Source organism: Podarcis cretensis (genome assembly GCF_951804945.1).
Source record: "Podarcis cretensis genome assembly, chromosome: 2".
Taxonomy (NCBI): Eukaryota; Metazoa; Chordata; class Lepidosauria; order Squamata; family Lacertidae; genus Podarcis; species Podarcis cretensis.
The window spans coordinates 94,990,957-95,279,314 of record NC_137171.1 but is presented as its reverse complement, the minus strand read 5'-3'; the positions used below and the strand labels follow the sequence as shown (position 1 = coordinate 95,279,314).

The following is a 288,358-nucleotide window of genomic DNA, read 5'->3' as shown; positions in this document are numbered from 1 at the left end:
AGATGAATGATAAGAATGCATGCAGCCCCTCATTGCTATTCATTAGATGCTACTGTTCACTGTGTGCTTTATTATGATGTCTGTGTATATTTTTCATTCATAATTGCTTCTGTTATGCTAGAAAGATGGCACTGTATGAAAACAGGATAAATGGGACTTCATTGCATCCTGTGATCCTATATTTTATTTCCTGGTAAATTTTGCAATACGTAACTGCAGTTTCCAATGGATAGTGTCATGGTTTATATTAAAAGTAGACACTGTGTTTCTATTGATAATTTCTATGGGGGGGGGGGACCCTGCATGATCTTCTGTTATATTTGTAGTCTTCACCTGTTGGACAAGGCACCCAAGAGATGACATTGATTTTTCCCCCTTTACAGAAGACAAAAATAAGATATTTCTACTTCCTTGTAAATTTAGTATGCTACTATGTTGCACCATACTAACACATCATACAACAGCTTATACAAGCAAAACTAAGTGACTCATAATTCTTTTACCAGTGGCTTCTGAACTGGATTTTGGTTGCAATCCTATGTAATCTTAGCACAAGAAGTTTGAGCGTTCATGTTGTTGCACAAGCAACAGTGCAAGTAGTAGCACACAAGTTTCACTGTCGCCTAGTATAGAAACATCAGGTCACACAGCATTTTTCTGCAAGCGCAAAACACCCATCAGACTTGAATGTTGTGCTACACTCCACACAAAGCCTGTTGCACTAGCAGAATGGCACCAACTTAAATGGCTTTAACAGAGGGTTGGACAAACTCATGGAAGATGAGACTACTAATGGCTACTGCCTTCAATGACCATGTTCTATCCCCAGTGTGGGAGGTAATATGCTTATGAATACCAGTTGTTGGGCCTCATGAGTAGGGCAAGTGCTCCTGCATTCATGTCCTGTTTGCAGGCTTCCCAAAGGCACCTGGTTGCCCACAGGATACTGGACTAGAAGGGTCTTTCATCTGATCCAACTGGGCAGGGTTAGAAGGCAAGCTAGTAAGTGAATGGGTGATTCCACCCTGGCTCCAGTCCCTGGCTCCAGTCATGTAACTTTTCTGTTCTTCCAGACACTGTGAGAATAGAATGATGGGCCTTTTGTCTGATCCCTATAGATGTTCTTCTAGTGCAAATGTTTACACTGAAAATGTTCAAACATCTCCACCATGCCTTTGGAGAAACCTCATTAGATGAATTTAGAAATAGGGCCCGTGCATCGTAACACACACTTTAAGAAAGAAGACCACATCCCTTCATCTCAGTATGAGTTTTTGTGGGTTAAAGGGGACCGACAACCTACTCCAACAATCTTCCTGTACTTCAGCTGCTGATGCTGGTACAATGAATGATTTTAGGAACCAAAATCATTCATTGTCACTTCACATCCATTTCTATTACTGCTACTACTCTTTCTATTGAAAACTGAACGTATACAATCATAAGATGCAAGGTGAAAACTGAGAGTGGTGAGAAATAATAAGCTAAAATCAAATACTGTTTTAAAATAATGTTTTATATTTTGAAATAGTTTTCTTCCATTTTTGACCCATCTTAAAAGCCTTTTAATGCCGCCAAACAAAATCACAGAATGTGCAAGAAAATATCTAAGGAGCAATTCACCTCACAGTAGATTTCCTAGTCATTTACTGGCAAATGATGGAAATGAGGATGGAATTGGGTCGTGTATTGAAAATTGCTAATGCTCCTTGAAATGTGGCAGTGAATGTTGCTTGTGGTACAGAAAGGACTTTCAATTTTAACTTTAAACTCACAGCATAGCTAAAAACAAAAGAAGAACCCTCCTGGATCACACCACAGGTCCATCCATTCTACCTTCCTCATTTCCACAGTGGTCACTGGCCTTGAGATCCTACATGGGACAACAGCTCTCCATGACTACCACTAAGGTGGACTGACAACAGCTGCCCCATATCTCAGAAAGGTTCACCAAAGTCTCATAAGGCTCCCGACACCTTATGAACCTTGAGTACTTGAAATTTTGGGCAGGCCTATATGAGCCTTCTGCAGCCTGGCATCAGTCTGTGGGCAACTGCTGCCCATTATGGTGACCCAGCTGCTGGCCCAGCTAGTTTGATATGAGCGATAGGCTGCTTGACCAGGTAGCATCTGCCTTTGTTTTGTCTCTTTTGTTCGAAGTCCAGTGGCTGCTGCACATCGCTTAATAAAGAAAGTGACCTACCTGCAGTCATTGCTTGATAAGGTGCTCTCAGCCCACGCAGGGTGCTTGGCTTACTATGGAGCATCCGAGCAGGCAGACATCCACCATAGGATCTTGAGCAGCAGTGGCAGAGAATATATGATCATTCTGGCATAGTGGATTATTACAATTTGCCAACCAGAGCATGTGATGGACAGGAGATGGTAGCACTGCTGTTCCAGGTGGGAAGAAGAAGAAGAAGAAGAAGAAGAAGAAGAAGAAGAAGAAGAAGAAGAAGAGCAGCTTGAGGAGGAGGAGTTTGGACTTGATATCCCACCTCTCACTCTCCTTAAGGAGTCTCAAAGCGGCTAACAATCTCCTTTCCCTTCCTCCCCCGCAACAAACACTCTGTGAGGTGAGTGAGGCTGAGAGACTTCAGAGAAGTGTGACTAGCCCAAGGTCACCCAGCAGCTGCATGTGGAGGAGCAGGGAAGTGAACCCGGTTCACCAGATTACGAGTCCACCGCTCTTAACCACTACACACACACCGACTGAGTGAGTGCTCATTCTGCCACCATGCCTAAGATGAGCAAAGAGGCTCAGCATGCCTTATGGAAGGGCTGTCCTGTGAGATATTTAATTTATTTAATTAGACTATTAGAAGCTCATTCCACCTCCACTGATCTCTGGGCAGGTAACAATAAAATTCAATGAAACCGAAAAAATACAATTTTGAAAATTGCAACAAGAACAGCATTTAATACAATCTCAAATAACAGTGACACTATTGTCCCAAAGCATGAATGACTAGCCAAGTTTTAACCTGGCATCTAAAAACCACCAGCATAGGCCCCAACCAGGTTTCACAGGTGAGGGAATTCCTAAGTAGGGGTTCCACAACAGAAAAGTCCAGCCTCGCCTGCCAATCAGATGTATAAGTTCCTGGTAGTGGGGCACTATGGAGCATTGTCTCTTTTACCAATCTTAATTCCTGGAGTGGAACATACAGGGAGAGGGAGAGGTACTGTATGTATTGAAACAAACACAGTAATTATACATATGCTAGTCTAAAGGTTTTCCTATATGGATGTACTTTATCTGTAGAAACATGCAGCATTTCAAACAGTCCCGAGTTCTCATTGAATCTGAAACAATAGCACTAAAAATGAAGGAACAGTGCTGGTGATTTTCTTTTGACTCGTTGAGAATCCATTTTACTTTCCAAAGGAATTCACCATGTGGCTTCCTATGGTGTGCTAGCAATCATGGAAATAACTAACTGATGTGATGGAGCATAAAACATCACACCTGCAAAGTTTGTTAGCCATGGAAATTTACAGCTGTTTCCCTCACAGAACTGTATATTTCACATTATCATGTGCCATATTACATTATTAAACTATAAATTTTCATGGCTAACAAACGTTGCAGGTGTGGTGTTAAATGCTCAATTGCACCAGTTAATTATTTGCATGATATTTTTAACACCTTAGTAAGAGACTGTGAAAGCGATGTGGAGCCAATAAAAGTAGTTCAGGGGAAGAAAAGGTAGAGTAAAGGTATGTTGACCTGGACAAACTACAGATTTATGATTGATAGGAGCAGAGTTATAAGGGTTCAGGTGGTCTTTGAGGTATCCTAGACTCAAATCATTAAAGGGCATTGTAAATTTATACAAGAAACTTGAACCACTCCAGTATGAGCACTGGAGTTATGTGCTGACAAGAGTCTGTCCCCAGCAACAGTGTTTTTGCATTAGCTGGAGCCTCCTGATCAGGCACAAATGTAGCCCCACATACAGCGCAGCAATGCAATAATCTAGTTTTGAGGTTACCAGTGCATGATTACCATGTTCAGACTATCCTTGTCTAAGAACAGATGTAGTTGACATACCAACCATAGTTGGCAAAAGGCACTCCTAGCCATTGAGGCCACTTGAGCTTCCAGTGAAAAACATGGATCCGAAATCCAAAGCAGTTCTTTCAAGGGAAGCGCAACCCCATCCAGAACAGCAACTGGCCAGTCTCCCAGACACCCGAACTACCAATCCACAGTGGCTCCATCTTCCCAGGGTTCAAGGTCAGTTCAACAGTCCTCATTCAGTCTTCCACTCTGTGGGTTTCTGGCCCTTGTTTGTGTGCATCATATACACATGGATTTTCACACAAAGTTAAAGTAAATGATACTAACACCTTACCTTGGGAATGAAGTGATAGTTGGAAAGCCCTTGGCCAATTTATATAAGAGCTATGCTACCAAACAAATGAAGTCCTCACAGAAGAAAACTATTGGTTTTCAACAACAATACTCTCTGAGTTGCTCCAAAGGTCAGTCCACATAGCAGGCACGTCACTTGACAACTCGCAGCATTACAGTGGCATTGCATTTGAGATGATGACTACAATTAATTACATTTGTGTGTTGCCTCCACCCAAAGCGTCTATGGGACTTACAACATTAGAAAAGACCAAAAGTTAAAATACATAGTTACAATCTTATAAAACAACACGCAACAAATAAGTCCCTCCATTAAATTATTATTTTATTACTATTTTAAATGTAAAACAATAATAGTAATAATAATAAAAGTAACAATAATAATGTCATCATTGGCTAGGGTGGCACTTGGGGGGGAATTGTCATCGCGCCACTCCTTGGTGTGTGGAGTGCCTCAGGGTGCGATTCTCTCCCCGATGCTTTTTAACATCTTTATGCGCCCCCTTGCCCAGCTTGTCCGGAGTTTTGTTGTTGTTTTTTTAAATAATTTTTATTAACCGGCAAATTAAATCACATCACATAAATTCCGAATTACAAAGCCGAATTTTAAATTTTGTTGGGGGGACCCATATTTTAAGATCCGAAGGGGGATTCTGATCATCTTCTTGCTACTGCGTTAATGTCCAAATCAATCCAAATCAGTCCAAACAGAGTTCATAATTCTATCCAGTCTTATCTTGCTGTTTCCACATCACATCTTGTTCATATATTTTCTCTTTTTTCTTTATGATCTCTTCTGATAGTCTCCTTAAGCCGATAAACACCAATAATAATCCTGTGTGAATTTTCCGTTCTTCCAATCCTCATATCGAGATGGTTTCCATATATCATCACCTTCATAGATAACATCGCTCTTTCCATCATTGATCTTGTAAAACTGTCTCTCTTAAGTCCCTCTGAGGAGTTTCACCCACAATATATAAACAGCTCTATTTCTCTCTTTCTGCTCCCAGACTCAAGACCTCCGACAGAACTTCCCAATATGGCGACGGCATTTTTAACTGCGTCATTCCAAAGCTCTTATACATTCCATACTCTTCTTAAAACATGCTTTGGTTCAAAAGTTTATCTCCACACAGCCTTAAATCCACAGCTTAAGTCCTTAAAACGACAATTCTGACTTGTGAGGGGAGGGGATTCTTGTTTAATCACATAAGGAAAGAAAGGAAAGTTTTTTCCCCTCCCCCATCAGTCATTTGCCATACTGTATCTTGGCGTATCTTCTCATGTTTTATTCTTGTCTTGTTTTATCAGAGATCTCTTCTGTTAGCAGTCTTTACTCCCCCTCCTTCCTTGAAATATGTGCATTCCTTCATCCAAATTGTTTCTTTTGAAGTTCTTGCAGCTAGTGGCGCGGATCAGGGACGGCGTCCAGGAGTGCCAGAATCCCACAGGAGGGCTTTGTGCCTAGTGCCCCCATCCCCACAAATTTGGGGGTGGTATAGGGCACAGCAGGCAAGGGCAGTCCCCCCCCACCATCCTGGGGGGGGGGGTAGGGAGGCTAATTACTCCCATCATAGCCTCCAAATTACATTGTGTGGGTTGGAGAGATGTTATTGTCAGCCATCTTCCGATGCGCCCCCTAGTGGCCCCTGCTTGTCCGGAGTTTTGGGCTGGGTTGCCATCAGTATGCCGATGACACCCTACTCTATCTGTTGATGGATGGCCATCCTGACTCGGCCCCAGACACACTGACCAGATGTCTGGAAGCTGTGGCTGGATGGTTACGTGGGAGCCGGTTGAAGTTAAATCCTTCGAAGACAGAGGTCCTCTGGCTGGGATGGGGCAATATGGGATTGAGGGGGCAACTCCCATCTCTTGCGGGGGTGCAATTAGTGTCAGCATCGTCCATTAAGAGTTTGGGTGTAATCTTTGATACCTCCCTCTCTATGGAGGCGCAGATTACAGCTATAACAAAGGTGGCATTTTTTCATCTCCGCCAAGCTAAGCAGTTGGCTCCTTATCTCTCTCGTCCTGACCTAGCCACTGTGATCCACGCGACAGTCACCTCCAGACTGGATTATTGTAACTCGCTCTACGTGGGGCTGCCCTTGAGACTGACCCAGAAACTCCAGCGGGTGCAGAATGCCGCGGCGAGACTCCTTATGGGGTCTTCGCTGCGAGATCACATTCATCCGGTACTATACCAGCTGCACTGGTTCCCGGTGGAGTACAGGATCAGGTTTAAGGTGCTGGTTTTAATCTTTAAAGCCCTATACGGCCTAGGACCCTCGTACCTACGGGACCGCCTCTCCTGGTATGTCCCACAGAGAAATTTACGGTCTGCAAATAAAAACATTCTGAAGATCTCAGGCCACAGAGAGGTTAGGCTGGCCTCACCTAGAGCCAGGGCTTTCTTGGCCGCGGCTCCAATCTGGTGGAACGCTCTGTCACAAGAGACTAGGGCCCTGCGGGACCTGATATCTTTCCGCAGGGCTTGCAAGACAGAGCTGTTCCACCAGGCCTTTGGACGGGGTGCAGCCTGACCCCCTCCTCTGGCAATCTGCACAGAATCTTGCTTAATGGTTGCCATCAATTTGATATTAATTAATTTTATAATGAATGTTTTTAGAATGTTGGATTATTTTGATTGTTATTAGCCGCCCTGAGCCCAGCTACGGCTGGGGAGGGCGGGATATAAATAAAATTATTATTATTATTATTATAAATATCTTAACTCAAAGTGCAGAATTGTGCCGCTGTGAGAATTAATAAATCGTTAAAAAAACCAACTACAGTGGACCCTCCGGATATGAACTTAATTCGTTCTGGGTGTCCGAACGTACCCCAAAAAGTCCGCATCTAAAGGTGACACTTCTGCGTATACACTTCCAAGTTTGCCATGTTCGCAACCAGAAAGTTACATTACCCAAAGACAATGTAATCCGAGGGTCCACTGTACTTAAAGCCTGACCTGACCAAAAAGAGACAAATTTATTCACATGGCATTGAAGATACTGTACAGAGGGCCTACAGAGGAGCTTCCCTGAGGAAAATGCACCATTAAGTAAAATTGAGCTCAAAAATTTGAATACTGCAGCCAGTGTGACATGTTCACCTGAGGTCCATAGGGTAACTGAGAGATAGATGCTCGTAATTCCACTGGCTTGTCTCCAACTAAGTTCTACTTAGAATAGACCCATTGAAATTAATAAACCTAACTTAGTTATGTCCAAAACTTCAGTAGGTCTACTCTGAGTATCACTACCATTGGACATAACCCGTGATTCTACATGATGCATCTCAAATACAATTATTTAAATAATTGCTACCGGTCTGACATGGGACAGGTTTCATTTTTACTTTCTTTGCACAGATCGGTATAATAATAAAAATACATTCATTGCCTTATAAACTCTAATTTTCAAATCACATTTTGAGCATGTACAGAGACTAAATTAACACAGGGAGTCCTGTGATCTATTCACCAGTTTGCTTTACAACTGACATTTTACAGAAGCTCACTGTCTGGAGAAAGGGGTGGGGGGAGTTATTTGAATCTCGCTAGAAAGGAAGTGCAGAAGGTCATTTGAAATCTACCTAACATAAAATGCTTGATGTTTGCATGCTCATTTTGGATTCATGACACATTACTTAGTTCTACATTAGGCTAATGTAGAACAATATTAATGAGGAACCCAAGGTGTAATGTTCTTGCAAGATTGCTGACAGAAGTAAGGCTAAGTTTTAAACGGGGATTGCTTGCTTTAGCATTATCTCTATTGCAGTTAAACATGCTCTACATTTTCTGGGCAAACATCACTTGGAATTAATTGAATGGAAAGAGGGATGTTCAGAAATGCATCTTCAGAGTTGGTGAAGTATGACTTTTTAATCAAACTGAGTCACTGTAAACATAAATTAGCTCTTGTTCTTCCTGCTGACTTGAAAACAAAGAAAGCAGTGAATCCATTTAGGTCCTGAGGTTTTCTTTTTTTCATGAGCCTGCAATTTTTTTTTAATTTTTTTTTTGGGGGGGGAATATAGGATAGTATATCAACTAGAATTGCCCTGCACTAATATTGTAATAAAATCTATTTGTTTTTGTTGTCCATGTAATGATTTCTAATTTATGTCACTGCCTTTTAATTGAAAACCAACTATCATGACACAAGTCCAATTTAGGAAAAATGTGACCTAAGTTTCTATGGAAATCCATGGAATATCTGGACATATTTTTGTTTTTTAAACTTTTCAAAATTCAGAATTTAACTTCCCATGCTGATAGTCACTTGCTGGTGGACATAACAGACTCTTAGAAAGATAATTATGGATCTTATAGGAAATTAACATATTGCATGTATGAGCTTAACACATTAAAAATGCATCCATCTGCATAACCCAAGAGCAATAGTTGTTGGAGTCTCCTATATAATAACATGACAGATTCCATATATTATTAAAAAAACTGGTAAGCCTGCGCACATGGGCATGTGTGGATATGCTTTTAAATTCATTCAGAAATATCTCCAATGCACAAAAAAATGATGTCCCAGATTGAATGTATTCGAAACAGGTTGTGTGTGACCGGTTGTCGCAAAGTTTCAGTGTGTGTGTGCCCCAGCTCAGTGGGAGGCTAACTTCAGTCTTGCATGGTGCATTTGTGTGTGTGATTACAACCCCTTAAATTCACTGATACGTTTTAGATTTGCAAAGCAAGAGTACAGAATGGTTTCCTAACACTTATGCCACAGTTAATCTGTTTTAAGTGATTCTGAAAATGCACTCTTGCTTAAGAGCAGATGAAGTGCTTTGCTGGGTAAAACAAGGCCCACCTAGTTGAGTATTCTTTGCATGAATTCCAACACAATGTGCTCTACCAGAAAGTCACCAGTCTTCCCGCATCTGCTGCCTACCCCTGCCACAGTGTACTCCTTGTTTCTTTATTTCATTTATGTTGTTGTTGTTGTTTAGTCGTTTAGTTGTGTCCGACTCTTCGTGACCCCATGGACGCCAGGCACGTCTGTCTTCCACTGCCTCCCACAGTTTAGTCAAACTCATGCTGGTAGCTTCGAAAACACTATCCAACCATCTCATCCTCTGTCATCCCCTTCTCCTTGTGCCCTCCATCTTTCCCAGCATCAGGGTCTTTTCTAGGGAGTCTTCTTTTCTCATGAGGTGGCCAAAGTATTGGAGTCTCAGCTTCACGATCTGTCCTTCCAGTGAACACTCAGGGCTGATTTCCTTAAGAATGGATACGTTTGATCTTCTTGCAGTCCATGGAACTCTCAAGAGTCTCCTCCAGCAGCATAATTCAAAACCATCAATTCTTCTGCAATCAGCCTTCTTTATGGTCCAGCTCTCACTTCCATACATCACTACTGGGAAAACCATATACCCCACCTTTTTCTCCATGAAGCTCAAAGTGCCGTGAATTGTTCACCACTTCATTTAATCCCCAGAACAGTCTTGTGAGGTAGGTTAGGCTGAGGGCTAGTGACTGGCCCAAGGTCACCCAGTGAGCTTCATGGCCAAGTAGGGATTTGAGCCCTGGTCTTCAAGGCTCTTGTCCAACGCTCTAACTACTACACCACACTGGCTTCGTTTACCTCAGCTCTTGTGAAATCTAGCATTACAGTAATATTTGCTTATGACTTTCCATTTTTTTCTGAAAGCTATGCCACAAGGTCTGTGATCAGAAAATAGAATCTGTTGTTGCTTGAGTTCTGGAAAGAAGACTGCCAAGATTCAAAGTAATATCTCAATCATTGTCAAACATTATTCACAAGATCTGTTCTACACATGAATTAGATGATAAAGGATTTTCAGTGTGCCCACACAGTACCCTTCCCATTGCTGAAATTTAAAGAAGCATTCCATATGATGCTGTGTGCATAGTGTCCATGATGATTTCTCCAGTTAAGATACCCATGGGCCGAAAAGGTTGCCAATCCGTGGTATTTTAGCTCCTCAAGATACTACCTTTATTCTGCTGCATATATAAACCAAACACAGGCTTTCTGAATGGATAATAATGGGCTTCAGGCACATCAGGCATCGGGCAGCTGTCAATGCTTCTACCACTGACACCTTTTGAGGACTCGTCTTTTCTGAGGCTCTGATGAAAATAATGGTGGCTTGGACCACCATTTTAATTTCCTGCAGTGGCTTGAGTGCTCCCAGTATAGGCTAGCTCTAGGGTAGAAATTGGGAACCTTGGGTTTGGGGAATGAAAGTGGCCCTCCAGGAGTCTCTAGCTGGCCCTTACGACTGTCCCCAGATCACATCGCCTTCTCAGCCACACTACTTCACTCAAGACCACATTCCTCTCTGTCTTCCCTTTGTACCCACTTTAAGTGATTTTTCTTGGCTACAATGTGCCCTTGAGCTCTGATGATGCTTCTTGTTTGCCTTGATGGAGGAGAGGTGTGTGTGCAAAATAACCTAGGGGGTTGTGGGAAGTTTAAATGGTGAGCTCCAAGTCATCCAATGCTCTTGAGAATGTGGTTGCCTCTACCATTTATCATCACCAAGTAAGCTGGTCAAGGCTCACTGGAGATGTGGGGATGCAGGAATCTACACACATATAAAAAAAGCTTTCTGAACATGCTTTTTCAAAAACGTGTTTTTAAAAATACATTGAATTTTCCATGAGGCTCACCATCATCACATTGCATATTGCACTTAAAATATTTTATTTGTGGTTGTATAGCTGAGTTCACAGTACTGGACATGCCCTCAAACTTGAAACCTGCCCTCTTTGATGTATGAAAGAAAAAGCAATAAAATAATTTGGTAGGAGTGACAGAAGAGCCCAGTATAGGGTTGTTTAGAAAGATGGAAATAACCTGTGGGAGGAGTGGTGTACCCAGTATGTATAACTCAATCAACCTCTGAGGTAAATAACATTCCTGAAAAATAATCCCACTGCCACACTGAGGCAGAGCTAAGAGAAGAAATATTCTGATTGCGAACAAAGTGATAATACCCTCAACTGAGATAAGCAAATGCTACTCCGTTATGATTAGGTTCCATAGAAAAGTTAAACTTTTGCTGTCCAGGAGCTAAAAAGATCAGCAAAAAGAAAAGAAGAAGAAAAGGAAAAGGAAAGGGAAAGGTAATGGCAAGAGTAAATGTGTCTCTCACCTCACTTCTTACTCTAAGCTTAATTTCCCGGCTGTCACCTTGTACCCTCTTCACCTATTTGTTGAAATGTCCTGTGGAATGAAAAGGCCATGTTTTTTTCCCCAGCCCAAATGCTGAGGTTTATATTGAGTTATATTGAGTTTTCTTCCAGCCCACGTTGAATGTATTATTGCAATATTGAGCACTTGCTGTAGAAATAGGACCTTGGAGAATATAATTATAAATGAACCCAGATTTCCACCAGAGGTCTTCATCGCCCCACATAGCTGGAGTCTGCATCCAAGAGATGACAGTTTCTGCTAATGAAACTGAATAGGTTGGCCTCAAGCCTCCCCACTGCTGCATGAAAAAACAAAGCAAACCAGGAACAGTAGAAGGCAGAAAAAAAGTTTGAAATAATTTGCAACATGCCAGCGCTGGCATTTGTGAAGGAGAATACATATGCATCATAAATTGTTCTTGGTGTTTTGTTTTGTTTTTTTTAAAATAAAAACCCTCCACTGAGAATATCTATTCTACTCTTTGTGTTAGGGCAACAGTAACAACAAAATTCCAAAGTCTCTAAAACCTTCAGAGAGAATTGAAGACCCAGTGGATCACCTGCCCCGTTCACTTGTTCAAGTTCTGATTTGTTTTATATTTGCCAGTTTCTTTGTTGGTTTAATATGCTGATCTGCTTTATTCTATGTATTTTTAATTCCTTTTTATACTTCTTGTAAGTTACCCTGAGAATGTCATTATGGGTGGCATATAAATATGGAAAATAAACTTTAAAATTTAAAGGATCATTTATTTATGTATTCATTATGTGAAATATTTATATTACTGAGTATAAATAAAAGTACTTATACCTTTTCAGAGAAAATGTCAGAGAATTTTCTGTCTCACATCCTACTCCAAATAGGCCACAATGCAGAATTTTCTTTGAATGTTCTCTGTTTCGTGTGTGTGTGTTTGTGTGTCATAGCTGTCAACTTTTCCCTTTTCTTGCGAGGAATCCTATTCGGAATAAGGGAATTTCCCTTTAAAAAAGGGAAACGTTGACAGCTATGGTGTGTGTGTGCCAGTCTCAATTTTTTTCCATGCTGTCCAGTGGCAGGGGAATAATAGCAAACCTTAGGATAAATGAAAAGAGCTGTGGCCTGCCTACTGCTAATCGGAAACCCTAGCACCATGAAACTGTTGGAGAATATCCTCTGGAGAAATTCAGTGAAATGGCCCCCACAGTGTTTATGCCCACATTAGGATAGAGAATTTTGAGAGTCCATTTGTGCATGGCTTCAACTGGTTATTAAAAATGTTTCAAAATAAAATATGATTTTTTAAAAATTCCTCCAGCATAATATTGTCTGTTCTAATTGGCTGCAGCTCCCCTAGACTTCAAGCAGGGTCCCCCTCCCCCCAGCCACACTAGCTGAGATTTTTTAAAATGATAGATGCCAGGGATCTATCTAGTTTGTATGCAAGATAGTTATTCTATACAGCATATTTTGCCTTTTTCCAAAATGGCCTCGCTGAATGCTCCATGTTATTTGTTAAGGTGTGGAGGGTATTTCTCAAAATAGTCTCCAGCTTTCCCTTCCGAAGTTTTCCAACAGAGCCTGAATAGGAAAACCCTCAGATTATATCCCAGCTAAGAACTTTCTGAACCATTTCAACTAGAGCTGTCATATTTTAAAGGGCAAAAAAAAAGAGAGCACATTTGCCGATTTCTGCTTTTAACTATGGATGGCTATGACGACTCTACCCGTGAAAAAGAGGGTATGTCCTGGAAAAAGAGGACTTATGGTCACCCAGAGCACATTTTCAACCCAGGTTTTGTGTCAGGAGTTCACAAAGGCTGTAATGGAGATGCAGAACACTTTTGCATTGTGAGGAGTGAGTGCTGTGCAGCAATGGCTCCTATAACAAACACCTGCTATTCACTGAGGACTGGAATAAATTTACAGAGTATATTAAAAATATTTGTGATAAACATATAACGTTTGTAAGTTTCCAGGAAGCTCTGGAAGAAGGTTTGGTAGAAATATTGCTTAAATAATATGGTAATATAATATTTATATAGTGCAATATTAAATTAAGAAATGTGAAGAAAAGTGATAATTACGGAAAATTATAAGACATGTTGATGGAAGTCTAAAAGAAAAAAGATGTTCGATGAGAATTTGATGTTTAATTGTGTATAAATTTATACTGGAAAATGAATAGAAAATGATATTTTTTTAAAAAAACACCTGCTATTTTCCACTCATTGGTTTGGTCATTGCATTAGAATATAGTAAAACTACAATTGCTGTTGGCAACAGAGAGGCTAAAAATGTTAAAACTTGTTTCTGCCTGCAACTGCCCCATGTGAGTTGGGCAGGGAATGGTTCTCAGATTCCAGATTGGCCCTTCCCACTCTAGGGTTACATAGGATTTCTTGATTGGGCTAAAATATTTCCTGGCCTTCCTGATTCTGATTTGTTTCGGGAGGTTCTTCAGTTCTTATTCCTGGATAGGGCATTCAATTTTGACTCCATGACATAAGCTTCTAGCTCCTTTGGACAGCTACCTACAACTCACTCGACAGGCTGCAGTCTAGTGGTGGCAGAGGATATTACAAAAAAAAAAAAAAATACATTTACTAAATGGAAGTAAAGATGCATAAGATTGTGTTGTAAGTTCTACCAGTATTTAAAACCTAAACTCCCTACTCACATGGTTAAAAACTTTTAGGAAGAATCCACCATGAAGTTCTCCTGTGTGAACTTGAATGGCAGCGATACACATCTGTTACAGAAGCACTCTTGGGGTGCAATCTTGACTATTCCCTCACCCTAGTGGGGCTTTATGGAGAAGCAGGACCACCACTGCATCCCCAGCCCTGTTGTGCATGGCAGCTAGGCTAGAAGGTGAGGCACTAGGAAGACTACGGCATCAGTCTTGATTGGTTCTGATGCTGTCATGTGACGGCAGTAAAGCCAACTCAGGATCCAAACCATCTTTAAAACTATGGTGCATAGAGACAGCTTGAATTTTATTTTCAATTTGTCTTCTAACGCGGAAGAGCATATATTAATATGGTGAGTCACTCACTGTCCTTTTTAGTGATTCAATTTTGCCTCATTTTGTAGGCTGGAGGTCAATTATTGAATCAAATTGTCAACAAACACAGCCAAACAAAAGTTCCTCCGCTCTAAGTCCTCTGTAATTAATCTGACAAAGAAGGATAACAGGTTTATAAAATGATGACATTTTAATTTATTAAAATACTGTAAGCAGGATTTATTCACAAATATATAGTCACTGCATCATAAAATTAAGCATGCAAAGCTGTAATAATAATAATGCAGATGATTGCATGCTCTGTATAAGAGACTCTTTGTAATTATGTGGGAGGATCTGCTCTCCAGTCAAAAAGTAGTTTGCAGTTGAATGCATCCCCTATCACAAACATAATTTCTAGAGAAGCATCTCAGTTTTCAGAAATGCATCTGTATTGTAGTTGTACTGACAGATGTCCAACTTTGAGCAAAGGGCAACCATAAGAAATACTCTCTTTCTTTTTCTTAATATTGCTTCAGCAAAAGGGTCCATCACATGCAAAATGTAAAATCTCTCAAGTTGATCAAAACCAACAAACTGGTCTCTTTTTCCAGGACTCTCCCAGTTCTGCTCAGGTGTGATTCAATCACATACCGGCAAATTCAGATTGCACATTAACCTTGATTAGTGCTCCTGTGCGAAAAAAAAAAGCTGTTCCACCCAAAAATTGACTTTTTGCAATAAAGAAAATTGTGGCTGATACATGTATTTAAGATCCTTTCACTGCAGTCCTATACACACTTACCTGGGAATAGTTTGCAGGCCCAATTCAAAGTGAAAGCCTTAAACAGCTCAGGACTGCAATACCTCAAGGACCACCTCTCTCCATATGAACCACGTGGACGCTGAGATCATCATCTGAGGCCCTTCTTCATGTGCCTCCTCTGCAAGATGTCCAGAGGGCAGCAACACGAGAACAGGCCATTTCTGTGGTGGCTTCCCATTCTGGAATGCTCTCCCCAGGGAGGCTCACCTGGCATTTTCATTATACACCCTTTAGGCATCAGGTGAAAACATTCCTCTTCAACCAGGCCTTTGGCTGATTAATCTGATTAATCTATGGCCTTTTAGACTGTGTTTTTGTTAGTTACTATGTTACTATTTTTCCTTTTTGGTGCTTTTATATTGGAAACTGCCCTATAATCCTAGGATGAAAGTTGGTATAGAAATTGTTGTTGTTGTTGTTGTTAAAACTCCTGAAAGTGGGAAGAGCTAGAATATCTGCAGCCATGTTACTCACGCTGATCTAGACAGAAAGTGGGGCTCCCATGCTAGTTTCAGGCTGGCACAGCCAAGAGATCCGAATCATGCCCAATAGCTGGACTTTGGATCCAGCACATCCTTAGACAGCCTTTGTTCATCCCTTCTCCCTTCCCATATCTGGCAGTTGGGGATACATCACTGGCAGCAACACCCACCCATTGGATTGGATTATTCTGTTAGTTGTCTATAGATCTACATCATTATAGGGATCTGGGTGGCACTGTGGTCAAAACCACTGAGCCTCTTGGGCTTGCTGATCAAAAGGTTGGCGGTTCAAATCCACGTGACGGAGTGAGCTTCCATTGCTCCGTCCCAGCTTCTGCCAACCTAGCAGTTCAAAAGCACACCAGTGCAAGTGGATAAATAGGTACCACTGCAGCGGGAAGGTACCGTATTTTTCGCCCTATAGGACGCACTTTCCCCCCTCCAAAAATGAAGGGGAAATCTGTGTGCGTCCTATGGGGCGAATGCAGGCTTTCGCTGAAGCTTGGAGAGCGAGAGGGGTTGGTGCGAACCGACCCCTCTCGCTCTCCAGGCTTCAGGAAGCTATCAGCAAGCCTCGGAAGCCCGCAGGAGTTCCCGCAGGGCTCCCTAGGCTGCGGATAGCAGCCTGCTGCATGGAGCGTGGGGAGCGCTGAAGCAGAGCGCCCCGCGCTTTCGGGCAGACATCGGGCAGCCCCACAAGCTCGGGGGACAGCGGGGAGGCGCAGCGCCGCCATCCCGCTGTTCCTCGACCTGGTTTGGATTCCCCGACCTGGTTTTTTTGGGGGGAGGGGGGGAAATTCCTTCATTTCCCCCCCAAAAAACTAGGTGCGTCCCATGGGCCGGTGCATCCTATGGGACGAAAAATATGGTATATGGCGTTTCCGTGCACTCTGGTTTCCATCATGGTGTTCTGTTGTGCCAGAAGCAGTTTAGCTATGCTGGCCACATAACCCGGAAAGCTGTCTGTGGACAAATGCCGGCTCCCTTGGCCTGAAAGTGAGATGAGTGCCGCAACCCCATAGTCGCCTTTGACTGGACTTAACTGTCCAGGGGTCCTTTACCTTTACCTACATCATTATAATATATTATCTGCACAGTAATTGCCTGTTGCACAGTATCTCACACTTATTGTGTGAGATATCTCCTTATTGGTCTGTAGAGAGGCAAATGGCAATGTTGAATGACTGAAAAAATGACCTTTCTGAAAATTTAAGGAAAATCCCTATTTCCCAGCCAATTTGGAGAAAATGTAGTGTCTGGGAGGACAGAATTAAGAAAAGTGAAAATGCAGCTCTCCTTGAAAGTACTTTTGCTCCACATGAGTGAACCCTTTAAAGGTTTCTATTATCATTTAAACAGTTGTATCTAAGTTTCTGGACTTGATACCTTGCCAAGTTGAAAAGTAGAATACAGTTCACACCTTGGCTGCTCAACTGAAAGCAGTTATATGCTATGCTGGACTAACAAGGTCAATAGACATTTTCTTCTCAAACGCTTCTAATGGGAATGTAGGGTTGGTTTTCTTGTCTTTCATTTCTTTAATTCCAGTAGTTATTGCTAAGGAAGCTGCCTTACACTGCGCAGAACCATTGGTCTGCTTAGCTCAGTATTTTCTACACTGACAGAAAGCTGCTCTCTTCAGGATTTCTGCTGCTTGTTCTCTTTATTTGGGGGATGCTTTGGGGGCAAAGACCAGTGAAGGGGTTTTAGTGTTGAGAACCAGAAGTCCTTCTGAAGAAGAAGAGAGGAGAACCACACTCACACACAGTGCTTGGGAACCAGCTTCACTGCTACAGATCAGGCCTGTATTCACTTTGGGTAGCTTTCAGAGTCCCTCACTTTAGCCTCAGAATCTGAAGCATTATTTGGAAATCCAAAGCTTCAGCCCTCCTGTTGACTTGGGTACTAAAAGGACCATAACTTATTTTCCACACAGGTACACACAACTTGCAGATATAGCAACCCCTCCCACAAAGAGTAGACAAACCCTGCCAAATTTCAGACAGGTCTACCTCAAAACATCATAATATCCCAAACTTTTAAAAAAATAAAAAAATAGAATGGCAATGTAATGTGTGGCATGCAAATATGTTTTACTCAGAGTATAATGTATTGAAATTCATGAACATGACTACGTTAGGTTCATTAATTCTGATAGGCATACTCTGAGCAAAATATAGTTTAATATCACCTAACGAGTTAACAAAAGAGCCTAAGCATGCAGGCAGCAATGAAGGAATTATACTGTCCTAGGCACTGAAGGATAGATGGATAGGATTTATTGAGAGCTAAAATGCAAAAGTCACACTAGGGGTGCAGGAGAGAGGGTAGTGGCACTATCTAAGCAAACAAAGAAGCAGCTTTGGGTTGCTGAACTGAGTTGGGGTGACTTATTTTGTTTTCATGTGCTGACTCATCATTTTGAGTTTTCATCATGGGTAGGGGCCTCAAAAGCTGGAAGTGGTTTGCACCTGTCTGGGCCTCTGTGAGATCCTCTCTGATCAAAGGCGAAAACTACAGGGACACAAGATTGCCAATTTGCTTCCAGGACAGGTTTCAAAATTATTGTGTTAATTCACAAATCCCTAAATGACTTGGACCCAAAGTACTTTAAGGACCACCTGATTCCTTATACTCCACCTCGATCACTGTGATCTACTGCTAGAGGTTCCCCGTGTCCCTGCATTTTGGCAGGAACCATTCCAGCCTTCTTTCAGATATCTCCTGAAATCAGCGCTGTTTAGACAGGACCTGATCACACTCTGAACCCAGTATTTCCTGTTATTTTATGTTTTTAAAGAATGTTTTATAGATATTTATGAATGGCTTTCATTATATTCTGTATGCTGTAAGATGCCTTGTGATATTTTATAAAAGAGTGGGCTATGCATTTCCACACAAATAAGACATGGCAGTAAAGGAGCCATTGACCTTGTGTCACTGGTCATCTCGTATTTCCAATAATTATAAATAAAGCAAGTGGAATCTACAACAAAATGTGGTGTGCTCTTGTCCAGGTTTCCATACCCTTTGCCAGGAAACTTCGTTACAGACACACGTGCACCAGTTTTCCGGACACACTCTTTAGCAGATACTTGGAATTGTACTCTGTGGCAATAGAACATGTTCAGTCATCACTGGGCTATTTTTTTTTTTTGGGGGGGGGGGACTTTTCTTCTTTTTATTTCTGCAAAATTTGGGGTTCCTCCAAACTTCCTGTTCTTTCACTATTGTGTGTAGATGGTGCCATTCTGGCTATATAAGCACTGACAGTTGGAAAATGAGTTCCCTATTGATATATACGGTCTTCCAGGCTAGGATTGTACACTGATGTCTGAGCACGAAGAGCACTGTGTTGTAGTTTTACATCCTCAGAGGACTATTGCTGTCTCACCACTACCACCATCAAAAAAGTGGGTCTAACATAATCCTGTGGGCTGAAGAAGAGGGGGAAATGCAGATAGAAAGAGAAGGAAGCAGAGAACAAGGAGCATTGCACGATCCCAGCTGGTCATTTCCAATTAATCAGAGCTTTGTTTTTAAAATGCAATCAAGCCATTAAGCAGTTACTCACATAATGCTTAATCAATTAATGTTTGCAGTTAGAAAGAAAATGCTGGCTTGGGGAGCTGACATTTGAGAAGAGGAATATCATATCATCTAGAATTGACAGAGCATGTCTGTTTTGGGGAGGCGGATTAGTCACACAGAGAATGTTAAACTGTCAGCGAAAATAGTATTTGCTTTCAGCAAATACTAGACCACTACCGGCATCAAACAAAATGAGAGATCCGAGCCCTTTTCTCATTATAATGCAGAACATCAGAAAATGTTCTCTCAATTTATATTTCACAGAGATCAAGGTTCACTAATGTATCTGCTTGACAGAAGCTGGCAAATTGCTAAACTGTGCTGACCTTGCTGCCACCAACCATTGTATGTGAAAGAGAACTTTTAAAAAAGCAAAGGGATAAATTTCCCTTTCAAGAGATTACCTTCATTTCAATGTTCACTAAATTATGTAATTAGGTTCAGGCAATATCCTCAAATGTTTAATTTAGCAGTTGTCCTACAGCCTATTAATTATGTCATCTGGTCAGTCCTGTCCTTTCAAGTGTCTTTCCGAAAGCAATGTTGAAATCATGTCTGATTCATTTTGCAAAAATGAAAAGCTCTGATTCTGTGACAAGATTGGAATAGCTAGGCCCTTGTCCTGATATGCTACACTGGTTTCCTAACTACCCTTGTACCTGGATGGAGAACAGCAAAACACTATGACTGTTTACTCAGACGTAAGACCTATTGAGCTCAATGAAACTTACCCTCGTGTCTAAAAACACAGCTCCACAATCTAGTTTCAGCAATTATGTATAAATCTGGGGATGTGTTGATCCTTTGTCATGAATTCCTAGCTTTATAATTGTTTCCCCTCATTAGCATGCTTGAATTAAGGGGAAATGAATGTTTTGAAGACTTTTAGAAGAAGAAAAAAGGACCATGGGATTCAAACCGCAAGTAGCCCTGCAAATCAGGCACCAGGCCTAGATAACAACAACAACTTTTTATTTATACCCCGCCCTCCCTGGTCAAAACCGGGCTCAGAGTGGCTAACCTCAAATGTATAACGCATTAACATAAAATCAGACAATCAATTAAAATACATCCTAAAATCAGATCAGGATCAGAATAAAATTCATTCAGATGGCAACCTGCAGAATAGGGTTGGGGACATTAAATGCTCACCATGCCCGGCTGTTTGTGCTGAACTTATATGGGCCTGTGAGAAAAATTGGGAGGCCACTTTCATGCAACTTCTTATGAAAGTGAAGGGGGAGTCAGACTGAACCCCGACCAAAGGCCTGGCGGAACAGCTCCGTCTTGCAGGCCCTGCGGAAAGATCCACCAGAGGTAGTGCTTAGAGGAAGGTTTGTGGACCGTAAATATTACAGTGGTACCTCGGGTTACATACGCTTCAGGTTACAGATGCTTCAGGTTACAGACTCCACTAACCCAGAAATAGTACCTCGGGTTAAGAACTTTGCTTCAGGATGAGAACAGAAATCGTGCTCTGGCAGCGTGGCAGCAGAAGGATGCCCCATTAACTAAAGTGGTGCTTCAGGTTAAGAACAGTTTCAGGTTAAGAATTGACCTCTGGAATGAATCGAGTATTTAGCCTGAGGTACCACTGTAATAATTAAGACTCTGCTATAGTTGGGATGCACCAAAGAACTCAACCGATTCCTCCTTTCACTTCTAACAGCACTTGCAATTTTACTACAGCATTGGTTCATGTTCAATCTTCACAATTTTTAGCTATTATCCTAATGACTTTAAATATATTTAAAAGGTAGTGCACATAAAATTCAACTTATAATCTCATTGTGTCCATCCGCTTTTGCCAGCAGGTGCTTCTATGCTGAATATCAGCTACTTGGGGGGGGGGGGGTCTCAGTATTAGCAACTTAAGCTGACAGGGATCCAAATTGTATTGTTACATTCAGTTGAGTGGAGGAAAGGCTAACAAATCAGCTAGTCTATATCTCTCCAGCAAATATGCTGCAGATGATATAGTACCTTTCATACTAAACTGCTTTACAAACTTAAATTGATACTTACTGATCGCCTCATCTCAAATGCGTTATCTGTGGCTTCTATAAGATGGACGTATTAACTGATCAAGTCAAACCAGTAATATTCGACCCAATGTGATTTGTTTTCACTAGCCTGATCCTGTGGCTTGCAGTTAGCTGTCGTGACACAAGCAAATGCTTGCAAAAGTTGCAATTTCATATTATATTGGTAAATAGCATGCACTGCAACAGGGGATAATCTTTTTTGTGTGGTATTTGTTCCTGGTAAATCACAGTTCCCGTTCTCTGCCTTTGGGAGATTTGACAGTGTGATTCTTTAGCATTTAGCTGCTTCCCCTGGCTCTCTAAGAGTGAAATCACTGAGTTGGATGGAGATAGTTGTACACAGGCACATAAATGCAGGTAAGTGAACAATGCAGCAGTGAGCCTGTTGTTTTGTGTATGGGAGCTGCTCAGGTATATTTTGAGCCATGGCAGGATATTATGAGATAATTATGTTCTCCTAAAACATGGTTAACACCAACTTGTTTTTATATCAATGAATGTGACTCATGAAATGGCTTTCTGTAATGCACACTAGTGCAGATGGACCTCAGACAGCATGAGAGCAGGAGTGTCACAAGCAACCCTTCATTTGCAAAATGTTGGATGATATGAAATAAGACAGAGACTTCTTGCTCTCCTTTGCTTAGGCTATGATCCTTTTACTGTCACACGGTATTAACAACAACAAGGCGTCCCCTGCTCTGGTGATGATGAGCAGTCTACTTAGAATGGTGGCTTCTGCTTTCCTGAGAATCTGAAATGATTAAACACGAAGTAAAAATATTTGGCCACCTTTTTACAGTTTAAATGTACACCTTTCTCTTTCATCCAAGTAATGGCGCTACTAGTACCCTATCCTAAGCCATGCCCAGTCTACTCAGGGCTGGATGAACTTTTAAGCAAAATAAGTATACCTGAAGGAGCGCCGCCACCCCCATCATTCAACCTAGACACTGAGGTCCAGCTCCAAGGGCCTTCTGGTGGTTCCCTCACTGCAAAAAGTGAGGTTACAGGGAACCAGGCAGAGGGTCTTCTTGGTAGTGGAATGGTAGTAGAACGCCCACCCATTAGATGTCAAAGAAATATCTGACTTTTAGAAAACAACTGAAGGCAGTCCTGTTTAGGGAAGTTTTTAATGTTTGATGTTTTATCGTGTTTTTAATATTCTGTTGGGAGCTACCCAGAGTGGCTGGGGAAACCCAGCCAGATGGGTGGGGTATAAATATATTATTATTATTATTATTATTATTAGGCATCAAAGGAAGGTGGGCACCTCAGAAATTTTCCATTGCTGGATTTACCATGGACTATATAGTGCAGCTGAACCAGGTTCTACAGAAAAGACTCCCACAATAAGTTCATTGTAACAAAAAATGTAAAAGCAAGATTTATTAATGCTCAACTTTATAAAATTATACAATTGTATAATTGTAGAGGGCAATATTTTACAGTTTATTATTGTTCTGAATTGGATATATATGGAGGCACCAAAATCTTTTAAGTGCTTTGCAGGCGTCAGTAACCTTTTTCAGCCATGGGTTGGTCCACCGTTCTTCAGACCATGTGGTGTGCCAGACTCTATTTTCAAAAAGAAGAAAGAATTCATATGCCCCACAAATAACCCAGAGATGCATTTTAAATAAAAGCACACATTCTACTCATGTAAAAACACCAGGCAGGCCCAACAAATAACCCAGAGATGCATTCTAAATAAAAGGACACATTCTACTTATGTTATAAACACGCTGATTCTCAGACTGTCCGCAGGCCGGATTGAGAAGGCGATTGGGCCGCATCCGGCCCCCAGGCCTTAGGTTGCCTACCCCTGCCTTAGGGCCTCTAAAGGTCTCCCATTTCCTCACACTTTGCCCAGGATATTTGCCTCCCTCTTTGCTATTAACAATTAAGATATATCTACAACAATCTGTTTGAGCCAGTAACCATAGCTACAAATTTCACAACTTGAAAACGTGGAATAATTTTCATACCCCCACCTCCACTCAAATTATAGATAAAATGTGTGATGGGGGGATGCAGCAAAATCTGTTTTTGCCATTCTCTCACCCTTATAATGTAACCTTTGTTCTTGGGAAAACAGACTTGATCTGCAAAACTGTGCTTCTGTTTGTTCAAAGTGAAACATCTATATCATAAAAAGTAGTAAATTTATCATATGCTCACAACAATTTATTGCTGTGGGACACCCTTTGCAGAAAAGTTACTCATGCCAACTCAATCATCTATTTTTTTTAAAACAGCAACAACAATGCATATAACTAAGAAAAGGTACACAACATAGATACATAGAATTGTAGAGTTGGAAGGCACCCTGGAGTAAAGCATCCATGACAGATGACCATAGAACTTCTGCTTAAAAACCTCCAAGGAAGGAGAATCCCCCACCTTCTAAAAGAGCCATTTCATTGTTGAACAGCTCTTACCGACAGAAAGCTCTTCTTGATGTTTGGTCAGAATCTCCTTTCTCGTAACTTGAAGCCATTGGTTCGGGTCCTACCCTCTGGAGCAGGAGAGAACAAGTTTGCTCCATCTTCCATGTGGCAGCTTTAGATATTTGAAGATGGCTGGCATATCTCTTCTTAGTCTCCTCTTATCCAGGCTAAGCATATCCAACTCCCTCAACTGTTCCTCACAACAAGCCTTGGTTTCCAGACCCTTGATCATCTTGGTTATTCTCCTCTGCACACATTCCAGTCAATATCCTTCTTAAATCGTGGTGCCCAGAACAGGACATAGTACTCCAGGTTTTGTCTGACCAAGGCAGAATAGAGCAGCACTATGGCTTCCCTATCAGGAACACAGGTGGTGCTGTGGTCTAAACCACTGAGCCTCTTGGGCTTGCTGATCAGAAGGTCGGTGGTTCGAATCCCCATGACAGGGTGAGCTCCCTTTGCTCAGTTCCTGCTCCTGCCAACATAGCAGTTCGAAAGCACGTCAAAGTGCAGGTAAATAAATACTCCAGCGGGAAGGTAAATGTTGTTTCCTTGCGCTGCTCTGGTTTCGGTGTTCCATTGTACCAGAAGCGGCTTAGTCATGCTGGCTGCATGACTCGGAAAATCTGTCTGCGGACAAATGCCGGCTCCCTCAGCCAGTAATGAGAGATGAGTGCCGCAACCCCAGAGTCGTCTGCGACTGGACTTAACTTTCAGGGGATCTTTACCTTTACCTTATGGCTTCCCTTGATCTGGACACTATACTTTTTCTACCTTCTGGGAAATAAAATTTTGAGCAAGGCAGTTGAGGAATTTGTTGGACCTTACTTATAAAATTTATAAAATCATGCTGCAGAAAAAGGGGTTTGGGTATTGGAGTACAATATACATTTTTTTGCATGTAATAGTGGGAGCATCTTTGCCTTTCCCCACCCCAGAAGGAAAGGAGGCATGAGGTTTTCTCCTCTTCTTGGAGGGGGGAGGGATTTCAGCCCACCTTGGCTGGGAAGCACATAACCTGTATGCTTACATGCCATGGGGTGAGGGATGCTTCCCTCCCATGGAAGCACTGATTTCCCTTACCCAGAATTTGGCTAATTTTGGCTAATTTGGCTAATTTTGGCTAATTTGGCAGATGATCTAACTTGTTGTATTTTAATAAATATGACCTTTTTACTCCTTAACCAGGTTTCTTGAGACTGCTTTTTGGGTGTTGGGGTAAAGGTAAGTACACAAAAAGAGGTGGTCTGATGCAAGGTGGCTGAAACCAGCAAACTCCATGTTTAAATCCATTTGAAACAGATTCCTCCCCCATTCCTATCTTAGAAGCCACAAACACTTTATCTTTCTGGTTTTATAACACAATATAGGATGTCAGAGGTGAGGAAATGTCCTGAAAACATATTTTTTTGCCAGATAGGGAACAGAACCAGCCATCAATTGTTGGTACTATTCCGAACATTTAGAACAGCTTACTTGCATAAGTTGGTTGGTTTGGGTTGTTGTTGTTTTTTTTAGTGAACAGGTGCAATGGAAAACAATTCTTGATTCAGCACTTTCTTTGATCCCTTACTATACAGTGATTGATCATAGCAATTTCTTCCACATAAACAGAATCCTCCAGATAAGCTGGTTTCAGGCACCCAAGGCTATAAATGCACTACAGACCAAAAACAACAAGAACTCCTAATATTTTGCTTGCAGTATTAAACTTGTTGTCACCAGGGCTCAAAACAGTTGTCATAATGAAAAAAAGAACTCTTTTAAGAGCCCTGATTTGATCAGTTTCAAAGAGGGAGGAAAAGAGCACCGCTGAAGTTTGTTATAGCTGGGAGAGGACATCAGTCTTTTCATTCTGTACATTTGGGGAAAGCTAACTAACAGCAACAAAGGACACCAATTGAGTACAGGCCCTCATATGCCAGAACTCACACAAGGATGCACAGCTATGAGGAAATTATATGGCTACAACAATTCAGATAAGGGCTTCTTAAAGAGTTATTTAAAGGAGATAAGTGGCTTGACGGACACTGCTGTATGTAAGCAATGGTGTTTTTTTTCTCTAGATACTTAAATGCAGCCTAATTCAACAGTAGATAGGGATGCTTGAAGCTTTTAATCCTTGTAAATTCCTATGTGCAATTACCTGACCCATGCTTCTCAAACTAACGTGCAGATTGAAATTTAGTTGTCTGCTGGATTATGCATTTGAAACTAGATTCTGAGAGGTGTGTTACCATCCTTTCAGTAATATACATTCAAAAAGATTGTGAAAGGGTAGGGAAAATGTTGGTGAAATTATTGGGAGGATAGGGGATGGAGGCTTTTTGTTGTGCTTTCCTTACTTTTCCTCAAATCATATTTCCAGTGGTCTGCACCGTGCAGCCATTTCTGGTACCCGTATTCCCTGAGGAAAAACATGACATCCTCAGATGGGCTTTCCTATAAGCATGGGAAGGCATGTGTGCTGCCTACTGTATGCTTCCTCAGTGTTTTATTAAAATGAACTCTTTTTAAACAAATCATTGAAATCATGGTGGATTTTTTAATGGTATGGTGGTGGTGGTTACTAAAAATCAATGCCTGCACCAATCTTAGTCGCTTAGTAACTCAGTGGTTCAATCAAAAGTCACAGGAAGACCTCATCATGAAGTAACTGATCCCATGGGGCTTTTACAGATCGATGTGTGTTCAACAGGGAGGTAACAGAGTGCTAGAAATACATTGACCGGAGAGGAAACAATAACTAGAAACAATATGGTAAGCTTAACCTCACACCCACTGAAATTCTAAATAAATTCTATAGCATGTTGAGAAAGAGGCAGCAAGATGGAAGCCTCTTTCGCAGCGGAAGAAAGCACTCAGAAAACAACAGGACAGGTTTCAGCACAACACTGGAGATTACTCAGGCTGCACTGAGCTGCTCTCACCAATCAAAGACATGTGGCTTCAGTCTCTTTTGCTAGAGGTCCTCAGGGAGTCCGTCTTAACTCAAAAGTAGCATATAGTAAGGTAGCGCATAGTGATGTTTTCATAAAAATGCATAGAAGATCTAAGCTTAGTTATACATATTGCAATTTCTTACAGCGTCGCTGATTTAGGAAGGAATAATAGTGATGCTCCACCAGAACGCCAGTGAGTTATGCGAGACTAGTTTGCACATCGAGTAATGATTTCTTCCCTGCAATTCCACCTGCCCGCTGCACCCGTTATTTCTCATGAAGTATATCGAGCTTTAAAACTTTAAAATCAATGTGGAAAAGACATAGCTGCAAAGCAAATAAATTCCCTTACAGTACTTTACCTTCCTCCAACTCTCACTTCTGGCTCAGAAACTCTGATACTTAGTAACCTTGAAGATTAAAAACAAAACAAAAAAAAATGTGCTAATGATATTCCTGTCTCTCCCAGCTGGTGTTGGCAACTATTTTACTACTCGGCAGGAAACATTAAAGTCTAAATGCAAGTATGAGCTCCTCAGTGAAAGTACAATGTCCCACATTCCAATTTAACCATTGCAACTGAAAGATATATAATAAAACAGTTTCTGCTCTGAATGAATAATTGAACTGCTTCTGTGGCGAGGCCTCTAAAGATCCACGTGGTTCAATATTTTTGAAAGCAATCCCAACTGGAGGCCTTTTTCCAAAAAGAGCTTGCAGGGTTCTTCCTCACAGCTTCTTTAATTGCTTGTTCACCATCTTCGCTTAATGCTAATTTGTACAGTGCAGATGGTGGAGAAATCATGGCAAGGAACAAGTAGCCTTCTTAATGTGATGGTGGCTTTGTGGAAGGCTTTTCTGGGCTGGGTCTAGCAGGGAACATTGGCCGCCAAGCTTGTCAGCACACTGGTAGCAACTGGTTAGCCTCTCTTCCTTACAATTCTATTGACTGCTAAGCTATTACTTTCAAGCCTCTTATTGCTGGATAAATCCCATGAACTATGACTGAATAAATTAGCTGACAATTGCACTTTAAACTCCCCTTAGATTACAACTTTGGATATTTTACAAGATAGGAAGTTTGGGCCAAAGGATTGCATTAGCTACTGATCCTGCATGTAAGTATGGGATAGATTGTCCATTAACACATTAGATAATGTTTTGGGAAGTCTGCTCACCATCATTGGTGGGAGGTGCTGCTGCTAGACCATGGGCCATGGCACTGGTCCGGTGAATGGCCAGAGTTGGACAGCCTGCCTGCTGGCAATTGGCCAATGCCACTGGGTTTTAGGGTGGGCAGCCTTAGTCTTGGCTGGAGGGGAGGTTGTAGTCTCTGCCTGCCCCTCCTTGGTTAAGGGTATCCTGTTAAAGGGATCCAGGAGAAGTGGCTTTTGCCTGATGGCCATAGCACTCCAATGGGGACCCCTGGGGGGATACCCCTAGTTGAAGTACAGTAGGTCATAGGGCCTCCCCTAATGGTGGTTTGCCCTTAGATGCACTCCCAGCAGATGGACTGGAGTGGAATTATCTAGCCTTATCCAATGTCTATGCCAAACCGTTCACACCTGTAACCAATGAAAGTTGTGGCCTTTTTGAATCCATAAACCTATATGCTGTTTCTTGTTTTGTTATTTACTCCACAGGGTCCTGGCACACAAATATGCCCCCCTTTGCTGAGCCTGAAGATATGAGTTACAGGAAATTCAATGACCATCTGAAAAACTATTATTAAGGCACAAGACCCTTGTCATAAACCCAAGCAACCACCAATCAACACTAAAGTAGGACCAAGCGATGTTGCCTGTATATCTACTATGGTGAAGGTATCTCCATCAGAATCATTACTAATGTAATAAAACATACACGTGAACAGCAGTTTTGCTCCTGCACAAGCATAACATGCACATTTCTGAAGTGTTACATCTTTGTAACCTAACTAAATCAGGATCGATGGATGGTCCTTACTGAGCTGATGTTGCTCTTCTTCTTTACTTTTCTTTCTGTTATATGTGCAGTTAAAATACAACAAATAAGCAGCACAAGAACATAAGAAGAGTCTTTTGGATCATGCCAATGGCCCATCTAGTCCAGCCTCTTGTTCCCACAGTGGCCAAGCAGATGGCAAACAGCAGCATAATGTGGGATGTAGTTTTAATTCTAAGGAAAATATGAGATTCAGCAGCTTCCCAAAGGACCTCATTTATAAAGGAAATGTTTTAAAGAAGATAAGAGCTCTCGGCCAACAAGCCTGCGTGTGCTCAAGAGATAACATCAGTTGCAAATTTCACCTCACAAATGTGGAGGGTGGCCTTGAAGTGGCATCTTTTCCATGTGTTTTTAATTAAGCGCAGTCTCCAAATATAACATTTATGAGATCCTCCAAACGATGTATGGTTACTCTAATTTGCTTTTGTAAGCTATGAAATTATTTACCAAACAAATAGGGAAGCACTCTTAGATCAAAGAGGGCTCTTTAATGAGGCATATGAAGCCTCAACTGTTTTTTTATGGTCCCATATGTGTGAAGTGGAAAATAAAAGTCCTAATCCATGAAGACAAGTCACACACGAGAGAGGAGAGAGAGAGAGAGAGAGAGAGAGAGACTTATTGTGACAAAAACACTAGATGCGGTTCCAAAATCCCTTTCAAGGAGCTTCCCTCTGGTATGCATTTGGGAAGAAATATTGTTACCCACTGCCTTTGTTTACTCTCGTTCCACCACTGCTTTGTTGACATAATTTGTGGAGTGGCCACCTCAGCAAGCCCAAGCTCAGAAAGGGATATTACTCTCCGGTAGTAAAAATGCTGATTAGCTGGAACTATGGCACAGAATCATACATCAGAAATATACCTACTGCGAATGATGTCAAGTCACAGCATGTTGGCAGGATGCTTGAGTTACTGAGATGCCTGTGGTTATCTGATAATGCAATAACAATCCATCACTAAAATAATGCAGAACTTCCCTCTCCTAAGCTACAAAGCTAACAAGACCTTTATATTTATATATAAAAAAACTATGAATGAAATCACTACCTGTTCTGAATTTTTTACTTAAGTAAAGAATTGGACCACAACGTGGGGGGGGGGAGAGGGAGGGGGGAGGGAGGGAGGGAGGGAGAGATAGAGAGATAGAGAGATAGAGAGAGAGAGAGAGAGAGAGAGATTTACAAATTCTATCGTGTCTGAAAAGCAAATTTCTCCAATACATTATCTCTTTGGAGTCCAACTTTTTTTTATGTAAAACCAACTGAAGTCAAGGTAATCTTTCAATGTTTGACAGTCTATTGTATTTTAATATTTTGTTGGAAGCCACCCAGAGTGGCTGGGAAAACCCAGCAAGGTGGGCGGGGTATAAATAATAAATTATAATAATAATTAAAAAAAACAAATAAGGGTTCTTCAAAATTGGTATTTTCTTCACTTTTAAAACTTAGTTACAGTGGTACACTGAATTACAAATGCCTCAGGTTACAAACGCTTCAGGTTACAAACTCCACTAACCTGGAAGAGTTACCTCGAGTTGAGAACTTTGCCTCAGGATGAGAACGGAAATCGTGTGCCAGCAGCGCAGCGGCAGCAAGAGACCCCATTAGTGAAAGCACACCTCTAGTTAAGAACAGTTTCAGGTTAAGAACAGACCTCCGGAATGAATTAAGTTCATAACTAGAGGTACCACTGCACTTAGAAAGCCCTTTAAGTTAGCTTAGTGTTTTGTAACCTTTCACTCACTATCAAAACAAATATTTCTATTTATTTATTTTTTGCTGGCAGTATATAACAAAATTTTATTAATTTTCCAGTATTACTGTTTCCATATTTCAATGAGGACTGGATAACTAGAGACCATGACTTCTACTCAGTCACCTTTAATACCTATAATTGAGCTGTTGCTCCATTGTAATTTCACATCTTCTGAGGTCATGCCACATGCAAGTTGGGGAAAAGGAAAGAAATTATACTGACATACATTAGGTTTGCCATATGTTTGGGGTTTCCCAGACATGTCATCTTTTCAATGGCCAGAATCTCTGTCCAGATAGATTTTTTACAATTTGCAATAAATGTCTGGGTTTTTTGTTCTTGAGGGTTTTTTTTTGCTTGGGTTCCTGATCCACAACTGAACCAGCCCTGGTGCTCCCCCTGCTCATGTGCAAACAGAGGGGGGAGTATCGGGGAACTTTTGTGTGGCTCGACTGGGGAGTGGGAAGAGAAAGCAAATAGAGTAAAAATATTCCAGGATGAAAATGTATGTGGTTTTGCATAGCTAAGGAAACAATTTAATAGATGTCACTGTGGAAAAGAAATTACATTGTGTACAACATCAAGATCCATTTTCCTGTTATCTCCATCTCCTAAAACAGACCTAAAAATTCCTTAAACTACCTTAAAGGTAAAGGGTAAAGGGACCCCTGACCATTAGGTCCAGTCGTGACCGACTCTGGGGTTGCGCCGCTCATCTCGCTTTATTGGCCAAGGGAGAGGGCGTATAGCTTCCGGGTCATGTGGCCAGCATGACTAAACTGCTTCTGGTGAACCAGAGCAGTGCACGGAAACGCCATTTACCTTCCCGCCGGAGAAGTACCTATTTATCTACTTGCACTTTGACGTGCTTTCAAACTGCTAGGTTGGCAGGAGCTGGAACCGAACAACAGGAGCTCATCCCGTCGCGGGGATCTGAACCGCCGACCTTCTGATCGGCAAGTCCTAAGCTCTGTGGTTTAACCCACAGCGCCACCTGCATCCCTTTTAAACTACCTTATTCAGGTACTATTTTTCTTAAGATTGTTTAGATTGAGGTGAACATTAGAACAGGAAATATTTCAGTTCATTTTTCTAAATGTTTCTCTGAATCTTTTGATGAAGAGAATAATTTACTACCATGGAAGACAGACGAAGAAACAAAACCTATTATTCACCGCATTCCCATCAAAAAAGAGTCTTTTGAAGCAATCACCATTCCTATGTATGTATAGATACAGGTATTAAAACTGCTCTCCCTACAACAGAGGAGAGAGCTCAGACCATCCCTGAAGGAGACCCCCCCCCTATAATTTACACCAACCAGTTTTCTGAGAGGTGGGGGGATAAACTCCCATGGCAGGCATGTGTTCTGGACCCCCAGCTGAGATAGGAGAGAAGCAGCAGCCAGAACAACAATAGAGCAAATAAAATGTCTGCCATCTCTTCCTGCTCTGCATTTGTTACCACTATCTCTGCAAGAGAAGAGAGCCGCTGGACCATCCCTGGAGGAGGGGCCCACACCCCAGTAATTTACAGCACCTGACCTTGACAATGGAGACCTGGGTGAAATGGTGAGTTAAAAATAAAAAGACGAAACAAATAAACAAAGCTGGGCTGATATGGCTGATCTCCGGGCTAGGGAGGGGGGCACCAGTATTTGAGGTTTTTTTTAGTTTTATCTACTGGTTAGTGGGTGGGAATATATATTTTTGTTACTCTGCTGCCAGTGTTGTTATTAAGGTCATGGAGAGCCGTGTATTTAACCTTTAAAAAATGTTGCATGAAATGTTAAGGTTTATATATATATATTATTTTCTATTTTATAATGTATTTCTGTATACGTTCTTCAGTGTAAGTTGCCTAGAGACCTGTTTGGTGACAGGCGACTAATAGGTTTAATGATGATAATAATAAAGACGAAGCCACACAGCTTTCTATGACCACAAAGGCCACTTTCCTGAATACTCATTAATTCTCTGTGAAGCAGATATAAGTCAAGGGTTCTTCACAAATAATGATGAACTAATGGAAATCATTATCTGATTGTGGATATTCTTTCAAGAGAATGGGATAGAAGCATTCAGTTCTGAACGTTTCTTTCACTGTTTGCCTGTGAGGTACCCATAGACACCTGGTTGGCTATTGTGAGAACAGGGTGCTGGACTAGAGAGTTCTTTTGTCTGATCCAGCAAGGCTCTTCTTATGTTATCATTTCTTTATTTTATTTTAATTAGCTGCCTGCTGTATTAGCTGCTTTTCTCACAGAGTGAGCCAAAGCAACTTGCATTGAAACCAGTTAAGAGCATCCAGTAAAAGCTCAGCTAAAAAGACAAAACAGATCAGGACCTAGTAATCCCACTGTGCTAAAAAAGGAAAAAATGCCACAATGCCACCCTTCAGAGTAGAGGCTAAAAAATTTAGGGTAAGAGTAAAATATTTGGTGCCTAAAAATAGATGGTGCTAATAGTAGGCATGCTTCACTAGGGACAGCCTTCAACAAGTGTTGTGCTAATTGTTTTTCTGATCTTGGAGTAAATGTGGGGTTGGATCCAGATGAACTTAGTTCCCATTGAAATCAATGGGCGTCCACAAAATTTTCACATTGATGCACATGGGACCTTGAGTTCACTAGTCCTGTTATACTGCCTGATGAGTGCAACCCATTCCTGAAGAATTTCTTTGACCTTCCAGTGGATCATAAGACTGAGTTGATTGTCATGAACAAAATGTATTTTAGAGATCTGCTAAAGGACAAGGGTGAATATAATGAATAAGCATCTTAATTTGCTCTGTTCAATATGTTTTGATGAAACATTCAGTCATGCTGTGGAAAGTCTAGCAGTATCGTTGTGGGTGACAAGAAAATTAATTAGACAAAATGGAAGCACATCACAAATGCCTTGGCATCAATAGGGGGGGGAAAAAGATCTGAAATATGTACTGTACACAGAAACTAATTGATTGTCACCAATGAAAACAGTCTGTGACTCATTGACTTCAATTAAAAACAAAAGGGCAGCCAGAAATACTAGTACATTATTAAATAATTAGCCAATAGCGTGCCTTGAATTTGATCCAAACCCATCACTCAAGCTGATCTGCTCTAATGGTCATTAGTAGTAGATATAGATAGTAGACAACAGTAATCTTTATTTCAAATAGTAGCCACCTGGCTAGTATTCAATAGTAAACAAAACTAGATTTTAGAACTAGATTCTAATAAGAGATTATATCCAATCCCTAGTCACTTCATCCACTGTACATCCATATATGGAACCTATAACTGCATTTATGCATATAACCTTTAAGCCCTCCTTCTGAGCCCCTACAAACAGCTGGTTACTTGCTACAGGGAAAACAATGTTGGACTAGAAACATGTTCAGATAATCAAGCAATGCAGTCTTTATGCACATAGCAGCCTGCAATTTAATATAGTGGGTAGTACTGATGAGCAGTGCCATAAGAGCAGGCTAAACAGAAACCCACTACAAGGTTCTACAATCGTCAAACCCAAGTGATGACATACACATCTTCTGTGGAAATGGTACGCACAACAAACTCATCACACACACCAAACAGGGAGAGCAGAGCACAGGTTGTCAGAAACCAGAAGGATGACTTTGCAAGATCAAGCTGACTGTGGGCCAAATAGCAGCCAGAACCTAGGACGGTGTCCTCAGGCAACATCCAAGAACCTTGTGTGTCACTGGGTGTGAGAAGAGCTATAGGGGCAAAATACCAGGGACAGGATGTTACAAAGCTTCATCAGGACACATCTCTCTCTCTCTCTCTCTCTCTAATTTTAAAACATCTATTCAGAAGTTACAATACAGTTCTGATACAATACATTTTCAATCAATATATCCCCTCCACAGGCACCTCTGTGGTGATGGTGGCAGCATTAAAATAGCCTGTTCTTCAATAAAAGAGAAAAAGGGAGACCAGATCATGTTTTGGAGATGCCTTTGATTAGTCGCTGATGGTATGTGAGGTGTTCTGACTGAGCAATGCCCCAGATGTTATTAACCCAAGCCTCTATTGGTATTTTAGAAGTTTCCTTCTATCATTGAGCAAAAACTAGTCTAGCTGCTGTGAACAGGAAAGAAATTAATTCTTTAGATTTAAAGGTAGAATTTGGAGTCAAATATAATGACAAGTCTTTATATATGCCTGAAATCTATTTTTCTTTGTGCAGGAAATAAACATGGGAATTCACATCTCATGCTAGGGGAATCATTTTGCCTCGACAATCCTGGCTTTATTCTGCAAGAGCACAGAGAGTGCAGCTTAATTTAGGCAGAGGAGTGCCCTCCCAATGTATCTGGGGAAAAGTTATAAACTCTAGTGCTGTCTTATCTCTAGCTTCTACAGCATTAATCCGTTCCGCGAGTCTCTTCGTCTTGCGGTTTTTTCGTCTTGCGAAGCACGGCTATTAGCGGATTAGCGGTTTAGCGCTATTAGCGGTTTAGCGGCTATTAGCGGCTTAGCGGCTTAGAAAAGGGGGGGAAGGAAAAAAACTCGCAAGAACTCGCAAAACGAAACGTCTTGCGATGCAAGCCCATAGGGAAATTCGTCTTGCGAAGCACCTCAAAAGACGGAAAACTCTTTTGTCTAGCGAGTTTTTCGTCTTGCGAGGCATTCGTCTTGCGGGGCACCACTGTATATGATGCAAAAAGAATGTCCTGATTTCAAGAACATTTCTTGTCCATAGGGCAATCATAGATGCCCTTGAATGAGATGAAAGGAGGAAGAAGGTAATTCTGCAAAATGTTCATAACTGTAAAATCTGCACTGCTGTAAAAAAAGAAACAAACCCCCCCCCAAAACCTGCACCAGCTTAAGTGAGTACATCTTACTAAGCATTGCATGTCAAATTCTTTCCTTCCAGCCATAACACAAAAACAATAAAGATCTTGTTAATAGCTCTGCCTTGAAGGGGGTGAAGAAACAATTACCTTGACAAAATAAGGCTCAAGGCAACTTCTTTCTTTCACACTATGAACTAGAGAAATAATAGCAATGTGGGCTCCCCTCCCCTAAATGTTCTATTTACATAAGGAGTTGTCAGTTCAGCATCATACACCATTATTTACAGGTAAATAGAATCTGTTGACGGCGCCACCTACAATGAAGCACTACACTGCTGATGTATTAATATCCCAAACCCTTCGGCTTTCATTCACCGTATCCATCATTTTATTTTGTCTGCTACTTACTGCATTCAGGCAGATTGTTTATAGAACTCAGCTGTTCATCATCACAGGTAATCTCCATGTCTGGAGCTATTTGCAAAAGTAAGTCCGGTAATAATTACAGATGCATGTGGTCTCACGGGCTCCGGGGTGGAAAATCTTTTAAAAATGATATTTCATTGCACTTTTTTTGAAGACGAAATGAACACATAAATCCAAGGAAGAATAGGAAGTTCAGTCTAGGGACCCACATATTATAAGCAAAACTGGACACTGTCATTTATTAAGACAAATCTTTGTAGTGTTATATCCCTTAGAATTATGTCCTAATGCCGTTTTGACAAGGAAGTGGCACATTAATTAATTAATTAATTAATTAATTAATTAATAAACAAACAAAACTTTGGAAGAGAGAAGAGTGAGAGACACAGTAAAGGAAAATAAAATGGCATCAATCAATCACCAGTCAAAACAAGATTGAAACATGAGGTCCACATGGGAACCTGCCCAAGGTGAAGACGGCTCTTGCCAGCCCTATATCTCTCACACTTGAAACCTTAAGAGGTGATTTCTAGCAACACATCTAACAATACAGCTGTCACTTGGCACCAGCCAAGACTATAATAGATGAGAAGAAGACAAGGGTTGCAGAACTCCTTAGGAAGGCAGTGGGCTCCCCTTCCTTGTAGGTTTCTAAGCAGAGGTTGGATGGCCATCTGTCATGGATGCTTTAGCTGAGTTTTTTGCATTGCATTGACCCCTTGGGGGTCACTTCTACTCTATGATTCTTTGATTCTATGATCACCACAAGGGACTCAGGATTGCATAGTAGTCTTTTCCCCAGTCTCCTTTTGGATATTCATCCCGTTCAGGTTCAGGTTCATCCTCATTTGCCAGTTCCAGTTGACCTATTTCCTAGAATGGAGAAAGCTCAATAATACCCTTTAACCTAATTACAAATATTTTAATCTGGAGTTGCCCTGGGGATTAATATGAGAGGTTTTCTTAACAGTGCAGCCTGGTTTTGCTCAGCCATGCTGCATGCAAGTGCTGCAGGGAAAGGCTTTGCCCCACCCAATGCCCCACTTTGTGGATTATTCGCGGCACTGCCAGATCCATTTTGTAAATAGAGTTTAGAACGCTCTCAGGTGCTAGACCTGTCTTGTCCTGCTGTTTAGCTACATCTCAGCAGCTGTGGAAAAAATGGCAAAGTTGTGGGTGCATTTGCTGTTCAAATTATTTCAAGCGCAACATCATAATGACAACAAGAACAGTTACCTTTGACGAAGCTAGATGTGTGTACTTTTGTGTTTATCAACATAAAAGCCTTTACAACATGGAACATATGTGCATAAATGGCACAGATCATGGCCAAAGTCTTTACATTATGGAGCATCAGGCTCATCAGATAAATGAGAGCTATTTTATGCTGCGTTATTGAGTTGAGCATTTATCATTTCTACAAAGAATTAGAATTGCTCTGCACTTTCACAAAATTCCAAAGGTGGCTGCTAGCTCCAAAGTTTTGTGACCTGTGTTCTAATCTCAAGAGCAAAACTAAACATCAGCACTGCACTGAAATCAGAGATTTCTCTCACACAAGCAGTGGATGTTGAAAACTGTTTCAGAGGTTCCATATATCTGAAATCAAAAATTCACCTTTTAAAAGTTTGCATTTCCATAATTACATTCACAATTAGCAATAAATTCATAACTGCATTTCACAAATGCTGATTCAAGGAGATGTTTTGTGTGTGTTTTGAGAGAAATGAATGCTGGGAGCCAGTGTGGTGTAGTGGTTAAGAGCGGTGGACTCGTAATCTGGTGAACGGGGTTCGCTTCCCTGCTCCTCCACATGCAGCTGCTGGGTGACCTTGGGCTAGTCACACTTCTCTGAAGTCTCTCAGCCTCACTCACCTCACAGAGTGTTTGTTGTGGGGGAGGAAGGGAAAGGAGAATGTTAGCCGCTTTGAGACTCCTTAGGCTAGTGATAAAGCGGGATATCAGATCCAAACCCTTCTTGCAGATTGAGAAGACTGGGGTTTTTAAAACAGAGGTTGGATGGTCATCTGCCAGAGATTCTTTAGCTGTGAATTATGCATTACAGGGGGCTGCACTAGGTAACTCTTGGGGTTCCTTTCCAACCCTGTAATTCTATGATACTAGCAGGGAGTGAGCCATTAAGAATGAACCAATGCTCTGGTGAGACAGAGGTGTGAAAATGTTGAATAAGGTGGTTCTGAAATGTTAGGGATGCCTCTAACCACACAAAAAGGCTCCCAGGAAAGGCATGGAAATGTTGCCCTAGGACATGGTGGATTGTTATGCTATACACCTCTGTAATAAAGCTAAATTAGGTGGGAATTCAACAGTTTACAGGTGGATAGATTGGAGGCCATATTATTAATGGTACAACACTGATAGCCAGGGCTAAACAAGGTTATTGCACGTAATGAGCCTGACTGCAAAGTAGAGTGGATATTTGCAGAGGTAATGAAAACTGTGCTTCCCAAATTAAGGTGTTAGTAAGCAGCAAAAGAACTCAGCTGCATCTAATTAAAAGTGCACACTGAGGCCGAGAGAGAGAACACAAGGGTAAACAAATCACAGGGAACACATTTTGGTATATATATAGAGAGAGGGAGATGGGGGGGGCAAGCGCAGCAGATAACTACGACACAGCTAACTGAGAGTCTTGATGCCATCAAACATTTGTATGCTTATCATGCTAACATTTGCTGTATCCCTCCGGTGAATACACCTACCCACAATCATTTGTTGTACTGTAGTTTGCAAGGTGATGAGGACAGCTTCTTTGACTCATGTTCATAAACAACAAGCACACCATGCAGTAGTTTCAATGAGTGTCAATCACAGGTCAGCATATTAAAAGGAAAGCAGGCACAGGGTAGGGTGTCACGCTAGGAGTGGGGGAGACCGAGCTTCAGATCCCCCACTGGGCCATGAAGCTCACCTGGTGACCTTGGGCAATCCGCACTCCCTCATCCTAATCTACCCCAAAGAGTTGTTGGGAGGATAGAAGCAGGGAGGGGAGAAGAATGTAGTCTTTCCTGAGATCCCAGGAGGAAACATAGGATGGAAATGAAATGAATACATAAAACAGTGCTCATTGGAGTCTAGAGCCATGGTTGGTATGGAGAGAGAACACCTTCTTCTAAAAAAATAATATGGAGTAGGACAATTAGGAACTGTTAGTTGGGACACTCAAATGGGTCTTCCTGTTCAGAGGCAACATGCCTGTCACTAGCAGATGCTGATGGCAAGCAACATGTGCTCTGCTTGTGAGCTTCTAGGATGGGAAACCTCGGGTTCGAGAGGCATATGTGGGCTTTCAGACCTCTCCAGTTGACCCCCAGGACCCTCCCCAGGCCACCCACCCGGCCACCCCAGGAGTACTTGTCATCTCCAGGTCAGATCCTTCACCAATTGTGCTTTGCAGCCTCCTTGAAGGTGCATTATAATGTATTATATTGGGGGAAATTGCTTACAAAATATATGAGCATTAGGGTATATGAACAGTAAAATGCTGATGCCATTTTTATGAGGACTTTAAAAAATGATGTGGAAATGTGAAGAACAAAATATAAGTGCTGAACACAAAACAAAAAATATATATATAATTTTTTTGGATGCATTCGCTCATCCCCACTTGACACTCAGAAGAGAATACATTCCACAGATGACTCAGCAGTTTGAGACATGCAGGGTTTTTGCAAAAAGCTTTTCCTTTTTTTCCCTTTCTTCCCCATTTGCTTCTTTGGGGACGAGGGCTTCTGTACAATCTGGTTCCAATTCTCTATTAATATTACTTTGTAACGTAGTAGAATAGGGTTGTTGAAAAATAACCAAATCCCATTTGCAATAATCCTCTTAAGGAACTCAAGCTTCACTTTGCAAAGCATTATGCCAACACAAACCCATTTTCTGCAATGGATACTGTAGCTGTAAATGCATAGCACTCCAGCTGTCCTCTTCACAGTTTGCTGAGCAGGGAACTGCTTAGTGTAGGCAGCTTCTTATGCTGCTCGAAATGATAACTGTTTGTCATAGATGACAAGCAATAAGGATGCTGCCCATGTTGCCCACCTCCTATATTGGACAAATTCATTCACATGATCCATTGGTTGGCTTAATTTCAAATTAAGTTGACACGAAAAGTCACAACCAAGGAACTGCGCTTGCCATCAGGACCTGGCTGCTTCCACCTCCTGTGTCCTGGGAGCCATTACTAGGGAGCTGCCGACTGAAGAATTATGAGGGAATTTCTGGACTTTTGAGTCTAGGTATAATATGGGGCAGGGGTGCTGCTCAACATTAATGCCATCACGTTTCTGGCTACCTTGGAATGTTGTTAACTGACTGATTAGTGAGTTTTATGCTGACATAATCTTGATATATTTTAAATTAAAATATGATGATGATGCCACCTTACTTCCCAGAGAAGCCTGGGATGGCAAAACATTCAATACTCCTCAGTGCTCTGTAAGCCAGCATACCAGACAGCCTTAGTTGTCAGAAAGTTCTTCCTGATGATAAAACACAGAAGTGAGAAAACGATTAAGGCATCTGTAAACATCTAAAATCATTTATTGGTAGTGCTGTGTTGCAATGATGTGTATTTAGGCTATTGTGCTATTACTTTTTTGTTCCTTTTCCCTGTAAATTGCTTTGAGCACAAATCTACTTGTGGTAAATACAGTGTATTAATAAATTATGAAAGCCGTTATCTACATCTAACCAAAGAACTGTAAAGCTCTGTCACAGGAGAACAGGATGTGTGGTGGAGAGATGCACTATTTTGTGACATGCTGCCCATGCTCCCTTAAGAAAGCACCAGCAGACCCAAGATGCCTTTCAGACATACTCCTATTCCATTGGAAGAAGCACAGCAATGTGAATAAGAAGTGGCATAGAGGTGCCTTGCATGCTTCCTTTGACCCATGCAGTACTACTCTCAGAATCCATCTTTTCCAAAGCATTGTGTTCTTCTACAGCCATGTGAAATAAACAAAAAATGTATAAGAATTGCTCTTGCTAGATCACACCAAAGGCCCATTGCATGTAGCATTCCATTTCTAGTGCTAGACAGATACCAACATGGAGGCCTCTAGATGCTGTTGAACTAAAACTCCCACCAGCCCCAGCCAGCATGACCAATGATCAGGGATTATGGGAAGTGGGGTCCAACAACTTTTGGAGAGCAGCACATTGGCTATGACAGAGCGTGCTACTGGAGTGATCCACACGGCGGGTGGCTCTTCAGTTATGGGAAGCAAGCACCACACATAATTGTTTCCAGTAGTTTCCCATATTGGTGTTATAAAGTGAGAATTAGTTTTGGGCAACTTTCCTAACCCTGCCTCCTGATATCCTTTAAGGAGAGATAGTGGAGGTTGAAACTGGGTCCTCAGAGTTATCCATAAAACATTGGATTGTTACCGAGTTTTAGTGCCTCAAGAAGGTCTTGGCAGGCTTGTCTAGAGATCTCATTGCGATTTACCTCAGGGCAACATACTGAGTTTCTCCTTCACAATAAAATCTGAATCTGGCATTATGTCTTCTGAAATTGCAATATATACTCCACCCATCCGGAGTCTCAGAAACTTAGTCCAGATTTGCTTGCTGCTAATTAGCTAACCTGTTGGTTAGAAGATTGGCAGATAATCTTGATGTGACACTAACCCATCTGCCGTAAAAGCATTCAGCGCACCTTGTTTTACTTAGCCTTCCCTCATTAATCTTGCAAGACTTAGTGATTGTTGATGAGAGTGGAATTCCCTGATGCAATAGAGAAAGGCTTCAATATGAAATGAAGTGTTATCATATTAAGAAGGTGATAAAATGATCAGACACACTGGGGTAGTTTGACAGTAATTTAACCAATATTGTATATGTGCAAAATAATGTAAATAAATTAATATATTGGCAGGCTCAGACTACACACTTGCAATCTGCAAAATCTGGATAAAATTAGAAGAAGAAGAAGAAGAAGAAGAAGAAGAAGAAGAAGAAGAAGAAGAAGAAGAAGAAGAAGAGATGAAGTATGTGTAAGGAAATGCAGAATTTTGTTAATATACAGAACCAGAAGAGGGAACGAAGGGAACCTCAAAAGAACCTCAAAGATAAGGTTTTGGAATTTTTTTTTTTTTTTGTGAATGGGAAGGGTGTGTGTGTGTTTTGTAGTTAATTGTGGAAATTTAATTGTGAAAAGAACAACAAAAATTTATTTACAAAGAGAGAGAGTAATTTAACCGATATTATGTTATGGTAGTGTAACTGATCTTTAAGCTACACTGCATCAAATCGGCAGCAACTGTTTTCCTACATAATGAGAACATTGAGAAGAATTCAGGTTCATACCTTCATTGAGTGGAATTTAAGAGATTTTGGTAGTGGAGCACAGTATTTGCGTCATGATTCAAGCACCTCCTCTTAGATGCATGCAAGACTACAAAGCATCTGATGGCATTTTCCAGCAGTGGCAGGAGTTGCAGTAATATACAGGGGCTTTGGAGAATGTAGAAAGCCTCATGTGGCCCAAGGGATTATCTACTTGAGTAACATGCATATTCCTGAATGGCTTCCATCATCGATGGCCTTTTAAAGAGAGAGAGAGAGAGAGAGAGAGAGAGAGAGAGAGAGAGAGAGGAAGAAGAAGAAGAAGAAGAAGAAGAAGAAGAAGAAGAAGAAGAAGAAGTAGTCCCATCTTTTTCAGAAGGTTACATCAGTCAGTAAGATGCCACTTAAGGGTTCCTCCTAAAGGTCAAACTACAGGGAAGGGCCATAGCTCAGTGGTAGAGCATCTGCTTTGCATGCAGAAGGCCACAGGTTCAATCTTTAGCATCTCCTGGTTGGACTGGTTGGACAGAGGAATGGTGAGCGGAACCAGCTGGGGAACCATCAAGGGAAGAAGGCTCAGATCCCAGGAAGTGGTGGTGGAACAAGGTTGAATGGTCACAAGGAGAAGAAGGAGAAAACTAGGAAGAGGAGGTGTAAGGAGCTGAAGGTGTTACAGGACTCAGTGGATTGGGAAAGTCTATACCAGAGAGGAGTCATGAAGTAGAGGCAGAAGCTGAAGCAGTTGAGTGGGAGGAGGGAGGTCTAGAGGCAGAGATGAGTCCGGTTGGTCATGGGTGTCTCCCCCTTCTGCTGCACCAAGCTCCCCTCCCCCCACTAACTTACAGAACCAGAAGAGGCATGAAAAGGGCAGAGGAGGTCTTAGCTGCACACAGGCACAGTCTTCATTGGCTTGGGATAAGCCCTGGAGAGGAGGAGACTTCGACAGCTATGGGAAGGCAGGGACCTTGTGGAAATGTTAAGGATAGTAGGAAAGGACATACAGTATTGAATAAGTATTATCTTTCCTTCACTCACGCTAGTGAGTGATGTTAGCAGAGCATATTCCCCTGAATATACCTGGAAGCTAGTTAGCAGATTTGTTTGAATCTCTTTGTTAAGATTATTCCTGGTGTCCCCTTTTATTCCTCCTAAAAGAATAAAGATACAAGCATCTTTCTGAGTAAAGTAACAAAACGTTTGCTCACATATCCGTTCACGATTTGATCCTCGAAAGGCAGGCTTTTCTTAGCAGTTACACAAACCAAGTGTGAGTTAATCTCATATGGAGACTGAACTCATGTGCTGCTGGCTAAGAGCCAGCAGACAGCAAAATTACATTAATAGAACAAAATGGCTGCATGAGAGCAGCAACAAGACAGCAAGAATCAAGACTGAGAAAATGGCTGCATGACTCGGCTCTTTTATGGAGTCAGTCAGAGCCACACCTATCTCCCAGGTCACATGCAGGTGGAAGATGCTCCAGACCAGTGGAACAGGAAGTTACACTGACTGGATGTACCCCTGCCTGTGCCCACACTAGGAAAATAAGGCATGTTGCATTTGACTGCACCAATGGATTACATCCCACAAGTCTCAGCCACTGATTTCATGGAGGAAGACCCAGTGGGAGTGAGTTGCCATGCTCATTAGGCCTGGAACTCAGCTAGGTCTGTGAAGATCACATTTTTTGCCAATAAAGAGTGAAATCCAACTTTGAAATTTACTGACTGGCTCTCTGGGACAAGAGGGCTGGGAGGAATTCTGCTTGAAACCCCAGAAAGCTGATTCCAGTACAGGAATCTGTAGACAGTACAGAGTTAGATGGACGCAGTGATTATGACTCAGCTTAAGGCAGCTTCCTATGTCTCTTCTGAATCCTATTACAGCAACATCTATTAACTTTTAAGGTGCAAGAGGACAAATACGAACAGACAAGTTGAAAAGAAGGCCGTTATACAAGCCCCATTCAAGCAGCGACTCCCAGGAACAGGCCATAATAGTCCATCAGTGGATCAGACTCCATTACAAGGCATTCCTTTTATTACAGCCATCATTATTTCTAATGTTATAGGATTAATATTGCAAAATTATCACCATGTAATTGCCGTATGCATGGCAATATTTGTTGGTGAAAATTTATGTGCATATGAAATGATGACAGATGTATCCATAAGTATTAAATGCAGACATCAGATCCACACTGTAGATTTAGTATAATTTACTTTCACCTACTTATGATAATATTTGGAATAATTAGTTACAACTGAGCCTAAAGGATTCAAATTGCATTTAACTAGAAAAAATTTTACAAGCACTGCACACTAACTGTTATAAATGTCATAGCAATGTTTAATCACACCACCCAATGCATAAAATTCTTCAAAAAGTACTCTTAATTGGCAATGCACAAAATGCTACGTGAAGAAATAATATGAGCAGCAGACACTATGATTAAGGTTGTAGCCTTGAAATTTATGAAACTGAGAACAGGATTGTAACTGAAATGGAAATATTGCTTGCAACCCTAGCACCGCTTGACCAGATAAATCTTGACCTTGAAATTATGAGCATGATTGGGAGTGAGGATTTACAGCATTTCTTAGAAAATTCAAGTAACTTCATTTTTTGTTTGTTTAGACTCTTGATTTCTTTTATTAATTACTCTAATAATATGACAAGAAAGGTCACACAAATGTAAAACCAAAGCTTAAGTACATGAATCAGGCTTACTATTCTTAGTACATAATATGGATTGCCTGGATTCTGGTTTCTATTTTTAGCACAACTTTTCTGATTCTTGTAATAAGTGCATCTAGATTAATATACATTTTATGTATTAATTCAAGACCAAGAAACACGGGTGGTGCTGTGGTCTAAACCACTGAGCCTCTTGGGCTTGCCGATCAGAAGGTTGGTGGTTCAAATCCCCATGAAGGGGTGAGCTCCTGTGGCTCAGTCCCAGCTCCTGCCAACCTAGCAGTTTGAAAGCATGCCCAAAAGTACAAGTAGATAAATAGGTACCACTCCCGCGGGAAGGTAAACAGCGTTTCCGTGTGCTGCTCTGGTTTCAGTGTTCCTTTGCACCAGAAGCGGCTTAGTTATGCTGGCCACATGACCCGGAAAAACTGTCTGTGGACAAACACTGGTTCCCTCGGCTTGTAAAGTGAGATGAGCGCCACAACCCCAGAGTCGTCTGCGACTGGACTTTACCTTTACCTTTTTAAGAAAGGCAGGATTCATTTAATGTCCTCTCAGTGAAAACCCTCAGCAAGGACCTCTGCTTGCTCAGTGGGGCTTTCTCTCCCTTTCCTCCCCCTTTCCTCTCCCCAAGTCCCCCCAAATTTGCACTGAATGGGTCGAGAGAAACCCTAGAACAGCATATAGGGAGAAAAGTGGGGTGGGTATCATTCCATCTGGCAAGTCAAAATGCTTGAGGGACGATTGCCATAATAACAATAATACTGATAATAATAATAATAATAATAATAATAATAATAATAATAATATTTATACCCCACCCATCTGGCTGGGTTTCCCCAGCCCCTCTGGGCGGCTTCCAACAAAATATTAAAATACAATAGTCCCTCAAATATTAAAAGCTTCCCTAAAGATGGCTGCCTTCAGATGTCTTCTAAAAATCTGGTAATTGTTTTTTCCTTTCACATCTGGTGGGAGGGCGTTCCACAGGGCAGGCACCACTACGGAAAAGGCCCTCTGCCTGGTTCCCTGCAACTTCACTTCTTCCAGTGAGGGAACCACCAGAAGGCCCTCAGCGCTGGACCTTAGTGTCCGGGCAGAACGATGGGGGTGGAGACGCTCCTTCAGGTATGCATGACATTTAAGTGAAATCACGTATATTTGAAACACCATTGAAGAAGCCTTCAAACACCCCATTCCACCTCTGCTCTCCCCTTTTTGTGACATTTCTGCAATGCTTTCGGCTCACTTCTGGGTACAGCGCAATGCACATGTGCACAGTCGCACACATATCGGACATGCCAGAAATGGTCATTGCTCCCATGGCTTTCCAGAAAGTGCATCTGGAGAAAACTGCATGCAGTATGTTTAAAAATAAAATAAAATAAAATAAAATAAAATAGGTGAGCCATGGTGCAATTTCATGAACATAGAAAATGCAATGTCAGAATTAAAGCATTAAGCCTTATCTGTGACTCATGAGATTGCGTAAACAGGATAAGACGCATGTATGTGGGAAGAGACCAGTTTCACGGGGTTGTGGGCCCTCAAAAATTATGCTTGGGTCATGTGTGATGTCCGTTAAGTCATTGCATTTTGACAGGTAAGAAGGACAACACTGTGAACAATGCGAAACTGTTTAGCCCCAAGCAGTGGAGATAGTCCCATCTCCAGCTCTGTCAACTAGTAGCTATGAAGAGGTAATTGCCATCTCCATCCAGCCAATTCAACGGAGCCTGGATAAGGTTCACAATGCCAATGAGAACACACTATGCATGGATCTCCCTTCCACAATTGAAGTGTTAGTATTTTTCATACAAAATTGAACACTGTAACATTGCTAGGTAAACAACAATATACTTTTGGGGACAATTTAATTGGTGGCCACAAGCATCTACTATGGTGAACAGCCTACAGAGATATAAGAATAGAGGGGAAGAGAGAGAGAGAACAAATACCAGCTATATTGTTGAGTATTTCAGTTTGATCTGTTACCTCTTTTGTTGCAAATAAGTCCTAGGCTTTTTCATACCATTGGGCTTTAGTAGGCAATAAAGAACATTTCCATTTTAAAGCTAAAGGCATTTTTGCAGCCACGAGGAGTATCAAGATCAATTCTTTATGCAATAAAAACAATGGATAATTATCAATCTTATTTAAAGAGATCCATACTGGGTCTCCAGGGAGGAATTTGCCAATAGCATTCTTGATTTCTTTTATTAATGCTGTTTCAGTGGTTTTTTTAATAAAAAAATATTATATGGAACTTTCAAATATTGCTATTATAAATCATATATATGGAGCTTTTATTGTGAAAAAGTGTTTTACCCTCTGTGTTATGTTCCAAGTCGTATGAGGTGACTCACTGTTGTCCCAAATCTACAGAGTACAAGTGGACTTGGTAGTGGTGAAGAAATTTAGGGTTATTTTTCCAGGATAAGATCTGGAAACCCGGTATTCAACGCAGCAGTATTAGTATAGCACTTTTAAAATAATAATGTGAAGGCCATATTTTGCAGAGGTCTACAAATTTTTTTTTTGGGGGGGGGGAGTGGCAGAGGAAGAAAGGCCAGCATAGTCCCCCTCTCCCTATTGTTTTATTTTGTGAACCAGCGATGTACAATTTTGCTAACACTTACTGAATTTGGAAGTCCAGAAAACAGTACAATTCTGGGAGTATGCTTTCTTTTGAATAAAAATAACAACCCACATCCATGACACCTAAGCGAGAAAAAGGATTTCTTAGGATCAACATGTTAAGACTATATTTTAAAAATGACCCTAAAGAAAAAGAAGTTAAAGCAAATAATAATAATAAAGCCCAAAAGCTTCTCATGCATCTCATGAAGCTGAGAAAAGTAAGCCAGAGTCATTTTGGATATTTTTTGTTGTTGTTGTAATTTAAAATGTTTTAAATAGTGTAATAACTGTGGTGTAATATTAATGTTCTGTTTTAATTGTGGTAACCCACCCTGGGACCTTAGGGGTGAAGGGCAGGTTGTAATGATAATACAATTTATTTCAGCTGGTGAATTTCCGCTGGGGGGGAAGAATCCCTGAGTGTAAGGAAGAGAATGATGAGATTTGATTGCTGTTCAGCGCTCCTCACCTGTGACAGACAGCCATGCGTTCCTTTCCGCACAAGGTGCTGCCTGGCTAGAATGTTCTCCCTCCCCCAACTCTGTGGGATATGAAGGCTGCCCACAACAGAAGCCAGACTCTGATGGAGGAAGCTGTCAGCGCATAATGCTCCCATTACAAAGTGTTAGCAGCTATGTTCGAGGATAACTGTGGCATCAGGTGGGTTTCAGTCTTTAAGAATTATATGCCTCCAGCAACCTGGATGGTTAATAAAGGTGTAGTAATGGAAGCTACAGCTGCCATGCCTATAGCTTTTCAAACCACCTTTCGCTTATGAATTACTGAGCCTTTTTCTTCATTCATTTAAAAGTCTAGGGGGAATTGCTGCTTTTTTGTCCTACTTCTTGTGGCTTTGTTATGCTCCCCCCTCTTCCACACCCCATGCCCTGTAACTTTTATTTTAACCTTCTCTTCCTTTTCATTGCTTTTCAAGAAAGATTTCCCCCTAGGGAGGGCTGCTGCTCAGGTGAAGTTCAAAAACATCACAACTGGCTTGTCTCACTCACAGCTTTTCATAATAATTGACTGCAGCTAGTTTGAGGCAAAAAGAGAGGGAGACACCACTTTTAACAAAACAAAAAATATAAATAAATTATTCGGCAGTTTACACTCCACTTTTATTACTAGCACTGTCCTTGTGGTGCTTTCTGAAGTGTGCAACACAAAATTGTATGCTCCGTCGTCTCCCTTCTTCCTTTTGTGCTCCAGGACAGAGTCAGCGGCCATCTTCTCCTTGGGACATGTACTAAGTGCATATACCGTCTTGCTATGATATGCATTCTCCCATCCCCCTGTAGTTAACACAACTGGTGAAATTACGGCTGTCCTTGAAAGAAAAGGGTAGGCATAAAGCCTTTAAATATGAAAGTGGGCAGCCAGAGGATTTGAAGCTGCAGATCAAGGTAAAGAGAATAAAGGGACGAGCTAACCATGGAGAGGGTTTTGTTTTGTTTTTCTATAGTTCTACCTTCAAGCAGTAATTCCTAACCATAGGCATTCCAATCTAAGCTTCGCAGGATTCAACTGAGACTTAAATGACTACATCTCCGGACTGAATTCCAGTGGAATAGCTGTGTTTTAGTCAACTGCAGCAGAAATGATGTCCTTGTGGTACCTTAAAGAGCCTTCCCACAGATACAGGCAAGCTGGTGAAGGACACTCTTATCTGTAAAAAGAGATGGAGTGGAGGCTGCTTCTCCACCCTGTGATAAGGGTAGTTACCTAAAGGAATGTGTAAACGGTCTGTCCTCTGTGTGTGGATGTAAACACAAGTCCTATCTTTGTAAACATCTTTCTTTGCTCCTTGTCCACATCTTCTTAAGAACATAAGAAGAGCCTACCAAATCCAACCAAGGGCCTATCTAGTCCAAGTTGGTGTCATTCTCTTAATGCAACAGTCTTTGTTTTTTAATGGGAGCCTTGTTCTGTGTGTAGTGGAGCATTCAGGTTGGTAGCCGCTATTACTTCTTGTGGGGACGAAAGAATACCAGGGAAGATTCTGGAGCAGATCATTAAGCAAACAGTCTGTGAGCACCTAGAAAGGAATGCTGTGATCACCAATAGTCAGCATGGATTTCTGAAAAATAAGTCATGTCAGACTAACCTGATCTCGTTTTTTGACAGAATTACAACCCTGGTAGATGAAGGGAACGCAGTGGATGTAGCCTACCTTGATTTCAGCAAGGCATTTGACAAGGTGCCCCATGATATTCTTGTAAAGAAGCTGGTAAAATGCATCTCATCCTGGAGAAGAGTGACTAGTGGGGTGCCACAGGGTTCTGTCTTGGGCCCGGTCTTATTCAACATCTTTATCAACGACTTGGATGATGGACTCAAGGGCATCCTGATCAAATTTGCAGATGACACCAAACTGGGAGGGGTGTCTAACACCCCAGAGGACAGGATCACACTTCAAAACGACCTTGACAGATTAGAAAAGGATCTAGGAGTCTTGGTTGACCACAAACTTGACATGAGCCAACAGTGTGACACGGCAGCTAAAAAAGCCAATGCAATTCTGGGCTGCATCAATAGGAGTATAGCATCTAGATCAAGGGAAGTAATAGTGCCACTGTATTCTGCTCTGGCCAGACCTCACCTGGAGTACTGTGTCCAGTTCTGGGCACCACAGTTCAAGAAGGACACTGACAAACTGGAACGTGTCCAGAGGAGGGCAACCAAAATGGTCAAAGGCCTGGAAACGATGCCTTATGAGGAGCGGCTGGGGGAGCTGGGCATGTTTAGCATGGAGAAGAGGAGGTTAAGGGGTGATATGATAGCCATGTTCAAATATATAAAAGGATGTCACATAGAGGAGGGAGAAAGGTTGTTTTCTGCTGCTCCAGAGAAGCGGACACGGAGCAATGGTTCCAAACTACAAGAAAGAAGATTCCACCTAAACATTAGGAAGAACTTCCTGACAGTAAGAGCTGTTTGACAGTGGAATTTGCTGCCAAGGAGTGTGGTGGAGTCTCCTTCTTTGGAGGTCTTTAAGCAGAGGCTTGACAACCATATGTCAGGAGTGCTCTGATGGTGTTTCCTGCTTGGCAGGGGGTTGGACTCGATGGCCCTTGTGGTCTCTTCCAACTCTATGATTCTATGATTCTATGAATTGCTGTTGTTATTATATTATGTGCTTTCTTTTCCCTGTCCTGAATCTTCCAACATTCAGCTTCTTGGGCTGACAGCAAATTCTAGCATTTGGAGAGAGGAGGGAAACAAAAACCACCCCTATCCATTTTCTCCAGACGATTTTATAAACCTCTACCATGCCTCCTCTTCCAAGACAGGACTGGAGGCTGAATGTCTCCATGTGAGCACAGACTTAGATGGAGAGGAGTCAGTGGTTGCCCCGTTACACAGCAGCAGGACAGTTCCAATTCTGCTGGCTCTCTTCTCACCCCAATAACCCACTTGAGGAGAGTCCTGCACGTTACTGAGCAACAGGCCAGGTGGGCCCAGAGGAGGAGCCCACCCCCTCTCTGCAGCCTCCATCTGCTTGGGAAGGATCCAGAGTGAGAGGCTCAAAGGGAAAGGTGGGGCCAGTGGTCATTTTCAGCAACATTGCCAACTAGATGAGACAAGCCGGTAGAACTCTACTGTGTTCTGTATTCACTTTCTGTGAGTAAAAGCTAATTGCATTTTGTGTCTCAAGTTCTTTCCTGCCCTGTTGATGACCTGTGTTCACCTTGATGTAATGCTATTCTAGGCTGCAACAACAGAAGTATAGTGTCCAGATCAAGAGAAGTAATTGTCCCACTCTATTCTGCCTTGGTCAGACCCCACCTGGAGTACCTTATCCAGTTCTGGACACCACAATTTAAGAAGCATATTGAGAAGTTGGAATATGGGCAGAGGACGGTGATCAAGATGATCAAGGGTATGGAAACCAAGCCTTGTGAGGAATGGTTGAGGGAGTTGGGTATGCTTAGCCTGGATAATAGGAGACTGAGACTCCTATTATCATCAAATATCTAAAGGGCTGTCACATGGGAAATGAATCAAGCTTTCTGACAGTAAGAGCTGCTTGACAATAGAACAGAGTCCTTTGGAAGGTGGTGGTCTTTCCTGCCTTGGAGGTTTTTAAGCAGAGGTTGAATGGTCATTTGTCATGGGTGCTGTAGTTGAAATTCCTGAAAGGGTCTGAAAACCAAGGAATGGTTGAGGCAGTTGGGTATGTTTAACCTCAAAAAGATGAAAATAAAAGGAGATACCTTCAAAAATCTAATATCTAATTCAAATATCTAAAAGGAGATATCTTCAAATATCTAAAGGGCTGTCACATGGAAGATGGATCAACCTTGTTTTCTCCTGCTCTGTAGGGTAGAGTTTGAACCAGGGGATTCCCACTACATATCAGGAAGAACTGTCTGATTGTAAGAGCTATTCAACAGTAGAACAGAATTCTTTGGAAGCTGCTGGACTCTCCTTCCATAGAGGTTTTTAAGCAGAGGTTGGGTGGTCATCTGTTATGAATTCCTTATTTGTAGGACTGGATGACCCTTTGGATCACTTACAACTCTACAATTCTCTGATTCTAAGTGATGGACTATGTAATATTTCAATTCCTTTGTAAGAGAGGCTCATTAATATTTCCAGTGTGTCTGATAGCATTTAACTATTCTGTATTTATACATTGGTAACCACTTAAAAGCTGTGTACAGTGGCTTTACTGGATACTTCTAACATCCTTGACTGGCACAAATATGTTGCTTCAGCTGCAATACAAAGACACTCGGGGTACTTATAACAATAAGTGGTTTGGCTAATGATAGACAGCACAGCCTTATGAATTTTTTATTTACCCTGAGCTCTGATTTATGTTTCCTTTCTTTGAAGAATGGTGCTCAAGGCTACTTCCAGAAAACAGAAAAATCTGGAAAGGAAAGCTGTTGAACTTTTTGGTGGTCCGTTACTAAAGTGGTGCTTTTTAAATCCTTCAGCTGCAAACCACAGATACTCCCGCCACATCCAGCCAACCAAATGTGAGTGACATAATCTCTCTGCTCTCATCTTACCTTTGCTTGGGTCTAATGTAGGTACCATGTTTTACATTTACGGGATGTTGTACGCTGGGTGAAACGTGGAGGCTGCGGCTCGTTCCTGACATGAAGCTCTTATCTCTGACAATTATTTCTGCCGAGAGCTACCATTGTTGTTGTTTTATTATCATGGCTGGAAGACAGCTTGCTGGCTGTAGCATCACATCTAATCTTTGTTTTCTGCTTTGGGTACATAATGTGGTCCCCCTTTCGAGCCACAGCAGCTACACACCACAGTGTTCTTTAATATTGCTACACAATCATCCCCAGCATAATCAGCATAATCTCTGATCCAGCAAATGCCTCCATCAGTGGAATGGGGAGAGAAAGCTTCTTTGCCAATACCCCTGTTCCAAAACCACAGCAAATGAATAGAATGCTTCCTTTTTAACCAGGTAAATCTTGAATTTATCCAAGCACAAGGATCTGAGCAGAATTGCTGTTGATCTTAAATCACGTTTAACCCCCTACATTTGAAATTCCGCACCTGGACTTGCACTGATTGTAATATATCGCCAACCAAAGATCAGCAGATGAAATACCTGCCATAACATAACTCATTTTTACACCTCCTGGTACTTGAGCTCTTTGCATGGATTAAGGTTGGTATTGGAGGAGAGCAGGGCTGCCATGCCTCTAACAACAAGTTAGTATTCTACGAACAAAAAACAGTATTCTACCTTTTGTACGCTTTCAAGTATGGTTGTGAATATTTCCTGATTTTATTGTTTTATCGTTTTGTCAACTGCTTTGAGTTTTGTTTTGTTTTTACAATCAAGCAGTGTATACATTTTATGATGCAAACAAACAACTAGGTGGGAGGCAGATAATAAACTGAGTAAGGCTTTTCTAGTATGGAATGACAATCATGGGGAAAGCTTCCTGTGTTGGTATTCTGTCAGGCATCTTATTACTTGTGCTTCACCCTGATTTATTTAGGCTGCTCCTCCCTACCACCATCACCTACGAAAGAGGGTACAGATTTGCATCTGGAAATAAGTGCATGCACATTTTATGTAAGTTTATATCGTCCTTTGTGGATGCAGCAGGAGACCCAATCCACATACAGCATCCCAGGCCCAAAAAACCCTGTTGACAATATTTCCAAACAAGGAGAGTAGCTGGAAGGATGTTCTGCCTGCCAAAAATATGGTACTTAGCACTGCCAGTGAGGGCACAGGTAATAAGTCCTGTGCTGTCTTTTGGTTAATTTTGTGAAACACAGATTCCCAGAAGGAGGCTACCGTAGGACATTCCCACCAAAGGTGGGAATACTTTCCTTTATGCTGCCTGCATCACCAGCCCCAATCCCACAACCACTTCTTTCTTCTATTCTGTAGCCTCAATTTACGCCTCTGCTTTCACTTTCATACCAATATCCTTACCTCCCAATCTTCCTGCTTTTGTGCAAGCACCCCATGTACACATTCCTGCATCTTCCTTCTCCCACACAATGCAATGACTAAGCACCCTTTCCGCCTTCTGCCCATTTACAAAGCCAATGTTGCCTCCTATGGTGCTGCTCATTTGTGCCCCCACTGCCATGTCTCCTCCTCTCTCCTATTCTGCAGCTCCTGTAGATCATCAACAGATTCATACCTCCCACCTCCATGGGATTGCTCTACGCAAGATTAAGCCAAAATTTGTGGTAAGAGGTGTGCTTTAAATTGGGGGTGGGGTGGAATACAAGACGGGAAAATATGCAAATAAAATTCCAGACAAAATAATGAGAGGGAGGGGACTAGTCTTTTAAGAGAACACAGTACATTTCATGGTGGGAAAGGTTATGGGCAGGGAGGAAATATCAAGGCACAGGAGCAGAAAGGAAAAATGGGTTAGGCCTCTGGGATTGTTTTGTGACAGCTCAGAATATGAGAAGATGGGATCTCTGACAACAAGAACTTTTTAGCCACTGGTCTTGGCCTGTGCTTTTGAGCAGAAGACTCTCATTTTTTGAAAATGATTTTTGGGACTCCCTTTTTCAAACTGGCATGCATTCAGCACACACGCAAGTGCTGATATAGTGATGCATTTGGTTTTAATTTCTATCAACAACTATGTGCAAAAATAGACTGCCATCACTTTCCCAGCAGTGTGCATCGAAAAAGGTTTACCTAAAAGGAAGGAGTGGGAGGAGATCTCTGAGATGATGTGCATTGTTTGGCAGAGGCTTGTGCTAGCAGGAAATATTTTATTTATAAACTACTTTCAGAATGTGCTGTGTCTTGTCAATAAGAAATAGTGGGAGAAAAATTATTTGTTTCTTTGCCGTGGGCTAAGTAAATGGATAGATTTATTTATTTTCATCTGTACTGTTTTAGTACAGTATTGGCTTCTCTTTGTGGAAAGCCAGAGCAGTGCTTTGATGTGAGCACTTTTAAAATAACTTAATTGCACGGCAGATGGTTAGAAGCTGAAAACCTGTGTGAAGGTGAAAAATTGCTTAAGGAATGCTCCTGCCCCATAGGGAGAAAACCTTCTATTTGTAGGTGTTAGCTGCAGTTTCCATATCTGCGATTAGTTCTTAATATAGAAGGGGTAGTGTGGTGGAGCTGACAAAAACATGTCATCACAGCATGAGGAGCAGAACAAAGTGCCAGCGTTTCCATCAAATCAATCCCTCTTCTTCAAAAAATGCTCAGTAATAACCACTAGCAAATAACTTCAATCAGCAGGCTACAAGCATGAGATATTCATGTTTTTAGGAGCTCTTTGGGAAAATGTGTTTGAGAGAGAGAGAGAGAGAATTTTTTATACCTCCTAAATTAGGGCATGATTTTAAAACATTTAATCCAGATGGAATGCTGTTTCTTGAGGCAGACTGCTCCTGTATATTGAAAGCATTCTTGTGCTTAAAAAGCAGCAACCTGCTTATAAATCCTGGGTTTTTTGTTGGCTTGGTGGGACTTGAACCAGCAGCCTGCCTATCAAACCTTGGCTCCCTTAGCTGGTCGGGAAGGCAGTTCGAGCTGTGCCATTCTCACAACAGCCAACGCTTGGAGGGTCACATGAGCCTCACAGGCCAATCCAATGCCATGGGCTAAAATAACTATCCCCACATCTTCTAACTTCCCTCAGTCTGAGGGCCAAATCAGGTGACAAAATGGGAGCATCACACCTAAGGGTAATGGGCTGTAGCTCATTGGACCTATGCATAAGGTCCAAGGTTCAGTCCCTGGCATCTCCAGGAAGAACTGGGATTGTTCCCTTGCAGAAACCCTGGAGAATAATAATAATAATAATAATAATAATAATAATAATAATAATAATAATAATAATAATAATAATAATTTATTTATATCCCGCCCTCCCCAGCCGAAGCCGGGCTCAGAACGGCTAACAACAATAAAAGTAACACAGCATTCTAAAATCAATTCATTTTAAAATCAATTCAGAATCAAATTAATGGCAACCATTGGGCTAGAGTTCTGTGAGGATTACCAAAGGAGGGGGTCAGACTGTGCCTTGGCCAAAGGCCAAGGAACTACTTCCAATCACTGCAGACAATGCTGAACGAAATGGACCAGCTTGAAGGAGTGTTGGGGGAAAGGGTAAAACTTCCTCTGATGACAGTCCCAGTTCCAATTCCTGTTTAGAATTTTGTCAATTCATGCATTTAGCATCTCATCTGATTTGTCACTAACCTACTTTGGCTCATGAGAGGCACCCAACCTTCCTGTTCCATGATCAGCTTCTGAGACTTCCACCTGCTTCTCTCAAAAGTCCTTTCCTTATTTTTACTTACTGAACAGCATTTCTAAACCACTTCATATGTGAAAATCTCTAAGCAGAAGACAAAAATGCAACATAAAAAGCAATAAACGAGTATCATAAAAAAGAGGTGTGACATTAAAAAAGCAGTAAAGCAGCATTATAAAAACAGGAATTCAGAAATAACAAGGTCCCATCTCATGAGTGAGGGAAAGCTTGGCCAAAAATATGTCTTTGCAAGACATCTGAAGCAAGTGATAGATGGTGTTTCATGTATATAAGAGGGGAGGGCATCCCCAAGTGAAGGAGCAATGACATTAAAATGCCCTTTAGAAGGTCACCTTACACCTATAGAAGGTCACCTTACACCTTCTATACAAACCACACAAAGCTTAAAACCACTACAGTGGTCAGGTTACAGACGCTTCAGGTTACATATGCTTCAGGTTACAGACTCCGCTAACCCAGAAATAGTACCTCGGGTTAAGAACTTTGCTTCAGGATGAGAACAGAAATTGTGCTCTGGCGGCGCGGCAGCAGCAGCGGGAGGCCCCATTAGCTAAAGTGGTGCTTCAGGTTAAGAACAGTTTCAGCTTAAGAACGGACCACTGGGACAAATTAAGTACGTAACCAGAGGTACCACTGTATTATGGCTTCCCCCAAAGAATCCTGGGAACTGTAGTTTGTTAAGGGTGCTGAGAGTTGCTAGGAGACACCTCCCCCCACAAAGCTACAATTTCCAGAGTAGTTCAACAATCATTACTTCTTCCAATTCTGAGAATTGTAGCTTCCAGGGTGGTGGGGGGGGGGTAGAGGTTTCCTAACAATTCTCAGCACCCTTAAAATGCTACAGTTCCCAGGATTCCTTGCAGAAAGCCATGACCACTGAAGTGGTATAATCATGCTTTAAATATATGGTGTGGCTGTGTCCTTAGGGAAAGCAGTCCTCTCCCTGAAAATATTAAGAGTGGCTATGTTTTAAATATATGGCACAGACATGGTCTTAGTATTCAAAGCACTTTATTATCTCACCATCCCTTTAAGGATGGCTAGCATTAATAGCCCCATATTGTAGTGAGAAGAAAAAGAAGAGAGAATAGCTTGCCTAAGGCTATCCAGTAATTTCATGACTGAGATTATTTTTCTTTCTTACATACTTACCTGGGAGGAAGTCCCACTGAACTCAATGAAGCTTACTTTGGGGTAGATATGCATAGGATTGGACTGTAAAATGAAGATGAAGTCTAGGAAATTCCTCCTTCCGTATAAAACATGAATAAAGTCACTGTTATGGCAGAGTGTTGTTCACTTGATTTAGAACCTGCATCGTAAAGTTCGGCAGTAGTTGTTTAAAGTAAAAAAAAAGTCCTTTTTATAGATCAAACTTCTTGAACCTTCATTCATAAATCTCTTCTGTCCCACATGAGATATAAAAAGGATGTTGTGCTCTTGTAGAATGTTTCTGTAGCTCTATTTGGACCCTTAAATTATGTATGGAGAAAGGGAGAAAAACCTGTAATGGCAACAAAAAAGATCTTTGGGATCATTTATAATCTAAGGCATTGCAACAGCACATACTTTCCCATCTCCTGCAGTGGTTAAGTTTGCAAACCTATTCACACAACCGGGAGTAAGTCCTACCAAACTCAGTAGGGCTTGATTCTGAGTAGACATGCATAAGTGATACAGCTTTGGGATACTGCTGCATTAAAAATGTAGATTTAGATCTGTAATAAAAGAGCTAAAATGGATTCTTGTTCAACAGCATTTTCACGAATTTGAATGGGGCCCACTGGCATTTGCAGTAACGAGATTTTCTTTTTCCTTTTCTTACTACCTCTGTTCTTTTTTCCCACTGCAATAGACATTTTGATGCACACATACATTATTCAACATTATTGAAAGGGGAGCAATGCTGAGCTGCTGCAGAAAGATGACTGTATCTAAATCAGTGCCCCCAATGTCCATACGAATCTCTTTCCTAGTAATCAGTCATAGGTTTGGCTCCACATTTGGTTAAATATTCATCAAGTATTTAAGCATTACTGTATCCTGCTGTAGGACAAAGGCATGCCAGGGTCTGCATCAGACATATAAATTATCTACCATCACGACCTGAAATATATTTTACAAAAGAGTAAGGGAAAGACAGGAAGTTGGGTACTGGTGCCTTGTCATCACCATTCTTTATAATGTCTCCCTGAATGTGACTTTGAGGATGCTGCATAGGTTAGAAGCCTATGGAGTTCACAAGTGTTCACCTGATAGCTCACCTCAGGTACTTTGGCCATAATCAAATTTACATCCACCTGTGTAGGAGCTGCTTCTGCGTAGTGCAGTGACCTAGAGCCTAAGCCCATGTCCTACTCACATGGTTAAATTAATCTTGTGTCCTCTTGCAATGAAATAGAAACAGGAGGAGAAGGAGAAGGAGAAGAAGAAGAAGAAAAGTTCTTATGCATTTAATGTCAGGTCACATAATTAGAGAGGTGTATATATTTTTGGGTGATGTGGAAGATGGCTGACTTTGCCACAGATTCAAGGCCACCGTGCAAATCCTTCTGCAGATGCTTGCCAGTGTCATCACTTCCTCCCACTCATTTTCAGCCCTTTGATGTAATCCAGAAGCCATTTCCAAAGTCTGCATTGAAAGCAGCTTGCTGAATGGCATATGCCAGGATTGACCATTACAGTGGTACCTCGGGTTACAAACATTTCGGGTTACAAACACTTCAGGTTACAGACTCTGGTAACCCAGAAATAGTATCTCGGGTTAAAAACTTTGCTTCAGGATGAGAACAGAAATTGGGCACCAGCGGCACGCCGGCAGTGGGAGGCCCCATTAGCTAAAGTGGTACCTCAGGTTAAGAATGGTTTCAGGTTAAGAACGGACCTCCAGAATGAATTAAGTTCATAACCCGAGGTACCACTGTACTTTATCGAGTCCAGTACTATAAACTCTGACTAGCACAGTTCTCTGGGGTCTCAGGAACAGAAGTGGAAATTCCAAGAATTAATCCTGGGACCTTCTGCACACAAAGCGTCAATTCAAGTTTCTCTCAGCTTTTTGAACTATGGCATAATCCCGCATCAATTTGCCCATTTATGTTTTAAATAGAAGCCTCATAAAAATTCAACAGCATTTCGAGTGCATTTCTTATAATATTTCTGTGTACGCATCTGGGCCTAAAAATGCATATTTGGGCAAGCAAACAAACATAATGCATGTTATTTCCATTAATATATGCATTTTAATGCACATTTTCACTAATATATGCATATGCATGTCATGTACCTGTGCATAGCTGTCAACTTTTCCCTTTTCCGAATACGATTCCTCGCAAGAAAAGGGAAAGGTTGACAGCTATGTACCTGTGTTTTTGTACCCGTGTTTTGATTGGAAATTACACTGAATTTTTAGGGTTTCAGCTCGTTTATTGTTTTGTTAAGTCCTAAGATAGGTGTGCATTAAAATGCAAACCAAACCCAAATTTCTCCCTTATACCTATCCAAAACTGAACTGTTTAACGGGGTTTCGAGATGCTTGAGGAATTCGGTGTGCAAATTCCAAAACAAACGGAACTGATTCACAAGTTTTAGACTAGTAGGCAGATTGGAATGCTGCTGTGGATTTCATGGTTTTCTGAATGTTGTGACTTGGTTCTCAGCTCTAAGGTAAAGGTAAAGGTACCCCTGCCCGTACGGGCCAGTCTTGACAGACTCTGGGGTTGTGCGCCCATCTCACTTAAGAGGCCAGGGGCCAGCGCTGTCCGGAGACACTTCCGGGTCACGTGGCCAGCGTGACATCGCTGCTCTGGCCAGAGCCAGAGCCAGAGCCAGAGCCAGAGCCGCACACGGAAACGCCGTTTACCTTCCCGCTGGTAAGCGGTCCCTATTTATCTACTTGCACCCAGAGGTGCTTTCGAACTGCTAGGTTGGCAGGCGCTGGGACCGAGCAGCGGGAGCGCACCCCGCCGCAGGGATTCGAACCGCCGACCTTTCGATCGGCAAGCCCTAGGCGCTGAGGCTTTAACCCACAGCGCCACCTGCGTCCCTTCAAGGTTCTCAGCTCTAAGCAGTATCAAAATGCATTTTAAAGTATCCAGATACATTTAAAAATAAGCATTTAAATAAACGTAACCTTTTTTATTGCTTCACAGAACCAGGACGGAACAGACTTAACACATGCAAAGTGACATGAAACAGAAATAGATCTGGGTACCACAATTTAAACGTGCACAGAGAGACACAATTTAAACGTGCACAGAAGGACACTGAGAAACTGGAACGTGTCCAGAGGAGGGCAACCAAAATGGTCAAAGGCCTGGAAACGATGCCTTATGAGGAACGGCTAAGGGAGCTGGGCATGTTTAGCCTGGAGAAGAGGAGGTTAAGGGGTGATATGATAGCCATGTTCAAATATATAAAAGGATGTCACGTAGAGGAGGGAGAAAGGTTGTTTTCTGCTGCTCCAGAGAAGCGGACACGGAGCAATGGATCCAAACTACAAGAAAGAAGATTCCACCTAAACATTAGGAAGAACTTCCTGACAGTAAGAGCTGTTTGACAGTGGAATTTGCTGCCAAGGAGTGTGGTGGAGTCTCCTTCTTTGGAGGTCTTTAAGCAGAGGCTCGACAACCATATGTCAGGAGTGCTCTGATGGTGTTTCCTGCTTGGCAGGGGTTGGACTCGATGGCCCTTGTGGTCTCTTCCAACTCTATGATTCTATGAGAGCAACCAAGATGATCAAGGGTCTGGAAACCAAGCCTTATATGGAACAGCTGAGGAGGTTGGGTGTGGTTAAGGGATAAGAGGAGATTGACAGTAGATACGATGGCCATCTTCAAGTACCTAAACTCTAAGGGGCTGTCACATGGAAAACGGAGCAAGCTTTCTGACAGTAAGAGTTGCTTGATAGGGGAACAGACTCCCTCAGAAGGGAGGTTCTTAAGCAGAGGTTAGATGGCCATCTGTCATGGATGCTGTAGTTGAAATTCCTTCATTGCAGGGGGTTGGGCAAGATGACCATCAGGCTCCCTTCCAATGTTACAATTCTGTCATTTGTCCATCTCAAGCTGGAGGTATCTGCTCCAAGCTCAGTGTGTGCAGATTCTAACCTTTGGTCCATGAAAAGGCAATAATCATTATACAATATTTTAATCGCTAAATAGCACTTTAAGAATAGCACCTACCATTCCATTTAATGAAGTAATCAATCAATCAATCAATCAATCAATCAATCAGTTCTCCTTATGTCTGATTTTCATTAAGGCCATCCCATTCACCCTTGACACATTCTCATAGACCAGTTTTGATTCAACTTTTACAGACAGCATGGCGGGGGGAGACTATTCAATGTGTTTGTGGAATATAGTTAGGCATTTGTTCAATGCTCTGACCTTGAAAACCTCTTAATTCAGCAAGCATGTCAGTGGCATAAATGAGGTCAAGTCTTGAGTATTGGACAATTTTTGACAATCCTGTTTCTTTAGAGTGCTTAAAGAAAGGCTTTCAGAATTCAGACACAATTATCATTGCTTGAGGGACATGTAAGACCAAAGGTCATTTTAAAGGCTGATAGAGTGATGTTAAGCCCTTGATAATACAGCCATTCACAGGTGGCATGCATACACATACAGATACTTTTGGAAATGTGGTGCTATTTATGTCCCTCATGTTTCAGTTAGAAACATGAGATTTTAAGACAAGCAGGATTCAGCAGGGGCTCCAGCAAAATTCCTTTGCATGAGCTTCCATTTACCTGTAGCTTACCTCTCTGAATTTTGGAAGCTTCATTCCCTTGGAAGGTATTGCCTGAATTGATCTGGGGTGAATTGGCCTCCTGTCTGAAATGCTGCAGTGAGATTTATTTCGCTGTGCACAACTCTAATATACTTAGCACATAGAGACCTATTTTATAACCAATGCATCTCAAATGCATAAAAATCAATGAGCTGGCCATAGATTTCTGTGGTATAACCATGTGGCCCTGTAGCATAGGTCAAGCACTTCAGTATAACTTATTTACTGTAAAATATACAGCCATCTTTCACATGGAGCCTCAATGGCCAGTTCTAATCCAGATTTTTATTTGATTCACAGTTTCAGAGTGTTGTTCACAAATGGTGTTAAAAGCAAAAGCCAGGAGTCGGGAGTCATATCAATGCCTACAGTAGTTCCAAAAGACTTCCAGGTCTAGCTTGTTTTCACTACCAAAAACAACCATATAAGGATACATAATCCTTTCTATGGGTTCTTTGAGGTATATCTCATGATGCCTTGGTGAGAAAAATGTGCAAAGAAGAAACACTAAAATGGCAGCCGGCACCATATGCCCAAGAGAACTCAGCAATAAAGGTGGGCAGATCAAAACTTTGAGAAGCCATCATAGAGCGGAAAGAACTATAGACAGAAAATTCCAAGCAACTATTCACAGAAACATAACCGTCTTCAGGGATTACAGCAAATTCTGTTTTGTTTGAGGCTGGCACTGTCCCATCTAGAACTCTTGAATCTAGAGAGAATTCCAGCTGGGGCAAAATGCAATAGTTATTCCTATTCTTTAAATGGCATGTAAACCCTCCACAAGTTTAATGTGACTTGTGCTGGAACACGCCTTCTAGTAGAAATGGATTTGTTCCAGAAGTGGTCTACTGGATTGTCTGGTTCATTTCTGGAAAAGAGCCTTCTCACCAGAGCCAAGTTGTAAGGCTTGACATTATCAACACGCGTCAACATCCCAGGCCTTAGCTTCTTTTTGGAATTATCTTAGACATTTGAAAATAGCGGGCCCTTGCAGTTTGAAAGACTATTCATCCCAACTCCAAGTCTAAAATCAACCACCAGGTATTACTAATCTGCAAACCCTAATCTCCAATAATCTTTATTGTATTTTTTTATCTTTTTGTAAACTGCTTTGAGGTTTGTTTTTAGAATAAAGCGGTGTATAAACTTAATGAAATAAAAATAAACCCCCCATGAATTCTGAGGTAGAATAGTTGTGTAAGATAACCATAATCAGTGAGTGAAAATTTGAATTTATCCTTAGAGGACCCCCCGATTTAGATGATTTAGATTATATGAAATATAAATTTGACATGGAAATAAAAGGTTAAATACCAGTCTGCAGATTCTATGCTAGAATGTAACACTTATTTACACTTGCTTAATCTTTCTTCTCCCAGAGCCCAAATCATGCTTCCCTAGAAAAGAACACATCAAAATATTTATAGTTACAGCATAGCAAGTGGGATGCATAATTCTGATAATAGCTTTTGGAGTACTCAATACAGGACATGCTAGTTTGGTAGATGTATATGACCATTTATTTATTTATTTATTTACATCTCTCTCTATTTACAGAGCCACTTTATCAGCAACTGGAACCAGCAAAAACACAAATATGTGAGAATTAAAATGACTTCTTGTAGAATCTGATGTACCACCTTCATCCTAGAACAAACAAATCATCTGTATCATCCATTAAACTGACTATATTATGTTGGGACAAGAGCTGTGTGATGCATGGACACTAACACCCAGAGAACAGTTTTTCACAGTTTCTATTTCTTTCCGTTTCTATTTTTCATCCTGTGTGTGCCAACAAACAGAGGCAATTTGGTTTCAAAATTATAGAGAAAGCATACTCTGGGTTCTGAGACTCAAAAAGCGAAATCTACAACTGGAACAAATTGGGCATACATTTTCTTCACTTTATTGCATCCTACATTGAAGGCACTTCTGCAGTTTCATGGTTTGTTTTTGGAAAGGTTTTAGCTTCTAGAGTTTTAAATTTCAAGTAGAATCACTTTATGGGAAGAATGAAGACAAAGAGAGGAAAACAGGTCTTTAAGCAATAGGTCATCGGCTTGGCAGAACAGAGAGGTATGTTAAATGAAGTCACAATGTGCGGTGAGTCTAGAGCTCCTCAGTAGCCTCTGAGCACTGTACTCACACCAAGCAGAGCATGATTCTTCAGCTCTCCATAACTGTTGCCCTAAGGAGGACTTCAGGCACAACAGCAAAGAGAAGACAGCCACAGATGGGGCCAACAGATTCCACTTCAGGCACTTTGCCCAATGCACCAGTGTAAAAACACTATCAACCCTTTTTTTTTAGCATTTGCCACATTCCATACTATCTATGCAAGAAGATATAGCAACGAGAGATTGACAGAATTTATTCCATACTGACTTAAAAAATGGAAAGGCAGCTATTCTTCTTCTGCCTTTTCAGACTTTCTAATGAAATTTCAATCTGTCTTCTCCGAGAATCTGCCGGTGCACAGGGAATATATTTCTTAAGTTTGTAACAAAAATACACTACCAAGAGGACACAGTCATACCTAGAAAAATATTGCAAAAATGATAGATCAAATGCAACAAACAGTTAGGAATTTTACCAGCACCTGGATTCTGGGCAACATTCCCTGAGACATTCCCTGAAGGAGGCAGAAAACAAAAACACCCCTGTAATGGGATAAGGGGTTGCTTGTGTGTAAGCGCCACACCGCTCCAAGCTGAGTAGTTGGCTAAAACTTTCCCTGGCCGGACAGCCCTTACTTAGTGGCCGTCTTAATTGCTGGCAGAATCCGTCAGTGGACGTTTCCTGAATTTCTTCCAACATAAAAGCTCCTTAACTGAGAGTCTCCGCCTAGCTTCCCTGCGCGACAGCTTTCTGCGCAGAGTGGGCGTCCCAATGGGAGGTCCTGAGCTCTCTCCGCTGCCCTCGCTGGAAGCGTCTCTGAGCCTTCCCTCCGACGCTTCCCCCTCCTCTACTTCCTCAGCAGAAGTTCTCCCCCTGCTGGTTCCCTCCCCAGTGTCTGGGAGCCTCACCACCTCCCTGGGCTCCGATGGCAGTTCCCTGACATCCACCTCCCCTCCAGGGCCCCCCTCACCCCCGGTCCATCTCCTTTCCTTGGCTGGTGATGCCGGGAACCCCCGGAAGGAACCTTCCCCATCTTCTGATGACTCGAACACCGCTCTCCACCTACTGCTATCTCTTCCCACTGGAGAATCTTCCCAATCCAATTCCATATCCTCCGATACTTCTCCTCCCTCCCCCTCAGAGGCCGGAAATCCTTCAAAATCCTCTTCATCATCTGTGGTGCCAAATTGCTCCTCCCAGAACCTCGCTAAAGGTCTGGGCTTCCTTGGGAACCTGCGGTGAAACTCTTCCAGGAGAAACTCATCCTTGATGGTTTCCGCTGGCACCCATGCATTTTCCGACTCAGGCTCCCCCTCCCAAGTCACCAGATACTCCACCTGTCTTCCCCTCCACCTTGAATCTAGTATCTCCGCTGCGTGACTACTGCTTTCCCGCTCTTCTACCTGTGCGTGTTCGGGAATCTCTCCCTCTTGTCCCTGAAATTCCCGCCCTTCCCTGTATGGTGAGAGGAATGAACTATGGAACACCGGGTGTAGTTTCATGTTGTCAGGCAATTTGAGCCTAAAGGCCACTGGGTTCACCTGCTGTGTTACTTCGAAGGGTCCCAGTCACCTTGGCCTTAATTTCTTGCAACCTCCCTTGAACGGTAACCCTTGGGTTGACAACCACACCCGGTCCCCAACCCTTATGGTCTCCCCTTCCCGACGGTGCTTGTCTGCCTGCCTTTTGTACACTTCCTTGGCCCTCTCAAAGTTCATCTTAAGCTGTTGGTGCAGGGCTTCCATTTCCTCCACAAACTGTTCTGCCGCTCGTACACTCCATCTCTCCTCCCCTCCCCCTGGGAATGCCCTGGGGTGACACCCATAATTGGCCATGAATGGGCTCATTCCCGTGGACACATGCTCCGCGTTATTGTAGGCAAATTCGGCCAAAGCTAATTTCTCTACCCAGTCATTCTCCCTCTCGCTGACATAGCATCGTAAGTATTGTTGGAGTATACTGTTCGCTCTTTCCGCCTGCCCGTTGGTCTCCGGGTGCCTGGCCGTCGAGAAATTGACTTCGATGTGTAGTAGGCTCATGAGCTTCCTCCAGAACCTGGAAGTAAATTGTTTTCCTTGGTCTGATAAAACCCTCAAGGGGGCGTCATGCAGCCTGAAAATGTGTTCCACAAACAGCTTGGCGGTTTCCTCCGCTGTCACCACATGTGAGCAGGCGATGAAATGGCACATCTTAGTTAACAAGTCGACTACTACCATGACGGCCGTTTTCCCCCTTGACTTGGGCAAATCGGTCATAAAATCTATGGACACTGCCTCCCATGGTCTTCCTGGTGTGGGTAATGGTTCCAGTAACCCCGCGGATGCCGCCCTCTCCCTTTTGGCTCTCTGGCAGCGGTCGCACCCCCTTATGTATTCTCGTACATCTTCCCTCACCTTTGGCCACCAGAACTGCCTGGTGACTAGCAACATGGTTTTGTCTTGACCAAAATGTCCCGCCGTGGGGCTGTCGTGTAATTGTTTGAGTACTCTACTCCTCAAGTTCCCCTCTGGTATATACAATGCCCCCCGGTAATACAGTGCCCCATCCCTTTCCTCAAAACCCCCCGGGTTTCCTCCTGTCCCCCTGAGCTCCCTGATCTTGTTTTGGGCGTACTCATCATCTGCCGTCCCCTCTGCAAGCTCCCGTCACCCTACCAACACTCCCCCACACACCCATCGGTCCTCAGGTATCACATGTCGTTCTTCCGACGCTCCCTCTCCTTCCAGATACTCCGGCTTCCGGGATAGGGCGTCTGCTCTGACGTTTTCCTCCCCCAGTACGTAACGAATCTCAAAATGGAACTTGGAAAACTCCTGCGCCCACCGCACCTGTCTCTGGTTGAGTACCCTTGCCGTCCTCCAGTATTCCAGGTTCTTATGATCCGTACACACCTGGATCTTGTGCTGCGCCCCTATCAGCAAATGTCTCCAGCGTCAAAACGCTTCATAAATAGCCAGCAGCTCCCGGTCATACACCGTGTAGTTCTGCTCCGACTTGTTCAACTTCCTGGCGAAAAAGGCACACGGTCTCCAGTCGGACTGGTTCCCTCCCGGTTCAAGCAGTACGGCCCCCACCGCTCTGTCCGATGCGTCGGTCTCCAGCCTCACTGGCTTCTGCCGATCCACATGCAAGAGCTGCTCTTCCGAAGTGAACACCTTCTTTAGCCTTTCAAAAGATTGCTGTGCCTCTTCCGTCCAGACAAACTTCTTTTTGCTACTGAGGCAATCTGTGATGGGCGCGGTTAAGTGGGCAAAGTTTTTGATGAACTTCCGATAGAAGTTTCCAAACCCCAGGAACCTCTGCACGTCCTTCCAGGTTTTGGGTGTTTTCCATTCCAGTACCGCTTGTACCTTGCCCGGATCCATAGCTAGTCCCTTGTCTGACAACCGGTACCCCAGGAACTCGACCTCTCGGGTGTGGAACTGGCACTTCTCCAGTTTGACCCACAGCTGGTGCGCCTGTAACCTCTTTAGCACTTCCCGGACATCTCTGATGTGTTGTTCCTCGTCCTCCGAATAAATCAACACGTCATCTAAAAAGGCTATGCAGTTCTTGTACAGCATGGTCCCAAAACGTGATGCATGAAAGATTGAAAACACACCGAACCCGCTTGTAATCAAAAGGGCATAACGAGGTACTCGAAGGCCCCCAGAGGGGTGAACATGGTGGTTTTCCATTCATCTCCGTCCCTCATCCTGATCAGATTGTACGCTCCCCTTAGGTCCAGCTTGGTGAAAATCTTTCCCTTCCTCACCCTGGTCAAAATGTTGTCTATCCTGGACATGGGGAAGGTCACGGGTTCCGACACAGAATTCATGGCCCGAAAGTCCACTACAAGCCTGGGCTTAGTGTCCTTCTTGTCCACAAAGAACACTGGACTGCCCCCCACCGCCCTTGATTCCCTTATGAAACCTCTCTTTAGGTTCTTGTCTATAAATTCCCTCAACTCCTGCATCTCCCTGTCCGACATGGTGTACAGTTTGCCCACTGGCAGCTGGGCTCCAGGGAGTAGGTTGATTTGACAGTCAAAGGGCCTATGAGGGGGCAGTCTATCCGCTTCTTTCTCACTGAAGACATCTTGCAAGTCAGCGTACTGCGGTGGTACCTGCCCCTCCTTCCCCACTGCCATCCCTGCCACTCTGGCTATTGCCATCCTTGGGGTTTTCCCCCCGTGGCAGTGTTCTAAGCAGTGAGCGGACCCGAATGAGACCGTCCGCTGGTGCCATCCTACTAACGGATCATGTAGCGCCAGCCAGCTCATTCCCAGTATGATTGGCGGTCCCGCTAGGGTGGCTACGTGAAAGGCAATAATCTCAGTGTGCCTGGCGATCCTCATTCTCATGGGGGGCGTCTGGTGTGTTACCTCTCCTCCCAGGAGTTCCCTCCCATCTATGGTCGTGACTTGCAAAGAGCTCCCTAGAGGCAGAGTCTGCAGCTGATGCTCTGACGCAAAGTCCTTGCTAAGAAAATTACAAGAACTCCCTGAGTCCAACAGCGCCTTTATCTTGAGTGGGTGGCCGTTGGGGAGCTCTAGTACCACTTCTATGGCAATGGCTGCTTGGGGGGGGGCTCTGGTTTGGGCACATTCACTGGTTGTTTGCCTGGCTGCTGTGCCCAGTCGTTGGCAGCCAAGTGCTGGCTTTTCCCTGCTCCTTAAGCCCCTCCTCCTCACTCCCAGCCGCCCCCACCATTCCTTGTTATGCCTTTCTTTGAGGGCAGACCCTGGCAAAGTGCCCTGGCTGCTGGCAGAGGAAACACTTCTTGGTTGTTTTCCGCTCCTTCTTTCAAACTTCGCCAGAGTTTGAAACCCCGCACGCGTGCGCGCCTCCAATCTCCATTGGCTCCACTGGCGGGGAAGGTTGCTCTGGTATTTCAGGAATGCGGAAGTCATTCCAACGCTCCCCTCTGCCTTCCCACTTCTCTAGAGCCCTTGCTTCCTGCCGCGCTCCAATAGCAAGCACAGCCTTGGTCAGCTGATCCATCGACTGTGGGCAGGGTGCGCGGGAAAGTTCGTCCTTCACTGCGGGGGCCAGACCTTCCTCAAATAACATCTGAATCGGTTCCGAAGTCAAATCCCAACCCAGTCGGTGTATGAGCATGGCAAATCGCGACCAGTACTCTGACCGATTGGTTCCCTTGTTTGCACGCCATCAACTGCCTGCGCACAATGCTCTGCTCAATTTGGCTGCAATTTGGCTGTTTTTTGCAGATCCATGGCTGCAAAAAACTTCCTCAAGTCTTTTAAGGCATCATTATCGGAGGCCATCAGTGGTCTAACCCACTCTCTGGCTCCAGCCTCCAGGTGTCCGATCACGAAGGCTACCCTCGCCCCCTCGTCTGCAAAGTCATCGTACTGCAGGTCCAGTGCATACTGCACCTCTGTCTTAAATGCCTGGTAGTCCCTCGGATCGCCCCCGAACTTATGCACCAATCCCGGTACCTTTCTTGCAATGGGGGTGGGTTTCCCCTGTGCATCCAGAGCCCTCCTCTCATCGAGCCGCGCTGCTAGTAGAGCCAGCTGTTGTTCCAAATCTCTGTTTCTCTCCTCCAGAGTTGGTCCTCCCCTGGCTCCCTCTCCACTGCCGGCTCCTTCTGTTTTGCTCATGATGCCTCCTCCGCACAAACAACGTCAAGGACTGACGGATTGCTGTAATGGGATAAGGGGTTGCTTGTGCATAAGCGCCACACCGCTCCAAGCTGAGTAGTTGGCTAAAACTTTCCCTGGCCGGACAGCCCTTACTTAGTGGCCGTCTTAATCGCTGGCAGAATCCGTCATTGGGCGTTTCCTGAATTTCTTCCAACATAAAAGCTCCTTAACTGAGAGTCTCCGCCTAGCTTCCCTGCGCGACAGCTTTCTGCGCAGAATGGGCGTCCCAATGGGAGGTCCTGAGCTCTCTCCGCTGCCCTCGCTGGAAGCGTCTCTGAGCCTTCCCTCCGACGCTTCCCCCTCCTCTACTTCCTCAGCGGAAATTCTCCCCCTGCTGGTTCCCTCCCCAGTGTCTGGGAGCCTCGCCACCTCCCTGGGCTCCGATGGCAGTTCCCTGACAACCCCAAAGCAGGTAGAATATGGGGGGCTGCAAAAAGAGTGAGTTATTTTAATAATGGGACTAAGATCACATTGGGAGAGATGGGTGTGTAGAGCACATGTTTTTCATGCAGAAGGTTCCAGTTTTCAGTCGCTGGCATCTCCAAGTAGGATTGGGAAAGTCTTCAGTCTTGGGAAGCCACAGCTGGTCAGACATTACTGAGCTAAATGGGCTAATGCTCTGATGAAGTCAAAAGCAGCTTTCCTTAGCCTCAAAAGCATTTATAGTGGGTTTCAGTCTAGGCTATGTTGTGTCCTATATCCCAGCCTGTGCTACACACATGCCGGCAGCACCAGGATCCCACAGTAGGAATGGACCCCTGGCAGTGTGGACCAAAAAGTGAAGAATGCAAAACCAGCATGAGCCATGAAGGGAAATTCTGGGATTTGTCCTGATCTGTACCTCATCTATCTTTCTGCTTCTCCAGCTTTTGCCTTCCAAACAGCCCCCCCCCTCTTTTAAACAAGAGGCATTGGAAGGGCAAAGAGTGGGGATAACATAAATTTCAAGAATGATTCTTTGAGCTGGTTGAGCACATTTGAAATGTCGCGAGCTCAGGGGCTCTGTTCAACCTATGGTGACTTTCCTTGTCAGCCTCTGATCACTGCATTGTGTCTCTCTAATGTCGTTTGTTGTGAACAATTCACATTTCAATCCTAGCAGGAAATTCTAAAAAAACCACACGTATGAAGTTACATGGTGGAGTAACCAGACATTTTGCAATAGACAATATCTTCAGAATTGCTCCTTGTTGTGTTGCTTAAACCAGCAAGAAAGAACGCGACAGAACACCACTTGTTACCTACAGATCTCAGGTAAAACCACAGCAGTGATCATCAATCTACCCTGTTGTTGTTTAAGCAGCCAACTAATCTAAAACAACGTCTCACCAGAAACAAGAAACAACATAAATGAGGAACCAACACGGGGATCAAACCCTGGGGAAAGAAACCAATATGGCAACTTGATTAGAGGAGCTAATCATGTCAGTCCTCATATCAAGTTGTCATTCACCTCTTCAGCTTCCAGTGGGGTATATGTCACCACCCTCCAGCAATGGTCTTCTGAATTCCACAAAGGACAAACAACAGTCCCTGAGTGGAAGAATAAATGCAGGTAAAGCTCATCTTAGAAATTGCCACATTCGAAGTCAGTGGGTGATATAGCATTTGAGTCTTCCACGATGCTTTACTGAAGACCAGAAAGCTGCTATTCTCCCGCAAAATAATTTTAGAGCTACACTACAAATTGCTAGATTGTGCAGAGTCTTGGATCTCCAAGGCCAGGGTTCAAATCTCCACTCAGACAAAAAGCTCTCAGGGTGACCTGGGGCCAGTGACTGTCCCTCAGCCTAACCTACCTCACAAGGTTGTTAGGGGGATACAATGGGGACAACGACTGTTGAGTACCTTGGAGGAAAGGTAGAACAGAAATATAATAAACACATTAATAAAATTTCAATGGGTTTTTGTTGTTGTTTTGCCATTTGTGTTTGTTTTAACAAAGACAATGAGTCCACAGTTGTTCATTAACATAGCAAAACTGGCATGACAATGTAATCACAAATTTCTGCAGTTGTGAATTTACCTTCAACTTCAAACAGAACTGTCACATGCTGCACTTTTTGCACTTCATTGCCATTTGGCTCCTTTCCCCCCATCTGTAGCTGCCAACTGATAATAGTTCATGCACCTGATGAAGTGGAATCCAGTCCACAAAAATTTATGCTACAATAAATCTGCTAGTTTTTAAGGTGCCATGCATCTATTAGTAGTTATATGGAGTCTAAGGACTAAACGCATTAATAGCATGTGTTACCACCCGAGAGAAAGAAAGATCAAAACTTTAAGCAGAATATAAGAACAGTCATGTCCTGCCCAGAGAAGATTTTATGGAACAACAATTGTCAAACCATTAAGTTCTGCCCAATATGCAAAGGGCAGAGGACACTATAGGCCAGGGATGGGGAATTCCACAGTCTAAGGGCCAACTTTGGCCTACCAGGCCTTCCTATTTGCTTCCAGGCCCATGGTCACATACTCTACACTTGATGTCAGATATAGGGTGGAAGAGGAAGTGGCCGAAAGTGGCTTTGCAGATACGGCTGATTGGCAGTGCCTGCAAAGCCCCATGTACAGTGTTCCCCAAGCATCTAACAACCAGCTGATAGGCATTTGGGAAGTGTTCTGAAAAATGCTTTGCTTTGACAGGTATCCATCACCTGGTGTCATTAGGATGGCAGATGGCTGACAAGTGAGAGGTCAAAGCTGACCCATGGAAGGAGATAAAGATCTGACCTGTGTGGCCAAAAGGGTTCCCTGACCTTGCTATTGGCCAACAGCAAAGTACTCTATATGGGGCAGCCCTAGAGATTGGTCCAGAACCTGCGGCTGGTGCAGCAAGCAGTGCATAAGTTTGCTTAGCTGGACAACAACCTGCATGTGTGTAACACCCCTGTCGAAGGGACAGCACTGGTTGCCAATTTGCTACCAAGAAAAGTTGATAAGGCCCTAAATAAAGTGGGGCCAAGTTGCCTTAGGGGGCATCTTCTCCCAAACCTGTTCCGTGGGGTCATCAGCTGAAGCCATTTCTAGTGGCTGCTATAACTGCTGGAAGTTGAATAGTACATTTTTCTTACAATATGGACCAAAGTTTGTTACACATATCCCACGTGTTTTGTTAAGGTCAATATTTTAAAATCTAGTCTCCCCTTGTTCCTGCTCTTTTGTTCTTTGAATTGTTGCTTATGTCGCTGCTTCTGCCACTGCAGGCTTTAGGAACCTCAAGCTATCAGAATAGGGCTCAGTCAGCATGCATTAAAAAAAAAAAAAATCCCAAGCCAAATCCTAAAAAAGAAAAGCATTATGTTACAATCATTTCCATAGGCTGATTATGTATTGTGTGAACTTATAAGTACTTCATTTTGCTCATCAAACTTTTTAAAAGAAAAACTTTGAAGTGCACCCAGTCCAATGCCTGAGGTTTTAGTGAATGCTTCCAAGACAGAATGACTCATTTGACTCTATTCATTGTCTCCAGGCTATGCACGGTTTTTAAAACTTCTGCCTGGCCACTGGATTTTTTTTTTATCTCTGCTGCATGTCTTTTCACACATCTGTGAGATATGCACTTTATAGTTCTTGCCTATGCCCTCCACTCATTTCCAATTTCCTAGGCAGCTGAGCTCTAGTGATCATAGGTAAAAAAATGACAACACATTATTAATTTGCCTCTTCATCATTTAGATTTTGGCAGGTTTTTGCAGACCTGCAGATTCATTTATTACACTCACCCATCACATCCTTTGACATTGTAAACCAAACAAAGCCCAGAAGCCGTATACAGTGTCCAAGGGGAGACTGAACAAGTCTGTTTCTCTCCCTTTTAGAGGCAAGGTCAGACCTGCCATGCAGCAGGAAAAAAGGAACACCGAGTATCATAATATAGGGATAGATGGGCAGGAAGTGATGCAGCAAGAGGCAGCAAGACCTTGTAGAGCAGGGATAGCCACATAGTGCCCTCCAGATGTCATGGATTCCAACTCTTCTTCCTCATCTTTCTTTTCATTATTATTATATTCAATTACTACAAACCCAGTGAGGAGGCACTGGGTGGACCCACCTGAAAGTGGTGTGCAGCTCTCTGGTGGTCTCTGGCCCACTGTTTAAGGGTCACTAGCATGGAGGATGTCAAATAATTCAGGGAGGAGGGAGAGAAATCAGAGGCTCCATACTTCTTTCCTTTTATTTTATAGGGTTCCATCTACACATTAGCCAAGTAAATAGGGTAGATAGCATAGCTAACTGAATTTATAGACACTTTATGTATGGATGCATATATGTAGAATGTGGACACTCCTTGGTGAAAGGCTATTTACGAGGATTATTCAAGAACAATATGATTCCATATGTAAACTTTTTTCTTGTCTCAGCTGCAGATCTGTCAAGTCTCCCATGACTACATTATGCATCCTTAATGGCATTCTGCACAGCTTTTTAGTACAGTGTGGTATTGACCTGGAAACTTCATAATTGACCTGGATCTTCAAGGCTCATCTCTTACTAGATGGGTTGGTATAATAGACACAACTTATTGTCCACAAGAATGAGAATGAGATATTTCCATCGGCCTTCTGATCAAAGCAAACTCACACTAATTGCCAGGTTCCCCCCAATAATTTATCCTCATATTCATCTTCTTGTTTATTTGGTTGGGTAAGGATTCAGATGAGGGAACCCCACCAGCACACACACACACACACACACACACACACACTGCTGAGTTGGCTGTGTGAAAAGGGGCAGCGGTGGAGGGTTGGCGGCAGCTGGAACCCATTTAGTTCCATATTCCTTGTTCTTGAAGAACAGGCTGCAGAAGACAATCTCACTGTTCCAAAAACCAAGAGTTCTCTTGGTCATGAGCCAAAGAACCACACAAGAAGTTCCACACAAACTGTGGAACATCTCACTTTGTCACAGCCGCTTTGGAAAAATGCTTCTTCATGAGGCAAATGCATTTCAGAACCATGTGGGATGCTTGCTTGTGTGCAGGCTTCAGCTTCTTCTAATATTCCAGGAGGGTGCTGCTCCCCACATTTTGGGGATATTCGTCAGAAGCAGAGGTGGGTATGTAGATCGATGCCTAGCAACTGCTCAAATGGCTTCTGTATCTGCCTTTGTGCAAGTGTCAAACCAGCCCATTCTGAGAGCATGAGCAAGTACTATCCTATACATTTCCCCCCCAGAAGTGAGTCCCATTGGATCTAACAGAGCTGATTCCTCAGCAGGTTTGTTTAGGGTTGCTGATGAAATTGGCTGTTAGAGGTTCACCTGGGACTTTTGCCAGCAGCTATGCTTGCTTAAAGAGAAATACAGCCATAGCATCAGCAATAATCGGCAGCATTGAGAAAGGAAGCATAGAGCATGCTTTTCCATAAAATAAAGTTTATAGTATAAGAATAATAATTTCTTATTTTTTTGTATCTGGTCTAGGAAGGAACCACAGGGTGTATAATTTCTTGCATTTTCTATTTGCATTAACTTTACAGAAGATGATGAGAGTTTCAAATCACTTCCCTTATTGGAATTGAAAGCTGGCAATTAGATTTAAAGTGGGGGAGGTGAAGGGCATGGCCTAACGTCACCATCTCCATGGAGCATGTTTTCTCAGATGCAACTCACATTTTCAGTATATCTGGCAAGTCAGATTAGTTAACAATATTATGCATGAGGCAGAAAAAAAGTGCAGGGAGAGTTCAGAATATTCTGAGAAGACAATTTCACACACACAAATCAGGCAATGATTTTCCCCTGAGTTCAATTATCAGAGCTTGATGTGCTCTTAATGAAGGATCTTTGGTACACACAATGAATTGTACTGTCTCTGTTTTCCTCTCTTTCTGAAGCCTTTAGATTTCTGCCACTGCTCCTGCAGGAATCGTATTAATAAATTAATTATTAGGAGAATACACATAGCCTCAAGGAGTATGTACAAGCTATTAACAGCAATATGCACTGGGCAATGAATGTTGTTTACTAGCTGAAATAGCAGTCAAGTTGTTTTTAGGTTATCAGGAGTTAGGCAGCATGTAGAGAAATTAAAATGTTCAGTGAGAAAATCTTCATTTGAGACGTTTCTCATTTTTCAGGGATGACTATTCAAGAGAAAAGAAAGAGATATTGCACAAAGCCCTCGGACATAGTTTAAACAATTCACTCCTGGACCGGGAGAAAATCATAGATGGCATCTGCAAGCCTTCCATGAGATCCAGTGTGATGTAAATACTACTGTTTGCCCTCAACTGGCCTGTGGACTCAGATATCGGATGGGATAATTCTTCAAGAGGCAACCAACTGGGGCACTGGGTTTTATATCTAAGCATGGCAAGACAAATAGAACGACATGCAACACTACATGCTGATTCTTGTTGTAATATACACTGACATACTGTGACAGCCAACGTGGAGTAATGGTAGAGTGTCAAATTCATATTCACCCAAGAAGTTCACTATGTCATCTTGGGCCAGTCACTCTTGCTCAGCCCAATTTAACTCACAATGTTGTCAAGATAAAATGGAAGAACAACCTTGTTGGCTGCACTGAGAGGCTCAGAGGAAAGGCAAGAAATGAAGACACGCTTTTGGCTTTTATCCTGGCTTTTGATACTTAAGGTGTATGGGTTCTTTTGGACCTGCCTTATTTTATGGCTGTAAATTGTTTTAATGTTCTTTTTAATGCTGGAACCCACCCTGGAACCTTAAGGCGAAGTGTGAATAATAAATATAGCAGCAGCAACAACAGCAACAACATAATTTAATATATCAATAATAAATGAATGAATATATAGGATCTCAACTTCATGAGATTCCCAGAAATTCATAAAAGGTATTTGTTTATTTTGAATGCATATAATAATGAGCAAAATAAATAATACAGTGGTACCTCGGGTTAAGTACTTAATTCATTCCGGAGGTCCGTTCTTAACCTGAAACTGTTCTTAACCTGAAGCACCACTTTAGCTAATGGGGCCTCCTGCTGCCGCCGCGCCACCAGAGCACAATTTCTGTTCTCATCCTGAAGCAAAGTTCTTAACCTGAAGCACTATTTCTGGGTTAGTGGTGTATGTAACCTGAAGCGTATGTAACCTGAGGTATCACTGTACTTGTAGATATTATGATCAGTAAAGAACATGGAGCATTACTGAATTCCTTTCTTTCCCACACCCAAGCTCGAACCTCTGCATAGTAAACCACATGGAACATCAGGTGAATTATCTGTGCTTTTGTGAAAGTGGAAAGCAATGCCTCATTCTCTTTGCTTCAACTATAGCAGAGAACAGGGTCTGGCTGAAAGGGTGTGCCTGACAGCTCTTTAATGGAAGGCTCACGTTGGCAAAGAGTGATAGAACATCAGGTCTTTTGTATCCACAGAAAGGCTATGTGGTAGTCAAACAGAGAATGAATTTATAATATACTGAAATTCTGGACAAGAGGGGATTTGTTTTCAAGGACTGTTATCTCCTCTACTGCAAGAACAGGGGGTTAAGCCAAGAACACAACTAACTCTTAATTAAAACGTCCCTCTCTGATACTCAGTTTGACAACAAAAGGGAATCCATTGCGCCATATAATAGAAAAGGTTAGACACGTATCTTCATTAAAACTCCCAAATGAAGATCTCATTCAAGAGTTATTAGGTTTAATTAAAAATTCCCCCATAACAGAGGTCAATGGAATTGTATATGAGTAAGTTATTTTCATAATGATATAGTTTAGAAAACGTAACTCCTTTCCAAGAAGATGGCTACATGAAATATTTGAGTACTGATTAAAGCAATTTGTACACCTGTTGGAAAATAAGAAATCAGGATCTCAAATTAGAATATCGCCGTACAAAATATCTGCCAAGTGATTCCTTTTCACATACGAGATTAATTTCATTAATTCTGGCTATCTCTGGAAGGGAAAATGGTGCTGCGTACTTGCTAGTTGAAAATACAGCTATCTAAATGAACAGCCTTTCCAAGAAGCATGCAGAAAAGAGTTTATGTTTTAATTTTACCCCCGCTTGCTCAGCACAGGGAGGGAAATCTATATACGTGTTTATTGCTGTTGAGATCCCAAAATAACTACATTTTCAACAGTAAAACCAAAGCTATAAAATTTCAGTCACTGGTATCTCATATCTATCCATAATAAGTGGGTTTTATGTGCTGTTTCCTTGGGGGTGGGGAAACAAATGTAAGAGTGAGCAAGATTCAGTGGCCTCTTTGCAGCTCCTGGAAAAAAAAGACCAGAGATTGTTTTAAAAGGCTCAGTGGATACGCATCTTATGGATGCCTATCCTGAAGCAGCCTGAAAACATTTGCAAGGAGCTAACTTTGGACCAAATGAGCCTCCAAACCTCATACGTATCAGAAAACACAATTTAGTCTCAATATAGCCCCTATGTGCCTTTGTGTCCCAAAGGCATTCATTCTCCTAATCACTACCACAAGCTTGCTCACTTATTTCACATTTTTATCTATGAAAAGAATGCAGCTACAAAAGTCACTCAAATTTCAGCACCTGGAAAAGAGGGGTAGAGATTGAAGCTACCTATACGGTGTGTAGAATTGCATAAAGTGATTAACAGTTGCACATTTGCAGATGTCTAGGATATGAACTGTTCCAGTAATAACATAATTTTATAGGACCCATGAGAAATAGTTGGCCACAGACTGAGTGTAAAAATTTGATCGATCTTTTATTATTATTTATAAAACATGTAGACCACCCTTCCATCTGTAGATCTCAGGGCAGTTCACAACACAATCCATGATGAAGGGTGGAATATATACATAGCATGTAAAGAAACACACACACACATATTGGGAAAGTGTGGAAACATTCTCCTTCAAATCACAGAATCATAGAGCTGTAGAGTTGGAAGGCACCCCAAGGTCCAACCCCATACAATGCAGGGATCTCAACTAAAGCATCCATGACAGAAGGCCACCCAACCTCTACCTAAAAACCTCCAAGGAAGGAGACACTCCACCACCTCCTGAGGGAGACCATTCCCCTGCTGAACAGCTCTTCCTGACTGAAAGTTTTTCCTGGTGATTACTCGTAATCTCCTTTCTTGTAACTTGAATCCATTGATTCAACTCCTACCCTCCAGAGCAGGAGAGAACAAGCTTGCTCCATCTTCCTTATCAGAGCCCTTAAGATATTTGAAGATGGCTATCATATCTCCTCTTATTCAGGCTAAACATACCCAGCTCCTTAAACTGTCCCTCAGAAGGCTTGGTTTGCAGGCCCTTGATCATCTTGGTTGCCCTCTCTACATATCATCATTCATCACCATTTTTTATTTGTATACCGTCTTTCTATCTTACAATACTCAAGGGGGTTTACAAGCTGAAGAAACAAAAAATGTACAACTTGTAACAATCTAATGCAATACAAAAATGTGATAATAAAACAAAACTTTAAAATAAGCAACCTACATCAAAAAGTAACATTCAACAGTTATTAGAATAGTACAAAATAATAATATCAACATATAAAAGTTAAACAGAAATCCACTTAACATTTACAGTAAATAATTTCTAATCAATAAAACAACGGCAAGCCACAGTACATAAAATAATACAATACAAATTGAGAAGCAGAGACTAGAGGGTGGGGCAAGGCAGGTGGAAAGAGGCCTTGCCTGACAAAGTCTCTCCCCTCACAGTTCTTCCTCCAGGCACAGCTCCCTCATGAGGAGTCCCAGGGTCAGGGAGTGGGGCAAGGCAGGTGGAAAGATCAATAAGTGCATCGATAACCAACTGTGTTTTATCTTTTTTCAGTGTAGCTTGTGGGCAGTGTTGCTTGGGGTGGGCTCAGTCCCACCCCATCCTTTCAGCAATCCGCCCCCTCTTACCTATTCCACTGTCTATGGTCCCACAGCAACTCTACACAACCTCTCCATGCTTGGATTGCCATGTGTTGATATATTTTTCCTCTGTTTGCTGGCTGATGCAAACTTGAGTTATTAGTGCTTCTTGAGGATTATTGTTCCCCACCCCCATTTAAGCAAATCTATTTTGTTGGCCACTGTGCCTCCTTGTTTCATTTCTTAATTCCTCAACCTGTGTCTCCCTAATCAACAATTATCTGCTTCTCTGCACTTGTGATCCAGATGGGAAAGAAAGCAAACAGCTGCCCCAGCGACTATATTATTAGTGATGGAGCTTGCTTTGCTGTAGTTTGTGCTGAGCATTAAAGATGTATTAACTTTTCCAGCAGGCTTTCCCCCTCTAAACAGTGGAAATCAAAGCCATAATCTCTCAACAGCTCTTTCTTAGGGAGCTGAAGAGCATATATAGTTCTTGGGTGCATAAACCCTAACTATGGCTCTCTTCCAATAATATCAGATATTATTTCACCTCCAAAACTTTGCATTATGTACAAGGAAACATAAATAAAATCAAAATCCCTGCAAATGTGCATGTTTTGCAGAAGTATGCTCAAGCTGCCTCCTTTATTCTGAAGACAACAACGAAGTATAAATGCCACATTTTAAACAACATGATTAACAAAGAAAAACAAACTCACTCTTCCCAACCACCATATGCCAAATTAATCATACAATAAAACAAACCGATCCAGTTCTATTCCCAGCCCCCTATACAACAATAAATGCAATTTAATCTAACCACAGCTAAAAATACATCCCATTCAAGCACACGCTTACATGTTCAACACATTCAGATCAAACACTTAAGCACTGTAACCCAATATATTCAAACTTCATTCTTCTAGCACACCCTCAAACCATACTCTGCAACCACTCCCATAATTTTCATCCTCAATCAATAACCCACTCATTTGTCTACTCCATGAGACCCAGACAACCCTGGACAGATATTGACATGCAAGCAAGCTACAGTACACCGATACACCCTGGTGTAAAATATTTATTCCAAACACTCCTCCTAATTTCACTTGCAGGAGTGGCAGAATCCATCTTCAATGGCAGGCTCTCACCACAAAGAAAGCAGTTTCTGCAACTTTCTAACACATCTAACACTTCACCTATCCCCACCTAAAGGGAAAAGGGAAAGAGGGAAAATACTGTGAATATGAGCACCTAAGGACATAAAAGGGACGCGGGTGGCGCTGTGGGTTAAACCACAGAGCCTAGGACTTGCTGATCAGAAGGTCGGCAGTTCAAATCCCCACGATGGGGTGAGCTCCCGTTGTTCGGTTCCTGCTCCTACCAACCTAGCAGTTCAAAAGCACGTCAAAGTGCAAGTAGATAAATAGGTACCGTTCCTATAAACAGTGTTTCCGTGCGCTGCTCTGGTTCGCCAGAAGCAGCTTAGTCATGCTAGCCACATAACCTAGAAGCTGTATGCCTGCTCCCTCGGCCAATAAAGTGAGATGAGCGCCGCAACCCCAGTCGGCCACGACTGGACCTAATGGTCAGGGGTCCCTTTACCTTTACCTAAGGACATAAGAAGAGCCTACTGGATCTGATCAATGGCCAATCTAGTTCAGCGTCACAGGGGCCAAGCTGTGCACAAGAGCACTCTCCCCCCCCCCCGTGCTTTCCAGCAACTGGTATTCAGAGAGATTATTTTCCCAACAGTGGACATAGAACGTATGCATGAGTACCATATGCATGAGCAGCAGGGCACTTATTTCAGCCAGAACTCAGCTCCAGCACCTCTCAGGTGGGCACCATTGCAATTACAAGGGAGGCGTTCATAGTGAGTTCCGGCATCTCTTTTTCTAGAAAAATAGCACTGACAAATACCTTATATGAATGTGTTGAGCATGATAAAATGTTTTGGAACTCTGAGAAGTCTCCTTCTTGCAGTGGGCATTTCATCTTCACCAAGTGCCTTCTCCCCACCCCCTTTTTTGTTTTCATATTTTATGAGATGCATCTCTGTAAAAACTCAGCCTTCCACAAATATGCATTTAAAACTGAAGTACCCATACACAAGTGGGAAATGCCAAGGGTTCTTTATGTTTTGAGTCTCTTGTACTATCCTTTTCCTTCAAGCTGAGATGTGCATCAGAGGAGTTTATGGTACTTCTTTGTCCTTCAGTCTTTCATTTTTTTCCCCTGACGCAGCATTACTGACACTTAGAACTCTGTGTGCATGTGTGTGTTGCTGGTGAAGCCAGTAAATGCTGCCCTGCAGAAGCAAATTGCTGAGTGCATCCTTTCTTCCTGCATGCGTATTTGTACTAAATGGGACAATCAGACCCCTACAGTTTTGATAAAGCAAGACTGTCCGGGCTGCCAGGTGAAACTAATATTGAGTCCTCAAGGCAAAGGGAAGAAGGAGCTGAGCTTTTCAAACAAAGCTGTGGGTGTTCAAGCCACATGTGAGACTGAGCAAGTTCTTTTTCAGGATCTCCGATATGTTTCCAGTGCCATCCTGTTCTGAATATGTGTAGAAAGCAGTGGAGTGGGGAGGGAAGGGAAGGGAAGGGAAGGGGTGGAAGTGAAATGCAAAAATGCAGCTAGCATCTATTTGCTTATTTTATGCTGGGAGGAATCAATTCCTAAAATGATGATGGCCATCATTTTCTAGATGGTGGCATTTTATCTAGATGTTCTTGAGTCACCAGGGAGATAAAGGCAAAAGACGAAACCAGTGACGAACACTCTATGATAGGGACTGGCCCCAGAGGGTATCATCTACTGTCTCTGCTGCAAATGGAGATGCAAGACAGGCACACAAAGGAAGCAGAAATAGGTAAGGTTCAATTTGGTTTGGAACTCCCAGTTGAAGGCAAAACTGGAGAATGCTTAGAATTTCTCAGAACTGACATCATAGCCATAGACTCCCAAGCCACATTACCTGATAGCAGCTGCTGCTACAATAGCTGCTATTGCTTTGACAGTATCCCCACTCCCCCTACTCTTCCCCTTATTGCAAAAGTGGTAGGGGGAAGGAAGTTCTCTCTGCTCCTCTCTCCAGCTGAGAAATATAGCTGTTTTCCATCTCTGAAATCTTAGAAAATATAGTTGTCCCTCTCTGAAATGTTAGAAAATATAGTTTTCCCATTAAACCCAATCCCCCAGTGTCCATGTAGAAAAAAGAGAATGTAGGAGAAGAAGGTGGAGGATACAGGAATAGTGAGTGTCAGTAAGGTCTCCATCCCTCCTGCTACTAGCATTGCAACCACTTCTGGAACAGTAGCACAGTAAGTAAGTAGGTTGGAGGCATAAGTCATTCCCTGGCACTGATTTGTGGCTGGTCACCTTAAAAGCAAGGTATGCATTGTGGATTGCCAAGGTTATTATTTGGAGTTCCTAGCCTAAGATAGTTGAGCTACCATCCCTTAGATTTCTCAGATTCCAAGGAAACCATTCTTAGCAATGAACCTTCTAATTTGGCAAGGCCCTGTAGATTTCTCCAGCAGAGCTGGAACTAGTCATGCAGACAGAGCTGCAACCTGACATAATCCTCAGTGAATTCTAGACTGCTGCTAAAACAAACAGCTAAAACCCATTTTGTGTGTTATTGCATATCTAGCCTGATCTCTTTTGAGCTCCACTGAAAAGCTGTCCAAGGCCCTACTTTCACCTGAGCTCCTGATTGTACTTGACCTCCTTCTAGCACTCAAATTCCTGACTGATCTCCGAACTGCCTTTCATTGCTTAGGACCAAACCTCAATCTGGTTGAACTTACTGCCATGAACAGAGTAAGAGTGGGAAGGTGTCAACCTGGCCCTCATATTCCAGAAAAGTGAATAGTCGTATCTCTTAATTTCAGTCTTTCAACAACAACAACAAAAGTTTTGATTCCTCCTTCCCCAGTTTTCTTTTACATAGGGAGACTTCTCATATCCATTTTTGATACATAGGCTTTTGAACTAGGATATTTCTAGAGCTCAGTCAAAATGTATCAGATGACATGATTTCTGAAAAAATCCTGATATTTCCCCTCTCCTTAGCCTTCATAAATACAATTCTCCACAATTTTAAATGTCAGCCACCATTTAGGACTACTGCTACTCCGCCTAATAATAATAGTGGCCCAGAATGACAGTAGATTCAGAGCAGTGTAGAAGTTTGAAAGTACGATTGAAAAAGAAAGAAGCTGTGCTGCTGCCGTTACATGTGGTGAGTCATTTCCTGCTGGAAAGTTTCTCCTCCCCTTAAAGAAATTTGATGGCAAGATTCCCCTCCCCCCAATTTATCTGTCCACAAATAAGGCAAGGAATTTTGAACAGCCATTTGCCTCCAACTCTACATTTTCCTGCAAATAAGGATGCAATTACTTTCAGTTTGCTTTAGTCTGCTGGTAGGGAGAAATGGTCCAAGACCACAACAGGTTCTTATATATTTGGTAAATGAACCGGTTTTAGCCTTTCCCTCACTTTTTCTCCCTGCTGATTAACTACTTCCAGCTGATGCACATTAAGCGCCATCCAGCACCCCACATTTATAGCCAATCTGATGTCTTTGTAGGCTTCTCTTCCACACAGCACAGATGGAGGACATTGATCCGAGGAGCATTTAGCAAGCTCACAAAGTGCATCATTCCAGGTTCATTGTAATTGCCATGCTCTATTCTTCTAGTTTTCTCTCCCATAAGGAAAATCAATCTGAGTAGTGACCCATTTATCTGATATCTTCAGTTCTAGGAAACCTCAGCCATAAATGAAGAAAGTGTGTGTGTGTGTGTGTGTGTGTGTGTGTGTGTGTGTGTGTACCTCTGAGAAAACAGAAAGGCCAACTACCCCTTTGTCACCTTGTTGATTGCTAATAAAAAACCCAACTTGTTAAGGTTCATGATATGAATGAGAAATTGAGTTAGCGATAGCCACAGAGCTATCCTGAGGGCACTAAAATGGGATTGCTAAGAATGTTATAATTGTCTTCATGCCTAAAGCCTGCTCGATAATAAATTGCAGCCACACAGGCACTCGGAGCAGAAGCCACATTCAATACAACACCCACAGCTGTTTTAAAAATAACTTTAATAAAAAGCTCCTCTGATTATTTCTGTGAAGACTCTTAGAACTTCCTTGCCCAATTATCTCCAATCAGGCCTGAGAGTTCAGTTCCAGGGTTAAAGAGCTTGCAGTTTCATTATAGATAAGCTCAGGGATATTGATTTGAGGGAGCCTCTCTCACTCTTTTTTTCTTTTCCGCCTTTCGGTTGGAACTAGCTATCTGTGGAGGGCAGAAAGTTTTCAAATACTGGGGCTCAGTGACATGATTGTAATGGCAAAAGAAGCCAATGCAGATCAAATGAGTCCATTGGAGCCCATTTTATTAGGTCCTTTGGACATAATTAACTCTATGTACAAAGGATATCCCCTTTCCTTCCCTTTTCTCCTCTCCTCTCCTTTCCCTCTCTTTGTAAATTAGTTAAACCTGGCAAAACTCATGTGACCCACCAAGATGAGTGCAGTTTGTCATCTATAGAGGAACACCATGAACCCAAAAAGTGACCTGTTTTCACTGCCCACCTGGTTCCACAAAAGTGGAAGGGTTGCCAAGCATCTGCCAGACCTTGATAAGTGGCCAGTGGACTGCATTTAGCTTGTTGCATCTTGTCATTGTCACTGAGTTGCCCTAAGATTTCAGAGTGGAAAGCACACACACTTTGGACTCTGTCATCAGCTACGAACCATTGACCACTGGGAGGCTGCACCCCATCTGCAAGAAAGAACATCACACAGCAAGTTATGATTGGTCTAGAATTAGGGCAACTGCAGGGAGCCTGCTTTCCTACTTCCTGCTTGAAAGAACACTTGGCTTCAGCTACCAGCTGCCTGAAGAACAGAAGACACAAGCTGGCTTCTGTCATTGGCCAGAGGAATAAAGGCTGTTGAATCTAAGGAAGAGCACCAGCAAGGGAAGATCTGCCAGGCTCCAAAATGCCTGTTTACAACTCTGTCCAGGGAATGTCAAAGTGATCTCTTTCCTTTTCGTTTGTCATCTCCTCTCCCTTTTCCCTTGTGTGCCTTATCTCTTTAATTGTTAATTCTGAAGGCAATGCCTGTCTTTCATTTTTGTAAATTGATAAGGGTGGCTTTAGGAGGCAATATTTGTCAGAAAAGCAACAGGAGAAAACCCTGATAAATAAGTTATGCAGACCTGGTTTAGGTTTTGTTTTTTTCTGAAAGGGAAATGCCTTTGAAACCAATGGGCCTTAGTTCTAAAAAAGCTGCATAATACAATCAATCGTGATCCCACTTATTTGGGAGCAATCCCCACAGAATTCAAATTGTGTACTCCTGAGTAGACATAGTTAGGATTGCATGGCAAGTGATGTATTCATTTTTTTTTTAATTATACATTTTAAACAAACAAAAAATTGCTTCGTATTTGTTATATATATTTTCCCGTTGGTTCATGGCAGATTACTATAAATAAACAGAAGGGTGGTGCTATGTTTAACTGGGAGTGCGGCTGCACTTTTACCCCACCCCTGACATCATGTCTCCTTTCTTCAAAAACTGCATGTTGCACATGGTTTCAAAGAAGCTCCAGTTCACAAGCAGCTCCTTTTGTATAGGGATTCCGTACAGCAAGGATACCTGCTTGTTCCTGTGTCCTGAAGACACTGAGCCCCTACACAGCAGCAGCTGCTCTCATGGCTGTTGACAAAGGACCTTTTCCACAATGGCTCCCCTTTTATAGACTGCATTCCACAAGGAGGCTCACCAGGTGCATTTGTTACATATCTTCTTTAGGGGCCAGGCAAAAACATTCCTCTTTTCCCAGGACTTTGGAGGGGGTATTCTATTTGTTTGTTATTCTGGTATATACTTTTGTGTTTTTATATTGTAAACCGTTCTGTGATATTCAAATGAAGGATGGAATAATTTGTTGTTGTTGTTACTATTATTACTATTGCAATGTTTGAGGATGCATTAAAAATCCAGCTCTGACCCCTGATTAAGGCAGCACTGCCCTACAAAAGAATTATATGATTACGGCTCTAATACACCACTTAGAAATGTCTGCTATGTACACTTATTATATCATTCAGCCACTTGAATATCTTACACAACAGAGAAAGTCCTTGAAAATTAGCTTTCTTTCTGACATGCATTTTTCATGGGGATGTGTGTTATGGAGGTGGTACAATCAGAGTGTATCACCCTACTATTGCCTATATGACAGATCTCTCACTTACTGGGGAATGCCTTTCCATAGTCTCAGTCATTTGGGAAAGGATTAGACAAAAGTAATGAGGGAGGCAGGATTTATGGGGCTGTTTGGTTGTCGTGACTGTTTGTGTCTCTGAGCTTCATATCTTTGAGATTTCCCTAAAAGGGCTGTACAGTCTCCATTCCCATTACTCTACAGTAGTCTCATTGACTTTAATAGGACTACCCTGGAGTTAATGAGATGTAGACTGCAGCAATAAAGTGCAGATGAAGTGGAACAAAGAGCTGTGTGAAATGCATGAGCCAATAAAGGCATTTGGGGCAGGTTATTTTGATTGGAAGAGCATCGTCTTATGTTGATTTAATCTGAAATAATTTGGTTGATAACCTAACACACTGTTTGTTTGCAAAATATTGGGCACACAGCTTTTACGTGAACATTGGTGCAATTTCTTGAAAGTTCACAAAACCTGGCAAGAGAAAAGGGGTGGGGGGAGATTGCATTTCCTTACCCCCCCCCCCAATTTTTGCAGCTTGTCAGTGTACATGTTAAAAAAGAGAGAACAGTGTACTGCAACAGTCTTCATTAAGCCATCTCGGATTTTGTACAAAGTGGTGTATGCCACTTCAGTATCTTAGCATGACAATTTGAGAGGTGGAGAAATAGGGAAGTCTGAGAATGGGGATCAAAGGCCCCAGCTGTGTGAGGCTACCCCCCCTCCACTAGTGATTGGACTGACTGAGGGAGAGTCAGGAATAGATCTGCAAGCAAAGGGTAGACAGATTTCCCCTATGCTTCAAACCACCTCCACATTACGCACCAAAGCCTTCAGATAACTTTATGACAAGCGCCACAAGCAATTAGACAGAGTTTCTGTGTCTCATGCCAGAGGGGCTTGTACCTCTGAATGTCGGCATCCCAGCTCTTAGAATTCCTATTATTAGTTTCCTTCACAACAAAATAAAATGGAGAAAATTATTGTTTGGGTACTTTGACTCAAACATTATGCTTATAGATTCAGGTAGGTAGCCGTGTTGGTCTGAGGCAGTCAAAATATAAAAATAAAATTAAAAAATTGTCCAGTAGCACCTTAGAGACCAAGTAAGTTAATTTTTTAACTTAGAGACCAACTACTGGACAATTTTTTTAAAAAAATATATTATGCTTATAGCTATGCTTCAATACAGCGTCGTTTACCACCAACACCCAAAATCTATTGCTCGTTAGCCAACCTTATACAGGACAGGGTTGATTTTATCCTTCGGCCATGAAGAGAGGAGGCCAAGCAGCAAATCTGCCTCATGCAGCTTGATCAAACTGCTCCTTTGTATGCCAGCTGTAGCTAAGATTGCCAAATTCTAAAATCATATTGGAGTGTCTACCTAACCCTTTGACCGCACAATTTTCCATTTTGTCTGAAATAGCAGTTCTAGTGCAGAACTGACCTCACAGGGCAAGTCAAGATGTAAACATAAACCAGCTTTTCTCTGCTGACAAGGACAAGGGCAAATACTCTGTCCCTACCTAGATCCAATCTAATTAAACTTCACAGGATATATCTATTGAATTTGCTTTTTAGAGTCCTAAATGGCATTTCACCCAAATGTGAAGTCTGGGGCTCACTACCCATAACAGGAAAACCAAAACCTACTAGTTCCTTCCTTCTTTCCTTTTGTATTAGAAAGTTCCCACCCCCTCAAAGACTGGAATCTTTAAGAGGCAAAATCTGATTAGATTTGATGGCTCTATCTTATTCTGTTTTCATACCTGCTTGTGAGGGCTCTGGGAGAACCCATGGCTTGGCAGTGTGTCCATGTTCCCCCACCATAGCCTTCATTTTAGAGAGTTCTGTGTCATCTGGAACTCAAAGAGAATCCAGTGACTTAACCATGCCCATGTGTGTTCCTTCAACACAGTCTTCTCTATGGATGTTCATAGATCACTTGATGCTGGATGTTAACAAACTTTTACTAAGGTGCCTAGCCATAAAGTAGGTCATTGAGAAACCCTACACATCACCCCAACATCATGCTCAGTGAAGGATCTGCAATCTACAAATGCAACTATAGCTTCCCTGGCCACCCAACTGCTGTTTGAATACTTCCAGTAAAGAAAAGCCCACTATCTCCAAAGGCAATCTATGCCACTGTCAAGAAGCTGTTAGGTTGGGAAGTTTCTGCTAATGTTTAGCCAAAATCTCCTTCCCTGAAGTTTCCACCCATTGGTTCTAATGCTGACTTCTGAAGCAACAGGGAACAAGTCTTCTCCACCTTTTGCATGGCAGCCCACTAAGATCACTGTCACAATTCCCTTTAACCACACTGACTTCAACAGATCATTATATACTGGAGGTTCATATTGCCTACAGATACATTATGTGATTGGTACCTTTAAAAAACTCAGACAGCTCATCAAACCCCCACCACTACCAAGCCCAATACATTTGTAAGCAGGGAATCAGAATATAACTTTACACTAGAATTTGAGGTTTTGGTATTTCCACAGCCTCTTCTATTCCATACACTGGTCTGCATCAGAAACTTGAATAACCCCTATTCCATAGGTTAACTTATATCCTTTCTCTTTATATGACTGGAATAAATCTGCTCTACTTTCATACCATAAAAGCCTTCCTGGGTTCTATTTACCAGCCTGTCATTTTGGGTCTGAAAGGCACACGTGTATCTCTTGTTGCCAGTGCTCCATTTCTTCTCCATATCTTATTGTTCAGGCAGGCATGCAATTAATCCTATTACAAACTAATGGATTTACATTGGGATTACATAAAAATGTTTAGTGAGCCGAAGGGTTCAAAACAGGCCCTTTCTTTTTGGCACAAGTGTTCTCTAAACTCTCATTTTCTGCCTCCCTCCACTGTGAATACAAATTATTTCATTCCTAAAAGGAGGGCATCCTCTTGTAGTGGCAGGTTGACACATTCCATTTTTGAGTGGAAGGCCTGCGAGGACCTGAAAGTTTATTAGTAGTCTGTAGCAGAAGTGACACTTCCTTCAGCAAGCCTGCAATGTGCCGACCTTCCCATCCCAGTGAACAGCAGCAACCTCACAGCTAGGAAGCTAGCCATGTGGCTCTACCCCATTGGATGAGCCATTTCTGGCCTATAATTATTTCACTCATCCATCCATTACTTTATAAGTTTTATAGCCTCACAGCTATATCCACCTTTCTTCTATGATGGAACTCAATGCAACGTACATGGAGGTGCCAGATAGCATTCTATCCAGGCAGTGACCACATCTACTTAGCTTCAGGAAGCTGGTGGTCTCAGTGCACCTATACCCAAAGGATCTGGGCAAGATATTTAAAGTAGTTTTTTTTTTTAATCTGGGCAAGATATTTAAAGTAAATAATACCAACCATGGTCTCAAAGTGTTGTCTGAAGGCATATGTGGCTGCCACATACTAAAGCAAAGCAAGTCTGAGTAGACCACCTGAGAACCAGACAAACATTCCCTTGAAACCCATGACGGAAGACAGGTAAGACACAAATGCAAGAAAGTACATGCATACATACATATTACATCAATAGTATGGGGTTGGCTAACCTTGGGGCAGATGTTGCTATATCCATGCTGACAGGGGCTGGTGGGAATTGCTGTCCCCGTACAACCTGGCACACCAAAGAGGGGCCACCCCTGACACAATGCAATAATACTGAAAATGATCACCCATAGCAAATGCTTGTTGTTGCTGTTGTTGTTTAGTCGTTTAGTCGTGTCCGACTCTTTGTGGCCCCATGGACCAGAGCACGCCAGGCACTCCTGTCTTCCACTGCCTCCCGCAGTTTGGTAAAACTCATGCTGGTAGCTCTGAGAACACTGTCCAACCATCTCATCCTCTGTCGTCCCCTTCTCCTTGTGCCCTCCATCTTTCCCAACATCAGGGTCTTTTCCAGGGAGTCTTCTCTTCTCATGAGGTGGCCAAAGTATTGGAGCCTCAGCTTCACGATCAGCAAATGCTTACCAGCATCGAAATTCCTCTCTTGCACAGCATCCAAGAAGACTCACCGATTTTAGCTTTGACTACCATCAAAGAAACCCAAAAGACACTGACAGTGCCCCTATATAAGCCCTTGGCAACAATGGGATGTTATAGGGTTGCATTTTAACTTCTCATTATATTGGATTGGAGCTGAAGCCTTCGTCTTTGGACTGTTCATGTGTTTCACTTTCTTTTTCCTATTCGCTTTCCTATTTGCTTAGGATTAGGACGGAACAGAAAGTGAGTAGATTCTCCCTCCTTGAAAAGTGAGGAATGGCCCCCTGATTGTTTATACATAGCGCATAAAGGATACTGGACACCCATTATCAGCTAAGCACAAAGATTGTGAGCTTTGGCGTCCAAGCTGCTTCTAAGTTGTATGGCACCTTCCCAGCACAAATTCCTCCACAGAATGAAGACTGCCATCGATGCAATGAATTTGGAGGATCCTGTCTCAGGAGAAGTAGGGATTTTGAAGGAATTTGACAGGATTTTGATAAGATTGTCAACATTTCTGAGGGTGGGGTTGTTGGTTTGTTTTGTAGAAGTGACACCTTTACACTTGACAGAATTTCACTGCTTCTATATTTTTTCAGAGCCATAGAACCATGAGCAAGGGAGAATGATGTGATGCTTAAACACACCCACCCACACCCACCCACCACCTACTACCAATTGTACAGACTTGTTTCTGTACAATTCTATATAATTGCATTGTTAAAGATCTATATGCAACTTTCAGTATAAGGTTATATAATAAATACTATACTATACTATACTATACTATACTATACTATACTATACTATACTATACTATACTCAGGGCTTCCCCCCCCCCCCCAGTCAGAGCTCACCAGAACTCAGTTCCAGCACCTCTCAGGTGGGTGCCATTGCCATTATAAGATAACAAGGGAGGCGTTTACAGTGAGTTCTGCCAGCTCTTTTTCTAGAAAAATAGCACTGACTGTACTATATATTATATATGTAATATAAGGAGAGCCAGAGTGGTGTAGTAGTTAGAGCACTGGACTAGGACCTGGGAGACCAGGGTTCAATTCCCCGCTCAGCCTGGAAGCTCACTGAGTGACCTTGGGCCAGTCACTGCCTCTCAGCCTAACCTACCTCATAGGGTTGTTGTGAGGATAAAATGGGGAGGAGGAAAACCATGAATGCCATCTTGAGCTTGGGGTAGAAAGGTGACAAATAAATAAATATAATTAATATGGGAAGCATGTCAGTATGCTACTGTATTATTTAGACAAGAACATTATCACATACACACATCATACTGTATATAAAACAGGTAGAGATATAATACAAGATAGATACACGCACCATAGTAGGATTAAATATTTAATGAGGACTGGAGTATTGCTTTATTTTAGATACATGCTTGGCAAACCTAATCCTTTATAGTGAACAGTGCAGGTTTATGAACAGGGACCAGGCAAAACCCTCCCTGTTCCTGTTAGAAATTTAATACATTAGTTAGTGACCCAGATTTCAAGACGAGAAGGAGCTTTTAATACCTGGCAGGAGCTCACATCTGTGTGGAAAAAATGGTAAGAACATTTGATCTATCATGCTGAGGGTGTGACATACAGCTTTGTGTTCTCTCTCTCTCTCTCTCTCTCTCTCTCTGTGTGTGTGTGTGTGTGTGTGTGTGTCCTTGTATTGCAAGGGAGCCAAGTAGAGAACTAATTTGAAAATGTGTAGGATTTTTGGATCCCTGCATTCCAAGCGCTAGCCACATTTTTGTCCCTCTGCCCTAATGGTGCGGGTCCTTGTCGCGGATGCTGTGGGAAAGCCATGCCTTTCACAGTTAATCCCAGCCAAGAGATAGAGGATGCTCAGAGGATAAAAGGCTTGCAGTCCCAGCTGGGGAAAGAGTTCCATTATTTCCCAGCTGCATAGGACATTCTGCACGGCTCGGTTTTGCCTGGATGAGCAGTGTGGCTTTCCGAAAGCTTGTAGCAGTTTGGCAGAAAACTGCGAAAGATCCTGAGACGTTTGGCTGCTAAGATCTGTAAGTACAAAATTGGGCTGTCTGTTGCAATGTGAATAATGCTGGAAGGGAAGCTTCATTTTCTTTTGTCTCTCCAACACTCCCCCCCCCCCTGCCGCCTTGTAATGATTTGCATTAGCATAAGAGAGATAGAGAATAAAGGAGACTGACTGATTGCCCTTCTCTTTATCTTTAACCACTGCATTTTATAGAGAAAGAGAAGGGTCTGCTGCGTTTCTCTTAAATCTGTGTTCATGCGAGGGGGGAACATTTATAAAAGAGGGTGCTGATACCCAGACACCAGAATAGGCATATTTCTGAGTATCTTCCGACAGCTCTTGTGTTTGTATATGTGTGTGTGTGTGTGTGTGTGTGTGTGTTGGTGTGCCCGCGTGCAGCATTTAATGGGTAGCACACAGGATGACAGTGCTGATTTTAGCACTTGCACATGGCTTTAGACCCTCGCGTTTAAAAGGTAAGGAAGATCACAGTGGCTTGTTTCATTTTCCAACTGTTCCAACATATGCAGAGCACTAAATGTCTCTTTTCAGCTCATTTCACTGAGTTTCAAGGAGGAAGTATCCTCACTAGGAGAGTGCCCAGTGTATCTTTTCTTTTCTTTTTTGTTGAAAGATTTGGACCAGAAAACAAAATGTCAAATTAAAATGAACTGAAGTTCATAAGGTGGGGGATTGGTGTGGTTGTTTTTTCCCCACTTAGAGATCAATAAGTTGTGTTTCTGTCGCTTCATTTGTATGCTAGATGAGCTGTTGTATGTTATGAAAAGTTTGGAATGCTTACAGTACAGTGCAGTGCTTGATGGAGCAGTTTGTGGTTTCTGCAAGTGGGTGTGATAAAGGCTTCTGTGTGGATTCAGACATTTGTTACTTCTTTAAATAGTCTCGCCTTTCAAACACATCATTTAGTGCACGGTGAACAGTATAAGGCAGGGATAAGCCAATGTAGTGCCCTCCCAAATGTTGTTGGAGCCCCTGCTATCAACCCCAGCCATTCTGGCCAGGGGTGGCCCGAGTTCTAATCCAGAAACCTCTAAGGGGCACCATGTTGGCTGTCCCTGATATAAGGGCCTTAAGACACGTGAGCTATCGAAGGCCAGGTCAGTGGTCCTGTTCATTGGCATAACCTCACTGAGTTCAGAATTGCAGAAAAGGTGTGGTCGTTTATATGCTGATTAAGAAGCTCCCTTCATTTAGTGCTGAACTGCATCGAACTTGCCGATGAGGCAAATGCAAAGGTGTGTCCTGTGAGTTGGGAAGAGCAGGAAGCAGCAGGGAGCTTCAGACAGAGCCCTAGAATATTGTTTTTTAATGCATCCATCATTTATTTATTAACTAAAGAAACCTACATTTTTGCATGCATTTCAAAAAGGGTTTCCATTGCAAAAAATAAATAAATAAAAATTATTTATTTTTGTTGGTTACCAGGAGATAGAGGGTCCGTTCTCAAAGAACCTTTAGTTTTAGCCATTTGTATCATGTGGGAAGAGGAAAGGGGGGAGAAATTAAAGTAACCCGTGAGAGAGAGAGAGAAAGGGAGAGAGACTCTACCACTGAAATGTCCACTTGGAATGCTGAGCATGAAGGCAACATAGCCACAATATATCTTCATCAGTGAGAAGCAGCTGCCTCTGCTTTGGTGGCTTCATGTAAATGATTCAAGGCTCTCATTCTACACAGAATCTAGGTGTGTTTTTTTTATATACACACTGAGCCACATTTCATGATGATGATGATGATGCTTTTGGTGTGTGCAGAAACTATAGGTTGCATCAATATTTGGTGTGTGAATTAGAATTTGAGCTGGGGTGGTGTGAGTGTAACCCATTGGCTGGTGGAGGAAGAGGAGTGCGGAGGGAGTGCACCCCCCCCAAGTGGAGTGCCATTGTGGCTGCCCCCTGGCTGCGCTGGGCGGCACGCCCCCAGGACATGCAGCAGCTCCGCCCCCACCTGCTCTCCCCCCTCCGTCACTGGGTATACCTAAGAATGTGAGGTAACTAAAGTTACTCTGCTTTCCCTCCCCAAACCAACAAGAACCGCAAAAGCCTTGCTGCTATGTCAAACTATGTCATGGGGTAGGATAATTCCCAGAGGTATTCTGGGTTGTGGCAGCGGGCAGATGACTGCCCTCATTCGGCTTCTACGAAAGGGAGGTTTAAAGAATATATAGCCCATCATTATTGCCCTAGAAGTTATGGAGAGCAAAAGAGAAGCCCAATATGAGTGTTGCCGCCAGCAGTTTATATAGAAACTCACCACAAGCTGAATTAATGGTTAAAAAACAACTTTTTGAGGAGGCCCGGGAGCCTGCATGGAGTAGTAACCAACTTCTCCATCCAGTACACACCTCTGAATCAGAACTTCAGAAGCTGGCCTAGTGAATTACAACTGCTTGTCTTAAATGGGCTGCCTGCCATATATTTAGTTGACAATATATGATTATTTTTTTAATGAACTGCTCTGAGGTTGGTTGGTTTTTACAAATTACAAACGGGGCTAATAATTGCTTCTGTTGTGTGACATACTCTTTCCGCTGCTTAGGTAGAATTTTCTTTCCTACCTTGAGTGAGTGTTGGTTATATTTTCTGCTGTCTCTGGAGAGTCATGTGATGACAGTTATTCTCCCTGTGGTTCTTGTGCCATTACCTCTTGGACAGTCTTGCTGGGGTACCCAAACTAGTTATGGTTTCATCCCTCTCAGCTTCTCCCTATGGCTCATCTGCTCTTACAGCTGCAAAAGTGACTCTGGGAGTAAATCTTCGGTGTCTGCAATTTCATCTTAGTGACTGTTCGCTTTCTACTTGTACTCTGTATGACCTGAGATATCCTGAAGTCTCTGAGACTGTTCCAGGATGTCATTGGCTGCCTTGGCTTTGAATTACTACATTTGAATTTCTGAGGAGTGGTCTCAGTATTTTGGCTTTTTATCATAGAATTTCTGTTTTTCTTTTTTGACAATCCAGCTTTGTTTCATCCTGTGATGATCTGCCGCTCTAAGCTTCAGAAATGAGTCTTTGGCAGGTATCCTGGATTTGAGCCTTCTTCTTCTTAGTATTTGAGCGGGCAAGTATCCCAATTCCATGGGTAGTTTAGTCACCCATAGTATGGATCTTGTCAATGTTGCTTGACATTGGTCAGTATCTACTTTGCAGTTTGAACACATTTCTCTGCCAGAGCATTGGATTGTGGGTAATATGGACTGCTGGTAAAGGTAAAGGTAAAGGTACCCCTGCCCGTACGGGCCAGTCTTGACAGACTCTGGGGTTGTGCGCCCATCTCACTTAAGAGGCCAGGGGCCAGCGCTGTCCGGAGACACTTCCGGGTCACGTGGCCAGCGTGACATCGCTGCTCTGGCCAGAGCCAGAGCCGCACACGGAAACGCCGTTTACCTTCCCGCTGGTAAGCGGTCCCTATTTATCTACTTGCACCCGGAGGTGCTTTCGAACTGCTAGGTTGGCAGGCGCTGGGACCGAGCAGCGGGAGCGCACCCCGCCGCAGGGATTCGAACCGCCGACCTTTCGATCAGCAAGTCCTAGGCGCTGAGGCTTTAACCCACAGCGCCACCTGCGTCCCTATGGACTGCTGGTAGTGTGCATCAAACCCCACTCTTTTGCAAATCCATGGGATTCTTCAAATTGGGATCCATTGTCAGGAAATAATTCATCACAAATGTCATGCCTTGAGGGTCCTGCCTTTGTCTGGTTTGTTACAGCACTGGATGAGGTGTTTTTCAATTACTTCAATGTAACAGCTACAGTATAATAATCAACCACTAGCAAGTAATGCTTTCCTTCCAGTTCAAATAGTTCTGTAGCCAGTTGCTGTCAGATTCTGCGGGACATCTCCTTAGTTATCATGGTTTCTTTGTTCTGTTTTTGTTGTTTTGAACAAGTACAACTGTCTCCAACCATCTTCTGTTCATGCCAGGCCAGTAGAGCATATCCCTTGCTCTTCTCTTGCACAATACCATCCCAAGGTGTCCTTTGTGGACTCTTTCCAGCTTCTCTGGAATTGCTTTTGGCATCGTTTTCTATTGTTGGTTCTGTCTTATCATTCCAGAATTTTCTTATAGCCAAAGGAACTTGATGCCTCTTGCTAAACCACCCTCTACTTATCTCCACTAGCTTTCAAGATATTCATTACATTCTCTCTCTCTCTTCTTTCTGCATTATTTCTTCTAGTTTTTTTGTGGATGCAGGCAGGTGTTGTGATGTCATGTGCACATGTTCTTCTAAGTTTTCTTTTCTTCTCGTTGACATTTTCCACACAGTTGTGTGAGAGCAGATCAGCTATGGTTACTCTTATGTTGCACTGTTGCAGTTTTAAGATCATGTGCTGAAGACTTGGTGGAGCAGAAGTTAGAGGTTTCTTTAGTATGCTTTCGAGGGATTTGTGATTGGTTTCTGCAGTTTCAAATTACCCATAAATGGTGCTGATGAAATTTCTGACACCCAGCAAGGGTAGCAAATAGTTCTTTTTCGATTTGGGCATAATTCTAATGAATAGGTATTCATGCACTTGAAGTATGCACCACAGGAAGCCCTTCCTGCAGTGTTGGTATCAGTCTTTCTCAAGAGATTATGGAGCAGTGTGCCACCGAACAGTGCCTAGTGCAGTGTTTTGGTCTGTTTGTTGAGTAATACAGTGGTACCTCAGGTTAAGTACTTAATTCGTTCTGGAGGTCCGTACTTAACCTGAAACTGTTTTTAACCTGAAGCACCACTTTAGCTAATGGGGCCTCCTGCTGCCGCCGCACCGCCAGAGCATGATTTCTGTTCTCATCCTGAAGCAAAGTTCTTAACCTGAAGCACTATTTCTGGGTTAGCGGAGTCTGTAACCTGAAGCGTATATAACCTGAAGTGTATGTAACCCGAGGTACCACTGTACTCTGAGCTTCAAGCACCCGCTGAAGCAGGCAGATAGTGGAAGGTTGACTGGGGGCTGCCCTGCATAAAGTGGGCAGCACCTGACCAGTGAGACATGAATACCTCTCCCACCAATAAAGGCAGCTTGTGGTGCTCATACCTTATGTCAATCAGGTTGAGCTTATAACCGCTGCCTCCCATGTTATTTTTGCTGCATTAGCAGCCCCGAAGTGACCTTTCTGGGGCACAAGCCTGGGCAGTATATACTCAGGTCTTGGGCAGCCCGGATGGCAAGACCCTCTTCTCAGTCTCGCTGATGTGGTCCAAAGGAAATCAGAACAATACATTTAGCACCAGTTTGGCTGCAAGAGTTTTCAGAAGGAGGCATCTTCCATTCCTGCTAACTGCCCCCTCTATATGTAGTGCCACGCATCATACCCCATCCCAATCCTAAAGGTATCCCAGTGCCCCAAAGCATTTGGAGGGCTGTAGGGTGCTGCAGATGGAAATGGGGGCAGCAGAAACCTCATTCTGGGAACAATCACTCTGTTCTCTTCATGGAAGGAAAGTTGAGATCCAAGGCATAATAAGGAGTTGGGAGTAGTTTCCAACATAACTTGCATACGTTCAAATGTCTATGCCTGTGCCTTCAAAGGTACATGTGCAGGTATTGTGACTTAAGCCTCTGCTTGCACCATTGCAGCACCTAATGTGGATAAGAGGGAGCTGTAAGTTTCAAAGCAGAATAAGAGGTTCTTAAACATGAGACTAGAAAGATCAGTCTTGGAGAAGCAAGGCCACATAAAGGCTTGGCCAAGAAGAATGCAGTCCACTATTTCATATTGTCCAATATTTGGCTCAAGCAAATGTTGGATCCCAAGCGTCTCTAAAGCAGGTTTCTAATAGCTGCATGCAATGAAGATGTTTACATATGCTGTACTTGATTTACCCCCTCCCATAATCTATGTTACTTTCCTTTGAATTCATTAAAGAGACTGCTTTGCATAGCTTTAACAGATCTCATAAAGTTTCTTACCATCATCCTGAACTGGCTGCTTGAATTGGACTAATTATAGATGAATTGGAGTTTTCAGCATAAGCTCAGCTTCTCAGGATTATACATTGTAGCTCTTTCCAATCACATTTGGATAAACTAAATGGGTATTAGCACTGTTAATAAAAGACCTGTTCCTTCTCCCTGGCCCATGGCTTCTAATCCCCTGACTAATAAAACAGTCAAATCCCATTCTCTCATGCTCTCTGTTAAATTATCTCTTCTTTACCCATATGCTACTGTTTCCAGCGAATTCTCCCACCACAAATAATTTTAGCCTGTTTAATAGCTTGCCCCATGAGTATCACCATCTTCACAGACACATATTCTTTCAGCATGGTGTTGTTTTAGCGAGGGTGATTTATTGTGTGTGATTTTTACTTCCTAAAAACAACAAAGCAACAAAGGGATAAAGAATAAAAGGAAACCATAGTCATCTAATATCTGTAGTTGTCAGAATAGGGAGTCATCCCCCCCAAGATATCTTTGTAGCATAGATTTGTCTCCTTGTTTAATTAGGGGAGATCTGTCACAAAATTGGACTGTGTATCTGTTCTGCTTCCTTTACATCTAATAATTTGAATTTTGTTTTCATTTCCATCACAACTATTTGTGTATAGCTTCCTACAACATGCAGACTCTGTGCCTGTGAGTTTAAATGTGTCCTTATTTTCATGTTAATACGGAACTAAGCTCTACATTAGGGGACGCAGGTGGCGCTGTGGGTTAAAGCCTCAGCGCCTAGGACTTGCCGATCGAAAGGTCGGCGGTTCGAATCCCTGCGGCGGGGTGCGCTCCCGCTGCTCGGTCCCAGCGCCTGCCAACCTAGCAGTTCGAAAGCACCTCCGGGTGCAAGTAGATAAATAGGGACCGCTTACCAGCGGGAAGGTAAACGGCGTTTCCGTGTGTGGCTCTGGCTTGCCAGAGCAGCGATGTCACGCTGGCCACGTGACCCGGAAGTGTCTCCGGACAGCGCTGGCCCCTGGCCTCTTAAGTGAGATGGGCGCACAACCCCAGAGTCTGTCAAGACTGGCCCGTACGGGCAGGGGTACCTTTACCTTTACCTTTAAGCTCTACATTTGCATATGTACACATAGGATAGACCAGTGCTATTTTTCTAGAAAAAGTGGTGCCAGAACCCATCACAAACATTTCCCTTGTTCTCTTATAATGGCAATGACCTGAGAGGTGCTAGAACTTCGTTCTGGTGAGTTCCCACTGGGGAAAAAAAGCCCTGGGATAGACTCACATGACCATTTCCCCCAATATGGTGCCATCCCCTCTTAAAGTGATACCTTTCTGCATCCCAAGCTTATAAATAGTTCCACACCAGTTTGAATCATTGTCCCAACCCATGTTTGAACATCTGTAGACATCAATATCCTGAACATGAGTTGACCTAGTTCATATTCCATCTGCCATATGGTTGCCTCAAGAGCTTGGGGCAAGTGCAGGTAATATCACAGATATCTGTCCTGCTGCACCTTACTATGTAATGGTAGACTGAACAGCTTCCTTAATTGAGAAGACTCACTTTGGGTCTAAATAATGTGCTATTCTGTGTGTATGGTTTTATATTATGTGAAGTAGCATTCAGGAATGAGATTCTGTCCCCCCACCCCAGAAAGTCTGATCTGGTATAGTCCGTTAAGGAATCTTAATAGAATCTTCACAAGACTTTGCAGAACAGTAAGGTTTGCTCCAAAATGAAATGTAATATGGATCTGATCAGGTCACCTGTAGGCAGTTAGGCCAGCGTTTCTCAGTATTGCGGGCACCCTGTGCAATGATAGCTGTTTAGCACTTCTTGTGCTGAAATCCAAATCAGTTCAATCTCTGCTGTGCTTGCTCTACTTGCGTGTCTCTCTGTGAGAGAGAGTATGTGTGTGTAAAGCAAGATATCATTAATATCCCTTAGCTTTTTTTCTAGGAGAAGATTCTGGGGTTATCAGATTCACACTGCGGGATCTGTATGGATTTCTTATAAGTGGAAGGAAATCGGGTTACTGCAGCGTTCTGGAAGATGGGAGTACGTTCTTTACTTTTCATACCAGATAATGTGCCTACAGCCTGTTTCTTTTATAAAAAAGATCAAATTGAGAAAGATAGTCAGAAACACTGCCAGATTTATTCATTCTTCTTGGCAGCATTCTTATTAAGAAAGATGGAAAACAGCAGAGTTAAGAGAAACAAAAACTCATTCTGCCAACCAAGAAAAGTTGCCACTATTCACAGAGGGAGCAGCAAAACCCCGAAGTTTAATAAAGGCAGCCAAGTTATTTTTGGTGGAATGCCAGTCTGCTCTTTTATTGAGTTTCATCCACATTGTTCTATGTTCAAATATAGATGAATGACAAACTAGTTATTTCAGTTATTAGTGTGTGCTTGCTTCACAGATTGCTTATCTCTTTTCTATTCCATACATCTACTGTGAAAAATGCTTACAGCTTTTATTTCAAAAGATTTGAACACAGGTCTGACTGGTTCAATATTCTAGCTGCTAAGTTCTTCTCAGAGTAGAATTAATTAGTCATGCTTATTAATTCCAGTGAGTCTACTCTGAGCAGGACTAGCACCGGCTACAATATTTTCAGGTGCAAATTTCAGGAAACAACAACAACAACAACAAAAATTATCTGAACAGCGTGTCATTTCTGAGCTCTTAAAACACTAAATATTCCCAGGAAGTACACACGGACGTATCTGTTTGACCAGCATGGAATCAGGATTATTGAGCTTATTTATTGCAGCTGTATCCTATCTTTCCTCCAAGGAGCTCAAGGTGGCATACATGTTTCTCCTCCCCCCCCCCCTTTATCATTGCAGCAAGGGTGCAGGTGGCGCTGTGATCTAAACACTGAGCCTCTTGGGCTTGCCTATCGAAAGGTTGGTGGTTCAAATCTGCGTGACGGGGTGAGCTCCCATTGCTCTGCTCCAGCTTATGCCAACCTAGCAGTTTGAAAGCATGCCAGTGGAAGTAGATTAATAGGTACCGTTGTTGCAGGGAGGTAAACGGTGTTTCTGTGCTCTCTGGCTTCCATCACAGTATCCCTTTGCTCCAGAAGCAGTTTAGTCATGCTGGTCACATGACCCAGAAAGCTGTCTGTGGACATACACTGGCTCCCTCGTCCTAAAGTGAGATGAGCGCTGCACCCCATAGTTTCCTTTGACTGGACTTAACCATCCAGGAGTCATTTATCTTTACCTTTATCATTGCAACAGCCCTGTGAATTAGGTTAGGCTGAGAGACTGTGACTGGCCTAATGTCATCCAATGAGTTTCACGGTTGGGCGGGGATTTGAACCCTAGTCTCCAAGATCCTAAACCAACACTTTTACCATACTGGTATAGTTGGAGTACTTGGACTAGTTCAAGAGTGGATAAACTTTTTTTTCTGTTGAGGGGCAATCATTTTGGGTTTGCATGCCAGTGGTGGGTGGTGCTAGAGCAGATGATTGACACAACCAGAAAAATAAATATTGTGAATTAGATTTCAGAATGAAGATCTGCTCCAGTTTTCATCCTGGCTACTTCAGCTTAGAACTCTGAATCCTAAGCAGGTCTAATCAGAAGGAAGTTCCTCTTGATTTTGTGAGGTTACTCTCATATATATATGATTGCTGATTGGATATTCTTTAAAAAATAAAAATAAAACTGATCACTATAGACGTGGGGCATCATACAGGTAGGTTAGGACTGTTGTGCACACTGGCCAGATTGCAGGATGCCTGTCTTTAGACAATATCAACTTTGGTGTGAACCAGCACAACTCTTCTTATATTCTTATGTTCAGTTGTGTGGTCACATTCACAGCCATGTGAATCTACTGCTTATATTACATCTTTTTTGTTATTCACTTTTAAAAGAATGTAATTCTTGCTTCAGGATCAAATTCAGATCAATATGTATCCGATCTCCAGTTTTAATAATAGGCTATGGATTGTTGTCCACTATATAATTTGTCCTGAAATTTCTCTGTGGTTTTTGTTACTGAAACACTAAAGGTCCCTGTGTTCTAAAGTTGGAGTTTATGTGACTAGGGCATAACAAGGAATAATCTTTTGTACATACTATGTTAGAAATTAAATTACCCTTTAAGCAAGCCATTAATCATGTTGAAGCAGTCTAATGAGACTGAAATAAAGAGAAAGAAATAGCCGGGCCAACTTGATGCCACAATGAATCAATATCATTTTATCAAGATTATTTTTGCCTATTCCCCCTCCCCTTTACCTCTCAAGTAACATATTGCCAAAGAGGGAGTTTCTTACATACCCTGTTCCACTAAATAGGCTTAATAGCAGCTACAGGTCTCATTCCTTATTTCTTCTGCCCCTTACCCCTTCAGCTCCTTTTTCGTCATTGCTCATCTGAATGGGGTGGTCCTTCTTGGAGGATAAAAGTCTGATGGTGACCATAAGCTTCAGGTAGGCTTATGAGTCACAGCTGGTAGATCCCAAGCTACTTACTGCCTTTTTTAATATAACAACCAGCACATTGGACTGGGACCAAGAAACAAATCAGCAACTAGCATAGCTGTTTAAGCACTGCTGAGCTATGTTTCCTAAAGGCTAAAGCTGGACCTACCAGATGCAGACCCAATAGGTAGCACCACATACATCAACTGGAAATAACCTAATCAAGTTCAAGGGCATGGAAAACTATAACCAGGTTATATCTGTCCAGGAAGCGCTAGGATGTTCCAGCCTTAGTTGGATAGGGTGAGTGGAGCCAGCAACAAAAGTTACCTTCCAGAAGCTGGTAAGCAAGGTGGAGGACTTAAAAATTATTTCCATGGCAAGAGTTCCTCCACTGGGAAGATTATGTGAGATCTTGTGCAGCCTTCATGAAATCTCAGATGACCCCTTCATACAGCCCCCCTCCTTTTCCATTTGTTTGTTTTCCTGCCATCTGTGCAAAGCTGCAATCATGTACCAGTAAGTAAAGCACATGTAAGTTTCAGGTCTACTGTATACCCCTGTCACCACATCTCTCCAGCCTCCATGCAGGCAAGCAGGAGGGATTATCACAGTTCAAAGGTGCATCCAAGGCAGGCAAAAACACTCAAGAAAGGTGCAGGTCAGGGGTGGTGAGGGCAGTAGCTTAGGAGAATTGGGCATGGCCTGGGTCAGGTGCCATGGACTGGATAGAGAAGCCCAGAGGGTTTTTTTCAAACCCTGAGCTAGAGGTATTCCATGTGCTATAGATGCTGCTTCAGTGTTACTTTTAAGGATGTGGAAAACTGCAATTAAGGTTACCAGATTTTTTTCCAATAAATCCGGGGATACTTTTCAACTTCCTACTAAATAGATACATTTTGTCAGGGGACTGATTTGTAGATCCGGGGACTGTCCCCAGGAAATGGGGATGTCTGGTAACGTGCCATCCTAATATCCAAGTAGTGAGAGACTCCAGGGGGTCCTGTGCTTACCCAGGGCTCAGTTTCCTTCAAATGAAGGTCCATGGACACTGTAGTGTCTTTAGGATATAGGATTATATTTACACACATATACAAGCTGAGCATAGGATGGAGGGGCTCACTGCATTAACACTCCCATAGATCATGTTTCCCCTTTAGGTTTCCAGGGGACCCCCAAATTCCAGTACAGAGCAAGACATGCCTCTCTCCCAAGCTTCCATCTCTCATACACAACAGCTCTGACTATTGTTCTATATACCAGCCAGGTGCTTAGGGGTGGGAAAAAAGCAATTTGTTCTTTGGCACAGAGCAACTTCTTTGCAGATGCTCTGGAGGAGGTTGGTACAGCCAACCAAAACCATTACCTTGACAAAGGAGTATATATATGAGCCAGTAATTTGGCTTACTTCTATTCAATATGATGTTTTGAACAGTGCACGAGTACCTATTATATCACACCTTTTGAGGTTCATATCCTTCCTTTTTGTTTCCTGCTGTCACTCCAGCATGAAGGATGATCATTTGGACATCCTTAAGAGGATCAGATATGTCAGAATTATTTCTGTATGCTACCAGGCCATTTGCTATGCTAATAGCGCTTATAATGCATTACAGAACAATATATAATGTGCATTGTCTCCATAAGGACATATATTTCAAAAGAAGGAAGTGCTTGTTTTATTTAGGCTAGAGGATCAGTCTTGGTAAATTTTCTATCTGCAGTACATCACTCTTTAGTAAACTATTAGATGGAAACATACTGCATTTTAAGCAAGGGAAATGGCAAGAATTTCTAGGGGATATGTCCCATTTAAGTCTGCTTGGTGTCACTAGAACATTACAAACAAGCTGTGATGAACAAAAAAATCTAGTTCTATGCTTCTCCTCAGCTGATCACAGACTGCATATCTTCATTATTAAAGCTGGCTGAATCAATAAAACAGATTTTGTGTTCATTCTCATAACATTATTTTTGTTCCTTTCTCGTGTGTTTTCATAAAGATTTATTTCTTGTACATATGGTTCACATCCTCCAATGGTCTCAATCTATTTTCAAGTTTGAGAAGATCCTCAACTGTTCTTTTTTATGGTCAAATTGATCATGCACTGACTAGAAGAGTTATGTACTATAAAATCAGGATTTCTGTACAAGCTGCTGAAAGGAAATTTGGGCAGCTTTTGAATTATGAAATCTATCCCCTCCCCTCCACACACTCACATGCACACAAATATATGGTGGATCATTGATTCTGTAATGGAGTGGGGTGGAACACTGATCTCTCTCTCTCTCTCTCTCTCTCTCTCTCTCTCTCTCTCTCTCTCTCTGTTTCCAATACCTGGAGCTTAAAGTGAGAACTTCTCTTCCTCTCTGTGGTTTCTCATCTGGTATGCTCCCTGTGTCCTTGGGTAGGCATTGTGGAGCTGTAGGTGTTTGGCTTTTCAGGTGAATCTGGCTCAGTGAAACATGTCTGTGAATTCCCTGGCAAGGGTTCACAGCCATCAGCCATCAGCAGAAACCTGGTTCTGCTCTTCACTTGTTAGGAAAAACCTTTCTGAAAACCAGATCACACTCTTCCTTCCATGAGCCTTAAGGATGGGGCCATGGCAACTACACTGTCTAATAAATCTCCACAGGGAACTGACTATATATACTAGAGCTGTTGCATTCAGCTCTGACAACTGGTTGAGTACTGTATAATTTTGAGAGGGCCTGGGTCTCTTATCAAATACATTGTGGGGTCTCAGAAAATCACATTACAAGAAATGGAGGGAGCAAATGCTTCAGACCTCACTCCCCTTAAACCTTTTTTGGGTTATTTAAGTCTACCATCTTAAACTAAATTTGGTGGCTATTCCCTGCAATGAAGATGTTTTAGTGTTCAAAGTTAAAAAACACACAAAACGCCTCACACACTGGCTCATTGCTCTTCTTGGTCATCCACAGCTGCTGCTGGAGCCATAGATATATTTGCTTATCTCTTGAAATTACCATGGCATGCAAATTGTAACACTACCAACTTGAAATAAATTGGTGACGAAATAGGAATGAACATGAACTTGGAAACTTTCAAGAGAGATTATCAGGGCTAAAGCTTTCATCCGAGAAGAGCTTTATTGATTCAGAAATAAACAGAATATCTAATCAAACCATTTAGCAATGGTTTATGTTTGACAGAAAAATTCTGATGCCCTTTTGGTGATCAGGTTGATAGTTTCTATGTTTGCATCTTATGTTTTTTTTCTAAATGTGTAGTCCAATCCTGTGCAAATTTACATGGAAGTAAGCCCACTGTATGCAATGGGACTTACTCCAGGTTCTAGTGAGCATGCGATTTTAACCCATAATAATTATAATAGCCTGTCTTTTATATAGCAGAATTTCAGTATTTAAAGCACCTTAGCCATATGATCATAGTAGTGTAAAGTAAGCCAGTATTATGGACCCCAACTGCAGAATAAAGAATAAAGTAGAGCAACTATTGCCTTGCCTAAAGCCACCCTACTGGGCCTGTGGCCTGGGTGACATGTGAACTAGGGCCTTTCTGACCACAATGTACTCCCTTAGCTGCTTAAACACACATATAAAAAGGCACAAACACACATCGGAGAAGTGGAAGATAGCTGCACCAGTAGTGCCTAAACAAACCATTTTCAGGATATATGGAGAAACATTTCAACAGTAATGCTGAAAGACAAAGATTGCATTTGATTTAGGATACATAAATCTTTCCTGTCTTGTTAAAAGATTAGCTATAACCACATCAAACTCTTCAAACAAAGCTCGGACTATTTTAGATTGAGCAAACAGTTTAGAGCAGGAAAGTGATCAGGTGGGGAACAGGTACTTTTCAGCATTGTTGTTGTCAAAAGCTGAAAATTGCTTCTTGATTTAGGGTCCCTATAAAATTGTGCAGAATTGTTTGTAGAGTGAATGAATCCATAAAACCATTGTTCTGTGCATGGTGGATAATTTTACATTTTGAAACATATCCCTATTGTTGATTGTGGTGGTGATGGCGCCACTTTATGAACACTGTAGCCATTTGGAAAGACTAGTGTTATAGAAAAAGTACTGAAGAAACCCATATAATATCAAGCAGTCATTATTCAGAACATAGTTACATGGCTTTACTTGCTGGAATGCATCTTGCACTTAGCATGTAATGTAACCTTGCCCAGTGAGTACCAAAGTACCCACAAATCTCTGATGTATTGAAGCATTCAGATATTCATCATGGAACGACAGCCTTGGAAGAGCTTTGTGAAAACACAATGGCATTTGAAATGCCTTTGATGCCAATAACAAAACAACAGAATGTGGGCATTTTTTAGATGTTAACAAAGTAATATGTGGACATTCCAGTCTTTCACATGATGTGAGGAGTGCCATTATTTTCAAAGAACTTACTTCCAAATATGCAGCCGTAGATTGCATGCAGCCTAAATTAACCAAACATGCCAGATGGAAAAACACCCAAAGGATTCCAGTAAATTAATTGTTTTGCTTTCAATCTATTAACTTAAACCAACCAGGCAGACAGAAAAGAAAAGATAGAAAAGAAAGAAACTTTTTGGATCCAACTGAATTACATTTAAGTGGTTAACCCTTGTGTTTTAATATCTATATCTCCATAGAAACAAAGAACGTAGCTCAAAATATAAACAAAATTCTGAACATAAATGTAACTCGGTTCCAGAGACTAATAGACCCAAGACTTACTCTCCATAAATACACCAAGAACAAAGGTTCCCAAACCTGATACTGGTGGTCTTCCGTGTGTGACTTTGAAGAAGAGCTGTGGCTGCTCAGTCATAATTGAAGCCTTCCTTTGCATTCTGTGTTGTTTTCCCAGCAACTAGCGAAGCAATGCACAAAGCACTCCCTAGCTGCAGTAGCTGCTGAAGGCTAATAGAATTGACACCAGTTCTGGTGGCCCTTCCTGTCCTTTTTCTCTCTTGCTGTTTGTGCATGTCCAGAGTCAGTTCAGGCACAGAGTAAGTCTTTTAAAGCCATGTTTATTTCTTCTTCCTCTTCTTCTTCTTCTTCTTCCTCCTCCTCCTCTTCTTCTTCATTTACCTTCCTTTTACTCTAACGTCCCAATGGCAAGCCACACAACATCACAACACAATATGAAAAACAATTTAAAACAACTTCCAATCACAAAAATAAGATGGGTCCTAAAAATACGTGCAGCGCTTCATTTCTTTGTTGTTGTTGTTTAGTTGTTTAGTCGTGTCTGACTCTTTGTGACCCCATGGACCAGAGCACGCCAGGCACTCCTGTCTTCCACTGCCTCCCGCAGTTTAGTCAAACTCATGTTGGTAGCTTCTGTCGTCCCCTTCTCCTTGTGCCCTCAATCTTTCCCAACATCAGGGTCTTTTCCAGGGAGTCTTCTCTTCTCATGAGGTGGCCAAAGTATTGGAGCCTCAGCTTCAGGATCTGTCCTTCCAGTGAGCACTCAGGGCTGATTTCCTTAAGAATGGATAGGTTCATTTCTTACCCTGTCACAACTTTTGTTCCTCTCTTCCACCCTCCATGGAATGTTAGAGTGGAAGGGGTCACAAGGATCATCTAGTCCAGCCTTCTTCAAAGTAGGAATCTTTTGCCCAACATGGGGCTCAAGCCCACAACCCTAAGATCTTATAAGAGTCTCACACTTTACTGACTCAGAGATGTTCTTAATGTTACTACAGCCTACAGCAAAAACAAACAACAATGGATTCCACAAATGGCATACTGAGATGGTAGCATTACATTATTCAGTTTCTTATTCAAAGCACTCCAACGTGGCTCCAAACTATTCCTTTGTCTACCTAGCCAATTTTCTTTTATTTGATAACTTTTCAAACAAAGCTATTACCCAAACCATTTTATAACAATACTATTTCATAGCTCCATCCAAATCCAATAACTGGTAGACTTGGTGTGTGTGTGTGTGTGTGTGTGTGGTTTTTTTGGGGGGACGGGGAAATGTAGATGCTGTCAACAAAGAAATTTGATGCCTGAGGCAAAGGGTGAGACAGCTTCTTCCCCTCCCTGCCTCCCAGCTGTATGTACAGAAGCCATCAAGCCTGTAGATTAATGTTATTTCTACAGAGGTGATGGGGGAGAATCCTCACAATAATGGCATACACTAGGCTAGCTCTGGGGTGCAGGGCAGACTGTGGAAAACACACAGAGAACTCTGTCTGCTTCAATCCATCAGCATTTGCAGTTGCATCTCAACTTCGAAAACAGCATGTAGAGCTCTCCCTTCTTATCTCCCAAACACCTAGTAGAATATATTTCAAGTCTTTGCATAAACAGGGATCCAGATTAACCATAGTGATGGGAATCTTTTAAAAACCTGTTGCTCACATATGAGTAACACAGCTAGTGCATGCTTCTCCAGCATTAGCACACCAAGTGTTTGGCTTATAGACTCCTAAATAGGTAACTTTTTTTTAGCACACCTGGAACTGCAATTGCACCAAATCCAAGTGTGTTCCTCTTCCAGTCCTTTAGCACAGGAGCATGGGACTTTCAGGATCTTGACATGGACAGAGAGGCAGTGGTAAGCACTACACACAGCTGGTTCTGTTTGGGGACAGCATATTTTTTAAACATGTTTTTCTGCTCGCCTCTGAAACAACACAATCTGCTGCAACTTTAACAATATCACTTTGAACTGGGGGGGGGGGGGGGAATGCTTCACAACATGTCTCCAAAAATATTCAGTAAGACACAAGAGTGTTATCTGTAAGTTTTTCCATATGTTTGGTGACACTTGCTTTAAAATTAGCTACAAAGAACTGCCATTTTGACAAGACAGTCTGTGACAAGTTGTTAAAGAAAGTTATTTATTCTAATATTAATTAGGGGACCCTTAGCCATCCTGCAGCAAGAATGTGAAAGTGAACAGTAAAGTGAACTGTGAAAGGGGCAATTCATCTGGTGGCAATATAATATTGTATTGTATTATAAACATTTATGTAAGACTTTTATATACAATATAATTATTATATGGTATGGTATTATACACTTATGTAAGACTTTTGAATATCCGCATAGAGTGTTATACCCCTTACAAAAACCCTTTAAAGGAGATTTTCTTTTTCTCATTTTGCAGATTGAGAAGGGGAATGAGTTGAAAAATGAGTTCATGGCAGAGATTAACCTCAACACTGGGACTCTTTAATTTACAGGCTTCTGATTCAGAGGGCTCCCAAATTATTCTAAACATACTCATTTTAACGTTGGAACATATGAAGATGCCTTTATATCAAAATAAAAAAAAATCCTTCCAGTAGCACCTTAGAGACCAGCTAAGTTTGTGATTGGTATGAGCTTTCGTGTGCATGCACACTTCTTCAGATACACTGAAAGAGAAGTCACCAAACCCTTATATATAGTAAGAGGGTGGGGAGGGGTATTACTCAGAAGAGTTTGGATTTGATATCCCGCCTTTCACTCCCTTTAAGGAGTCTCAAAGCGGCTAACATTCTCCTTTCCCTTCCTCCCCCACAACAAACACTCTGTGAGGTGAGTGGGGCTGAGAGACTTCACAGAAGTGTGACTGGCCCAAGGTCACCCAGCAGCTGCATGTGGAGGAGTGGAGACGCGAATCCAGTTCCCCAGATTACGAGACTACCACTCTTAACCACTACACCATACTGGCTCTCAAAGGTGGTGGGAATGGGTGATTGGCTGATAGGTGTGGTAAGCCTGTTGACGACTGTTAACAACTGCAATTGGTCTTACAGGAAAAAGCAAGGGGTGAGATAACTAAAATAGCTTTATCATGTATAATGAGATAAGAATCCAATGTCTCTATTCAGACCAGGTCTCTCCATGGTTTTAAGTTTGGTAATAAGTTGCAATTCAACAACTTCTCTTTCCAGTCTATTTCTGTTTTTGTTTTTTTAAAATAATATTTATTGCTTTTAAACCTTACAAACAAGAAGAAAAAGAAAAGGAGAAAAAAGAAGAAAAAACAAAAGAAAGAAAAAACAATACAATACAATATATAAACAATACACCACACAACATTAACGCATTAAACTAAACAAAACAGAACAAAAACAATTTAAAAACATACATCATACCATTTTAATGCCTTATCTTTCATTCCCTTGTTTCATCGACTTCCTCTCACCTCCCTTTTTGTATTTCACTTCTATTAATTGTTTCAGCAATTCCTTTCCATCTTTCACTATTTTCTGTCATATAAATACCTTAACTTATTTTAACCTTATTTTCCATTAATACTATAATACTTATTTATGCTTAACTCCTTATAACACTTCTACTAAGGCCATATAATTTCATTCCAACATTTTTCTAGCACTCATTGATTTTACCATATTTCTATAAATAAACTTTAAACTTTTTCCAATCTTCTTCCACCGTCTCTTCTCCTTGGTCTCGGATTCTGCCAGTCATTTCCGTCAATTCCATATAGTCCATCAACCTGGTGATCTTCTGTCCGAGGCTCTTAACTCTTTTCCAGGTCCCTTCTGCAAGTCTTCTTTGTATTTATACATACACTTTACTTTGTCTTCTGCTGATCTTGTTCTTAATTTCCTTTCTTTGATGCTGAAGAGTAGGTCTCGGGGGAGCTCCAACCTAGCAATGTTTTTATTCCTTCTCAACATGTCATCCACATCTCCGTGGTTAAAACTAGAATTCAAAAGATATTTTAGGACGTGTTTCAAAATCCCTCCAAATCTAAAGATCCCCACAACTCCAATTTCCTTCTGACCCAGGTCCAGATCCCAAAGGTCAGTAAATCCCTGCATGAGATGATCTATCCAACTTTCCTTCTCCAGTCCAAGCAGGGTTCCAATCTGACTTTCTCTGAATTCAGTCATAGAGGGCAACAACTTGTAGTCATCAAATTGCCTCTGTAAGGCTGGGGCTGTCTCCCTCTCCACTTGTATTACTTTAGGTTCAACAACCACAACTTTCTCCCTCGCTTTCTCCACCATTTGGCATGTCAGAGTAGATTCCTGTATCGGTTCCTGAATAGTTTCTGTGTAGATGTTCACTTTTTGTCCCAAATTAGTCGCTTTTTGTCCCAAAATATCAATTTTAATATTCATCACATCCGTCTTCTTGTGGAGCTGTTGCAATGACTCACTTATCTTGCATAGTGCAATCACTAAGGCTTCTTCTGTCGACATTCTCAAGCAATCCAAGGTCAATCTCATGGTTTTCTCTTGCAGCTGGAGATTCCACCAGCCCAACTCTTGTAACAATTTCAAAGGCTCCCTCTAGAGGGAAACAATTTCTGCTTGTAATAATCCTTTTAAGCACAGTTCAAGCAGTAAAATTAGTTTCAATTTTCAGCTACTTTTACTCCTTTTTAAACGCAGAAGGAGACAATGGAAACAATGTATTTCTCTTATTTAACTCCCTGTCACAGTCAATGAACTTTCCCAAAAATGTCAATCTTACTAGCAGTCCGTTTCCAGGTTCAGAGCGGTGGTGATCCAACTTTCTTCACTCTCTCCTGCAGGCTTACACGATCCAAAATTTTCCCCCTCTTCTCCTGCCTCCAAGGGGGCGTTTAATGATTTTAGCCGATGGAAGTTTAATCATTTACATAGGACTTTCCAAGACTTTAGCTTGCAAATTCTTTGCTTCAATCTATTTACAAAAGGGGAAGGCGGACTTCCTGTTTGAAACCTCCCTGTTTTGGTGCCAAATTAAGACGTTTAAAAATCCAATTTTCCGTTCTACTCACAGGTAGTTGTTTAGAATCAAATTGTCCACAGGAAAAAGTCAGCGCTCTCCGGCAACAGCAATGCGGCTTCACTCCGTGAAAAAAGCAGTCAATTCGAAGCACCGCGCCGCTCACCCCACATCGCTCTGGATCCCCAAAACTGGGTCTCCCCGTGAGTAGGGGAGGCGCAAAAGGTGCCAGCCGAATCCCACGTTCACAGGCTTCTCCCGCCTGCAATTTTTAGTGGGTCTCTGCCTTCGCCGTGGCGGTCAGACCCTGAATTCCACGGAGCAAGTTCCTCCCGATCAGAGGAATTGCGCCATTGCCGGAGGCGCTAACCCGGAAGTCCTCTTTCCAGTCTATTTCTGAAATTCTTTTGTAATGAGCTACTTTGAGATCTTGTATCGAATGTCCTGGGAGATTGAAGTGTTCTCTGTCTTGTGATTCCTGATGTCAGATTTATGTCCATTTATCCTTTGGCGTAGGGTTTGGCCTGTTTGTCCAATATAGAGAGCTGAAGGGCACTGTTGTGTGGGGTCTGAGTCCAATTTTATGTAAAGGCGGTATTGGAAAGTTGTCTGTGAGCCTCCTAGATGTAATCAGTTTTGTTCATGGTGACGGGGTCTCTTCTCTAAAGGAATTAAATGAATTCTTTAGTTTTGGGCATTAAGGGCAGGATTTTTTCCTTTTGCATAATGGAGGATACTTCCAGGAAAGGGGAGGAAACAGTTTCCCCCCAGGTTTTTTTAATATAACAAAGGTAAAATCACTTAGCATGATAGCAGAACCTTTCCATCTAACTTACTGATATAGCCCAGGCTTCATCCCCTTAAAAGAGATTTAAAAAGCCTACAATTTGCATCCAACTCTAGCAGAAACTTTAAAAGCTAGAGACGTTTCATATTCTTTTCTTTTCTTTTTATTAAAAAGTTTGCTGCATGAAAACCCTCAAGTAGCTCTGCTTAAAACTTGGCAGGCTGAATTCACTCTGGAAAGGCTTGCTTGCCTGCACATTTCATCCACTTCTGTAAACAGGGTAGGGAAGTTATGGCTATAGTAGTCAATGGGATGAAACAGTGTTGGATTTAACTAATCAAGTTTGTACCCAAATAATGAATGAAGACAAAGTGTAATTCAGTAAATCAGTTTGGCTGCTCCCAAAGGTTACAGATACAAGGCAAATCTTATGCTTGTCGCGTACCTCTAGAGAGAATTTTGCTTTAGTCCTTCTTACTCATCACAGGAAGGTCTGAAGTGCAGGCAGCCCATGAATGGACGTGGGGAAAGTGATGCTTGCATACACACCTTATCCCACCTTTAAACCCCTACACATTCACTCAAATGCATGAATAGGGCTTAGATACTCTACCAGATCATTTCCACACAAGGTTTGCCCTATAGGAGTTAACCTTCCAGGTGACACAGGCAAGCTTCCTGAGTAACTCATTTCTGCCCACTGTCCATTACTCAGCACTAAATATTTGGGATATTATGTGGTAATTAAAGCTGAAATCAGTAGGTCAGACGATAGGCAGAGGAAAGAAAACAAATTATTAATGCAGGATGTAAATCTTTCAATAAAATGAAAGCAATTTGTCACCAGATGCAGCCATCTCACTGGACCCGATGTCAGGATCAACCCTGTATAGTCTGAAATGCTCAGACTGAAAGCAAGCAATATTTTAAAGGCCATTTCCTCTGAAGTTCTGGAGATTAATGTTTTTCTGGTTGGATCCACTGGCTGAGTTTGTTTGAAAGTGTCTACAGTGTAATAGAGTCTACCATCACCATGCTTTCAGCAAGCTGGATTTTTCAAACTTGATTAACATGTGGGACTTATTTAGAAGCTGGCACATGCTTTTTTCTTTCTTTTTGATCTTATCTTGCACCAACTTCAGATGTAATCAAAAAAAGGTAAACCCCCCTGCCAAACTATCTTCTTTGTATAACTATTAACAAAGACTTCTTTAGAGATTCTATATTATTATTATTATTATTATTATTATTATTCTTTACATAGTTCTTTTCATTGCACATAATGCTGACTGACTGTAGTCTAACCCCGCAGTGAAAGCATCCTAGCTAGCAAGAAAATATGTACAGCTACCTAATATTTGGTTTACAGTTCTGCACATCCCAGCTGACAGGTGATTAAAGCTCTACGAGAGTCATCCTCTCCAATGCATAAATGGACTCATTTTTTTAAGCTCTATTTTTGCTCAAAGTATTTCCTGGCAATTCTCTGGGGAAATCTGAGACTTAGAATTTGTATTCATGTTGGAATTAAGGCTGCCAGGCTGAAGTTCTGGTGGTTAATAAGCTGGCAGGTTTCCAATTTCTTGTCTGAGAAGCAAAAATTGACCTTCCCACCCCTTCATTTCATTGTTAAAAAAATGATTTGCAAATAAAGACTATGAGCCATGACTGCAGGTGGTAGAAGTAACACGTGGCCTTTCTGATCCCACTTCTAAGGAAAGGACTCCGTTTACAGAAGGCAACTCATTGAAGAAATAACAAAAAAGTAGAGAAAAAATAACTAAGCCCTTAATAATTTGTTATAACACATTTAAATGTTTTATTGGCAGAAAGGAAGTCCCCAGGGCATTGCTAGCTACTGAAAAGATATGGGGCATAACCCCATAGACTAAAATTTGCAAATGATTATTTATCTGCTAGATGCAAATCTTGGCTTTGAAAGTCAACAATTTTACATCTGAGTAATACCAGCTAAATTCTTCAGTTAATATACATCACCCCAAATCAGTTCCTTTGTACAGTGGTACCTCGGGTTACAGATGCTTCAGGCTACAGACGCTTCAGGTTACAGACTCCGCTAACCCAGAAATAGTACTTCGGTTTAAGAACTTTGCTTCAGGATGAGAACAGAAATCGTGCTCCAGCGGCGCAGCGGCAGTGGGAGACCCCATTAGCTAAAGTGGTACCTCAGGTTAAGAGCAGTTTCAGGTTAAGAACGGACCTCCAGAACGAGTTAAGCTCTTACCCTGAGGTACCACTGTACTTCAATTACTCCCAGTTCCCCAACTGATCCTGGTACAATTCCTAATCATCAACATTATCATCACTGATAATAATTAACTTTCTATACCACTCTTCATCCGATGATCAAAGGGTGGCTTACAGCAAGCAAGCAAGCAAGCAAACACACACACACACACACACCATCTTCCATTCATTACCTCCCCAAATCATCTCTGGATAAAATTGTCTGAAATTAATTTAGTTCCCCAAATTAATGTCTTACCCATAGCCAGTGCTTTTTTTTCCTAAAAAAAATGTTTAGGGGTACTCTCATTTTGACTCAAGAAAATCACCATTTTATAAATAAATACAGTAAATGGATGAAAGTACAAAGATTCACAAAATGTTTAGGGGTATGCGTACCCCTGCTCCCCCCCCTGAAAAAAGCACTACCCATAGCCAAGATCATTCCCAGATCCATTTTCTCTAATTTAATTTCCCACTCAGAAACACTTGGAGAAACCCTAGCAATGCCCCTTAGAATCTCAGAGGCCATTTGCTAAAATGAACATCACGTTTGTGCATGCACATAAACACACACACACACAGAGAGAGAGGGGGGGGTGACTGATGCAGCAACACAGGTGAGGCACCTCTGCTCTCTCAGTTTCCAAACACAGTGTGTTGCTGGTGCTTACTGGAGGGAGAGCAAGAGGTGGGAGGTAGGGGAAGCTCACTGTTGTTATTTGTCCCATAGCCCATATAATACATATGTAAAGTGGAGTATCTAAGTGACATTTTGTATTTTGAAGGAACCATAATTAATAGTTAAAAAAAAAAAATCTGCAAAAGCCAGAAAGAACATTTCAGAAGTAAGAATAATAAACAGCACGAGGTCCTGCAAAAGAAACATCCCGCCGCCTGTGCCCAGAATAAAAATGAAGAGCCACAATAATTGAGAGATGTCTTCTGCACATTGTTCAGAACTGGAGATTTGTGACTTATTGCAAGCTAATCCCCTTCAGCCATTAGCTCAGTGCATGGCTGGAGGGTGGCAGGCGAATGCTGGTGTGGTTTGCTGAATAAATTGCAAATCAAAGGGAGTGGGATCACTGGCATGTAAAACACAATCTGCTTAGTCCTGTTTAGTCTACCTAAAGGACTGCATCTAAAAATAGCCACAAAAGACTTACAGCTCTTTACCTCTTCCTTGCTCCTAAACGCAGCAAAAATAGAAATAAAGATGGGATAATTACTTATCTCGGTAAAATGATCACCATTTTTCAATTGCAACTCTGAGAAGTTAATGTCATACATAAATAGCTGCTTCTTGTGTATTGAAATAGCAGATAATCATCATCTGAAGGAGGATCTGGGACCACAAAACTGATGGATGCAGTTATTATTCACAAGCAAAATGTGCATTATTGGTGTGTGTGTGTTGTGGAAACCTCAGGGTTATTCTGAGTCACCCCTCCCCTCCCATGAGTAGTGTGACTTTGGTTACATGCACATAAACATGACTTGAATCAGCATTTGTATGACGATAATGCATTGCTTTATGGATTTAAAATTGTAGCTGTTAAATGGAAATACCAGTGTCTAATATTTTATTTCTCAAGAATGTAATTCTCTTTCATTCTCTGGCCCTCACTCTCATTCACACATATCCATGTTTGTAGCCAGTCTCTCTAATACAAGACTAGCCAACAGGGAGCCCCCTAGATGCTGCCAGCTACAACTTCCATCCCTGGCCTCACCCAGAGGAAAGTTCAATTTGCCATTAACCCAGCTTGCAGCGAATTCCTACACAAACAGCAGAATAGATACACTCTGACTGCTGAGCCTGATGGAAATTGTAGCCCCAAACACCTGGATTGTATCATATTGGTTGCCCCTGCTCTAATATCATTCTGTAAAGTGGGGGAAAACATGTAGTTTAAGGAAAAACATGTGAGAGAAAACCTTGACCTAGGATAAGCAAAAACTTGGCCTCTTCACTTTCTGAACTTTGCCTCTGGATAGTAAGATATTCTCCACGGTTCTTTTTATAGAACTATGTTTTTAGATATCTTCTCAAGGTGTTGGCCACGCTGGTGACTTAAGATTTACATCAGTCTCAGAGTGCCTGAAGCTAACAAGAATTCACAGAGTGACTTAAACCACCGTAATGCTGCCATCATGGGCCTGCATTTGTTTTGTCTTCCTTCAGTTGCGAAAAGTGCAGCCGACACGGCTAAACACCTGCAATCGCCACTGTGAAATGGTCATTAAGGTTATTCACATTACCCCCGGGAAGCTTTTGTGTGACACTGCGTGCCTATTCTTTTTCTTCGTAACAAGCAAACTCAGGTATATAATTACTGTGTTTTGCCTCACTTCAGTTCCATCTGACTTCACTGAGAGAGCTGCAACCCATAAACCCACCGCCTAGGCCAATGACACTTTAATCCTGCTTTGTATTTAACTGATCCAAAGACAAAGAAGGGGTAGGGAGCCACTGATGGTGTCACTTAAGCAACACTTAAGGCTTGTTTAAGGAGCTGGCATGTGTATGTGGGCTCAAGTATAATTGCTGCTCAGGCAAGGAAGAGAGTCCAAGCTGCAATGCAGTGGATGGGACTGTGTTCTGTTGGTTCTCTGCCTCTTATAACCAGCCAGAGGGCCTTCTCGGCAGTGGCACCCCTCCCTGTGGAACGCCCTCCCATCAGATGTCAAGGAGGTAAAGAACTACACAAATAATTTTTGCTGCTGGTATAGAAGTATAGGAAATTGGAACAGTGGTGCAAGTGCATATTTATTTATTTTTATGAAATTGTCACCCGCCCTTCACTGTGAAGCGATATAAGAGTAGGACACATTACTGTTGCTACTACCAATAATAATCTCTTTCTGAGTAGGTGGTGGTGGAGCAACTGCATTGGAATCAGAAGGCCCTGGGTTCAAACCAAAGGCATATTGTGGGGGAGCCTGGGGGGCCATGGGACCGCCGGGTGCAAACTTCTGAGGACCCACATAACAGGTTCCTCACTGAAGCAGGAGCCATGGGGAGGCAAGCCATGTCTGACTGGGCCTTTGTTGCTGAGGCGGCGGCAGTGCCTCCTTCTCCTCATGGCTGGCAAAGGGACACTTGCATGTCAAGAAGGGGGGGGGGTGAGGCTGCTGCCACTGCCCACCGAGGATGAACAGGGAGGAAGAGGAAGGCGAGAAAGCACTGCCTGAGCCATGTGTGTTGCCCAGAGTGCCTCACTGTAAGGACTGGAGGGCAAGGCAACACAGAGGTGCTCCTGGCTTCATGTTTCTCTGCCTTATCTCTGCTCCCAGGTTGGGCCTAGTTTGCAAGGAAAGATTCCCTTGATTAGACACTGGCCAGGGACCCACGTTATGCTGCTGGTTCAAACCCTGGCATCTCCGGGTAGGGTTGGGACAACCCCATCTGAAACTCTGGCGAGCCATTGCCAGTCAGTATAGATGGTCCAATGGGGTGACTTAGATGGACCAAGGGTCTGATTTAATATAAAGCAGCTTTCTGTGTTCCTATACACAGGGAGAGTAAAATGCATAGATTCAACTTGTGAAAAGTAGTGTGTGTTAAGTTGTGTGTGGTTTCTTGGATTGAAGAATGTATATGTTTTTTTTTTGTGTGTGTGTGTGTGTGAACTTCCAACAAATGTATGTATCCGCTTCATTCCCTCTAAGGTCTAGATTTCCCAGGAGTCCCAGATATTGCTCTCCATGTGCAATTTGCATTATTTGTAGATTATTCCAATCCATGTTCAAATGCTCTGCTTTGAAGGCTGGATTAAAATTAGGCATGTACCCATGACTAATTAGCTGGCCTGTTCTGCTCTAGACACCTCAGAAATTCTTTAGCCTTTTAAAAAAAATCACAGTGAGACGTCAATGCTGATACATCTTCAAGTTCTCCTGATTACACCTGTAGAAAGAAGGCACTGTGAAAAGCTACGTGCTGGCACGTTGATCATGCCTGTTGCCTAAAATGCAGGTGGGAGGGGCAATCTAATGCTGATTGTATTAATGAATTCCAAGTACATGAAGCAAATTGTTATTGTGCCCAAGAGACGTCATGTTCAGAATGATTACGATCATGCATATTGTATATAAACTGCAAGGGGGAGAGAGGGGGGGAGAGGGAGAGGGAGAGGGAGAGAGAGAGAGAGAGAGAGAGAGAGAGAGAGAGAATGAGAGAGAGAGAGAGATGGCAACGCCAACCATGAATCAGCTCCAGAGAACTTGTACTTTAGGAGATAACTCTGTATTTTTATAGTGCCTTTTCTAGAAATTACTTATGCCCAGAGGATATGGGTTTTTCTGTGCTTATGACAACTATATTCATTATGACTTATTACTAAAACAGGTTTTATGGTTTGTCTGTAAATGATTTCCCAGCAGAGAAATTGCCTCTTTATATATTATTCTGAATAAAACAACTTACTTCATATTAACAATTTAGCATGTATTTTGTACCAACCGTACTAGGTGCTTAACAGGAAACACCCCTGAGACAACAGCAGGGGGAAAATGCAAGGCCTCCCTCCCAAGACATCCAGTTGCTTGTTTTGGAAAGGATCCAATTTCCTCGTCCTTCTGAACAGTTTGGGGATTGGTGTTCCTGTCTTTCACTGTGGCTCCTCACTGTTAGGTTGGAGGTTAAAAAAATATAACATCCAGTTAGCATGGAACAATTCACTGCTTAAATTTGATCACAGCAGGCAAGTCAGAGAGCAGGGTGAGGACAGAGTGCTGGTGAGCTCTCAAGGTGTTATATGGTGAAAAGAGTCTTTTGCAGATCAAAAGACTTCTCACTGCTTACTGTCTTGGATGCCCTGGGATCTGGTTCAGGTTTGGACCCTGATGACCTCACTAAGGCATACTGGCTTGGTACTGAAAATGCAGTCGTGACCTATTTGACATGACACTGAGGTACAGTGGTACCTCAAGTTACAAACGCCTCAGGTTACAAACTCCACTGGAAGAGTTACCTTGAGTTGAGAACTTTGCCCCAGGATGAGAATATAAATCGTGTGCTGGTGGCGCAGCAGCAGCAAGAGGCCCCATTAGCGAAAGCATGCCTCTAGTTAAGGACAGTTGCAGGTTAAGAACGGACCTCCGGAACAAATTAAGTTCGTAACCCGAGGTACCACTGTATATGTACAGTAAACAGCAGTGCTTTTTTCGGGGGGGGGGCAGGGGTACACATATGCCTAAACATTTTGTGAATCTAAGTTTGACCTCATTGAGGGGCAATATGAGTAGGAAAATGACAGTACCCCTAAACATTTTTTAAGAAAAAAAGTACTGGTAAACAGTGCAAATAATTGTAACTACTGATCAAATAAGACAGGAAGAAGAGGCATTGTTGGTAACCAGTCATCTACACTTTAAAAAAATCATCAACTAGTTATGTCACAGTTGAGCTTAATTAACTGAAGGAAGTTGAAGACTTTCTGAGATTTGTGTCTTTATATCAGGGTGTTTGCATGGTTGTGAGAATGCCCTTGCATGTTTCTAGCCTTGGAGGACCTTAATAGAATCATAGAATCATAGAGTTGGAAGAGACCACAAGGGCCATCGAGTCCAACTCCCTGCCAAGCAGGAAACCTTGATTAAACTGACTGTAGATGTGCAAAATACCTCAATGAAGTAACTAACAAAATATTGTTAACATATCCTGATTTTTTGGTTTAGCATGTATTGCAAGACCACAGTTGCCACAAGCATGGGACTCCTTGACTGGCTTCCATAAATACCATAGACATTCCTCAAATAAAAACGGACAAATCTAAGAAATATATAAGGTGGTAATAGAGGGTTTCATTGTCTTCTGAATGTGGAAGGCTCACTTGACACAAAAGTGCAAAGCTTTGGTGCTGAACTGTTTTCATAGGGTTGGTCCAAACTTAGTCATGCTTAGAGCAGATCATTAAAATCAATGGAACTTAATGACTAAACTAAATTTCTATAGATCTCAACGTGTCTGTTCTAAGCGTGACTAACAGGATTCAGTTCAGTGTTGAGGGTATTACATAAAAGATTGTATGAGAAGTGAAGCAATAGTATTTACAACAAGGAGAAAGCAGAAATTATCTGCATCAAGAAAGCTGAGATAAATAGCAAGTGTGTTTTTCCCCAAGACTGCCTAGGAAATAGCAGCAAAAATGCTAGTAAATATCCGAGACAGTCAAGCTGCCCTCTGCCTTACTCTACACCACTAAAAGCATTTGCAATTCACCCTGTTATGGGCATACAGAAAGTTCAAGTAGTCAAACTGCATAGAGACTGCCTGGGGGATAAAAAAAAAAGTTTGAAAAGAAAAATACTCGCTGAATACAATTGGCATTCATGAGGCAGCTCACATTAGCTGCCTGCAAATCAGGTGTTCAGCAGAGAATAGAGAGATCATATATAGAGGTTTGCTGTATCCCTGGCTGGGACTTTGCTAGATACTGTAGTGTCAGACAGCAAAGAATGAGCATGAGAGAAGGAGAGAAAGGCAGGGATCAGAGGCTAAACGCGGTTTTTGGTGACAATGGGTGTGGGGGAAAACAGGTTTGTAATATCTGCCAGGCTTTAAGAAGGACAAAATAAACCCTGAACCGACTGCATCCCCCATTGACCCCTTCCTTAAATCATTTATTTTTCCCATATTCATGCACTGAAGCAGTGCTTTTCCTTCCCTCCAGTATCACATCATTTTCTTTGCAGTGAAGTTTGGAACCAACCTATGCATTAGCCAGGGGTGTCCTGTCCTGTTTCGCCACCTGAGGCAAAACAGGAAGATGCCCCCTCTGCCCTGCCCCCTGCTTACCAGGGTCGTGTGTCTTGATCAGCTTCTAACAAAATCTTGCAGAGCTCTCATGAAGCTCTCGCGAGGTGGTGGCAGGGGCAGGTGAAACTCGTATGGGGGCACCACCCTGTGGGAATCTGCTACCCAAGGCAGCTGCCTGCCTCATGAGTGGGCCGGTCCTGGCATTAACCCCATGCACAAGTTGGGTCAATGTTATGGTGAGTTGGGATTGGGTCCCTGTTGCCAGTGTTACTAGATTTGCTTCTTTCAGTCACCACGACTACAGCTGTGTGTAAGAAGAGCCTAAGGTGCAGGCTAAGGGGCTCCATGTGATTGGGACATCCAGTTCCACCAGTGCCCCACTGATGTGAAGCCCATACATGTGCGCAAGAGGTCTGCACTGGGGTCTTCCCTACCCTACACAACATGGTTTTTGAAAGAAGCAGGTGCAGGGGGTGGGGCTAAAAGGACAGCCCCACTCAAAACAACACAGTGGAAAAATGCACCGGGGTGCCTGCAAGCCCCCAAAACTCTGAGCATCCTCCGGTACATGCAGCTCTGGAAAAGGCATCCCCCTTCTCTTCCAGTGCACTTCCTAGTGACATATACCAGCTGGTATATGCACACTAATCTTCTGGCATAACACAGCAAGAAGAGTGAGACATCATAGAGCTAATCTACTACAGTCATACCTCAGGTTACAGATGCTTCAAATTGCATTTTTTTGGGTTACGGACTGCTGAAACCTGGAAGTACTAGAACGGGTTACTTCCGGGTTTCGGCGGTCGCGCACGCGCAGAAGCGCTAAATTGCGCTTTGCGCATGCACAGAAGTGCCGAATCACAACCTGCGCATGTGCAGACGCGCCACTGCGGGTTGCGGACGCTGTGGGTTGTGAACATGCATCCCGCACGGATCACGTTCGCAACCCAAGTGTCCACTGTATTTATTTACACACTATGTACAGACGAAAGCATAATGTCGTCCGTTCTCCCCAGCTCTGAGAGAATAAACAGAAAGAAAGAAAAGCGAAAGTACAGTGTAATAATACCCGCTGCTGAAGAGATAAGACTGTCTTCTTTTCCCAGACTCGTCCCAGACAGGCTCCCAGACAGGCATGCGATTTACAACAATCTCATCTGCAGCATCGGAGGAGTGAAATTGCTAACACTGTTGCACTATGCATGCAACTTCAGCCTGACAAGAGTCCTTCCGCACCCCCCCCCCAAGAAGAATGGCTCCTTAATCTCTCTCTCTCTCTCTCTCACACACACACACACACGCACACATGCACACACACGCACACACACACACACAATGGGGAAAATACATGCAGACTTTTTAAAGCTGGGGAAAGCTAGGGATTTACTGAATGCTCAAAGTAGAGGAGGAATCTGCCCATCCATCCAAACCATAGCATATCTGCTACACCAAATTTCCCTTGGATGAATGCCAGTTTCACCCCAGCAATATTAGGCAGATTGTCCCCTCTCATGGGAGTGCCATCCAATCAGAGGAAGAAAAGGAAATTTCACAGTGGGAATGCCACGTTAACAGGAAAATTTGATATGGGAATGAGTTTAATTTGAAAAGATCACGGGGGGAGCATCTTCAACAACAAAAAAATCAACAACACCTTTAATAGCTGCTTTTAAAGAGATATGTTTGTATACATTTTATTCCATTAAGAAGTAAATATCTAAACTGTTCTACACAAGATAGGCACTTCTACTCCCATTAACTCATTTTGTTGTCTCCCTGTCCATTTGCTTAAGATGGCTAGAGAATAATAATTAATTTAAGCAATAGTTATATCCAGAAAACAAAGGATCTGACAGCACCATTTATCTTTATACTTCACCAGAATTAAAAAACAGGCAAGACACTCCAGTTTAAACCAGGCACTCTCATACAATAAATATTACAGTCTTTTGTTTAAAAAAATATTCTTGGTGTAGTTTGACAGTAAATTATCATATGAAAGACAGTATTAGCAGCTGTAATACTAACAAGTATTTATGTTTGTCAGAAAGGTTTCTGGGTCTGCTGGCATTTAATAAATAAAGTTGCAATGATACCTAAGAAAACATCTATCTTTATTCTTTCTTGTCACAAGCTGCAATTTTATACCTGGGCATAAGCTCCACTGGACTCAACACCTGAGACAGGATAGACAAATTGTGGTTCCTCTCTGTTCCTCTTTCTTCACTCCCCATATTTCAACATCTGCCTCACAAATTCACCAACATTTTGGTACACATTTCTCATAATATGTACATTTTTGCCTGGAATTCTTTCTAAAGTATTTTTTACAAGCAAGACATTGCAGCATAATGCATCTTGGATGTTATTTTCCCTAGCACTTGTCCTTTATGCAAACTTTCCTTTATACAATACTGTACTTTTTTGTTGTTATTGTTGGAGAACTGCTTTGCAAAATTCAGACATGTTTGAATGGCAGAGGATAAGCTGCTTTTCAGCTCACACATTGTTTTGGGAAGTGCAGATTACATAGGTTTGCATAAAAAATGTGAACTGAGCCACATTTCTCTCCCATCCCTATTTCCTTGTAGACATAAAATAGGACAGTGCTGCCCTTTTCTTTGTCAGAATGGATGAATTAAAAGCAACACCAAGTACACTAAAAACATGTGGCTTAAACATTCAGCTGTACAGTGGCAGAACCGTGCATTGTCTTTATCACAAAAGGAGCATGCTTAGTTGTAATTTAAATAGACAGTTCGATAGTATCAGCACATTTTTGCATTATGGATTTTGATGTTCCCAGCACAATGGCTTAGTTTTACATACACAGAGTATTAGATCAATGATACAGAATGAAAGATAAAAGCCTCCCAAGTCAGTGTGTTCACCTTAAAAAATGATTGCGCTGGTACAAACTACAGGGGGGAATTTTAAAAATTCAAAAAAAAAATCTGCTCAAAACCACCCTCTGTCTTTGGGCTAGCAGCATCCTAGCTCCTGTTGTTGCATACATAAAATGTTTTTTCTTCCCTTTTGGCAACTCTTGACCCAAAATGCCTAGTAAAAAAGCTGCTAGCCCAAAGATGGAAAAGCAAAGAAATACCAGCAAAAGAAGAAAGGCAAGAAAAATTGATGAAATACGCTGAAATGGCAAAACTAGCTGGAAGACTACGAGATAAGGACAACAGAGACTTTCAAGAAAGATTGGGAATCATTTATGTTATACCTGCAGAAACAATGTAGTGAAACTTTAGCAGGTTTTGATTAAACACTTACAACTATCAAAATAAATATAGAAAATACAACAATGATCTCAAAACAACAAGAAAACAAGAATCATTATACTAGACTCCAAATTAAGAATAACAAAACAAGCAGAAGACATTTTTCTGTAAAAAAAAACCAGAAGAGGAAGTCGAGGGAAGTCGGGGGGGGGGGAGTATTATGAGGATAGTATTATTTTTGTTTTTTGTTATGTGAACGATGTGAAGATGACAAAGATATGTAAAATCAAATAAAATTAATTTAAAAAACAACAACCACCCTCTGTGAATATGTGGTGGATGCTCACTGGATATTGGTTGAATATAAGGATGTAGAATGGATACTTGGTGGTTGTTCAGTTTTAATTCCTGATTGGTGTTATATGCCAATGTGAGAACATTTCTGGAACCTTATTTCTCTGTGAACCATGACCCATGACTGGGGTGAAGGTGCTATGAGGAATATGGGATGGGTGAGAATGATGCTGGAGATCCCCAAGAGTCTAGGTTTTTTTAATCTCCTACCTAGGTGATACAGCACTTCAGCGTGAGATATACACTCATATTTTGACGGTTGCCCAGCATTAAAAGTTACTCCTATGAAACTGATATGTTGTTGTTGTTTAGTCGTTTAGTCGTGTCCAACTCTTCGTGACCCCATGGATCAGAGCACGCCAGGCACTTCTGTCTTCCACTGCCTCCCACAGTTTGGTCAAACTCATGCTGGTAGCTTCGAGAACACTATCCAACCATCTCGTCCTCTGTCGTCCCCTTCTCCTTGTGCCCTCCATCTTTCCCAACATCAGGGTCTTTTCCAGGGAGTCTTCTCTTCTCATGAGGTGGCCAAAGTATTAGAGCCTCAGCTTCAGGATCTGTCCTTCCAGTGAGTACTCAGGGCTGATTTCCTTCAGAATGGAGAGGTTTGACCTTCTTGCAGTCCCTGGAAACTCTCAAGAGTTTCCTCCAGCACCATAATTCAAAAGCATCAATTCTTAGGCGATCAGCCTTCTTTATGGTCCAGCTCTCACTTCCATACATCACTACTGGGAAAACCATAGCTTTTACTATATGGACCTTTGTTGGCAAGTGAAACTGATATAGCAAGGAACAAATTGGGACAGATCTTTTTCCATTATCCTAGCTTTTATTAACAGGGATCTTTATTTTTGTATGCAAGAATATTAACCATGGCATTCCTCACCTGCAGGCCAAAGTGATTAGTACTCACTTTAATACCTCAGGATTCTACCACCTTCTTCTTCTGCACGTGTTGTGCATGTTTAAGTCCTTCTTTCTCTTCACCCAGTCATCCCACTTCCTGCAGTAACTTTGAATTACCTCAGTAAGATACAATCAGGTCATTTCCTTAAATGCTCACTATGGGTTGTATCCAATGCAGCGCTATATGAACATTCCATCAGTGCAAGCATTTCCTTTCCTTTCCTTTCCTTTATTATTATTTTTATTCAGTTTTACACTACACATTTGAATTTCAAACTTTTTCAACTTCATCATATAATGTCTCCATTTTTCTTTAAATAATCCATTTTTACCTTAGTTTTTAGTACATTACAAGCGTTACTCAAATCCTGCCAAAGTTTTTAGTTGTTTACAGTGTTCCCTTAAGTAAATTGTAAATTTACAAGCATTTCTGTTTATGTGATGGAACAACCTTCCCTTCTCCTCCCCTGCAAGCTCCCTAAATCTCTTCTAGGGGATTCCTCAACAGTTTTGGGGGTGGCACAGGACATGCATGGGGGCAGGAGAGGGGCAAATCCTGCTGTGCAAGCAGAAATCATTGCACTGATGGAATGCATTCAACTGAATACCACTTTACACTTACTTTCTTGCACAGTTCTGCATTTATTTTCTTCTTGTATTGCGTTGAACTAAACAATCACTTTTGGTTTTGGGTTCTTCATCGTAGCCACTCCCCAAAACCTGACCACCCAATAGCTCTTTTGCCAGTCTTAGAACACAAGCATATGTAAAGTTGCACAGAAGTAATCCCATTGTCTTCAATGGGATCTACTTCCAGGTATGTTATAGGATTGCAGCCTTTATCTTGCTTTGTGGCCAAATGAATTTGAATCAAGAGAAGATTAATGGATCCATCCTCCTTAATGAGGATTTTCCATATGCACCAAGAGTCAATCCAAAATAGTTTTATCGTTTGATAGGTTTGTGCGATCAAAGCTTCCTCGTTGCAGCCTTGTACAAATTTACTCCCAACAGTAAATTATTAGTTTGCCCTTTGGGAGTAAAGGCCAAGTTGACACCTTTCTTGATTTACTTAATCATACAGTGGCTGAAATGTCAAAGGAAATTAGAGCAACTTGTTATATAAACCCTTGGGAAACATGTTGCTTACTTAAGGATAGCACTTTTATCTGATAGGGGCATTCAACCATCGCTTTGCGATCATGAAAAGTACTTCAACACACACAAGACAGGGACATTTGATTCTACCAGTTCCTCTGCCCCCATCTGGTTCAGCAGTTCACTCCTTATTCCATATTGTCCCAACCCTCAGGAAAAGCTTTCAGAAGAAATAGCAAGCTGGAGGAGGTGGGATTCAGCAAAAACGGGGCTCCCTGAATGTGAGTGGAAGTGCTTTCCACTACCACAAAACCTCAATTGCCTACACATATGCATAGTTAAAGATGTTCACATAGTCTGCAATCCTAAACTTGATTACCTCTTGAAATGAAATAGGAATTACTTCAGAGTAAAGATGCTTACAGAATTTTGTTGTTCATCATTGTGCTGTTAAAAGTCAATGTATTGCAATATACCTGGCCCAAGTGGAAATTAATTATTAGAAGAGTTTGAAACTTACAAATTTTTGCAGTTTTTAAAACTTGGGCATATATAATAGAGGCCAGCATTTCCACACAAGGCAAGCCAAAGTGTCCATGAAGCAGAAATTTGGACCATGGAAGTTCCATGGCTTTTTCAGGCTTTTGTGGAGAGGAGTCACCTCTAGTTATGACATTTCATATTTGGGCAAAGCCCCTGACATGGGACCTCCCAGATGGAACACCTAAATGGTCCCCTTTTCAAATAGACTATATCAACTTTGATTTCATCAAGCAAGCTCATTCTAACATTCCTTCATCTGTAAATATTCGAAACATATTGGATTTAATTTGGATTTTGACACATTGCATTGAAACCATTTCCCCCATCCACATGAGGAATTAAGTACCATCGTTCAGTTTCGGCATTTCCCCAATTTTTGTAGCTCTGAAGAACTGCATTGTTGGCATTGGTGGGAAGTTTCTCATGGAATTGTGACCTCCAATGGTTCAGCTGATTCTTATTTTTGCGTTTTCCATTTCAGAGTTCCTAACTGAAGTTAAAATACCAGTCGTTCTCAGAACCTCTTTTCCCTTCTCAATTTTTTTCCTAGTTTAATAAATGATTCATTTTGATACTAGTTCTTATTTTCAGGCAATGTATTTGGTTTTTCTCCTATCTCCGGAGGCCTTTTTCATGCTGGTTTCTAGCTTAGGAAGTTATCCTAGCTATGTTCTTGGAACTGATATTACAAATGCTGTTTGCAAAAATCTCTGGGGTATAGATTTCTGGGGCAGGGAAGGGGTGGAGCTTCACTTGTCCAGGACGCATTGGATCCACTGCCATCACATGATAGCATAGGCTCCCACCTGGACCTGATCTACCTGTTTTCCAATTTCCACCCATCCACTGTGCACAGGAAGGCTGCAGATGCAGAAGTGGCCCTGCAATTCCATAAAGCCCCACTAGGCTGAGGTGCTGGTGGTGTAGGAGTGTAGCTTAAGAAATTCCAATGAACTGATGGGCGTTTAGCTTTTCCTCTTGAAAGCAATCAGAGCTTTTATAAGCCGTGTGAAAAGCAATGTAACTATAAACAGATGTAAGTTGGGACAAACAATCATGACATCTTTTCCTCCAAGGAAAGAACTCATCGTCCCACAGCACACACAAAAAGGAGGACAAATACAATATTAGGGCCTAAAGGTTGATTTAAATAAAACAAGCCTACATATTTGTTTGGCATGTATACCACCAACCTATCTCACTATTTTACAGGCTATAAAGTAGTGACAGGAAGATCTACATAGTTTCTCTGATGATTGGATGGGAAGAATTTCTGACCTTGGAACGTGGAGATGATGTTGCTATGGAAACTCGTATTTCTGCTACTACTTCTGAGCTGCTTTGCAGGTGAAGTATTCAATTATTACTCTGTAGAAGTCGATTGATAAATATATCACTGTGTTTTATTTCTTAACAGAAATGCATGCATCTTAAGAGGACTAATCTGCACAAGCCACTGGTCTAAGCACCTTGTCATTAAGATGTCAGCTACAGTTACTTATTCCAAAGGCCATTTAACTCTGGCAAAGCTACAGCTTTTTGTGAGCTTCTGTTGACTTTCACTGATGCTGTTGTGGGCTGAGCTGGGAATGTGAAAGCCACCAATTGCTAAGGACTGAGCTGAGTGAGGATGATCTTTGTGTATGCCATCAACAGCTGCAGGTGTTCTGATCTTTAAGTGTTAAAAAGGATATTTTAAAAGAAATTCAGTAGACAGTGGGAAATTGAACATTTTCAGTCCAAACTAACAGTGTGCATCTAATGCGTTTGTGAGGTGATGATTCCCTGTGTGGAATTAGGACAAAATTCCTCTCTGGTTTGTCTTCTTAGGAGCTCATCTTGTTCTGCAGTTCTTGACATGATTAGTTTTACAGAGCCTTAATAAATACTCCCTTGGAGATCTGACAATGTGCTTTCTTTGCCCCTCCCTACTACCTCTTCTTGGCATGTCATTAACATATTAGAGAACTGGTCTTAGTAGACCAAAAGCATGAGTCAACAGTGTGATGCACCAGCAAAAAAGGCTATTGCTATTCTAGGCTGAATCAACATAAGTACAGTGTCCTAATCAAGGGAAAGCATAGTACCACTCTATTCTGCCTTGGTCAGATGACACCTGGTGTACTGTGTCCAGGTGGAGCAAGCTCTGTTTTTTCCTACCCCAGAGGGTAGGACCTGAACCAATATCTTCAAGTTTCATGATAGGAGAGTCTGACTAAACATCAAGAATAACTTTCTGATGGTAAGAGCTGTTCAAAAGTGGAACGGACTCCCGTGGAAGGTGGTGGACTTTCCTTCCTTGGAGATTTTGAAGCAGAGGTTGAATGGCCATTTGTAATGGCTGCTTTAGCTGAGATTTCTGCATTGCAGGGGGCTGGACTATATGGCCTTCAGGGTCCCTTTGAACTCTACAATTCAATGAAATAATTATGAAAGCAAATTCAGAAAATAATAATAATAATAATAATAATAATAATAATAATAACATTTATTTATATCCCGCCCTCCCCAGCTGAAGCTGGGCTCAGGGCGGCTAACAACAATCAAAATAATCCAACGATTCTAAAAACATTTCATTATAAAAAATAATTAAAATCAAATTGATGGCAACCAATAAGCAAAATTCTGTGCAGATTGCCAGAGGAGGGGGGTCAGGCTGCGCCCTGACCAAAGGCCTGGTGGAACAGCTCTGTCTTGCAGGCCCTGCGGAAAGATGTCAAGTCCTGCAGGGCCCTAGTCTCTTGTGACACAGCGTTCCACCAGATTGGAGCCGCGGCAAAAAAAGGCCCTGGCTCTAGTTGAGGCCAGCCTAACCTCTCTGTGGCCTGGGATCTTCAAGATGTTTTTATTTGCAGACCGTTAGTTCCTCTGTGGGACATACCAGGAGAGGCGGTCCCGTAGGTACGAGGGTCCTAGGCCGTATAGGGCTTTAAAGGTTAAAACCAGCACCTTAAACCTGATCCTGTACTCCACCGGGAGCCACTGCAGCTGGTATAGTACCGGATGAATGTGATCTCGCAGCGAAGACCCCATAAGGAGTCTCGCCGGGGCATTCTGCACCCGCTGGAGTTTCTGAGTCAGTCTCAAGGGTAGCCCCACGTAGAGCGAGTTACAATAATCCAGTCTGGAGGTGACCGTCGCGTGGATCACAGTGGCTAGGTCAGGGCGAGAGAGATAAGGAGCCAACTGCTTAGCCTGGCGGAGATGAAAAAATGCTGCCTTTGTTATAGCTGTAATCTGCGCCTCCATAGAGAGGGAGGTATCGAAGATTACACCCAAACTCTTAATGGACGATGCTGACACTAATTGCACCCCCGCAAGAGATGGGAGTTGCCCCCTCAATCCCATATCACCCCGTCCCAGCCAGAGGACCTCTGTCTTCGAAGGATTTAACTTCAACCGGCTCCCACGTAACCATCCAGCCACAGCTTCCAGACATCTGGTCAGTGTATCTGGGGCCGAGTCAGGATGGCCATCCATCAACAGATAGAGTTGGGTGTCATCGGCATACTGATGGCAACCCAGCCCAAAACTCTGGACAAGCTGGGCGAGGGGGCGCAGAAAGATGTTAAAAAGCATCGGGGAGAGAATCGCACCCTGAGGCACTCCACACACCAAGGAGTGGCGCGATGACAATTCCCCCCAAGTACCACCCTCTGTCCCCGACCAGAGAGAAACGAGCGCAGCCATTGAAGGACTGTGCCCTGAATCCCCACGTCGGCAAGGCGGTGGTCCAGGAGTTCATGATCGACCATGTCGAAGGCTGCTGACAGGTCTAGAAGAATCAGCAGCCCCGACCCGCCTCGATCCAGCTGCCTGCGGAGATCATCTGTTAGGGCGACCAGAGCCGTCTCGGTCCCATGACCAGCGCGGAAGCCGGACTGGAATGGATCCAGAGCCGATGTTTCATCCAGAAACCTACCAAGCTGTTCAGCAACCGCTCTCTCAATCACCGTAACCAGGAATGGAAGATTCGAAACTGGGCGGTAATTGGATAGATCTAAGGGATCTAATGATGTTTTCTTTAAGAGCGGGCGCACCACTGCCTCCTTCAGTTCCCCTGGGAATATCCCGGTGCCAAGGGACAAATTGATGATATCACCCAGGGGGGCCCGCACCTCGTCTGGACACGCTCTAATCAGCCAAGACGGGCACGGGTCAAGAGGACAGGTGGTGGTCTTTCCAGCTCAGAGGAGTCTGTCCACATCGGCTGGGGATATCCAGTCAAAGTGGTCCAATACTGGACCCGAGGACAGTCGAGGGGCCTCCAGTTCCTTTATTGTATCCAAATTGGCAGGGTGGTCATGGCAGAGCAACAGGACCTTCTCCGCAAAAAAGCTCGCAAATGCCTCATAGCTGTGTGTCAAATTGTTATTTAAATTTGGCTGTCCTTCAAGGGACGTTAAAGACCTAATTATACTAAATAATTGCGCTGGGCGAGAGCTAGCGGAGGCAATGGAGGCCGAGAAGTAGGACTTCTTAGCGGCCTTCACTGCCATCTCGTAGGTTTTCATAAAAACCCTATAAGATGTTCTTGAGGCTCCGTCACGGGCACCCCGCCATACTCGCTCTAGCCATCTGAGGTCCTGCTTCATTTTCCGAAGCTCCTCGGTAAACCAGGGAGCCCGGTTTCTGCGGGGTCGCAGAGGGCGCTTAGGTGCGATCTCATCGATGGCTGCCAGGAGCTGGATATTCCAGCCCTCAACAAGCTCAGTCAATGAGTTGCCAGGGGGAGCAAAGTCCTGCACGGCCTGACGGAATCTATCAGGGTCCATCAGCCTCTGCGGGCGAGCCCAAATTGGCTCGCCACCTAAGCAGGGTGGGGGTGGAAAATCAATCCTGGCTTTCAGAGCGTAGTGATCAGACCATGGCACCTTCATCAAAGGAGACATGATCACATCTATACCGACGCCAAAGATCAGATCCAGCATGTGGCCTGCTTGATGTGTGGGGCCCGAAACAAACTGGGAGACCCCTAGTGTCACCATAGAAGACACCAGGTCCAGAGCCTGTGAGGAGGGGGTGGCATCAGCATGGACGTTGAAGTCCCCCAATACCAATAGGTTAGGGAACTCCAAGGCCCAGCCGGCCACTGCCTCTAGCAGGCCTGACAGGGTGGCTGCTGGTGCGCTAGGTGGCCGGTACACCAGCCAGACAGCCAAGCTCACCTCGGAGCCCCACACTAGGCCAACACATTCAATGCCGGAGATCGATGGCAATGGTAGAGCCCTGAAAGAACAATCTTCCCGGATTATTAATGCCACCCCTCCCCCCCGGCCCACAGTCCGCGACTGGTGGAGGACGGAGAAACCCGGGGGCGCCATCTCTCGTAAGGTAACAGTTTCCCCTTCGCGCACCCAGGTCTCTGTCACACAAGCCAGGTCAACCCCCTGCAAGATGAAGAAATCTCGCAGGGTGGCGGTTTTGTTGCCTATGGACCTGGCATTGCACAACACCAGTGACGGAGGTGAGTAATCCTTGCTCACCCTACCCTCGTCCCTCGGGATGGGGCGCAGATTGGAAGGGGTACGAGCATATCCATATCTCGATCCCCTTCGCCTATGACATTTGCCCCCACCGCCATACCTCCCTCGCCCCACCACGGTAGCAATCCCAAGCCTCATACCAACCTCCATTTACAAAATAGAGAAACAAACCAAAAAGCATGAAATACTCTTTAAAATAACAGGGTACACTGCGCAGTAAAATTACAAGTAGTATTTTTGCCTGGCATCTAAAAGATGACGCAACAGGCATCAAGGGTGTTCCTTTCAGAAAATTTAAACACGCACCTTTGAAAGAGTTCAGTAACTGGCACTCTAGCACTGAAAAACCACCTGCCAGTTCCATCTTCCCTCTAATGGAAGGTTTATCTAAGGAGAAAAGCCCTAAATGGAAGATCTTAACATCTTAAGGGTGGTGCAGAGAATGAGCTTATTTCTGAAGTTGGATATGTTCAACAAACAGTGAAAACAGGGAAACACTGTTTTGTGGCTTGTATGCAAAGTACTGGTAATGAGATCATTCCATCATCGCAAGCATTTCTCCTTCCTGGTAGAACTATTATCACCTGCCCTCTCCATGGAATATTCTCCTGAGCCTCTGGAGCAGATTTGAGGAAGTTGCAGGGTTGCCTGGGGAAACGAGAGAAGGCAAATCATGTTGTCCTACCAGGATTCATTGCACTAGCTTCTGCCAGGACTATGATTTAGTTGTATGCAGCTCATTCATCCAAAAGTCACAGTTAATGGATCTAAAAAAGTTATCACCCCAAGTAGATAAAATTCAAAGTTTAGGGCACTGTAACTATGAATGCTGGGACGCAGGTGGCGCTGTGGGTTAAAGTCTCAGCGCCTAGGACTTGCCGATCGAAAGGTCGGCGGTTCGAATCCCTGCGGCGGGGTGCGCTCCCGCTGCTCGGTCCCAGCGCCTGCCAACCTAGCAGTTTGAAAGCACCTCCGGGTGCAAGTAGATAAATAGGGACCGCTTACCAGCGGGAAGGTAAACGGCGTTTCCGTGTGCGGCTCTGGCTCGCCAGAGCAGCGATGTCACGCTGGCCACGTGACCCGGAAGTGTCTCCGGACAGCGCTGGCCCCTGGCCTCTTAAGTGAGATGGGCGCACAACCCCAGAGTCTGTCAAGACTGGCCCGTATGGGCAGGGGTACCTTTACCTTTACCTTTAACTATGAATGCAGATGCTGGGGCACATTGCCTTTGTCATAGAATTATTGAATTTTAAAGTTAGGAGTTAATGGGCATCCCCTAATTTTCTCCATGCAAGTCTTACAAAAATGTTGAACAACAATGGGCCCAGGACATAACTCTGGGGCACCCCACATGTCTCTTTTTCCCAGGATAATGAAGAACCATTAGTGAGTTGCTCTTTGGGTTCGGTCAGTCAACCAGCTACAAATCCACCTAACAGTAACCTTGTCCAGCCCACATTTTACCATCTTCTCCACAAGAATATCATGGGGGACTTTCTCAAAAGCATAACTGGCTAGAAAACTTCCCATATGCACCTGGTAGGTCCCTGTTAAGAAAGAAAGAATGAGATCAAATCAGAAGTCTTCTTGTGCCAAGGATTAATGGCATCCTTTAAACAACACAATATTTAAGCTTGAGTGACCATTAGTCTGACTTGGTACAGCAATTTTTATATTATTTGATTCTGTCTTGGTATAAGGAAATTGATCAGATAACCGTCTGGTTCCTGGGCTTTAGCTCTTTAATCCTGTGATGTTTCTCAACTAGTAATGAAGGATAGTGTCTATGTTCCGTGGAAAATATCAGTGAGAAATATATAACTGAAAGTTAAGTTCATTGGTAATGCTGCAGTTTTATTTATGTTTTGCCGTTATGGTTCTGGAAATGGTTTTTACACTGATTTAATTGTGATGAGGTAGTAGCCTTAACCCTGCCCAAGAACAGTAGGCTGACTTAAGGGTGTGTAAGGCAGGACATGAGAATCACACAGCTCTATCATCCAGCATCTTCAAATATCTGAAGGGCTGCCACATGGAGGAGGGAGCATGCTTGTTTTCTCCTGCTCTGAAGGGTAGAACTCAGACCAATGGCTTCAAGTTGCCAGAAGGGAGATTCCGACTAAACATTCAGAGAACTTTCTGACAGTAAGAGCTGTTCAGCAGTGGAACAGACTCCCACGAGAGGTGGTGGTCTCTCTTTCCTTGGAGGTTTCTAAGCAGAGTTGAGATTCCTGCTGTCAGGTGTGCGTGCAGGAGCCAGGCCTGTGACCAATAGGACTTTGCAGGACTGGGGCCTTCCTAAGTTTGTTCTGAAGAGGCAAGGTGTGGCCTCACAGGTGAGGCCGATTGGTAACTCACAGCACCTGGTGGCAAGAGCTGGGAAAGGATATAAGGTCAGCATTTCCCTTTGGCTCTTTGCCACGGCAACATGCTTCCTACCTTGCTGTGTTTGGCTTCTTGCTTCCTGATCCTTGAACCTCGGCTTCTTGACTCCCTGCTTCTTGATCCTCGGACCCTTGACTTCTTGACTCCTTGGTTCTTGATCCTCGGACCCTTGACTCCTTGCTTTTTGATCCTCGGACCCTTGGCTTCTTGACTCCTGGCTTCTGGACCCCCCCCCCCCCCCCGTTCCTGCTCCCACCTCGCCATCTTGCCCCGGTCCTGACATCACCTGCCTGGACTTTGATCACCCATGAACCGGACCGTGACACCTGCATTGCAGGTCCCTTCCAGCTCTAAGATTCTACTATTCTATGTCACTGCTCCCCATAAGCATCTTCCCTGTGAGGCAGCTGACTGAATCTGCTCCACAGTAGGGCTCACCCTGTCTATAATTTCAGGTTCCTTGGTGACAAGGAAGGGGCATTCAATTTTTGGGCTGTACATTTTCAAATCCTCTTCCAAGAAGAGTCTGGTGTATCAGGCCAATGGCCCATCTATCCCAGCATCCTGTTCTCACAATGGCCAATCAGATGACTTTAGGGAGCCTGCACGCTGCACAACAGCACCCTCCTCACCTGTGATTCTCAGAGATTGCTGTTAACAAGATGTCAGATATTGCTGGATCATAACTCCTGTCATCCCTGATAATTGGCCACGTTGAGTGGGGCTGCTGGATTTGAGGACCATGAGTTCCTGACACCACTTAGGGGGAAGTGGGGCAGATTAATACAGAAAAATTCAATCTCTTATTTTATGTAACAAAAATGAGTCAAATAATAAAATGTTTGGCTTGAAGCATGGCATAGCTAATCAATATTATAATAGCAATCAAAAGAACCATTAAAGCTAGAAGATAATGAGAATATAATGACTTCAGTAAAAAAATAGGTTTTGTATCATTCTACCCCACCTACAGGGCAGTTTGATACAAAGCGTAAATTGTATGAGAACGGTAATTTTTTACAAAAAAAAATGGAAAAACATTTTTTATTGTGAGAGATCATAACCAGCCTTACAATTTGTTACTTAAAAACTAAATTACATATCAAAACTAACAGCGTTTCACACATATCATAGATTTTATGGCAGGTTTTCTTAACAAAACATCAAAACTTGTATTAATCTTTCCTCAAACATTAAAAAAAAAACTTTGGAAAAACTTAAAAAATATAAGAACTCACATTAGGTAGTCAAAAAATAGTAATTTAAACAAAATGCTTATAAAAAAAATAAGGCAATTACTTAATGGTTTGCTTCTTTTGCACATTATATCCACTTAAGTCAATAGAAAAAGTATAAAGAGATGATGTTCGAGATGTGCCCTTTGGGAAATTTGGTTTTGGCAAGAGCAAATAACATCCTTGAAATCAACGCTTGCCTTATCTTCTACAATGGGGAAGACAAGATCCTGGTTTTTTCCTGAGATATGACACTTGATAATCAGTCATGTTACATTTAGAAATGACTTTGGCCACGTAGTAAACAACAGCTTTTTTCTTTTCAAATTTAATTAGTTTAGAGATTACATGCAAACTTGTATATTGGGGCACTATTGTACACTACTGGCGCACTTTTATATGTATCAATGTGCCTGTGTCTTAGTGTATCAAAGTTCCCCAACGGACATTTTCAAAAAAACTAACAATTATTAATAAAACCACTGAACTTATTTAAAAATCACTTGTGATCCTGATTATTGAGTGGAATAACTTACCTTTGATATCTTTAAATCTTAACTAAACAATGTAAAACAGTGTTGGAACACTTTTACATTTCACATAATTTTTTAGTTGGCCGTGCTAAAAACACACCTACGCTTGTCAAACGCCAACGGCTAACTTGTGGATGGCATGGTCACAACTATTGCACTCACACATGTATAGACACATTTTAGTGATGTTGTGGCACGAATAACATTTCTTGATATTGAAATATTGCTGGTGTATCAATGTGCCCCATGCATCAATGTGCCCGGCTTCCCCTTACATGATGGTAAGAACATGATCCCAAAAGGAGGGTTATAAATATTCAAATATAAATAAAATATGTACTGCTTTCTGTGTGGACAGTTCAGAAGAAATGGTCTTTTCTCCAATTAATGCTGCTTTGACTTTTATAGGGTCATTATCCAGTTCCCAAGTGTAGACATTTGCCTGACATCGGCCCCTAACTAATGTACTGAACTTGTTATACTTCAAAAACAAAAAAAACTTGGTCTCATCTTAGTCATATTCTCATGATGTGGTTATGCTAATTATAGCAACTACAAGTGAGCCTTAAATTAATCATATGATTCATGACTCAGCAGCTGCCTTTTCTTTGAATAATGAATCAGAAAATAATGCAAAATACAGGGTGGACAAAACTTAAAACAAAGCTAAGCTATATTGTTCATAGTAGAGTTTAGGAAAAACTGAAAATCTCTTCTAACTAAGCACCAACAAACCAAGTAAATAACCTAAGTAAGCAAACAATATAATTCTAATTACAGCATCAATTTGGTTTAAATTTGGCAGTGAGAGATTTTACCTTCTTGGGCTCTATGATCACCCCAGATGGTGACAGCAGTCAAAAATTAAAAGACGCCTGCTTCTTGGGAGAAAGCAATGACAAACCTAGACAGCATTTTAAAAAGCAGAGACATCACTTTGCCAACAAAGGTCCATATAGCTATGGTTTTCCCAGTAGTGATGTATGGAAGTGAGAGCTGGGCCATAAAGAAGGCTGATCGCCGAAGAATTGATGCTTTTGAATTATGGTGCTGGAGGAGACTCTTGAGAGTCCCATGGACTGCAAGAAGATCAAACATATCCATTCTTAAGGAAATCAGCCCTGATTGCTCACTGGAAGGACAGATCCTGAAGCTGAGGCTCCGATACTTTGGCCACCTCATGAGAAGAGAAGACTCCCTGGAAAAGACCCTGATGTTGGGAAAGATTGAGGGCACAAGGAGAAGAGACGACAGAGATGGTTGGACAGTGTTCTCGAAGCTACGAACATGAGTTTGACCAAACTGCGGGAGGCAGTGGAAGACAGGAGTGCTTGGAATGCTCTGGTCCATGGGGTCACGAAGAGTCAGACATGACTAAATGACTAAACAACATCCTAAAACACCCATTCCACTGGATCCCTCAGAGGAGACACAGCGACTGTCCTTGTTTGGCCTCCTCCATCAGCAACCATTCTACACGGCAGTGGCAGACCTTGGCACCTTAAATTTCAGCAGCCCCTTATGCGACACCAGAATCTGCCATCCCTCACCTCTCATCTTGCATTGGACATCATAGCTGCAGTGCCTGCTGTGGTGTCCCTGAGGCTAGGCAGGCTTGGTTGTGCTCCCCTAGCAACTGCCTTTATATATGGCTACCTCAATGGGAGAGAAGCACCTTCTTCAGCCTGACTAGGACCAACTGCCCTTTAGATTTTCTTAGGACTAGTCCGACTATCAGGCAGAATGAGGCAGCAGAGTCCGGCACCCAAATGTCTTGGCCCACACTTTCTTCCCCAGAATTGCCATAATCAACAGCCATTCTACCTTGCTGCAACAAAGGAGGAGCTGCAGTTATTTTCTTGTGAAAGAGAAATCCTTTAGAATGTTGTGGACAATTGGACTCACAGTTGTGGGTTCCTTCCTGGAAATGAAAGTTGCCAAACTGCAGACAAATGGGACCATAGCAGTGCCGGATTTACATATAAGCTAGACAAGTTATACCTTAGGGCCCCACTCTCTTGGGGGCCCCCCAAAAATTAAAGAAAAAAAACCTGAATGTACATTTCCAAAATATAAGATAAAAAAACAAATAAAATAAAACCTACACACAGCAACAGTGTTTTGTGTTGTGTATTAGATCCCTAAATTACCATGTAGCATATATTCGTCACAAAAAACCAGTGACAATTTGCTGTTGACAAAGGACAGCTGGACATATAAAGGGCCCCATTACCTTCAGTAGCTTAGGGCCTCATCAAACCTAAATCCGGCCCTGGACCATAGGCTTTTGTTCTAGGCACATGTATAGTTGATTTGGAATAGGAATAACCAAAGGGATTCACTCTGTGGGCACACTAATTCCCTCTTATTGGAAGCTTGACTGGTCTAACGCAAAGAAGCTTTCCCTCTCCATCATGGTGTCCTCCTTAAGCTTTGATTTTGCAAAGTTACTCCTTCCTGCAAAGCACTGTGACTGAAAAACACTGATAAAACCATTGCCTCATTTCAAAGCCCCACCACCCCACATTTGTGATAGTCATTATTGCAATCTTATTTTTTATTTCAGCAGATCCTTTTTCACAGCATTTAAAAAAAAAAAAAAATGTCTGGGTTGCTAATGTGCCATGAAGCAGCTTAGGGATATCCACTTCAACTTGTTCCATCACATAAGGACCCTGGAAGCGCCAAATAAATTTGATGCAACTTACTCTCATGTAAGTATTATAGGGTTGAACCATTAAGGATATTAGATGCTGAGATTGCTGTCATAATACAGAAGTTTGCCACCCCAGTCTGATCTAAAATCTGTATTGTGTGGCCATAAAATATGCCATTAGAAAAGAAAAAGAAAAGAAAAAGAAAAGGCTTTTGATTCCTTGAAAAGAACTGCATTACCACAGAACTGGCACAATGAAGCAAAAATAAGGTGAAATAAATCTTTCAAGGATATTTTAATTCAATTAATATGACTAGATCTCCCCCAACCCCGAGAAATGTACATCTCATCCCATTAAAACTGATGTTCTCTATTCTTCTCATTTTCTCAAAGAGCACTTATTATTTATGTCTCAACAAGTCTTTTTTCCTTATGCCAAAAGGAATAAATAATGCATCCATGGATAATGACATTGTAAGGAAACAGAATGGACCCCATTTTTCTTCTGCCTTCCCCCTCTAATAACCTAGTGCTACTTAAGTGAGATAATCTGATGTAAACATATAACCAGAGGCAAGGCGTATGATGAAGATAAACTCTGAGATCATTATTTGAAAATCTGAATATTTGTTATTTGGATTCATCGTTCCCTTTTGCACTATTGGTAAAATGGCAGTGTTATATATTAATACTGCATAAGAAAGAAAGAAACATTTCGAGAATAAGGAGCGGACAACAGAATCATATGGTGCCAATTGTAACAGGAAGACAGGCACTGAATGTGAGAAGCAAACATTCCCTTTTCATCTTCCTGAACAGCTCCAGAAATTGAATGAAACAAACTCTGTATGGCAGGTTTGGCTAAACCTTGTTTTGGCCTGAGGACTAAATTCACAGTGGTAGGTGTGGCTAACTACATAAACTTGCATTCTCTGTCTCACACACAGGACACCCAAAGCCACCCCTCCTTAGCTTATCCATGTAGATGAGCTGAGGGGAAGGGAGTATTGCCAATGCTTGGAAAATTCATTCTAAAAACAAATTAGTTCCAATTCTAGTTCACCCACTCCAAAAAGGAATTAGTTGCAGTTCCAACACAACCCTTTCCTCATAGTTCATTTAAAAGAAAACTATCTCATTTCAACATGAAATCCCTTTTATTCACAGAGTGTATAGGTAGGTCATAGAACAGCTGTTTTGTTGAGGCTCATTTCTCTCATATTTTGGGGTTGAATTGAGTCACCTGTCAGAACAATTGTATGTATATTTTTAAAAGTTAAGTGAGCCATCCCTGAAATGTCTTGACCCCGTCCTTGAACTCTATTCTAACATCTTCTGCGTACGCAAAGATTTCCTCCATTGGTGCCTGGTGTATTTCCATTTATCTGATTTTGAGATCCTTTCAAAACCTATACACCATTATTATTTCATGACCTCGCCAATGAATTTCTTTATGTAAGAGGAAGTACATTTTTGTCTTCCAACTACTGGGTTTTTATAGGTTTCTCCTATTTTTAAATATCAAATAATTTCACCTCTGCTTATGAAAGGCTTATTAACTTGAGGAGATACTCTTCTGGCAGTTCAGAAATAATTTAATGTTTTCATTTAGGTACATAACAGATTCAAAGAAAAATTCTATTTTGCTTTTATTATCTCTTTTTATGAAGCTGAGACGCACAGGTGATCAAGTATTTGAAATACCTGGTACAACTTTTATTGCTTTTAAGAGGGAAAAATAAATTTAAATAATTAAATCTGTAATAATCTTAACATCTTTAGGTAATGTGCAGTTAACTGAGGAAAAACTAGCACCAGCCAAAGTGTTCATAGGGAACTCTAAGGTGCCTGAAATAGTGGCCATGAATGTAGCTCACCACCCAATGACTGAAGTTTTCCCATATCTTGATGTCATGACATGAAGCAGTTCCTTCGCCCCCTTTCCCCATCATTGGCTGTCATCACTGGTTGAGAGTACACTATGATACAAGTATATCATACCAGATAGTACAAGTTGGACTGGGCAGTTCAGCTGCTTTCTTGTTTTAAAACTGGGTAAGCTCCAGAGATTCCCACCAATGGTCCTACCAAGTATAGCTTCTATAGAGAAGGGAAAGACTTGACAAAAAAGATTCTATCCTGTTTCAATCTCACTGGTATTCAATCACAGATCCTTCCTGTTCTATTTTGTGTAGAATTTTCTGAAAGATCTCACGAAAGCTCCATATTTAAATTGTATACATATTGTACACACTTTTTAAGTAAAATAATGTAAAGCACACACTTTTTAATGCTTTCAATGCATTTATCTGTGAAATGTGCATTTTGTACCTATCCTTGTGTCTATGCACTTCCCACTTGCCACACCAAACCTTGATGGCAAAAACTGGAGGGGCTTGTCACCTGACTGGGAGTTGTCTTCTGCTGTGTAAGCAAGTTCAGAAGTATCAACTCAGGTGGGTCTACTGTGAAACGTAGGCCAAACAAATCCCTTCCCCATCCCTACTGTAGAGAGGAATTTCCTCACAGTGACCAATATTGTGACCACATTTGCTTAATGATGCCCCCAGAACTCAATGCCATACCTAATGCAATTAAAGCCTCTAATTTGGGTGTTGTTGATTATCCCTTGTGGGCAATGGAGCCATTCAGAAGCATATCCTGCCTTAACTAAACTGCTTTCCATTTCCTAGGAAAACCAAGCTACTCACTTTCATCCAAGTGCTAAACTCACTTATTAAACATAATCTGATTGGCTAAGATGCCCATGTGTCTATTCCAGAACCCTGTGGTGGGAAATACAGACCAAAGAACTGACCTCTGAAGAGGATCTTAGGGTTCAGGCATTTATCTATTTGAGAATGCCACCACCACCCCTCCCAACATGCAACCAGCTAAAATCTCTTCCTTTTCCTAATTAAAAGAATATTGGTACTATTTAGCTTGTAACCTTTTGAATATCCTCTTCATTCACTGCCATCACCATATGGGCTATTCACTGTGCTTTATCAACTTCATTTGATTTCACCTGAACAAGGCTATTGTGAGTGTTGCTATGGCGTGTACTGCCTAATCCTTGAAAAGTTGAAAGATAATTCATCAACAAACTCACCCTCTAGTCAGGTCAAAGAGCTCCCTCTGTGTTGTACCTTTTAGTGAAGACAGCATGCTTGTTGTGATGGGAGAGGTGATGAAACGTCCTTTTGTTTGTGGGGGGAAAGAGACGCAGTCAGTTTGAATAAAGGCCCTGTAGATACTGACAGCTGTTTGCAGCAGGAATTCTCAGCTTCTGCCAGACTGAGCTGCTTCAGTTCAAGGGAGAGAATACATTCTTTGAGAATCCATGAATGTAACACCAACAAAGAAACCCGGTCTATTAGCAATTCCCACTTACAAGTGCTTAGGGCCTCATCTATGTATGGAAAAGAAAACACAGGAAAGGGGTTTAGAAACAAACGAACCCAGAAAAAAATTTAAAATAAATCCCAAACCACCAAAGGAACCCCATATACCGAGAAAGCAAAAGCCCCTAAAATATAGGGATGGATCTTCCTGGGGTACAACCACAGCAATGATAAGAAGAACCCTTCAGATTTCAAACTGCAGTTAAGGGGGAAGAATTGTTTTTGAATTCTGCCCCCCTCTAAATGTTACACATTTGTCAGAGGAAATAGTGAGAAGACTGGTGTTGTGTAGTACCTCAGAAATGTGAGTCATAAGCTGGGAAATCCTCAATTCAGATCTCACCTCAGATTTGCAAGAGCAAGTGGCAAATCTCACTAGATGGCTTTGAGTCACAAGGTGGGGCCTTAAGCAACCTCTTCATTCTTTCTTTCTTCTACCTTGAAAGAAAACATATAATGGAAGGATAAAGAAAGTCTTCCTTCATACAGAATTAGCTTATGGAGTTTGCAGTGATTGCCACTAGCCTAAAGGGATGAGACAAATCCAGAAGAACATGCCTATCCATGGTTGTTGGCCACAATAGCTATATAGGACTGCCAAGTTTAGAGGCAGTATGCCGCTGAATGCCAGCAGTTGGAGAACAGTGGCAGGCAAAGGCCTGTTGCCTTCAAGCTTTACTTGTATGATTCCCAGAGGCATCTGGTGGTCATTGAAGAGAACAAGTCTAGTTGGCAAGACCTTTTGGTCTGATGTACTAGGGCTCTTCTTCTACTCTTGATAATGCTGTTCTGCCTTACATGGTACTTGTGTTAGGATTATGCAGATAATGTTTGGGAAGGATGCTCAGCTGTTTATAAATGCTAATTGCTTACCTCATTTATTTTGCTCTAGTAAGGCATCACAGTCATAGTACACACTTTGCCTTCATAATGAGGTTAGTTATACCCTCAGGCTTCAACTAGTACTGGGATTGTTCTCTGAAAGTTCCAGGATAAATATGTGTTTGAAAATTCATCTACAGACACTTATACATTGTGACACCATCTGGCAACATGGTTCAAAGAACTGCTGGACAACTAAACAAAAACAAAAAAGAACAATTTTTATTTATTTTTTGAAAACTCTCAAATGACACCATGTGGGATGCTGATGTGGATCTGACATTTGGAATTCTGTATGACCTATTCATGGTTCTGAAATGGTGCATTAGGAATATTTGGTTTGTTCTATTCCCTGTGTGTGCTTATCCATATTTTGTACAGAGTTACATAGATAAAGATAAACCAAGGGGATTTTTTTGTTTAGTATGCCACGTATTTATTTCACAAACAAAACAGAAAGAAAGGCATTATCTCCCGTCTTCGACAGCCTTGCAAAAGTGGAAAGCATAAGGAAAAGAAAAACAATAATAACAAAATAAGGTTCTGAAAATAGGAGCTTTCTCTAAGCTGTTCCTATACCTTAATTGTTGATATTTGTTGTGAGCATGGCCTCCTAACACCTTGTAAAAGATGAAGAAGAAGAGGGAGAGGTAACAGGAAGAGAAGTATGGTTTAGGTGCAAACTTTGTAAATAAGATTATTCAGTTTTTGTACAGAGTTACATGGTCTAAACCACAGGGCCTAGGGTTTGCCGATCGGAAGGCCAGCAGTTTAAATCCCTGGGGTGAGCTCCCATTGACTGGTCCCTGCTCCTGCCCACCTAGTAGTTCGAAAGCACATCAAGTGCAAGTAGATAAATAGGTACCGCTCCGGCGGGAAGGTAAACGGCACTTCCGTGGGCTGCTCTGGTTCGCCAGAAGTGGCTTAGTCATGCTAGCCACATGATCCGGAAGCTGTCTGCAGACAAATGCCGGTTCCCTCCTGGACCTAACGGTCAGGGGAACCTTTACCTTTACATTTACATGTGTCCCCATTATGCTACAGGTTTCCATTTCCTTTCTACCTCCTCCAACACTGATATGCATGTCTTAGGGCTGAGCCATTTGCAGGTGGAGAATCTGGGGGCCTATTTCTATGTGTATCTGGGACAGGACTCAAAATGGCTCAAATGGATTTGAGCAAAGGGGGGAAATTTACTGTGGTAGCTTAAAAAAAACACAGGGGTGGACAAACAGAGACCCGCCAAATGTTGTTGGACTACAACTCCCATCAGTCCCACTCAGCAATGCCAACAAGTGGGGATGATGGGAGTTGTAGTCCAGCAACACCCAAAGGGCCATAGGCGCTCTACCCCTGCTTTCCAAAACGGTGCTTCTCATAGTTGTGGTACCTTTCTTTTTTTTCACTCCTGAGGCAGCTGGACCAGAGCTTCAGCAACCATTTTTCTTTACAGAATGTCACTACAATGACACAGCCGCCGTGATTCTGGCAGCAGCTTTTCTTTCTTTCAATTTTGACCAAGATTATGTGGGTTGAGCTCAATAACAGCCAAAGAGAAGCCAGTAAATTTGACCCACGTGATCTCTGCTGCTTCTCTGGCAGAGCCAATCCAGAAAACAGAGGTCTTTCCTGTTTTCAAGGAAACCCTCCACTTCCTGCTACATTGGTGAGCTCTTCCTTTATCTGGGCAGAAGGGGTTGAAGTTTCAGATACCCGAGGTAAGTGGGTTGGAAATTTGTTTAAGGATTTGTAGAGGGGGTCCATATACCACTGATAGTGTTTTAATGATTGCTCCAAGGATGCTGCTCTTGGCCCTCTTGAACTTCAAAAGCAGTTTATAGTGATACATTTAAAAAAAAAAAAAAAGGATTACAGGATTTACAGTTAAAGTACAAAGGAACCACAGGCAGTCTAGAGCTGATTCAAAATACCCAGTTGATAAGATGTAGTGTTCCTTATGATAATTGCTGTAGGGTGGCTAAAATCCCCAACAGACTCAATCATTTCCCACAAAAATGGGCAACACATACTTCCACAGCTAACAGATACTTCATCTTCACACCTTCTGGTAATTCCATATACTACAGTGGTGCCTCGCAAGACGAAATTAATCCGTTCCGTGAGGCTCTTCATATAGCGGTTTTTTCGTCTTGCGAAGCAAGCCCATTGACAGCTTAGCGGATTAGCGCTATTAGCAGTTTAGCGGCTTTTAGCGGATCAGCTGATAAGCGGCTTAGGGCTTAGGAAAAGGGGGGGGAGGGAAAAAACCCCACAGGAACTCGCAAGACATTTTCGTCTTGCGAAGCAAGCCCATAGGGAAATTCATTTTGCGAAGCGCCTCCAAAACGGAAAACCCTTTCGTCTAGCGGGTTTTCCGTCTTGTGGGGCACCACTGTAGTTTGTATCACAGATTTGATGAAATTCTTGGAAATTCTGTCATAATTTTGTATTTCGCCACAGAACCTTACAGATCCTACTATTCTGTCAGAGATTTATTCCTAATGTTTCCAGCATGATCATTCACCCCAACAGAATTCTGTTGCTGTTTGAAGCGGATTGCCCACAGAGAGCCTTTCTTTTTCACTGTCTTGGAAAATGTTTCTTTGTTTTTCTTTACACTAATGGCACTGACTAATAAAAAAAAAAGCTGTGGGGTTTTTTTGGATTTCTGAGCATATCTCAGCCTCAACATTTCTAAAACTCTAAATGATCAGTGTAACATTGCCTTGCTGCATTATTAGCACCTATCCCGTTCATTAGCATCATGCTGCAGACACACAGACCCCACCGGGAATGCCATGAGATATTGTACCACTCATAAAGGCAAGCAGCCCTGCCCAGTTTCTATAAGCACAACCGGGACAAAAAGCATAGACTACCTTGAGCAAGCTGCTACACTATTCCAGCAATGATAGAGGCAGGGACATAGCCAGCTGCTCCAGCACCCGGAGCAGCGGAGGCAGGGCGAACCGCCCTTGAGGGCACCATGGTGATCGGCGCACGGGGCAACATGGCGATCCGCCCAGGGAGGCAGTGTGGCAAGCTGTCCATGGAGTCCACCTGGCAGACGCAAACCCCACACTGCCATTTCAGGCAGCACGGGGCCCTGAGCCATCGCTTCACTCCCAGGAGAGACGTGTGACTCAGGTGCACTACAGGTCAGGCCCCGTGGTAAGTGCTGCCCCCCGCAGTCAGTGGCGGAGCTTCATGCTCCAACACCGGGGGGGGAGAGCAGGCAGGGGCGGGGCTGGTGTGCATCCCAAGGGTGGGGGCACCATCCGCAGGGGTGTGGCACACATCCTGGGTGTGGGGCACGCCACCTGCAGGGTTGAGGCGCCCAGCATGGGTGGAGGGGCAGCTGTGCTGGCACCCTACTGGGATCGTGCTGCCAGGAGCGGGGCACTCCCCCCGCATTCCTCTTTCTCCACCAGTTCCCGCAGTGTGCCATTTTGTCACACCCTCAGAGATGACACCCAGGGCAGACCACACACCCATTCCTACGCTCCTGGATAGAGGAGGTGTTGCCTCTTGGCTGCCATTACAGAGATCATGATTTCACCACTGAAAGAGTTTGAGGGGTTAGAAAAGGAGTTTCTTACCATCTTAACTTTCATTGTTTTAAAGTGGTTTTGGCAACATGACAGTAGGATTGGAGCTCTAGTCTCCAGGTTTAACTGTCTGCTATAATCAAACACAGTTTGCCTAATCAGCCAAATCTGATTTCCCTCCCCCAAAACTCATACATCATGAAGTAAAAATGGTGTGGGGGAAACCTCCCTAAAATCCTACTCAGCCTTGTCAGGCAACCAGATATTCCCTTTCTCCAGGTAAAAGGGGGGGGGGTGAGAGGTGAATGGGTGGGGCTGCTGCTCCAAAACAGACTGGGGTGGGTGGGTTAAGGCAGCCTGAATATTCGCCTCACTCCTTCTGTATCATCCTTCCTGCTGCATGCAAGGGGACCAGAATGCCCTTCTCTCTTCCTCTATAGATTGAGAGTCAAAACGTGAAATAGACAATGAGGGAACACTATTTAATTTGAGAGAATTTGTGCAGTAGCATGGAATTAATTACACTTAACAAATGCAAGCCTACCCAGATCGTACTTTGACACACTTCAGAAAATGAAGATTTAAAGAAAGCCCCTAACTCCTATATCATTTTCTTTTAACTGCTGAGCAATTTCTTCTTTTAAAAAAAAGTTACTTCAGAGGAACTGGATCACATTCAATCACATTAATTAACCCATTTTGCTAAAGGCATTTTTAAAATCATCTAAAGCAGAAAATGAAGTTGCCTAAAATCTTTCTTGTGCATCTAACACAGCTTTGGTAATCTATTACTTAAGAAGATTTAGTCAGTAATTTATTGCCCTTATTTGTTATAAAACTTAGATACTGGAATCATTACTGACCTAAATTGAAGCCATTTAGTGATATGTATAGCATCAAATGTACACTCTTCAAAATGGTTTCCTTAAAATGGACATTTGAAATATATAGAGCTTCTCCTTCATATGCAGATAATCAGCATTGTCAACTGGGATAAACTTAACATCATAGGTCCTGCCAATGGCTATCACTTTGCTTGCTATGTTTAATGAAAGTGCCTTGCCAAACCAAGTTACTTATCAGGCCAACTGAGGGCTGTTCCTTTAGTTTTATCCTGTGGTTGAGGAAAGCCTAACCCTTCCCATATGCTGAAGAAGGCAGATTCTCACTCACTTTCTGGTCCTAGTACTGGTACAACTACACGAGGACGAGGTAGAAGAAGAATCCTACACCTTATTTTTCCATCTGTGAATTTTATCCTGGATCAACTCTGAAGCTTTAGCACATTTTTCTGTCTCCCCAGCCACCTTTCAGCATGCATACCTTGCTTGGTAATCCATGGGTTTTAGCGAACAAAGACATCCTGTTAACACTAAAACTTCTGCTTCTGCAATGAGACTCCCTCTCCCTTTCCTCATTCTGGATGCCACAATCTGTTATTTGGGATCCTACAAGCCTCCAGAGCTGATTGGAGGTGGCACAACAGGCAATCGGGGAGATGATAGTGAAAAGGAATCCCCTTGTGCAGGCAGAAGTCATTGCCCTAATGGGGTGACATCATTGGATGTGTTGCTCAGATATGTATAAATCCTCTGATGTGAAGGACTTATGTAGCAACCCTATACACACCAGAGAGGCTTACTTTTGACAAAGAGTTGAGCAGGCACGTATTGCCAGAGGTGTTCATGTCTGTCTGTCTGTCTGTCTGTCTGTCTGTCTGTGTGTGTGTGTCCATGTATATATGCTTGTGTTCCCTGTCACACAGAGGATTACCTTTTTCAGTGTGTGTACAGAAAACAGAAGCACCATGTGAACCACAGGTTGTTGGAATGAGGCAGGGAAAAGGTTGTGGTTTTCCCCCTTGCAGCATCCTGAGGACAATACACAAAGGGAAGCCTATTTTTTGCTGGATTACAGTGCATATTTCTCCCTTCCCATTTTTTGTTTATTGCTAATTGCCACACACACACACACACACACACCATAGACCTTGTTGAAGGAATTCAGCTCTATAAACCAGTCAAAATTTGTAAAGAGTCCAGCCTACATACTTACTGGAGCAAATGCAATAGACCTAGCTGAATAAAAGCTTCAGTTGAAATTTAAGGTTTTAATACAGTGCCTGATAAAAGGATATTCATCCTGTTTCACTTAGACTAAAATGAAATACCATACAAATCTATGGTTTTCTCAAGCTGCTTTTTATCTACTAATAGTTTGTGAGAAACAATTATATTTGTGATCATTAATATTATATTTTTTAATTATCTTAGAAATAAAGCTTTGTTGTCTATGATGAAACATATAAAAGCAATATATGTTAAGCAAAGCAGTGTTTTAGATTTTTAATTTTTCTTTGTGTAATGATTTATCAACTTTGTGTTTTGGCCTTTGCTATATAATTAGCAGTAATGCATATATATAAAAAACAATATTCAGTTGCCAAATGTAGTAGATTTCTTAATGTCTAATAAGCTCTATTATTAGCTCTATTATTTATGAAGTATTGGTCTGCATTTTAAGGTGCTTCTAAACCCAGGGCCAGATAGATATAGAGATATATGAACACACACACATTCTAGTTTTTAGGATGGCCATTGTTCAAGTCATCATGTCATGTAACAAGTCAAATGAAATGAACCAAAATGCTGTTTCAACACAACCATCTTAATAAGGAGCATCAGAGCAACACATGGCTAGTTGACTTTTGAAAGCAGTTTGAATACAACATTTGAATTTTTCTCTACACAATTTTACAGCTCATTGATGGACTCCAGCTATGATGATGTGCCATGTAGCTCTCAGAAAATAAATGGGAATTGTGCCACTCACTGCAGATGAAACTAGTGTTCCTTGAGCTTAGAGGGTGTCTTCTATGAGAGCTGTCCTAGAGGGTATATTTTCTAAATGCAAGTCATTATCTCCCTGACTAACAATGGTCCATCTAATCCAACATCCCGTTTTTACAGTGGCCAACCAGATGCCTGTGGGAAACCTGAGAGCATTACATGAGCACTAGAGCAGTCTCCCTTCCTACAGTTTCCAGTATCTAATACTCAGGAGCATTACTGCCTCCAAGCATAGAGGCAGAACATAGCTATTATGGCTCACAGCTGTTGATGGCCTTATCCTCCACAAATTTGTCTAACCCTCTTTTAAAAGCTATTCATGTTGGTGGCCATCACCGCCTCCTGTAGGAGCAAGTTCCATAGTTTAACTATGTGCTGGGTAATACTAGAGTCAGGAACACTCCTTGATGTCACCTTCTTTGAAGAGAAGAAATGGGACCACAGGAAGTTACAGTATATTTCACTCTATAAAACGCACCAGACCACAAGACGCGCCTAGTATTTGGAGGAAAACATGAAAAAAAAAATTCTGAATCTCAGAAGCCAGAACAGCAAGAGGGATCGCTGCGCAGTGAAAGCAGCAATTCCTCTTGCTGTTCTGGCTTCTGGGATAGCTGCGCAGCCTGCATTCCCTCCATAAGACGCACACACATTTCTCCTTACTTTTTAGGAGGGAAAAAGTGAGTCTTATAGAGCAAAAAATACGGTAATTCTTCTTGAACTAGGTTTTCTGCTGTCCTTATGGTGCCGATCGTGTGCGTCTTGGTCTTGTGACTCATTCCCCCTTATCTGTCCCTAGAATTTGATACTCAGACAAAGATTGGCTTTCAACATGAATAGATGATTGATGGAGACTTTGCTTCACCTTATCCCACTATGGGAGTAGCAGATTTGCCTTGGGGAGGTCACAGGTCTTCCCATATGTGAGGGTGGTGGGCAAGCTCAGTTGGTAGAGCACGAGACTCTTAATCTCAGTTCAAGTCCCATGTTGGGCAAAAGATTCCTGAACTGCAGGGGGTTGGACTGGATGACCCTTGTCGTCCCTTGCAACTCTTCAATTCTATGATTCTATTAAGATAACATCCAACAAAAGACTCAGCTTATTGCTTCAGATCTATAACCCATAGATAAGCCTTAGGCCTTTCTCCAAAGTAAACTAATGGCTATTAGTATACTGTGTGGCAATAAATCCCATATATTAATTATGTATTATATGAAAAAGTACACAATTATGCTTTGGCATATTTGGCAAAGCATTCAAATTGCTAGAGTAGTTTGCAATGTGGGCGCCTTTCTGCTCTGTTCCTTTCCTCCTTTTGACACATAAGATTTGAATTGCTTTGGTTCAATTATTTTTCAATGAGTAATCAATCTTTATCTTGTATCAATGGGATCATATGAAGCATCCCATTGCTCAAATAAATATTCATAGAACACTCTAACTATTAATCTTAAGGGTCTTGTACTATTTCTAAAATTAATATCGCCTGCATTTCCCCCCCAATTATAGATGTAAAAAAATGCAGCCTTTCCTTTAATATTGCTTGGTTTTACATTGCCCTAATTGCTTGAAATGATTTACTTTTCAAGTTTTCCACATCCAGTTGTCAATTATCTACAAGCAATCAACGACTTACTGTCTGAAAAATCTTTAATATATCTTTGTGCATTCTGATGATTTCTTTCTTGAACGGTACTCTGGGCTGCAAAATTAATTGCCTCCAAATGGAGGGCTTATTCAAGATTTCAAAAGCTGGTTGTTATATTGAACTCATACAAACACTAGAATCACTGAAAACTCCATGCCAGTGCTGACTTTGGTTAATGAACTGGCCCAGTGACAAGCCTTATGTCATCACTATGCTACTGATGGGACCATTTTAGTAACACTGGCAATTAACAAAAAAAGACACAAAAACAATTCCATATTTCATTTGAAATCATTCCCTTAGCACAAGGATAGGACTTCCTGTTTGCTCTCTGCACACTCTCAAAATCTGGTCTGGGGATTTCCCCAACTCTCCAGAACAGGGTCATGCAGGGCAAGGAGAAGTCTCATTGTGCAGGTGGACGTCATTGCACCAACAAGATGACTTTGTTGGATAAATACTCTAAATGTGCAGGTGGATCCTGCTCCACCCTGTTTGTGTGAGAAGAAGAAAAACACCATGATCCCTGAACCAGGGACTGTGGTTTATGCCACTCCAAACAACAATAATGTAAAGCTGTTCTTGGTTTAGTAGCTTTGTTTGGAATGAAACAATCCTCAATCCCTGTTTTGGATTAACACTAAACCAGGGATTGGGGTTTGCTTTCCCCATGGGCTGGAGAGAAGAGGGTGCTGTCTGAGCATTCAAGGTAAACTACTAACTGTGGTTTACCATGGTGTGCAAACTGGGGCTGTAATTGGGAATGCTGCCATATTTATGAACTAGGCCGGAATATTATTTGCTACTTGTTATGGATGAGAAGGAGACAGTATGACAGAAGCATCCACTTGTTGGCAGCAACCCAATGTTTCTTCTTGCATGTAGCTCTAACTCTTCACATTTCCAGTTCCCTCAATGAGCTTTGCTTTCACTTCTCACCTGCCAGCCAAGTAGTCATTAATGGCAAATACATCTGTGATCATAGGCTACACACAAGGTTTTTCAAGATGGACAGCATCCCATGTTTTTGCTTTCCATTGTTGTGGCTTCTTTCTTATTCACTGAATGGAAGACGTTGAAATAATGGGTTACATTCCAGGATCATGGAGGGTTTTTTTGTTTTTGTTTAGCCTTAGCTAGAGGATATTCTGACAACCTTAATCAAAAATAGATGCACTCTATTGGGTGGGGAGGGGATGCTAAATTATCTTCCCTCACATATTACTAAACCCAATTGTCTTTTACTCTGTAAAAGTAACTGAAGTATAAAGTGTGGGATTTATTTAACTGACAGGGTATTAAATGTTATAGCTATTATCTTCTTCTGCAGTGTAAATTATTGAATTAAACCTTCAGTTAGTTTGGCAATAGTGGCAGATGAATATTACGACAGTACAATGCAGCACACAGTATCTGCCACAAAATCTAGGTCTCCCTTATAAGTCGGATTGCAGGGAACAAAATGCTTGTGCAGTAGATTGGAAAAAGGGTTCATTATTATTTATTTGTCTTGACTGGGAACACAAAACTAATGACATTCCATTGAGAAGAATTCATGTCAGGATTATTATACATCATAAAGACACATCCCCCTAACTTGCTGGTGAAGATTTGTCTCTGTAATTAGATGTCTGCTTCAGCAATACTTTGGTGTCTGAAGGACATGGCCAAGTTCATGACATAAAACAAATCACCTGCACAAAAGAAAAGACTTTATCTTTCATGCATCTTGCACAATAGTAGTAAAGGACTGTGCAGTCAATGTAGTGATATCATGGAATTTCATTGTAGCTAGAAATATCATTTTGGGCTTTCTTATATGTGGTCTTACAAGATTTTTTAAAAATAATAATAACAAATCCTATATTATTTCATCTTGCCTTTGCTCCATATGTACAGTTTGCATGCATGCTTGTCTGCTGAACGGATAGTCAAAACTTACTTGCAGCCACATATTAAATAATTTCCAGAGTAGTACTAGTGTTAGGAACTGTAGTTTGTTAAGAGTGTTGAGGATTGCAACTCTGTGAAATGGAAACGGCAGTTGCCAGGATTCTTTGGGGGGTGTTATGTGCATCCAATGTGTGCTGGATGTGTTTTAACTATGTGGTGCGAATCTGCACTTAGCTGCAGCAGAAAGCACAAAGACCCTTGTGACTCCTTAAAGGCTAACACATTTATTATGGCATGAGCTTTCATGAACTCCACTCCACTTCATCAGATGCATGAAGTGTCCTCCTGAGTTATGTATACACAGGTCCAGAGGTACCAAAGTTTTCAGGTGCGAGGGACACATTAGCCATTTAAGAGCTTGACTTCTCCTTCCTCAGCCTACTCAGGAGAAGGAGGAGGCAAATACTAGTAAGTGAGGTACTCCTAGCAGTATAACAGACCCAGGAGATCACCACACCGCTCTTCTGGTTTGGGATTCTTTTCTTTCTAGAAGATCACGCCCTCCTGACTGAAATGAGACCCAAGCAGGCTGCATCTTCACAGTCTCCTGGCTCAAACCCAGCCCTCCAGTTAACTCTTGTTTTTCAAGGCACTCTCACAAGGCACTGCATACTGTCTTTCTAAGTTCAGAGACTCCTTTCTCTAGCTGTAGATATTCTCCTCAGAGTGGACAACTCAGAACCAACTCTCTAACTCTTTCTCTTCTCTCAAAACCATCTCTCTGAACCCTCTCTCAGAAACTGCTCCTTTTATTCTCCCTCCCAAAGTGCCATCTCTACCCCACTCTGGGTAGCCAATCAGAGAGAGGCTCCAGCCCTCTGGTGGAATTCTGCAACACTGCATCACCAGATTCTGATCTATGACACCTTTTACTTGAGGATGTGCAAAATTGATATCTTCCTGGACATTCATATCAAACACTTTTGTGAAATTCAAATATAAGCTTTAGGCTGCAGTCCTGTGCATTTTTATCCAAGAGTTAGTCTCAGTGCACATTTCTGGCTAAACAGGCACAGGATGCACTTAGATGAGTTATATCAGAGAGAGAATTCATAGACATTAACCAATATACTTTCATAAATGTACCATATCAACGCAAGGTGGCCAAGAATGGGGTGTGTGTGCATTTCCTGATCTGAAAAAAAAACCCCACAGGCTTCCCATGGGCTTTAATTGAAGGGCAAGCACCTAGGAAAGCAACCAAGTACAGACTGCTGGTAAGATGATTTGTAGAATGAAAGACTTGACACAAACAGTTCTTGGGCAACTCAAAGGTAAGGTAAGGTCAGCAAATACTCTGCCGATGACAATTTCACCAACATTTTCTCTTCTCCTTTATCATTCTTAATGCTATTTCTTTTCCCATTAATCGGTGGAGGGGTGACGGGCTGGGGCAGGGGGTGGGATAGTGTGAGAATTTTTCAGCACAGCACCTAGTTTGTTCAGTAATCTTCCACTACTGGGGAAGGAGATGGAGGAGAATGAGCTCTTGAAATTTCACTGCAAAGCTATATTGTCATCTTTACACTCACTTAATAAAAAAAAATGTTCAAGCAGCATTTTCTCCCTTTATTAGATTTTATTAGTAAATGTTTACTATATGGCGACTGTTAAAAAATACAACACAATCAATTGAACAGGTCATTTTCTATTTTTATTCATAATATGGGCAAAAGTTCAAAATATAACATTGTTCAGGGGGAGGGGAACAGAAACAATTATTGAGAGTGTATCAGGTATTTATTTACGTAACCTATAGGTCATTGTGGGCAGCTGTAAAAGCTTCCATTTCTGTTATGTTTTTACAAAGTGCATCATTATGGAACATGTTAGAAAGCTATTCCTGGTGTTCTGTATCTTCCCTCAATCAGCAAACCACACTATAGGGACTAGCTCGCCTGAACTGCAAAGATGCCATTCATTAAGACTACGTTTTGAAAAATTGTATTGTTTCCTGATATTCCCCATATAATTATGATTACACTTTGCACCTCTGCAATAGCTCCTGTTTGTTCCAGGGAGCTATCAGATGTTAAAAGGATTATTCTAAGTTATATTTAAACTATTTTCAAAATGTATGTTTTTTTTTATTTTTACACCACTTTTCCTCCAAGGAGCTCATGGTGACATGCGTACCAAGTTTGTAATGTTTTCTATATTAATTCATTGGATTGTATACCACTTTGGTAACTTTTGACTGCAAAAATGGTTTATAAATGTGCAGTTAATAAACACTACCATCATCCTTGATCATTGACCACATTACCTTGGGACTAATTGGAGTCCCACAACATCTGGCCTGCCGGAAATTTCACACCCCTGCTGTTTACCCTAAATTTGGCTAATCCAGGGGCCACCCGCTCCACCTCAGATCCAGTTCCAGTTAGTTCAGGAAGTGGGAGCAATGTTTAATTAGGGTAAAGCCTATTTAAACATGCACCCCAGATGATCAAACTCTCTGCTCCACAGGATCGGTGCAGGGTAGGGCATCAGGCAGGCAGGAAAGTTACACATTGATGGTTGCCAACCTTCTCCTGGGAAGATGCAGCCATCAGTGAGGTGAGTCTCAGGCTTTTGTGGGTTTTCCTCCTAATGCCTGCCTGATTCCCCATCCAACCTGACCCATAGGGATCTATTGTTGTCTGAGCCCAGCTTGACCATTGCCGAATGAGTGTACAACATACATATTCATACCAGTTAGTCATGTTTATATGAATGCCTGAATATGCCTGAATATGAGTATATTTAGCATACGTTTGCTTTTGTTGTATCGTAGGCGCCAATAATAGCAACGGAGCAGAAAACCAAAATGAACTGGAACTGATTCCCACAACTGCATACAAAAGAAAAATTTGCAGCCTATGCAAAAAAACAAAAAAGGAATATAAACATAATTAAATCCTCTGACAATTTATGATTATGAAACAAAATGCGATTTTCCATATGCTAGCCTCACTCTGTTAATCTTTATATTGGTTTAAGACGGTTTCATATAACAAACAAATTCTCTACCCTATCTGTGAGCAGATTTCTCTTCTTGCAGGAAAGGGGGAGAAGCTCTTTCAGTTTCTCAGGGGTGAGACCTACCTTTAGCGGTGGCAATTGCACAGCTTCTTTCTTTTTTCCTGAGGTTTCTCCCCGCTGCCACTCTAACCAGCAGTAGCACTGACAGTGTTGGCAGCCTGGTAACTGTTTCGCATCCTCCACAATGTCCCAGACCTGGCATCACTCCAGGGCACTGTGTAGGGAAAATGACAGCTGCTTCTTAAAAAAACAACAGTGAGAATGCTCAGAGAAAGTTCTTTTTCTGGCTTGTCAAAGAGAGAGGTGGGACTCGGCGGGAGGGAGTCTTTCAGCTTAGCTCTAGTTTCCACACAGGTGTTTTGCTTTGCTTTGCTTTCTTCTTTAAAAAAAAAAAACCCAACGTGTTCTTTAAAATAAATGTTTCATTTGCAGAACCCATTCTATATTATACCCTAAGGAAGCTGAGAAGAAACTCTTCTTTGATGACAAGGAAACATGGTTTGTCTGAAGTGCAATTACGATAGTTTAAGCTACTGCTAATTTGGAGTCTACCACTGTTGAAGAATGGGCAGATGTCCTCTTTTGTCCATATGCTCCTATATTTTATACACTGTTTGACGTCCATCAGGTTTCCAAATCTGTCCATTAAAAGTCCAGGAACATTATGGAGGCTGTGCTGGCAGCTGTTGTGTGTATATGTGTCTGAGTGTACTATACAGGCTTTTGCTGTATTTCCAGGACCACTTAAGTAATTATTGGGTGATTGTGATAATGAAAAATCATCAGGGAAAGTCTTGAGTGAGCAGACTTTTAAAAGCTTTTCCAAATGATGAGGCTTTTGTTGGGTACTTGCTCTGCCTTATACACCGAACTTTTAAGAAGTCCTGTACTTAAGCTGTGCCTGTTCTTAAAGCAAGTTGCCATTCTTTAAATGGAGGTTGTCATTGTCTCTTATTTCACAAATTAAAAAGACATTTTTCGAAAAGGAAAAGGGGGAGGGGGTGAATCCACAGCTTAGGGAACAGGCCATGCACCCCTTTGTCCCACCCTGCCCCCACAATATTATTGTTGTTGGCATCCATCTGTCTCAAGAGACAATGGAGTATGCCTCTGGGCGTCAAACTGCTGGAGAATCACAGCGCCTGCTGTGGCTGCAGAGACCTCCTCAGGGTACAAGCCTGGCCAGTGTGTATGGGAGGTCTTGGGTTGCCCAGATGACAATACCCCGGTCTTAGCCTCGCTGATGTAGTCCAAAGGAAAGCAGAGCAATACATTTGGCACCAGCTTGGCTGCACGATTTGCCAGAAGGAGGCAGTATAGTTCACTGTATTATTACAGACAGGAGGTACAGTGGTGCCCCGCAAGACGAACGCCTCGCAAGACGGAAAACCCGCTAGACGAAAGGGTTTTCCGTTTTGGAGACGCTTCGCAAAACGAATTTCCCTATGGGCTTGCTTCGCAAGACGAAAATGTCTTGCGAGTTCCTGCGGGTTTTTCCCCCCTTTTCCCCCCTTTTCCTAAGCCGCTAAGCCGCTTATCAGCTGATCCGCTGATAAGCCGCTTAACAGCTGATCGCTAAAAGCCGCTAAACCGCTAATAGCGCTAATCCGCTAAGCTGTCAATGGGCTTGCTTCGCAAGACGAAAAAACCGCTATACGAAGAGCCTCACGGAACGGATTAATTTCGTCTTGCGAGGCACCACTGTATGGTTGAGTGTTCCATTCTATAGTGTTTTCTATCAACTATAGTATTGAAATATAGCAATTATTTCTAAATATGCACCTATACATATAAATTAGTATATGCATTTTTATTTTTGGTGATGCATGTGGCCTGTCTACTTTGCTGAAACACACACACACACAATTAGGGGGGGTGTACCGCTACTTTAAAAGAAGAAGGCAGGGAGCAGACTAGGGCTGTTTTGTTACAGGATTGAATTATTGTACAGTGGTGCCTCGCAAGACTAAAAGAATCCATTCCGCGATTCTCTTCGTCTAGCGGTTTTTTTGTCTTGTGAAGCAACCCTATTAACGGCTTAGCGGATTAGTGCTATTAGTGGCTTAGCGGCTATTAGCGGCTAAGCGGCTATTAGCAGCTTAGCAGCTTAGAAAAAGGGAGAAAAAAGCAAAAAAAATCGAAGACTCGCAAGACGTTTTCGTCTTGCGAAGCAAGCCCATAGGGAAATTCGTCTTGCGAAGCGCCTCGAAAAATGGAAAACCCTTTCATCTAGTGGGTTTTTCATCTTGCGGGGCATTCGTCTTGCGGGGCACCACTGTAGTAGTCTGTGTTTAGACCTCTAGTGAGCTGATATGAATGTTTAGTGTGATTTTCTGCATCTCCCTGGATTGGAGTACAGCAGATGAAGACCCAAAGGGGAAACCAGGCAGCTTCAAACTAGGGCTTATCCTGCTCTTGGGTGAGAGAGGGAGGGAAGAAAAGTATTTCAGGTGGTTACGCATTTGTTAAAGGCCTACAAATCAATTTCCAGAATCAAGGTGGCAACCTAACTTGATTCAGTGTAGACCTTATTCATGCCCATTAGTTAAAGATGAATCAGAAAATGCTTGGGGGTTCTTATTCCAGTTAACGATAGCTTTCTGAGTTTGGTGGGCTGAAAGAGACTTTATGGAAATAGACAACATTTTAAAAGTATATATGATTTACTACATTTTATGGCCTGTTATGTCACTTACAACATTCCATCGAGTTCAGACAAGTTTAATGCTTTATCTTTACAGCCACTAGTTCATCTCAGCCTGTTACTGATCTGACACAGTACATGGTGGCAGCTCTCTTTTTTACCCTTAGATAGATTTTTCTTTATTTTATGAGTATAACAAACGTATATATGTTTTGATATTCGCTTCATAATCTCCCCACCCTTGGCCTGCAACAATTATTGCCCTTCTGGATTTAGACCTTCCTCTCATGTGTCTAGTCAGAATCCTTCCAATATCCTCTGAGATTATGAGGGGAAATATGATTGTTAGGCATCATCCCACCTTCTAGTTTCCAATATTAGTGTAAGCCCCAGGTCAAACTAAGATGATTCTAGCCAAACAGCTAATGCATGTTATCGTTCACAATGATATTCCTTAAGGCTACTCAGCCAAGTGCCACTCAGACTTTTTATGAGTTTCCCACTGCATTTTGTTAAATGCTTCTCTTCTCAGAAACAAAGCTAGTTTGAATATCTAGAGTTTGTTCATGGGCAGATTTCTACATTTAAAAGAAGATGTTAGCAACGCAAATGGGTTCTCTGGCATTATCTAATAGAAATCTGCCATCGAGAATCTGAATATAATTTAATGCTGTCATTAGAACATATCTAATGCCCTCTTTGGAACATGTCTCATGCCAAATCAGATCATTAGTCCATCCAGACTAGGGGAGCGCAGCAGGTGAGGTGGCTGGAACAGGTGCAGCCACTAAAGGAAGGAGTGGAGTGCTAGATTATGATGTCACACAGGGCCCCACTGAAATTTGAGACACTAAAGTCCACCACTGTTCCATCTAGCTTAGTATTGTCTACACTGACTGACAGGGTCTTTCTGTGGTTTCAGGCAGGTGATGTTCTCAGCCCTATCTAAAGATGCTCAGGGTTAAACCTGGGACTTTTTGCCGACAGAGCAGATACTCTACTATTGAGCTACACCTCACACATGATGTGAATTTTAATCTGCTTTAACATTTAAACTTCTTGTATGTTTTAATGAATTGTAATTTCCCCTGGTTTTATAGTGTTATCTTTTTATAAACTGCCTTGATGTTTCTTACCATGAAGTGAGGCATAAATTATATGAAGTAAATAAAAAATAAATCCACCAAATGCATGGAAGGGGGAGCATTGCTATGCTTAAGAGCCTGGCCCAACATTGCCATGCCCATTTGACCCACAGACCCCTGTGCATTGGAAGGAAGCTCTAAAACAGGCATAGGTAAACTCGGCCCTCCAGATGTTTTGGGACTACAACTCCCATCATCCGTGACCACTGGTCCTGTTAGCTAGGGATGGTGGGAGTTGTAGTCCCAAAACAGCTGGAGTTTGCCTATGCCTGCTCTGAAAGAGGCACTTCTGAGTTTGCCCCTGCCAACCATTCCAGTTACTTGGTGGGGCCAGTGGGACACATCAGTGTCAGCTGGTTAAGTTGCTCCTGACTGTCATGTTTACTGCATACAAGAAGACAACTAAACAGGGCCATAGGCAACATTGCTTCCACCACATCATCCATAAAGGATATTAATCATATCTCACAATCCCAGAACGCTAGCAGTGTACACCCATTAGCATTATGCTTCTTAAATGTTAGTTTCTTATACTACACAACAAGCCACTTTTAAAACTATGGGGCTGAGAATCCAAAGTTGTTTGTCACAGGGCATTATGTCTCTTGCCCAGTTTGGGAAAGGCAATCCTGTTGAAGACACCTAAGAAAACTTCTGTTGTCCTTGGATATATTTGAAGTAATTGCTGGACCATCGAGCTGGTCTCACACAAAGTGACAGTCACCCACTTCCTGCTTGAAAAGGCACATACCTGTAGTTGAGGTAGCTCACAGCAAGGCAGATCCAGGTCTAAGATAGTAAGTTATTGTGGTCCCTGCTCCCTCTCCCCAGTTCAATACTTCAATAGTTAATGAAGTATTTGTTCTTAACTGGCTTCTTCTTTAAGAAGATAATGCAGTAGCTCTATGGATTGTGGACATTGTTAAATAATCAGTTGCTACAGAGGGCCACTAGATAAATGAGTTTCAGAAGTATTCTGTTCTGTAGTAGCAAGATTTATACACATGGGCTTAGGTACACCAAATGATTGCTAAATTTAACAAGGATAAGAAATGTAGTATAAAAAAGACAACATTGGCAACTTTATGGCTTGTAGGGCCCTTGAGGAGGGGCATAATCATTCACCTACATAAATGTGACTTTCTGAAAATATGACCAAACTAAATGCATAAGAATGAGTTCGCTATTAACATGGGTTATATTTTTTAACTATTGTATTATTAAAATGTACTTTTTCATTTCTAATTAATGATTTATGTTTATGTAGAAGTAAAAATGAAAACACCTCCAATTGAAAGTAAACTCTCTTTGAAGGAACGAAAGGAATGAAAATTCAAAGATTTTCATAAAACATTCATAAAATTCACACATATTTTCTTTGACACTTCCGTTGCAAAAAAAATATATAAAAAGGTAAATTAACTTTTCATAATCTACATCCTCCAATGCGGAACTTTTAGTCACTAAAATTTCTGAACTCATTAAATGCTCTAGAGATATAGTAGAACATAAGTAATTTTTAGCTTTTTTAAGTGTGTTGAACAATCTTTCACTGATATAAGTCTTCATTTGATACAAGTAATGTTAAAAAAAGAAAAGAATTGCCACCGTATTTGGAAATGGAGCACTCAGGCCTCCAATAATGAGCTTGTTAAGTACAGTGGGGTACTAAGGTGCAATGCCATTAGGATGGAGCAGATCTGTGGGCTCAACCAGCATTTAAGCCCTCTGCCATACTTAGACCCAGCCCAAAGTAGACTTAGACTCAGATTTAGACTCAGCCCAAGTCTAAGACTCAGACTTAGACTCAGCCCAAAGTAGCCCTGCTCCTCCATGGAGTATGGATCTGGTGTCCTTTACATTGGCATAACTTAAGCCATTTCTGAGCCTTGGGGAAGAGAGGGGGTTGCGGGCTGGCCCCTCCCACATGCGTGGGGGCTGGATTTCAGCCCCCGCGAGATCCAGGGAATCCCCGGGCGTGCCTGCCCCCCCTGCCTGCCAATCGGCGGGCCAGGGAGGCGTGGCCTAATACTATTTAAGGCCAGGCACGCCTCGGGTCCGCCCTCTTCACTCCTCGGCAGCCGAGAGGTTTTCCCATCCCACCCACCCTCAGGTTAGGCAGGCTTGACCTTGCTATGGACTTCGGTTGGTCGCCGCAAGGGGCCTGGTAGGAATTTTTCCAAGTTGGCAAATTTCCAGCCTTTTGGTTTTTTCGCCTACCTCGTAGCAAACGTCACAACTTTCACGGTATTTGGCGGTTAGGCATTGGCAGGGGTCAATTGTTATGCAAATGGACGGGGGGAAGGAAATGCCATCACCTTCCCCCAAGGAAAAGGGTAGTCCGGTAGAGGACTCCGGGGGCATTGCCTTGTCCGAGACCTAGTAAGGTAAGGGCCACCGGCATGCCCACGAGCGGTGACACCCGTGGGGTCCTAGTTGGCGTACTTCAACAGGACACCCACGGTTAGTGTTCAACCCTTCCCGGTCACCATGCCGGGTAGTTGATAGGAGCCAATGCCTAAGGCCAATACCTTCAATTCTGTAATCAATAAAGTTGTGGCCATTTACGCCCATTAACCTTAAATAACGTGTCCTGTGTCTTCATTTCTTATGGGGGAGGGAACTTGCCACGCAAAGCCCTCCTCCCATACTTAGGATTACTCCTTTGGTCATACCCATTAATTTCCTCAACCCATACCTGTTTCAAAATTATGAGCAACAGGTGTTTCAACATCTGCTTTCTGTAATGTGGTGGTGAAAGCAGAGGACTCTCTCTCTCTTCCTTCCCCATTTTTGCAGAGCAATAACAGTTCACATATCAAGATGAATTTACCTAATTTACAATTTCCAAAATAATATGTGAACTGAAACATGGGTATCTTTTGAAATTCACACTCCTCCAGATTTTGCAGTGCTGTTCTCTAGCCAAGTAATATGTGCAAAAAATCAAATACTGGGCCAAGGTGTGTGTAAAATGAATATATTAGTGGGAAATGTCATATATTAAATATAAATATTAGGCGAAATGTGCTTTGCAAAAATGTGTATTTTAGGCAAACTTGCATACAAAAAGTGTATAAGGAGAAAATGACACAAAAAGGCTGATTCATTTTCATGCACACTTCTTTTTTTATAAAAAAAAAAAAACTTTGCAAAGTGATACAGAAATGTTGATAACTGAACTTAAGAAAGGAAAAATGAGAAACTGGGAGAAGCCAAAGGTGGACAGATTAAGTGGCAAGTCCTAGTTACTGCTGCAAGTCTTCCCATGGGGCAAACTGGGGATGCAGAATGTGGTTCTTAGTAGGGTAGAAAAGAAATCTTTGAGAGATGAGGAACTCTGGGTCTTTAGAATTTGTAAATAGGTGAGCACAATTGAATTCATTCCTGAATACGCATACAATAAACACAATTGCAAGGAATTAGATTTTGACTAAGCTTTAGGAGAAGTATTTCAGCAGTGGAACTGACTGCCTCAGTATGTGGTAGGCTTTCCTTCGCTAGTGGTATTTAAGGAGAGGCTGGACTGGTATATCTCAGGGATGCTGCAACCTGCTCTGAGGATTATTCATTGAGCAAGGGTGGAACGCCATGGCTTCCAAAGCCCCTTTCAGATCTACAGCTGTGTGCCTATGGTCAGACTGTAGTCTTGGGCATACATTCTTAGGAGTAAGTCCTATGTAATTAGTAAGTTCTACTTTAAAGTAAATATAGAGAGAGTTAAGTTACAAATTCCATGAAATTTGACACAGGATTTGTGAAAAACCCAGGGGAAAAACAACAACAGGTTGCTTGGTTTTTGAACATTTTAAATTATAGTGTGGATTACAGAATTCAAAATATGCATGCAGGAAACAAAATTGGATGCTTGCTAACATGGGATTTTAAGGTCATGACAATCTACGCTGGCATAATTGCCTGATTGGCTGGTTCTATCAATCTCATTTTGACAGAGCAAGCCCCTTGCCTTGCTTTCCAGGACTTGCTCAAGGATCTTTCTCCTCGAGCAAGATACGGGCAAGGTGGAGGTAAGAGCCATCTGTATGAAGCAGGGATACAAACAAGGGCCTTTCCTCACCTTCATTATGTAAATAAGCCCCACAAATCTTCAAGAAATGAGGTGTTATTATCAATCAGACATGAAATGTTTGCTGCTGTGTGGGAAGAGGAAATTGCCGGCAGACTATCTAGGATAGGCTGGAGGCAATTTCCCCATGTAAGATTTTGAAATAAAGGGCATTGAGTGCCATATATTTATAAAACCTTGGTTATGAAAGCAGGGAGGTGATGTGGTATTAAGGGCACATGAATGTTGGATATTTGAATCGCGTTCAGACTTACACTGCTTGCTTGCTTGCTTGCCTGCCTGCCTAGACTTCTGCTCAGCTGTAAAGAGAACCTTTCCATACAGCAGTGATTGGGCACACTGGCTCTTCAGATTATGTTGGACCATCTTGCCAACCATTGACCATGCTAGGGCTAAAGGCAGCTGGGGGCAGGGGGCACAGATTTCTCATAATATCCATATAGGAGATGTAAATCTATCCCCATTCTGCCCCAAGCATACCAACCTATTCATGCTTTTTGGTAGCATATTGAAAGACACTAGAGCATGGGTAGAGATCTTTATTTTATTTTTTTTTTATCCATAGGACCACATTCCCTTTTGGGCAACTTTCCAGGGGTCGCATAGCAGTGTTGGGTAGGTTCAGAGGAAAAGTGGGTGGAACAATTAATCTAAGTTTTACCCCTCTCTCTGTTTCATCCAAGGAAGGAAAAAGCATTATGAGAACTCAAGGACATTTCAGCCAGGCAAAAACTCAAGGAGGGTGCAAGGCAGGGTCAGTAGAGCTGTGTGAGATGTGAACAACCTCTAAGGGCAAAACAGAGTGGTTTGGAGGGTCACATTCAAACCAGCTTAAGCTTTCCTACCCCTGGTCTAGGGAACAGAGTGTGGGAGAATTCATAAGCTTTCATAAGAGAGCCAGTGTGGTGTAGTGGTTAAGAGCGGTAGTCTCATAATCTGGGGAACCGGGTTCGCGTCTCCGCTCCTCCACATGCAGCTGCTGGGTGACCTTGGGCTAGTCACACTTCTCTGAAGTCTCTCAGCCCCACTCACCTCACAGAGTGTTTGTTGTGGGGGAGGAAGGGAAAGGAGAATGTTAGCCACTTTGAGACTCCTTACAGGGAGTGAAAGGCGGGATATCAAATCCAAACTCTTCTTCTTCTCAGCTGTGCACCTCACCAAATCCATGGTTTTGAAGCTAGTTATTATCTTTCAAACAGAAAAGTGCAGTCATTGAATTTAGAAGCTTGGAGGGGTTATCTTGATATTGGTCAATGACTGTCATAAAACAACTTGTACTTGATCTTTCAGCCTAACATCTCACAGGGCTGTTGTGATAATAAAATGAGGCAATTGCTTATATGCTGTTGAAGAGTCATTTCTTTTTGTCCCACCCCAATGTGTGCATCAAAAGCTATGAGGGGAAACATTCTGCAGAAAGTATTTCCTTGGTAAAAAGTGGCCAATGGAACTCAAGGGTGTAACACAGAATCCACATTAGTCAGGCTTTAACTGGTAAAAGAATATTAATTTTCAATTGTTGTTTCATCTCACAGATGAAGAAACTTCGCATGGACCTATTTTTATTCAAGAGCCATTTGATGTCATTTATTCAGTGAGTTCTGAAGATCCAGAAGTAATTTTGAACTGTACAGCTAAAGGACATCCTTTGCCAATCTACAGGTAAGGTTTTTGTTTTTCAACTGTTACCATTTTGAATGGCTTTAAGAAGAGGTTAATGGAATATCACTCAGCTCTACAATTTTTCAAATGAAGACTCAGCAGCAAAAATGTAAGAAATGAACATTGATGTGGTGACAGACAAAAAGAAAGAAGGCTGAACCGCTTCGTTTTAATCACAATAGGCGTTTGTGATGGGAACAAGGAATTCCTGCCATAAATTCTGCATGCAAAAACTCTCTATGCATCATCCCCATTCCTTCTCTCTCATCTCTTACTCTTTAGCTTCGTTTCTCTCTCTGTAGAAAAGCATTATTTGATATGTTCATTTAACAGTAGTGAAGTGATAATGACAAGGCCCATTTACAACATCAAGCTAAATTTTCATAAGTTATTTTAAATTCCATTTTGGTGTTCCACAAAATAACAAAAGCTTACTTTAAAACTTAAGTACAGGTATAATTGGCTATGAGTCAAATAAGGGTTTATGGCATGTGGCTTCAGGGGTTTTTTTTCTTCCAGCAATGCAGTGGGGGGTGGGTACACCTTCATGAAAAAAATGGAGGGAAAGGTTTGGACTATCTTTTTTAAAATCAAGTGGCAAGTCCCCGGCCCAAACCCACAACCTAATTAGAAAACAATTCCAAAAAGAAATGTGGGAGGTGTCAGGGACCAGGAGTCTGAAGTGGAAGAGAACGCAGACCCAGGTCCAGATGAACTGCCACAAGATGAACCTGCAGAACCACTGCCCCACCTTCTGGGCTCAAGGATGTGGCACTGCTTTTTCTGACTCCCAACACTCCACTGCAGAAGACCCAGGTAGATCTGAGCCTGCCCCACTGTGTCACAGTAGGAGATTACCAGAAAAGGCTGGCCTTTGCTGCTGACAACAAGGCTGTTCCTTTCAACTTCAGAACTCTGTGTTCCTAGAGCACTGCCTGAATACTGCCTGGCACTTAGTTTGGGCTGGGCATTGATTGGGGGAGCAGGGCAGCAGTGGCACCAGCCCTACAGGGTTCCTTCAGAGTCCCAAATCTGCTGTCTTTACTCCAGAGGAAAGCTGGTGAATGCCTTATTCCCTTAGCAAGGAAGCCTGGAACTTTTCTAACTATTAGGACCCCTGCCAAAAGCCAGGGAATATTAACTAAGTTAAGTTGCCCCACCACCTTAAAGCACTTTATCAAAGCTATGTGGTTTCCTCACTCCAAGCTTTGCCCAACTATTCAATACCTCCCTACTGACTCACATGCTGCCATTATTTTATATTTTATATTTTATATTTTATATTTTATATTTTATATTTTATATTTTATATTTTATATTTTATATTTTATATTTTATATTTTATATTTTATATTTTATATTATTTTATATTTTATATTTTATATTCCTGCCTATCTGAATCAGTTCCCCCAGTCGATAATACCAACCAATTAAACCATCAATCATTAAAAACTTCCTATACAGGGCCTTCAGATGTCTTCTAAAGATCAGCTGGTTGTTTATTTCCTTGACTTCTGATGGGAGGGAGTTCCACAGGGCAGGCATGACTACTGAGAAGGCCCTCTGCCATTGCTGATAACATTGAGGCAAAGAGAAAGATGAAGCCTCCCTCTGGAACAATCACTGCTGCTGCTGACTTTTTCTCTCAGCCTGTCTGCCTCACTATATGCTGAAGAAGCTTAGGTATCCAACAGCTTCACTCATCAGTACCTGATTCCACCTCCAACTCAGCTGTGCTCATTTCCAACTGGTACAGGAGTTGAGCAGTGCAGCCATTGGGTCTGACCATCATCAACCCCTGACACCGTAATTTTAAACTTTGGAGGGGAAAGCCAAAACCTCCTAATCCTACTAGGTTTACATGCATGCAGTAGAATCCATCAGAATACGCAGAAAGTGTTATATTGGGAAGTTCCATCCCACTATGTTTTTGCAGAGTGAGGATGAAAGTTTGTTTTCTGTGGTGATACTATACATTTAAGGAAGGCCTATTGACTGCAGTAATAATTTTTTTGCAACTTCATTTCAAAAACCCATAATGCTTAACGACCTTACTACAAAAAAATATGGCACTGAAGTGAGCACAGAGAGAATAAGTAAAAATGAATCATTAAATCTTGCATTGTACAACAAACTACAGAATAAAAGGACTGACTAGAATGAAAACAAAACAGAAGACAAACTATAAGCATAAAGTACTGTATATATTATTACATATGAGAACTCTGCAAAAAAAAAAATGTTCTCAGTCAAACTTGGCCTTTATGGGTGCAATCCACATCATGTTAAGTTAATTGATTGCTGTTTCACTACATACCAAAGACAATTACAGGTCAACTTAGCTGGCTGAAGAGCATTTTGAAGGGAAGAAAATTTTCAAAGAACTCCCATTCCTGCCCCGTTCACAAATTTTGCTGCATGCAAAACCAACAAATTTCCTTCCAATTTGGGTGTATGAATCCACATGCCCACACCACCCACGAATTGGAGAAATTATTATTGTGGTGGATTTCTTCTGTGCCACAAAACAAAAGGGCAAAAAGCAGGGATCACATAGTTGAGGTACTCAGCCTGAAGTGCAACTGGCATGCTTACTCAAGCAGACTTTTCAGGGATATTGACTTAATGTATGACTCCCATTCTGGCAGTACTCTCCTGCTGTATTGGGGTTTATTTTAGCACATTTTAAAATTGTTTTAATGATTTGGGCTTAATTGTGTTTTACTGACCCTTGTAACCTACACATAAATAAAGTTCCCCTTCTTCTGGACCTGTTTCATATTGGGATTCAAAATGGCCGTGTATACGCCATACATATAAATCACACGACTCCTCCCCTCCCCCGCAACCAAAAATCCTAGGAACTGTTAAGCATGCTGGGAGCTTGGCACTGTGCAGGATGAACTATCATTCCCTGGTATCTTTGGGGAATTCATATACTTTAAACATATAGTGTGTGCTTAGCCTAAGTCTCCTCTGTTGGAAAACTAGCCCCCTCGGGAGAGGCTGGCCCCTCTCCAGGCTCCCGGGGCTTGTTTGCCGGTGATCTACTCTGGCTGGCATCCTCGCAGTCCAGGAAGATCTTGATAGGTGACATCTCCCTGCGTGGAAGATGCACACCCTCTCCTTCTTGCATACCAGCAGGAGAAAGTCAGAAAGTCTGCTTCATCTACGGTTTATTTCTGTCTGTACATCTGTACAAAAACATGTCCATTCAGTTCAGTCTCCTCCAAGCAACTGCGAGAGACTTCCTTCACATGCGCAACAGGAAGGTCTCAAATTACACAAAGAACAAATCCCTGTGAATCGCCCTGTGAACTCCCTGAAACATCCTGTCTCACGGTCAGCTCCACCATGTGATGTAAACACCGAGCTGTTAGTTTGCAGCTGCATTGTACTCATATTCTGACATCCTCAACCACCTCAAGCCAGCCAGCCAGCCTTCCTTCCTTGTCCTCCCAGCCCATTCCCTCAGCCCATAGCTGTCAACTTTCAGATTTGAAAATAAGGGATTAACAGCCTCACCTATCCCAGAGACAGTCTACGGGATATCTAACAATCTGGGATAGCAGCGGGAAGCAGCAGGAAATGGTGCTGAAATAAGGAAATTTCCCTCAAAAAAAGGAAGGTTGACAGCTATGCCTCAGCCCCCAACTCATCTGATGGTGGAGTGGGGCAGTAATCATGATGGCAAGGTTGCATGGTGCAGATCCAGGAACCCTGTAAATTTATTTTGTAACCATTATTATTATCTAGTAGTGTGATGGGCACATTCCCGTTTGCAGCTTTCTAGGTGTAAATGAATTAAAGTAGCCTTGCATGAAGGTATCAAGAGAGACTTTTTTTTACTGCCCTTGGCCACTGTTGATCTGCCGCCCTCAGGTAACTGTGTAAGGAAAAGGTATTAGGAAAGAGTTTAGGGCAGAGAAGGAGGACCTATGGCCCTCCAGAATTTGCTGGACTACATCTTTCATCATCCCTGACCAGTGCCAAAGTTGGCTAAGGGTTGATATGAGTGGGAATCCAACAACAATCTGGAGGGTCACAGGTCCCCCAATTCTGATTTAAGGGTTCACTGGGAATTTGGGAAACATATAGGAAGCGATAGATGGGTGCACCTGGTAACATTATCAGAAATGGGGCAGGATTTCAAAATTTGATATTTGGTTAAAGAGAATCTGTATATTTCCAGTTTTTGAGAAAACACCTTTCCCCCAAGTCCAATTCTGAATCTAGCGGAAGGCAATTCATCTCATCCATCACTAAAAATAATATTTTTTTGTGAGAAAACTGCATAAACTACAATTTATTCTTCAATACCAACCATCCATTCAGTTTAACAAGCTGAGCATCTCTCATCAGAGTGATTTTAAAGCTATTTCAATTTTGTGCTATGAAATGCTGCAGTGAGGCAGTTGCCTGGAAAGATCTTAGGATCTTGTTACTGGTACGCATCCTCTGCTATGTTTTCACCTTTTTTGAATTTTAGATTGCAAGCTTCTCTGGGCAAGGATGTGTCTTATTGTACTATGTAGAGCACCATGCAGAGTATTGGTGGTATATACATTTTATATTCCATATTTAAACTTCAGGGGAAAGTCCGCCATTTTGTAGCTAAACTGGCAATAGCCATGCACAAGGGAGAGGAACTGGCATCCTCAAAAAAAAAAAACAAAAAAACCCCTAATGCAAGGAATTTCCTCCGTTAGTGCAACCTCACCAGTCCCAATATAAGATGTTGGGGACTGAACTTTGCACCTTCAGCGTGCAATGCAGATATGAGACAGAGGGAGATAAAAAGGGTACAGAAATAGCCATCTCATTGTCTCAATAGGTCGTTTCCAGGTTTGCACTGAGAAGTTATTTTAAATTTCTCCTGGAATAGAAACGTGAGGACTTGTATAGATATAGAAATCAGTAGAAAAATCCAAAACTTCAATGTAGCTGAGTACGCTACACCTATCCACAATAAACAAACAAGCCGTCGCGGGGATTTGAACCGCTGACCTTCTGATAGGCAAGTCCTAGACTCTGTGGTTTAACCCACAGCGCCACCCGCGTACACACACACAAAACCCACCACCAAACATATTGGCACAAATTTCACAACAGTGAAGTTGTTCACATTATGCATTGGAATTGCCTGTGGTCCTGAGTGAGAACCCTGCTTTATGGTTCACACTGAATGCTGCAGGTCAGGCTCTGAGTGGTTTATGACAACCCTGCAGTGTTGCCAAGCAGCACTGGAATTTCAACAGAAGCTGAAAAACTACAACAGAGCAATATACAACAACCCGGCAGTGGAGTTCACTCTTACATACCTATTGCAGTTTGAATAATTGTGCTGAGAGCGAGCGACTTACAGCTGCCCTGCAATATCAGGCAGTCGGTTGCATGAATTTCATGCTTTCTGGTGACACCTTTAAAAGTTCAAAAAGTAAAAAACAAAATTGGCTCATGAAGTAAGACCCAAATTAGAGGAGGAACTCCTATCTTTGCTATTAACTTGTGTTTTATCAAGCCCAATAGTCAGAAGCTCAGGTAGGGGGGAGGAACACCTAACACACCAGGGGGTCACCATTCCATGTTGTTGTTGGGGCCCACTTGTAATAAATAATAATTTCTGGGGAAAGTAAACACTCCTCCTAGCATATCTTTTAAACATAGCCTAAACCAACCATGTCTATGGATTTGAAACTGAAATTTGTGGGACTTTAGGATTCTATAACAGAAATGAGGAACACCAATAGATTCAAAATGAGTCAGAACAGTTTATTAAAAGAGAATATATCCATGATAATAATAGCTTTTAAAAAGGTTTAATTATAAAGACCAAAAACCAAAAATGGCATATTTCCTATTCCACTCTAATATTCATCAAATGTATAATTTATTTCTAAATCATCAAGCCTTAAATGCATGACTTTAATGCAATGTATTAAAATGTAAATATCTCTTCTAATATATATATATATATATATATATATATATATAAAATATTGTTTCTATACCATAAATTATTCGTCATAATAGTAATGAAAAGGTTTTTAATTATACTAGTTGATGTTCTTGTTTCATATATTTAATAAAGGGAGATGATAAGGTTCTCAAATTGTTCTTTGTTTATCTTTCCTTAAGTGTACCATTTCTGTTAATTTGCTCATCGTGGCAAGATATCAAACTGCATTAAACCATTCTTGTTGTATTGGAACTATTGGAACACTCCATATAGATGCTCTGAAATCATTTTCAATTTTTTTGCTTTGCTTTTGGTAGCAGTTAATAGAACCCCAGAATAAATTTCATTGTTCTGATGCCACATATTTTAAAGTTATCCTAGAAGAATTTCATATGTATGTAGTATTCAACCATTTCTCAATGATCGGTTCTGAAAAATTCTAAAACTTCTCACGTGTCCATCAAATGTCAGTTTTAAACATTTATTTCCAATAAAACTGAACATTGTTCATTGTCTAATTTTAAATTGTATTATAAACCTGCGCAAACTGGACTTTCTGCTAGATTTAGGCCAATGTCCCTCTAATTTTTCAAAGTATCCAGTTGCCTCATGTCTGGTTTATATTCTTTCTAAAGCACAGTTTGTACAAATAAAAGTAAGAACGCTATACATTAGCATTTAAAAATCATGTCTAAAATAATTAAACTATACTGAATTACTCTTGAGCTAAGAATTAACTGAAATCGTTTCCATTTCTTGTTTTGTTTTTAATCTTAAGTAATTCACCAGAGTATGCATGATATGATTAAACCTCACCTGGCAATCATAGGCATCCATTAATAGCTTTCCTTCATTGATTGAAACATATTAATTAAGAAAAGGCCCTAACCAGGAGCTCCTTCCCTGATCTATATGCACAGTTTAATAATAATCATACTGTGTGATTAGAATGATTATGGGGGACACTGTGAAAAATTCATTTGCTGCGAATAAGCCAACAACTTTGCATCTGTGTTGAGAAACAATTATAGACCTTAATTGGGAGCCCATGTAATGATGACAGCAGTTATTTCAGTGATTGATTCTGAAATTAAAGTGAGCTGGCAAATTAAACACCAGTACATCCAGAGCTAGAAAACTGAGAAGTTTTGGGTCCAGGGCATGTTAATTGCACATATATTGAAATAAATGGGGAGAGGAGTCAAAATGATCAGCAACTGCAGCCAACTATTACAATACAGTGGTACCTCTGGTTACGAACTTAATTCATTCTGGAGGTCCGTTCTTAACCTGAAACCGTTCTTAACCGGAGGTACCACTTTAGCTAATGGGGGCCTCCCACTGCTGCCGCTGAGCAATTTCTGTTCTCATCTTGAGGTAAATTTCTTAACCCAAGGTACTACTTCCAGGTTAGCGGCATCTGTAACCTGAAGTGTTTGTAACCTGAAGTGTTTCTAACCCGAGGTACTACTGTACTGATGTGCGGTAGATACCTTATGACTGCTTGATGCTCCAACATTCATAAATCAGTGGGGGTTCCAGTTTCACAGTAGATTAGAGAGTGGTGGTTTTTATGAGGTCATATATCCCAGCAATTTTGTACTCGCTGTTGACCAGCTCAGACCATTTCCTTCATGAGTGATGTTTATGGACAACAAAGACCTAGATATTTGATCCATATCCCCATTTCAGCCCTCCTACTCTTCCAGAAGTTTCTGGTATCTTACATGTTGATCCCTTTGGTTTGGTGTTATTGAATGCCAGGTCAGTCCATAATGAGATCATTCTCATCCATGTCTTGGTTGTGGATGAAGGGGCTGACCTGTTGTGTCTTACCAAGACTTAGATGAGTAATCTGGGTGTCCATCAGCTGTGCCCATCTGAGTACTCTGTGCAGCACCCGATTAGAATGGGGAGTCAAGTGTGGTGGGGTGTTGATATTGTCCATAGAAGCACTATTTCTGCTACCAGAAAAGCTTTTGATATTGGGCTAGGTTTAGCATGTCTGCACTTGATGTTGGACCAGATTCCTTAATCAGTTTCCTTAAACAGTTGTTCTATCAACCACTCTGTGGCTCAACAGAGCACTCTCTTGCTGACCGAGCTAATTGAGGTGGTCTCTGGTATAGTGTTGGAAGACACCAGGATGATCAGAAATAATAATACCCAGGTCAGAAGCTACACTGGCCATGCATAGTTGTTTGGAGCATTGTGTCTGTGAATGATGGCAGTGCCAGGAATGTGATTTTACATAAGTGATGAGAATTCTGTTTTGCTACAACAAATGGTTAATCCACAGGACATTTTTGTTCTTGTGGAAAATATGATTATCTATGAAACACAATTTATTTTGGCATTTGTAAATAGCTGTGATATGTTGCAGACACAATTCATTTTCTCTCTAACGGGCTAACAGAGACAAATCATGTTTTAAAATAACAGTGTTATCATTATTACATTATCAATCTCAAACTAGTGGTATAAAAACATTCCTTTTCTGCTTTCTTCTTGCCCTTTGAAGTATAATTTGTTCTGATTTATATCTCTGAAATCATTGCTATAAGCAAATTTATTACATCACTGGCAAAGACTGTAAAATATTTCTAGGTACCTTTTATAGTAAGAAAAGGATGTAGTTGTGTCATCCTCCTATTGCATTTGAATGTATAACTTCGTATGTATGAATAAGTTATAATTATTTTTTGTAGACATTTGGATGCTTGCCTAGGATACACCATTAAATAGAGAGGATTTTTCAAACAGTAAAATTTACAGGGGAATTTACAAGATGGATATAAAAACCAGTCTGCTGTGAAATATGGTATGATATTCTAATATTTTAACCATGGTTTTATTGTTGCAGGTAAGCTACAGCACACTATTTAAAAAGGAAACCTGAATAGCCTCCGTAAATTATAAGTATAATTTGATTTTTTTCCCTCAAAGGTGGAAGCAAAATGGCACAGATATTGATCTCACCATGAGTTATCACTACAGGCTGCTTGGAGGTAGCTTGGCAATCAATAACCCACATAAAAAACAGGATATTGGAACATACCAGTGTTTGGTCACAAATTCGTTTGGAACAATTCTGAGCAGGAAAGCAAAACTCCAGTTTGCATGTAAGTTGCATGGATATTTTATTTCCTCATCAATTTTATTTTTGCAAACAATGTATTAGGCAATTAAAACATCAATGAAATTTGCTATGAAATGATTGAACTTGCTCATCTTTCCCTTTTCATGCTGAATTACAATATCTTTCCCCAGTAAACACCAATAATGAGACAGATATACTGGTCCTTGCAACACACAACAATTATCTACAATCGAGGGAAAGGTCAAGAAAGATGAACACAATTAAGTTTTGCTTAATAGAGCTGTTGCTATTCCCTCACCCCACCCCCACCCCCTGGGATGCCTTTTTTCATGGTCCGATTGCTATTTGTAAGATACCTGCTCCTCACCCCGCTCTAGGTTGGAAAATGAAGTAATCACAAAAGTATAATGATGTCCAGCAGAGTCACAGAAATGTCACACATGGTAATTACCTTACTGACATTTAGTTGCATTAACAGGAATATACACCTCCACACATTTGCTTTGTAATTGGCGTGCCATTGTTGCCTGCACCTAAAATATGTAGCTGTCCTTTAAGCACAGGTGTATGTGTGCCCACGCATAGTGAAAGCAATAATAAAATCCAGTAGACCACACTCACGCACGCACACAAACACAGAGAGAGATGGAAAAGATAGAAGAAATTTATGCAGCCACATTCTTCCCTACACCAGAGAAGTATAAGTATATCTAGGCATAAGTATAAGCCAGAGAAGTCAAATAGTGCTACTGCAGACACTGGGTCCTGAGTTTCCGTTCCATGAACACAACAAGGCACTGTTCACGAAAGGAGAGCTTTGCTCATGGACGAACCTGTTCTACTTAGAGGACATGTCAGTGTGTGGAGCTCTTCCTTGAATAGAAGGCTATTGTGTTGGGGGGGGGGGCAAACGTCCGATCCAAGCCATCAGCAGCAATCCAGCCACAGAGCCTCATCTATCAAATTGGGCACTCCCCCCACTGTTGAAGCTTGAGACTGCAATTCTAAACACATTCAGAAGGGTGAAAGCCCCACTGAACTCAGTCGCTTATGAGAAAACAACACATCCGACCGATCCGTTAGGTTCTCCGCCGCGTACAGCTCTAGATCACAGCCTTTGCCTTTTTATTCTTGCATCTCTTGTGAGAGCAGCTCTTCTTCAAAAAGCAGCTTGGAGAAAGTTGCACGTCCCCCACCCCCACCCCGCCGCCACCTCCCTGCCATCCTCCTTTCGTCGTCCTCCATCTGGGCTGGCTGCCGCATTAAGAGAGCAATTGTTTTTAATGCTCATTAATAAAATATACTTCGAAAGGCAGCCTCATGGAGCTGTTTCAGACATCAGTGCTGGTATTAATTATTAATCCTTTTCTGTTCCTATTACAAATTGCCTGTCACAGAGGTCATAGAAAGGAGGCTGTAGAAACGGTGATGGTTCACAGACTCGTGCATGTGTGCAAAGGTGGTCATTCCTGTCTGTTTCTGCCATGGTCTTAAGCCATTTTTCTTCTGACTGTTCAAAGGTAAAAGCAAACTGACTAATGGAAATGGCTATCAAAGTAGGACTGGAACCATCAGGACATGAAGTGCTCGGCGAACAGTCTGCTTTAATGCTCTCTGTGGAACCAGCACAGAATGAACTTCTCTACCCCCAGCTCTGTGTTATCCCTTGTAGGGAAACGTACTGTCATAATTCACACTATGACTCGTGTTGCTCAGCATTATGGCTCGTTTGTGGAAAGCTGGTCAGGGGGATGTCAATTCCTGTGGAGACTATAATGTGTAGCTCACTTCAAAGTATTCAAGTGGTGATAAATTTGTATTCAGGCGCTTACTCGAGAGTGAGTGTATTTATATGTGGTTGTTGTTGTTGGTGGTGGTTTCAGTCATCCTGGGTTAGGAAGCAGGCTTCTTTTTAAACATGCGCCATGAGAAAAAGGAAAAACCTCAAGCTGGCAAGAAGCTGAAAGGTTTCTTATTATGAAAGAGATTTATATGCATTTGATCAATGCATTTTGAGAAATCCTTGGGTTTGTTTTGACGTATGCAATATGAGACTGAATGACTTAGTCCAAATGGGAGTCCACAATGCATTGTATCAGGGGAAACTCTTGCAGAAATATGTACATGAGTCAAAACTGCATATAAAAATGTGTTTATTAGGAGAAATTTGCATGCTGATGAATTTTCATATTTTTTTTAAAAAAAAACACTAGACAAACACAATTTTCTGCAAAATGTGAAGAACTGAATTTAAGACAGAGGCTCTTTTCTTTAGCAGTACCCCAGTTGTGGATCTGTGATCTTGGAGACATTTAGCTGGCATATTTAATACTTTTAAAATATTATTATTATTATTATTATTATTATTATTATTATTATTATTATACCCTGCCCATACTACTGGATTGCCTAAGCCACTTTTTTGTGGCTTTCTAAAATCTTTTAAAAGTAATCAATATTGCCCCATCTTAAAACTTAAACCAAAACCAAAACCTGGTACTTCTGTTGCTGTTTACCTGCACTGGTTTGCTTTCAGTTCATTTATTTGTAATTTTACTTATTTAATATATTTATATCCTGCCTTTCTCCCAAGTCAGAATTCAAGGCAACTTCCAACATTTAAAAGCGCCAATTATAGAATACAGAAGAATAAAAATAAACTAGTTATAAGCAATAATTAAAACAACAACATCACAACATAGTTGAAACCAGCAATTAAAATACAATTTGTCCTGACAGCATCATCTGCGCCTTTGTTTCCAAAGCATCTCTGAACAGGAAGTTCTTAGCCTGCTGTCAGAAAGAAAACAAAGAGGGAGCCATTTTAACCACTCTGCTCATTCATTTTTGGTACTGCCGTATTGCTTTAAGGGCTCTTACAGAGCCATGGTGATAGGGGTAATTATACATACTCTGAATATGGCTTATTTGGTTATAACCCATATATTCCTGAGTGCTCACTGGAAGGACAGATTGTGAAGCTGAGGCTCCAGTACTTTGGCCACCTCATGAGAAGAGAAGACTCCCTGGAGAAGACCCTGATGTTGGGAAAGATGGAGGGCACAAGGAGAAGGGGGCGACAGAGGACGAGATGGTTGGATAGTGTTTTTGAGGTTACCAGCATGTGTCTGACCAAGCTGCGGGGGGCAGTGGAGGACAGGAGTGCCTGGCGTTCTCTGGTCCATGGGGTCACGAAGAGTCGGACACGACTAAACGACTAAACAACAACAACATATATTCCATGAGCAAAAGGTTTATTCACTTTTGTGGATCCAAGTTCCATCTTGAGCTAGTATGGGGAGGAGAGAAGTGGCACATAAATAGAGATGATCAATTATAAGCAAAGGAAAAACAAAAATTTATGCAGCTCTTTGTCTGTCTGTCTCTGATGAGGAAAGAAGCCTTGGACTCATTGTGCAAATTTACTGTTCATATCAGACAACATTCAATTATCTGTCCCCTCGGTTAAGGAAATCCAAGGCGATCATCCATGAATCCCTCATGTACTGTAGGCTTTAAGCCAATGGACTAGAAAGAACTGATATTAGTTTAGATAAAAGGCACAGAAGGAAGGACTTACTAATGTTTTTTGAATCATAAGAAGCCTGGTAAAAGTATAGCTTGGAGCTAATTTCAAGTACTAGTTCCTAAACTGTTGGTTAGCAGAAGCCAGGATCACAGTAACTGTCCCCTGCAGTGCAATAATGTTCAAATGCCATATAAATATATGGGCACATTGATCCCTTGTGCTGGATTAAATGATATTCTCTGTGGCAGAGTCTAAGCTTTCTTAATAATCTTTATGGTCACAAGATCAAGAGAATTTATAGATGACAACTGTAGACATTCTGCAACTAGATGTAAACTGCACCATCTTTGGGTCTGTATATCTAAGACGCTTGTGTTTTTGAAGACAGAACAACATTTCTGATGTCACATTTCCCAATTGTGTCTTTTAGTAGTGTAATTAAAAATTGTTATGTCTGCCTGAACTTCAGCTTGTACATTCATCATCATGTTTGTGGGATTTGTTATTTAATATTAATTTTTATTTTTTCTGTATTGTGGTCATAAAATAGAACCACCAGAGAGCTATTTTTAAATGATATTTTAAAATAGTTAAATAATTATAATGACAGTAGTGATAATAATATTAGCATATAAGGTAAAGGTAAAGAATCCCTGGATGGTTAAGTCCAGTCAAAGGCAACTATGGGGTGCAATGCTCATCTTGCTTTTCAGGCCAAGGGAGCTGGCATTTGTCCACAGCTCCCTTGGCCTGACAGTTTTCTGGGTCATGTGGCCAGCATGACTAAACCAGCTCTGGCCCAATGGAACACCGTGACAGAAACCAGAGCACACGGAAACGCCATTTACCACATACCTTGGTACTCAGACAGCTTGGCTCCCGAACAAATTGGCCTCTGAACACCACAAACCCAGAAGTGAGTGTTCCTGTTTGTGAACATTTTTTGGAAGCTGAACGTCCGATGCGGCTTCTGATTGAGTGCAGGAAGCTCCTGCAGCCAATCGGAAGCCGCGTCTTGGTTTTCGAATGGTTTCAGGAGTCAAACGGACTCCCGGAACGGATTAAGTTTGACAGCCAAGGTACCACTGTACTATATTATATTTAGCATGTACTATATTAATGGTCGAAGGGACTCGGGTGGCGCTGTGGGTTAAACCAAAGAGCCTAGGACTTGCCAATCAGAAGGTCGGCGGTTCAAATCCCCACGACAGGGTGAGTTCCCATTGCTCGGTCCCTGCTCCTGCCAGCCTAGCAGTTCAAAAGCACGTCAAAAGTGCAAGTAGATAAATAGGTACCGCTCCGGCGGGAGGGTAAAAGGTGTTTCCATGTGCTGCTCTGGTTCGCCAGAAGCGGCTTAGTCATGGTGGCCCATGACCCGGAAGCTGTACGCCGGCTCCCTCGGCCAATAAAGCGAGATGAGCGCTGCAACCCCAGAGTCGGTCACAACTGGACCTAATGGTCAGGGGTCCTTTTACCTTTATATTAATGGTTACCATCAGCCTGACAATGACCAACATTTTGGGTCAGAATATCACCTGCATTCCACACATTAGCAATGCTCACCACATGCTTGAGGTGGTAGACGATTTTGTTGGCCTGAGTTCCACCATAACCAGCAATCTTTCCATCCCTGCTGAACTTGACAAGCATATTGGCAAGGCAGCTAAGGCAATGGCTCATCTCTCCAAAAGGGTATGGGAGAATGTGATGCTAACATTCAATACCAAGATGAAGGTCTACAAGGATTGTGTGTTGAGCATGCTGCTTTATGGAAGTGAGTTGTGGGCAACTTACAACCCGCAGGAACGATGCCTCAACACCTTCCACATGTGCTGCATCAGGAAGATTTTGGGTATCACATGGCAGGACAGAATCTCAAACAAAGATGTGCTCTCCCAAGCCCACATTCCCAGGATGTTTGCACTTCTGTCTTAGGACGTGCTCTACGGGGAACTGACTTCAGGCACCAGGCCCATTGGCAGACCAGCTTCAGATCCTTTCACAGTCCTTTAGAAGTGGTGTTATGTGGGAAGCTGCCTTATGCTGAATCAGACAACTCATCCATGTATCTCAGTATTGATTACAATGACTTGCAGTGTTTAGCATCTTTCAGTCAGGGGACATTTTCAACCCTACCTGGAGATGCCAGGAACTGAGCCTCAGACCTTCTGCATTCAATGCAGATGCCCTACCACTAAAGCAGATGCCATGCCACTATGTGGTATTGGCAGTATGCCTCCTTCAGTGAAAGCTGCTGTGTTCTAATATCACTTCAAGCTTCTGAACACTCTTCAAGAATAGCTCTGTGTAAAGCTTACTTGTTACACAGTAAGCAAGTTTGAGACTGCAGAAATAAATGTGCAATATGATGACAGCGCAGCAGAGCATATGGCAAGCTTTTCTAAACTTCGCAGAGGGAAGATTTTTTCAGTGTTATCCCAGTAGTGCATAAGACCTCCATTTCTGATTTCAGCTAAATTCGGTCATAAGCAGCGCTGTTCTTCTAGAAAAAGAGATGCTGGAACTCACCATGAATGACTCCCTTGTTCTTTTATAATGGCAATGGAGAGGTGCTGGAACTGAGTTCCGGCAAGTTCTGGCTGAAAAAACAAACAAACCTGGGTCATAAGCCTTTTAATTGAGTTTGTTTTCAAGTGTTGTACAGTGGTACCTCGGGTTAAGAACTTAATTCATTCTGGAGGTCCGTTCTTAACCTGAAACTGTTCTTAACCTGAATTGGCGATGCCGCCGCCACACAATTTCTGTTCTCATCCTGAAGCAAAGTTCTTAACCCAAGATACTATTTCTGGGTTAGCGGAGTCTGTAACCTGAAGCGTCTGTAACCTTAGGCGTCTGTAACCCGAGGTACCACTGTATTTTAGAAATGCTGTGACACCTACACACACACTAAAATGGATGAAATAGATAAGGGAATGTAGACTGCATAGGAAGAGCTTGAAAATACTGTTGCATGCCACCTAAATCCTTACCCAGGATCTGTGTTTCCTTTGGGAATCAGGCACAGCCGAAGCTGTGGTGTCTTTATGATATTTGCTTTATTTTCACACATATACAACCTGAGCCTGCAATGGAGGGGTTCACAGCATTAACATCCCAAAAGTGTCTTGTTTCTCCCATAGCCGCAGCCTTGGTTTCAAATTGAAATCAACCACTGCTATTTCTCTCTGGCTTTCCAGCTTGCAGCTTTGCTTCTCCGTCACACCATGGCAAAACTCAACTCTAAACTCATGCTTTGTCCTTCTAACCATCTCTGAGTTGTGGGAGAGGCCTCACCCATTTACTGTCTTGCACAGAGCCCACTTTCCTTGCTGTCTTAATGGCCCATCACCCAGGTGATCACCTCAACACAAGGACCTAGCCTGGCTTAACACATTCTGGATCCAGGGGTTAGCGAGTGGGCAGAAGTATACAGCCTACCCCACCAAACTCATAACAACACAATTAGAATACATAAGATATGCAAGAAGAAAATTGTCCACATATAATAGCAGGGTGTCTTACTGTCAGCTGGCTACCAGAGTTATATTGTCATCAAGAATTCTTCACACAAGATGGTTTCCTACATGGACATCACTTTGATACAGCAAAACTGTGTGAAATGGCCTTTATTGCTGAAACATCTAGAAACCAAGCTTCAGGTCAGTAGCAATCTGGATTGAAATAAACTAGGATTCCTGCACAGAAAACAAACAACATGAAGAATGAGCACCAAAACAAAGAGGCCTCCGGTGACCTCTTTGGAACATGGAGACAAGAGCATGGGAAGCTGCCTTACACTTTGAGCACTGATATCTCAGGCAGTATTGTCTACTGGGATGGCTCAGTTGGTAGAACCTGAGACTCTTAATCTCAGGGTCATGGGTTTGAACCCCACCTTGGGCAAAAGATTCCTGTGGTGAAAGGGAGTCAGATTAGATGACTCTCATGGTCCCTTCCAACTCTACAATTCTATGATTGGCAGCAGCTCTCCTAAATGGCTCAGCACTAGATATGTTGGCATTGAGATTGTCCAAGGCAGAACGTATCAGGACTTGCATCATGCAGTCTGAAGGAGAAGGAGAAAAAGGGGGTTTTAAGGAAGATAGAGGCACTAATTTGGTACAGTTGCAGATTAAAGTATATGGATACATAGGTACATAGTTGTGTGAGTAATCCAAAACTCATATTAATGTGTAGAGTACTGAATTGCTATGCACACCTAAAGCACAATAACTATTTTTTATAGCAAAGGTGTTAGATAAAGCAATGTTGCAGGTTTTACTCGCAGGCGTTTTTTGTTTCTTGTTAGCTTCTTTCCCTGACTACGACAGTGGCGTTGTCCACAGGCATCTTGTATCTAGGGGCCTGCTATTTTCAGTATTACCTCCTTGGTAATATAGGAAAATGGTATTAAATATAAATGTCATAGTGGAAACAAAAAGGCACCATTTAGATTCTGTATTCAAACTGTCAGAAATAGTAGCCATGCATTCTTGACGTCAACAATGCCAAGAATATAGAAAGGGTCTGGGAATATTTGAACTCTAAAGTAGATTCCCCCCCCCCCCCCCTTAGTCTGAAATGCAGTTGAGAGGCACAATCTTCATGAATATTAATTTGTTGTGCATAATGTAGGCCTATTATTATGAATGAAGCTTACATAACTCAAATTTAAATGGTGTTTTTAAATGCACAAAAATTCATTAGAATGCTAGGGAATGTTTTCATTATTGCACCACTTTTATGTAAAAGCAAGTCAATGTAAATAAATAGGTGTAAGGGAAATATCCTCATCGAGCTGAATATTAACAGGGGCATCGCAACTTCTTTTTCCACTGTCCTAAATAGCCAGGCTATATGTAATTACACTGTTGCGGTTGTTGCCAATTAAAGATAGCTCAAGATGACAAAGGTTGCAAGCCTTCAAGCAAAAATAAGGCCGTCAGCCATTTATAGTTGCCCACAGTAGCCTGGGGTGACAAAACCAGGAAGATTGCTAAGTACTGGCAGACCAGATTGGTGGGTCACAAGTGGTGTTCATTTTTGGCACCTTTCATAAGCTTGCCTCCTGGGATGAGCACTGCATCCCTTGATCACTTGCTTGTGGTAACGGTCTTTCACAACCATGCAGTGACTTGATAGCTGAAGTTAATGTACAGTAAACATGCTTCTCGATACAGAGCCAAATCTGTACTTTGATGGGTACATAATGTTCATAAATGGGTCAGTTGTGCATTTATTTTAATGTCAAGAGTATATTGTACTTTCAAATTTCCTCCTTCATGGAAATCAAAGAACAGAAGGGCATCGGAGACTCTGTAGTCACAAGACATTTGTATACTAGGTTGGTGGTGGAACACCCTCCCCAGTTAAGTTTTTTCCCTCCTTCCACTTATATTTTCTGCTGGCTCTGTTGTTCAGCTCTCTGTTTTTATACTGGGATATTTCTTTGGGGGTTGTGACCAATACTAACCCTACTCAGAGCAGACCCATTGAAATGAATGATTCATGATCATGTTCATCAGTTTTAATGGATGTACTCCTGTTCATGTTTTACTGTTTAAATGACTGCAAGACTCAATATAGGCTGATCTGGATGAAAGGCAGGGCAAAAGTTTGTGGGCTCCAATTCTGTACTAACTTACTCTAGAGTAAGTTCAATTGAAATCAGTGGGACTTACTTTTAAGCAGACATACGTTTTGTCTGTTTAATAGATGGCTTAAAAAAACAACCAACAACCTAGCCTTCAGTCCTCAATTCAGACATTTTTTTTTTATATGATATGAAACAGAAGGGAAATGATGTTGAGGAATGGATGGAAGTGGGGAAGAGTGCAGGCATGAAACAAAAATACCACTCATAACTATTCATGGAGGGTAAGAACAGCAGACCAAATATTATTTAAAATAACCAATTTGTCTGGGATGTGAAATGAGGTTCCTTCTAATACATGCAAATCATTCTGTCTCAGGCTCCGTCACTAATCAGAGGAAGGGATGATGGTTCCTATTTAACTCAGTTCACTTCCATTGCCACGTGAAAGTCACTTGTCTGTCACCAACTGTGATTTTAGCTTGTTAATTTCAAGAGATATTGACAAGCGCTTTAATTCACATACAAGATTAATGGGCTGCATAGGGAAGCAATACCCCAGAGTCAGACAGCCCTTTCACACTTGTAAATTGTCCACATTGTAAAAAGCTTTCCCTCCTGTTGTAAACAGGGCTGGAGCTGTTAATAAAGGAGCTTTTGTTTGGCATCTCAGGGTGAGATTTCAATGGGCTAGCTTGCAGAGTAAGCAAAAACATTCCTCGCTGCGGGAGCTGCATTGAAGCCTGTTGCTAATTGCTCCTCAGGAAAGCCGATGAAGTTCCACAATAATTTCCCATCCTTTTGTCCAGGAATAAAGTGCAGTGCTGGCAAGCATGCTTGAGGAAGCTTGGATCCATACCAAGGATCAGAAGCGCTGCAACGAACCTGGGATGCCTGAGTGCCCTGACATATTCTTTGCGGTTTAGCCACGGCAGGTGTCTCTCAGAAACCATGTTGATAATGGTGGCTTATAGGGAAATGAGGCACTTTCTTCAGGACTTGACTTTCCATTCTGCAAATGAGGAAATGAACTGATTGTTAATGTTGAGCGACGAAGCACTTAGAATATTGTATTTCTTTATTTCCTGCCCTTTACCCAAATGTTCCACGGCTTTAAAATAACATAGAAAACAGTTTAAAACAAGTTACAATCATAAAAATAAGATGGGTCCTAAAATATATACAGTCGTACCTTGGATCTCAAATGCCTTGGCTCCTGAACAAATCGGCTCCTGAACGGTTGAAACCCAGAAGTGAGTATTCTGGTTTTCGAATGATTTTTGGAAGCCGAAAGTCCGCCGCAGCTTCCAATTGGCTGCAGGATGGTCCTGCAGCCAAACAGAAGCCACGCCTTGGTTTTGAATGGTTCTGGGAGTTGAACAAACTCCCAGAACGCATTCTGTTCAAGAACCAAGGTACGACAAGGTATGACTGTACACCTCAAGTGTCTTCAACATACTCAGGAAGCTGTACAATGAAGTCTCCAGATGCACCTCTGTGGGGAAGGAGTTCCAGAGCTTTGGGGCCACCACAGAGAATGCTCTGTTCTGGACCACCCACCCCTTGACCCTCTGAGGGTGAAGGGACCACCAAAAGGGTCCTACCTTTCCTCTGAAGAGGTCAAGGTGGCATACAAGCTTCCTGCTTCCCCATTGTACCTTCACAACATTCAGAAGCCATGGACATAGAGAATGGCCCAAGTAAACTTTATGGCTGAGTGCTGATTTTAAACTTTGTCTCCCAGGTCCTAGTTCAACACTCTAACCACTCCATTGGCTCTCATTGTGGGTGCCAGTGGGCCCAGATGCTGAGTGATATTTTAATTGTTATATTTAGCCATAACCTTTGGAATTTTCTAGGCAACCAAAACTACTGTCCTTGGGTCCAGTACACCTCCAAGTTTCAGGCCTGGTTTTGTAGCAGAGCAACATGCAGCCTCCAAGTGTGTAGGAGTCCCAAGTCTCTCCCAGAGTGTAGAAATAAATCACAGGAAACTAGGGAGGTACTGAGCAGCATAATTCTATTCCATTTCAGCTTCACTTTCCAGTCACTGGTCTGTTCTGTCCCATTTTTTGTGGATTTTTTAAAAAAAAGAATACACAAAAAGTACACTTAAACCATAGTTATTTTTTACACGTTTTACTGAAATATTGAAGTAAAATACACATTTTTACCATTGCTTTTTAGTGGGAGTTGCATTCCAATAGCCAAGTGAATTTGAGAATGTAAGATCTGGTCAATCCACAGTTGGACAAGTCACTTGATAAGCTGTTGCAGTTGATGCTGAATCATAGGCCTGGCAATATAGAAGTACTGAATAAATGTGTATGTGCAGAGATGGAGCTTTTGAATTGTTCAGCAAACATAAAAGCTCACTTTCCCCCTGATTATTTCATCATGTTGTTTACCTTTGAGTGCACACAAATTGCATGAGCACCAGAAAGCAATACAGCATAGCTCAGAATGTCACAACCCTGGGTTTTTTTTGGTGGTTTTTTTTAAACTTGTAGCATATGTTTGGAAGCAGAAAATGGGAAAATCAATGCATCTAAATCAGATCAGATATTCTGAAATGTACAAAAGCTGAGGAAGCATGAATTTCTTTCCTCTCGGCTTCTCTGTCTCTGGTCCTGATGGTATCCTGCTGCGTTACACACCAGTTCTGGTCTGGAATTACTGTTAGTGCTGTTATTTCATCACAATTTAAAGATCTCATGTATGTAGGGAAGTTGTGCTATCACAGTCATGGTAAGCTAATCCTCTACAAGAGTTTGTATCTTTACTGGTAAAGTCCCATCAGGACAATCAGATGTTGTTGGGGAATTTGGAAAGGGAATTGAAGAAGCATCCATCCATTTGTTTTAATTTGTAATGTATATATCCTGATTCCAGTCCTCCTATGAAAATGTCAAGGTATTGGATGTTGAGTAGTCAGGTTCAAATCCTTACTCTGAAACTTAATGACTGGCCACACACTAGTCACTTTATTTCAGGGGTACTGTTCACTTTAACATGGGGGGACTCCATTTGTCATTCTGTCTCAGGTGGCAAAATGACTTGGACCACTCCTGCTTGTTTATTTACAGCCAGCCATTTGCAGAGCAGAAGCAATAATTTTGGGTGACTTTAACTCCTGCTCCTGGGTTTTCCAACAATCACATCCACTATCCCAGTGAGCCACAGCCAAGTCAGCTCACAATCTTTGAGCTACAGCGCTTCCTGGCCTGATAAATCGGATTCAGATAAATACACACACACACACACACACACACACACACACACACACACATATATATATATATATATATATGCCTCCTTCCATAATATCTCTCTTTAATGAACATGAATAATTTGACAACATTTTAAATTTTCATATGAAATTTTACCTCAGATTTGGAAGTGGTGCATGCAGAACATTACAACATGCAGGGGCAAACACTAAATGTAAACATGATAAATCAAGAAGAATAAAGTCTTCACCATGGACGAACTTCATCTCAATGTAGTTCCTTACTTAAGTTTCAGTTTTCATTGCTGGCCCTCCCATCAAGCAGAGTGAGGGAGCCAATGCTGTGGTGCAGAAGCAGCAGTGAGGACAATGTTGGACAACAAAGCTGTTTATACCACACAGCGTGCCTTGCACCCCTTAAGTTAGCTTACTTTTCGTAGGTGCACTGGAAGTAGCTCTCCCATCTCTAGTGTTGAAATAAGATTAAACTGCCAGTCCAATTGGCTGTGATGAGGGACACCGTCTTCTCCGTCACCTTAGACAGCAAGATGGCATGGGCTAGGGTTGCCATATTTCAAAAAGTTAAAAACCAGGACACCCCAAAAGTTGTTGAGCTTTTCATAGGAATACCTCAACCTTGTTGAGCTTTTTAAAGACAAACCCTGACATTGTTGAGCATTTTTCTTTACAAAAACACTGAGAAAAATGCAATTTTTCGATTGACTTGTCTAAGATCCAGGACAAAGCGCTGCCTTTTGGAAATTCCCCCAGATGTCAATTCTGTCTTTGAAATTCCAGTAATGTCTGGGAAAATCCGGACATAAGGCAGCCCTAGTACGGACCGACCCTCAGGCCTTTTTTGTGAGTGATATAACATGTATTCTACATGTAACATTAAAATATAATACAGTCATATACAGCCTCTAGAAAGTGCTCTTAGAAAAGCAATATGTGTTATCGAGATATTGTTAGGAAGAAAACAGATAAAGGTCTCAAAGCAGTTAGATTTTTATTGATAAAATTTAATATTTTTGAAGGTGAAAGCCAGTCTCTTTATTTGCAGTGTTAGTAAAGTTCCCTTTACTGTCCAAGGTTCCAATAAATTATGGAATGTAATTTCCACCATATCCACCAGAGCTTTTCATTTTATTTTTGGTACAATTCAGACAAAAGATTGGAATGGTTTGTTTAAAAAATGAAAAATCAATAGATAGCAATAGATTTAGAAATATATATATTTGGAAGTTAGATCGGTCTACTACTCTACAATCATATATAAATATATTTAACAGAAGGTTTTCCTGTAATAACATATTTAACAGCAAGGTTTCATCTTGCAAAAGTAAGCAGGAACAGGACATTTTTGTGCTGGCCATGATCCAGTGAAGGAGCCTCACACATTATTGCAGGTATTTCTTGTTGCTGCTGCTGAAGATGAAAGAGGTCATTGCATTCCCGGATCTCAATCTTCCAAAACAGCAACAGAAATCAGTGTCCAAATGCTTCTGGGGTGCAACCAGGGATGTCACAGTAATCTGCCAAGCCTGATCACCTGTGTATATGTTGTCATACAGCTGGTCTTGAGAAGTATCATACATTTGGCTCATGTCTGCCACTTTGTCATTTAGTTTCCATCAAGAGGTAGAGGGACAACTGTGTGCTGCTCCTCGTGATGACTCTAATAGGCAGGCAAGATGTACCATGTTGGTAGTCAGCTCTGTGAAGGATGCAAGTTTAGCAAGTCCTAGACTGAGCCTCAGATAAGGCTGCAGCTTAATCTGGGTAGTTAGTTTCACTCCCAGCAGCAGAAATTCCTATAATTAAAGGGGACTTGCCTATTTCAGTGGCTCTCAACTCTTACCGTGTTGAGGAGGCAGTGGTTTCATTGGAGCTTCAAAACTGGAGTGGCAATGCAATCTCCTTCTGCCAGACTGCTGCTAAAAGACTGACCTCCTGTGCTGGAGCTCTTGGTGCAGTAGGGACCATGTGGTTGAATGTGTGGACAATTCCTCCTCACTCTCTGATTCTTCCTCCAAGTTCCCCACTTTCTTCCCTCAAGAGGGGAAGTTGGACTCCAAGATCATGACAACTATCATCAGCCGCTGGATGTGCAGGCTCTTGGCCTGTTGATTTGGATATTGAGTGGAGAAACTCAAAGAACTGAACACAAAACCAGCAAAGAGCAGTTGTGAAACTGGCCAGGCTCCTTCCTCTGCCCCCAATTTCTGCAGCACGTCTGTCTGCTATGCAACTGAAACAGGCTTGAAACCCATTTTCAGTTTTACTTCTACTATTATGGATCATTGCATAGGTGGGTGGAAAGGAACGTTGAAATATACTTTATGGTTTCTACCAAGTCCATCTAGCCCAGTGTGCATATAATCTGCCAATGAAGAGGGAAATGTGCACATTTCCTAGTTAATAGAATCCTAATAGCTCAGCAGCATGCTTGTACATTCTCAGGGCAATATGCATACTCTCCAATAAGCATACCCTTTGTTCCTGTCAGAGATGAGCAACCTATCACCTACAAGCCACATGCATCCCATTGTCTAATTTCATGTGATTTATGGTGTCCCTTCCTGCTAGTTAACAGGGAAGCATTGGGAGGGAGGACTGTAGGATTGGGGAGGCTGAACAAAACCTATCATGATATGCACATTTTCTAGGGCCTAGAGAATATACAAAAATGTGAGGCATGCACATTCCAAAAGGCCTGCTGGACAGTATGCATAGTGACCAAAGAATATAGAAATTATTATTGAGTTATGTTGGAATGAAGGTAAATTGACCAGGAAATTTGTACTGCAGTGGCTCTTCATGGTTCCAGACAGGGATATTTCCTAGGACATTCTAGGCATTGAAATATTGACCTTGACAGTGGTGTAACATGGGTTGCATGGGGGGTGGGGAGGAAGGAAAACCGGAGGAAAGAAAACAGATGGAGTATGCATGCATATTCAAATACCTAAGGTGTTCATGTTACCCAGGACAGCATAGCCACATAGATAAGAAAAGAAGGGTTGTTCTGTTGTCTGGAAAGGTCACTTCCTGGTTCGCATGGAAAAGCCATTTTCAGCGGAGCACAGCAATGGATGTGTGTAGCTGTATTGAGGCAGCACAGGTGTTGAAATTTTGCACTCTTAACAATTTTTTTAAAAAAATATTTATTAAAATTTTCCAATCAAACAAAATTATATATTCCAAATTATACAAATTATCCAATAATCAAACAAATCCCAATGTTATGCCTAATTATAAATTATTATTATTATTTAGCTGACTTCCCATGCTTCGAGATCCCTCCTCCTTCCCTCCTAACATTTTTTTTGTGCCCGGGAGAACTGCTCCTGTGGGCCCCCACATGCTACACCACTGCTTCTGAATGCAAAGTGTGTGCTCTTAACACTGAGCTAGTCATCCTTCAGAGTTTCTCCACTGCTCACTGCAGCCCTCAGACACAGTGAGCAAACATGTAACATTTAGTTTCATACCAAGTGGAGCAATTTACACATGTTCCTGTAAGTAGTATTATTGTCTTGCTTGATAAGATCTCCTACCCATTACCCTATTTTCAATGCTCCACTGCTGAGGCTCCCTCAGGATTTTTTGAGACATGTCAATTGGTGAAAGCATTGAGCAACAACAGAGATTCCAGTTGATCATTCTTTGAATTTTCATGATGATGCGTTAATTGTTAGTCTTTGAATATAACTTTCCTATCACGTGTGTATCAGTGCCATAGAAAGCATCTTATTATAGACATTGCTCAATCATTTGCGGGAGCTTGTCATTTAGGAGTAGTTTAAAGACTCGCAGAAGGGAAGTTTCATAAAAGAATAAAACTATTTTGGTTTGCCCTGATTGTTCCTAACAAATCCATGTTGATTACTACTCATCACCCAGATTTTCTTTTAGTGGTTAAAAACCAAATAGTGTGTATGATTTGGTCTAATTTTGTCTCTGGTACTGAAGAACAGCTAATCAGTCTGTAATTCCTTGAGTCTTCTCCCTTTCATTTTTAAAGCCTAGATAATATATTCACTCTTCCCTAGGCTTTTCAGCTTTTACCAGCTAACACCTTCAGAATCCTTGAGTAGTTACCATTAGGCCTCACTGACTACACGGATTTTCTACATATACTGTGATATTCTTTGTTATCCTGTCATCGTAAAAAAACATGGAGCAAGGCTGGCTTTATCGGTGCAAAGCTTGACACTGAAATCCCTTGGATTTCATGGATACTGATGAAATAAGGGGCAGAGGGGGATGCAGCAATTTGTTAGACTTGGACCTAAATCAATGTATTGAAGCTATGCTAATAAATCAAAGGACCTATATGGCCTACAGCTTATTAAATATTAAAGCAGGATTCAGTGGAAATACAGTGGAATTACTCCTTGGTATGTGCCATTAATGTACATGCCAGGAATCTGCATTTAAAATAGGAGAAATTATTCCATAGCCCATTGCTTTCAACTCCAGAGGCTTAGAGTAGAGCTGAGCTAAAATTGCTCAGAATACATTTTTTTGCAAAATAAAAATAAAAATGTGTTGTGCTGTTTTTATTTCTGCTTTTTATTACCTCCTCTAGAACAAAAAGGTCACTTTGTAGAATTTCCTTTCAATATTCACCACCATTTTGTATGTGGAACCCCTTCAACATGACCTGGAACCATGGTAGTTCTGGGGCATTGTGGAGGCAGAAAAATTGTAGTCAGGCTACTAGTATCATTTTCCAGGGATAGTCCCAGATTTATAGAAGCCATCCCACTTTCTTATTTGATCCCGGAATGTCCTGCTTTTCCTTAGGATGTCCCTATTTTCATCAGAGAAATGTTGGAGTGTATGGAGTTGTGTGACCCTTGAGCCAAGGAGATAAGTAACTGTACAACCTTTAGAAAACATTTGAAGGCAGCTCTGTATAGCAAAAGGTGTTTTTTTTTAATGTTTAATGTTTTATTTTTTTTTACATATGCTGGAAGCCACCCAGACTGGGGTGTTGTTGTTGTTGTTGTTATGATATAACACGGTCCTAAAAGGCCTACATTGGCTCCCAGTACATTTCCGAGCACAATTCAAAGTGTTGGTGCTGACCTTTAAAACCCAAAATAGCTTCGGCTGAAGGAGCGTCTCCACCCCCATCGTTCTACCCGGACACTGAGGTCCAGCACCGAGGGCCTTCTGGCGGTTCCCTCACTGTGAGAAGTGAAGCTACAAGGAACCAGACAGAGGGCATTCTCGGTAGTGGCACCCGCCCTGTGGAATACCCTCCCATCAGATGTCAAGGAAATAAACAACTATCTGACTTTTAGAAGACATCTGAAGGCAGCCCTGTTTAGGGAAGTTTTTAATGTTTGATGTTTTATTGCTTTATTAATAAAATTCTGTTGGGAGCCACCCAGAGTGAATGGGGAAACCCAGCCAGATGGGCAGGGTATAAATATTATTATTATTATTATTATTATTATTATTATTATTATTCCATATTTTCATCAGAAAAATGTTGAGGGTATGCACACACACACACACACACACACACACACACTGCTTCAAGAAACCAAGCAAAGTTCATCACCCTGAAGCAGCAATATTGTCATTTTGCATGCTATACAACTGACGAGAAAACAAAAAAACCTCTCTTCCAGGCTTCCACAGTGGCTTATACAGATCAGTAATAAGGAAAATAATAAGCAGTGATAAAACAATGAACCTTTAAAATTAGCTGTCTTTTTTCCCTACGTACTTCTGTGGGAAATTGTCACTTTCCACAAAAATCAAACCTGAACCTGAACATCTAAAGTCTAACCCTATTCAGATCATACTTAGCCAAACTATTTTATTCATTCACACAGAACACTATAAATCACTTCCTATTTCCAAAACTTCAAACTTTCATTCCATTTATTCAATTACTTTGGGTGGAGGACAGGGAAAGAGTTTTCCAAAGCAATTAGGAAAAGTAAGTCTGCACTATATTACAAATGTACTCATTTTCCTCCTAACCAGCTGCCCCCTCCTGCTAGCTCTGGAAAAACAACAGATATTCCCCAGACTAGAAAATGTACTAGAAAGATCACTAAAAGAAAATAGAAAATAGCAGCTTTTTAGGACCCAGAAATTCCCAAATCCTGTTGGGTAAAATAACTCACTCATCAATCACAACTTAGGACTTCACTCACTGGCTTAAAACAGTGAAAGGCAGGAAAAGGCAGGCTGGGCCATTTCTCTGCACATTTCTCTTTCTGACTTTCTTTGAAGTGGGCTTTCTTTAAAAAAAAAATAGAAAATAGAAATTTCAGAATCTGGGTCCCTTGCAATTGCTTCAATTGCCCAACTGTAAATCCAGGCATATTAGTAAACATAAGACAGGGAAGTAGCCTTAAGAAACAAGTCAGGAAACAAAAGAAGCATGACAGAAAAGAAGTTCTCCCTTGACTGGAAGCATTTGTGTGTAATTAGCATCACAGGGTAATATAGGTAACAAATTGTTAATCTCCTGAACACAGACGGTGCAGTTACTTATGCAAATCTTAACAATGGGTGCATTTTGAAAACTGCTAAGTTCATAATTTCCTGTTATATTTTCTTGGGTGAAGAACTGCATTGTGATCCATCATAACCAGTTGCATTAGTCATTGTGCTGTAATAAATCACATTGTATAAAGCAGAGCTTATTCAAAGGAATTGATCTCCCCCATCCCACCCCTCATTCCCTTTAGGAGATGTCTCTAGCTTGAAAAGTGTCTCTGCTCCTAATGCTCCCCCCACCCCATAATTCAATAATGGACTATAATTACAACAGTAGTATTTAAGATTATATAATAACAAAACATTTGTGGGATGGAATCAAAAGTTCAAGAAAGCATGAAATTGTATTAATTCCAAAGAACTGTTAGTAATTATGCAAGGTGATGAATTTTGCCTTCCCCTAATTATCTATTAAACGGGACGCAGGTGGCGCTGTGGGTTAAAGCCTCAGCGCCTAGGACTTGCCGATCGAAAGGTCGGCGGTTCGAATCCCTGCGGCGGGGTGCGCTCCCGCTGCTCGGTCCCAGCGCCTGCCAACCTAGCAGTTCGAAAGCACCTCCGGGTGCAAGTAGATAAATAGGGACCGCTTACCGGCGGGAAGGTAAACGGCGTTTCCGTGTGCGGCTCTGGCTCGCCAGAGCAGCGATGTCACGCTGGCCACGTGACCCGGAAGTGTCTCCGGACAGCGCTGGCCCCTGGCCTCTTAAGTGAGATGGGCGCACAACCCCAGAGTCTGTCAAGACTGGCCCGTACGGGCAGGGGTACCTTTACCTTTACCTTTACCTTTAATTATCTATTACATGTATTAGGATGTTGTTATATCTTTGATATTTAGGGAGACATGGAGTCCTTCCTAAAATAAGTTAACATATTTATTTCATTAATTTTAAAACGTCACAATGGGACGTGCACCCTGCATATAGCTTGGTTCTGTTGATTCTGCCATCATTTATTTGAATCAACCATTACTATCTTTAAATGCCCCTACACCCAAGGAGCTCAGGGCAGCATAAAAAGTGGTGCCAAGGGTGGGGCGGTGGCACTGGGGTTTTTGCCTGAAGTGGAAAAGTCTCCTGGGTCAGCTCTGACCATGTATTCCCACAAATGCGTTTCTGTCCCGCACAACATCTCCTAACCAAGTTTTCAACTGGTGAAACAATTGGTAGTCACTGATCTTAGAGAGGAGGCTTTGTTGAGGGCACCACTGAAGGTGGTGATCATCTCAAGCTCCTTTTGCATTTCTGCGGAGCTGGCACCAAGTTTGAGGAGGTCCTGGGTAAGGTACCTTATGCCAGAGACCATCTTGGCTGTGAATTCCAGAAGACCTGCTCCCTACTTTGCAGGCCTTTTCCCACCTCACCTGAAAGGCTAGGGCCCTGACTGACTCCAGCTACAAAAATTGAGGCTGCTGAACAGACTCTTGGACTGGGGTATTTTTTAGCAGGGTTTGTTGCCAGGAGGGAGAGGAGCTGTTCTTGCTGTTATTGAGATTAATTTTTGCATCTATATTTTAGATCTTACTATGATTTATGTGCAAATAGTTCAATTTGTGTACTTTTACAGTTTTATTTATGGTTTATGACTACCGGTACTTTTGTTACAGCACAGTCAATGGTCATAGGTCATGGGAGTTCCAGGCCAGCAATATCTGGAGAGCCAGAGATTCCCCACCCATGTCTTAGTAGAAGAAAGTTGCTGCTAATAGGCAGTATGAAAAAATTACTCCTCCAAATTAAAAGCAAACAAACTTTGTTTTATCGTTTTAATGTTTTGTCATCCAATTAAGACTGGATGATAAACTCCTGGTGCTGAGGATATGGAGGTAGAAAAGATATATTCTCTAGTCTGTGGCAGATTGTTATTCCCATTAACACTAATGGAACCAACACAGAGAAAAGGAAAATGTCTGTTTACGTTACATTAGAGCATTTCTTGGGATACAGTTGTTTATCACCTTAACCAAACACCTCAGCAATCACTGAGGATTTGCCCATCTTTTGATAATTGCAGTTCAAGGCAATTAGAGTGCTTCAAATTGTTGATTATTTTCTCACTTTACTATTGTTGCCATTTCTTTTATTAAAGTGTTGCTGTTTTGAATATTTAAGTTTAGCACAAGAAACCCTTTTAATGGGAGGGTTCCATTGCCAGTTTTAAACTGGCCAATGCCATAGCTGTCAACTTACAGATTTGAAAACAAGGGACCAGCAGCCTTGAAAATAAGGGATCAGCAGCCAAAATAAGGGATTTTGCTTAGCTTATACAGAAATCCGGCACTGATGGAGCCATGCTGCTTTTGCTGCGACTGACTTTGTTTTGCAGGGGGTTGCACTAGATGATCCTAAGGGTCTACAACTCCCACCAAAGAAGAGTGGCAGACAAAACTGATGAACAATGTTGAGATGGCAAAGCTTACAGGTAGAATTAGAAACCAGGAAGAGGACCTCTTTAATAAAGAATGGGGAAAATTTATAATTTAGTTGAAAAGCTATTGTAAAGTGTTACATACATTGGTAGGATTGACAGAAAACTTATAGTAAAAATTTGAACTATGGATAGACAAATGATTTATAAAAATAGAGTTCTGAAAGGGATGCAGAGGGGGAAATCACTACATTAAGATGCTGCACTGGTTGGAGGGTATGCTAAGCAGCACGTTGGGGCTGCTGTCGTCTTGGCACGAGGAGTTCTATTGGCCCTTCCCCGCCCAAGAGAGGGGGGGAGGGAGAGAGACTCTCGCCCATGCCACCCGCGAGCCGGCATGAGGCGGTTGTGGCGCCGCCGTGGCCACTGAAGTGCCGCCCTTCTGCGTCCCTCCCCATCCCTTCCCCTTCCTCCTCCCTCAGGCCACCTCCTCAGCTGCCACCGCCACTGCCGCTTCCGGCTTCCCCTGGCAGCTTGGCGGAAGTCTTGCAAGAGAGGAGCTGCCTGCCTGCCCACCGCCACCCATCTCCTCACGACGCAAAAAAAGGGAGAGACGGAGACGCGGCAGCTCGTGCGCGCTCTCTCTCTTCGTGGCGGAGGACCCCAAGCCACTGCTTCCCTCCAGAGCGGGGCGAGCATGAAACCCATTAAATTTAAGGGAATCATCAATAAGGGACAACAGCGGGATACGGCGCTGGGATAAGGGAGTTTCCCGCCAAATAAGGGACGGTTGACAGCTATGGCCAATGCATGTCCAACAAAATGCAAAGCTCATGTGTGCTTCATTTCTTGCGTATGCACGTGCATACAAATATTCACAAGAGTCTATATTCTCATTCTTCCTTTCAGATGCCAAATTGTAAGGTTGTGCTGCACCTTCAAATGGTCCTTATTGCAATCACTTGAAGGGCAGTGGGGCTGAAGCAAAAATGCTTCAAAAAGGGCAAGCAGAACTTTGGGTAATGTTTTGAGGGGTCAGGATCTATGTCGCTGCTCATCCTATTCAACAGTCCTCTGCCACCCCCCCAACTTTAATCCCAGAAAGTTTCTCCTTCTCACCCCATGCAACTACTAAGCTCACTTTTCACCTTTACAACCCCATTTCTGAAGCCACATCTCTCATCTATTCTGCAGCAAATTGTGCCTTTCAACAATGGCAAAAGTTTGAGTAAAGCAGAGATGGTGTAACACTAAGGATTTTAAAAAAAATCAAACCAATTTTAACAATGAGAAATAACACAACATTATTTCTTTAACTCCCATTTTAGTGTACTCATACCATGTTTAAACTCTATTCAAACCTCTGCCATTTTTTTTTAAATATCACCACTTTTCCCAATTCAGTTTCCTTCCGTTCCTGCTTTCTTCAAACCTGCTGTTGTTTAAAACCACAATTTCCCTCTCCGTTGGTCTCCACCACTGCTTGACTCAAAGTTCTCCCTCTTCAATTCCTCAGCTGCCTCATGTGAAAGTGATAAAGGATGTGAAGCCCTCAAATATTTCATTGTATGAAGGTACTTTACTCAAACCTCTGCTCTTGTTTAGAATCACTGTTTCCTCCCCTCAGTTTCCCGCATACCTGCTTTACTCAAACTTCTGCTGTTGTTTTAATCTCCCCTGCCCTTTCCCACTGCCAGTGTCCTTTCTTTCTCATTCTCATGCCTTGGCTGCTGTTGTTGCACAATCTTCCTCCTCTTTTGCTCCCCTCTCCTCCACCCCAACTTCATGCAAATCCAGGATTGTGATGCAACACTACAGGTTCTCTAATGGGGACTTCACAATGACGGCTTGACATTTTTATGTAGATAGGGAGAAAATTGAAGGTTGAAAAATCCACACACACATAATGACAAACTATGTTCAGGTTATTGTAAATGTTACATTGGGTGATACCCAACTAAGTCATATTCAGAGTAGGCCCACTGAAATGAATGCATATGACTAACATTAGGCATTTTTCAATTTTTAAGCAGCATATCCAGATATGCACTTATCAAAAGTAATTTCTCTCCGAAGATCCCATTCTATAGAGAGACCAGATAAAGATGTCAGTCTCAATGGCAGCATTGTTCACCATGATTTATTTTTAATAAAGGGTAATTTGGAGAATGCTCTTCTCCTTCTCACTTTGGAATGAGAAGAGTTAGATTAAGCAAGAAGCTATAGTAACATTTCTGAAAGCTTCAACAAGTACCTTATTATAAACTGATCTTCAAAATCTTATTTGTAGTAGTCTTAGATCCATCACATCCCTCTGTAGTATCTAAGAAGTGACTCCTCAAAGCAAAGGGAGAAAGGCACTCCTTGGTAACAAAAAGAAAAGGGGGGGGGGACACATAAATGGCAAGGTTTGAGAGTTACTGATTCCACTTCTAAAACATTAAATCTGGTTTGTGATGCACTAACTGTGCTTCTAAGGTATGTTTATTTGTGAGAAAAGGATGCTAGCGTGGCAGAGTTTGTTTTGAAATCCCCCCATGAGATTTATGGAGTGGGATCTGAGTGGGGGTGACGAAGCAGGCAGCAATGCAGCAATGTTAACTGATCAATATTAATGATCAATGATAATGCATCCCACCTCTCCGTGTAGAAGGCCCAGGACAATCCCCATCCTATAAAACGGGTATGGGTCTAAAGTCCGTAACTTTGAGCCAGTGGCAAATCTGACTTCTTCGTGGCAATTTTCAGGAAAGAGGTTACAACCCCATCTCTAAAGCCATGTTCAGATAAAAATGTATTGTGCGTGGAGAGGACAGGAGCACACATTCAAACCCCATGCCTAACTCATTGCACACTTGCCAGCTCTGCTTCGGATCTTCTTGCATTGAGATGCAAGGAGTGAAGGGGGGTGGTTCTAAAGCTGTGTAAACACTCCTGTTGGCTCTGAATCCAGTGTGCTCCCAGCTCTGGTTCAAGAAGCAGTGTGCACACAATGTGAGACTCAATCCACACCTATCCTGCCATTTAATTACAAAATACCATATTTTTTGCTCTATAAGACTCACTTTTTCCCTCCTAAAAAGTAAGGGGAAATGCGTGTGCGTCTTATGGAGTGAATGCAGGCTACGCAGCTATCCCAGAAACCAGAACAGCAAGAGGGATCGCTGCTTTCACTGCACAGCGATCCCTCTTGTTGTTCTGGTTTCTGAGATTCAGAATATTTTTTTTCTTGTTTTCCTCCTCCAAAAACTAGGTGCGTCTTATGGTCTGGTGTGTCTTATAGAGAGAAAAATACAGTACTTCGTTTCAGTGTGTTTCCCCCCAACCCAGCTTGGGTTTACACATTGTGTAAAACAATGAGCAGGCTACATTTTAAACTAGTAATGCATTTGCTGCCTAACTGAACTCTGTCACCACCTGTGTCTCTTCTCCCTGCTTTCCGAGGGATGTCTGAAGGGGGCTCAACTGTTGTTAGCATCCAGAACGCTGGCTTATGTTCTTTGTCAACTTTGGCTGTGCCTGTCTCTGATTGGAAACCCGTCGTATTGTTTTAAGAAAAGCAATGTTCATCATGAAAGCCCTGAGTGAAATTTCCAGAGTTGGCAAGATTCAATTACACCAGCTGAACAACTTGCCTGTTCTGTCAACTTGCTTCCCAGCCTTCTCTAGCATTGTCCCCATATGGTTCAGTGTATATCAGTAATGTTCTTGCGATAATCTAATTTGGTTAACACAAGGAAACATATGTTTTCCCTGCCATAAGCATATCTTGTGCTTGCTGTGGTCTGCGAATGCTTTCCTCAGATGGTGATGACTTGCCACCCTGTGCAGCTGAGCCCTGGCATCGCCATGCCACACGTGGAAGGATCACATTCGCACCTGAGCATTCTGCTCAGTCTACATGATACCGTTACAGATTTGACTGATTAGCCAGCGCCCTGCCAATAGCCACATGCCAGAATGCAATGATCAAAGAGGATTGCCAGGGAAAGAGAGGAAGGGGCAATTGGAACAGAATTGCAGCCGACAGCAAAATGCAATGTGAGCAAAGTCGATGCTCACAACGTAAGACAAATGCAGGCAGAGGAAAAGGAGAATTATGGAGAGTCAGGTGATAACTTATTCATAGATTTCTGTGGAAAGCACAGTTAGCAAATATACCATCTGTGAAATAGAGCTGGCGTTCCTTAAATGTCTATTAGCAATTGCAATCCACTCCGAACACCTGATCTCTGCTCCACACTCCTTGATAACAACAACAAAATAAACCATTATGCTTTAATAGCTTATGTAATGTTATGTAATAGTATCATTTTAGGTAATGCAATAACAATATGAAATTGTAAATGATCATGTAGATTTTTTCTTTTTTGTTTTTTCCGGAGCCCATTACATCATTAACACTTTGGCCATTAAAAAACTGATTAATGATTTTCAATACAGTATGCTACAAATCTGGCTTTCAACTTTGTTTCCAACAGATATGTCATAGTAAACATGTTAGTGGGGGGGGGAGGTAATAGGAATGCACATCTTTCAGTGTGGCTGTATTTTTGTAAAAATCAATACTACTTAATTATTTGCTTTCTTCTGATACTCTTAACCTACAGTGGTTTTTCTATTTTAAAATATCAAGCTGCATGGAATACTTTTCTTTTTTGCAGGAAAATAAAAATAAAAGATCAGTCTCTAGGTGTATTTCCTGTGTTAGTAAATTGAAGCCCAATTGTCCCAGCATGAGGAATACCAATGCCTGTTTCATGATGTGTGCATCCAAAGCAATCCAATAAATTAGACCCATGTTCAGCCAATGGGCATGTGATTCTGGGACTTGTGAAATTACTGTCAGTATGTAGCCTCATTAGACTTCACACATATCCATCCCCCTGAAGTTGTTTTTGAGCAACCGTACCAGTTTGCAGTCCAGAACAAAACAATGTAAGCATGTGTTGTTCTGTTTTGTAGAAAGTTGTTTTATATGAACACTGTTCAATTTATTCCCTTAATGGAAATTTCCTTTTAATCTTTAGACACATCCAAACGCTTTGCTTTACTAGAAGAAGAAGGGCATTTGAGTTCACCAGCTCAGTTGCATCATTATCTTGGTCTGACTTGAGTTTATACATTAATCCAGTTTTTCCTTCACTTAGTTTTCGCTTTTATTTTATTGTGGATCCAGATTGTTGATACTTATATGGAGTATGACTAAGTACTGTTGATATTAGTAGAACTAAAGTCTGGGTCCAACTCCATATAGGAGTAGTGTATCTTGATTTTCTTCAAGATTAAAATGGGCCATATAGTCCATTACATCTGCTTATTTGAAATTTAGATTTATAATAAAATATATTGATCCTTAGGGCTTGCCGATCAGAAGATCGGCGGCTCGAATCCCCGTGACGGGATGAGCTCCCATTACTCTGTCCCAGTTCCTGCCAACCTAGCAGTTCGAAAGCACGTCACAGTGCAAGTAGATAAATAGGTACCACTCCAGCGGGAAGGTAAATGGTGTTTCAGTACGCTGTTCTGGTTTCACCAGAAGCAGCGTAGTCATGCTGGCCACATGACCCAGAAGCTGTACGCCGGGCTCCCTTAGCCAATAAAGCGAGATGAGCGCCGCAACCCCAGAGTCATCCACGACTGGACCTAACGGTCAGGGGTCCCTTTACATTTACCTTTTATATTGATCATTTCATTTTGTTCTCCAATTTCTGTTTAACTTGAACATAAGAGTAAAGTACTCCGTTGAGGGCAGGCAAAAAGCTATGGGAAGGAAGATAGTATGGTCTAAACTAGTATTTAGAGAATAAAAAGGGAGAATCAGGTTTGTCTAATAAAGATCTTATTGTTCACCTGTTAACGGCTCGTAACTTGTTTTAGCCAGATACTGGAGAACTCTTAATACAGACCTTTATGAAGAATGGTAGCAGAGATATGGGACATAATTCTTACGGATAAGCCAGCAGCACCCCAAAGAGAACACTGCACTTTGGGGGGAGGGACACCACAACGTTCTGTATGACATGGTTTAATTTACTTGAATATGTGTAATCTATTGAACATGGCTTCCATACTTCAGCTTCTCACATGACACTGTGGAACAATACATTTGTTTGATTTATTCTCACTGGACGGCATCACTTTACGACTTGATTCTAATGTACTATTTTTTAACGCTGTCTCTATACTTTGGGGGGGGGGTGAGTTGGTAATAATGTTATTGTTGTTTCCTTTGTCAATAAAAGATGGCAAAAAGGAGGGGGGAGGTCATGCTCAGATTTCAGTGTGCCTAGGAGAAATGCACTAGCATTTTTTCCTGTAAAACTGGCTGAATGATCAAAGCTGGTGGTAGAGGAAGAGGAAGAATAAAATGCTTTAAAAAAAAAACTAGGATGAGCATAAACTTTAAACATGTTAACTGTTGTATGAATACATAGCTATAATCTCTGACCCTAAGAGGGTGCACAGTGTATTTATGAGACTGAAACTGCTTACAGTTCAATTCAGCCACCTCTGAGTAGACAATATCTTCAAGGAGATGACAACACAAAAATTGTAAAAAGCCAAGCTCTCAGTATATAGAATCAGAGAATCATAGAGTTGGAAGAGACCACAAGGGCCATCGAGTCCAACCCCCTGCCAAGCAGGAAACACCATCAGAGCACTCCTGACATATGGTTGTCAAGCCTCTGCTTAAAGACCTCCAAAGAAGGAGACTCCACCACACTCCTATATATTTCAGCTAATAGGAAACTTACCAGTGGGACGCTGGCATACTTCAAATGAAGCTTACCAAGACAGCAGGCACTTTCCAAGAGCCAAAAAGGACCTAGGCAAATCATTTTCATGCTCATTCCTCCAAAGTCCTCCCAGTATGAACAGCAAAATGGTCTCCATGGTTTGGAAATAGAAATACCTGACAGATTTTTAATTATTTCTCTCTCTTTAAGATCTTGAAAACTTTGAAACCAAAGCAAGAAGCACCGTATCAGTCAGAGAAGGACAAGGAGTCGTTCTGCTCTGTGGACCTCCACCACACTATGGAGGTAGTATACAACATTCTTATTGCTTCCCGCTCCCGCCCCCCCCCCCCAGTATTTGTATACTGTAATTTGATGAATGTGCAACACATTTTGGGGGCATGATTTATCCTCATGCACATTCAGTATGCATAGGGTTTATGATCAGAACTAGAGAACCTGCCCATTACCATGCTGCAGAATATAAGGCTTCAGTAGTACAGTTCTGAAAGTTGAAATATACATATAGCTTGTAGGCTTTGCAGATACAGATACAGATACAGATATACAGATACAGACAAGTATAAAGTATTTCTGTTGTTCCAGCAGTTCAAGACATAACACAGACTCTGGCTCACTTCTCAAGACTGACCTTGACAGACAGCACAAGTCCCCGGATTGATAAACCGATGCGCCTTAATCACTTCTATAGTCATCACAGGGCTGTTGCAACTGGCTTTGCTGACCATCCACCTGTTGGCTTATCTCAACCTTAGAGTAATTTGTGCTCATGAAGAAAATTAACCCCTTCCTCCATGTCCAATTCCTCCAACAACAGCTACCCCCTCACTATTTTTTCTAAACTAAAAAGCCCAACTGTTGTAATGGGGTGTGGCTCCAGCCCCTTGATCATTGTGCTTGTCCTTTTCTTCAGACCAGGGGGTGGGGTGAGGGAGAAAGTGACTTACCCCAAATACCCTCTTATCACTTTTTAATCCCCCACCAGCCATTTTGGAGCATTCAATGGGTTTTAATGTGTCAGTTTAAATTGACAGAATGCAGAGGTCTCCATAGATTGTAATAGGCAGATTTAAAATTGCTGCAGACGCCCAAACAGGAGGAATGGGTGGAAGAACTGGCCAGAGTTGATGTGCACACAGAACTAGGCGTGTGTGTGTTGAGAAGGGGGGATGCAAGTTGGCTTTCCTCTGGGTTTTTATTTTCAGCTGGAACTTGCCGGAACTAAGTTCCGGCACCTCTCAGGTGGGTACGATTGCTGTTATAAGACAACAAACGAGGCATTCATTGTGAGTTCCGACACATCTTTTTCTAGGAAAATAGCACTGCCTTTCCTCATCTTGTTTATGTTCTCAGACATAATGCCTCTTTGAGGACGCCAGCTTCCTGTGCTAGCCCCATCCCTACTCTAACACACCTTTGCAATATTTCACATACTCCATTTCCCTCCCTAGATTTTATTAACTTCCTAACTACCTTATGGGGGAGGGATACTTTCAGAAGGGAAGCATCTTTGATAGATCCTAAGTGACATGCTGTTTCTAATTATAGTCACATAATATTATAGGAAGTCAGCATAAAGTTCCAGAGAAACCACTAGTGTTTACAGACTCATTATCATACTACGCTGATGTTGCAACTGGAACATAAATAATGTTTGTAAAATGGCATTGATGATGGCAAGGAGCTGGAATGGGGAAAGAGTCGACGTTTTGAAATGAATCAGTTGGCAGAGAGTTTCGCTCGGCTCATGAATTATACATTTAATTAAGGGATGCTAAACTGCTAGATTTCAAAACTTCTGATTTACTATGTTTTATTAAAAATACAATTTCCATGCCGCTCCTGCCACTGCCGGAGCCCGATAGAAAGAGCTCAGCAGTCAGCTGTCAAACTGCAGACAGCAGGAAGGAACAATTGCGACAGAAGGTGAACAGAAGCCACTGGACAGAAGAGCAGTGAGTCAGACAGATCAGAGCTGCTGGGGGATCAGAAAGGAGGTGAGCTACCAGCGCCCACTAGGAAGCAGCTACTGGGGAAAGAGGAAAAGGAAAAGTTAGCATATGAATTGTCGGTCCTCAAAGCACAGTAGTGCAAAGGAAATAAAAAAAGTGTAACTCCCAAAGTGGGAAGTATTTGAAGTGCAGAGGGTGTCTGTGAATGTCTACCATCATCTGTGTGGTTGTGCAGACTCTGAATGCCTATGATAGCCTTTTTAAAAAGTACTGTATAAACCCACTTAAAATGCCCATGCAGACTGTCGTCTGTCAGGTCAAAGTTTTAAAAACCAATCCATAGCTCATTGGATAGAACTGGAGAAGATGGGGTTAATTTAGGCAGGGAGCCCTCTTTGGTTTTAGACTCTGAAGGGCTCTTTCTTCCTACTAGTCTGGTCAAGTGTTTTCATAACTTAATGGGGGAACGACCTGTGGTTGGCACACTAACAGCGAGAACCCTTCACACGGAACATAATACTTGGGATTTGTTTTGCTTTTTTGAGTGTTAAGTATGTTCACCGTTTTCCGAGTCCGCACAAGTGCAATGGCTTTTATCGGCTAATTGAGGCAGCATACTGAGCCTAAACCATCCACTTTTGTTTGCCTTTGTTTTCACTTGCAAATTGGCATTGCTATTTGCATATGATGATCTAAGGCAACTGTGCTGTACAGACAAAGGTCTATCAAAAGTGGGCCCCTTTCTAAATCGACTGCATTGGGCCTGAATTTTAAGTACTGCTATCCCTATACTTCCTGTCCCACACATATGAGCCAAGATAGGGAGTGAAAAAGTTTGCCTCCTCTAGACACACCCTTTAGTCTTGAGTTGCTTAGATGAAGTCCTTCCAAAGGAAGTAGTGAAAGAAAGGGAAGGGTGAGTTTTGCCAGACTTTATAAAGTCATTCCAAAGAAAGCAGTCTGAAGACAGAAGACTTAGAATTGGAAAACAATGTTTGGAGCTTTCTCAAGGGTAATGTAATCCACCCACTCGCTGTATTTGTCTTCCTTAGAACTAATTCAAAATCAGTTGTTACATATAATTATCAGCTGTACTTGCAGATGTACGTGTGTCCAAGGACTGACAGTATTATATTAACCCTTTGAGGATACACTTCCTCCTATCTGATAAAAATGTGTTCCACTGCAACGTACCCAGCAACTTAGAACGAGAAAGGGAAGCTGTTAAAGTAGCCCAACACATAGGCTCCTTGCCTCCACACTGCTATCCACATTATCCCCAGGGCTGCTTCTCTCGAACCTGCTATACTTGATGACAATTCATTCTAGTGTGTGACTCATCTCCATTAAAAACTGTTCCATTGGAGATGAAAATGGGTGATTTGTGGTGGCTCAAATCATTACTGATTTTGCATTCAACAGGTGTAGAATATGTATCTGTCAACTGGTGTTCTTCCTGCCACCTAGATCCCTGGCTGGATTTTAAAATGTTCTGCTATCCATGATTTGCTGTTGACATCACTGCATCTACATGTTTTCCTAACCCTAAGGCGCTCTCATTGCAAATGGCAAATGGCAAAGAGAGTGGTGTTATTTCAGCATTTCATTTTCATTTAAAGAATGGGGAGAAAACCACTTGATCAGGAAGAGGACAATGAATGAATCAGGATGAATGAAACACTGCTTGAAGGTTTACCGTTAGAGCCTTGCTTTTCTATGTTAGTTAACTTTATCAAAAACCGAAATCACAGTTTGCCTCCAATAGTGCTATCTCTCAGAGTTTTGCTAGGAAAATATGTGTAATAAGTGTTTGATGTTTTCCAGATTTATCCTATGCTTGGATTTTCAATGATAATCCCTTATATGTTCAGGAGGACAGTCGTCGATTTGTATCTCAAGAGACAGGAAATCTATACATCGCCAAAGTGGAACCTTCTGATGTGGGCAACTACACATGTGTTGTAACCAACACAGAAGCCAAACAAAGTGTGCAGGGCCCACCCACACCCCTTGTACTCCGTAGTGATGGTAAGGCTTGTTTCGCGTACAATCTCAATTAAACCACCTTAAAAAATGCAGCCTGCCGACTTGTTAAGGTCTACAGAGGACTCTCTCTTGGTGATCCCACACAGAGTGAGGTTGGCAGTCGAGGGGTCCAGAAGAACGCTTTCTCCGTGGTAGCCCTGCAGGTTTAGAATGGCCTCCTTTCATGGGTTAATCATGACAGTATATTATTTTCATTCAGAAGACAGGTTTAGATGCACTTATTTGCTTCTCCCACCTGCGTAATTTGTGATTGTTATTAATGTTATGGTGCTTGCTTGCTTGCTTATTTATTTATTTATTATTGTTAACTGTGATTTTAATGTTACCCTTTGCTACACTGGGACTCTTGAATGAAGAGTGAACTATAAATACTTGCATAAGATATCACCTTAATATTTTTGAAGTGCAATAGATTATCACAACATTTGTGTTACCCATTTACATTAATCAAAGAGCTCTTTTTGAGTCTGAGTCTGCTCACCATTGCTAAAATGAAATAATTGAGCAAATAAGCAAAGGACGACAGAGTGGCTTAAATACACTGCAAAAGTTTTTTTCAAATGCCATTGATTTTTTTTTTTAATGAATTTTATTTTGGTGACATGCTAGAAATCCTCTGTTAGAAATTGCTAGTCCCTGGCATTTCTGGGAAGAGCAAATGACTGTTAGGCCAGTCAGTTTGTAAGGAAGATATGTCAACAGTAAACCAAGCACATTGCAGGGGAAAAATAAATCCTAATCCACACGCTAATGTTATTATTCCAAGAATGCTCAGATTCAGATGTGACAGGCTTTCATTGTTTAGAGCTACAAAGCAGAACACTAGATTTAATCCAGTTTAGTCACTGAAGTGAAAGGCACTCTTTTTATATATATAAAAAGCTTTTAATTAAATGTTTGCAGTTGAAAATACATAGCTGAGAAATCTTTTGGTGAAGTGTTTTTGAAATGGGTTGGCTCCTTCAGGCCATGGCCCCTCTTAAGTGTAGCCAAAAGGGCTCTCATAAAATGGCAACAACTACTGCAAGGCATTATGTTCCATACTGTAAAGCTGTGGGACATTTTCAGCCCAAGGGCACATTCCCCTGTGGGCACCCTGCAGGGACCACTGTCAACAGTGGGAAGGATGATTGGCATAACTGGGAAAAGCAATGTATGTGACTTTGTACAACTGCCTACATTTCAGGAGGACAAAAATAATTTTTGTTCCTGTAGCAGGGACATATTTGGCCCCTCGCCTTTTCCTCAAAGATGACTCAAGAGGATTGCAACCCAAAGGTAGGGGGTGGAGGACAGAGCCATTTGAGGCAGAGCGTGCAAGATCTCACACAATTTTGGGAAAGATATCATGCAAAATCTTGACAATCTCGCCCCAAATCAGTGCCGATGGTGGTGCCACTTCTCCACCAGCAGAGGACGTGGCAGGGCATGCAATGGTGGCAGAACAGGTGGTGGCAGCAGGAGCAGGTATGTGGTGTAGGGAGCAGCAAAACTTGTATGAACTACCTACGTGAGTCAGAACCCCGAAGTCAGACAGCAAGTCTACATGTGTAGCATTGGCTCCCTGCTGCAGAACACCAGGCCTACACCTTTTGAGATCTATCAGGCCCACTGATGTGCTCCCCCTTCAGATATATACCAGATGCTTGAGATGCCAGAGATTTTTCTTACCAGCAGTTTGAGTAATCTCCTCATTTTTAACCTGCATAAAGTATAAAAAGGTAAAGGGACCCCTGACAGTTAAGTCCAGTAGCAGAAGACTCTGGAGTTGTGGCGCTCATCTCGCTTTACTGGCCGAGGGAGCCGATGTTTGTCCGTGGACAGTTTTTCCGGGTCATGTGGCCAGCATGACTAAGCAGCTTTTGGTGAAACCAGAGTGCACATAGAAACGCTGTTTACCTTCCTGCCGGAGCAGTATCTATTTATCTACTTGCACTTTGATGTGCTTTCGAACTACTAGGTTGGCAGCAGCAGGGACCAAGCATAGGGAGCTCACCCCGTCACGGGGATTCGAACCGCCGACCTTCTGATTGGCAAGCCCAAGAGGCTTAGTGGTTTAGACCACAGCGCTACCCGCGTCCCTTGCATAAAGTATAGGTGTTTGCTCAGCACATCTATATTACATGGTTAATGTGGTTGGTGAGTAATAAGTTGTGCAGCCTGGTGGCATACTGTTACATCTATATGAAAAAAATATTTTTAAAGCATTTGAATATGTATTTAAAAAGAGAATAAAGCAGAAAAAAATACTTTAAATTCAGTGGAAATGGGATCTATTCAGCTAGTTTTGTTGAAGAAAGGCTTAAAATGATATGCGGTGGAAGGTATGAACAAAAATGTTTTGCAATTTCATCTAATGAGGGGTTTGCCCAGTTTCTCAGATGGAAACCCATTTCTCACAAGGGTTGGAGTGTGAAAGACATCCGACTTTAGGGCTGCATTTTTACAGAAATCAAGCCATCTTAGCAATTTGAAATAGAATGTAATGTGCTGCATGACAACTGCCAAATGCTAGCTTCTTTTTCACAATATGGTTCAGGAGGTCAAGGTGAAGTCACTTGTATGATTTGATTTGTAGATTTCATACTAAGCACTTGCATGGTGATGAAGTTTTCCACAGTAGCCTGCTCATGTTCTCACTGGAAGACATTTACTAGCTTCCATAAGAAGAAGTAAGGCCACAATTTTTAATGTCACACTGATAATCTGTTGTAGTAGGACAGGTCTGAGGCACAACTGTAGCGCTCCCTGTTTTGATGTTCAACAGGTGTGATGGGGGAGTACGAACCAAAGATTGAAGTGCGTTTTCCAGAAACAACACTGGCAGCAAAAGGCTCATCCGTTAAACTGGAATGCTTTGCCCTTGGAAAGTAAGGTTCTTCATTTTTTTTTCTAAAGTAAAAATAAAAAATCGCAATGCTTGTTTGCTGTAATAAAATAAGGACATTTCTCAAATAGTCTACCAAATGGGCATTGATTTGGATTTGAGTGATATCCCATGGTCATAGAAAGGTTTTTTAAATTACCTTACCTAGAAATCCTGCAGGTCTGCCTTATAGAGGACAAATATACCATCTCACCAGAGCAGGAGGCTGCCCAAACAACCCTCCTGCTGTATCCCTGCCGTTAGGCTGTGGGGAATGGGTGAATTTTCCACCAAGTCATTGGTTTTTCATGTCAACTTTTAATAGGTTGTTAGCAGTTTCCTGATAACCAAGCTCCTCCAGCTAAGCATTCATTCTCACAAAACTATAATATATCTTTCTGAAAGAATGCTGATTTTTAAGAATGTGTGTGTGTGTGTACATTTTACCAATGGTATTAAATCCTTCAGTATGAGAAACTTATGCAAACTACTGCAAATGCTTCTGCTGTCCCACTTTATGTTCCATTTATGCAAAACTGGTGGCTTTTAAACTTCAGAGTACACCTATGCTTCAACATATAAGGCTTAATTTCTGATAATTTGATCCAAATAACTTCAATATGGACACTAGTTCTTCAGATCAAGCATGCATTTCATTTCCCCCCTTAAACAGGGATAACTTAGAACAGGGGTGTCAAACTCAAATTCATCAGGGGCCGCATCAGCAGTTTGATCACCCTCAAAGGGCCGGTTGTATCTGTAGGACTATGTTGTATCTGTAGGACTATGTTGTATCTGTAGGACTATAAGCAGACCCCCCTCCCCCCCCACACACATACATCATATGTACTTATAGTACAGGAGAGAAGGGTTCAGGCAGCCGTTGGATCTGTCACATCACAGGATGGCATGCGCTCAATATAAAAACAAGTGGAGGTTTCCTGAATGCATGTAAAGTGGAGGTTTCCTGTGTAGAACGGCCGGCGCCGCTAGAGGGCAGACGTTCTCTGGCTTGTAGGCTGCCGCACATGCACTGAAGAGGCGGCTTTCTTGTGTAAAAAAAAAAAAAAGCGAGAATAAAAGGTGAAGGCTGGCGGCCGGCAGCGGCTACACGGGCCACATGACGAGGTCTGGCGGGCCGGATTCGGCCCGCGGACCTTGTGTTTGACACCCGTGACTTAGAATCATAGAATCATAGAGTTGGAAGGGACCCAAGGATCATCTAGTCCAACCCCCTGCAATGCAGGAAACCCAGCTAAAGCATCCATGAAAAAACATCCGAGGAATGAGAGTCCACAACTTCCCAAGGGAAACCGCTCCATCTTGAATTATAGTTTTGGAGTGAAAGTCCATACCATTAAAATCACGGTCAGCTCTGCCATGAGACAAGAGGAGACAATTACCTCAGGCTTTGGGTGAGGGGGCGACCAATTTCCACTCCTTCTCTTCATCCTTGCCATGGCTCCTACATCTAATTTCCCTCACCTTCCCAGCGCTTTACTGGTTAACTGATATGCAGCAGAAGTGCCTGTGCCTTGACTTTACCTCTTTTCCTCTTCCTCACTCTGAGGAACAACTCAGAGTTCTGGACGCTTGTGTATTTCCAAGTGGAAAGTACAATGATGTGTGTTGTCTCTGCATCACCTGCAAATATACGCTTACAAAACAAGCTGGGAAAGAGCTGTTAGCGTTATCCAAGCGCTAAGAAAGCTCCTGAGTGCCATTCTGTATTGTGCTGAATAGAGTCTGCTCACCTCTTGTCATGACGGATGGGTACCATTGATGGGTACTCTTACCATTGAGTTTTCCAAGCAGAGAAATTGCTGGCCTACACAACAGGCAGAAAGTGTGGTCCACCACTGCAGTGCAGGGAGGAGTGCCTGACCCAACCATCATGGTTGCCTGGTGCAAGGGAACTGGGACAGGCATGTCCCTAGGCATAGGTAGCATTGTTAGTCGCAAAGGGTTGGTAGTGTGTGGTTAATGCTGTTACTTGTAGCACCCTCAGCTCCTTGAAAAAGAGGAGCAGAGGCCTGTGAGGAGGAGGGAATCATACAGCGACTTCTCTCAGGCCAGGAACCATCAATGGGTACCCAACAAGGATGAGACCCATCCTTCTCATCACCTTTAACAGCAGTGAAGAGGCCTTATTTATTTTACAAATGTGCTGTATTAATAAAATTGTAGCCATATTCACCCATATATTGTCTCACATCTTCATTTGGGTTTAGGGGAAATGTGCCCATCTCTTATTCATTTTTAAAATAAGAAATAATTAGGGCATTCAGAAAATCAATTTGCTTTGTTTTTTTAAACATCATTGCAAATGTAGTGTCAGCTCTTCAAGTTGACCCACATTAAAGTAAAGCTTAAACTGGGGTGAGGAAACAAATTAAATTGCACATCTTTAAGATGTGAAATGCTTAAAAAATAAATAAGGAAGCATTTTCTCACCAGCTAGCTTGCTTCTTTCCAATCCTCTTGGCAAGACACCACATCTGAAATGTCAGGTTCCTGTTCCGATTTCTAGATATATTTAGGTTTACTGTGACTTCTCTAGAGTATTATGACTAAATATTTTGGTCTGATTTAAAAAAAACAAAAACCCCACAATGAGCATTTTCTAGAGAGTAAAATTTCCTCATAAAAGTTTCTTCATAAGTGTTAGATGGAATATTTGGAAAGAGAGTCCAGCAGATAAATGCTATTTCAGCCCTGCCTTCTTCTTATTCCTTGTTATGAGGGCAAACACAAATTGTGTGCATTATCTCTTAGTGGAATTAGTTTCAAAAGCTGAAGGTCAAAGGATTAATTTAGCTTTTGCTGTCTTTTATATTATTTGACAGCAGAAGACACAATTATAGTGAAATACCTGACAGAACAAAGACCAATTAGGGAGCTGGGGCCGGGGGGGGGGTGGAGAGGGAGACTTACCCAAATTACAACCACAGCAGAGTTTAGGTTTTTAAAAAGAAAGCAACAATTTGTCATAATAGACCACAGAAATAGCAGCTGGAGCTGAATTTGCCAAGAAAATAATGTAGCAACAGAGAATAAACTTGAAATTAACCCAATCCTAGGGTTTAGGTTCAGTCAAAAAAAGGGACAGAACAATCCTTTGGAGGTTGTGTGGAGAGTCCAGGCTGGGTAGAATGTCCTAAGTCCTGCTGGGCGCACAGGCCAGGGTGGGAGGTCAATGACAGCTCCCTCCCCCCTTTTCTTTTACTTGGTCATTGTAGTAATTGGTAACTGTAGAGTTAAATATTGTATCCAGTTATTATGGGTTGGAGCGAAGACTCTACTTTCTAGATTTTTGTGGTTACTTTCATTTTCCTGTGTTGTTGTGTGTTGGCCTTGCTTCTTGGGCTGGTATAAATAAAAATTATTATTATTATTATTATTATTATTATTATTATTATTATTCTGCATGCGGCCCTCCTAACTGTGTCCTAGTATAGGAGCCCAGTTGCCAGGCAGGAGTATGCAGTGTGAGGAAGTCCCTTAAGTACCCTTATTCCGTTAGAGCTCTTTGCAAACATGCAATTTTGCTCAGGGCCGAGACCTAAATAATCAAGCAGGAAAACTGGAAGGCTGAACCACTTAATTATTATGCCCTTTTGGAACTTATTTCCCCCACCCCATGTCAGTGTTTGGTGCCAAAAGCCACCGGCACAGCTTTTCTCATCTCTGCTTTGTCTCATTTGTTTAACCAGGCATGGTCGTAATTATCTGAGCTGCAAATTTAATTTTATTGTGAAGTATCCTGAGAGGAGTGACATGAATGATGCAGCACAGATACTGCATGATTGACCGAGGGTTATTCTGCATGCGCCTTCATTTGAAGGGAGAGACAAGGTTTGCTTATTGGCTATTCCTGCGTTGTTCCAGTCAAACTGAAATTGATGCCCAGTGTGACTAGACTTGTCACTTCGAAGAAAATATTTTTTCTTCTCTGTTTTAATTTGGTAACTTATGGATTCCTGGGCCTGCTGCCTGTTCTGTAGGATATAAATAAAATAGTGACTGCAGCCAGTGTTCTTTCAATGCTTTGGAGCATTCAGGCAAACGAATTATAGATTTATCTTCACTGCCATAGATGCACATTTCTGCACTGTGTCCACTTATTCATGCTGAAGTGTGTAGGGGGGGTGTCTTAATTATTTGTGAAGCATAACACATTTGAGATCTTGTAATTCCTTTTACACAAAGCTATGTTTGCATCAGTGGCTATCATGCCAAAAAACACCCCTTTATCTGCATCTTTTAAACGAGGAAACATGGCCTCATTAATACTATTATTAGCATAATGCAAACATCAGTACCACAGTGACATCTGCAATTATATCCAACTTGCAACCAAACCACAGATTACACTAATGCAAATGCAAAAACCAGGTCAGACTGAGGACAGAGGGCATCATGTGCTGCGCTGTCACAGGGAATAATAAAAAAGTACAGTACACTAATGAAGCAAGTTATGGTAGTACAACTGTGCCACTACAAAGGAGTTGCAAAATGCTGCATATTACTCAAAAATTACCATAAAGTATGCTATCTCCAGGAAAGGAGTGAAACATGATTCTACCCAGTACGTTTCCGAGCACAATTCAAAGTGTTGGTGCTGACCTTTAAAGCCCTAAATGGCCTCGGTCCAATATATCTGAAGGAGTGTCTCCACCCCCATCGTTCTACCCGGACACTGAGGTCCAGCGCCGAGGGCCTTCTGGTGGTTCCCTCACTGCGAGAAGCCAAGTTACAGGGAACCAGGCAGAGGGCCTTCTTGGTAGTGGCGCCCTCCCTGTGGAACGCCCTCCCTCCAGATGTCAAAGAGAACCACAACTACCAGACTTTTAGAAGACATCTGAAGGCAGCCCTGTTTAGGGAAGCTTTTAATGTTTGATGTATTACAGTATTATAATATTATTATTTTTTTTGGAAGCTGGCGGGGGTATAAATAATTTGGCAGATGGGTGGGGTATAAATTATTGTTGTTGTTGTTATTATTATTATTATTATTATTTTGACAGTTTACAGACTGGACATGGCAGGACAATATTACAATTATTTTTTAAAAAGCCACTCTTGCAGCTTGGTGTGGTTGGGAAAGATTTGACCAAACTGTTTAAGTGATAAAGTGGAATGTTTCGGTGGGTAAAATCGCTGCCAAAATTGGGAACAGGTTTTCGAGGGGTGTGTTGAATCCTTTCTGGAGCAGGAGTATGCCATTTACCATTTTAGAAGTACTTGCACCAGGACTTTTGGCTATGCAACAGAATTTCCCTTCCCACTTTTCATGTGCATCCCCTCCCTCCCAATCCCTCTCCAAATATACTACATAGGGTTCAGAGAACCCCCCTAATGTGCTTAGGGTGGCCAAACAAGACTTCACCAGCATTGGGTACATTGCAATAACAATTTAGTGTCTGAAAGTTGGCAGCTTGTGGGAAATTCAAGTTGAAGCTGGCCTAAATCAAAGCAGTCAAGCTTCTGGCAAGAATTCCAATTCTGAACGTCTTCAGGGTTTGTTCTTCAAAATGGGAATTGAAATTTTGCTTTGAAATTTCTCATTAAAAAAAATGGACTGGCATAATTGAAAAACCCTGTAAAGTTTGAATATTGCAAATATTAACTTCATGTCGAAAAGTATCCCATAAGTATTTCAAGCATATTTTGCCCAGTTATATGCTTTCCTTCCGAATCACTATCGCATCCAGTATCAGGGGAGAAACATACAATATACTGTTGTTAGCAAAGGTTATTTTTTCTGATTATATTATTAGACACAAGGTATAAACACTAGAGTATGGAATTACTTACTAATGGGTATTTGTAGAACTGAAGTAATAAAGTGAAATCTGCCCTTAATTCAAACACTGTTTTTCCAGTGTCTTTAAATTATCTCATAAAACATGGACTCTGATTAAAATGAACAGTAGCAAAACCTCTCTCTTTGGATATGAAATTTTAATGTGGTCTTTTTGCAAGAGTTCTTTTTCCCCCTTGTTAAAATATTTCCACTTCTTAGTTGCAATGGATCACTGCTAAGCAGGCCTTTCATAATGAATTGAGAGTCATGTGTCGCCACAGCTTCAGAACCAAAATCTCATTCCAAGTATGTTTACTCAGGAGTCCAATTGATTCATATAAGACATTTCCATGTAAGGGTATAAATTACTGTAACCTCTTCACATGAACCTGAGGCCAGGTGAATGCCATTATTTTCGTAGTTGTTCTTATATTGTTCTAGGAATGTATGAACAACTCTAAGAGTAGCCTTAACAAATTATAGTTCCCAGGATTCTTTGGGGGAAGCCATGACTGTTGAAAGTGGTATGACACTGCTTTAAATGTATAGTGCAGATATGACCTGTGTGCATAATTTGGCTCCATCCCATTTTTGGATTGACCTGGGGTTTATTTATTTTTTTGCAAAAATGTGCATTTAAATAACTTTCAAATAAGTATTTTTTACTTTCAAAATAGGCATTCTTAACTGTATTTTTCTTGCAAAATACATATTATGAAGTGTATTTTGATTATATATAATCAGTCAAGAACTTCATAGAAACATCTTAGAAGTGCAGATTCGGTTCTGATCTGTACATTAGTCCAAGAAGATCAGTTCATAGATTCTGACCAGATGTCAGGAACCAGATTAAAGTGTATTGCTCTGAGGAAGAATGGTGGGAACCCCCCCCTCCCTCTGTGCAAGGGCCTGATCCTGAAGCTCCTCTGAAGCAGGAGGATAGTATCGACCTAGAGCAACGGTTTGCGGAAGAACACAGTTCAGAAACTGACAGTTGGGCTAGGCTGGGAGAAGAACAACCAAGGGGAGAGGAATGGGAAGAGAGAGAGCTGGCTGAATCTCCCTCACTAGAAAGTGATCAGGCCATGAGCCCCTAGAGCCCGGCATCTGGATAGGGTAGCTTCTCGGAAGACTCAGTGGTGGAGGGATCATATGGTGAGGAGAACGGATCCTGAATGTTTGTGTTCAAGAAACCTCTCTCTTGCTGCAAAAGACTGCTTTCACTTTGTGCTGTTGCGTGTCGAGGTCCCCAGGGCCACCCCAAATAACCCACACATCACACAGAAATTTTGTTTAAGGTTTTTGGCATAATTTTGGCCACAACTTTATTAAAATACAAAAATGTGACTGGTTGCTTAGGCATTGGTTGTGACTATCTGCCCCCCAGTGGGGGACAGACTGACATTCCACACGCCTGTGAAAGTCAGAAAAGGGGAATACATTTGGGGGTGGTGACGGAGCAGGGAGCCTGCCCTCAGCCCTCCCCAAATGCAACCAGGAGCTCTTGTGTGGCTCTAGCCCCTTGACAGGGTTCGGACAAAAGCAATAGTGAGCCCCTGTACTCCTTTAACAGAATCCCTTGCAGCAGCAGCATTAGAGGGGCAGGCACAGCCAATCCATGCCCCTCAACCAATCAAACCATAAACCAATGCCTAACTGCAACCTTACAAGTTGTGACGATTTGCTACGCAGTAGGCAAAAACAAAATGGCACCAGCCAATCAGCAGATGGACAAAATTCCTACTGGGCCCCTGCCCCAAGAGCAGACGACCCCATGACAGGCATAGCAAGGTCAAAGCAAAGAACCCTAAAGATAGGGAGGGAGGGACAGGCAATCTGATGCACGGGTGAAAAGAGGAAGCTCTACACCTCGTGCAGGGAGTTTTAACATTTCTGGTTGTCAGTCAACAAATGGCAACATTAACTTCTTCCCAACAACAAGGGAAGCCCAATCACAACAGTGGCCAATGATCGATTAGCCCGCCCCACAACTTTGGAGTGTCCTGTCGGCCCCCACCACAACATGTGCTCTCCATGAAGGAGAACACGCTTTATCTACAGGGAGGGGGAAGGTAAGCCTTGCCAGGCTACCTGACACCAGATCAGGTCAATTCATATCAAAATTCATAAAGATCAACTTCCTAGAGCATCCTTATTGATCCCACACAGCACTCTGTGATAATAGTCTCTACCCAGAATTGCTGAGGATTGGCTAAGTGACGTAGTGTTGGCTTTGGGCTTTTCTTTGAACAGCACGAACAAATTCATTGCACTTTCTTTTCTTCCCCAGCTGTTTGGAACTAAAACACAGCCTTCATGTTGTCCAGGAGACACACAAGCTTTCTCAGTGTCAGCATCTTGTACATTTCCTCCACACACGAAAACATGTGAATGCTGCATTTTGGGTGTGATGTTGTGGGGCAACAGGAAGTTTGTGGAACCTGTGGATTTGGTTTCTTTTCAGCAAGATAATATTGAAAGCTGTTCAGCAACATTCTAATATTGAAAACTGTTCAGCAATATCCTAATACTCATCAGGTAAAAGGCCCCTGAATCCATCTGTTGACCCATATATAAAGGCTTCCTATCTTTGCAGCATGCACCACATGTTCTCATTTGCTAGCCTTCACCTGCCAAATGGGCATATCCATACACATTCAGAGAGAATCCTCTTTGTTCCTGTCTACTACAGCCTGACCTAAATATTTCTGCAGTACAAAAGATATTCTCCTCTTCATGATAAGCAGCCTACCATTTCTCTATACATTGTCATACTGGGATTATGGCTTCTGCTTGCCTCCTATTAACACAAAGGGAACACATGGAGAGTTGCAGCAAAGATGCATGAACCCAAATGCAGGCAGCAATGGGAATTCCAGATATTATACCACAGCAAAGTGTCCTGGTTTAGTTGGGGCCGCCCTACTCTGCAGCACAATTGATAATCCACCCCTGCCTAGAACTCCTTATCACTCTCTTGATTCTTGTATCATTTCTTGCAGCTCAGCACAAAGCCATTATCCTTGGGAGAGAATAAAGCACAGCTAAGTGTTTAATGCAACAACTTATCTAAGTAAAGCAATGGTAATGCACACACTGCCTTTATGTGTCAGACAGCTTTAGTCTCATGGAAAAGAATAAAAATACACAGGCACACACAAAAGAAGGAAAGGGACAAGGGAGAGGAGGAGGAGGAGGAAAGGACTTGTTGGGAAATATCCCTGAGGAAGTAATTATGAGTATTTGATATGGAAAAGGAAAACAAGAGGACAGACTCATCGCAGGACACAGTAAACCTGAGCTGACAGCCTGACAGAAGAGGCTTCTCCTCATGGAGTGCTGCCTCTAGCTTTGGTGGTTCATTGCCAACTTTGTCTTATTCCAGAAGTTACATTTTAAAAAGACTGTGCAGTTTATAGAGCTTAGAAAAGTATGTAAATGGTTCATTTCTGGGTAAGATAAGTGTAGGTGGTGAGTTCTTAATTTCCCCCATCCTCTACTAAAATGAGTGTTTTTAATTTAATTGTTGAGAGTTCCTGCTGTTTTTAAACAAACAAAACAAAACACCATCAAAATCGACGATGGGCTTGGAATCAAATTCTGTAACCAGTTTTAATGAAAAGAAGTCATTTGCCTATGGCTAAAATATGTGACATTGGTTTAAAAGCCTGTAATACCCTCAAGAATGCCACCCATGATCTATATCAATCTACTACAAGTCTACTCCAATTACATCTCTTCTTTGACCTGATCAGAAAATGTTTCACAGTCATACAAGATATGATAGAAGTTTGAAAAATGAGTTCCAATTAGAGAAGCACTTCTTGGTATGGATGCCCAAGTCTACATTAGAAATGAAAAATAACAACTGACAGTGAAGGGCTGGATGGAACACAAACTTTGCATGGATCAGGTTTCAAGCCAAGTCCCCAGGATCTCTAGTTAAAGCGTTAGCTGGGGACAGATCAAACACACCCAATAGGTAGTACCAACAATGGCATGAAATGCTAGAATTCAAGAGGCACCATTTTATTCTTGAAAACTCTCACAGAGGGAAGAGTTTCCCTGGTCACAGAACCTGAGAACAGTTCCCCTGCCATTTTTTCACATACTGTAGTCTTTGCCCCCTCATTCCATTCACTTATGGATTAAGGAAGAGCCCAGTGGCTCTCCTATGTTTCAGGCATTAGTCTACCCCAGACCTACCAGGAGACGTCAGGAACTGAACCCGGGTCCTTTTGCATGGAATGCCCTACTTCTGAGTAGCAGCTTTTCCACTCAGTGGGCAGCATAATTGTTACCTAAGTTTACAATATTATCTGAGTTGTCCCTGCAGGTACCGGTGCTAACAATATGTCTGTCTGAAATGTTTGCCAGTCAGAATAGATCCTACTGGACTAGATAGGGGTGGCCAGGCTGCTTTTTGGCTCTGCAAAACTGTGTCAGGAGAGAATGCTCTTGTGTCAGGTGTGAGATACATGGGTATGGTTGGTGGAAGAAGGCCTTGTGGGCCAAATTCAAACTCTTGGTGGGCCAAGTTTCATCTGTGGGTTGGAGGTTCCTTGCTCCTGAAATAGACTAGTTGTCTAGCAAAGTATAAAGCAGCTTTGTAGGATCACAATACTGTAGAGTTGTGGGTTTTTCGATTCTGCAGACATTGATTAGGTCTGGGCCAAGTCTACAAAGGTAGCGTGAGCCCCAAGTTCTCCAGTGGAAAGGTGTTTTGGATTTCCACAAGCAAAAAGCCAGAAGGTTAAGCAATTGTATTTGTTTTATTTAGTAAAACAAGTTATACCCCACCATTCCACTATAAAATGGCATTCAGAGCAACCAGTAACACCCCCTAAAATATACCGTATTTTTCGCTCTATAACACGCACCTGACCATAACACGCACATCGTTTTTAGAGGAGGAAAACAAGGGGAAAAACATTCTGAATGAAACAGTGGATGTATCATTTTTGGGCTTCATGCTGTGGCCACAGACATGTGATCTGATGGTGAATTTGGGGTGACCCAATGCAAAAATCCTGAGAATTCCTGTGGATCCATGCTTTGTAACCACATTTTTGCACCATTGCAGCCCCAGGCAACAGTGGGTGCGTGATTTTTTTGGTGCAGGCTGTAGCCATGGACATGCTTTGTGATCTGATGGTGAATTTGGGGTGACCCAATGCAAAGATCCTGAGAATCCCTGTGGATCCATGCTTTGTAACCACATTTTTGCACCATTGCAGCCCCAGGCAACAGTGGGTGCGTGATTTTGGGGGGGGGGGCAGGCTGTAGCCATGGACATGCTATGTGATCTGATGGTGAATTTGGGGTGACCCAATGCAAAGATCCTGAGGATCCATGTGGATCTATGCTTTGTAACCACATTTTAAGTGGGGAGCGAAGGAAAAACAAAGAAGGGACATGAGAGGGGTGTGCAGAGAAGCAGCTGGCTAAGAATGCAGGAGAGGGATGGAGCACAGAGAGGAATTCCCCTCTGCTTGCCTGGAGGGGAGGGGCTTTCCCTGCTCTTTGTTCCGTTTCAGCAAACACAGCAAGGAAACAGAGGTGGGTGGGCAGTAAGACCCTGAGGCAGAATGCAGGAAAGCAGCCGCTTCCTCTTTTCAGATTTCCCTTCTCCGTGAAGCGCCGCGATTTGATTTTTGCCTGATTTTTCGGCTCCAGGGGCCACACATTCGCTCTATAACACGCACAGACATTTCCCCTTCCTTTTTAGGAGAAAAAATCAGCGTGTTATAGAGGGAAAAATATGGTAACACAAACATAAACAATTCAAATGTTATACAGTCATACCTCGGGTTACAGCCGCTTCAGGTTGCATTTTTTCGGGTTGCGGACCACTGAAACCCAGAAGTACCAGAACGGGTTACTTCCGGGTTTTGGCAGTGGTGCATGCACAGACACGCTAAATCGCGCTTTGCGTATGTGCAGAAGCGCCAAATTGCAACCCGTGCATGCACAGACGCGGGTTACGAACGTGCATCCCGCATGGATCACATTCGCAATCCGAGCATCCACTGTACAAAACTGATAGGAAGATAGTACTGCTTAAATATGAGAGTGCTTCAAAAGTGCAGAGTCTCGGGAAAAGATGTTGTACTTACAATGGATCACACCTGCCAAGAAGACTCATGAGATGAAACATTAGGATAATGGCCATATTTCTTAATATAACAGCTTGGAAGAACTGCAAACAGTTTAACCAGTCAACCAAATTCAGAAAGTACAGACAAGTGAGAATTTTAGTTAATTCTGGTAGAACAGCATCCCTTCAGATCCTTTAGCATGTCATACAGTTGCAGACGGTGACTCCCCAGCAAACTGGGCAGCAGCGGGGGGCTTGATTACTAGGTGAGCCTTAAATGTGAATTCCAATCTGGGTGCTACTGTCCAGCATTCACACAAAATGTGCATGTTGGGCCTTAAAGGACATCCCCCCATAAGTCCCACCAGTCCTACTGCCTGGCAAATCACTAAAGGGTATCCTTAACCCAATAATGCCTCAGTGAACCTGCTGTTTCTCTCCCCAACCACCTTACCTGCCCACACTCCTTATACAAAGGTTGAAGAGCTTTGGATGAAGATCCATCAGCCCCCCCCCCCACATGGTCCTCCCCTCAACCTGCTCCCTTTGGGAGTGTTTTCCTTGAGGAAGGAGAAAAACAAATGCACACCTGCTACAAGAATAATATTACTTCTGCTTATTGGTTTCTATCTCCATATAGCAGTGGTTCCCAATTAGCTAAGTGTTAGAAGTCCTGCTCCATGATTGCAGTCATGGGATTGTTGTCTTTCACATGACGGTATATGTTTTGACTCCACAGAGTGGGAAGTGACAAAGACAGGATGTTTGTGTTATTATGTTCCATGAAGTGGGACTATTGTCCTTTGTTCTTTTTCTCTTTGCTGTCTAGAGAGAGAGGGAGCCATGTTGCAGTGCTCCGTGTGTGTTTATATGTAAATAAAGTAGATTAGCCAAAATGCTGAATTGCTGAGCTCTGTCATGCAAGGTGCGCAAACTCGGTGGATCCCTAAGTGTGCCGATATCTGTTGGCATCGGTTGCTGTGATGTTCAGGCTGAAGAAAGCTTTTGAAACTCCCAAATGATCGACCAGGAGGGAGAGAACATGCCTACTCGAGTGTAGGCTGACCCTCCTGTTTTTCAAAAGCAAAGCCATGGGCGTCCTGCTTTTAAAAATTTTGTTATCTCTATGGTAGTTTTTGTTATGTGAATGGTGCCACAGACCCCTTTGGGTGGGTTACAAGGCCCCCCTGTGGTCCATGAATCACCACTTGGGAACCACTTCTTCTATACAATATTATTCAGGATTCAAACACTGGTAAAACCTGCAGCTGATTCCATGTAGTGGGACACAGGCCCATGTGCCTACTTCCTACTGCACCTTGGAAGTGGATTGTGCAAACTCAAAGCCCCAAGTTGCTCAGTAAAAGATGGAGAGCCAGACAATGGCCACCATCTACCCAACCAACACTTTTTTTGTGATTATTTACATGAATCAGAACAGTTTGTGTCGGATAGATTTGCATCACATCTGAAACTTTGCATATTTCTTTCTGTGGCAGCGGCGGCGGCAACAGCGTTATTGCCAACACTGCCTCAAAGTCTCTGTTAAAAGCTGTTCTGAAGGCATTTTTCAGTTTTTCTGCTGCAGCAAAGCAGCTTATTTTCCTTTGCAGGAGCATGAAAGGCTGCCGTGAAATGCAAGACTATTAATATTTCAAAGTGTTCTGGTGACATAATAAATCAAGAAAGTGAGCCTTGTGTGTTTTCTGATGTTGCCAGAAACTCTAGAAGTATTTATAGCCGTGTTCACACTTGAGTGTTTTATCATATAAAGAACATTGATCTAAATATAAATTAAAATGATAAAAAGCTATAAAAATGCAAAACAAAGCATTGCTCTCCCTAGTCGATAAAAGTTCTCCTTATTCCAGTCTCTCTAGGCCCCGCCTTCTGCTCATCACTCCTTTGCCTTTTGCTTGTAATTTATAATTCTCAGCTTCCTCTTTTAGTGTCATGTCTAATGTTCCATAGGTTTGATTTGTAGTGATCCACTCAAACAGAGTAAAGCTTTTGTTTGTTGTAAAATGCAACCAGTTTGAGGCTAGTTTGCGTGTGGTTTCCTTCTCTGCGCTATTCTCTCTGCAGATTCACATTTCTTGTTCCTGCCTGAGGGGATGGATTTGAGTTAGATTATCTTTAAGGCACCTTCAACGCTGTGCTTTGCTTCCTCTTAGACATTTCAAGTGCATCTCAGCAACAGTAGCAAGGCTTCTAGGATCTCTACTCCTAGATCTTGTCATTAAGCAGGCTTATTGTGAAAATAAAACATCATGTTTCATGTGATGTTTGCAAGCATGTGTGTGTGTATGTGTATTTGTGGAAATACATGTATTGCAAGTCTGTTTTGTGCAATGACTGCAAACAGCTGCTCTCCCTTTTCAATTTCCCTACAAATCATTTACTTAGTGCATTCACATCCCACCTTTTTCTCTGAGGAGCTCAAGATGAGGCACATGGTTCTCCCCATCGTCATGTAATCTCCACAACAAACACTGTGAGGTTGGTTAAGCTGAGAGGCAGTGACTGGCCCAAGGTCACACAGTGAGCTTCATGGCCAAGGGGGAGATTTGAAACCTGTATCTCCCAGATCTTAGGCCGAGACTCTAACCACTGCACCTCACAGGCTCTCAGTAGCACCAAACATTTGGAAAATGGAGCCTTGACAGATTTTAGGAATAGTTGTGTATTTCAGTTTGAAATGGAACCTCTCCCCCACCACCACCTTATATTGTATATAACATCAAATAACTTCTTAAGTTTTTTGGTGGTTGCTGATAATTTCAAAAGTTCAAGGATTTACTTTCTCCCTTCATATAAAAAGTATTACGTAGGCTCTTACGTTTTCTAATGACTTATATTCATTTAGTCCAGTTCCCAGTATCATCTGGAGGAAATCTGATGGTAGCCCATTGGCTAGAAAAATCCACACATCCAAAGGAATCCTTGAAATCCCAGACTTTCAGCAAGAAGACGAAGGCTCCTACGAATGCATTGCAGGAAACATTCGGGGAAGGAATGCTGCAAAAGGCCAGCTGCTTATATATGGTGAGAAAATTGAATTATTTCCAGATAGAATACCAGCACTATTGAGAAATACTACTTACACCCTTTGTTTAGTCCTCACAGGAAGAAATCAAGGACAAAAATAATAAAATGACTGGTGAGCTGAAATGTTGTTCAGAATTCAGTGAATATGAAATATTGTGCATCAGTGGTAGATTAAAAATGTAGCTCATAGCATCCTAGGGCTACAAAGGTAAATACAAAGAAAAATGGAAGGGGAAAGTGGTTTCATACATACAAAATATTAAGTGGCCGAGAGAAATTTTGGCATCTCCTCTTCCCCCCGTTAAGGGACAGGGGTAGCACTGTGGGTTAAACCACAGAGTCTAGGACTTGCCTATCAGCAGGTTGGCGGTTCGAATCCCCGCGACGGGGTGAGCTCCCGTTGCTCAGTCCCTGCTCCTGCCAACCTAGCAGTTCAAAAGCACATCAAAGTGCAAGTAGATAAATAGGTACCGCTCCGGCGGGAGGATAAACGGTGTTTCCGTGTGCTGCTCTGGTTCGCCAGAAGCGGCTTAGTCATGCTGGCCACATGACCCAGAAGCTGTACACTGGCTCCCTCGGCCAATAAAGTGAGATGAGCGCCGTAACCCCCGAGTCGGTCACGACTGGACCTAATGGTCAGGGGTCCCTTTACCTTTACCTTCCCCCCGTTTATCCATGACAGAGCTCCCTAACTTTGTGCACAGCAGATTTTCAGGCTATAATTCCCATGATTCCTGACCATGGGCTATGCTGGTTGGGGATTATGGAAGTTGAGTTTCCCCAGACAGATAGAGGGCAACAGGTTGGGAAAGACAGGACTAAACAAGGAAGAAGATCCCAGTGGTTTGTGGTGATGGTGGTGGGCTTTTTGGGAAAGGCACTGCCAACACGTCCTTCGGGAAACGGGGAAGGTAAACAAAAAATTAGGCAAAAAGGTGAAATATTTAGGGATATGGCTGACTGCAAGGAATCTTAATCTATTTCAAGATACAGGTAGGTAGCCATGTTGGTCTTACGCAGTATATATATATATATATATATATATACATATATATATTTATATATATATTTATATATATATATATATATATATATATATATTTAAATGTCCAATAGCACTTTGGAGACCAACTAAGTTTGTTCTCAGTGCATGCACACGAAAGCTTACACCAAGAACAAACTTAGTTGGTCCCTAAGGTGCTACTGGACATTTTTTTTATTTCTTTATATATTTTATTTCAAGATAATTATATAAAGATTTGGAAAGGACGAGCGAAACCGGTACAAAATGGAAACAGAAACCTTGTGGCAGTAGACCTTTTATTGGTACCTGAGAAAATACCCACATTTGCCACCATTCAGAGCCACCCATGCTTAAAACGGTTCAGTGTTCAAAGCAGGGAAAAGAAGTGGATGGATTGATGATTGGGCTGGGAGAAGGAGCTGGGAAATTATTGCAGGGGGCAGGGGATTCAGAAGAGCATTCATTTTTGTATTCTGATTTTCTATTTCCACCCCACCCACCCCCAGCTTTACCTCAAGCCCCATTCCAAAGTTTTTGTCTACAGTCTATGGGTCAGGCTTATATTTCCATAAAGCTCCATTACTGAACATAATAGCTCAGTTCATAGAGCACGAGACTCTTATTCTCAGAGTCATGCGTTCGGGCCCCAAGTTGGGCAACAGATTCCTGCATTACAATTCTATGTTTCCATGTAACCAATAAAAGTCAATTGATGTATAGGAAATCACTTTGTATTCAAACCTTTAAAATTATGGTCTTTCCTTATACTCCAAAATTATGTTGCATATGCCAGAAAGCAAAGCTAAGGTCAAATGCTTACAAAGAAGATACTTTCCAATTGTGTTTCTCCACAGGAAGGAGGATCTTTCAGTAGAGGGGTAATGAGACAAAAATCTAGGCGTAGGATACAATTTTCATGAATCTCCCCTTTCCTTCTCAGTTATTAGACTATTCCTACCTATCATGCTGTTTAAAAGATTCACCCAGCCTTATGGGGCAGATTCTGGAGGGCAGGGGGACTGCAGAGTGAAGGGAGATGAGCAAAAATCATACCCCGCCTCATTCTGCTAACAGAAACCTCTGCTTGATCAAGGAACACATTATATCAGCAGGTGTCACAATGGGATACAACCCAGGGTAGCACACATTACAGCCTTAAAATACATTGAGACTGTTTTTTTTGGTTTTTTTACCTTGCCGCATTTCATTTTGATTTTACAAATCCTAGTACACACGTCACATATGATGCGTTTCCACTCCATCTGGTGTTGGCACTTTCAATAATCAAAATGAGTGAGTGAGACAGATTCCCCCTATTCTTGTTTGCGGAGATTAGCCTGCATCTCTCCCCCACCCCCTTAACTGCCTCCTCTTGTTTTAAAATGAATGAGATCCTAACCCACTTACAAGGGGCTGAATTTGAATTTAATGGGGCTGAATTCTAAGAAAACATGAAGGGGATTGTAGTGGGCAGGCTGCAAGTGGTAGCTGGGTGGGAAGTGGGATGCTCCTCCATGATACATCCCAGTGGACTGTGGGTAATTGTAGGTGACGTTGTGTACATGGATTCAAAGACCAGGGTGAAAATGCACTGAAGTCAGAGTGAAGGGTAATGTGTGCATATGTCTTAGCATAGATTTCCTGGTTGCTGCCATTCCGAATGGGGTTTTAGGTTTTATTAAGCTGTATAAGGTAAAGGTCTATTAGGTCCAGTTGTGACTGACTCTGGGGTTGCGGCGCTCATCTCACTATATTGGCCAAGGGAGCCGGCGTACAACTTCCGGGTCATGTGACTAAGCCGCTTCTGGCAAACCAGAGCAGCGCACGGAAACGCCATTTACCTTCCCGCTGGAGCAGTACCTATTTATCTATTTGCACTTTGACATGCTTTTGAACCGCTAGGTTGGCAGGAGCAGGGACCGAGCAACAGGAGCTCACCCCATCACGGGGATTCGAACCGCCGACCTTCTGATCGGCAAGTCCTAGACTCTGTGGTTTAACCCACAGTGCCACCCGCGTCTTTATTATACATTTAACAGTGGATTATGCTGTATATCCACTGTAAAATGTATATTTCTGTACTAATTCCTCATATAATACATAAATGTCACAGACAAAGAAAGTCAACAACAGAGAAATGACCACCTTCATAACACACAACATTTCTCCTGAAGGAGTAAACAGTAGGCTGTTCTGATAAGCTTATTTATTTGAATTTATGTTTTTAATTTGTCTCTTGTTCCAAGGCTTTAGGGTAAAGACACCTACAATAAAGTTACAATAATTTCGTGTTTTTTTCCCATTGATAACAGCACCCCCTGAATGGAATAAAAGCATTGAGAATGCCTCTCTCTCTCTTTATGACACATTGGTTTGGGAATGTGAAGCAACTGGGAAGCCAAGCCCCTCGTATAGCTGGTTTAAAAATGGCCAGCCCCTTGCATCAGAGGTAAGATCTGGGGTTCATTTTGTCTTCAGCTCAAAATTTGTAACCAATTCTGCTTTTTGTCAAGCTTTCCTGCTTTTCTTTTGTCGCTTTGAAATTCTAACTCTCTTTTGAATCAATCAGCAACTGGTTCCATTGAGTGATTCCAAATTTTAGCATGGCATAAAAAGGTGAACAATATATCACCATCCACCATTTCCACTCCATGGTTTGAAGGAGAATGCCTGGTAGCGCTGCAACAAAATATCTGTGTTGTACACACCTTTATCAAGCCAGAGTACAACGTCCATTCATTTGTCCATTGCTTTTTTTATTTGTGGGTGATTATTTATCAGATTGGTTATATGACTCAAAAGAAAAGCAGCTGAAAAGGATTGGGAAGTAGAGCTTCCATTTGAAATAAAATGCCTATGTTGATGTGTTTCACATTCATATGATTTTGTGGGTCGGTGGGTGGAAAATAGAGAGAGAGAGTAAGATTCACTCTGAGGACAGCAACAGCCTGCAGGTTGAACTAAGTATGCAGAAGATATTTGCAGCAAGCTCTGTGGAAGTAAAAAGTGGAGAAGTAATGGAATGTTGTTAATTAGATTGCTGTGTACCATCCATACAACCTGAGGCTGTGTCCTCATCAAATTTTTAAGCTAAGCAAGGTTGGGATGGGTCAATACTTAAGGGAGAATCCTCTAAGGGAAAACCAGAGTGCTGAAGAATCGGTTTAAAAAAGATCAGTAGGAGTCACCCTTTCTTCAGCTACCCTACTCTCTCTCTCACTCTCTCTCTCTCTCACTCTCTCTCTCTCTCACTCTCTCTCTCGATTGGCATCATCTTAAACCATTAAAAAACCCTGCAGTTATGCACATTTGATTCTTCACACATATGCCCAGAACCAGAGCTACACACATCATGATGATCACACAGACATCTTGTGCATTCAGTCCTTTCTATTCATTTCAACAGAAGGGAATGTTAGAAGTCTTTACTCACATCCCTCCACAAATTTGACACGTGGAAGAGACAGAGCCAGCCAACGTTAGTATCATATTTCTTTATATCCCACCTTTTTCCCTGAAAGGGACTCAAGTTGGCATCCAGAGAAAAAATAGAAACAGCTTGAAAACATGGGGGAGGGGCAGGACCAATAGTTAGAAAACAAACGTGTGTGAGAGAGAGGAGAGAGAGAGAGAGAGAGAGAGAGAGAGAGAGAGACGCTAGCCTTGACCCCAATGCCTGCATATTTGGTGAATACAATCTCCACAAGTAAAGAGACAGGACTGTAACTCAGCGATAGAGCATATGCTTTGCATGCAGAAGGTCCCAGGATCAATCCCTACCATCTCTAGGTAGTGTTGTGTGGGGCTCCTGCCTGGAATCCTCCAGAACCGCTGCCTATCAGTGTAGACCAGTGCTTCCCAAACTTGGATCTCCAGCTGTTTGGGGACTACAGTTCCCATCATCCCTGACCACTGGTCTTGCTAGCTATGGGTGATGGGAGTTGTAGTCCAAAAACAGCTGGAGACCCAAGTTTGGGAAACCCTGGTGTAGACAGTAATGAGCTAGATGGGCCAATGACTCGATAGAAGACAATTCCATACAATCCTATATTTGGAGCCTGTGGAATTAGGGTGCTCACTGGCTTGGAGACACTACTTGTGTAGAGTGCAGAGAGATCAGCAGTGTGTGTGTGTGTGTGTTTGTGTCTCTGTGTGTAACATTGGGTGAACATAACTCTTGTCTCATGCAAAACAATGAATTGAACATATGCTTTGTCCTTATTTGTGTGTTGGGGTCCCCAAGCCACCCCCTAAATAAATCACGCAGCAAAAGAGGCTGAAAAAATTGTGTGCCAAGAATATATAACCTTTGGGCCAACCCTCTAAATGGCAACATCAAAATCTCCCCAACAACCTGACAATCACAATCATGGCCATCCAAACGGTTCCACCCAGCAACCTAGAGGGGGTGTCTTGTTAGACCCCACCACAACACGTGCTCTCCATGAAGGAGAACACGCTTTCTCGAGTGTGAAACCTGATGTAACCCAAACAGCACCATCCATGCACAAGAGGCAGATATCAGCACCCTTGATTTAGGTTGGGAAAACTACCAGAGCTTGAGCTCAGGGAATATAGAATGAAGAATGAAGCAGAAAACCAGGAAGATGGGAGATAGAATGGCATATTCTAAAAGAAGCATGGCTAATGGTTTGGTTAAAAAATGTAAGAGCCTGCTGGAACAGGCCAATGGCCCATCTAGTCTAGCATCCTGTTCCCTCAGGGGCAGCCCAATGTCTGTGGAAACCTGCAAGCAGAATTCAAGTACAAGACCCCTATGCCCTCCTGCAGCCTCCAGAAGCTGGTATTCAGAAGCACCAGTGCCTCCAACTGGAACACTCTACAGTCCCCAATTCAGCTGGTAATACCACTTGCTCATATGTACATGGGAGCTCTTGTATTCAGATAAGTTCAGAGTACACATCCAGACTTTCACACACAAAACTGATTACTGCATCAGCAGCAGTCAAAAGGCTACTGCATTCTTCGGCCAGCAAGTCTTTTAACACATATAACAAAGTTATCATAACTCAGGCCACATATAGCAGATCCTCAAAGGATCCACAATACAACCTGCAGCACCCCATGCCGACTCCCTAAAATATATTGAATCGTGTCAGGGATTCACGTGAACAAAGTGTCATCATACTCCCAGCCTTCCTGCTGATCTAGAACCCAGGTTAAAAGGAATAATGCCTGGTATCTATGACGGAAATACAGGGTGGTGCACTGGAATTGTATTGGCAGCTGATTCAGGTAAACCTAACGTGTCAGAGAGCAGAACTACAGGTGTGGCCCCAGGGGATTTGAATTTGACAACCCTGACACAGAGGCTATATACACAGACATATGTTCTTTCTTCACTCTAGCAGAGACAACTTCTCTTTCTCCTTAAACTAAATAAAATAAAACATTTTAAACATGGTTTTCATGGTATTAATATTGGCTTCCTTTCTTCCTTCTTTTTCTAGGAAAGATTTCAAATCGAAAATGGAACTCTTACTATAACTATGCTGAACATTTCAGACTCTGGCTTCTATCAGTGCGTCGCAGAAAACCAATACGATTCCATCTATTCCAATGCCGAGTTAAGAGTATTAGGTAAGTTAACCATTCCTTCAAATGGGAAGACTGGAATGATGCAAACAACTAAGTTCTGAGAATGAAAGTCATATCAGTCATGGAGAAGACAAGCCAAGAGGAAAGGCCCATACATTTCAAAGCTAAAGAATGAAAACTCATTAGTTCATTTTCTTTGAACTGCTATGCCACATATTTCTACACCCACTTTTCAATTTAACTTATTTCTAGTTTCAGCCCCTGACTTTTCCAAACATCCTGTGAAAAAAACGTCAGTTGTCCAAGTGGGAGGCCAAGTTGCGATTGGATGCAAGCCAGAGGCCTCTCCCAAGGCTGTCATTAGCTGGAAGAAAGGCACTGAAATGCTACGGCAAAGCAAAAGGTAACCCCTTTTTTGTTTATTTCTAAGTGATTAATGCTGGAACACTGTTTATCAAATCTTGGCAGGATCCAAGGACCTACTGGGGCACCTGAAAGGAGCTTTCAGTATTTCATTGAAATTTTTTTACTCTTTTTAAAAAAACAAACAGCTGAAATCCATGTCCGATCACAAACCCCTCAAATATCAACAGCAGTGTCATGTGACATAGTGGGCTGCTGTTCATTAATAGAAAAAAATGTCTAAAGATCATTGGGTATATCCGATGGTAGTTATTTTCTCCTGCAGGAGAAGCCTGGGAAGTAGAAGCAAAATCATTTCAAAAATGGTGAGATGATTGAAGAAATATGCCAAAATAAAGTAGAGCTGCTGGATCAGATAAATTAAATGATACAAAATGATAATCTGATTGAAGTTGACTCTAGGTAATCTGGCTATTGCATGTACAAGAGCATTCTAACTTTTATGTTTTTATTTATTAATCTGTACACTGCTTTTATGCCAAAATGGCATAAATATTTTCTAAGTTGTACGTTTGTCAGTCTTACAGGGAAACATAAGCCTATTATTTTCACCTTTTAATATATTAGGTTAAATAAATCAGGTCATTGTTTCTTCAACCCGAAGCCCACTCTTTGACTCCACAATGATAATTTTACCAAATGGTCCATCTTTTGGTATCTGAGGAGAAATGTATCCCCTTTACCTACAGGGGCCAGTTATGTGTTGGAAATTCAGATTTGGAAAACTTCTGAATTCTGAGTTTGATGGCTACTAAACACAAATAGGAGCCAGGAGCTCCAGTGTCATCAGCAGAAGAGTACATCTCACATGAGGATATGGAGGAGAAAATTGCATGTGTCACCTCTTTTATTTCTCTTCCATGGTACATTGTCAAACAAGACAAACAGTAGAAGCTCTTTAACTAAAGTTAAGTGACTGAACTGGTGTTGTAACTGCTGCATTACACAACACTAATAAATAAAGACTATACAATGATTGCTAACAGATGACCTATATGGGATATTAAAAGTGATGCATAATGTTAAGCCAAAATATTTATTCTCCGAAAAGTTTCATGTACATTTGAAATGTTCTACTAGTGTATTCAGCAGACAATTCTTCTGTTGTTTGGTTCATTTAGTCTCATGATATGCATTGTTAGTAGCAAAAAATCTTGTAGCCTAATTTTGAACCACAAGGGACTTTCGTTCATACCTTTTGTATAACCAAATGACCCCATGTTTTAAATAGTTCAGAAAGTTGTTGGTGGTCTCCTAACCATACCTCAAGCCAGGGCTTTTTTCCAGCCATTGCTCATAGGAGCTCAGGTGGGTGCACTTGCCATTCTAAGAGAACAAGAGAGAAGCTCATGGCACCTTTTTTCTAGAAGAACAGCAGTGTTTAAAGCCTATTTTATAGGGGGATTAGTTTTGATGCTTCTCAAGCCTTTTCTTCCCTCTCTTTGAAAGCTTCTTGAAGTTTTGATATTTGATAATTTGATATTAATGAGGCATAACTAGGGGCTGGATGCTCTAATTTTGAAGGGAGGTTCTGGTTCTGGTTCTGTAGTTAATTTGAATCTGTTGGGGAATGTGCTTGATGGACAGACTTCTCAGAGGTGAGTTTTTCTATCTCAAAATAGGTAAGAGAGTTTGCAGCAATCCAAGCTGGTGTTGTGCATACTAAGAAATGAGTGTGACCTTAGGGAGACACTCTAATCATACAGTTGTGGTAAAACTCATGTGGGAAGGTTCTCATGGCAGTACAGTGTCACGCGCAACTGTTTCCACTGTCGTTGCCTTTCAGTGGTTGAACCTCAGGTAGAAAATTAAATACTCCTACGCAGTAAAGTCATGCTCTCTATTATAAAACTGAATATAATAAAGGCAAAGGTCATATATGCCTTGGAGAGATGTACAAAAGTCCACAGAGCAGGCTTTAAACAAGAAGTGTTTTCTCATTCCCAGTTCATTAGCCTATTCCAGTGCTTCAGTTTGTCTTATGCTTTCTGTTTAGACAGATAAGAATGGTGTAGAATTGGAGGTGGAATGTAAATTTGGCAATACTTGGAAATATTTTAAATCATTTTGCAATAATAATTTTTAAACTGGCATTTTAGCAATCTAGGTGGATAACAGTTTTGTTGTTGTAGCTCTGCATTTTGAAGCACCAGATTTAGACAGTGAAGTGGTTCGTACCACAGAGTATACCAAACTATGAGTGATCAAGACAACATGAATGTGCAGACTCCTGGACAGTTGCTTGCTGCTGCTTCCCAGCCTTTTTTACTCTTGAACAATGCTGAGCTAAGCCAACGTTTGTCTTAGCATGTCATCTGAATCTGGGCTGCTGGTTAAGCTCTCCCCTCGCTAACTACAAATTCTATCGTATCCAAGAACGCACCTTAAGATTCTTCTTCGGCTTACAGTGTCATGCAAACCAGACCATAGTTATTACAACCTTCTTTAAATAGTATCTGATACTGGTCATTCAGATCCTAGTTTTCTCTTATGTGAAACATTAAACTGCCTTCTGTTCTGAATCTCAGTTGGAATCTTCACCCCCTTTTTTTCCTCCTCACCCCCAGCACCCAAGTCATCCTCCTACCTAAACATTGTATTACATCCTCATCGACCAGAAAGTCATGTTCATTTTCATTTTATTAAATAGACCTCTGTGGGCTTTGGCTTTTAGAGCTGAGACAATGCAAGACAATCAGGACAGCACAAGCTTTCGAAGACAGTTTCACCATAAAAGCAAAATAAATAAAAATTGATCTCTTCTCTTGATGACGTACTTGTATTACTTAGTGGACCAATGAGATTGATTCCTTAGCTGCTAACTTTAATTAATCACTTCAGCTCTATTTCTGGCTAATGGGTGAAGTGACAGAAATCAAAGGCATAGATTTCCCTTCATGCTTCCAGTCATCACATTTTGCAGTATCTATTGAGATATGAAAATGCATGCAAAATTTCAGGCCACTCAGCAGAATTGCTTCGATATCTTTTCTTGTTGCTTCTCACTTCAGCTGAAACCACATTAACACTATGTAGAACTAACAGGCAGCATCACTTTTGCTCTATCAGTTCCTTCTCCACTTCTCAAGATGGGGAGTTTAAAAATTTCAAGGCTGTGAAAAATTTATTTGAGTAATTCCAGTGTTCTTATTTACTTCTTTTGCTTCTGTTAAATTCCAGTTTTGCCCATATTTTTCTACTTGAAGTGAAATGCAGTAGCATTTTTTAAAATATGATCTATATTAAAATAGCAGACCTGTGTACAAATACTTGTATTAACATATAGTGCCATGTGATGTACCCTATCATTACACACATAGTTATTTACAGCTGTAGCTATTAGCCTGGTCACATAGTGATTATTCTTGATTAAATCCAGATCATTTATAGACAAGTTAAAAAGCACAAGTCCTAATATTGTTCCTTAGGGAACTTCACTTCTCACATCCTGTCATTGCAAGAACTGTTAATGTATTGCTACTTACTCACTGTTTCCTAGTCTTTAACAAGTTACTGCTCGCATGAGTGCTAAGCTTACTCTTGAGCCTTTGGTGACACAGATTATTGAAAGCATTTGAAAGTCAAAATGCGCAGTGTCTACTAGATCATCCCTATCCATATGCTTAGTAAGACCCTCAAAGATCTCCAAAGGTTTAGCTAGACATGACTAGCCATTGCAGCAACCATGCTGGTTCTTCTTCAGCAAGACTTGTTCTTCTACATGCTTGGTAATTCTGTCTTTAACAATGGTTTCTACAAATTTTACCCAAACAGATATTAAGTTAAGTGGCCTGTAATTTCTAATATCCCCCCTTTTTATATAAAAATTGTGTTATTTGGATCATTTTCGAGTCCACTGGTATGGAGGCTGATCTTAAGGGAAAGTTCCATACTTTTTGTCTGAATATCAAAATGCGAAAAGGTGGACAAGAACATTAACAGAGAAACTCTGATAGGAGAGGAACAAAACATTTCTTTCTTCAAAGTAACAATAAGAGAGGTGAAGGTCTGCACTTCTCTCTTTCCTACCATTCTTAGTTCTCATTTCTTCCTTTGTTGTAACTTTTCAGCTGAAAGTGACAATTTGCTGGCCTCAATTTATCAAAACTTTCATAGTTTTCCTTTGTTGGATGTGAAAGTGTACGAAACTTTTTTAATGAGTGGCCTTGCACCTTCTCGGAGCTGTGACTTCTGCGTGGTCCATTGGCACCTCTGGAAAGTTCAGCACAGATTTTGCTCAAACATTAGGATCCATCAGCCAGCAAGTAACAGTAGCAAGCTAAATTATTAAAGAAAATGTTAAATTCCCCCATACATAACTTCTATATATTGTTAAAAAAATAAACCTTTTTTGATAACCACTACAACAACAAAACTAACCTGAATTCTTTCCCTTGTTCTTTACCCACTAAAGGTTTTTGCCGAGTCCACACAGCACAGAATTCTTTTAAATGTAATTATGTGTTCATAAGTTCATGTTCATAGATATGCAGAGATAGTCTTTATGGAACTTAGATTACAGCAACAGTGATTGGGTTGCAATCATAGAGAAAGTAGGCAGCGTGGCTGACCAGGAAGGAAAAGCAATCAGAAGACACAGATAATTATTCAAGGGAGTTAAAGATGTTGCCAGAAAAAGGATGTTGGAGGACAGAAATCAGATAGACCAAGATGCAAAAAAGAAGATGTAAATATATACATATAAATGTACATTATCTGTGATATAAGCGTCATATAATCCTATTATTGAAATAATTTAACTGCCCAATACATGGAGAATATGGAATGAGATTTAACTTGACAACTGTGAAACACTTATCGAACAGGAAAAATGGGTGTGTCCATGTCTAGTACCTACACACAGAGAAAGCAGCTCATAGGACTTAAGAGAGCCATATACAGTATCACTTATCCCCAGGAGGCCAATGTGCAAGGTGAACAAGACTGCCCACCTCTCAGTCACATGACATCATCATGAAGTCAGATGAAACATTTCCCTTTACAGACTGTATTGAATTCAAACTGACCTGCAAAGGAAAAATGTGGGGAGTGGAGCTATGTTCCTGGGGCCCTGGCCCAACTGTTGGGCATGTTGCTACATGTCCATGCATTAGAATGACTGGCTGATTTGAAGATGCCTGCACTGCTTGCACATGGGCTTCTTCAACTGCAGATGACCACACAAACATGTGGCATCTGAGGTGGGGCCAGGACCATGAATGGGGCCAAGAGTGCACCTCCACACCCCAGTAATCGCTTGATGCCTCTTTCACATGAAGTCATGGTGCTTAAGTAACATGGCTCTGAGGTGGGAATGGATTGAACTATAGGACATGGGTGTACAATATGCTCAGTACTGAAGCACATGCTATTTATGTTGGATGTGAAAGGTTCCCTTCTCAGCATCTCCAAGGAGGCTGGGAAAGACCTCTGTCTGGATTCCATGGCTCATAGGCGTAGACAATATGGAGCTAAATATATCAATGTTCTGACTGTTCTGTGTATCTGCTTCCTATGGGAGTGATTCACTCTAGGCAGAAGGATCATCAAAATAAAATAATAATAATAATAATAATAATAATAATAATAATAATAATTTATTATTTGTACCCCGCCCATCTGGCTGGGTCTCCCCAGCCACTCTGGGCGGCTTCCATAAAAACCAAAAATACACTAAAATATCACAGATTAAAAACTTCCCTGAACAGGGCTGCCTTAAGATGTCTTCTGAATGTCAGGTAGTTATTTATTGCTTTGACATCTGATGGGAGGGCGTTCCACAGGGCAGGCGCCACGACCGAGAAGGCCCTCTGCCTGGTTCCCTGTAGCTTTGCTTCTCGCAATGAGGGAACCGCCAGAAGGCCCTCGGCGCTGGACCTCAGCGTCCGGGCAGAACGATGGGGGTGGAGACGCTCCTTCAGGTATACTGGGCCGAGGCCGTTTAGGGCTTTAAAGGTCAACACCAGCACTTTGAATTGTGCTCGGAAACGTACTGGGAGCCAATGTAGGTCTTTCAAGACCGGTGTTATGTGGTCTCGGCGGCCGCCCCCAGTCACCAGTCTAGCTGCCGCATTCTGGATTAGTTGTAGTTTCCGAGTCACCTTCAAAGGTAGCCCCAAGTAGAGCGCATTGCAGTAGTCCAAGCGGGAGATAACTAGAGCATGCACCACTCTGGCGAGACAGTCTGCAGGCAGGTAGGGTCTCAGCCTGCGTACCAGGTGGAGTTGGTAGACAGCTGCCCTGGATACAGAATTGACCTGCGCCTCCATGGACAGCTGTGAGTCCAAAATGACTCCCAGGCTGCGCACCTGGTCCTTCAGGGGCACAGTTACCCTATTCAGGACCAGGGAGTCCTCCACACCAGCCCGCCCCCTGTCCCCCAAAAATAGTACTTCTGTCTTGTCAGGATTCAACCTCAATCCATTAGCCGCCATCCATCCTCCAACCGCCTCCAGGCACTCACACAGGACCTTCACTGCCTTCACTGGTTCTGATTTGAAAGAGAGGTAGAGCTGGGTATCATCTGCATATTGATGGACACCCAGTCCAAACCCCCTGATGATCTCTCCCAGCAGCTTCATGTTAAAAAGCATGGGGGAGAGGACGGAACCTTGAGGCACCCCACAAGTGAGGGCCCAGGGGTCTGAACACTCATCCCCCACCACCACTTTCTGAACACGGCCCACGAGGAAGGAGCGAAACCACTGTATAACAGTGCCCCCAGCTCCCAGCCCCTCTAGACGGTCCAGAAGGATGTTATGGTCGATCCCTTTGAATTCTCTTTAAACCTCTTAATTGTTTCATTGAAGACCTGAGTCTTTTACCATGGCTCACAATTAATGGTATTTCAGTTCACCAGCACCAATATTAGACTTAGAAACTAATGATGTTGTGACTATCTGAGATTAGTGGATTTTTTTTATTTTGTACAATAAAATATACAGGTAAACTGAGATTTAAAACTAAAAGAAATGTACCTGAGCTCCAGACTCCTAATATTTCACTGCACATTACTAAGTGGGTGGTTTTATTCATCTTTTGAAGCTGGGCATCATGATTGGGAACCAAAGAGATTAATTTAGGAGCGCCTAAGAATTTGAGTACAGCCAGTGACTTCTCCCCGCCCCCTTGAACAGTAGTCTCCCATAATAAACCCTTTTAAAAGGCTTCCTGGGTTCAATTTTGAGTTGTTATGTGGCATGAGGTTGCTGCTTTTTGAACACAAACCCAAAGCTTCCCTAGTTGTGTGGTTCTTTGAATGCCGCTCCATGAATCTAAATCAGGATCTTAATAGCTGGATATAGGTAATCATTGTCTTCAACTTTTAAACTTCAGGATTTATGTTTTGTTGTGTTCTTTTATTTTTTATTTTTAAGACAACAGCATCTGCTTGGTGTGCTTTCTGTTTCTGTCTTCCTCCCTCTTTCCACGCTTCCCCTCCTCTCTCTCTCACACACACACTTTAATCTTCTCAATGAATTGCAAAGGAGATAATCACAAAGGACGACACATTTCATATCTAGACAGTGTTTCCCAATGACAAATATTTGTATTTTTAGTTTATACACCCCAAGGTGTGCTTAGAAAAAAACACACAAATGGAATATAATTGCCTCTTTAATTAGCAGGAATATTTTTTCTCTCACTTATTGTTGCTAATAATTTTATTTACTCAAATGCCTTTAATAAGCCTGTTCAACTGGAATTTGGAATTCTGTTTTGATCCAAATTAACCTCAGGTTTAATAGTATATATTTTATTTGCAGTGAAATTGTGGCAACTGATTTCAAAGCTCATTAAAATCTGCTCTGAGATAGGGAGAAGACTCTTTTACACATAGTTAAATGGAGTTTTATTAAACTGTGGTATTATTGCCATACAAATTACACACAGATAAGTAGAAAGATCATTAACATATTGTTACAGGCCACACCAATATCTGCTGTGCGATGCAAAATTCCAGGGGTCTTGGCATTAACCAGGGTTTCTGTTTCCTTTGGGGGAAACGAGGGGAAATGAGATGGAGACAGGTTATGGCATTTACATCAAGAGGGGCTCATCAGCATCCTAAGCACCATCCCCATGTTTCTCTTTAACAGCCTGCTTCAGGGGACGCAGGTGGCGCTGTGGGTTAAAGCCTCAGCGCCTAGGACTTGCCGATTGAAAGGTCGGCAGTTCGAATCCCTGTGGCGGGGTGCGCTCCCGCTGCTCGGTCCCAGCGCCTGCCAACCTAGCAGTTCGAAAGCACCTCCGGGTGCAAGTAGATAAATAGGGACCGCTTACCAGCGGGAAGGTAAATGGCGTTTCCGTGTGCGGCTCTGGCTCGCCAGATGCAGCTTTGTCACGCTGGCCACGTGACCCGGAAGTGTCTCCGGACAGCGCTGGCCCCTGGCCTCTTAAGTGAGATGGGCGCACAACCCCAGAGTCTGTCAAGACTGGCCCGTACGGGCAGGGGTACCTTTACCTTTACCTTTACCAGCAGGCAAGCATGGCTATTGCCCGTCAGTCCCCACATGGAGTCCTCCCCACTTCTTCCTTCTCCTTCCCAGCAGCACTTGCCAAAAACAGCTCCGCCCTTTACACTTCCAGCATCCCCCTGCCACCTCCGGTCGCTGTAGCAACCTCTGTAACTCAAGCACATTGCAAAAGACAGTGTCCCCTGTTGCTTGCATCAGGCATCCTACCACAAAAGCTACTGGGCAGAGGGTCTTGTGTTTTGCTGATGGCTTACTATTATCAAACAAACCAGACCGTTATCAGCCTTTTGTTTCTTGAACCGCCAGAGAGCCATAGTTCGGCTGGCCTCATGAGGAAGCTTGCCAGGATTATTCCCAGCCCCTGCTAAACAATTTAGGGTGAATTTAGGAGTTTGCTCAAATTTCAACCCTTCACTGAATGTAGAATGTCTCCCCCCCCCAACTCAACAATATAATGAAAATCATAAGAGTCTAAGATGTATTCTAGTGGCACTATTGACAAATACGTCATTAGGCAGACCTAATTCACTTGACCTAATTCTGCTGTCAGTTCAGAAGCACACAAATAAATTAATTTAATGATTTTAATATTCCTCTAAAGAAAACTGGAGGGACTGAGTACAATGAAATCTGCCCTTGTATTTGCTTTCTTCTCTTTATTTTTTCCCCATAGTTGGCCTATAGGCTGAAACTATAATTCAGTTAAACTCTCCTTTTCACTCTTTTCTGTAAGAGTAGATGCTTTTGTGTGAATTGTTTGTAGACTTTTCTTTTATGAGATGTACTGAATGGGGTATGAGCAGAAGAATGACTGAGATAAGAGAGGTGAATGAAAGCTGTGTATAGTCTTTGGCCTCTGTTCAGAGAAGTATTCACTGCAGTTTGATTCAGGAAAAAAAGCATACTATTGTATCTGAAGACCAGTTCTTCCATCTAAGGGCAGCTCCACATACTACAAATGGCTTTGAAAAACACCAGTGTATCTTGCAGCAGACAAATTATTTATTTATTTATTTAACTTATTTGTAACATGCCTGCTTAATAAATGTTTATCTACATGGATAACAATGTGGATATCACAGATGAGCATCCATATATGTATTTGACTCCAGAATGTACTAGTCTGAAAAACCAGGTCCCAGAATGTGATGTCTAATCATTCACATGGTTTCTGTAGGAAACACTGGAGCAACATTGGGGTTTCCTATTGCACTCATGTCTGGATGAGCTCTGAGCTGCCCCTGAGCCAAGACTAGGTTGCCTAATGGCAGTGGACTTTTCTTCACTGGAATGTTTTTCTATATAGCAGGGATAGGGATCTTTTGAATATTGTTGAACTACAAATCCCATCATCCCTGACCATGTTGGCTGGGCCTGCGGAGAGCTGCACGGGTTATTCATTCTTGCTATTAAAGAATTAATTTTGTCCCAGGAGTTCTATAGTTGTTTTTTAAAAAAATACAGACGACATTAAACTTGTATCACTGCTTAAAACAGAGTAGAAGAAGCATAACACCAGCTAACTTCTTTGTTTAAAATCTATTAGCACATGCTGATTAGTTTCTATTTTTTGAATTTCCCATTAGCCTTACTAAACAGATCTAATGCTTTCATTTTCTGCAGATCAAGGGAATCGGTCATTAACAATATTTTGTTCAGATGAGATGCTTGGCCCATTTTTAATTAAAATGTGAACATATGATCACAGCTTGATTTCTTTCACACTTCCATTTAAATGTGTGTGTGACTCTTCCAAATGAACACAGTTGTTCTTTTTCAGAGGTGTGTTTCTGCATAGTATGAGCAAAGGTCTCTTATGTCAAGGACAGTGAAAGAGTGTGTCTCTTCACACACATACACATATACAGGTGACTGTAGGAAAGGGAAGAGGGAAATGTCATGCTACATTTCTTCCATGTGGTAATGCAATGTCGAAAGAGAAGTGTTTCTACTAATAAAGAAATACATTTATGCACAGTACTGTCAATGATAGTATATTTTTATTTGCAAAATATTAAATAGTTTATTGTTTATTTTTTAAAAATGTGTTTAAACATGCATTATCATACTAAGCTCATGTGGTAAATTCATAATGGAAGTGGGACCTGAACCCAGTTTTCCAAAGTACAGTGGTACCTCGGTTTTCGAACGTAATCCGTTCCAGAAGACCCTTCAAGTTCTGAAACGTTTGAAAACCGAAAACTTAATAGCCGACAGCTAGGCCTCAGGTTCTTGCACTCAGCGGACACTGCGCAGCATGTTTGACTTCTGAGGCATGTTTGAAAACCAAAGCATTTACGGTACTTCCGGGTTTACAGCGTTCGAAAACCAAAATGTTGGTCAACCTAGCATGATATAGTGTTGCATAGTCCATATTGCATTACTAAACTAGCAGCAATGTTTGAAAGAGTAAAGGTTATTTAATTCAATGGCTCCAATGGCTCCAGTGGAAGAAAGTGCATCCATATAACATAAACAAGAACACAGATTCAAAATTAATATTTGCCCCTAAATGAATTAAACCTCAAATGCAGAAGCCTAAGCCTGTTTCTTTTTAGGTGTTTCATTTTTTTGGGGGGGGGGTAATGTCCAGTTATAAGGATAGTCATGAAAATATTCTTCTCTACCACATTCTTGCCTTCCAAACATGGATTGCATATAAACTGTTTGTGACATTAATATTTTTACCTTCCCCTAAGGGAATTCAGAATTGCATACAGCGTTCTTCCCCCTGTTCTTTTTATCTTCACAATGACAGTATGAGATAGGCTTGGTCAAGAGATTGTTACAGATCCAAGCTTTAAAAATAAGGTCTATTTGCACAGTTCCCCTATTTGGGTAAGGTTCCCCCCCCCCCCGCCCCTGCATTTGGACTGTAGCATGGAGGGAGATTTAACCTCATGGACCAAAAACCTCAACCTTTCTCAGCAGCCCCATTGGAGCTGCTATTAAAATAACATACTGTCTGGGTCTAGTTTGGAATTAAGCAAATATCTGCATGAATATAAATGGTAGAAGCAGACAGAACAATAGTGTACAGTGGTACCTCAGGTTACAGACGCTTCAGGTTACAGACACTTCAGGTTACAGACTCTGCTAACCCAGAAATAGTACCTCGGGTTAAGAACGTTGCTTCAGGATGAGAACAGAAATCGCGTGGTGGCGGCGGGGCGGCAGCAGGAGGCCCCATTAGCTAAAGTGGTACCTCAGGTTAAGAACAGTTTCAGGTTAAGAACGGACCTCCGGAACGAATTAAGTTCTTAACCTGGGGTACCACTGTATCAGTATGTAGGGCTCACCAAAAACTCAGTAGGTTTACAAGAACACATTTGGTCAAATACAAAATCGATAGAAAGCCTTTTCCATGCAAGAGCCTGAGTGTTCAATAGTGCTGTATTTTGCATCCACAGAAGAATGTGAATCATCAGCAAGTGTAGCCTACTGCAGAGTTCATGGTGGTTAATTATGGCAGCATGCAACACAGGATTTCCATTCTCGGGTTTACTGTCAATGTTTACATTTTAAAAAGGGAAAGCTCCTTATTCAGGAGTAATTTTAGAACTCCTTCTGACTGCTACCATGGTGTTTTTTTTATTTATTAAACATTTATTTCAGGAGCAAAGATAATAGATCTACCTCTAATTGGACCAGTTGATTTTAAACATAGCAAGACACTTATCTTCTCAACCTCTCAAAGGGCGCAGGGTAACCTAAAACATGAGTGCCCACTGTATGCCTGAATGCACGAGTCATTATAATCCACTGAGCCATGGCTTTGTAGAAGTGAGCATAGTTAAAAACAAAATCTAAGCTAAAGTTCAGGGAATAAATCAGCATCAGTAATCCATCTCTAAGTGGGACTGACTTCCTAAATTAAGAAAAATTTTCATTAGGGTGACTTTTCAACTCTATTAAATTTGTCAGAACAGTTTGGAATGCCTTGATAATGAAATCTTGCACCTTTGACTTCAACATAGAACTTCCCATGTAGTGTTCCAAAGTGAATTTATGTTAGAAAAGCTGTGGTGAAAATGCCGTTCTGACGTCCTTTTTGTGAGCAACATGTTTGTCTTGTATGGATATATATTTTGCAAAATAAGAACTATTGATATTTTAATTTTTTGTCAAATACTTGTCCCCAGCTAGAGTTGACTGACACCTGATCAAAGTGACAGTAGAATACACCTGGCTATAATGAACCCACCAAGGCTTTCCTTGAAAATGCTCCCCTCCATCCCAGAAAAACATTGGCAGGTCAGATGTGGCCCATACACCTAAATAATGCAACCATAAGGAAATTTCATGACAACAATACCTAAAGGACTGCCTCTCTCCCATATGAACCAACCTGGACCCTGTGATCATCATCTGAGGCCCTTCTTCTTGTGCCCCCTCCAAAAGAGGTCCGAAGGGTGGCAACACGAAATGAGCCTTTTCTGTAGTGGCTCCCCATTTGTGGATGCTCTCCCCAGGGAGCTCGCCTGGTGCCATCATTATGTATCTATGGGTGCCAAGCAAAAAGTTTCCTCTATAACCAGGCTGTTGGCCTTTAACTATCTGTGGCCTTTTAGAAGTGGGTAGGATATGTATTACTTTTTCCTCTTTGTTTTAATGTATCTATGTGTGATTGTTTGCTTTGGGTTGTCTAGGGCAAGATAAAGTGGCTGACAAGACAAACAAGCAAACAAACAAACAAATACACACGCTCTACTGAGCTCAGTGGGCCTCATTCCCATTTTACTGTATGTAGGATTGTGGCTTATCCCTAGTATAAATAAATTTGTGAGAAAAGTAATCTAAGAAACTGGTCAGAAGATCAGGATCATTATTATTATTTCATAGAAACTGAACACAATGTGCAATAATAAACATTAAGAAGAAGTATAGAAACAAAAATCACTTTTGTTGGTGCAATTACTTAAGATATCAATGCATGCTGGAGCATTCATAAGGTTGCTTCACCTTGAAAATAGTCAGTCGGACTTGACCTACAAAGTTGACCCAGTTTGAATATGAGCCCCAAGTTCTGCATTGATTTGCAAACAAGAACTGCTCTTCTAACTTACTTATTTGCTCTTTTATCCTCTCACATACCATAGCCTTCCCAGGATCAGGGCCCACCCCAATTTCCTGCTCAGCAGGCTCTTCACATCGGCCACTTTTTGTTCTTCTATCGAGCAGTCTATTCTGTGACTTTTGGCCTTTCTATAAACTCCATAGTATGAACTCATCACATACTCTGCTGATGGAGATAGAAGATGGACAGAATGGCTGATTGTCCTTACTTTTATCTCTCGTACACTTTTTCAGCACTGGCAGTTTTGTCAGGCAGCTCACACTGTTGATTTTAAGTGTCTTAGTGCTTCTCTGTCTTTGTATTTATAGGAAAAGTTCCCCCAGGATGGGACTTCTTCTTCCTCTCCTCCCCCCACCCCGCATCCCCCTGTGCTCCCCCCCATTCTGCTCCAGAGGGTCCCCCCATCCCTCCTGAGCAATTCTGGGAACACACACAGGAGCCTTGGGGGATGGAGGAGAAAAAAGGGAAGCCCCGTCTGGTAGAACATATGTCTGTTGCACAAACAGGATGTCATCACTGGGTACCACACCCTCTCTTTAAAACTGATATTGCAAATGCCACGCAGTATGCATTAGAAAAGGCAGTATATAAATGTTGTAACTAAAAAAAAAGATGGAAAACAAGCTGATTATTACAATTCAATTTTTTTAATGTTTCATGCATATCTCCACGAATATTTGTATTTTACTTTCTTGGCCTGTTTCACTTCCTTGGCATATTTCATCCACTTCTATACAGCACCGAAGTGGACTAAACGTCCTTATTTTCTAAACATCAGGTGTCATTTCTAAGTTGAGGGACATTTGTTGTTTCCACCTCACCCCTCCTTCTCTCAGAGTTGTGTCCATGGTTCTCTCACTCCCCACTTTAGCCTCACAACTGTGTGTGTTAGGTTAGGCTGACAGTGGATGACTGGCCCAGGGCTTTATAGCTGAGTGAGGATTTGAACTCTGGACTCCTGAACCCTTCCACAAAACTCTTAACTACTACACAATATTTCAATCTTTTTTCATTCTTGGGACCCCATGGCTCATCTATTTCAAACCCCTGCAATTCAAGAATATCAACTAAAGCATCCATGACAGATGGCTATCCAACCTCTTCTTAAAAACCTCCAAGGAAGGAGAGCCCACCACCTTCTGAGGGAGTCCATTCTACTGCTGAACAGCTCTTTCTGTCAGAAAGTTCTTCCTGATGTTTAGTCTGAATCTCCTTTCTCAAAACTTAAAGCCATTGGTTCAGGCCCTACTCTCTGGAGCAGGAGAAAACAAGCTTGCTCCATCCTCCATGTGACAGCCTTTTGAAGATGGCTATTGTATCTCCTCTCAGTCCCCTCTTTTCCAGGTGACACATACCCAAATCCTTCCACCATTCCTCGTAAGGCTTGGTTTTCCATTTTGGTAGCCCTCCTCTACACACATTCCAGTTTGTCAACATCCTTCTTAAATTGTTGTACCCCATAGTATATCAGTACAGCTGATTATTCACGCTAAAATGTTGAACCTTACATTTGTCCCTATTGAAATTCATTTTGTTAGTTTTGGCCCAGTTTTACTTACTTGTACTCAGTTTAGTTCTTCCTTTTATCTGTGTCATCTTGTCACTCACACATTACCTATCATTATTATTAAAATGCCTTTTCTTCACTGTTTTCTCTAAGGGCCCCAGAGTCTAAACTCTACCATAATAGATTCACCAAATATGCACATTCATTGAGCTTTTAGTTTGCTTTCAGTGTGTAGCAGTTTATGGAACATTAATAATTCTGTCCCTCCCCCTTGTTCAACCCTTATATATTATGGCATTCCAAACAGGGCATCTTCAGAGGGGAAAAGAGAAAGAATCTGTGATTCTTTCCAACGATAATGTATCATTTATCTTCTTTTAATTCAAGCATTTAAGCACTAGACAACTCCACAAGGGTAACCATACAAGATTTTCAGACAATGTGAAGTGTTTGAAAAGCTCCTTTTTTTATCTATTTTAGTCACTGAATGTCACAAAAAAAAAAACTTGGGGGAAAAGAAACCTTTATCTTGGTGGCTTGATGCAGAGCTCAGTGATGCCAATTAAAAAGTATTACTTTACTTTGAAGAGCATAGATGTTCTTATCTGGAAATGCCAGCATGCTGATAGCATTGTGAAGTCTACCTTTCTAGCTTCTCATACAATTTGTCACTAATCTCCCATCTGATATGCTGATTCTTGGTCCTGCTTCATGGAAGACATTCCTCTATCCGAAGGCACCCTCTTTTTCAAGTGTTGTCCAGTCCAAACCTTGTTTAATGACTAAGAACCCTAAGGAGGGAGAGCAGCAGCCTCCTCAAAGTTGCCCCATCAATAGCTAGCACATGGAAAGCAAACTGAGCAGGCACAGAGTCTTCTCCACAATGCATTTCTGTGTATTGGATTTATACCTAACTTACAGTAATTCTTTCTAAACCTGCACCTGCATATAAAGAGCTTTCAGGGTTGGTTGTTGTTGTGTCTCGAGGCCCCAAGACCCACCCCCAAAATAAATACACACGGACACTTATATTAGTTTAAGTTTTGTGGCAAATTTTTTGGCCACAACTTTATTGAAATACAATCACATGAGCGGTATTGGCTTAGGCATTGACTCCTAAGCATTGACTTGAGGGTGACCATCAAATGGGGTAAACCTGGAGGGGCAGGTGATGGCCGCAACTCCCCTCCCCACAATCCAACTGAGCCAATGCCTAACTGCTACCTTACAAGTTGTGACGATTTGCTAAGAGGTAGGCGAAAACCAAATGGCTAAAGCCAATCTGCCAAATGGAAAAAAAATTCCTACCCAGCCCCTGTTCCAAAACAGGCGACCAAAACCAAAGAAAGGCCAAGCGACTCTACCTAAACTAGGGAGGGTGGGTGGGTGTTCAACAGTGCGAAGCAAGTGCCCCTCCTTGTGTCACACTGCCGTTTGTAAAGCCCCTGGGATCACGCCACCCACTGGCTATTGGCTAAAATCGCCTGGTGTGATCCCAGGGGAATGGCCAGGACTTCTTGCTCCCCCCCATTTTAACCCTATCAGGTGAGCTCTTGGGTCCCCTGTGCAACCAGGACCCTCTGTTATGAGGATCCCATTTGTTGTTTTCCAATCAAACGGCATAAAAATTCTATGAATTTTTTAAAAAATCACATAGTTATAGAATTGGAAGGAACCGTGAGAGTCATCTAGTCCAAGTCCCTTTCAATGAACGAATCTCAACTAAAGCAGCCCTGTGGCCTGTTCTGCCCTCTGGCTTAGGGATATATTATCTGTTCTGATGTGGTGTGTTTGAGGCCACCCTAAGTAATGGTTCTGAGGGTCCCATTTCTTTATTTATGAAATATAACCATATGGTAATACAGATCTTTACCACTTATGATTCCACTAGGCCAAAAGCAGCCCATCAGCCATACACAGTGCTCCACCAGGGCCTTAGTAAACCTGTTTGCTGCCTGCTGGGAACTACACCTAGAAGACCACCGTACAAGGCTTAGCGGGTTTTGCTCACCATGGTAGGCTGCAAACTGAAGTGAGTTGGGCCTGCTTGAGCAGGTGACTGCTGTGAACAGCCAGGGCTGCTTCTTCACACAGCAGAGAAATACACATTCCTGAAAGAGGGTTCCTCTATTATCCAGAGACCCTTGATCTTTAACCAACTTTCATTACAGTACCCAAGTAACACATACATGCAGGCTGGAACCACTGGTGGAGGAAGAGGAGTGCGGGGAGAGCGCGATGCAATCCTGCTGGGGTGCCATCATGGCTGCCCCCCTGCCCACGCTGGGTGCCACGCCTCCAGGACATGCGCCAGCCCCACCCCTGCCTGCTCTCCACCCCCCGGTGCCAGAGCATGAAGCTCCACCGCTGGCTGGAACTAGACTTCCATCCTTTGGAAATAGATAAAATGGTATTCTTCTTAGAGAGCTCTGCGCAACTGATCACATGCCAAGTCAAATGATAGGTTGGGCACCAGCACCTAGTCTACCGCGGTTGGAGTTCTTGGGAGGTATTACACCCATAGCTGACATTGGGTCTCTAGCACACACTTTAAAAAAACAAACATACAAACAAACTCCCCCAGCACTGATGCAAGAACTGGGTCTGCGTGGCTGGACTCACCAGCGCCGTCACAACTTTTAATTTCCCTGCAATGCACTTCCCCATTGAACAGACTGGAAGCAAAGCACATTTAGTGTTTAGTGCTGCACATTAGTTACAGGGCTTGGAATATCTTTCCTGCATTCATTGAAGCACAGACATTATTGTTATTATTTATTAATTTTATATCCCACTCTCCACCCAAAGTTCACAGGTTGCTTTACAACATAAAAACACAAAATATATAGCATCATAGCAGAAGACATGTGCCAAACCAGTTCTTTTCCTCATTTTGATCAATTCTCTACCTATATAAATGTATTAAAACTTAACTGAGGACGGTATAGATTTTTAAGTTGCGTCTAGGCAGAGAAACAAAGCGGAGGTACTAAAGCAACTTACTGATTCAACAGTGGGACCAAATAGAGGAGAGGATGCCATCATGAAAAGCAAATCCCAGGGAGTTAGCTTTTTAAAATAAAAATAAAAAAATCTGACACCTGATCACCTCAAACACTAAGCACAGGTGTGAGAATTCTCTTGTGTTTGACAGTTGGTTGAACACAGCCTGTGATAATTAACTCCAAATTAGTTTCTCTGGCTCTGCTCACGTTATAGTTTGCTCTTGCATTTTGCAGTTGGCACAACAATGTTATACAATGGATAGTAGTAATAATTTTCTCTCTCTTCAGAAAAATGTGGCTTGGATTATTTTCTTTGGGTCACTTGACTCTGCCCTCTCCCATTTTAGGACTGCAGTCAAATAAGGGGAAGGGATGGCAATTGGGTGCTCTGTAGATTAATACAAAAAACAACAACCAACAACAACCCACAAGTATTTGGGTTTGAGTTAGAATGAGATAGCACTGTGGTGGCGTGTTCTCCATTATAATGCACTCTGATGTGATACAATAATAAGCGGGGACTGTAGTGCATGAGCACTCTTACAAATTTATGCCAAACCTAACAACTCCCAGTGTGGTTTTTGATTATGGCTATGATGATTAGGGTGGAAAATTAATTTGGTTCTCATTTAAAAATGAACTTACAGTGGTACCTCGGGTTACAAACACCTTGGGTTACAAACACTTCGGTTTACAGATGCTTCAGGTTACAGACGCTTCAGGTTACAGACTCCGCTAACCCAGAAGTAGTACCTCAGGTAAAGAACTTTACCTCAGGATGAGAACAGAAATTGTGCGGCGGCGGCACAGCAGCAACGGGAGGCCCCATTAGCTAAAGTGGTGCTTCAGGTTAAGAGCAGTTTCAGGTTAAGAACGGACCTCCGGAATGAATTAAATTTGTAACCAGAGGTACCACTGTAGTTAATTTACACTTCCTGAAACAATACAGGTACTGAAAAGCAGCCATCTTTCAAAATACACACTTCTCTGAATTTTGCAGTGCAGTTCTCCAACCCCAGAATGTATAACTGCACACACTAGGGCAAAGGTTAGACAAATAGATAGAGGAGAGGCTACTAGCCATGATGGCTATGTTCTGCCTCCACAGTTGGGAGCAGTAATGCTTCTGAATACCAGTTGCAGGAAACTGCAGGAGGGGAGAGTCCTCTTGTGTTCAAATTCTACTTGCAGGTTGGCCACTTGGAGAAGTGGATGCTGGACTAGATGGACCATTGGTCTGATCCAGCAGGCTCTTCTTATATTCTTAAGTAATATGTGCTTAAAAATGCACATATTAGTGAAAATAACATACAAAAATAAATTAGGAGATATTGCTTGCAAAATGTGTATATTAGGCACAACTGGACTCAATAATGTGCTTGTTAGGAGAATGTCACAGTAAAAAGCTATTGAATTTGCACGAGGACTTTACAAAACAATAGTTCACAAACTGATGTGGGACCGTGAAGAACTGAACTAGGGTAGGAAAAACGTGAAACTGAAATTCACAGATTGGCTCATAGTAATGCACTAAAGTTATGGCAATCATTTGGTGCTGTTTTCGTTATTTAATTGGTCAGAATGTAAGCAATGCCAGATGACTAATAACTTTCTCTAAAATTGTGAAAATTACATAGGTCACATACTTCATATTGTAAATAGTTCATTATCTGAGATCAGGAGTATTCTTCACCTGAGGAAACACAACATAATTAGACTTCTTGTTGTGGATTTATTCCTTCCTCAGAAGAATCTGATGCTGAGCAGAGAAGAATTCAGGCTACTGGTGTTGATAGATTATTAGTCAATTTTGGTATGCCTAATCTGTTGTGTCTAGCACGGTGATGAATGATACACCGAGATGAAAATCTATCTGGATTGTGCTCAGTTTGCTGTAGACAACATCAACTATGATTAATGTCCAAATATTAAAAGTAACATTACATCATTGTTACGGCTTTAATGCTCAGAACAATATCCTGTTAATAACTGGTTTGTGTGGTTCTTTTCTTTCCCCCTTCTCTTCAGAATCTTTATCCCAGAGGATGGCAGCCTGAAGATATATAATGTTACCAAATCAGATGCAGGTGTATACACGTGCATAGCAATGAATCAATTTGGAGTTGCTAGGAACTCAGGGAACCTGATTGTGAAAGGTACTTTATTGTCTTCATCTGCGCTTTATGCATATTGAAAATGCACATGCATATTTGATTAACCATGCTGAGATGTCAGAGAATATAATAGTACTGTCAGAGGCACGGTTTGAACCAAATCTCCTGTCTGGAACAGGGCTGCTGAGATGCCTTTGGCAAACCGGAGGGTGCCTGGCCAAACTGCAGGCGGTGCCAGTGCTTTGATATCATTCTTAGATGGTGATACTGACAACAAATACACAATCAGTTCTCAGGCTCCAGTCTGGATATTGGTGCATTTCAAATAGGTTGCTTCTCTTCCAAAGATGTGATAAAGTATAGAGGGATAGTACAGTGAAATACACCTCAACTTCAGATTCAGAATTTAAACACCCAGCCCTACTTAGGTGTTTGTAATGGGGTTTAAATAAAGACACAAGGTGGGAAGGGTGTGCATGAGTGCATTAGCTCTGTCCTCATCCCAGTTCCCAGTGTCCCTCCATACTCCCAAGAGATAGTTCTGCAGTGGAGAAGCTTATTGAACTCACTGAGGCTTTTGTGCAGTACAAAACCCTGGAGAAAAAATATTTGAGTTCTATAATATGTGGGATCCTCCATGGTGAGTTCAGGATGGTTCCCTGATCCATACGGTCACACTTGGACATGCAGAGGGCATGAAGGAACTGGTATGAGGAGCACACACAATCCACCCTCACATATTGAAAGTTGGTGCCTGAATAGAGCATATGTCTCTCATGTAACTGCATACAATCATACCTTGGAAGTCGAACGGAATCCATTCCGGAAGTCCGTTCGACTTCCAAAACATTCGAAAACCAAAACACTGCTTCTGATTGTCTGCAGGAAGCTCCTGCAGCCAATCGGAAGCCACGGAAGCCCCGTCGGACATTCGGCTTCCAAAAATAGTTCACAAACTGGAACACTCACTTCTGGGTTTGCGTTGTTCAGGAGCCAAAACTGTCAGGAATTAAGCTGTTAGACTTCCAAGGGATTTGTTCTACTCAATAACATATCGGGGAGATACAATGAGCATCTGGCATCAAGAGCAGAGACCCTATGAGGACAACACAATGAGAAGTTACATTGTGATTGCTGAGCCTACCTTGTACCAGATTAGGCATCTTCTCCATGTGACCAATATAACCTTTTCTGAGTGGCTGCAGCTCTCTAGGTTCTCAGATGGAGGTCTCTCATGTTTTAATGAGAGATGTCTGGGACTGAACCTGGTACATTTTGTCTGCAGCACATGTACACCACTGAGCTATGCCGCTTCCTGAACAAATCACGCTGGGGGAGGGGGGGAGCGGATAAGCCAGGGATATCCATTTTCTGATGAATAGCTCCTAGACATGAGGGGTGAATCCCACAATACACAACCACCACAAATCTGCCTGCCGTGGCTTTCCCGTTCATTTCAATGAAGGGAACATTTCTGCTAGAGGTGCATTCCCATGCATGGTCGGAGGCTTTTTTCACTAATTCTCCATTCAGCCTGTTTCCCCACTCTCACACTATTCTCAAGGATGTACCCGCTATTTGGAGCACCTCTTTAATGGGCAGGGCAGATTTCTGCACACAGGTAGTCTGTATCCAACCCATATCAATGAAGGTTTGGGCCAACATGAGCTTTTCATCAGCTGATGTGACAAGTATCTGTGTAGCAAAATATGGAGTGCCTGTGGACAGCCTTCTGTACAATAGCTTGTACTGTGCAGATAGGAAGCGTAGCCATACAAGAACTCTGCAGCTCTGTAGCTATGGGTGAACTCTGGCTGCAGACGGGCTTAAAATACATCCTGTCATCTTTGTAATGGCTGCTGTGCCTGAAGATAGGAGAGTGGGGGCAGTTCATGGCTGCCAGCTAATAGAGATTTTCCTACAGCTCAAAAGATACAGAAGCATTCTTAAGGGCTTGGGTTAAGCCCCCAGTGATAAACCCATGAAGAGATTGTTTAAGTGCCAAGAAACAGCAGCTGTAGAGGGGCAACTTAAGTATTTGTGTGTGCTTTTTCCTCAATCTGATCTTGTTTGGCATTTTAAAATAATTGGTTTTCTCTACAGAAAGCTCTGCATTCTGACATTAAATTGTGACTATAACTGATGAGGAATGGGTTTTAGGGGCAAATTGCTTTACATGTAATTATCAGCCCTCTGCAAAAAAAGGGTGACACTAGATAACATTAACAGTGATGGTATTTTGAAGAAAAATGGAGTGGCCATTATAGCTTGTGATAACATAGTTGCGTGTCTCTCCCCACCCACCCGCCAATATACACACTGATTAGTTTTATTTTTATAATGTCAAAATACTTTTACCTAGCCAGCAGCCATGTTACTGTAACATCAGTAGTCAAGTGAATTACATTTCACTTGGTTGTTACGAAAGTGGTAACAGTGTAGGTTGGATATCTTTTATAGCCTGGCTAGCATAGAGCAAAACTGCCCGCATTTAAGCTGTAGCTGCGATCCAGGGAATGCTGCAGCTAAGTCCATTGACCAAGGAATTTTGTTGTTTCTTCTTATAAAAAAAAACCCAGCCTCATTTTACTACTCTTCTACCCTGCATGTGTCCCAGTGCTGGACTGCAGGCTCATACAATGCATAAAAAGATAACACACAAAATGACACTAATGAGGGGAAATCCTACCCCCATACAGCTCAAACTAGAGTCAGGGCCAAAGGCCACATTCACATGGCAGTTTATTTTGCTGTCATGATTTTCCCTTGTTAGGTTTTACATTATATTTGAGCTTTCACACAACTTAAAAGCCACTTCTGGAATGATAGTGGAATATAGTGCAGGTCTAGTGCTCATTTCCATGTTATTTGCTTCCGGGGGGGGGGGGGGGGACGGGAATCTATTCGCAAATAATATGAAAATGAGTACCAAACTTATACTGGAAACAGTATTCTTCAGCCACTAAATGCCTGGGGAAACAGGAATCCTGAAAGTTAATAATGATGGAGACAGGAGCACCTCTCTAGGCATTTCACAACTACTTGGCTTTGGCCCTTGTTTTATACAATATGTGGTACTCATTGCTTAACATTTTCAAAAGAGTTGTCTCCCCTCCGTCCAGCAAACATAAGCAGTCTTTGTTGTTCCAAAAGTCAGAATATTTATTGGCATTATTTGACATGCCCTTCTTTGGCTGCAAACCCAAGTCCCACCCAGCAGGAGGCCATCACCTCATTCACAGCCATGCTAGGCATGGTGGCTGGGGCAGAGAGTAGGTGCCACCTCCAATGTGGGGCTTTCTGTGGGCTGCTGCTAGCAGGAAGCTCACCAGCAGCAATCTCACCCACCTGCCCATTCAGCAGCAGATGGAAGCGTGATCTGCCTGGCATCATTGCCAATAGATGGCAAGACTGGCAGAGAAACATCTCAGTCCAATCCAACCCCCTCCCAGTTCCTCTCACATGCAAGGAGGAGGAGGAGAAGGTAGGGAGGGACAGTGGGATTGCTCTGTTAAAGGTAAAGGTAAAGGTACCCCTGCCCGTACGGGCCAGTCTTGACAGACTCTGGGGTTGTGCGCCCATCTCACTTAAGAGGCCAGGGGCCTCCACTGTCCGGAGACACTTCCGGGTCACGTGGCCTGCGTGACATCGCTGCTCTGGCGAGCCAGAGTCGCACACGGAAACGCCGTTTACCTTCCCGCTGGTAAGCGGTCCCTATTTATCTACTTGCACCCGGGGGTGCTTTCGAACTGCTAGGTTGGCAGGCGCTGGGACCGAGCAGCGGGAGCGCACCCCGCCGCAGGGATTCGAACCGCTGACCTTTCGATCGGCAAGCCCTAGGCGCTGAGGCTTTAACCCACAGCGCCACCTGCGTCCCATATGGGACAGTAAGATTGCTCTGTTACTCATTCCTTTTGAGATGGCCATGCCTGTTTCTTCAAGCACCGTAAATATGTTCAGCAATATACTGTATATATTTGCTGAAGTTAGAAAACTATCATTCAAACTTTAGTCTCCCTTTTTTCATCCAAACTTCAGTTTCCCTTTTTTTGTTGAATGTCTGTTATTCCCTAAGAAAACTGTTTGGGCCTTATAAAGTCAGCTAAGCAACAGATAATGTCTAGATGGTACATGACCCCAGTTAAACTTGCCAAAATATACCATTTGTCTGATAACAAATGCTGGAAATGTAAAGGAATTGAAGGAACATTCTTTCACCTCTGGTGGACGTGCCCTAGAGTGAAGGCCTTCTGGGAAATGATATATAATGAGTTGAAAAAGGTATTTAAGTATACTTTCCCTAAGAAACCAGAGGCCTTCCTCCTGGGTATTGTTGGCCAGAGGGTGATAAAAAAGGACAGAACTTTTTTTCTGTATGCAACAACGGCAGCAAGGATACTCATCGCTAAACATTGGAAAACCCAAGATTTACCCACACTGGAAGAATGGCAGATGCAACTGATAGACTATATGGAATTGGCTGAGATGACCGGCAGAATCCGAGACCTGGGAGAGGAGAGGGTTGAAGAAGACTGGAAGAAATTTAGGATTTATTTACAAAAACACTGTAATTTGGTTGAATGTTAAGAAGGATGCCAGATCATAAATAATTGAGCACCATTAAATTAGATGCAATCTGGATGATAAATGAGATTGAGGAAAATATAAACTTTTTGGAGAATTATTAGACTAAATTAAATGAATGTGACTTAAGAATGTAAATAAGTTGATAAATTGCTGGAAAAAGTTTTACAATGATGCAAGTGGGAGCGGGAGACGTGAGGGAGTCCAAAGAAGCTTTGAAAATATGTTATGATACATGTCATATTGTTCATTATTTTTGCATTTTTGTACTTAAAAAATCTCAATAAATATTTATTTAAAAAAAAAATAATAAGCAACAGATAATGTCTTGGTTTGTGTATATAACATCTTACCAGGAATTGTTTAAATATATGCATGCATTTATGCTTGGAATCTTTGTCTTATCCATTGGTGGCTCTAGCAACTTAATGTAGCAAACACTTTAATTTTAAATAGCACATAAAAACCAGTGAGAGATGTGCCATTGCAACAGTGTGCACACATGTATATTTTTGTTCAATAAAAAAATCCAGCCCCTGATTATATGTGCAAGCAATTCTCTGTGCCCAAAGTTACTTGGATGCCTCCCAGCATTTAAAGATTCTGAAGTGTTGTATTTTTTCATATAGCGGACATGTACCCTAATTGTGAATGATGTGACAATTAAATTTTTCAAACGTAAAGAAAAGCCTTAATTTGACAATTGCAACATTTATTAAAAATCAAAATAACAACATGCTATCATAATGGTAGTGTTTGCAGGGAACATTTGTTTTGGTTCCCCTCTGGATAAGTTTTGGCTGTTCAATTATAGGCCTCATTGCTTCAGCATTATATTCAACTGAAATGTCAGAATTCCGAAAAGCATATCTAATGGGCAAATTAAGTTTATTGCTGCTTATTGAGTTGTTTATTCCTTATGATAAGAAGTCTTTATTATACCTCAAGTGCGCTGAGTGCATTGTCTATTTTTCTCTTTGGAAACGGGGCATGCTCCATAATGCATGTCTGCAGTTAGTAAGCAAGACAGATAGATAATGGGAACGTGGGAGCTTTTAAGAGGCATTTAGAAAGATTTGAGATGGAAATCTTAAGGAAAACCTCATAAAGACAACAGCTTGCATCAAGAGAAACAAACATCTTAGCATCACTCATAGCACTTGATGTGATCTGGCTAGACTGATAGACCCAGAGAGACCGAGCATCAGCCTTCTATAAAATATGCTTTTTTGTTTTGCTAAGACTGCAAGAATGCACACATAGACTCTGGATAATGCATGGCTGAACTGCTTAATAAAGCAGAACAATAGAACAAAATGGAACGATGGAGCTCAATGCACACATTGCAAGGCAGCGAGGAGTAAATGTGAGAGGCTCAGCAGGGATGAGCATGATAGCTGTGCTACCTCTGTTGTTGCTTCTGTTGCCCACATGGAGGGCATCTATGTAAAGTGGGGAGTTCTCCTGTACCCATGGACCCATCATTTTCCAATTCCAGAGGGCAATGGGAACGATGATTGGGGGGGGGGGAGCTACTGCACACCCACACACCCACACCCACACCCACATATTTACTCTTTTCTGAATTCCAACACCTGCATGGGGCTTAGGCTTCAGCATTTTGTGGGTCCTCATATTTCCCTTTTAAAAATTGTTTTTATTAGCAATTTCAACATAACAAAATATCAAAAAAGATCATATTCATTATTTTTCCCCCTTTTTTCCCACCCCCATCAAACCCTCCCTCCCCACCGAGACTTCCCTCAGCTCCTCTCTCTAATTTCTCAGCACATATTATTCTCTTCATGTTCTAAAATTATACATATCCTTACATTATATATCCACCATGTTATCAACCAATAAATTTGTGTATGTTTATTCAAAACCTGCCAAGGAGTCCAGTTCATTTTGTTGTCTTTTTAGATAAATTGTAAAAAGCTCCCATTCTTCCTTAAAGTCACAGTTGTCCTTGTCCTGCAGTTAGTATGTCAATTTAGCCAGTGGGTCCTCATATTTCCATGTTGAGGTGTATTCAGAGTGTTGGAGCCAGATATTAAGTGGGTACGTTGTGGCAAATGATATGTTGTGTTTCAGAATATGCTTAGATGCTTAAGAAGCTCTGCACCAAAAGTACAGTTACACAAAGGCAGGAAGGAAAGACCAAGTCCACAAGGACTGTGTTTGGAATCAGGGTTGACAGAAGGGTACAATTCATGTTCATGCATTTACATGGAGCTTTTGTTGTAGTTTTTAGGTTCAGGCTGCCTTGACCAGTTCATTCAAGATCCATCCTGATTTCTTTGCGCAAAGCTTATATGGTGATAGGGATGGGCTAATTTGTTAATACTGGTTCCTTCTGTTATATAACAACAAGCACTCATTCATTTGCTTGTGGAGTGTTTACAATTTCTTCCTGTAATCATTCATCCCTCCTATACTTTTCTATACATTGCCCCACCCCTTTTCAACCCTGTGTGTGTGTGGATGTGGATGTTTTGCACTAAGGTATCACAGCCCTTTCATCCATTTGAAATGCACTAACCTAAAATTTCACTAGGACGCGGGTGGCGCTGTGGGTAAAAGCCTCAGCGCCTAGGGCTTGCCGATCGAAAGGTCGGCGGTTCGAATCCCCGCGGCGGGGTGCGCTCCCGCTGCTCGGTCCCAGCGCCTGCCAACCTAGCAGTTCGAAAGCACCCCCGGGTGCAAGTAGATAAATAGGGACCGCTTACTGGCGGGAAGGTAAACGGCGTTTCCGTGTGCTGTGCTGGCTCGCCAGATGCAGCTTTGTCACGCTGGCCACATGACCCGGAAGTGTCTCCGGACAGCGCTGGCCCCTGGCCTCTTGAGTGAGATGGGCGCACCAACCCCAGAGTCTGTCAAGACTGGCCCGTACGGGCAGGGGTACCTTTACCTTTAGCTTTAAAATTTCACTAGGTGCTTCAGTCCTTCCTACAAAATACCAATTCAGGCACCCAGAATGACAGATTTGGAGAGAAAAGCATTGCACTTTCTAGCCTGTCCCCCCAAAACATGCAGGATATATTATATCTCGATATTTTCTGACAAATTATTTCATACTTTCTACAAGTTAGGAACAGTGGAGTCTGCTGTTTACTTTTTCCATTTTTCTAAAGACCTTAACGTTATTTTTAATCATAAAAAATACATCCCTTATATCTTCATTTCACACCTCTTTCTCCCTCCTAGCTACCAGTACTTAATTCATACAGTATTTATCATCTTGACTAAGCTTGATGTTGCTTTTTTTTTTGTATGCATATGATCCTCATGATTGTATAATGCTTTCATCAACAAAAGCTGTTTTTGCCTAAACTGCTTATAACAGGGAAGTTGTTATCTCTAATTTATCTGACAATCATGCCAATGAGAATGGAGGGGTTCAAAGCTCTAACTCATTCCCTTGTCCCTTAAGCAAACTATAATTTTCGTTAATTAAGTGGCTGGGAGTGTAATCTAAATTACTTGAAAGGTTTTTTCTTCTTCTTTCAACTGATGCTTTTGGGGGTAAACACAAGTCCTTTGGGATCTTGGTAGTTCTTTCTAAAGTAACTGATTTTGTTGTAAACTACTGATGCAACCACGAATGGCTTGTTCTGCCTTCAACAGAGAGGACTATCATTACTACTCCACCTTCCAATATGGATGTTACAGTTGGAGAAAGTGTAGTCTTGCCTTGTCAGGTATCCAAAGATCCATCTATCAAGGTTGCGTTTTCATGGTCATTCAATGGAGATGTTATAGATTTTAAAAGAAGAATGAGTCATTTTGAAAGAGCCGGAGGAGTAAGTTTTACAGACACGTCTTCATATAATCAATGTGTGTGTGTTTGTGTGTATTTAACCATTCATAAAGCACATGGGTCCCCTTGCCCTAAATTACATATTTTTGTAATATGCATTGGGAAATCATAAAGCTATGTCTGTTTAATTTGTGGTTAGTGTTGTTGTTTTGTTTTTGTCTCTGTGTTTAAAAAGATGATAATTCTAAATCTGCATTACCATTTATGTCCATCGCTGAATAGTTGGTGATAAATGTGCAAGTGTGTCAGCACCAACTTGTGCTGTGCTATTCCTGCAATGGCTATGGATGCTTGTCCCTCAGTCCCTTGGTCCCTATTGGGTATGATTTGTCAGGGTAAGGCTCCTCAAAGTCTACAGTTAAGGCCAAATATTAAAACAGTAGGAAATAGCCACTAGGATATACATCCAAATCAGAAGGCTCCCAGCATGGTAGCTCTAACTAACAACAATCCCTAAAAGGGTTAACAACCTGGGTATCTGGAAATGTCTTTCCTACAACTGAGGATGAGTTCAAACTATATTTCTCAACCCACCAGAAGAAATGGAACATGTCCTTTCAAGTACGAGTGATAAAGACTTGTTCTACTGGAAATCTTCATATACTGGGTCACAAAAATGCACCTTACATATTTCTATGGGCATGCAGCTTCCTATGGCATTTTTTTCTGATGGTTAAAAGACTTGGGTTTAAGTCTTAGGTGACCAAAATAAGCTGCTGTCTGGGGCAAAAGACAAGGATACACACACACACCCCAGCAATTTCATGTGCAGATGGCAATTGAATGTGGAGTTGAATATTCAACACTAGTGATCTGACAACTGTCCTCACAACACCTTAGAAAAGCAGGCTAGTTAATAGGGCATAGGGCAGGCTTGGTGGCACACAAATTTTGTATTCCAGTGCCTCATTGTCATTCACTACCACAGCATCATCTGCCTGGGGTGGCTGCCTCACTTTGTCTAATTTTAATACTAATACTACTACTACTACTACTACTACTACTACTACTAATAATAATAATAATAATAATAATTTATTTCCACCCCGCCCATCTGGCCGGGTTTCCCCAGCCACTCTGGGCGGCTTCCAACAGAAGGTTAAAAATACATTAAAATATCAGTCATTAAAAACTTCCCTAAACAGGGCTGCCTTCAGATGTCTTCTAAATGTCATATAGTTGTTTATTTCTTTGACATCTGATAGTAGCGCTCATGAAGTCTCCCAGTTCTGGTATCCTCCCACCAGAAGTGTTATTGCTTTATATTTTTGCTTTCAATGCTTGCTTTATTTGTGGAGGTGCATTAAAGGCATGTAAATGAAATAAACAGATGATAGCAGTATATGCTTGGACTTTAAAATGACGTATTTTATTAATGCTTCGCAAATTACAGAAATATCCACTATAGAAAATGCATTAGCTGTCTATTTCTCCTCTTCTTATCTCAAGGAATCAGTAGGGGACCTTATGATAAGAAACATTCAGTTAAATCATTCTGGGAAATACAGATGCACAGTACAAACAGCTATGGACAACCTATCTGAAACAGCAGAAATTATTGTAAGGGGTAAGTCTATTATCTATAAAACGCCAGCTAACTGTAACACAGGGAATGATATTATATGCATCAGCATCAGAGAAGAGGTTGAATGAAATGTAAATAACTCATGATCTACAGCTCAGATATGTTTCTTACCACCATATATTCCCATCAGAGTAAAATTTGCCCGGTGGGCATCTAAGCAACTCAAATGCAAACGCCGGCAGACATTATTTCTTCCTCACACTTTTTTCACACTCTAAAAATCTAGGATATATATGTCTATAGCATATCATAGCTGTTAAACCGAATCCATTATTTGCTCAATATTCTTGTTAGAGGAGAATGCTTAGTTTGTGCATCCTATATCATAAACAAATATATACCTCTAAGGTATGTTTGGATCTCAAACTTTCTTCATTTCAGTGCCCGCTTAAAAAATGTATTAGTTTTTCCAGGCATCTGTAGAATACTCAATTTTAGTTAATCTTATTATTATTAGGAGTGTGAAAACCACACTGTATTTTTAAAGCTTAGTGGTTGTGATTTGAATATTTTCCTGCTCTTTTCATTTCTTATAATTGGATTCAGGTCTGTGTTTTTTAAATTTTGCAGGAACTGGCACATAGTCTTGTGTGCATCCTATCCTGAGATCGGGTGATGAAGGGCAGGTTAGAAACACAGGGTGGTATTCTACAAAGTTTTACTCAGAGTAGACCCATTCATATTAATGGATATGATGAACTTAGGCCCATTAATTCCAGTAGATCTGCTCTGAGAATAACATTGTAAGGGGTGGTGCTTGCACAGTATATGTGCTTTATAGGTTGATGTCAGACTTCTCAAGAGTTCCTCTCACAGGACACTCCTACTAGACGGAGAAGCTAAGCAAAATAGGAAAATAAGTTTGGTGGCCTTTGGGGCCAGAGATGGCAGAGAACTATTTTGGATTATTAAGAAAGTGAAGAGAGAAGTATTTTGTATAGTTTAGGTTGTAATCTAGGAGGAATGGCTAGACAGACACCTGTGTTATGCTTTAAGCCATATGGCCTTACAGCAGGGGGTTAAACCAGCGGGTTACTTCACTTCTGATTTCTAAAAATATCTCTAATCAAACTAGTAGTAGATATCAAATGCACAACAGAGCCCTAAAGAGCCGCACCATTTCAAAGTATTCTGCTAAAGTAAATGTGCATTTTCTTCCTTTTTAAATAAGGCACTCCAGGTCCTCCCAAAGACGTTAACATTGAACATGTTTCCAGTACAACGGCAGTGCTAAACTGGAGACAAGGAACAGATAATAATAGTCCAATCCAAATATACACTATTCAGATAAGGACCCCTTTTTCAGTTGGGTGGCAAGCAGCTTCAACAGGTATACAACCACATTTCTGACTTACATTCTATGCTATAGTTTCACATTCTTCCATCGCTAATCATTTTTTTGCTTTTATGTTTTAGTTCCTGAAGTTATTAATGGAAGGACCCACACGGCAACAGTAGTTGATCTGAACCCTTGGGTTGAATATGAATTTCGTGTTGTGGCTGGCAATAGTATTGGGATTGGAGAGCCAAGCACACCATCTGAGCTACTAAGAACTAAAGCATCCAGTAGGTTTCCTGAAATTGTCTTGATGGGTTGAGAAACTCCTTAAAAAATGTAACACTGTTCATTTCAAAAGTACAGTGGTACCTCGTGTTACATACGCCTCAGGTTACATACGCTTTAGGTTACAGACTCCACTAACCCAGAAATAGTGCTTCAGGTTAAGAACTTTGCTTCAGGATGAGACCAGAAATCGTGCTCCGGCGGCACGGCAGCAGCAGGAGGCCCCTAAAGTGGTGCTTCAGGTTAAGAACAGTTTCAGGTTAAGAACGGACCTCCGGAACGAATTAAGTACTTAACCCGAGGTACCACTGTAAGCCATAATGGCTCACCTCTACTGCTCAGTGATGTTGGCTTTGGAGATCGTTATTCAAATGTTACGTTCTTCTGTGTTTTTGTATCCTTGTTATAAGCTAAAAATTGGCTTGCAATTCAAAATATTGTGAGTGGGGGTTTTTTTGTTTGTTTGTTTCTTTTTGCAGGAGGGTGGTGTCCAGGAACAATGGAAGGGTGTTTGACAGTAGCCTCTCCTCCCCCTGATCTCTTATTCTGAAGGGGTTCCCAATTGATTCCCAAGAGTCCAAGTGTGAAGGAAGAATGGCTGGATGCATCACCCCTTCCGGCCGATTAGCTTTTACTTCCTTAGGCATCAGTCCTGGGAGTAAGCCCCATTAAATGCAGAAGTCAGAAGGCAGTTCATCCCTGTTTTAATGATGCACAGAGCTTTTTATTGCTAAGTACTGGGAAAGCATAATTCTATCACTGTAAGATGAATGGATAAGGAAAGTATGTTTCTTATTATGCTGCACAGACTATTTTATACACTGTAGAATTCAAAACGATAGGGTTTACAAAGTTCCTTTAAACTTTGACCTTTCATAGACAGCTTCATGTGGCTTTGATATCCCCTCATTAGGACTGTCAAAATCTGTAGAGTAGACAATACAGAAATAGAACAGAGGCACTGGTGTTGTGTACAGGTTAAAGTATTGAACCAAAGAGTCCTGCAGATTTGGATAAACTCTACTCACTTCACTACTCAGATGCCCCATAGGCAAAAGGGAAACATTTCTGTTGTGCAGCTGGCTGCTAAGATTCTAGATTACTAATTAAAATCATCCTCAGAGTAACAGGTGTGGCAAATAAAGAGCAATGAAAGGGTGAATGAGAAAGTCTATCTTATAAGGTCTACATTGCCAGCTAAAACTCGATCGAGCATTTGTAGATTCCTGGAGGCAAATGAGCCACTGCTCATTTCATTAAAATGGAGCTGAGAATTAATTGCGCTTCTGCCGATGCAGTTAACCGTAAATTTTCATCTGCTTCTCAACTATGACCCAGTTGAGGCTTTGTTGAGCAGTAGTATAAATTTCTTTCCCATGCAAATACAGTAAATACTGAACTCATTTAACACAAGCACTAATTGAGCATTAACTGGTTCATGGAACAGTGGAATGTTAGTTGAGCTTGGCTTGAAAGTCTCCTTTTAATTCTTCATTTAGTTAACCACCCCATTTCCTTTTCCTTCTTAAACTTTTGCAGATCTAACACAAATCAATTGAAGTGAACGGCAGCAATGAAAAAGGATAATGGCTGCCCCCCCCCCATTCCCAAAATAATGTGTTATTTTCATGAATATGGCATATCTGAAAATAAAATAACTCAACAAAGCAAGAAGTCAACGACCCTGTGTAGATTTCTAGTTGAGTCTATTATGGTCAGCCTACTACTAATTTAAAGTACTTAGTGGCTTACCACATAGATTGTTCCTGTGGCATTGCACATATCTAAGCCACTGCCAGCTTATCTCAAGATCCACTATAATGAGATGATCTATACAGGCACATTAGTTTTATCCCTATAGAATCCACTCCCCAAGTGTTGAGGGAACCCATAGCCCAGTTGAGAACTTATCTGTAGTTCAGCCATGGTCAGTTTTGGAACTTATCTGCATTGGTCCAGAGAGCAATGGAACCATTGCCAACCAGGATGCTAAACTTTGCTATTGACTTTGGATCTCATGTATTAATTTCTCTTTTCATATGGTCATTCAAAGAAGGATTTACAAAATTACGAATGCCTTTTTAATTTTGCAAATTTGTGATGTTTTGGTTTTTGCTTTACCCTCCTAGTTCCTACAGCGGCACCAGCAAATGTGAGTGGAGGTGGAGGAAGCCGGTCTGAGCTTGTCATAACATGGGAGGTAATTTGTAAATCAGCTTCAGCTCTTCAATATAATGAAGGGAGATTACAATACAGGTGTAGCAAAAGCAGGTTTGTTGCACCACTGGTAGCAATTTAGAGAAGTAAACTGTGAGCAGCATGTTATAAAGATGTTTAGAAGTCATCTGTAGCCCTCTTATCATCATTATGCAGAAGGCAGCTTAACACTCTAATCTGTTTGGGTATTTTGCACATTAAACATTCCACACAGTTTTGTTTGCATGTCTCTTGCTGTTGTTTTCTCCCATTTGGAATATTATGCTGCCAAGGCATACCCTGTCATGCATAAAAGGAGACATGGCCTTTCAGTATCAAATACCACTCAGTGTATGTTTAGAAGGCAAAATCAAATACCCAAAGGATAATTCATGCTGAAGGAAGTAAGTTCAGTTGAAATCACTGAGACGTAGTTCCAACTAAGAGTGGCTTTGGAGGTAACTGGAGAAGTTCCCAAACCAAATGCACAATCACTTTTGCTGTCCAGAGGTGGATCTTCTTTTAATGTTCAAATGGGAATTGTCACAGACTATACCTAGGATGTGAGTACGCCCCCTTGAGCAAGTTTCACTTAAAACATTACAAGGTACATGAATTACTGTTCACTTGGCCCAAAGCTGGTCTGACTATATGCATGCATGTCTTCTATTTATTTATAGGATTTCTCACCTGCCCTTTCTCACCCAGGGTGGGTTACGACAACGTAATACACAATTATACAAAAAAAGATAAAGTGGTTGCCATTATACAGTGAGTAACGCCATTCCATATTGAGCAGAATAGTGTTCATTGAACAAAACAGGTTTATAACATTATGTGTGGCGTTGGAAAATGGATAAGGTTAAGTTTTCTTCATCATACTGAGAACCCAGGGATGTGTGTGAAGACCCCCAAGACCTCTCAAAGAAAGACACAGTTGACACCAATATTAGTTTAAGGTTATTGGCATAGTGTTGGCCACAACTTTATTGATTACAGAATTTTGCTTAGGCATTGGTTCGACTAGCTGCACCTACACCTCCGGCAGGGCAGCACTGACAACTGGACACTGGCAGAAGTCAGTAAGGGTAAACAGACTGGGGGAGCACTGGTCTTACCACAGACGCAACTTCACCCCAGAATGCTCCCCGGTGCTCTGGCGTGGCCCTAACCCCTGGAAGGGGATTGGACAAAAGCATGGCGAGCACCTGGATTCCTTTAACGGAATACCCTTTCGCGCATTGGAGGGGCAGGTGTGACAACCTCCCCTCCACTCCACATTGAACCAATGCCTCACCGCCAAACCTTACAAAGTTGTGATGATTTGCTACGCGGCAGGCGAAACCCAAGTGGCACCAGCCAATCAGCCAAATGGGAAAATTCCTACCGGGCCCCTGTCCCAAAAACATATGACCCATAACGGCATAGCAAGGTCATATTGAACCCTAAATATAGAGAGGGTGGGCGGGTGATCCAGTGCACGGGGCGAAAAGAGGAAGCTCAACGCAACGTGCAGCGGTACATATAGGTCCCTCGGTTCATGCATGAAACGATCCCATTGGCCAGAATTACCACAGCAAGCGAGGGACCACCAATCGGGTTGTTGTGGCTATCCAATCACTCCCACCCACAACAGCAGTGAGGTCAGTCTTGATGATCTCACCACAACACGTGCTGTCTGGGAGGAGGACACGATTTATCATGTAATGGTGGGAGATTTTCTGTATAGACAAATGAAAGTACTTCTTCAAATGGCACATAACTAAACTATAGATTTCAAAATGGCAAGATGATCAACATGGATGGCTTTAAAAAAGGATTTAACCAAATTAACTGAGGCGAGGGTCACCAGTGGCTATTGGTCACGCTCATGGTTTGTGTGTGAATACCAGTTGCTGGGGAACACAAGACAGGAGAGTCCTGTAGCCATCATGTTCTGGCTATGGGAACCTCATAAGCCTCTGGTTGCTTCTGAAATAGGATGATGGCCTAGGCATACCTTTGGGGTGATTCAGTAGGGCTCTTCTTATGTCAAGTTTTTTAAGCCAGAAAATTGACTACACTAAATATAGTAAAGGGAGATGATAAATACTTGAGTTTCCAACCTAAGAGGTTTTTTCTGCAAGTATTTTTTCCCCAAAGTTAAAGAAAAAGAACACTCTTCATTGCAAAATGTGTAAATTGGCACAAATAAAGTGGCAAACTCTTTCTTTTTCTGTCCATAGTTCACTTATGCTGCCCTCACTCTCGGAATTTACTTTACAAAGATGGGTATGGCAAGAGTCCAGTGCATCATTTGAGCTGTGTTCTTTTAACAAACAGCTGCATTACACCCACTTTCTGAGAGAAAATGTTTTTCTGTCAGCATGTGACAGGGAACATGTAAAATGTGCTAGTCCTTTATTCCCATTGACTTGACAACTGACAGTCACCTTCTGTGCATCACTCCAGAAAAAGAGACCAGGAACAAAGAGAGTATTTTGACTTATTAGGGAGAGAAAGGAAAAGAGCTTAGGCAGGAAGATGGACTTTTGGGGTTTCAGAAAGATTTCCAGAAATGACAAAAAAGACTCTCTCTCTTTAGCATTCAGTAACTTTTGTACCTTTCAGTTTAAAGGAATATTGTCAGGGGCTCAGGAGCAGAAGCACAGGGAAGAGGGGAGATGGAGAGCGAAGGGGAAGAATCTGAGGGCAGCGTAGGAGAAGATGACAGTGGCCCGAGAGATTCCATGAGCCTCTCCAGCGAATCGGAAGATTCACAGAAGGGGGCGCCGGTGGCCAGGGCAAGGGGGGTCCCAAGGGGGACACTCCAGAAGCAAGGGACCAGCGGGGACTCCCAGAGCAGCAGTTGGAGATCAGGACCAGCTTCCCCACCTGAGCATAGTGGGGGGGAAGAGTCCCAGGTATCGGGGGTAGCGTCTCACCCAGCAGGGAGAGAAGAGGAGTCAGGGCTGACCACGCCTCCATCGGAGAGTCAGGCAACGGAGGGGAGGTCAGGTCCGGCTAGCACCCCGGAAGAGGGAAGCAGTGACAGAAGCAGTGCAACGGTCAGGAGGAAGGTCACTGGGTTGGCGCGAGAGCCAAGTTCAAAAGTACAGGCGCGCGGAGCAGCAGAGAACGAGGATTGGGAGCCGGGTCCTAAAGCCCGCCGGAGACAGGGGGAGGAGTCAGGGGACTCAGCGTCAGAAGAGTCCAGAAAGGGGAATGCCCCAGCGGACAGGAGGACCCAGAGGAGAAAAGAGCAGAGGAAGAGGTGGAGCAGGGCGAGAATCTTAAACTGGTGTCAGGGGGGAGGAGATTCAGACGGAACTTCGGCGGTCTAAGGCTTAAGACGTAGAGCTGCGCGGTACGGCTTTGGAATGGAAACTGAACTTCAATAAAGACTTTTGTATATAACAACGACCTGGCGTTGGTCCTTTGTGAGCTGGGACCTTGGGCAGCTCTGACAAATATGAATACCGAAAAATTGTGCCACATTATAAATTATGGGGTTTTTTTAAAAAATGTATTTCCCAGAGTACACTGCAGCATTTCTTTTATCATATTTCTCTAACTGCTAAGCTAGAAAAGTGACTCAGAGCACATGCAAGTTTCAAAAATTCTGCACGTTAACTGGATTTTAACACTTGAGTTTTTATTTTGCAAAACAGAACGCCACAATTCTGCTTTACTGAGATTAATTGATCAACCAGCCAGGATAAATTCAACATTACAGGAGCATCTCCCCAAAATTAAATAATCCAGCAAGTAGTATGAGACATTAGGTAGATGGCAGATGATAGATATGCACATTTCCTGTCTCTCTAATATCAATCACCGCTGTATATTGCAAGTCTGAACAAAGAACAGCAGCAAAAAACCACAAAGGTGTGATTACTTTTCTGGTATGTCGAGTAAATAAATAAATGAATCCATTCATGAATCTAGTGTGCCTCATGTAACATGGCCCAAAGTTGCAATCACCAAGTTGGTGTACACTTATATAGCAATAGTCACTTCCATTCTGTTGTCATTCTTTAAAAATTAGCAATTCAGCACTCCAAAGGGTGTGTAGGATGGTGGAAAATCAAAAGCAAACTAAGATGATAATGAAATGAGTCTAATTTTTAAAATGTAGTGCATGCTTTTTAATGCTGCTGATTAGGTCTTTTGTTTCTAAATTGATTGCCTCAATTGATTTATTTTTATTGTTATTTTCAATATTACATTGACTGATGGAGCAAACATTATTATCTTCTTGGAAGCACAGTCAACCAAATCAATACAACTAAAATATACTGATAGAGAGAAGATTCAATTAAAACAGCATATACAGTGCTTGCAAGTGGTTATTGATTGATTTTTATGCCTCTTGCAGTCAGTTCCTGAGGAACTACAATACGGGGAAGGTTTTGGCTACATTATTATGTTCCGGCCTCTGGGCTCTGCAAGCTGGACAAAGGCAGTGGTTGCCTCAGTGGAGGCATCCAAATACATCTATAGAAATGAAAGCATCACACCCTTATTCCCTTTTGAAGTGAAAGTGGGAGTCTTCAATCACGAAGGAGTAGGCGCAATGAGCCCAATATATATTGTGTACTCTGGAGAAGACGGTAAGCAAAATCATCCATGTCTTACCATTTATGACACTGTTGGGTCTTCTTACTTTGGTGTAACTGATATCTGAACCATATTGTGAAGTGTTTGACATCACATCCTAGACAGTGGCATGGATGCATTGCTGTGCAATAATGTCATGGTGGTTCAATAGCTAAATTCACTACATCATAAGAAGTTGGTTGCCACAGGAAGTCTTTAGTTGTGAGAGATCAGTCTTTTCATGATTTCTGCAGATTTATAATCCCTTCTGTTTATTTTTCATTATAACAACTTGGTATTACATTGTGGTCTCTAAATGTGTGTTTTCTGTGCCACTATTGCTCTCCCAGAGCCACAGATAGCACCAACTGGAACCATTGTACAAAGTTTCTCAGCCTCAGAAATAGAAGTCTCTTGGAATCCTGTTGTGTGGAACAGACATACTGGAAGGGTTCTTGGCTATGAGGTGGGACACTTCATATTAGATTTTTGTAGTCAAATATAGCTGGTTCATTCATATATATATATATATATATATATATATATATATATATATATTACCTTACCCTTCTGTTCCTTTTTCTTTTTGCCCCACAGTTCCCTAGGTTCTACTGTAACCTTTTCTGTTCACTTGGTGTATGCCAACATTTCACATCCATTCTTTCTTGTCCCTCTCAGCTTCCAGCCTCCCAGTCAAGCTCCACTTTTAACTGCCATTTTCCTGATTTTCAAGATTGTTTCATCCCATTATTCTATTTGACTCCTCCTTTCCAGCACACCATCTTCTCTGCTATTTCATTAATAGCCTTTCTGGTTTCCTGCCTCCTGAGCATCAGCATTCTTGCAACACAACTTTCCAACCTCAACCTCTCCTGCTTTTGTATACATATCCTTTAGTCTAATGCCTTGCATGTGGTTATTTGCAGACAGATTGGTCTCCTTTCAACTTTGAATAAGATTCTGGGGTTGTTGTTTTTTAGACTAACTCGCCCTGTGCAATTAGAATCTCTGTAAATATTCCATGGGGACGCGGGTGGCGCTGTGGGTTAAACCACAGAGCCTAGGACTTGCCGATCAGAAGGTCGGTGGTTCGAATCCCCATGACAGGGTGAGCCCCCATTGCTTGGTCCCTGCTCCTGCCAACCTAGCAGTTCGAAAGCACATCAAAAGTGAAAGTAGATAATTAGGTACCACTCCAGTGGGAAGGTAAACAGCGTTTCTGTGTGTTGCTCTGGTTTCGCCAGACCAGAAGCAGCTTAGTCATGCTGGCCACATGACCCGGAAGATGTACGCCTGCTCCCTCGGCCAATAAAGCGAGATGAGCACCGCAACCACAGAGTCAGCCATGACTGGACCTAATGGTCAGGGGTCCCTTTACCTTTACCTTTAAATATTCCATGATTCACTGGAGGACAGCTTACAGATTGGCAATGGGAGGTAGCAAATTGCACTGTCTGTGCATTCTATTATCTCAAACCAGATAAACAATTTTCTTTCTTAGATTCCTTCCTTTAATAGCTTTTAATAGCTATGGGTGCACCCAATGTTGTCGTAGCACTCATTGAATTATTACCCTCTCTCTTGTATCCCCATTCCCCCCATCCCAAGGCGGGGGGAGCTGTTCTGCAGGGTTTGTGGAAAGATAGTTTGCAGTTTTGCAAACCTTGACTTCGCACACTAAAAGGGCCCAAAAGGTCCAATTTCTGTTCTTATCCTGAAGCAAAGTTCTTAACCTGAAGCACTATTTCTGGGTTTGCGGAGTCTGTAACCGGAAGCATATGTAACCCGAGGTACCACTGTAGTAGTGAATGGGCTCTCCATGCAGGAGGTCCCAAGTTCAATCCCTGGCATCTCCAGGTAGGATTGGGAGGTATTCTTGTCTAAAGTTCTGGAGAGCTGCTGTCAGGGTCTCCCTCAGTATAAGGCAGCTTCCTATGTTCCCAAGCCTGCTGAAACCTCCTCTTGTGTGGGGATGGTGCCACTGTAACTACATTTGCTGCTGAACCTCAGAGTGGATGGTCTAGTTCAGAAAGCACATGCTCTTCCACATCAAACAACTGTTAGAGTTCCAAGGGAGGCCTAAGTCAATAGTTATTGAATTGTAAGTACATGGGCAAGAAACATAATAATTAAGAACTCTCTAGGAATCCTCTTTCATTTCATTTCTTTTTCCTTTTTCCTTCATGGTTTAATTATAGATCGACAAACTCTTAAGCATTACTCACCTTATCAAAGTTTCCCCTTTGGATAGCTATAAAAGCAAAGGAGTCCTAATTTGTTTATGTGTAGGTTTTTCCCCCCCTGGTTTGTATTCAGGATGCAAGAAATGCTATAAATATTCATGCCTGCTTTTATATCCTGACAGCTTCAATTATAAAATCAGCTGTCCCTCTTGAAGCATTACTTGTCTACTTGTCTTCTTTCCAATCAAGGTTGTAATTGGAGAAAAAGCAATGAACCCTTGCTCTTAAACTTTAGGTCTTGTACTGGACGGACGACTCAAAGGATTCTGCAACTGGCAAAGTCAGAGTCAATGGCAACATCACGGCCAAAAATATCACCAGCCTCAGGGCCAATACAATGTATTTTGCCACAGTGAGGGCTTTCAACACAGCTGGGACTGGACCATCCAGTGTCCCCGTTAACGTCACTACAAAAAAAGCACGTGAGTATCTTAAGCAGCCAATGACTTTTTTAAAAAAGCACAAGTGCACTTGACTCACAGTAACCTGCTGCAGCACAACTTTGCCTAGTAGAAAAGCATCATAAAGTTCCACAACTAGTATGTCTGTCCTATATTTCAAAAGGAAGGGATGATATTGGATGCTGAACTACAATAACTGATAAAGTTGCCACCTTTTTTTAAAAAAAAATGCAGTGCTTAAGTACTGCATGGGTATTGGAAATATGTCTGTGTGTTACTAAATGAAAAGTTCTCCCCTTCATTCAGAGACTGATTGGGCACCTAGCTTTCCCAACACGATTAAAGCAATAATCGCAAGCAGTACACCAGTCAGTTCCCTTCACCACATGAAGTAAACCACGCAATTTACAAAATTTCAAAGGGATTAATGTGGGTCACCATGAAGTGCCCAGCCCACCATATTTCTTTGCTGTCCAAGTGCTACCCTTCCTTCCTGGTAGTACAGACCCGTAAGAAAGCAACACCTTGGATTGGGAGACAACCAACTCAGATGGAAATGGCAGGCACCTCTGTCTGTTTCGAGTCTTGGACTAATTTTCAACAGCTCCTGTCTAGGAAATGAGTTGCCACAGGTCTGCAGTTTCTCTACAAGATTTATTGCAAATGCTCTCTACAGATGCACCTCTGGGGAGGTGGGGGAATGATTGTGTCATGAACTGTACTTTTCGAAAGCATGGGGCAGAATACTCTTCCATTCTTCTCTTGCACAACTCACATTGAGGGCTACCTTTTGTTACAAAATTCCTGCATGGAAGATATGTGCACTTAACAGCAGTGGCAGACTAGGGGGGTCTCATAATACAGCAGTGCCCTGCACAACACCAACATTTGGCGCACACACCCTGCTTCTCATGCTCCATTCTCAATAATAATTGCAGCATCCTCTGTGGTGCCCCCCAATGCTCAGCACCCAGTGTGACCAAACTGGTCATGCTCCCCTAAATCCACCTCTGCTAACGGTAAGCAGTTCTAAATCAATGAATTAAGTCCAGTCCTTTTAATAGAATCTAGTACAGGGGTTAGCAACCTTTTTCAGCCATGGGCCGGTCCACCGTCCCTCAGACCATGTGGTGGGCTGGACTATATTTTGAAAAAAATATATGAACGAATTCCTATGCCCCACAAATAACCCAGAGATGCATTTTAAATAAAAGCACACATTCTACTCATGTAAAAACACCAGGCAGGCCCCACAAATAACCCAGAGATGCATTTTGAATAAAAGGACACATTCTACTCATGTAAAAACATGCTGATTCCCGGGCCGTCCATGGGCCAGATTTAGAAGGTGGTTGGGCCACATCCAGCCCATGGGCCTTAGGTTGCCTACCCATGATCTAGTATGTGTATCATTTGATGGATTTTGTTACTTGTTTGGGAAATACTCCTTTTGTCATTTTGAAGGCTTGATCACATTTACAGCTGGAATTTCTACTAACCTTCAGTTGAACAAGGTGCATGTAACATTAGAAATTTCAGCACCTTAAGAATAGCAGGAAAAAGAAAAGGGTGAGGATATGAGATGGTCCTTTTGTTTGTTCTTCCTTTCCATTGTTAAAAATGGAGGAAAATAACATTTTTGGCTCAACGAGCGTGGCTGCTTCATTATAGCACTACTGCAGAAAATCTATAGTTCATCAGTGGGTTAGAAGTGTTCTACACTCATTCATTTCAATAGGCCTTTGTGCACCTGAATGCTGGATTGTTTTTATTGGGTTTAATGAGTATATATCTGTTTTCAGTTTCTCCCAGTAGTGCCAGACAAAAGCCTGGTACAACCTGTAACTTCAAAATAGTGTGGAAAGAGAATATCCTAGCAGCGAAGAAGAATCACATCACATTTGAACTGTGATGTATTGTGAGGAATCTAAACTGACATACCTTAACATTCCAGAGGAAAAATTAGAATATGGTGTAAATATTCCCTCAGTTTCCCTCTTTGATTAAGCATCATTGGAAATGCATGAGAGCTGGAATGGTGTTCATAGTCCTCTGTGAAAATATCTCAATGTTCTCCACCTATTTTCCATTGATTGATGAGCCTACTATTCATCCTTCTCATTCAAAATCACCTTGGGCTTACGAGAAATAGTGAGTCCCCAGTAATACCTTTTAATTAACTGGAACATCACCTTGCCCTTTTTCGTTTAACTCTTTCTCCTTTTTAGGTTACGTATGGAGAGGTGGCCACTAATGCACAGGTAAAGGGTGTTTTGTGGTTATTAATTTTTAATGCATGCAGAATCCTTATAAACACTCTTCTGCATAGTGCACATCAAAGAGGGAGTGGACGGGATGAGGACTTCAAACACTTTCCATATCTTACACTCAATGATAGAAGAGAATATAGAATTGGGGTGGAGGAAGTATCATTAAAATGGGGGGGGAGGCAACAAATTCATAAAATGGGTTGGATTCAGAGTCTCCATGAGCAAATGCTGCTTCTGGGGTGCTTCAACAGAGAAAAGTAGGGGGTATAAGTGATTCTTCATTGATTCTTTCTTCCCCCTGCAGCCCCCTGTATGTCCAGAAAAACTGTTCTGTGGGGTTGGAGGATACTCTGGAACAGTGTGGGAGGTGATACCCTCCTCCCTGGCCCAGCCCTATCATTGGGCAGAATGAGATGGCCACCTCAGGAAACTGAATTTGACATCAGGAAAGGGCAAGAAATTGTGATTTTTACATTTATTATTATTATATTCTCACTCCCAGATGCAACCCATTGCATTTTAGTAAGGCCATGGAAGTGAGAATCAGACCAAAAAACATCAAACTATTAACAACAACAACAACAACACAACTAATGGATTTTACTTGTGGACTAACTTGCATAGTAAAGTGAACTATGGATTGTTTCGATTTCACCTTTTCTAGCTTTATATTTTTAGACTGCATCTTAAACACACTTGCTAGTAAATCAGCCTACTGAACACAGCAGGACTTGCTTTTTAGGAAGCATGCATAGGATTGTGCTTTCACAGGTATATGAAGTGTACCTCTCATACAAGATGGTACCTGAAATTGCAGTAGACTCATTAACAAGGTCATCTGTTGCATCACAATCCTTCTATTGGATAGTTAAGTTCAGTATAACATAGTAGAATGTAATATAGTCCTCTCCAGAAATAACTATATCCTCACATGTTCATGGATGCATTGATGGGAGAGTTGTGTGGGAATGGGACAATGTGGACCATCTGTTAATCTCATGCAGTCTGATCTTCTTCCTGTCTTTTGAACTGCACATATTCAGCAGGGAGAACCTACACACCTCTAGCTGAATACACAATTAAGGTTCATCTGCACAATTGGGATCCTAATTACATGGAGAACACCTGAATGCATATTGGTGGGCAGGCCATCCACCAAATGCAAGGAAGTTGGGAGGGTGGAGCTGGAATAGATGGAGGGAAATTTCTGAAGAGGACTTAATGAAATAAAATTAGGCATCTTGAGGGAAGCTTGTTATTGGCTTAAATGCCAGCTATAGAAGGCTCAAATACAGTTCCACACAGTTCTATCTTCCTACTTCACAGAACAATGATGTGTGGGAATGTGCACCATATAACTTTGGAGATAGTAAGAAATCTGGTTATACTTTGTATATTTTTTTCCAGCTGTGAACTTGTGGTCAGTCTTTATATGGACAAAAAGAAACTGTTTCAATTACCTTTAATCATTTGCTTAGTTGTTTCTCATCAAAACTCTTCTGTGTCTTTTTAAATAAAATCAGATCAGAGCTAAGAAATATGTCTAGAATTTTCCAACTATCTTTGTGAAATAAATATTTATGGAATAAGATATATTTATGCCTTTCCACTTATGCAGGCATGTACTGTAGATAATATATTTCACCAGTTGGCAGTGGCTACCCAGTAAGAGTCTTGTCTCAGTAGCCCTTGAACCAAGACCCCAAGACACGGCACACACAGGGCATTCAAAGCTTGAGGAATTCTTTTTACCAGAGTCAGGCCTGGAAATGAGCAACGGGTACTCAAAGGACTAAACAAGCCCCTCTCCATCTCTGTTGAAGTCTGACCTGAAGAAGAGTTCCTGGCTTCAAATCATCTGTTCCAGATGCCTCAACTGTCCCTACCACCTTACTAGTTTTCCCTGAAACCAACAACCCTGCCCTGCGCTCACCCACAACAGGCACTTCTGTTCACTAGAATGGGAGAAGTTTTGGTTTCCTCCACAATTTGTAGCAAGCCTGCATGGTTTATAGCCCACCAATCATGCTCAGATTGAAACATGGACATGCAGTTTAGATCACATGTGTACAACCTTTCCAGGCATGATTTGTTCCAGCTTGCTTTCTCACCCCCCCTTTTTATTTTTTTAGTGAGGTGGTTTAATTGACTCCTCTTATCTGTTCTTTCTAAAAGACATTCCTTGAGAAAAAGATGACAACCTCCATATACCTATGGGGGAGGCCACCTTCCCTCCCTCCGCATATGGCACCCCTGAAAACCAACTAGGGACATTTTACAGAAAAAGATAGGGTACCCACATAGGCATATGAGGGTTGGCATCTATTTCACTATACAATTCCCAGGACGGGGAAGCACATCATAATATATTGCCACTTGTGGGGTTTTATGAGTCAAATGTTTTTGGTGAGTGTGGCAAGCATCACATTCCCTAGCTGGTTTGAGCTACATGGTACATCCCAGGCCAATGATTGTGGAATAACTGTGGAACTTTTAATGAAATATCTTCCCAGCATCTGGGTGCAAAAGCATACAGCTAACCAGATTGTGGGCTCTATTAATAATGTAATTTGTTAATACAGTTTTTTGATCAGTGGATTCTGTTCTTCCCCGCCTGTTATGAATAGAATTTGCTTCACATAGGAAAGGCGATTGCAATAAGAGTCTTTAAATAGTTACTTTGAGTTTGAATCAGTCATATCTGAGTACTTTTCATGTTAACAGTTTGTGCAGCTTCTGTCTGGAAATGATGCATATTGTCCTTATCTTTTATTAAAGCCCCAAGTCAACGCCCAGCCAACATTGCCTGGAAACTGACAAATTCGAAGATATGCTTGAACTGGGAGCATGTGAAAACAATGGAAAATGAGTCTGAAGTACTAGGCTACAAAGTAAGTATGTTAAACATAGGAACTCCTGTGAGTGGCTGTATTTTAAATAAAGTATTACTATTTTTTATTTGGATCTAAAAATCAATTATATTGCTTCATCACCTTATTGAGTGAAATGTATTCAAGTACAGAGCATGTGCCATGTTTGATGGGCACTCAGATAATAAAAGTGGACTATCCTGAGATCCCAGAGAATCTAGATACATGACTCTGTAGTCAGTGCAGAAAACTGTTTTCACATGAGACCTAAGTGGTGAACGTAAATACAAAATGTCAATGAGTCTTACGCAATTCATGCTGCCACAAATGTTGTTATTTTTGAAATGGAAAATATCATTCCAAAGACTATGGTATATGCAGAGGCTTTAACCACAAAGGAGATGACGGACCACAATTTAAATTAAGAACCAGAAGGCTGTTCTTCATCATCACACCTATACATCAAAGATCAGACAGATATCCTATGTCATCAGTCACATCAGTCGAAGACATAGGTTTCATTGAGGTGAATCTATGAGGCTGTACCAGTTCTCCATATTGCGAGTTTAACTTGACCAAGTGGCCTTCTATATCCCCCTCCAAAGAAATCCATCACTAGAAAACTAGATTGGTAAAGGTAGGCTAGAACCCTTTCCCCTGAGAATCTAGTTCTCTACATATATAGGTTGTTTGTTTGTTTGTTTGTTTGTTTGTAGAACATACAAATGCACCCCACTCTGCCATCTAAGGCTGCAATGAGAACTTGGCAACATATTCTTCTTCTTCTTCTTCTTCTTCTTATTATTATTATTATTATTAATACCCCACCCATCTGGCTGGGTTTTCCAAGGAAACACAAGAGGAGTTGTAAATTCCTGATTTTATCTACAGTTTAGTAGTCCGTGGTTTTATGGATTGTATTGTATATTATTGCATTATTGTATTATGAACCATGCTATGATCCTAAATGGATTAAGGGCAGTCTATAAGAGAATCAGATAAGTAAATCAGTTCAAAATAACAGGATCTTTATCACGTGACTCTTTATCTTGTTAGTCATTTTAGTCAAACTGGGTTGAGAGCCATCAAATATAAGAAGGGAAGTGTGCTGAGGAAACATCTGACCCATTTCTCTGACTCTGATACATGACTATTACCTGCAGTTGCCATGTGGAGATGTACTATGGAAAGGGAGGGAATAAGGAAGGGTATAGTTTCTATCTCTGCCTCCTCTCTTGAATTAGATGTACTGGTTATAGGCTCGCATCGCACATCAGGTTCAACCATGCCTAAGACATAGTTTAATGATCACCTGCAGATGATCAAAGTGACTATGGCTTGTTTTTTCATACTTTGCCCTCCCTCCACGCCACCTACTTCATACCTTCAGCTGTTTCTCCATCCAACATGGCTTAAGCCTTTGTGGTAGCATCTGTTAGCATTGCCTAATCCAATAGAATCATAGAATTGTAGAGTTGGAAGGGACCCTGACAGTCATGTAATCCAAAGCCCTACATTGCAAGAATCTCAACTAAAGCATCCACGGCACATGGTCATCCAACCTCTACTTAAAAACCTCTAAGGAAAGAGAGTCCACAGCCTCACAAGGGAGCCCATTCCACTGTTATTACTGTCAGAAAGTTCATCCTGATGTCTAGTCTTCTTTCTTGTAACTTGAAACCATTGGTTCAGGTCCTACCCTCTGGAGCAGAAGAAACAAGCTTGCTCCATCTTCCATGTGACAGCCCTTTAGGTTTTTGAAGATGGCTATCATATCTCCTCTTTCCCAGACAAAAGATACCCAGCTTCCTTAACAATTTCTCCTAAGTTTGGTTTCCAGATGCTTGATCATCTTGATTGCCCTCCTCTACACATGTTCCAGCTTGTCCATATTCTTCTTAAATTGTAGCACCCCAAATTGGACACACTACTCCGTATGTGATTTGACCATGGCAGAATGTTGATGCAACCTATAATAGCATTAGCTTTTTTTGCTGTATCACACTGTCTTCTCGTGTAAGTTAATGGTCTACTAAGACCCCTAGATCCTTTTCAGTAAGTCAGGTGTCTCTCATCTTGTATTTGTGCAGCTGGTTCTTCCTAAGTTTAGAATCTTATATTTTTCCCTACTGAAATTAATTTTGTTAGTTTGAGCCAGCCCAGTTCTCCCATCTGTTAAGTTCATATTGAATTCCGATTCTGTATTCTGTGGCATTAACTACACCCCCCACCCCCCCGGTTTGGTGTCATCTGCAAATTCATTTAAAGTAGATACGTGTTTCCTTACTACCTCTTTGCAAATCTTGGGCTGCAGCTTCCTCCTTGCACCATTTATTCTGTTATCACCAGGTTGGGCATTGCTTTCCTTTTGGATGAAGAGGCAAAGTAGGTGTTGAGCAGTTCCACCTTCTCTCTGTCACCCATTAACATTTCTCCATCTTCTCCATGCAGAGGATCTACTCCTTGCTTGTTGTTCCCTCTTGTTTCAAACATAGCTGGATAAACCTTTTAATATTATTTTTAACCTCTCTGGCAACACTAAGCACATTCTGAATTTTGGCCCACCTGACCTTCTCCCTGCAACTGTTGGCTACTTGTGTATACTATTTCTTCATGATTTCCCTTTCTTCCATCTCTTATACATGTCCTTCTTAAATCTCAGCTTATCTGTAAACTCCTTATGCAGACACAGATGCCTCCCATTTTTCCTGTTGGAATTGCCTGCATTTCTGCTCTCAATAATTCAGCTTTAAGAAACTCTCATCATTTTGGGCTCTCTTCTCTTTCAGTATTTCTGACCATGAGATCTCACCCAGTAGTTCCATTAAGATTTTTAAAATCAGCCTTCTTAAAGTCCAGAATGCATGTCCGACTTCACTCAGCTTTTCCTTGCCTCTGTAAAATGCAGTGGTTTTCAAAGGGTGTGGTGTGTCACACTGGTGAGGCAGGAAAGGATGGCAAGTGTGGTTGGAAGATTCAAGGATAATCAAATAAACATTTGAACATTTCAGTGTAGTATAGTATAAATTTGTTTTTATTTGTAAAATATGAATAGAAAACTTTTCAAAATGAGAGCAAGAGCATCAAGTGATACCACAAGCTCACATCTCTCATTGAGTTTATATACATACTTAAGGTACATATGTAAGAGACTTGGTTATAATTCTATTTTGGGAACGATTCATGTTTTATACTTTCTGGATGTCCAATTATATTACAAAGTAGTGATGTTCTGTGTTATAAATCAAGCACTGTTGGAGTTGTTTCTTTTGGTTTTCCGATATATTTCTTATCCTTAAAAAAAGCAAACTGGTGTGGCCCAAACAATTTTTTATTCTGAAAGTGTGGCCCAGAGGAAAAAAGTTTGAGAACCACAGGTATAATGAAACCCAAGAAGACATGATCACTTCCTCCAAAAGTTTCCAGTAGTTCCACTTTGTCAAACAGTTTCTCCCTGTTGGTGAGGACCAGGTCCAAGAGAGATCACGCCCTTGTTGTTTATTCCACCTTCCATAAAATGGAATTGTCAGCTAGGCAACTGGGAAATGGTCTGTCACAATATCCCTCTCTACAGGTCAGCTGTGAGATCAATAAATAGGTTGGCTTTATGCCTGCTTTGTTTAATCCTTAGTCACAACATAAAAATTTGACCATGGTGCCATTATCAAAGAACTGGTTCCCCCATTCATTCTGACTCTCTACTACTTTGCAAATAGTATTCATGTATCTGGCCCCTTGAAATATAGGTATTTAGCTGAGCTGGTGCTAGCTTGAATGAAATATTATTTGGGGGGAACGTAAGCCCTACCCCACATAATTGATCACAAGATGGTCACACACACCATTGATCACACACACCATTTGAATGACAATGGCCATTAACTTTGGGGGGGGTGCCCCTGAAACATTTTATGAGTGGGTTCAAAGGGACCTTGGCCCCTAGGAGTTGGCTCCAATGGAAGGCAATTACAAGAAGGCAAGGAATTCCTGTGACAAGGGTTTGAACAGCACACTTAACCCAGTAGCAAATGGTGCAGGCAAAGCTGCATTGCTTACCTGACTTCTCAACACTGTACTCCACTGCCAGTTACTAAGAGGGGTGAGGTGGTGGAGAGCATCAGATTGGTGCAGCATTGGCAAACCAGGTAAGCAGATTTGCTCTGCCCACACAGCCCTTCTGGATGCTACTGATTTAGCCATTGGAAAGCTCTGAGAAGGAAGGAAATAAGTACATTTAAACTTTCACGGCTGCAGCTCAATGGAAATCACACATTATGCAAATGTGTCCACAGCAGCAACTTTTTACATTGTGGAACCCCTTGGGCTGCTTTAAGGAACCCCAGAAGCTCCAAGGAACACAGCGAGAAGTGCTGGATTATAAGGTTGAAGATGTGCCGCTGCATGAAAGACAGGGAGGCATTGTGAACATATCCGTGCACCTCTTCAGCTTCCACATGGGGAATCTCCATAGGGATTTCTTGTAAGCAACTGGAGCAACCTGTGTTTTTGCTGAATGTGCCCACAGGGTGCTTGAAAATACGCTGCAGAAATGTTTGAAAACACAACCCACCATGCGGAGAAGCCTTAACAAAAGCAAGCGGCAATAATATAACAGGTCCTGCCCTTCTCTTGTTTTATATTTAGATTCTGTATAGGCAAAACCGACAAAGCACCACTCATATATTGGAGACAAACAGTACATCCGCTGAGCTGCTGGTACCTTTCGAAGAAGATTATCTCGTAGAAATAAGAACTGTGAGCGATGGAGGGGAAGGGAGCAGCAGTGACGAAATTAGGATTCCAACCATGTCCAGTGAGTTACCTGACACCCCCCCTTCCCCAACACTGTTGTTGTGGTCCCTTGACTGCTGGGAAGAACTAAAGCTGGATAGACCTTTGACACTAACTTGATATTATGGTGCCAGGTAAACCTGGGAACAGTCTCTTACGTGCCTGGTTGGGAGAAAAGGAAAACCAATTAACATGGGGGAAACGCAGCAGAATTTTAAGGGGGCTGCGGATCTGCGGCTTGCTGATTTAAGTGGAGGCTGCAGCTGTGTGGAAATCAGTAACTGGGTTGGGTTGAAATTAAACTCTTCAGCATAATAATCCTCGTTATTTACTATTTTAAAGGTTCCTAAAATATACTGGGCACTGTGTATAGGTTTAAACAGCCAATGTCTCTGCCCACAAGCTCCCAGTTATTTATTTTAACTGAAGGGGAGAGGAGATGGAGGGACGAAGAAACAGTTTGCCTGTTCCTATGCAAAACAAGGGGTTGGTTTCCTCCCCCCACACAATTATAGGCACCTGCACCTGTGAACTAACTGTACTGAAAAAAATCTCATGACCTATTCACACCTGCGGCCAGTGCTTTTTTTCTTTAAAAAATGTTTAGGGGGTACTCTCATTTTTCTACTCATATTGAGGCTAAACGTAGATTCACAAAATGTTTAGGGGTTTGCGTACCCCCCAGAAAAAAAGCACTGCCTGCGGCCATCAATTTATCAATAGGCATATGTGAACTGTAGGAACAGGGAGTCGTTCAACTGGAAAGGAAACAAGGGAGGCAAAAGGAGAAGCAATGAGAGGGTATTGCAAAAGATCAAAATGGAATAACATGAACATGGAGACTAGGGGGCAATTCTGTGCAAAGGGGGCAGGAGACAAGACATAGCAAATGGATGACTTCAAGATTGATAATAGAAAGACAAAAAGCAGAAGAAATGGAAAGAGTGTACAGAAGTGAGATGAGAGCTTAGTTCGTTGAGGTGAAGGAACACCCTTACACGGAGCTTTAGGTAGGGTACATTGCTGTACTACTACTGAAGAGGGCCTTAAGGGGATTTGGGGTAGGGGCAGGATATGGTGCAAAGCATGGGGGCAAATCCAGGTGTCTCTCCACGTCATCCCTGCCCTCCAATGATTCTTATATAGTTGTTATTTTAAACCAGCTCTAGTATTCTGGTACTGATGGCTGGTTCTGCCTCCGCATAGGGAATCAGAATGCACAGAGTGCTGGAATAAGGAGATAATACGTTACCAGGGCTGGGAGCTTAGCCGTCATTCTCCACTGCACATCAATGTCATAGTTTAGATATCTTGCCAAAGTTTACTTCTAGGTGGCTTTTCAGCCAAAGAACCGCCAAAGTGGCTCACTAAAGTTAAAATGCAAGTATAAAATGTAAGTAAAAGAACGAGAGGCACATTACAAAATGCAAATTCAAAGCAGGGATCTCACTTTGTTTGGATTTCTGCTACTTCCCGCATTAAAATATTTGGATGAAGGGCAAATGCAAATAAATAAATAATAGCACATTAAAAGGTTTTTTTTAAAAAATACACAGCATCAGGGGCTCTGAAAACCAACTCCACTATCATAGAAGGCCTAGGGGGGGTGGGACATGGTCTTCGCCATCCACTAGGAAGAGTAAATAAAAGTTATGAAATGTGCATCTTGAAAAAGTCAGTTGCAAGGGCTAGTACCCCCCAGGCAGGAGGCATGATGACGCATTTCAAGTAACCTGACTACAGACCCTCCAAAGACTTTGGTGGGTGAGCAGTTTCATATGGATAGAGTTAGGTTGCAAAGCTGGTGTTGTTCTATTGAATGGTACCATCAGGACAAGACTTTGGGGCAGAAATCCAGGTACCTACACAGCTGAATAAACATGAGGCCCCCAAATACTTCCAACACCTGACAAGCATGCTGTAAGCAAAGTGATATACATTTCCAGCTTAAGGGGGGGGGGGGTGTTTCCCTTGTAATATAATTAAGTCAAGAATTCAGAATAATCTAATTGCCCCACTGCTTTCATTGACTGAAATCCAAACACAAAATATTAACTGGTTTGTGGGTTGAATGTCCTAGGTCAGGCACAGGCAAACTCAGCCCTCCAGATGTTTTGGGACTACAACTCCCATGATCCCTAGCTAACAGGACCAGTGGTCAGGGATGATGGGAGTTGTAGTCCCAAAACATCTGGAGGGCAGAGTTTGCCTATGCCTGTCCTAGGTACTTTATACTTTATGCATTGAACTGTACAGTTGCAAGTCTTTCACCAACGGTGGAATGAAACAGAGCAATGAAACAGTGCTTCTCAAAGTGCAGTCATAGTCAACTAATAGTATTAGACCTCATCCTCCTGAAGAAAAAAAAATAATCAAAATGATGGGTGGAGGGAAACATGCAAAGTAAAGCATGGTGATTATTAAGCACATTAAAACCAGCTCTTATCAATAATGCCTCGAGCATGTGAATTTGAGTGTACTTTTCTATCTCTGTTTCCTTTTGCAGGTTTAAGCTCCAGAGGGATGTATACCTGCAGCTCTGAAGATTACATAATGACAACTAAGATTATGATTCTGGTTTATATACTCAGCTCCTGAGTATTTTGTTGAACGGAGCCAACAAGCAGCCATTGGACTTTTGAAAACAAAGCAGCCATTGATGGTCAGAGACTTTCCTCCCTTTCACATATTGGCACCTGTCATATCTGAAAATGGATTCTATTGAGAAAGATAATGAATTGCCCTTTAAAATGTAAATATAATTGATTTCTTTCTCTTTTTTAAAGCATATTTGCGTTTAAGATGTCCCCAAAATGAACAGAACAGAGCCAAAATTGTAAAAAAGAAAGAAAGAAAAAGAAAGGTAGTTTGTATTGCAGGGATCTGTTGTGGAAATCCAGTATATCTGTATGAGTTGCAAACGTACAAGATATCTACAACAACAAAACCCAGTGATCAATATGAAAAAGGCTTGCAGTTGTTTGTGATGTATAACATTACCTGATCTGTATTTCTCACTTTGGTCTGTAATGAAACACTGTTTACTGCATTTTCAGATTTAATAAAAAATATTTCTTTACAATTTCCCCCGTTTTTATCAGTATCTTGGACTAACTGAAGACTTCATTCGTAGCACGTGTATATTCTGATTTAAAATTTAAAATGAAGAAGCCATGCCAAATGAATTAACAAGGATGTTGTTTTCAATGAAATCAGAATATTAAGGATACTGAAGTCCCATAGACATATTCACATAAGGATGGGCTTGTTTTGTTTCTCTAGATTCTACCCATAGCCTACATTTTGAAAATACAGTTTGAAAACTAGTCATAGTATAGTTGTGAAAGGTGCTCATACAAGATTTTCATCTAATGGA

General features: G+C 41.9%; 1 protein-coding gene across 8 annotated transcripts; it reads left to right on the top strand.

Moving 5' to 3' along the window:
* Positions 1 to 92,376: 92,376 nt before the first annotated feature.
* LOC307206171 (contactin-6-like) lies at positions 92,377 to 288,068 on the top strand. Of its 8 annotated transcripts, none has more exons than XM_079958976.1 (23): positions 92,377 to 92,471; positions 130,084 to 130,218; positions 167,887 to 168,013; positions 176,919 to 177,094; positions 205,269 to 205,364; positions 208,856 to 209,059; positions 211,845 to 211,947; positions 226,713 to 226,891; positions 230,231 to 230,367; positions 233,390 to 233,519; positions 233,730 to 233,880; positions 253,995 to 254,122; positions 262,292 to 262,467; positions 263,934 to 264,051; positions 265,241 to 265,399; positions 265,486 to 265,635; positions 267,763 to 267,833; positions 272,187 to 272,421; positions 272,758 to 272,873; positions 274,886 to 275,072; positions 280,100 to 280,212; positions 284,836 to 285,004; positions 287,489 to 288,068. In XM_079958976.1, the coding sequence occupies exons 2-23, from the start codon at positions 130,164 to 130,166 to the stop codon at positions 287,578 to 287,580; spliced, it is 3,072 nt and encodes a 1,023-aa protein (XP_079815102.1). In that variant the 5' UTR covers positions 92,377 to 92,471; positions 130,084 to 130,163; the 3' UTR covers positions 287,581 to 288,068. The 8 variants fall into 8 exon arrangements, 7 of the variants coding, with proteins under 7 accessions (XP_079815102.1, XP_079815107.1, XP_079815105.1 ...); XM_079958975.1 differs by lacking the exon at positions 92,377 to 92,471 and adding an exon at positions 92,531 to 92,935; XM_079958977.1 differs by lacking the exon at positions 92,377 to 92,471 and adding an exon at positions 93,287 to 93,389.
* The last annotated feature ends 290 nt before the right edge of the window (positions 288,069 to 288,358 follow it).

Excerpts from the sequence above, each read along its gene's own strand:
- LOC307206171 (XM_079958976.1), top strand. The coding sequence starts at position 130,164 with ATGATGTTGCTATGGAAACTCGTATTTCTGCTACTACTTCTGAGCTGC. Across the intron at positions 233,520-233,729 it reads TGCCGAGTTAAGAGTATTAG|TTTCAGCCCCTGACTTTTCC; the intron begins GTAAGTTAACCA and ends ACTTATTTCTAG. Across the intron at positions 262,468-263,933 it reads ATTTTGAAAGAGCCGGAGGA|GAATCAGTAGGGGACCTTAT; the intron begins GTAAGTTTTACA and ends TCTTATCTCAAG.